The sequence below is a fragment of the Orcinus orca genome, chromosome 5, assembly GCF_937001465.1.
Source record: "Orcinus orca chromosome 5, mOrcOrc1.1, whole genome shotgun sequence".
NCBI lineage: Eukaryota > Metazoa > Chordata > Mammalia > Artiodactyla > Delphinidae > Orcinus > Orcinus orca.
The window spans coordinates 76,918,257-77,206,614 of NC_064563.1; the positions used below are offsets into that span (position 1 = coordinate 76,918,257).

General features: G+C 39.7%; 9 protein-coding genes and 1 long non-coding RNA gene across 41 annotated transcripts; 5 read left to right on the forward strand and 5 right to left on the reverse strand.

Moving 5' to 3' along the window:
• Positions 1-15,097: 15,097 nt before the first annotated feature.
• PIGZ (phosphatidylinositol glycan anchor biosynthesis class Z) lies at positions 15,098-35,804 on the forward strand. Of its 3 annotated transcripts, XM_049710275.1 has the most exons (5): positions 15,098-15,825; positions 26,202-26,360; positions 27,413-27,515; positions 28,280-28,488; positions 30,508-35,804. In XM_049710275.1, exons 4-5 carry the CDS (start codon positions 28,365-28,367, stop codon positions 32,073-32,075), a joined length of 1,692 nt encoding a protein of 563 aa, XP_049566232.1. In that variant the 5' UTR covers positions 15,098-15,825; positions 26,202-26,360; positions 27,413-27,515; positions 28,280-28,364; the 3' UTR covers positions 32,076-35,804. The 3 variants fall into 3 exon arrangements, 2 of the variants coding, with proteins under 2 accessions (XP_049566232.1, XP_033259656.1); XM_033403765.2 differs by lacking the exon at positions 27,413-27,515; XR_004476283.2 differs by lacking the exon at positions 27,413-27,515 and having other exon boundaries at positions 15,101-15,825; positions 28,861-30,581.
• Positions 35,805-35,941: 137 nt separating this feature from the next.
• NCBP2AS2 (NCBP2 antisense 2 (head to head)) lies at positions 35,942-36,691 on the reverse strand. Its single transcript, XM_033403768.2, has one exon. The coding sequence runs from the start codon at positions 36,689-36,691 to the stop codon at positions 36,392-36,394; it is 300 nt and encodes a 99-aa protein (XP_033259659.1). The 3' UTR covers positions 35,942-36,391.
• A 146-nt stretch (positions 36,692-36,837) lies between these two features.
• Positions 36,838-68,800, forward strand: NCBP2 (nuclear cap binding protein subunit 2). 14 transcript variants are annotated; one of them, XR_007477576.1, is made up of 7 exons: positions 36,840-36,999; positions 38,922-39,103; positions 42,043-42,181; positions 42,789-44,134; positions 50,315-50,399; positions 60,472-60,585; positions 66,865-68,800. XR_007477576.1 is itself a non-coding variant. In XM_049710281.1 (5 exons), the coding sequence occupies exons 1-4, from the start codon at positions 36,922-36,924 to the stop codon at positions 42,858-42,860; spliced, it is 471 nt and encodes a 156-aa protein (XP_049566238.1). In that variant the 5' UTR covers positions 36,838-36,921; the 3' UTR covers positions 42,861-42,863; positions 66,865-68,800. The 14 variants fall into 14 exon arrangements, 5 of the variants coding, with proteins under 5 accessions (XP_049566238.1, XP_049566239.1, XP_049566237.1 ...); XR_007477574.1 differs by lacking the exon at positions 66,865-68,800 and adding an exon at positions 60,719-61,461; XR_007477580.1 differs by lacking the exon at positions 66,865-68,800 and adding an exon at positions 60,787-61,461.
• Positions 46,230-86,271, reverse strand: SENP5 (SUMO specific peptidase 5). 11 transcript variants are annotated; one of them, XM_049710268.1, is made up of 10 exons: positions 86,061-86,260; positions 74,059-75,599; positions 65,073-65,178; positions 64,759-64,897; positions 64,446-64,493; positions 62,446-62,523; positions 53,303-53,440; positions 50,566-50,649; positions 49,044-49,094; positions 46,230-48,267 (listed from the first exon to the last, which is right to left on the reverse strand). In XM_049710268.1, the coding sequence occupies exons 2-10, from the start codon at positions 75,566-75,568 to the stop codon at positions 48,253-48,255; spliced, it is 2,169 nt and encodes a 722-aa protein (XP_049566225.1). In that variant the 5' UTR covers positions 75,569-75,599; positions 86,061-86,260; the 3' UTR covers positions 46,230-48,252. The 11 variants fall into 11 exon arrangements, 9 of the variants coding, with proteins under 9 accessions (XP_049566225.1, XP_049566222.1, XP_049566221.1 ...); XM_049710265.1 differs by having other exon boundaries at positions 46,230-48,177; positions 64,759-64,879; positions 86,061-86,259; XM_049710264.1 differs by having other exon boundaries at positions 46,230-48,177; positions 86,061-86,258.
• On the forward strand, positions 70,825-73,212 carry LOC101272126 (short transmembrane mitochondrial protein 1-like). The gene has a single exon (XM_033403769.2). It carries the CDS (start codon positions 72,462-72,464, stop codon positions 72,585-72,587), a length of 126 nt encoding a protein of 41 aa, XP_033259660.1. The 5' UTR covers positions 70,825-72,461; the 3' UTR covers positions 72,588-73,212.
• A 19,761-nt stretch (positions 86,272-106,032) lies between the features above and the next one.
• On the reverse strand, positions 106,033-186,086 carry PAK2 (p21 (RAC1) activated kinase 2). Of its 3 annotated transcripts, XM_033403770.2 has the most exons (16): positions 185,947-186,063; positions 148,545-148,590; positions 146,948-147,155; positions 130,406-130,506; positions 129,916-130,063; positions 128,316-128,347; positions 127,044-127,148; positions 125,850-125,982; positions 120,800-120,863; positions 119,149-119,197; positions 118,555-118,667; positions 117,121-117,238; positions 115,216-115,315; positions 112,686-112,882; positions 110,356-110,493; positions 106,033-109,901 (listed from the first exon to the last, which is right to left on the reverse strand). In XM_033403770.2, the coding sequence occupies exons 3-16, from the start codon at positions 147,132-147,134 to the stop codon at positions 109,815-109,817; spliced, it is 1,572 nt and encodes a 523-aa protein (XP_033259661.2). In that variant the 5' UTR covers positions 147,135-147,155; positions 148,545-148,590; positions 185,947-186,063; the 3' UTR covers positions 106,033-109,814. The 3 variants fall into 3 exon arrangements, with proteins under 3 accessions (XP_033259661.2, XP_004278830.2, XP_033259662.2); XM_004278782.4 differs by lacking the exon at positions 148,545-148,590 and having other exon boundaries at positions 185,947-186,086; XM_033403771.2 differs by lacking the exons at positions 148,545-148,590; positions 185,947-186,063 and adding an exon at positions 138,531-138,722 and having other exon boundaries at positions 146,948-147,071.
• Positions 186,087-190,835: 4,749 nt separating this feature from the next.
• PIGX (phosphatidylinositol glycan anchor biosynthesis class X) lies at positions 190,836-218,261 on the reverse strand. Its single transcript, XM_012536354.3, has 7 exons — positions 218,067-218,261; positions 217,819-218,011; positions 214,868-214,931; positions 205,628-205,769; positions 196,263-196,476; positions 194,260-194,360; positions 190,836-191,342 (listed from the first exon to the last, which is right to left on the reverse strand). The coding sequence occupies exons 1-7, from the start codon at positions 218,259-218,261 to the stop codon at positions 191,199-191,201; spliced, it is 1,053 nt and encodes a 350-aa protein (XP_012391808.1). The 3' UTR covers positions 190,836-191,198.
• Positions 218,005-224,387, forward strand: CEP19 (centrosomal protein 19). Of its 3 annotated transcripts, none has more exons than XM_033403774.2 (3): positions 218,005-218,530; positions 222,986-223,185; positions 223,807-224,387. In XM_033403774.2, the coding sequence occupies exons 2-3, from the start codon at positions 223,056-223,058 to the stop codon at positions 224,166-224,168; spliced, it is 492 nt and encodes a 163-aa protein (XP_033259665.1). In that variant the 5' UTR covers positions 218,005-218,530; positions 222,986-223,055; the 3' UTR covers positions 224,169-224,387. The 3 variants fall into 3 exon arrangements, with proteins under 3 accessions (XP_033259665.1, XP_033259664.1, XP_033259666.1); XM_033403773.2 differs by having other exon boundaries at positions 218,005-218,330; XM_033403775.2 differs by having other exon boundaries at positions 218,005-218,330; positions 222,989-223,185.
• Positions 224,388-256,480: 32,093 nt separating this feature from the next.
• LOC117196206 (uncharacterized) lies at positions 256,481-261,813 on the forward strand. Its single transcript, XR_004476286.2, has 2 exons — positions 256,481-256,655; positions 260,855-261,813. It is a non-coding gene; the product is annotated as an uncharacterized LOC117196206 (long non-coding RNA).
• On the reverse strand, positions 258,169-282,166 carry NRROS (negative regulator of reactive oxygen species). 3 transcript variants are annotated; one of them, XM_004278784.4, is made up of 3 exons: positions 282,014-282,166; positions 264,537-264,657; positions 258,169-260,395 (listed from the first exon to the last, which is right to left on the reverse strand). In XM_004278784.4, the coding sequence occupies exons 2-3, from the start codon at positions 264,642-264,644 to the stop codon at positions 258,425-258,427; spliced, it is 2,079 nt and encodes a 692-aa protein (XP_004278832.1). In that variant the 5' UTR covers positions 264,645-264,657; positions 282,014-282,166; the 3' UTR covers positions 258,169-258,424. The 3 variants fall into 3 exon arrangements, with proteins under 3 accessions (XP_004278832.1, XP_033259667.1, XP_033259668.1); XM_033403776.2 differs by lacking the exon at positions 282,014-282,166 and adding an exon at positions 281,532-281,948; XM_033403777.2 differs by lacking the exon at positions 282,014-282,166 and adding an exon at positions 267,412-268,353.
• Positions 282,167-288,358: the final 6,192 nt, after the last annotated feature.

The following is a 288,358-nucleotide window of genomic DNA, read 5'->3' on the forward strand; positions in this document are numbered from 1 at the left end:
ACGGGACTTCCTGGGATTTGAACCCAGGCACAGCCAGCAGAGCACAGTGGTGGCAAGTCGGCGTCGGCACACCTGCCACAGCAAGGGCAGGACTGCCTGCCTGCAGCCTCCAGGACACCCCAGCCAAAGTCCAGGTGCAATTGCCCTTATCTCCTGTGCTCAGATCCACCCGATCATCTCAGGGCCCTGGTCAGGGGGGCCCCTGACCCAAGCCAGGAAGCCTGGGCAAGCATTTGTGGGAGTGTGGGCTCCTCACTGACAACAGAAGTGCAGGCCCCGCCCAGGTTAGAGATGGGTTGGGGACTGAGCTTATCTCTGAAAGGACAGAATTTTGCATCAAAGTTTGTTAGCCGTTGGCTGCTCAGCTGAGCGTCAGGGCATAAAGTCCCTCCTTTTGAGGGGCTACCAAGAGCTGAGAGCAGTTTCTGCCTGCAGGTCTGTGCCATCAGCCCTCCTGGACCAGAGACCTACAGCAAAGAATGGGTATGACTAGGGAGGAGGGACATGCAGGCTGACAAGGGCCACCTGCCCCAGCTACTAAGCTCGAGGGTGGTTTGATTAACTTATTTCTTTCAGTAAGAGACACCAGCCTGCGTCAGTGTATGTGCATGTACCCACATGTACATGATGGATGTGTGTACACACGTGTAAGCATGTACACCCATTTCTAGACCTTTCCTCCTGCAAAAGGACAGGGTTGCTGGCTCCTGCTCAAGAGACGATGACAGGAAATGCCCTCCCCCAGAGGTGTCTTAGGACTCCAAGTTTTTAAAGCCCTTACTCTTCTTCCCATTTCCATTTCCATCAGAGGCTAAAGAACTTTTTAAAAGTCAGGCTTCCTTCCTCTCCCAACCTTAGGTTTCCTCTGAGACCTACAAGTGGTGAGGTGGAGGTTGCTTTAATAGAAATGCATCTGCTTTGCAGAATCTCATCTTAGGCAGCTTTATATTTTTTTTATTGTGGTAAAATATACGTGACATAAAAACTTAGCATTTATATATATATATATATATATATATATATTTTTTTTTTTTTTTTTTTTTTGCACGGTACGGAGGCCTCTCACTGTTGTGGCCTCTCCCATTGCGGAGCACAGGCTCCGGACACGTAGGCTCAGCGGCCATGGCTCACGGGCCCAGCCGCTCTGCGGCATGTGGGATCTTCCCGGACCGGGGCACGAACCCATGTCCCCTGCATCGGCAGGCGGACTCTCAACCACTGCGCCACCAGGGAAGCCCCTTAATAATTTTTAAGTGTATAGTTCTGTGGCAATAAGTACATGTACACTGCTCTGTAACCATCACCACCATGCATCTCCAGAACTTTTTCCTCTTCCCCAGCTGAAACTCTGTATACATTAAATACTAACCTCCCATTCCTCCCCAGCCCCTGGCAACAGCCATCCTACTTTCTGTACCTATGAGTTTGACTACTCTAGGGACCTCATACAAGAGGAATCATTTATCCTTTTGTGCCTGGCTTATTTCATATTTCCCATAGCATGATATCTTCAAGGTTCATCCATGTCATGTGTGTCAGAATTTCATTCCTTCTTAAGGCTAAATAATATTCCATTGTATGTCTCTATCACATTTTGTTTATATATTCATCTGTCGATGGACACTGTTGCTTCCTCCTTTTTAATGTTGCTATGTACATGAGTGTACAAGTAACTTTTCAAGTTCCTGCTTTCGACTGTTTTGTGTATATACCCAGAAATGGAATTGCTGGATCATATGGTAACTTGGTCTTTAATTTTTTAAGGAACTGCCATGCTGTTTTCCACAGAGGCTGCACCATTTTACATTCCCACCAACAATGAACAAAGGTTCCAATTTCTCCATATCCTCTTCAGCACTTGTTATTTTATTTTTCTTTTTTGTACTATCCATCCTAACTGGGTGTGCAGAGGTTTCCCATTGTGGTTTTGGTTTGCATTTCCCTAATGATTAGTGATGTCGAGCATCTTTTCTGTGCTTATTGGCCATTAGTATATCTTCTTTGGAGAAATGTCTATTCAAGTCCTTAGACAACGTAAGATTTTTTTTAAACTCCTATTCTTAATGCTCTGAAGGTTGTTATTGGGACCATTTCTATCTGAGCTTTCTTGCAGCCCATCCTGGGGCTAGATCTGCTGCCACCCAGACATTCCTGTGGGAACAGGAGGTGAAGGAGCCATGAAGAGGAATCTCAGCCAGCTTGGAACCTGGCCTGGAGGACTTTGCTCTCAGGAGTTCAGACCTTGAGAAATCCAGAAGCTTGAGTTGAGCTGGAGTCAGTTTCTGGATGGCTCAGCTCAGAATGCATGCCTCCCCCAAGAGATGCCAGTTTTGAGGGGGTTTTACCTGGGCTGGGAGGGCAGCTGACCCAGTGCCTGGTGCTGGGAATGGGCAGTGCCCACCTCCAAAGCTGCCTTTGGGCTCCCAGTCACTTGAGATTTTCTGGGGAGAATTTGCTATCCACAGGCCCCATGACCACTAGGGTCACTTAGCACATGCTGAGACCTTTCTGCTGATAGGACAGATTACAATCAGGTTTGTATCCAGAAGGTGGTGAGTTTATCATCTGCCTCAGTTCAGAGTTTATCATTATTACCAACCCATAAGGCCCATCTCCTGTTTTATTTATTTATTATCCCCTTTTATCCCTGGGCCCAGTTCTTGCCCCCATTCCTCCTTGACGCTATCAGGGGCATCCATTCTACTGTGTTTGATGTGCTTCCTTGCATTTGTGTAAAGCATGTGTGTTTTCATGGGTATGTGTCTTGAACTAATATACGTGGTCCTGTGCTAATAAATCTCATTCTCCTTCTCACTTTTTCTTTCACTTAATGTGATGTTTTACAAACCAGTCCAGATCCCATGATGTATTTCTTTTTTTTTTAAATTTTTATTTATTTATTTATTTTTGGCTGTGTTGGGTCTTCGTTTCTGTGCGAGGGCTTTCTCTAGTTGCGGTGAGCGGGGGCCACTCTTCATCGCGGTGCGTGGGCCTCTCACTGTTGCGGCCTCTCTTGTTGCGGAGCACAAGCTCTAGACGCACAGGCTCAGTAGTTGTGGCTCACGGGCCTACTTGATCCGCGGCATGTGGGATCTTCCCAGACCAGGGCTCGAACCCGTGTCCCCTGCATTGGCAGGCAGATTCTCAACCACTGCGCCACCAGGGAAGCCCCCCATGATGTATTTCTAATTCACAGAGGATTTCATCCTGGCTGTCACCTTTGGGAGATGGTCAACCAGGTGCCGCCATCTCCTGATACACCTTCACTCTTAAGATTTTTAACTGAGTCAAACAAATCATCTGTATCTTTGCTTTTTTTGTTTTTTTTTTTTTTGGTTTGTTTTTTTCCCTAAACTATCTCTTCCTGAGGAAATGGCTTCATTAAAATCTTCAACCACAATTGGTGAGCTGTTTTTTCCTGCAGTTCTGTCAGTGGCTGCTTTATATATTTTAAGACTATTGTTTGATGCACATGTTTGTGGCCACTTTACCATATGTTATATCACTCTTTGACGATATGATGCTTTTTAGTCTTGAATTATATTTTGTTAGTTATTAATGTTGCTCTTCTGGCATTCTTTGGTTCATGTTCACCTGATACACCTTTTTCTCTGTTTCTTTTCAATCTTTCTCTATAATTTTGTTTTAAGTGTATTCCTTACAGTCAAGGTATCAACACTAAGAGCTTCTGTCTAGATATATACAGCCTTTATATAATTATAATTAGTGATACTTTATTTATAATTATTATTAATACTATTATATTAGGACTTATTTCTACCTTATTTTATATATTCTATTTACTATACATCTTATTGTTGCTTTTTACTTTCCTGCCTTCAATTAAATAGTCCAATTTTCTTCTGGCTTGAAAGTGTTTTTTTATAACCATGTAAAATACACACCTGTGAATGATTGAATAAATAAATTGGAGGAGAGGGACAAATCTCCCTTACAGAAGAATTTCAAATGATAAATGGAGAAGGAATGAGTGAAATAGAAAATCAACATTAGAATACTGCACAGTGATTCCTGCAGGTAAGACCTGCAAGTAAATGCAAAAATCAGGGAGCAAAACCCTCAGAGGAAGCAGGATATGTGCATAGACTCAAAGTATTTCCTCCAAAATATTGTTAATTGCTACACTAGTTTTAACAGTTTTCTTTGATACTCTTCCCTCAGGGAAAAGGAGTTTAACTCCTCTCCCCTTGAGATGGGCTGGACTTTAGTGACTGGCTTCTCATGAATAGAATCTGGAAAGGGAAAAATAGTAACTTTACAGTGGAGAAGTCTGACAGACACCACCTTGACCACATGAACAAGACTAATGTTACCAGTAATAAATCACGTTATCAATCCTGTATGATTTGATGAGGAGAGCACTTCATCTCTCTGGGATTCTCCCCCTAAGATCCATAACCCCAGACTAATCATGAGACGATATCAGACAAACCCAAATTGAGAGATATTCTATGAAATTACTGACCAGCGTTCTTCAAAAGTTAAGGTCATGAAAAACAAGGAAAGACAGATACAATTGTAGCTTATCTAGCTACAATTGTAGCTTATCCCTTATCTAGGGAGTAATGATGACGGAAGTGCATCACAGTATCCTAATGGGATCCTGGAACAGAAAAGGCATTAGTGGAATGTTAATTTCTTGGTTTTGGTGATATGCCATGGTTATATAAAATGTTAACATGAAGGGAAGCCATGCTACATGAACTATCTTTATAATTCTGCAATCTAAAATTATTCTTAAATAGAAGTTTAAAAAATACAGCTATATATGAAAAGCTTAAAGAAATAATAAAGCAATCACAGAGATGAGAAATAATAAAGCAACAAGAGAATACCAGGAATGAACAGATTAATATTTTTGAAATGAAAAATACAATTCTTAAAATATGTTAGGCACAGATAAAGAGAAGTGGGAGTTAATAAACTCCAAAGGTGCAACACTGAGAGATAAGTAGAGAGAAAACATAAAGGAAGCACTAATTAAGAGATAGGAAGGTTAGACTAAAAAGCTCTATTATAAGCAAATGTATATAATCAGATCCTCAAAAATGGAGAATAGAGAGAATGAAGGAAAGAAAATATTTAAAGGGATAATGGCTGTGAAATTTTTAGAACTAGTGAAAAACATATTAGAGGTTTAGGAACAAAAATGCATACTTAGCAGGATAAATAAAAATAAATCCATACCTAGACACAGCTCAGTAAAACTGAAGACACAAAAGACAAAGGTAAAATCTTAAAGACAGCTAGAGAGAAAGGAGAGGGGGCCCACGAAGAACCCACAATTAGAAAGACATTGGACTCCTCAGCAGCAACACAGAAGTCAGAAGATAGTGAATATAATCTTGCAAATGTTGATAGAAAATAACTATCAACCTAGAGTTATGAACCCATAAAACTATCTTCCAAGATTGAGGGTGATAAAAATTGAGAGTTTACCATCAAGAAACCTGCACTATAGGGGAAAAAATGACTTCACAAGAGCAGTCTAAGATTTAAGATGAAAGAGGGTGTGCTGAGTAAGTAAATGGAAATAATATTATATAAACCAAACAACCATTGTCTTTAAAAATAATAATGGTAATTTTTATAGATTTTATCAACCTCAGAGGTTGTGCCAGTTTACATAGCCACCAGCAACATAAGAAAATACCCATTTCTCCAACCCTCTGATAACCTATTACCAGACTTTATGATTTTTACTAAACAAATAGGTAAAAATGTTATCTCAGTGAGTTTTAATTTACATTTCTTTTACCATGAATCTGTTGACATGGTATAGTTATTCTTTCCTAATTTTTTGCCTTTGCCTGTGATTATAGTGTCTTTTGCCACAGAGAATTTGTTTAATTTATGTAGTACCATTTTCTCTCTTTTTTTTAAAAAAGAATTACTGTTTTTGGGGGGTTTTTTTGGGGGCTGCATTGGGTCTTCGTCACTGTGTGCAGGCTTTCTCTAATTGCGGTGAGCGGGGGCTACAGTTCATCGCAGTGCACAGGCTTCTTATTGCGGTGGCTTCTCTTGTTGCGAAGCACGGGCTCTAGGCATGTGGGCTTCAGTAGTTTGGCACGTGATCTCAGTAGTTGTGGCACACGGGCTTAGTTGCTCCGCAGCATGTGGGATCTTCCCGGACCAGGGCTCAAACCCGTGTCCCCTGCATTGGCAGGCGGATTCTTAACCACTGTACCACCAGAGAAGCCCTCTCCTTTTCTTTTAAGTCTCCTGGGTATTGTGCCATACTTCGAAGTGCTTTCTCATCTGCAAAATTATTTTTTAACTCTTCCATTGCTTCTTCATTTTGTGGTTTCAGTTTTTTAATGTTTACATATTCGGTCCATCTCAGAATTATCTTGCTGTGAAGTATATGGTATTGATAAAACACTTATTTTTTTTCAGATGACTACCCTGTTTGCCTAGCAGTTTTATATTGAATAGTTTTCCTCTGCTGATTTGGAATTGTGACTTTATCATACCCTAAATTCCCTTGTATTTCAGTCTTTTCCTGTACTTTCTATTCTGTTCCATTGATCTGTCTCGCCCTGTGCCTGTACTACACTAGTTTAATTATAATAAGCATGATAAGATAAGACATTTTAATTGCTGATAAGTCTGGTTCCCTCTCATTTGTCCTGGATATTTCTACTTGTTTCCTTAAAAAAATATATCCTGCTGGTATTTTTTTTAATTGAGGTAACATTGATTTATAATATTTAACCTGTTGGTATTTTTATTGGACTCTTGTTAAATTTATACAACCTAGAGTAATGGACTTTCTAAAAATGTGGAATTTTTTTCTGTTTGTTCAAATCATTTTTAGTATCCCTTAGTAGAATTTTAAAGGTTTATTAATAAATATATTCCATAAATCTCATTAAGTTTATTCCTAATTTTTTATTTTCATTTTGTGTTGTTTTGTAATTGTAAATAGATTTTCTTTTATTAAATTTTTTTATTGAAGTATAGTTGATTTACAATGTGTTAATTTCTGCTGCACAGCAAAGTGATTCAGTTATACATACATACACACACACATATATATATTCTTTTTTATATTCTTTTCCATTATGGTTTATCACAGGATATTGAATATAGTTCCCTGTGCTATACAGTAGGACCTTGCTGTTTATCCATTCTATATACAATAGTTTGCATTTGCTAACCCCAAACTCCCAACCCATTCCCCCCGCAACCCCTCACCCTTGGAACCACAAGTCTGTTTTTTTTTTTTTTAAATGTATTTATTTTATTTATTTTTGGCTGCACTGGGTCTTCGTTGCTGCGCGCAGGCTTTCTCTAGTTGCAGCAAGCGGGGCTACTCTTCGTTGCAGTGTGCAGGCCTCTCATTGCAGTGGCTTCTCTTGTTGCAGAGCATGGGTTCTAGGTGCGCAGGCTTTAGTAGTTGTGGCTCACGGGCTCTAGAGCACAGGCTCAGTAGCTGTGGTGCATGGGCTTAGTTGCTCTGTGGCATGTGGGATCTTCCCGGACCAGGGATCGAACCCATGTCCCCTGCATTGGCAGGCAGATTCTTAACCACTGTGCCACGAGGAAGCCCCACAAGTCTCTTCTTTATGTCTGTAAGTCTAGATATGTTCATTTGTGTCATGTTTTAGATTCCACATGTAAGTAATAGCACATTGTATTTGTTTTTCTCTTTCTGACTTACTTCACTTAGTATAATTTCTAGGTTCATCCATGTTGCTGCAAATGGCATTACTTCATTCTTTTTATGGCTGAGTATTATTCCATTGTATATATGTACCACATCTTCTTTATCCATTCTTCTGTCAATGGACATTCAGGTTGCCTCCATGTCCTGGCTATTGTGAATAGTGCTGCTGTGAACACAGGGGTGCATGTGTCTTTTCAAATTATAGACTTGTTCAAATATTTTTCCAGGAGTGGGATTGCTTGATCATATGGCAACTCTATTTTTAGTGTTTTGAGGAACCTCCTTACTGTTCTCCATAGTGGCTGTATCAATTTACATTCCCACCAACAGTGTAGGAGGGTTCCCTTTTCTCCACAACCTCTCCAGCATTTATTATTTGTAGACCTTTTAATGATGGCCATTCTGACCAGTGTGAGGTGGTACCTCATTGTAGTTTTGATTCGCATTTCCCTAATAATTAGCAATGTTGAACATCTTTTCACGTACCTGTTGGCCATCCGTATGTCTTCTTTGGAGAAATGTCTATTTAGGTCTTCTGCCCATTTTTCGATTGAGTTTTTTTGTTGTTGTTGTTGAGTTGTATGAGCTGTTTGTATATTTTGGAAATTAAGCCCTTGTCAGTCACATCATTTGCAAATATTTTCTCCCATTCTGAGGGTTGTCTTTTCGTTTTGTTTATGGTTTCCTTTGCTGTACAGAAGCTTGTAGGTTTGATTAGGTCCCATTTGTTTATCTTTGTTTTATTTCTATTGCCTTGGGAGACTGACCTAAGAAAACATTGGTATGATTTATGGAGAGAATGTTTCACCTATATTCCCTTCTAGGAGTTTTATGGTGTCAGGTCTTATATTTAAGTCTTTAAGCCATTTTGAGTTTATTTTTGTGTCTGGTGTTCTAACTTCATTGATTTACATGTGGCTGTCCAACTTTGCCAACACCGCTCACTGAAGAGACTGTCTTTTCCCCAGTGTATGTTCTTGTCTCCTTTGTTGAAGAGTAATTATTCATAGGTGTGTGGGTTTATTTCTGGGCTCTCTATTCTGTCCCATTGATCCATATTTCTGGTTTTGTGCCAATACCATGCTGTTTTGATTACTGTAGGTTTGTAGTATTGTCTGAAGTCTGGGAGGGTTATGCCTCCTGCTTTGTTCTTTTTTCTTAGGATTGCTTTGGCAATTCTGGGTATTTTTTGGTTCCATATAAATTTTAGGAGTATTTATTTTAGTTCTATGAAAAATGCCATGAGTAATCTGATAGGGATCACATTAAATCTGTAGATTGCTTTGTGTAGTATGGCCATTTTGACAATATTGATTCCTCCAATCCAAGAGTATCGGTTATCTTTCTATTTCTTTGAATCACCTTCACTTTCCTTTATTAATGTTTTATAGTTCTCAGTATATAAGTCTTCTCATCCTTGGTGAGATTTATTCCTAAGTATTTTATTTGTTTGCTGAAATTTTAAAAGGGATTGTTTGTTTTCAGTTCTTTTCTGATATTTCATTGTTAGTGTAAAGAAATGCAACCATCTTCTGTATGTTAATTTTGTATCCTGCTACTTTGCTGAATTTGTTTATCCGTTCTAGTAGTTTTTGTGTGGAGTGTTTACGGTTTTCTATATATAGTATCATGTCATCTGCATATAATGACAATTTTAACTCTTCCCTTCCAATTTGGATACATTTTATCTCTTTTTCATGTCTAATTGCTGTGGCTAGGACTTCCAATACTATGTTGAATAGAAGTGGTGAGAATGGTCATCCTTGTCTTGTTCCAGATTTTAGTAGGAAGGCTTTCAACTTTTCACCATTGAGCATTATATTGGCTGTGGGTTTGTCATAGATAGCTTTTATTATGTTGAAATATGTTCCTTCTATGCCCACTTTGGTAATAGTTTTTATCATAAATGGATGTTGAATTTTATCAAATGCTTTTTCTACATCTATTGAGATGATCATTTGATTTTTGTCTTGTCTTTTGTTGATGTGTTGTATCTCATTGATTGATTTGCATATGTTGAACCATCCTTGCAACCCTGGGCTGGATCCAAGTTAGTCGTGGTGTATGATCTTTTTAAGTGTTGGTTTATGGTTTGCTAATGTTTTGTTGAGAATTTTTGCATTTATATTCATCAAAGATATTGACTTGTAATTTTCTTTTTTGCCATGTCTTTGTCTGGTTTTGGTATCAGGGTGATGGTGGCTTCATAGAATGTCTTTGGGAGTGTTCCCTCCTCTTCAATCTTTTGGAAGAGTTTGAGAAGGATCAGTTTAAGTTCTTCTTTTTATGTTTGGTAGAATTCGCCTGTGAAGCCATCTGGTCCTGGACTTTTGTTTGTAGGGAGTTTTTTTTATTACAGATTCTTAAATAGATTATTTTCTTCCATTAGTTTTTCTAACTAGCTGTTGTTTGTAAATGTGAAATCTATAGTTTCTGAATATTAATTTTAAACCAGACATCTTACTGCATTATTTTGCTATTTGTAATATTTTCTTTTTAATATTTTTTTTTAAAAAAAAAGCAGTTTTAGGTTCACAGCAAAATTGAATGGAAAATATAAAGAGTCCCCATATACCCCCTGCCCCTGCCCTTCCCCTGCCACATACACAAGCTCCCTCATCATCAATATCCTACATCAGAGTGGTACATTTATTACAAATGATGAACCAACATTGACATATTACCAACCAAAATCCATAGTTTACATTAGAGTTCACTCTCTGTGTTGCACATTCTATGGGTTTTAACAAGTGCATAATGACATGTATCTATCATTATAGTATCATACAGAATAGTTGCTAGTTGCTCTGGCCTAAAAATTCTGTACTCCATCTATTCATTCTTCCCCTGTCGTGAACCTCTGGTAACCACTGATGTTTATACTACTTCTATAGTTTTGCCTTTTCCAGAATATTATGCAGTTGAGATCAGTATACAGTTGGCTACAGTATGTAGCCTGTTTAGATTGGCTTCTTTCACTTAGCAGTTTGCACTTAAGCTTCCTCCATGTCTTTTCATGGTTTGATGGCTCACTTCTTTTTAGCACTGAATAATATTCCATTGCCTGCCTCTACCACAGTTTATTTATCCATTCATCTACTGAAGGACATCTTGGTTGCTACAGAGTTTTGGCAATCACGAATCAAGCTGCTATAAACATATGTGTGCAGTTTTTCACGTGGACATAGGTTTTCAACTCATTTATGTAAATACCAGGGAGCACAATGCTGGACTGTATGATAATAATATGTTTAGTTTTGTAAGGAACCACCAAACTGTCTTCCAGAGTAGCTGTACCCTTTTGCATTCCCATGAGCAACGAATGAGAGTTCCTGTTGTGCCACATCCTCACCAGCATTTGGTGTTTAATACATTTTGAGTCAAATCCTTTGGGTTTTCCAGGTATAAAATTATGCTATCTGGAAATAGTAATTTTTCCTCTTCCTTTCTGAGTTCTATACTTCTATGTTCTACTCTTGTCAAATCACATTGGCTACTACATACAGAACAATGGATGTAGCTGTAAAATGACAGCTGTAAAAGTGGACAAATCTCTCTTGTTCCTGACTTTGAGTTGGGAGAGCTTCTCTCTACTAAGCACAGTGCTGCCTTTAATATTGAGATAAATATATTTTATCTTGTTAAGGAAGTATACACCTACTCCTATTTTATTAAGAGTGTTTACCAAGATTCAGTTGTTGAATTTTTCAGCCTTTATAGAGGTAATCATATGATTCTCCTTTGATCTATTAATATGGTAAATTATATTGATGGATTTCCTAATATTAAATGATTCTCATATTTCTGGAAGATAGCTATTTTTTTAATTACTTGAATTCTTCACACACAAAGAAACTTTCTTATTTGAACCCTTGTCTCTGAAAAAAAAATTAAATGTGCAAAATACAAAGAAGCTACTCATCAAGTGCTCCTGTTCCTTTAAGAGATCCAAGTTGATTTATATATGAAAAACCCGGTTCCCTATGGCTAGAGAGGCACAGAAAATGGCCCAAAGTAAAACCCTCCCCGCCAATACAAATATGAAGCTTTGCTTAGCTTTAGGTCAGACAAGGGGGGCTCTTTGCCTGAGGACCATCCCTGGGCCCAGGGAGCTATGAGGCCCGGAGCCCCATCTAGCCTTCAGGTGAGTCACTCCCACCTCTTAGGGTCACCAGTCAATTCTGTTAATGATTTGGGATCTGTTTCTCAACTTCTTTCACTATGCTGGGGGCCAAAGGCCAGCACCCCTCATGAGGGAGTGAGGGAACGGGAAGCAAGGAACAAAGGTCAGCGTCATCTGGGCATGGTATGTCCTTTGAGTTTCTCAGGAAATGGCTTTCTGGGCTCAGCAAGGAAATTTGAACTCATGGAAAATGAGAGACCTTCACTTCTACAGAGCAAATCCCTGTGATCACCAGCCTACTGCTTCTCTGTATCTCTGGCTCTGTCCTTAACTCTGATGCTGTCCTTCTAGCTCTCTTCCCAGCTTGGATGGGCCCTTGTCCCTGAGTCTCTGGCGGCGAGTCAAGCAGCCTAGACCGTCCACGTCATAGATACAGCCCAGGCTTCCTAAAGGCTTCAACTGGAGAGTTCCTGCTTTGCTGAGACAGAGCCAAAAGGAAACAGCCCAAGTCAGGCAGCACAGGCGGAACCATATGAAACTGTCAACAATCAGCTAGTTTTGACCTTCAAAAAACAGCTCTGTTACATTGTTCAAACACAAATGCTGCCTTTGAGACCAAAATAGTCACAGAACCAAATCTGTGGTGCCACCCAGTGGTCAGAGCAAGCAAATGGCGCTTGTTTCATTAATCATGATGGTGATGATAACAGAATAACATTTCTGTTATCTGAAATAACAGGTGGGAGTTCCCACTACGTGCTGGGGGTTAGAGCTTTACACAAGTGATTATTTAATGCTATTGTGGTTTAGGGTAATAATTACTTATTTTTATATACTACAAACAGCTCTTCTGAGGTAGGCAGTAGATATTACTATCCCCGTTTTATAGGTGAGAAAAATGAGGCTCAGGGGATTTAAGCAAGTGATGCAGGATCACACAGCTGAGGGAGGCAGACCTAGGTCACACTCTTCACATTCTGTGGTTTCCCTTCCCGTTTTAGGGAGAAGATGAGGCTTCCACGCTGGAAATTGAAACTCGCAGAGGTCCCAGGCCAAGCTGATCCCGGTGCACACACCTGATGTCTGAGCACTTCGTGTCATACAGGAGCAGAAGATGTTAGTAGAACCATTAAGGTAGGCCATTAAATCAATAGTTTTTAAAAATGATATTAAAAAGTTTATTAAAATTTTAGAAACTGTATAATTTTTTTTAAATTGGGACTTCCCTGGTGGCACAGTGGTTAAGAATCCACCTGCCAATGCAGGAGACATGGGTTCGAGCCCTGCTCTGGGAAGATCCCACATGCCACGGAGCAACTAAGCCCGTAAGCCACAACTACTGAGCCTGTGCTCTAGAGCCCGCGAGCCACAACTACTAAGCCTGCGAGCCACAGCTACTGAGCCTGCATGCCACAAGTACTGAAGCCCACGCACCTAGAGCCTGTGCTCCACAACAAGGGAAGCTACCGCAATGAGAAGCCCGTGCACGCAACGAAGAGTAGCCCCCGCTTACCGCAACTAGAGAAAGCCTGTGCACAGCAACGAAGACCCAATGCAGCCAAAAATAATAAATAAATCAATAAAATTAATTTTTAAAAAAAGAAAGAAAAATCACCACTAAAAAAAAAAATTGATGAAGTAATTGTCAGCTTAGTGAAGTTCACTCTGGAAAATTCTGTCCAAAAATTAATCAGGATTTGTGTAACTTGGATTAAGTGTTTTAATTCAAATCTTCCTTTGGGGTAAAAAGTGTCCTTTAAATCAAATGGCCAAATACTCCCTCCCATGATACCATGGCTGCTTCCTCCCATCCTTTGCCTGGGGGCCAAGAGAAGAAGCTGCTTTGTTAGGCAGGCTGAGGAAACGGTAAAGCAGGCAGGATGCCCGCCCCCCCCAAGGCTCCTGAGCTGGTTGGGCACAGCGAATCGGGAGGGCATCACAATGGCCAAGCCATGGGATACTGGTCAGAGCCATCCTGGCCGCAGAGGGCCAGGACTATTTCAAGTGACTTACCTCCAAGAGCTTTGCGGTTTTCTAGAGACGACAGTGTCATTTTACAGATGGAGAAGCTGGAGCACAGACAAAGGAATCAGCCTGCCCAGGGTCACACATCTGTCTAGTTGGTGGCAGAGCCAGGTCATTACCCAGGTGCTGACTCCCCATCCCAGCTCCTTCTAGACCCCAGATGAGACGGGAAACAGTGTTGCTACAACTGACCTATGACTTGTGAGCTAGAAAAACCACAGGAGGACCTGAGCCAGGACCTCAGCTGTTCTGGAGCCTGCACCATCTGAGAATTTTGTCCCACTCCATGTGGGCCCAGGGCAGAGAGAGGAGGAACTGAAGACAGTTCCAGCACAGGCTCTGCAGCCGTCTTTCAGTTGCCTAGAGTCTAGTCCTGATTTCAGATGTTGACAAGGAGGAGGAAGATGAACGAGGAGGGGGGACAAAGGAAGAGCAGGGGGACTGGAGGACTAGAAGAAGGGGACCCTGACCAGAGAAGAGAAGCCCTCGGGGTTACGTGGTTACACTTTCAGGCTTAGGAAGGGCTCTCATACCAGGCTGCTGCTTCTCATGTAAGCTTTGTATATCCGTCTGAACTCTTTTAGCTGCGCCCATGTATCACTTTGATTAAAAACGTAGGCTCAAGCAGGAAAGACTTCAGTTAGACACAAGGAAACTGAAGGGTGACAAAGCGCTGCCCTGGCAAGTAGAGAGATGAAGATCCCCAGGGGGCAGAGGACCCAAGGGAGGGGCAGACAGCACCTTCCAGCTGGGCCAGAGTGGGGGAAATGAGCCCTTGTCTATATTCAGTACTTCAAACATCTGGTATTTACTGTATGTACATAATATCTCAGTAAAGTAGGTAGGGGCTGTTTTGTTGTTTTTTAATGTGAGGGCTGCTGTGCAGCATGAAAGGGAATACAGGTGAAGGGACTCTGCTTAAGACCTTCCAAAAAACTTTTGGGCACAGAGGGCAGGAGTCTCTCCTCTAGGCCAAGTCAGCCTCCCCCGGCAGGCTTAGTGAAACACTCCGGCGCTAGGGGGCAGTAGTCGCCGGCCACCACAATCCGTCCACAGCCCCGGGGAGCCAGAGGGACCCCAGAGGGACCCGGGAGGCTACGAGCCCCCCAGTGGCGCACCGAGCTCCGTCATGGAGCCCGCGAGTGGGGGGTCGGTCACTCCACGGAGGGACCAGGAGCGGCGGGCTCGGCGGGCCTCGCGTCGGGGAAGGGAGCCTGGGCTCCCGGGCACACAGTGACCTCCTCCGGTTCCGGCTGTCGGGCAACCCTGGGCTAGTGACCTGTCCCCCACTTGTGGAATGCAGAGGGGGGAAGCGGCGCCCGCCGCTGCACTCTTTCCAGGGTGCAGTGCGCTGCGGCGGCAGCGGCGGCTGCAGAGAAGGAGCTGCGTCCGGGTGAAACCGACCCTGTGTCTTCGGCGCGGCTTGCCAAACCAGGGCCGCAGAGCCTGTCCTCCCTGACCTGCTCCACCAACAGAACAGGTCATCTAAGCCGTAGCAAGCCCCACCCACAGAGAACTCAGAAATTTTCCTTTTGAATGACAAAGAAGTATGGCCTAGAAATGTTCTGCTTAATTGCCCCGCGTGCTAAAAAGTCGGCTCACCAGGCGTGGCTCGCCAAGGAGGGGGCTGCTAGGGGGAAGGGCTGGAAGTGGGGGAGGGGAGAGACCAGCCGCTGCCCGGCGTGCCACGGCCCAAGGGCCACCGGGGACCCTCCATCTTCCCCCCACCTCGCTGGAACCGCGAGGGACGCCTTGGGCGGCCCCGCCCGCCGGTGCGCTGGTCTCCAGCCCTCTCCTCCACACCTCCGCCCCTCCTGGCGCACTGCGTGGCTTGCCTAATTCCCTAGACCGGACAGAGGCGGCCGCGCTGAGGACAAGCCACCCGGCTCCAGCCCCTTGTTCGGGCGGCTCTGGACCTACCCCCTGTGCGCGCTCTAGCGGGGCCGGAAGCCGCCAGCGGGTCAGGTGCAGCTCGGAGCAGCGCTCGGTGAGTCGCCCAAGCAGCTCGGGAAGAGTTGATGGGGGTCAAGGGGGAAGGAGGGAAGGTCAGGGAGGAAGGCGATTGTTTCCATTCTTACCTTTGCTAGCTGCCCAGAGACCAGCAGAAGCTAGACTCAGGAGGCAAGCAAGGGACCTTTGGCCTCCACATTTTCGGGGGCAACTTTCCTCAAACCGGGATCCGCCGGCTCTGAGCACTGACCGGCCCCAATCTAGGGGAGACAGGAAGCTCGCAGTTTTCTTGGGAAGGGGAAGGGAGGCTGTGGGTATCCTCCACTTTCGAGCGCTAGCTTTGGACCCAGACAGAGACCTAGACTTGAATCCTCTCCTACTACCGTGTTGTTGGGTGGTTCCGTAACTTTACTGAGCCTCACTTTCCCCGTCTATAAAATGGGAATATAATGCTACCTCCCAGGGTCCCTGTGAAGATGAAGCCAAAAGACGCTGCAAAGTGCTGAGCCCGAAACCTGTGAGCACAGGTCCGCATGTACAGGAGAAGAATCGCCACTTCCGGTCTCATGGGGTGCCCTTTGGGCCAGGCCTGTCCTCTCGAAAGGTGAGAGGATGGCCTCCCTGACCAGGAGTCACATGGGGGCACAGACAAGAGCCAAAGCCCTGTCACCAAGGCTGCTCCAGGCGACCCTGTGGCGCTCTGGTTGGTGGCTGTCCCAGCCTTTGCGTGGGATGCACGATATGACGAGGACAGTTTTCCTTAAGGAGGACATACCCCACCGTACCTTCTCCCCCGACGCCTTCACCTCGGGAAACTGGGAACCACTGTCGAAATCATTAACACCTGGAAACTCCCTGCTACAGAGCCGAGTTCCCATTTTCCAGGTGGGAACCTCGAGGTCACAGATGGTTAAATGATGTATGCTAGTTAGTGGAAATACCTTACTCTCTTCCACTCTCCCTTATGTATGTTTAATGCCGTGTGTTGCATTCTCTGTTAATCAAAGGATAAACATGGGCCCGTTTGGGTAGCCAGAGAAGGAGGCACCAGGGACACACATAGCAATGCTTCCACGATGGGGCGCCCTGCAGGGTTTACTGCCGCGCTCTGGGTCGAGGTGAGGATGAAATGCAACACCAAACAGGAAAATGGACTCAGGGAAGCCACTCTCACTCTCTGCCCCTGGGATGGACCCCGGAGTTTGGAACAAGACCTTGCCCTTGAGGGACATGGTCCTGGCGCGTTTTGAGCCAGAGAAGATGCCTTTGGCTGCTGCGCAGGGGCCCCCTTCTCCAGCACTTCCTCCCATGCAGTCTTTAAAACCTGCACCGAATACTGACTAGATCCAGAAAAGGGACTGAACCTTGGGCCCGCCGCCCTTTCCCATAAAGCAACGACCCTGCAGTTTTGTCAGGAAGAAGTTTAAGTTTGAAGGTAAAGACGTTCCTTGGACCATGCTCATTCACAGTTGTGTCTCCAGGACACGATGCTACGCACACAGTGGGCGGCAGAGAAATGTGGGCACCAAGAGCCAGCCCTGGCCCTCTGACTCAGCGAGAAAGACAAGTGTCTCTGCCCAACCTTCCCGTCCTCTGGCTCCACTGACAGTGATCTCTTCCCCACCTTCCTTCCCACCCATCCCAACCCGCGCCCGGCGTAGTGGTTTCTGCTTCTCTCTACCCCTGCCACTGAGATGGTCTCTCCCTGCTGCCTGAGCTCTGACATCTCCCGCACTCGAGCGCGCGTGCGCGCGCGCGCTAGATGCCCCTGTCTGTGGTTATCGTCAACCCCTCCCCTGCTCCACAGTCGAATCTCCACAGCCCTGGGCGCTATCCCTTTACGCCAAAGCCTCTCGTTCCCTCGTCCTTGCAGACACCGGAGGATGTGGGATCTGCAGGATTTGGATCCCCGCTGGGCAGCTCAGTGAGCTTATAGGCATAAATGAGCAGGCTTGCATACTGATTGGGTTTAGGTGAGTAGTTGCCCTGCCCCATGCTGTTGGCTCCACCCCCCTAGAACACCCAGCGGGACCACTCCTCCAGCGTGGCCTTAGCCTGGGGAGCCAGACGCTGGTTGAGCAGCGGGGGTCTCCTTCTGAAGAGCTCCCACACTTGTTAAGCTCAATGCCCCGCTACGTTGCCACCTCCTCCAGGGATCCCCGACTCTATCCTTGACCCTAGCCCCGCAGTGGGCTCAAACTGGCTTAAAGACTTGGGGCTTCCCTGGTGGCGCAGTGGTTAAGAATCCACCTGCCAATACAGGGGACACGGGTTGGAGCCTTGGTCCGGGAAGATTCCACATGCTGCGGAGCAACTAAGCCTGTGCGCCACAACTACTGAAGCCCGCATGCCTAGAGCCTGTGCTCCGCAACAAGAGAAGCCACTGTAATGAGAAGCCTGCACACCGCAATGAAGAGTAGCCCCCGCTCTCTGCAACTAGAGAAAGCCCGCGTGCAGCAACGAAGACCCAATGAAGGCAAAATAAATTAATTAATTAAATAAATTTAAAAAATTTTTAAAAAGGCGTGAAGATGGCAGATGACCTCTGGGTCTCTGAACTGAATAACTGGATAAACTAGTTCCCTCACTGCTGCAGAAAACAGTGGGGGGTAGGGCTGGGTCATGGGGAAATGATGCGTTCTTTTCGGCTGCCCCGTGTTAGAGGGAGGTGCAGAAGCCCAACAGGAAGTAGATCAGGGTTCTGGAGTCAAACAGACGGGGTCCAACTCCTACGTTCATTAGCCTACTCATTCAGTTACTTTGAGCAAAAAACTTGATCTCTCTAAACCTATTCTTTCATCTATAAGATAGGGATAAGAATAGAATTATAGGGTTGCGATGAGAGTAAAATGAGATAATGTACTGTGCCTGGGACGCAATAGGTATCTAAAAATGGCAATTCTATTATTGTTTATATTCATTATTATTATCAGTAAATCTGAAGCTCAGAAAAGAAACAATTTATGATGTTGTCAAAAGGAAATTGAAACCATGAGAATAAATAAGATGACCCAAAGAGTGTGGTTGATGAGAAGGGAGCACTGACATTTCAGGAGTGGACAGAGGAAGAGGCGCCTAAGAAGAAATGGTCAGAGAAGAAGGAGGAAAGCCATCAATCAGAGCCTGGCATCATGGCAGCCACACACATGACGCAGCTACACAGCTGATGCTCTGTCTCACTTCCTCCTTGTTAACAGAACCTGATGTTGTCAGGGTAAGCCCTCTCCTCTGGATGTCTGTGTGCCTCAAAGGAGGCAGCCCATAGCCCCAGCTCCCCTGCACTGGAAGGCGGATTCTTTACCACTGGACCACCAGGGAAGTCCCAAGTCTTTAAGCCAGTTTGAGTTTATTTTTGTGTATGGTGTGAGGGTTTGTTCTAACTTCATTGACTTACATGAGGCTGTCCCAACTTTCCCAACACCACTTGCTGAAGAGACTGTCTTTTCTCCATTGTATATTCTTGCCTCCTTGTTTGATGGTTAATTAACCACAGGTGTTGGGTTTACTTCTGGGCTCTATTCTGTTCCATTGATCTATATGTCTGTTTTTGTGCCGATACCATGCTGTGTTCACTATTGCAGCTTTGTAGTATTCTCTGAAGTCTTGGAGGGTTATGCCTCCAGTTTTGTTCTTTCTCCTCAGGATTGCTGTGGCAATTCTGGGTCTTTTGTGCTTCCATATAAATTTTAGGATTATTTGTTCTGGTTCTGTGAAAAATGTCATGGGTATTTTGTTAGGGATCACATTAAATCTGTGGATTGCTTTGGGTAGTATAGAACATGGCTATTTCTTGTGCCAACCTAATATATATATATAACTGTATGTGCATTGTTAAGTGTGGGATCATTTTTAATCGCATTATTGGCTCCAGGGATTTTTTTCTTTTGGGGGAGGTAGTGCCTAATCATGTGAATTCATGCTGAAAACCTATATGAGGGTAAGCTCATGGATACAGACTCTCAGGGGAGATTGCCCTACCCCAATTCAATTAGCATCAGAATCCAAGAAAGGCAGTTTCCCTGAGAATTTGGACCCCAGAAAAACTTTAGATGTTGGAATTATCAGATCTAGCATATCAAATAAGTACCCTTAATATAATATAGTAAATAAAAGAGAGCCTCGGGCTTCCCTGGTGGCACAGTGGTTGAGAGTCCGCCTGCCGATGCAGGGGACACAGGTTCGTGCCCCGGTCCGGGAAGATCCCACATGCCGCGGAGTGGCTGGGCCCGTGAAGTGCTGGGCCCGCACTAGTTGTAGCACTAGTGGGCTGGGCCCGCTAGTTGTAGAACAGCGGCCCATGGCCGCTGAGCCTGCGCATCCGGAGCCTGTGCTCCGCAACGGGAGAGGCCACAACAGTGAGAGGCCACAACAGTGAGAGGCCTGTGTACCGCAAAAAAAAAAAAAAAAAAGAGAGAGCCTTGAAAATATGACAAAAGAGGAAGCAGATGTAGAAAAAAATCAAACAACTCCTAGAAATGACAAATCGAAATTTAAAATTCAATAGATAAGTTTAACAGCTGATTAGATACAGCTGAAAGGATGATTAGGGACATGGAAGATAGAACAGAGGAGAGGCAGAGAGATGGAAAATATAAAATAGAAGTTTAAAAGACATGGAAGATAGACCAAGAAGATGTATCATACATTCAGTCATAATTCTAGAGAGAGAGTAAAGATGAGGGAAGAGGCAATATTTGAAAATATAATGGAGGATTTTGCTTTCTATAGATGACAAAGGACCCTAATCCACAGAGTCAAGGAGACAAAGAAATTCCGACTATGATTAAAGAAAAATCACACTCAGAATCATCATAGTAAAACCATAGCACATACTATACTAAATATTAAAACATTAAATAATGTACTGCATTTTATAACATAATAGAAATCGAGTATAACTTCCAAAGTGTTAGAGAAAAAGGAATGAAGAAAATAAAAACCAATCCAAAAGAAGGCAAGAAAGGAGAGAGAAACAAAAGATAGAAAGGCATGAAAAAGAAAACACAGTATAAGATGGAAGAAATAAATATATCAATAATTGCACTAAATTTAAATATTTTGAAATAAAGCTGCATTTTAAAGACAAACATTGTCAGACTGGGTAAACAAAATCCAGCTACTTGTTCTTTACAAGAGACATATGAAAGTATAAGTGTACAGAAAGTTTGAAAGTAAAAGGGTGGAAAATGATGTACTAGGTAAATACTAAATAAAAGAAAGGTCATATAGCTATAGGAGACAAAATATTTTAAGGGAAAAAACTTATTAGAGATAAAAAGATAACTGTATAATGATAAAATATTCAATTTTCTAATACGGTATAACAATTTTAAAAAAATAATGATATAGCTTCAAAAATGAGCTGAAATGACAATTACATGGAAAATTAGTCAAGACCACTATCTCATGAGCTATTTCAACACACATTTCTGTGATTTTCTGTGAATAAGCAATAGATAATCATAAAGGACATAAAAGATTTGAGGAACACAATTAACAAGCATGATCTAATGAGCATATATAGAACTCCATATCCAATAGCTATCCAATATATGGTATTTTCAAGCATCCGTGGAATATCTACAAAACTGGACCATTAAAAATTAAATGCTGGGGGTGAGGGCATGAATAGGCAGAGCACAGAAGTTTTTTAGGGCAGTGAAAATACTCTGTATAATACTATAATGGTGGATACATGTCATTAAACATTTGTCCAAACCCGTATAATGTACAACACCAAGAGTAAACAGTAATGGAAACGGTAGACTTTGGGTGACAATGATGTGTAGATGTAGGTTCATCAGTTGTAACAACTGTACCACTCTGGCAGGGGATATTGATAATGGGAGAGGCTATGCATGTGTAGGGGTTGAGTGTACGTGGGAAACTTCTATACCTTCTTCTCAATTTTGCAGTGAACCTAAAACTGCTATAAAAAAAATAAAGTCTTTCTTTTTAATTATTATTATTATTTTTTTAATTTATGGCTGTGTAGAGTCTTCGTTGCTGTGCGCAGGCTTTCTCTAGTTGAGCCGGGGCTACTCTTCATCGCGGTGCACGGGCTTCTCATTGCAATGGCTTCTCTTGTTGCAGAGCACGGGCTCTGGTAGTTGCAGCACGTGGGCTCAGTAGTTGTAGAACACAGACTTAGTTGCTCCGTGGCATGTGGGATCTTCCCAGACCAAGGATCGAACCCATATCCCCTGCATTGGCAGGTGGATTCTTAACCACTGCACCACCAGGGAAGTCCAAAAAATAAAGTCTTAATCAAAAAATCAACTGCTTCAGCCATAAAGCATTAGTCAAGGAAGAAATTACAATGGAATTAGAAAATATTTAGAAACAAGAGCTGATGAAAATATTACATAACAAAACCTGTGGGATGCAGTTAATATAGTATTTAGAGAAATATATAACCTTAAATATTTCTCATAGAAAAGCTCAAAAGAGTTAAAGTCTCAAAATTAATGAGCTAAATGTCCAATCAAAATAACACCCCAAAAAGTAAAAGGAAGAAAAAAAACTATAGATAAGAAAAAGTTTTTAAAAGAAGATGAACAAAGCCAGAAGTTGATTTTTTTAAAATATTCATAAAATTGACAAAATTCCGGTGACAATGATCAAGAAACAAAAAGAAGGCACAAGTAACCAATATTAGGAATAGAAATGAGTTAAGAATACAAGCCACAAACTAGAAAAGGATATTTGTCATGCAATAAATATAAAGACTATATAAAGAATTCCTATACGGAGTAAGAAAAAGATAGACAGCCAGTGGTTCAAAAGGAATTCCACAGAAGAAACATTTCACAAATTTTTGAAAAGGTGTTCGGGAATTCCCAGGCAGTCCAGTGGTTAGGACTCTGTGCTTCCACTGCAGGGGGTACAGGTTCGATCCCTGGTCGGGGAACTAAGATCCCGCATGCCTCGAGGCGCAGCCAAAAAAGAAAAAGGAAAGGTGTTTAACCATATTAGTAATCAAGGAAATGCATGTTAATACCTATGAGAGTCACAAAATCAAAATGTCAGACAATACCAAGTATAAGTGAGCATATGAAACGGGGGCACTACACTATCTGCTAGCTGGTAGCAACCTTTGGAAAACAGTTGGCCTTATCTGAAGGTAAAAGTGTGCATACCCATATGGATCTTTTGCCTAAAACACCTTTTTTCTTAATCTTACTGAAAATATCTTTGTTTATTTCTGAATTCTTTCTTCCTTTAACTACAGCATTGATTTCTTCATTTTAATTTTAAATACATCCTTCTTATTCTCTTGATAATGGGATTTGACTTTCTCTTTTTGAATGGGCATTTATCCCCTCACCCAGCTTATATTAAACATTTTAGTATCAAGATCCCATTAAAAATTTATTGAGGACCCCAAAGAGCTTTTGTTTATGTGAGCTGTAGCTATTTACCATATTAGAAATTAAAACTGAGAAATTTTTTAAAAAATAAAATAAAAAACGATGCATACCCTATGACTCAGGAATTCCATTTCTAGGTATGTACTTCAGAGAACTCTTGAATACTAATGTTTATAGCAGTTTATTTATTTATTTATTTTTAACATCTTTATTGGGGTATAATTGCTTTACAATGGTGTGTTAGTTTCTGCTTTATAACAAAGTGAATCAGTCATACATAAACATATGTTCCCATATCTCTTCCCTCTTGCGTCTCCCTCCCTCCCACCCTCCCTATCCCACCCCTCCAGGCTGTCACAAAGCACCAAGCCAATATCCCTGTGCCATGCGGCTGCCTCCCACTAGCTATCTACCTTACGTTTGTTAGTGTGTATATGTCCATGGCTCTCTCTCGCCCTGTCACAGCTCACCCTTCCCCCTCCCCATAACCTCAAGTCCGTTCTCTAGGAGGTCTGCGTCTTTATTCCTATAGCAGTTTATTTTTCTTTGTTATGAATAAAAAAGAAAAATCTTGTAACCCCCTGGAGGTAACCTAGCTGATAAACAACAGTAGAAGGGTAAGTAAATAAGCTTCAGTATATTCACCCAGGGGAATACCGTATAGCAATGAAAGGAACTGCAGCTACAGAGAACAATATGGTGAATACCATTATCAGAACAGTGGGGGAAAAAGCAAATCATCAGTGAGTTACATAAAGAATTATCCCATTGATCTAAAATTCAAACAGTTACAAACACTGAATTATTTAGGGTGTGATGGTCAGTTTTTTGTGTCAGTTTGTGTAGGCTAGAGTTCCCAGTTATTCAGTCAAACACTAAGTGTTGCTGTGAAGGTATTTTATAGGTGCATGAAAGTCCATAATCACTTGATTTTAGGTAAGGGGGATTATTCTAATAATAATCTGTATGGACCTGTTGTAATCAGTTGAAAGGCCTTCAGAGCAGAGCTAAGGCTTTCCTGAATAAGAAGAAACTCCCACTGTGGACTGCAGCTTCAGCTCCTGCCCAAAAGTTGCAGCCTGCCCTTCCCAGTGACCTACCCTGCAGATTTCGGACTTACCTAGCCAGCCCCACAAATGCATAAGCCAATTCCTTGCAATAAATCTTCTTAATATAGGTCTCCTACTGATTCTCTTTCTCTGACTGACAGATTTTGGTCCTGGAGGTTGTTCTAGAGGAAGAGAATCTTAAGGATAAGTTTCCTGAATAGGTCCTGGATTTGCTGGAACTGTTTCTGTAGTCTGATTAGATTTAAAGGCACAAATGACTATTTCAAGTGGTAAAGAGGGTACTGGTAGTCCATGGAGTGACGATATTAGAGATATGAAAAATATTGCCATTGGATACTCCAGGCAAGGGTCTGGATGACCTTTGAACTTTTTTTTTTTTGGCAATGCCATGAGATTTGTGGGATCTTAGTTCCCCGACTAGGGATTGAACCTAGGCCCTCAGCAGTGAATGCGCTGAGTCCTAACCACTGGACCACCAGGGAAATTTCCTGGGTGACCTTCGAACATTTTAGTCAAACTAAATAGTATAATGAGATTGGCTGGTGGTTCCTAACTGTGCTGGACAAATTGGGAAAAGAGAAGGATAAGCTCAAGGCTTTAAATTCCCAGCTCAAAATCCTCATAAAATGACCCAAAAGCTGGCCGAAAAACAAACCCCATATCTCACTCTGTGAGTGGCTGAATTATAATGCAAATTGAATCCCCAGTCTCAATGGTATCTACTGTTAAAGTGAGGGCACTGATTGCGAAGAGATGGGATACTGAAAGTTGGAATGAGGACAAGTGGGAAGACCCTGAGAGAGATGGGGATGTTGAGTCCCTCAATTCTGGTGAGACTTTTCGAGCAGTAGAAGCAGACTTTCCACTGGCATCTGAGGGGATTAACCCTGCATTGGAAACTGTAATGGCCTCCCCAAAGCAACTGCTTTGCAAGACAGTGCTGTTTCTCCTCAGGACCCACTCCCACCCCTCCCTTTGCTTCTAGACCTACAATTAGACTCAAGTCCCAGCATGTCCCTAAAGGTGAAGTGTAAAGCAGGAAGAGGTGTGCTATTCACCAAAAACACTGCATGATTTCCCCAATTTATACAAAGTCAGGGAATATGAGATTGGAATGTTAGAGTGGAGTGCTTCTGTAAGACCTGCTCGTCAGCCCCAGGAAGGTGCAGAGGACACATTTTTCACCACAACACAGAGGAATACTTACAAAGGTGGGAGAGACTATTAATACCAGCAAAGGAGTGATGTCCCTCTCACCCCTGCAGCCTCATCCCACCAAGCCTGGCAGAGAAGAGAAGGGCCAAGACGCACCTTTATCGGTACTTTTCTTAGTTCCTCTGATCAGACCAGCGTGTCATGCACCCAACCCTGAACCAACTCGTGTGGCCAGTGGGATGGGAAATGTTATTTGGCTTAAACAATTCAGGGTCTATACCTGGGTTGGGGATGGGATCAAATCCCAAGCCACATAGCTGAAAATAGGTGATGGGGGTGAAGAGTACAGTTCTGAGTGGGAATTCTGACTACTGTTAACTGGAAAGGGGGAATAGATGGTGGGCACTAAACAGGATGAATTTCCTCTGTTGCTGCAGAAGGAAAATAGTACAGACTAGGACCCAGGCTTGCTATGTACCGACTCACACCAGGGCGGGGCAGGCTGGGTTTCTGTGTTCCCTATCAGTGTAATGGATTTGGTGTTTTAATCTAATCATGTAGTGAAAGTTCCATACTTGAAAAAAAAGTTCTATACTTGAGAAAAGCTTCAAACACATGCATAAATGTATCTTGACAATTGGACTATACCAAATCCTGTTTATTATCGTAGTCAGTAGAAGTGCTGGTTTTGAGGATCTCCTAGTGTTGGAGGAGGTCATAGAGAGCATGTGACCCACGAGCTGGACCCCGGCAACTGGAGGCCCCTCACCACCTCCCCATCCTTGGAATGTGTGCTCTGCTTGTCTTCCTCATGCTAGAAGCTGCCCAAGGACACAGCTTTGAGATAGTCATGTGGTGCTGAGACCATCTGGACGTTGTACGTGATGGAGCCCAGTTCAGTCCTCTGTAAAAACTTCAAGATTCTGGCAGGCGGGTGTGGAGATCTGTTCATCTTGCAGCCACCCAAGACAAGCTTGGTAAGTAGGTTCTCTTGCTTCTTAAACCTGCCACCTACCAATCTGCAGTGGTTTGCCTCTTTCTTCAGTCTCTCCCTGCCCTTCACCTATGGGGCCAGTTTCAGAAGCTCCCAAGAAGGTTGCAAACTAACACCTAGGTGTCTGGAGCAGCATGGATTATTATTTGTGCCTCAACTAAAAGTAGTAATAGCTTTTAGCTTTGGTCACTTATACATGCAAACTCTGTATACTAAGTGCCCTCCACGCATCAGCTCTTAAATCTCCCTCAACCCTGTGAGCTTGATATTATTATCTGACTTTCCTGATAAGGAATCTGAGGTTTAGGGATATAGGCAGCTTGTCCAAGGTAACACAGCTCCTAATGGCAGAGTTGGAATCTGAACCAGGCCTACAGGACCACAAAGTTTGTCCTGTATGATGGGTATCGTGCTTTGCCCCTACCCCTATCTCCACCCCACACCCCTGTCCTGTCCTGCTGTATCAAATTGGCTATTAATGAAAAAAATTCAGATTGAACCTTTGCTTCCCAGTGCTAAGTTTGGCCTCATCTTCTATCTGAAAACTCTAAAAGTCAGGATATTCACTGGCTCTGGAAAAATAGTCTGCACAATTCAGTTGCAAAGTTTGAGCAGAGGCTGAAAAACTTATCTTTTAAGCTCTATGAGGTTTTAGTATCAGGAAGCTCCTTGTCATCATCTGCCAGATCCCTGTTCTGTTGCTTCACTTTGTCTTGTCTCCTCTGTTACGACTTGATGTCATACCTGAGAACAATAGCTGTTTATGGTCAAGCTTTAAAATATCAAAGTCAGGAAGTCAGGGAACCATATGTATTTCTGGAGGAGTAACAAACACGTTGTCAGACTTGTTTTTCTATGCACCCGTGATAATTTACTGGTGTTGATAAAAAGGTCCATCATGCCGTGGACTCAGATTCCCACTGATCTTTGAGTCAAGGGAGTGAGAACCTCCACCAAGAGGAGTCTGTTTGGGCTGCTTTAACAAGATACCACAGACTGGGTGGCTTTTAAACAACATAACTTTATTTCTTACAGTTCTGGAGGCCGGAAGTCTGAGATCAGGGTGCCAGCATAATGAAGGCCTTCTTCCTGGTTCATAGCCAGCAACTTCTTGCTGTGTCCTCACATGGTGGAAGAGGTGAGGGAGCTCTTTTATAAACGGGTTGTGTCTCTTTTATAAGGACACTAATCCCATTCACGAGGGCTCCACCCTCATGACCTAAGCAGCTCCCAAAGGCCCCACCTCCTGATACCATTGGAATTTCAGAATTAGAATTTCAACATATAAATTTGGGGAGGGGGTGGGCACAAACATTCAAACCACAGCAGTGTTTCCATCACCTTCCAAAAGGTAGGATCCAGGATGTGTGAAAGTTGGAGGGAGTGACTGAAGACCATGGGGTCGAATGTAGTTCGTTTTTGCAAAGAAATGGATGGAATCCATTGAGGTTCCTAAGTTTTCAGAAGTGTAAGAGCCAGGCTGCCATGCTTGCTTGTGAATAGGAGCTGGTGAATAGGATGGGGCTGTGAGACCCAGATTTGGAAGGTACCCTACTCCTACCTGCAAATGTCATATTTAGACACTTAGCAAAATGTCATATTAGGAAAAATATTTAGCAAATGCCATATATAGACACTTAGCAAATATGGTTAGCAAGTAACCAGGTTACTCAACAGAGGCCTCAGTTTCCCCATCTGTAAAATGGAGATAATACGACCCACTGCCCCAGACTGTGGAAAGGATTAATTGAGATATGGATGTAAAGTTCCTGGCATTTAGCAGGTACTTAGTAAATAGCAGCTATTATTACTAACATTTTTATTGTGTGTAGACCCATATTGAGTTTGTTCAGGCAACTGAACATATCATTTATAATAACCAACAAATGCTATGCTCCTCAGATGCAGGTCTGTGGAACCAGAATAGCATCTGTAGCAGCTGAAGTCATCCTAGGCTCTTGGCCCTGTGTCCTGGCAGCAATTTGATATGAAGATGGCAGCCAGGGTGCTGTGGGGCAGCCTCAGCCTGCTCCGCCTGGTGTGGTGTCTCCTTCCGCAGACAGGCTACGTGCACCCAGATGAGTTCTTCCAGTCTCCTGAGGTCATGGCAGGTAAAGCTCCCCATGTGTGGTTACAATAAGCTGCAGCAAAGTCTGGTCAAGGAGCTGATTGGCTATTTAGTGCGGAGGGAGAAAAATGTCCGTGCAGATGAGCAGTAAATCCACAAGCCTCTTTGGCATAATAATCTGGGAGTGGGAACTTCGCATCTCCTTCCTGAGTGGTGACATTGACCTTCTAAACGATACCGATGAAATGCCAGCCTCTTTGACGTCTTCCTGCTTATAACAACAGTACAGGTCATTCAGAACAAAAGCTATTTTGGGCTTCTCAGTGGAAGGATTTTAGAGTTGGGCTTCCCCAGTGATTGGGGAAACTTACACAGGGCTGTAACATAAAATAATAATGAAACTTTTCTTCTGTAGGTTCATGTGATGGCTGAGGGAACCCAGACCTAGAATGCTCACTTTTTAGAACTTAAGTTCTAGGTGGTATAGGACACATCATGAAGATGGTTGCTGGAAACCTTGAGGCCTTTCAGATGCTGTGGTCACAAGGCTTCCTCCTCATGGTTCAAGATGGCTGCTTGTGCTCCAGGCATCAGGTCTGACACCAAGTCTTTCCCGCCACCAGAGAAGAGATAGGCATGCCTACTTTCTTTAAGGGCATATTTTGAAAGTCATATACTTTTTGCCCATTCCATCCCATTGGTCAGAATGTATCATGTGACCACACGTACCTGCAAATGGAAGCTAAAAAATATAATGTTTATATCTGACCAAATGCCCAGCTAAAGAGACTAAGGATGAAGGAAGGAATGGATATTGATTGGGGAGATATCAGCTATCTCTGCCACAGGGCTCAACAGGTGGATTTGTTTTTAAAGTTGAAAGGTCCAGTTTATTTTTCCACAACACGCCCCCCCCCCCCGTTTTTTTATAACCTGAGCCAGTAAAAAGCAGCCAGATTGATCTGATCCGAGGTTTTCTGTTTCCCTTTCACCTTCTGACAGAGAGGAAAAAACTGCCAAAAGGCCAGAAGAATAAGGAGAAGCAAAGAGCCTTAGACAACCAGCAGTGTTATCAAATGTGAGATGTTGTAGAGCTTGGAGCTAAGATGCAGAAATTAAGAGTTCATTTTCCTCACCCCCACCCCTTAGAGCTCTGGGACAGTGGGGCACAGAGTCACAGACTAGCCCCAGGCAGCAAGTAATTTTAATTACATGAGTATATTCTTAATTTTAAACATTAAGAATCATAGACAAAACCAGTCGCTTTTGACCATAACCACAGTTGCTTATTCCCTTCCCCCATTCTCACACTGGCTGTCCTGGCTAACAGTCATAATCACGGAGATGCGTTTTTGACTCTGACTTTGGAGACTTTAGAACTCAAGGAGAGGAAAGGGGCCTCCCCCTGCTCCTCCTCATACATCCTGTCCAGGACACACTGTTACCTCACTTCCCAGGTGTGAGCTGTGTAACGAACCATCACAGACCTAGCAGCTTAAAACCAGCAGCTCACAGTTCTGTAAATCAGAAGAAGTCCAGCCTGGGCTCTCTGGTCAGGGTATCATAGTATGGGCTGGGCTGAGTTCTTGTCTGGAAGCTCTGGGAGAAAATCTGCTTCCAAGACGATTCTTGCTGTTGAACAAATTTAGTTCATTGAGGCTGTGGAACTAAAGCCCCATTTCCTTGCTTGCTGTAAGCCACGGGCTGCTCTCAGCTCCCAGAGGCCACCCACATTCCTTGCCAACTGCCCCTTCCACCTTTCAACCAGCAAATCCTTCTCACCTCTGATGTCCTCTTCTGCCACCAGCTGGAGAAAAGTCTCTGATTTATACGGCTCATGTGATTTTTGTCACACACATCTGGGTGATCTCTGTATCTTAGGGTCAGCTGACCCCTGTGACGTAACCTAATCACAGGAGTGAACTCTGTCATCTTCCCAGTCCCAGGGATTATGTCTGGCATGTACACCAGGGGGCTGGAACATCTTGGGGGCCATCCTAGGATTTTGTCCATAATATCCTCTGCGCTGGGACCTGGCTCACCTCTCCTTCTCTCTCTGCAGAGGACGTCCTGGGCATAAAGGCCGCGCGGCCCTGGGAGTTTCACCCCAGCAGCCCCTGCCGTACAGTGGTCTTCCCACTGCTGACCTCTGGCTCTGCCTTCTGGCTGCTCAGGCTCTGGGAAGAGTGGGGGCCGTGGCCTGGCCCGGTGAGCGGCTATGCGCTGCTGGTCGGGCCCCGCCTCCTCCTTGCTTCCCTCTCCTTTGCCCTGGACTTGGCCGTGTACCACCTAGCCCCACGCTGGGGGGCGGAGCGCTGGAACGCCCTGGTCCTGCTGTCTGGTTCCTACGTCACCTTGGTCTTCTACACAAGGACCTTCTCCAATGCCATTGAGGGGCTGCTCTTTGCGTGGCTGCTGGTACTGGTATCCCCCCGTGTAGCTGGGAGCTGCACTCCCAAGAAGCCTGCTCCAGGCCCGTCGTGGCACAGTTGGCTTCTTGGGGGTGTCATGGCTGCTGGCTTCTTCAACCGGCCCACCTTTCTGGCCTTTGCTCTGGTCCCCCTCTTCCTCTGGGGTACTTATGGAGCCACAAACCCCAGCTTCAAGTCGCTGACCAAGGAAGCCCTGGTGCTGCTCCCAGGGGCGACCCTCACAGCAGTGGGGTTTGTGGCTGTGGACAGCTGCTATTTCTCCAGTCCATCTAGACCCAGTACCCTTGTCCTTACACCTGCCAACTTCTTGTACTACAACCTGGATCCCGTAAACCTGGCGAGGCATGGCACACACATGCGGCTCACTCACCTGGCAGTCAATGGCTTCCTGCTCTTTGGGGTGCTGCATGCCCACGCCCTGCAGGCCGCGTGGCAACAGCTGCGAGCCTGCCTCCAGGCCTTCACACAGATGGGCTTCCCAAGGGCACTGGCTGCCCCAAGCCTGCAGTCCAGCCCCAGGTCTCACCTCCTGCTCCTCTACTTCATGCCCCTGGCCCTGCTGTCTGCCTTTAGCCACCAGGAGGCTCGGTTCCTAATCCCCCTCCTGGTCCCCCTCGTCCTGCTTTGTAGTCTACAGACCCAACTGGCACCCTGCAAGGGCACCCTGGTCCTCTTCAATGCCCTGGGTGCCCTCTTCTTCGGCTGCCTGCACCAGGGGGGCCTAGTGCCTGGCCTGGGGCACCTGGAGCAGGTGGTTCGCGCTCCTGTGCTCCCACAGGTACCCACCCACTACACACTCCTATTCACCCACACCTACATGCCCCCCCGGCACCTCCTGCACCTCCCGGGCCTCGGCTCGCCCGTGGAGGTGGTGGACATGGGCGGGGCTGAGGACCAGCTCCTGTGCCAAGCCCTCGGCAACCTCACCAGACGACCAGCCTGCCATGTGGCTGGTGGGCCGTGGCTCTGCCGCCTTTTTGTGGTGACCCCTGGCACCACCAGGTCTGCCATGAAGAAGTGCAGCTTCCCCCTCAAGAGTGAGACACTCATCTTTCCCCACTTGACTCTGGAGGACCCACCGGCCCTGTCCTCCCTGCTGAGTGGGGCTTGGAGGTACCATCTCAGCCTTCACATCCTGGAGCTGGGGGAGAAGCCTGACAATATGACAGAAAAGCCCCTGCCCAAGACTCAGCCATAGGTGAAGGTGCTGCTCCACCTTCTAGGTAGAGAGCTGGGCTGGGACAGAGCCCTGACTCTCTTCCTTCCCTTTCCCTTCCAGAATCCCCACCTCTCCTGTGCACAGCTTTTGACTGCTCCACCTTCTGGGTAAACTGACACCCATCTTCCCTCAAAAACCAAAGATCTGACCAGTCACAGTCCTGATGCCAAGGTCCCCAAAGAACCTGGTGAAATCAATGACGCAAAATGCCTGTTCCTGCCCTATTCCTTCCAGCCACTGTGATGTTTTAAACATATAAATAGCACCTGACTGTGAAAGGAGACAACAATCTCCTAATGACTTGCCTGAATGACTCGCCCCAAACCTTCCAGGATGCCTTACCTCTTGCTGTCATGACAACCCTTTGGCTTCCTAGATACCTGGAAGGAGGCAGTGTAGTGATGTAGAAAGAGCAGGTAGCTCATATTCAGAGGAGTTAGTTCTCGTCCCTGGTCTGCTACACACTGGCTATGTAATCTTAAGAGAGCCCCTTCCCCTCACCCAGCCTCAGTTTTCCAGTCTGTACAATGGATCAGAAGGTCTCTGAGGTGTCTGCCAGCTAACACTGTGTCATTCCTGGGTCTGCAGCACATGTTCCCTGGCCAGACAGGCATGTCTCTCCCAAAGCTCTGTAAGCATAGAAGTGGGTGTGGCATATTTAATGGCACTTCAGGGCCTACCTACCGTCTCAGTGCTTGGTTATTACCAAAAAAAGTAGTTCTGGAACTTTTCTGCCCACCCACTCTCTTACTCCTGTCCCTGAGAGAGGTGATGGAACGTTTCTGCATCTCACCCTTGAGGGATCAAGCCCAGATGTTCTCCCTTCTCAGTTGGCCCCAGTGGGAATGGAGATAGAAGGCTCAGTCAGTATCTGGTGGCACTTGAGCACAAAACCTTAAATGTGGTCTGGTCACTCTCCAAGCTCAAAGCTTCTGTCTGGATCCCCTTCACAGGATGGAGAGCAGACCCCGGGCCAAACCCACACCTGCCGCCCTGGTGGAAGCCATCAGACCGGGGCGTGTTGCTCCTCACAACACAGGGCGCCCCCGCCCGGTCCGCTGGGAATATGAGGGGCTGTGGCACTAAGCTTGTCCTCGTTCTCCTTCCTCACGCCCCTGCTATCTCGTGAGAACAAGAAGCACCCAGGCCACTGAGAGCAGTATGCTGGAGGAGCACAGAGCAGGCGGCCAAACCTATACAACCGACCAAACCTGAGCGCTTTTCTAGTCCCGCCTTCTGCTGGCTAAAGCCTCGGGTCATCTTAAAGCTCCACCCACCGCAGGCAAGCTGCTCTGTGGCTGCTGCTGGGTCCTAGTGCCACACTTTGCTCAGGACTCCAACCTCAAGGGAGAGGAAAGTCAGTGCCATGCTAGTAAATGTTTAGCAACCCGTTCTCTAAGGGCAAACTAGCCCCCATTTGTAGTGTTTTCTGACTTGTGTGGTGTAAATACTCTTACCGTGGCTGATTTCAAACTACTAAAATGATGTTACTCAACTTGGGAGGAGATGCTAAGGATCTCTCTCCTGAGCTGGCTGTTCAGCTGGCTGTTCGGATATTTCCCTATTTAAAACTCTACAGTACCTGTTCATGACAGTTCACTGTTGTTTTGGTTGGTTTGTTACGAACTTCAGATTGGTCTTCCTACCTGTACTGCTTAGCATCATCTCTGGCACCCGACAGCACTTATTTACCTTGCAGCCAAAGATGGCTTTTCTGCCCAACAGATAAAACCAAATGCCACCTTGAGACACCCCAGATTCAAAGGTCCCAAATTCCTCTGGGCTTCTCGGGACTTCTCTTCCCCAGTTGGGTTCACAACCTCAGAATTCCCTGGAGGAGCTGTTGGTGTAGCAGTCCGTGTAGACTGTAGTGATATGACCTGTAACAAATTTGTCTGTAAAGTGTTGGTATCTAGATTTGTGTGGCACCAAGGGGTGATTTGGAATTGTCCTGCAGGATAGTGGAGTGAGTTACTTCCCTGCTTCACTTTCTGACAAAGCTCAGAAGAGCCTGAAAGGTATGTTGGGAGATTGTTGTCACTGGGGATGGTGGGAAGAATTTGGTCTGCTTCTTTAGTAATAGGGTACCTGGTGGGATGACAAGCCACTGACTACGAACACCGGAGGCTTCTCCAACAAAGCGGGGAGGCATCCAAATCTCCTCTAGCTGGAGCAGAAAGGACCCAGTTCTCTCTCTCTGCTCTCAGGCTCCTTTTACAAAAACGGAGGGAAATTAGTTCCTTCACACTTCTTCCGCAAAAAATAAACTGCCTTCATTTCTTGCTTTCCTTCCTTTCTTACCAAGTGGCCAGCTTGTCCAGAAGCTTCATTGCTTCCTGCACTTCCTTTTTGTCTCTGCTAGTCTAGAAAAAGACCCAACTGTGAGTGTGCTTGTTTATGTGGAGGGTAAGGGATTGGGCTGGGGACGGCTAACATTCTGCTCCTCTGATATTCAGATCCAGAGACCAAGGAGTGGGATTGAAACCAATGAGGCAAACAAGGCAGTAGAATGAACAAGCTCCTCTGGCTCCTCACTGCCAAGGTCAAAGGAGAGTCCAGTGAGTTGCCTCTGGTCTGGGAGAGGGAGGACAGGAGGGTAGGATGCCAAATTAGAACTCTGTCATTAGGAGAGCGGGACACTGGCCTCAGAGAGGATTAAATAGAAGCCCCTCTGATGGGAAGACTGGAGGATGGAATGTCAAATCAGAACTTTGACCATTAGGAAAGTGGAGGACAGGCTGCTTTTGCTTCTCCACCCTATCCAGTGACTATCAGAATGCCAGAGTACAAACTGGTCACCAGCCTAAAAGCTTCTTGGGCTTCGAGCTTTCTAGATTGCATGATGAACTGTGTAGCCTGATTAGAGACAATCAATGCATACAATGGATTTCCTAATCGTGGGTTTGTTAGCTGGAGCATAGCCTTTAGAGTGCATCCCAGACCCTCTAAAATAGGGACAAGGAATCCAGGTGGCTTGTTCCATGGTAGGCAGTTGTCCTAACACCCAGTGATGATAGTGGTTGGTGGCAGGGAAGGGAGGCTTTGAAGGTCAGGGTAAATGTGATTAGGGACGTGGGCCCTGGAGTCAAACACCTGTATTCACATTCCACTCTGTAAGGCCTTGGGCAACTTAAGTAGCCTTATACTTCCTCATATGAAAGTTGTCTTAAGGAGTGAGATAACCCACACAGAGTGCAGTTAGCAAGTGCCCAGTACAGAGTAAGTACTCAATATGTGCTAACTACTATTACCATAGGCCTACAAGTCCCCAGGAATCCTAAATCCACCTTGCCAGAGAAGTAGGGAGCTCACACTGAAACCATGGGTAATGAGTCAATCCATTTCACCTGCCTTCACTAATCAAGGTCATTTTAAGACTCACAAGGCCTCCAAGCAGCACAAAGCCTAAACAATAAGATGTTTGATGGAGTTGTTTTCCAGGAATTTGCAGTTGGCTGTGTCTAGTTCAAGCTCTGGGCATGCTCCTGACCTTTTGACATCAGAGGGCCGAAAACTCCACCGGCAGAGGGAGGTGGTGTTAAAGCCTCCATTTTTCAAGCTGCAGATGCATGTGGCTTAGTTACACCTGTGCAGAACTACAATCATCACACCTTTCTCCAATCACCTTTCCCCACGCTCCCCACGTCTCAGGCCGCCCTGCTTCTTTATTCTTTATCCCCAAAATACCCGAAGCCCCTTGCCTTGGGGAAGACAGATCTGAGACTAGTTCTCCTCCTCCCTTAGCTGCCTTGAGCGTTAACCCTCTCTTTGCTGCAAACCTCTGCATCTCAGCGTTTGGCTTTCTACGCATGGGGCAAAAGAACCTTGTCCGGTAACAATACCCATTACTCAGCTCACACATTTAATCAGAGGATTTTGGCAACTGCAGGATTGTCTTTTCATCCAGGATCTCCCCTGGAAGTAGTGTCCTGCTATATCAGTGCACAGGCAGCAGCATCCATCACTAGTTTTAGTCCCATTTCAGAGGGCAGACCCTCTTTCCGGTTGTACTTTGGTCCATGGCGCTCTGCCCGCGCGGTGTATCAGGTACCAGTCTTTACTTCTGTCAGGCTTCGGGGGCTTTCCTCATACGCTGTGTCCCGACCGATCACAGGGCTCCCTTCACCAGGGGTGTCGGTATGGCCTGGGCTCTCTGATGAGCGGGACCTCTGTAGGCGGACCATCTGAGTCCGGATTCCAAGCCATGCGTAGTGTCCGGGATGACTTCATAGCGCCGAGGCCGGTGTCGAGCCCGGAAGGGAAAGCAGGCGACCTCGACTCGGCCCGGCCTGGGTTTAGGGGTTTGCTCCCGGGCCCTTCTGGCTACCTGGTGGTGGCCGCGGGCGTTCCCGGAGGCTGCGGCGTAGCTCCTGAATGAAGGTGTCTCTGAAGCGGGCAGCGCGGCAGCCCAGGGAGCCCGCGGCCCCTGCCGCGAGGGCTCGCAGGCGCCGGGCCGCGTCCTGCCCGTGTAGCTGGGCCTGCAGCAGTACGAAGGCGGTGAGCTGCGCCGCACGCCGGATGGGCCGCGACTCAGAGAGACGCTCCACCAGCTGCGGGCTGTGCAACAGGGCGGCCAGCAGCCGCCGTAGAATCATCCTCGGAGCGTCCCGGAATCCGGGGCACGCCGCTCTCACTTCTGATCGGCGACGCCTGACTACGGACCACGTCTGCGCCGGCGCCTCCGGATGACGACACTGCCGCGCTGGGATTGGAGCACGGGATTAAGACTTTTCACAGCGGCCTCCGAGCGTTTCCGGTTCCGCTACCGCCGGGGCGGCTTCGTTTTTCTCGCAGTGGCGACGTCCTCGACCGAAATCTGTGCGTTATGTCGGGTGGCCTCCTGAAGGCGCTGCGCAGCGACTCCTACGTCGAGCTGAGCCAGTACCGGGACCAGCACTTCCGGGTGAGGCAAGCGGGGCAGCGAGAAGGGGAGGCCCCGGGCCAGAAGGCTGAGAATTGGTTTGCTCTTGTCTCATTGTGTCGTCTCCCATTCCCTGGTATCCCGAAACGCGAAGGGAAGCCTCGGTGCCTGCTGTGGAATGGATTCTGAAAGGGCGTTTGGATATCACTGAATCCTCTTCTCTCGTAGGCAGGGAATTTGAGGCTCGCTCTCACATTCCCTAGCAGCCGCTGCCTGATCCCCGGGGCAGTGCAGACGGGCGGCAGTAGTACTGGCGTCTCAGGTTTTCCCGAACGGTGCCGCGGGAAGGTGACTTTATGATGAGGGAAAGCGGTGTCATTTTGACACGTGGAGCATGTGGAGGCGCCATCCTGACCCAGATACCGGGGCTTTTAATTATTTTTAAATTTTCAGTTACATCAGCCAAACTGCGCTTTGGCGTTTCGCGTCCTCTCCTTGGGCTAGTTAAACGGCCCTCCACAAGTTGTACGTGGTGAGTGGCAGACACAGTTGAGCCCTGCCTCCACTTTTAGGGAGCCCTTGGAGTGTGGAGGGGGGACCAGCATGTTAAGTGTCTGGATGTCAAGATCGGAGAACTGCTGGGTTTCAGAAGAGGGAAATTTTCATTTGGCCCACATCACAGCAGATTCTGTGGAAACGGGGGAGGCTACAGCTATTAAAGGTGGGTTCTTCAGTATCAGCAAAGGCGGGGATGGGGTGGAGGTTACTGACACTCATTAACTAGTGGTTGTTTAGTAAATTTGTATTGAGTGCTGTTGCTGAAGCCTTCTGCTAAACCTTAGAGAGGGAAGACAGTTTCCACACCCTAAGACTTCATAATCCTCTAGGGATTATGGGATTGTAAATGGAAGGACTGTAAATGTACAGATTTACAATGGAGGTAAGTGATCATAATCTAGGCAGAAATGATGAGTGGAAAGGGAGGGGCTGTGAGGATTCAGAAAATTCCCTGTGACGGGGAAAGGAGGGGTCACATACAGAAGAAGGTAGGTGTGGAGAATGTTTAAAATGCATTAGTAGGGTAGGGAAATGGAAATTTGAGGTCAAATTGAGAAGGATCTTAGATTTTCACGCAGTCAACTGTTTTTAAATGCTTACTGTATGCCAGGCATGATTTTTCATTCTATCACTTTTACAGGTCTCATTACTTTAGAAAGTTCCACATCATAACCATCCTGAATTTCAAGCATCCTGCAAGATTAAAACAGTGAAAGGATTCAACTTTTGCTGTTGTTTATCTCTGCAGTCTAAAGCCTATAGCTTCATTTAGATAGTAGTAAGATACTGTCTTGTAGAATTTCTACAGTGTTTCCTGAATGGGATCCACATTATTATCGTACCTTAAATAAGTACTTATACCAGTTGTCCTAAACTGTAGGCTGTTTGGTGGGACATGACTTGTATGTGTGAGAAAAGAAGGAAAAAGGAAGATGCTTCTTGACCATAATTTTAACAAATCAGTAACAGCAGTGATAAAGTGAATCTACTTTATTTAATGTCTCATTCCAGAGTCCTGGAAAACCTACTTTTAATGTATCGTTAAAATGACTCTTGTCCTGTGAACTTTTAAGGAAGTATGGGATTGGGGATAAGACTGGGTTTGGATTCCAGCTACAACTACTGATTATATGTGTGACCCTGGACAAGCTACTTAACTGTCTTCCCTCAGGTAGAATGAGGATAATAAATTAGGACCTACTTCATTCAACTCTGAGAATTAAATGAGACTTCCATACATGGAGATCTGACTTGCAGTCCCTTGATTCTCCCTAGAGGCAGACATATTACCTGTTTCTTGTGTGTGGTATCCATGTATATTCATGCTTTTAAAAAATATAACTTGGAGCATACGCTTCACATTGTTTTGTGCCTTTCTTTTTTCACTTTGCTCTTGGAAATTCTAGGGTGACAATGAAGAACAGGAAAAATTGCTGAAGAAAAGCTGTACATTGTATGTTGGAAATCTTTCCTTTTATACAACTGAAGAACAAATCTATGAACTCTTCAGCAAAAGTGGTGACATAAAGAAAATCATCATGGGCCTGGATAAAATGAAGAAAACAGCATGTGGGTTCTGCTTTGTGGAGTATCCTTCCTGTGTGTTTGATGTAGCTGTTGGCCAGAGGTGGGGCCCAGAGTGGCTGGTACCCTATTTTACAAGATGAGTGAGGATATTCGTTGATTAGCATCCCTACACTTACCTCTGCCTCTCCTTCCTTCTGTCCAGTGTGCCTATACTCTTACACTGGGAAAGCTATTAACATTAACATTCTTTCTGAAATCCATTTTTTCATAGTTGATTAAGAAAAATAATCTTTGAAAATGTATATGCTTATGGTGTTTCAAAATGTCCAGAGCATAGCGAAAATGAAAGCCCTATACCATTCTAAGTCCAGAGACAATCAGTTACGAGTCTCGTGGGTCTTTCCAGAAGTAATCCTATGGATGTGTGGTAGCGTACTGCATGCACTCATTTTTTTTTTCACCTATCTTAGAAATTGCTTCATGTTAGCATATGTAGATCTACCTCTTTTTAAAACAACTGTATAGTATTTCATTATGTAGATGTATATAGCTTGATTTTATAGGTCAAAACCAAAGCTATATTTACTTGTGACCATGTATTCTCTCCCTGGAAACTCCAAATATTGGACCTTCTGGATTTATCCTTTGATGTTTTGTTTTTTAACTAATATTTTTCGGTCATTTTGTTTGAGAAATTTTCCAGACCTGATCTACCGTGTCTTGAATTTTCTTTTCTGTGCCCTGAATTGTTTCTTTTGGTTGTATTTATGCCGTAAAATTTCCTTCAGTTTCTGGTGATCCCTGGATTTCTGATCATAATTAGGGGAAAAAAGACTATGTGGATCTAGGCGGAACTACTTTTTAAAATAATTAATTAATTAATTAATTTGGCTGCGCCGGGTCTTAGTTGCAGCACACGATTCGTTGCTGCTCTAGTTCCCTGACCAGGGATCAAACCCGGGCCCCTTGCGCTCGGAGCGCAGAGTCTTAACCACTATACCATTAGGGAAGTCCCCAGGCAGAACTTCTTAAGTTGCTGCCTTGCCTTTGGGACATGTGGGTTTCTCAAATGCTAGAATGAAAAGGGATTTTATTTGGCTTGCTAATGTTAAAGACAATGCCCTAGTTCCTCCAGACAGTTCAGATCCCTATCATTTTACTTTTATTTGCCTGGGATTAAATGCCTTTCTGTTAACAGGTCTTTTCCCCACATAGACACCTTTAATTAAACCCTATATGCAGCCTCACTTGTTGTTCAGCTTGGAATTAAGAGCCTCCTGGGGGCTTTCCTGGTGGCGCAGTGGTTGAGAGTCCGCCTGCCAATGCAGGGGTTCGTGCCCTGGTCCGGGAGGATGCCACATGCCGCGGAGTGGCTAGGCCCGTGAGCCATGGCCGCTGAGCCTGCTCGTCCGGAGCCTGTGCTCCGCAACGGGAGAGGCCCCAACAGTGAGAGGCCCACGTACCAAAAAAAAAAAAGCCTCCTGGGCTTGCTGTCTCCTTTAAGCCCTTTCAAGGGTATTTCGCACTGTGACTTTGTTTCATCCACTAGTACTCTTCACCACCTGTTGAATCTCTAGTCTGCTTATGGTCTCTTCTCCTCTTTGTATACGTGTTTCTTTTCTGTTTTAATGGGGGCCTTGAGAAGTAAAGAAGAGAAAACGTGCTCTATCAGCTTGAACCAGAAGCCCCACTTTTTTTAAAATATGTATATTTATTTATTTATTTATTTATTGGCTGCGTTGGGTCTTCATTGCTGTGCCCGGGCTTTCTCTAGTTGCAGCAAGCAGGGGCTACTCTTCGTTGCGGTGCGCGGGGCTTCTCATTGCGGTGGCTTCTCCCGTTGCGGAGCACGGGCTCTCGGCGCATGGGATTCAGTAGTTGTGGCTCGTGGGCTCTAGGGTGCAGGCTCAGTAGTTGTGGCGCATGGGCTTAGTTACTCTGCAGCATGTGGGATCTTCTTGGACCAGGGATTGAACCCGTGTCCCCTGCATTGGCAGGCGGATTCTTAACCACTGCGCCACCAGGGAAGTCCCAGAAGCCCCACTTTTGATTTCGGTATCTGATTTCTGGATTCTGCAAGCTTTTCCCACTCTTCCTTCAGATACGAGGGACGAGTGCCTAGGTTTTACTTTTGCCTCTGGTGGCAATACTGTAAAATAGTTCACGGGGGACAGAAAAGGCAAAGAAAATACTAGATAATAACCAGTCTCTAAGAACTGGAGTGTTTTTGCATCTGCCTTGAAGGTCAGAGATCAACAATCATCATGGCAAATACCTGAAAGGCTACCGTTCATTGTTAGTGTTTTTTTCCTCAGTTTGCCCTTTAGCATTCATTTCATTCAACAAAAAATTATTGAATGCCCACTGTGTGCTAGGCATTGTGTAGATGCTGACACTGGAATTTCAGTGTTTCCCTACCTGTGTAATTAAAGACAAGGGGAAAAAGTCCAGATCAGTATTTCCTAAACCCAGCTAATGATCATAAGTATTACTTACAGAGATTTTTTTTTTTTAATAGCACCCCAAAGACAGATTTAGTAGATCTGATTTGGAACTACTAATGTGAGTGATATTTTGAGTGTTTCCTTCTAATGAAATGCAATGGCAATTCATATGTACCGTGACCTCTTTGTAAGGTTCTTGAATATACAGCTTCATATTCAGGGAACCCAAAGATGCTGTTTTCTTGGATAACAGTTCATGGTTAAAACCTGCACTGAACATATTTTATATTTTGCAAACCAAAATATGGAGACAGTGGAACCAGATACTTAACAGGATTATCAAAAAAATCATCAGTGTAGCCACGGATAAGTGTCATTTTTGACTGCTTCTGGACCAATCTCAAACAGGCCTGTGCAAGACAAATTATTGTCTTTGAACTCCATCTGGTTGGATTAGTTTTTGTACTTTTTCTTAACTCAGCTTCATTTAGATGTTGCTTCCTCTGTTTACAAAAATATCTGGAGAAATGCTAATTCCTTAATAATTATAATTAAGATACTATTTAAGAGCAGATGCAGAAAATGCCATGCGGTACATAAATGGAACTCGTCTGGATGACCGGATCATTCGCACAGACTGGGACGCAGGCTTTAAGGAGGGCAGGCAGTATGGCCGTGGGCGTTCTGGGGGCCAGGTATGCAGAAAGGTTCTCTGGGTTCAGCCTTTGCCTGGGATTCCAGTCCTAAATGACAAGTGTTTTGTCAATTTGTATTTGCTCTTTTGAAAATAACTTTGTGCTTATAACCTTGGCTTGAAGTGAATCTGAAAACCACCCATTGGGGTTGGTAAATTATTTTTATACTTGATCTTAGCCAAAAGGCTGAGAAGTGATGATAAATTATTTTTAAAAACCATTAAGTAGTATATTATCTACATCACAAGCAACCATTAATTGGACTTCTGCTAGGGGCTAAATGTTCTCCACCTGCCAAGAGTGTTGAACAAAAACAAAATGCAGTAAAATGACTTTTACATTGTTATTTTAAAATAGTTTATTCTTTGCAACGTGCTATCTTTGAATGCTGAGTATGAACCTGGTGTTTGGTAAAACACCATTAGGTAGTCTTAAATAATTTTGCAGGGCAGTTGAGCTATATTATCAGTTGCTTAAAATTATGTTCTGTTCTGCTTGAAATGTTCACATCATGACACCTGAAAAGGCGTAGTTATTTGACACATTTTAGGAAGCATGTTTGTTACACTCATCTTCTCTATACTGTAACATGTTCTTTTCAATTAAGGTGCGAGATGAGTATCGTCAGGACTACGATGCTGGGAGAGGAGGTTATGGAAAACTGGCCCAAAACCAGTGAGTGGTGAGAGCCCCGTCATGAAAAACTCACTCCTTTGGCCTGTTGAATTTGATGTGCATTCCCAAGGTCTGCGAACCTGCCTATTTTTACCAAGCTTTATTTAACATGTCTCTACTGAGCTGGAAGGCTCTTCATGGTTTTCCACTTAAAAACTTATTAAAGGACAGAATCCAAAAGAATGCCTTTAATTCTATAGTCTTAACATCTTGGTTGTGTCAGATTACCAGAATGATTTCTGTTACCAGGTCAAAAATTGTGTTCCTTAGCAACAGACTTCATGTGTTATGTTGCTCTATCAGCCAAAACACACTTCTTTTAGGAAGAATGGAAAAAAAATTTTTAAGTGTTTACCATGTTTGCATCTAAGTAGGTTTATGGTCTACCGTGGGGCCTGGAATTACTATTTTTATAATTTTAAGTTTGCATGAGATAAAGTTTAATAAGTGGAGTTTTGCTGTGTAATGTAGCTTTACTCTAAATTAGGAATAGATTTTGATAACTGAATTTTTTTCTATGTTGAATTTTAACCTCTAAAGGCAAACTTAGAGTCAAGGGAACTTCCTAAATAGTTGGGTAAGCCTTAGACAGTCGCAGGGGACACCACTTCTTATGTGCTTTTTATATCAGGAAATTAGGTCAGGACTTGAAGGGTATTTACTAAACACATTTTTCAAAATATGTTTTCGCTAACGCTAAAAAAACCAAGGGTCTGTATTAGAGGGAACCTCAACTACTCTAAGGGCAAGGGGGGGACGCTGTCAGTAGGAAATGGGGAGGAAATATCAGGAGATGTGAGTTAAACCAGTGCCTTGACATGATGAAGGTTGTTAGAGCCAGCAGATCTATATTTTTCATTTTCAAACTGATCTTGGGAATTGAGTGGGGTTGTTTGTTTTGTTTTTTAAAAAAAGAGCTTAAAGATCAAGAGAATACTTAACAAAATCAGAAATGCTTCCCTCGGGAAATGTTTTGGCTCATTCTCATACTGAAGTCTGTCTTGTTTTTTCCCTAGCTAACTGTGCTGAGTTTCAGAGCCTGGGTAGTGAGCTGGTGGTCTCTACAGAGAAGGCAGTCTGGAGGATTTATTTTGCATTTGTAAGGCAAGAGAGAATTTCTCTAATATTATGTGAACTATTGCTCATTTTAAACTGGTAGTCTAGTATTTTCCCTGATGTAAGTGATATTTTTTCATCTAGCAACAAAGTATCTCCTAATTTCCAGTAGTTTGTGAAGTTGGGGCTGAAGTATCTCAGTTGAACATCTTTCATGTTACAGTAAGTGTATGTTTTCTCAAATTTAAACTGGCTATTTGAACTTTAAAAGAAAGATATCTCTAAATTAGTTGTATTTAGGAAAACATTTGCAAATATCTAATTTAATGAGGACAAACAATTCATTATTAATTAAAATCTTTTTTACACTGTAGTTTGAATTAATGTATTTTATATTTTGCAGTAAAACGTAACTCAGATTTCTATAGGCATTAAAACCACAGTGGTTCCTATTTGAATTGTCTTCTGTAACAGATTTCAATAAAATTGGACCAACTTATTGTCTGTGTTTCCTCACCGATAATGACATTGAAGCGGTCTTTACTCTGGAATACATTTTTGGGGGGAAATCTATGAATAGTATGCAGAATTTGCATGTCCATTTTAATTTGACAGTTACTAATATTGCTGGTCACTAGCCACATGTAGCTAATTAACTAAATTAAAACAGTTCCTCAGTCAGTCACATTAGCTACATTTCAGATGCTCAATAGCCACCCGTGGTTAATGGCTGTTGTAGATAATGGAATTTGTAGGATGCCAATACAGAACATTTCCATCATTGCAAAAAATGCTACTAATGGACAGTGTGGGCTGCTTAGAGCCCACACTGGTCACTGTTAATAGATGAGCCTTGTCGTGACTGGTATGTCACTGGGAAAAATTACCAAACAACAGTACATTTTATCCAACACAGGAGAACACACATTTATAAAGGCATTTAGTTTATTTTTCAAAAAAATATTTTTGCTAGAAGGTTTGAGTGATTTTTACATGATCACAATCTTTAAATAATTTTTTTCTAACCAAAAGGTACCATTTAAGTGGACAGCTTGTCTAGATTTGCTTTTGTTAACACCCAAATACAATTAGCACTTCTGATGGCATTCCCTAGGTCTTCTTAATTATCTACAGGCCAGGAGGCAGAGCCTAGCACAAAACAAAAAGTATGTGCTTTACACCTGCTGATTAGTTCAGTTGCATAACAATTAAGCAGAGCAGGTAATCAGGATATCTAATTCACACTATTAACACACTGGTTCTCGCCTGAAGAGTCTGATTCACCCAGAGCTCCCAATTATTCCTTCTAACCCAGGGAAGTAGTATACCACAACTGCAAAGAAAAGGGGCAGCTCAACTTAGGCTAGTGCTGGCTGTGTCCCAGTTAGGTCTGTTATTTTGTTCCAACTATGAATTCAAGGTGACCAATGTTAATCATATTCAATGATAAGTAGAAAACAAACTGCAAAGCCAAAACAAATGATTTGGGGATTACTGGCAGCAACTGCTGCTTCTCCCTTCCTTAAGTGCATCCCTTCCTTAAGAGAAGGTTGGTTCTCTATGATTCTTGAGTAGAACTTAACTAAAAGTTGAACTAAATCTACATTCATTGCTATAGATTTAACAAAAGGATAAAAGCAACTACAGACTGGTAAATTTGCTGATGGAGAGGACTGAGCAGCTTGTTGAAGGCACATCATAAGCAGCTTTTAGTTTGATAAGGCCTGCCCTCAACCCCAAAAGCATAAGGTCTGCCCACCTTGAGGGCACCCAAACAACTCAGTGCCAAGCTAGTGAGAGTAAAACAATGCCTGTCTCTTCTACCAACAGCCCAGACTGTATTTCCAAAATTTCTGTTGCAAGGAAGCCATTATTGCAAACATCAGGATAAAGGCCATTCTAAACTTAGGGCTTGGGCTAAATAGAGGTTTGCACCTAATCTCAAGATGGGGGGAAGCAACTATGTGTGCTGAAGCAAGTTTCGTGAACAACAGAGAAACATTTTAACCAGACTTAAAATATTTGACATTTAAGCTAAAGCATGCTGGACGATGTACCTCAAGGTGCCCTACTAAACTGGACGTGAAAGGCACCCTGGACTTGGGACAGCTCACCTTAGATTCTCTCTGCCTCCCTGTTAAGAGCATGACCATTTCTCAGAGTGGAGGAAATGGCAACTGAAACTTTGGGCATTAAGATTTTGGCCAGAACACAATTCTGTCTCTTCTGTATGCCTCGTTCTGTCAGAGAGTGAGATACGAGATACGGAGCTCTAAAGTATAAGACATTTTAAATCAATAGTCTAGTTACCCATTACAAAAAAAAAAAAAGGCAAATGTCTCACATACAGGTTTGAAAAATCTCATGTTTGTATAATTATGCCTGAAAACCTCAAGAAGACACCCAACCCATTTTGTCACCTTTCCTAATGCTGATACAACCCTACCTGTAGCAGCACAAAGTGCCTCTAATAGCAGTCTTTTTAATGACTTGAAGCACAATAAGAAATACTGACCTGGTTTTATATTATACTAAGGAGTTTGAGTGACTAGGAAAGTGCTGGGGCTGTTTACAATGTAAACATTGGTGTTGGTGCTTGGATCTGGGGATGGGAACCCTGCATGTAAACATGTTCTGACTCCACCCTCAACTGCTGGCAGTCAGCCCTACCTTATGGCCAAGTTAAACTGCACATTTTAGCTTTTTATTTTCAACACCTCACACCTAACGAGGCATAAACCAAAGCATCTTCTGCCATTTACTTGGTATTTTTCTGTACAAGCTTCTGAATTTCTTGTATACACGTTTGTTGTTTTTCCTCCCCCAGTTCAGAAAAGATGTAGTTTAACATGCATCTTTCCCTATTTCCTTTCCTTTCCAATATCACAAAACTTTGTTAGATTAAAGATGCAAGATCCATTACTTTAATCCTAATGCAGCCAAGGGTAATAAATCAGGACAGGGCCACTTCTGCCTTCCCCCAGAAGATGAGGTTCATGGAAGCAAAAAAAAGGACTCCTGTGCTAGAGTCTCAGGGTTGGTCAAGCAGAGGCAGATGAGCCCTGCATGCTGTTGAGATCACTAGAGAAATAAGAGGGAAAAAACTCATAACATTTGCTGTACTCCCACAGTTTCATGTCTCCCTTAATACCTTTCCTGTTCTCTCCTCTCCACCCACGTGCAAAATACCTGAAGTCAGTCTTCGGTTTTGAATGTTTATATTTTAAATACCCTTGAAATAGAAAGGTATTTGGCAAATCTGAATTTCTTCCATATGGGAAACAATTGCTGTAGAAAGGCTGAATTCTCATTTGTTTGACCACTAGTTTTGACAGATACTAATTTTTTAATGGGTCAAAACCAGAAAAATCCAGGGAATCAGTGTTCCAGCAAAAGCCTTTGTAAGATTAAAGCATTTATTATAAATGCTTCTTAAAACCAAGATTGAAATCTCTCATGTGTGAAGATAAATGGACCCTCAAGGTCGCTGTCTTTTTCTCATACCTTAATCAACTCTTCCCAAAGCAGGCACTGTGCTTACAAGTGTGCCTCCATAAATAGAACATACCAGTCAGTTTATGGCCACTTCCTTTTCACCCTTCAAAAGGAATGTGACTCACTTGGAGAGGGAAGTCAGTGTAAGGTGCTGCTGGTAAAAATAAAACAGGACTGGCTTTGTCTGAAACCCCTTCTAGCTACCCTTTATGCCCCAGGGAACATCTACTATTCTCAGAGTTACGTTGTATCAAAAACATCCTGCATTTTTATAGGTTCTGGAATTAAAATTTAAACCTGTATTCACATCTAACTAAGTTTCAAAAGCTGCACCAAATCTACTAGGCTTTTTTTTTTTTTTTAATACTCTGCACTGCATGCTCTGTCTATATGCATGCGTTTGGATAATAAATATTAAATATGGGGGGACACACACACACAGAATCCATAAAATTAAAAATGAAACCAAACTGAACATTAAAAAATAGTACATAGTAACTAGGGAAATGAGTAAGGGCAGAAAATAAATTTGAGGTAACAACAGTGGTCCAACACCACTGATCTGAAATATCTGTAAAAATTCAAATAAGTGTTTGGAGATTCAAGTAACAAACCATCTGCTCCAACTTGGTCAGACTTCCCAGAGTCCCTGCTGAGTTTCAGTCCATGAGCCGGCACTCACACAGCTCCTTGTAAATCCTCTTCCGCACTCGGGGCATGTCTTCTTGGGAAAACTGGAAAGGCTGCTCTAAGGCGAGGCACTTGCAGTACTGCAAAGGTCCCAGAAACACTTAAGTGGCACGTGGAGTTATGTACCAGCCTAATGTATTTTACTAGATGCAGACCTAAAAGAATAGGGTCTAAGGCAAATGTTAAAGTTTGTTTAAACTCGTAAAAATGTTTTAAAACGTCTACCTCCAAATTATAGTCAATTTTCCAGGCAAGTATATGTCTTGGGATTCTCCCTCCCTCCCCACTCAATACTGTGAAAAGCCATACCGATGAAGGGGCTCCAGTTCTTCTAAAGGTGAAATCTGCTGAGAATGCAGCCAGACCTAACATGGCCTTTAAGTGAGAACTTGAATTTGTTTACAAACGTGAGTCTCATGAGTGAGCCCATCTTCCAAGATCTTCGGATATCTCTAAATTCATGGATTATGTACTATAATTTCCTTCATAAATGTATAACAACTTTTTCAATAGCCCTTTGAGACCTAAGATCTACAGCATGAGAAAGCACAGTGTTTAAATGTGGCCCTTATTTAAAATCTAATTAGGTTTTACTCTGTGGTTAAAGACCACCTACCAATGGTTAGAAAAATATAGTTAATACTACCAATGCCAAGGGTCTATGAAACAGACAAATTCACATCAGTCTCCAATGTGGCTTACCAATAGCCTCTGATAAGACATGGATGATACCAATTATTCATCTTCAGCCTTAGAAGGTGATTCTTCCTAATGATAATATATGAAAATGCAGAACTACTGCTTCCCAACAACAAAGGAGGGTTGGGAGGAAAAGTGTTCTGTTATCTGTACCTAGTACCTGTATACATCAGAGGGATCCCACTTCTCCCTAAACCCAATAAATTTAATTTATAAATTGTAAATACTGAAAAAACTATTTCTTTACCTGGAGCACAAATACTCCACAGTCACTGTCATTTTTCTGTTGTGGAATACACTACGGGGAAAAACAAAACGATCATTAAAACCAAGTATTCCTCTTCAGATAAGAAAAGCTGTTTTTATGGAAAAATGAGCGAGACAGGAAACTTGTCTGTATCCAAGACAGCTGGTGTGTACCTCTGGTATTCAAAGTGTTTGAGTTTATGGAGGCATCTGGCCATGAAAAGAGCTATCAATCAACCACAACTTAGAACATTTTGCCTAAATATGAGAAGCGGGAAATCAAATAAAATCCTATTTTAAAACTTCCATTTGGATAATTAGTTTTGCTATCAATTCACTGACAATGGAATCAAAATGGAATTGTGGATCAGAGAACGCAGTGCATGGCCTGGACTCTGAATACGTAGTAACAATGCTGCTTGGTAGTCTTCCCTTTTCATCTCATATTTCACAACTCTGTCCTATTCTTTTAAAGACATGGTAAAGGTAAGCAGTATGTTTTCCAAAGAACTGGTTACTGTACTCTGCCTAAAGTGTTGGAATATGAAAGATCCTGATTAAATTTAGAATACCTGCATATACTACTGGGTAAATTCAGAATATTCACAAGTTCAGTTCTGGTTTGAACTAATATACTAGGTTATTTAAAATACAAAACATAAGTTTAGAAGTTAGCATATAGTACAGTTCAAGGATAAACAAATAAGCCTTGTCCCTTTGGGTTTGGGTTAAAGGTTTATTTCAAGACCCTGCCTTTTTAACAGTGTCTTTGATCCGGATAGACCTGAGTTCAAAGACTTCACTCTGTCAATAGTTTTGATGGCCTTTGGGGAAGCTCACACCTAGGATTCAGCTTTCTCATCTACAATAAAGAGCTTCTTATCCCTAAATGACCTGCCTACCTCACAGACTGTAAGGATCAAATGAGATCATACATAGAAAAACACTATGAAAACAAAGCAGTGCCCATAAAACAGAAGACACTGATATTTGTGACAGGGTTAAAAGGCTAGGCCTGCTCACTCTGCCCCGCATACAGCTTTTATGTCTATGGCCAAACACAGTGCTGCTTCTAGACTGTTCAGACTGAAGCACTCAGGCCACTTGTCTTCCCCAAATGCCTGGAAAGCAGCCCAGTACACTTGCTCCCTTAGTGAATGCAAATAGTCATGTCAGTATTTCTCTGGGTCTACATGAGTCATCTGGAAATAAGAGCCATGAGGCAAGAGGCAGGTGCCACCAAAAAAATTTTTTTTTCCTTTTTTTCAACAGAGCAACTATATCAGCAGCAGCTGCCCCCAGGATGAAATGACTGAATTTATTTGCCCCAGCAGGCAGTGGGAAATTGGGCAGCCAGGTGATGAATACTGAACTGAGGTTTACTCTGAGCTGCCTCCCTGCAGCCTCTAGGCTCTCTATTGGTATCTTCATGATCAGTCTTCATGTGCTTTTAAAGACACCCACCCCTTAGACAATTCCAGCCCCTTGACATGCCTGGGTTTTCATTTTTATCACTTACTTACCTTGGTAACAGCAGTCTGCCAACCCTGAAGAAATTCAGGTCTATTTTTTTCTCTGGCTTCAGTCAGCAAATACTTTCTTATATTCTGGTTAAAAAGAAACCACAACACAGATGCTGTGTTCCATCAGTTGGTGAAAAATGGAACCTGCCCGCAGCAGACAGAAGCAAAGGAGGAGGCTGTGGCCCCACCACTGGGCAGAGTATGCATTAAAGAGTTTAAAGCTGGAACTTGATTTCAGACCTTTTTCAATTTATAGAGTGAAGGACTCAGACCTTCTGTACTGTATGCACTTAGACTGTGGACACTGGTATATGCTTTAATTAGATCTTTTTATGAGATGGTCAGCCTTTTCCAGGAGTAAGTCAACTTGCTGAATTTGAAACTTAAATAAATACTGGCAAAACAAAAAGAAAGCCTTAATTACTGCCAATGCCCAACAAAGGGAAGGAACCCATGGCAGAAATCATTAATAAATGAAATTTAAACATTCTAGCCTTAGATATACTCCATGTTTTTGAGGGCTGCAGGTAAAAGTATCATTCAGCTTCTAGAAAGTGATACTTAAAACCCATCCTGGATACTAAATACAGTCAAGTCCACTGCTGAATTCTCTACCAAGATGAAGCCTACTGAAGTTCCTAATTTTCCCTTATGCCCTCCACCTCTTTGTGTATCTTTCTCTGCCTATCTTTTCTAAGGGTGAAGTCAGAGGTTACATGAATTAAATTAACCCCCTGAAGGTGGAGCAGAAGTATGTATGTACATGTAGAAATACAAATATGTGTCTGTATATACATACATACATACATACACACATACACGTATCTGCATATTCGTATTTTCTTTCCCTATATAGTATCATTCTGCAACTTGCTTTTCCAAACTCAGTATGTCTTGGAGATCTTTCCACGTTAGGACACAAAGATCTACTATATTCTTTTTAACTGCTATGGTCAGTTTAATGTTGTGAATATACTACAGTGTATGTATGTATTTAGCTATTCTGTTAGTAGAGCTAAATTTAGGTTGTTTTGACTTTTCACTATTATCAGTAATGCTGCAATGAACATCCTGGTGTATGCCCCATTCTTGTGTGCATATGCAAGTATTTTTATGTAGTATATACCAAGAAACAGAACTGGTATGTAATATGATATGTGTCTTTTTAATTTATAAGGCACTTAGAATTGCAATTGTTCCCCAAGGGGCTGTATCAATTTATACACTCCACCAGAAATTGAGAGTGCCTGTTTCTTACACCCACTTTAGTAACATCAAACTTTTCCTAACATAATAGGCAAAAAATGGAACCCTGAGGTAGTTTTAATTTGCATTTCCCATATTTCTGGTGAGGCTGAGCATCTCTCCATGTGTTTAATGGCTATTTGCATTTTTCCTAAAAATCACTTATTTTATCCTTTGTCCCTTTCTATTAGATCCTTCTTTTTCTTATTCATTTGTAGTTCTTTTTATATTCTGGATAGTGACTATTATCTATGTCACAAACATTTTCTCCAAATCTATCCCTTTTAACTTTATGACAGACAGAAGTTTTAAATGATGACATGGTCAAATTTATCAATCTGTTCCTTTAGGTCTTTTGCTTTTTTTGGTTCTGTATAAGACCTTCTACACTCTTTGTGTTTTATATTTAGGTCATTATTCCATCTGGAATTTGTTCTTATAAATAGTATGAAACAGAACCTGTGTTTTACTTTTCCAAATAGAGAGCTAATTTTCCCAATGGCATATATCGAATAGCCTGTCCGTCCCCAACTTTATTATATACTAAGTTCCCACATATACATGAGCTACTTCTAGATTCTCTATGCTGTTCCACCAATCCAATTGTCTATTCCTAAACCAATATAATTAAAATAGCTTTAATTTTCAAAACTTTGTGATATGGTTTGACATCTAGTAGACCAAATATTCCTTTGTTCAGTTTTGATCTACTTCAAAACTATTTTAGCTGTTCATGCACATGAATTTTGCAATATGAATTCTAGGATGAGCTTATCAGGTTTCATTCAAAATCCTCCTGGGAAACTGATTAGGACAGAAATTAGTTTATATTAGTTTAGGGAGAATTAATCTCCTTCCGATACTGAGTGTGCCTGTCTTCCCATCTATTCAGATTTCCTTTAAATACTTTAGAGTCTTCATCTCAAAGAATGTCCCCATTTTTTGTTAGGGTATATTCCTGGGTAATTCATGTCTTTGCTACTTTTGAAAATGGAATCTTTCTGTTTTCATTTACATTTTCTAACTGTGCGGGAGAATCAGGAAACAAACTGATTTTTCTTGCTTTGTATCCCACCATCTTATTGAACTCTTATTAACTGAACTCTAATATTTTGCCAGCTGATTCTCTTGGCTATAATACACTCTACAGAAGTTATTTTGAAGATACAAGCCAATTTTAGCTCTAAGAGAAACCAAGGAAAATGATTTCTATCCACATTCAAAATGTAGTTTTAAGGGAAAGACAGAAAAAAATCTGATGAAATCCAAAACAGGTCATGTATCTCAGAGAGGGATCCAGATCGTGGACAGCTACCTCTTCCCACCTGGAGATTCCTCTTGTCCTTTTCTCTGCCAACATTTTTGACATGACATGACAGAAAATGATCATCTGTGGTACTGACTTCTGTTGTTCTATCCTAGAGCTGAGATACCATCTGGTCAATCACAAAATAAATGGGGAAAAAAAGCGGGGGGCAGTATATTAACTTACCTCTACACAAAACTTAAAATGAATGCCTTGGGAATCATAAAATGAAATAATTCGATTAGAGAGTGTCACAGTAATGAGAGACCAGTGGACTTCCAGGTGAATAGGAATCAACAGAAGACTCTTTTTAAACAAATCCACCTGATCAAGAAAAGAAAAAGAAATGTAGCCATCACCACAGGCTTTCCAAACCAACAACAAACAGCAGCTTCCATTTACTGACCTTTGACCTGTCCAAGGTCATAAAACTAGGAAGTGGTGAAGCCAGAATCTGAACCCAGATCTTAGTCTAAAGCCCATGTTTGTAACTAGTAAGCTAAAACACACAACAAGAAAATTGAAGATAAAAGAAAGCACTGTTTTCCATTTAACCTGTTAAACCTGTGTTTATTAACTACCTAAAATGACTTAGCCCCTTATTTTTAAGCCTAACTTATTTTCTTATATACATATTTGACCTAGAATCAATTCTTATTTAGGAAGGAATTGTGGTATTAGAAAACAACATAGCCTTGCAATATGATCACAGGCTTTGAAGTTAAGTCTGGTCAAGTTCAAATTGTAGCTCTGCCACTTATTGGCCAGATGACTTTGGCAATTTTCATAGCTTCTCTGTGCCTTGATTTCCTCAATTATAAAATACAGATAACAATAGTACCCACCTTATGAAGTTGTTGAGAGTGACAATAAATGTAAAATGCACAAAAGTGTGCTTAGCAAATTATATGTAGCCAATAAATCTTAGCTGTTATTATCACTACCTCAAATCTCTCAGATGTCGAAATTGAGAAAAAGAGCCTTGATAATTCTTCATGTCCTTTACATCCTCACTCACCCTTCATATCGTAATACATATCACTTAAAAATCTAGAAACATTCACTGTACCACTCAAAATCCCAGTTGTGGACTGGATGATAAAGTAGTAGGTACTCAATAAACATTTGTAAAAGAGTGAATGGATTTTTCTCAGGCATTTTTTGTATTTTAGTGATTCCCTGGGTTAAAACAATTACAGGGCTATTTTCTTCTTTAATTACTTATTTTATTTTATTTTTGGCTGCGTTGGGTCTTCGTTGCGGTGCACATGCTTCTCATTGCCATGGCTTTTCTTGTTGCGGAGCACAGGCTCTAGGCACAAGGGCTTCAGTAGTTGTAGCATGAGGGCTCAGTAGTTGTGGCTCACAGGCTCTAGAGCACAGGCTCAGTAGTTGTGGCGCATGGGCTTAGTTGCTCTGCGGCATGTGAGACCTTCCTGGATCATGGATCGAACCCGTGTCCCCTGCACTGGCAGGTGGGTTCTCAACCACTGCGCCACCAGGGAAGTCCCTATAGGGCTACTTTAAACTAGATTCTTAGAAACTATTTCTCAAGCGTTCTTTGCTTTCTGATATTCAGATAATGTCCTGTTCTAGAAGAATCTTCTACCAGTCTACATGACCTTGTAACAAACCACTTCTGCTTTTCAGTTTCTGTATCCATAAACCTGAGAGGTGAGGTGGACAGGAAATACTAAATAGGACATACAATTGGTCCTTTCCAGCTCAAAAATTCTGAGTATCTAAAACAAGAAATCGTATTTAAAATACAGCATTAAATGAGACCAAATTTACATTTTTCTCAAAAAGAAACTTTTTTCTTAATTATAAATCAATTTTAAAATAAAAATTGCGAAATACAGATAAAAGATATATTTCAGTTTGTCTTTCCAGACCTTTTTCTTCTTTTTAATATATTAATGTTCACACACGCGCACACACAACCTTATTACATATATGTAATTAAGAATGATGTGTGTGGAGTGACTAAGATAGAAAAATAGAGGATGTGATGATGAAGAGTCTGGTTGTTAACAGGCTTTCTTGGATTGAGAGATAATGTCTAAACAAGACTGAGTTTGGAGCACATTTCTTCAACATGTGTAGGTTAAAGATTTCACTTGTCAGGTGGAGTGTGTATTGAGACTATGTATTGAGACTTGTGTATGAACAAGAAGGTAGGCACAAAGCCCTCTAGTTATCAGAGGATTTAGCTTCAGGAGAAATGGGGGGTTATCTACTCTAGATGGCAAAGAGCTGGGAGAGGCTCATGGTCTTGGCATGCTAATAAGGTAGAATTAGAAGATGAACTTTCAAAACGCATTGTTTACAAAAATCTTTCTCACTGAACTATGCCCTCTCTGTAGGTATTAAAAAAGTTGGTTTCTCATTTGCATAATAAAGTGGAGAGCTAGTAGTGGGAACTTATCTAATTCAAAGTTAGTACTTAAATTTCTAAGAAAAAAATATCTGAAACAGTAACAAGTTGTATATTGCCAAAAACTACAGGAAAAAATGAAATATAATGCCTTGATTTGGAGATGAAAAGAGCTTCAAATATATAAAGTACTTTAAAATTGTAGAAAATATAGTTCAAAATGATGAAATAAATGCTAAAATAAGAATATGCTACAGCAGGAGGGACAAAAAAAAAAAAAAAAAAAAAAGAATGATGTGTGTGGTCAATTGTATTACTGATCTCAATTACTTGGTGTCCTCCCTGTAAGGATTATACAGAACTACCTATTACCATGTGGCTTCACTGCCCCTTCCAGCGGGAAAAATGTAGTCATATGATTCACTGTAAAGAGAAATGAATTTATCTCATGACCAAGCTGAAACTTCAAGAGCCATCATGTGGCCCTGAGACTGACATGTCTGAAGATTAGGTGCTGCTCCTTCAGTTTGGGTCCCATTAAAGGAATAAAGATGAGAAAAGACAGGATCATCTCCTTAGATATAGGGAAAAGCATCTGATAAAACTCAACATCCATCTATGATTAAAAGCTCTCAGCAAACTAAGAATAGGAGGGAATTTCCTTAACCTGGTAAAGAGCGTCTACAAAAAACCTACAACTGACATCATAAACAGTAGTGAAAAACTGAATGCTTTCCTCCTAAGATTAGGAACAAGGCAAAGGTGTCCTCTCTCATTACTTTTATTCAACAACGTACCAGAAGTCCTAGCCAGTGCAATAAAGCAAGAAAAAGATGGCATACGATTTGGAAAGGAAAAAATAAAACAGTCATTACTTACAGACATGACTTTCTATGAAATTCTCACAGAATCTACAAAAAAGCTCCTAAAACCAGTGAGTCTGACAAGTCACAGGATACAAGGTCAATTTACAGAAATCAATTGTATTTCTATATACTAACTGCAAACAATTGGAAGATAACGTTTTAAAAATTCTGTTTTTAGCAGTTTCATCAATATGAAACACTTAGGGATACATTAAAAAAAATAAGAGCTCACATGCCACAATTAAGGAGCCCAGCGGCTGCAACTAAGGAGCCTGCAAGTTGCAACTAAGGAGCACATGTGCTGCAACTAAAGGAGCTGGTGAGCCACAACTAAGGATCCCGCCTGCTGCAACTAAGACCCAGCGCAACCACGTAAATAAATAAATAAATACATGCAAGACTGTACACTAAGATTTATAAAATACTGCTGAGAAAAATTAAAGACTCAAATAAATGGAAAATATACCATGTCATGGGCTAGAAGACTTAATACCGTTAAGATGTCCATTCTACCCAAATGAACATACAGATTAAACACAATCCCAATCATAATCCAGCAAGTTTTTTAAAAGTAGAGATTGACAAAATGATTCTAAAATTTATATGAAAATGCAAAAGGACCTAGAATTGCCAAAGCAATCTGGAAAAAGAAGGCTAAAGCTGGACACTTACACTGATTTTAAGACAAACTGTGAAGATAAAGTGATCAAGACAGTGTGGTATTAGCATAAAAACAAAGAGATCGATGCAAGAAAACATAAAGTCCAGAAACAGACCCATACATATGTTGTCCACTGACTTTCTACAAAGATGCCAAAGCAATTAAAGTGGGAAAGAGAAGCCTTTTCAGGAAATGCCAATGGAGGGAAAAAAAAAAAAAAAGAAACTTGACCCCTACTTTGTATCTTACACAAAAACTGAGATGTACCAGAGATGTAAATGTAAAACCTAAAACTATAAAGCTGTTAGAAGAAAACATATGAGGCAAGTATTTTTTAGACTGGATACAGAAAGCAGAACTATAAAAGAAAAAAGTATGGTAAATTAGATTGCATCAAAATAAAAACCTCCATTCATCAAAACACATGTTTAGGGACTTCCCTGGCGGTCCAGTGGTTAAGACTCCACACTCCCAATGCAAGGGGCACTGGTTCAATCCCTGGTCAGGGAACTAAGATCCCAAATGCCTCATGGTGTGGCCAAAAAAAAAAAAAAACAAAACACTTGTTTAAGAAATAAGTATAAAAGCCACAGACTGAGAGACAGCAGTAAAAAAGTATAGATCTGACAAAGGACTTACAACCAGAACTCAATAATAAGCACTTCTTTACTAAAAAACTTTTCATTTTTTAAAAAAATTAATTTATCTATTTTTGGCTGTGTTGGGTCTTCATTGCTGCACGCGGGCTTTCTCTAGTTGCGGCGAGCAGGGGCTACTCTTCATTGCAGTGTGCGGGCTTCTCACTGCAGTGGCTTCTCTTGTTGAGTAGCACGGGTTCTAGGCACGCAGGCTTCAGTAACTGCAGCATGTGGGCTCAGTAGTTGTGGCTTGCGGGCTCTAGAGCGCAAGCTCCGTAGTTGTGGCACATGGGCATAGCTGCCCCGCAGCATGTGGGATCTTCCTGGACCAGGGATCGAACCTGTGTCCCCTGCATTGGCAGGTGGACTCTTAATCACTGCGCCACCAGGGAAGTCCCAAAACTTTTCATTCTTATCATTCACCCATTTTTCTATTGAGTTGGTGAGGTCTTTTTCTTATTGATATGTAGAAGCACTTTATATATTTAAAAAATTAGTTCTGTGATTTGAATTGCAAATATTTTTTCCCAGTTTACTGTTTGTCCTTTTAGGTAATTAATTCTTTTTTTTTTTTTTTTTTTTAATGTCATCTGAGCTTTAAGTTGTACACAGAATGGACTTTGCTACTCTGAGATTATTTTTTTAAAGTTCTGCTATGGATTTCCTTTGTACTTCCACTGTTTCACTGTCTTGTTGCATTCAAATCCTTGGTCGTTCTGTAATTTATCTTAATGTAGTCTAATTTAGTGAGTACTTAATTCTTCTTTCATTTTTTCTTTAATAATAATGCATTTATGGCCATTATTTTTTCCTCAAAACAGCTTTCATTATGTTCCATAGTGGTTGGTAAGATGTGTTCCCCTTTCTATCCTTTTCTAGACAGTTTGTAGATAATTTCATTTTTTATTTTCTTTTAGACCCAGGGGTCATATCAAGGGTTTATATCTAGTGCAATTTTTTAATTACGTTTTTTTAGTCATCTTTTAATATTTATTTTTAATTTAACTGAACTGTGATTAAGGAATAGTGTAATAATTTTCTTTGTGGCCAAGTACATGGTCAATTTTTTACAAATGTTCCTTAGATATAGGAATAAATGTATATTCTCTTTTTGAGGGGTATAAAGATCTAGTATATATCTATTAAACCAAAAGCACTGGTTGTATTATTTTTTATTTATGATCTTATTTTTTATCTACTAGATTTGTCCAACTATGAAAGAGGTCTCCCATTATCACTATTTACCAAGGTCTCCTAGCTTTTGTAATCATTGTTATATCTCCTATGTATTGAAGTTTTATCATACAGTGTACTTTTCACCTTAAATTCTACCTCATCTGCTGTTAATACTGCTATTCCTCCTTTTTGCTTGCCACTCCTTTCTTTTGGTTTGCATTTGCCTAGTACCTCTTTACCTGTCACTTTACTTTTAAGCTTTCTTTTTCATATTATTTTATGTTTACTCCTTATACACAGCATATAGCTGGATTTTCTGATTTAACCCAATCTGAGAGGGTCCAGAGGATGGAACAATTTAATTTATTCTATTTAATGAAATGACTCACATATTTATACTTTACTTTATTCCTTCATTCTCATGTTGTTTATTATTCAGGAATTCTTCCATGAGTATGTATTTTTCCATGCTATTTACAAGGCATACCTTGTTTTACTGTACTTTGCAGATATTTCATTTTTTATAAATTAAAGGTTTATGGCAACCCTGCATAGATAGTCTATTGGCACCACTTTTCCAACAACATTTGTTTACTTCATGTCTCTGTGTCACATTTTGGTAATTCTTGCAATATTTCAAATTGTTTTATTATTATTTTATTTGTTATGGTTATCTGTGATCAATGATCTTTGATATTACTGCTACAACTCACTGAAGGCTAAGGGGATGGTTAGCATTTTTTTAGCAAAAAAGTATTTTTAATTAAGGTATGCACATTATTTTTTAGACATAATGCTATTGCAAACATAAGGGACTACAATATAGTGTAAACATAACTTTTATACGCACTGGGAAACCAAAAAATCCAGTGACTCACTTTATTGCAATACTCACTTTATTGTGGTGGTCTGGAACCAAACCTACAATATCTCCAAGGTATACCTGTCTAACCTTTCTCTAATCCATACTACATATGATCATCTTTCCTCAGCTATGTAACTTTTCCTGGTTAAGTGGCATCCTATTATATGTATGTACAGTTTTAATTTGACCAATCCCCTACTAATTAGTTGTCCTCAATTTTTCTAATATAAACACCACCACAGCCCATCCAGTGGCACAAGCCACATACTCAGAAGTCATCTTTCACACTTCCTTCTCCTTCATTCCCATAACCTACTCATCACCAAGTTCTGTTATTTTACTCCCTAGGTCACACTCATATTTGTGTACATCTTCCATCTCTACCATTCTAATTTAAAGTATCATCAATCTGCAGTGGCCTCCTGTTCTACCCACATCAACTTTGCTCCCACACTTGTCCATCTTCTTCAGTGCCACTAGAGTAGACTACAAATTGGATGTCGTCACCTACAACCCTTCAACAGATTCTTACGCATTTAGGATAAAATTCAAAACACAGACCTCAAGACCCTGATCTCTGCATCAGATCCACTTTATGTCACTCTCTTCTTTGCTCTGCATTCCAGCTACACTAGTCTTCTCCCATGCTTCTACCATCACAATATAAAAATGATGACCGCTTAATGTGTGTTTATCATGTGCTTAGTGGATTACATGCATTATCTCATTTAATCCTCACAAGATAAATAAAACTGATATTCCTATTTTATAGATGATGAAACTAAAGATTAAAGGAATTAAGTAATTCACCCAAGGTCTTACAACCAGTTAAGTGGCTGAACCAGGATCTGAACCCCAAAAATCTTATATGTTCCGGTATAATGTTGTAAGTCATAATTCTAGTTATTACTTTAAAATGTATATCTCAGAAATAACTAAATTTCCTTGTCAATTGCATTATTATGAACTTTCATCAAATCTTTAACCATGGTCATTTTAAAGTCTTCTGTCATTTACAGACAGTTCTGGGTGTACTCTGATGCTTTTGCAAATATGCTCCTATAAAAGGGTTTCTTTCATCTTCAAGGAATTCATGGAAAAGACTCTGACAAGTACAGGTTTCTGGTCACTGACTATACTGCTGAACTGAATGAATAAGCTTTTTCAGAACTCTAATGGAAAACTGATGAACTCATAAAACTGCTAACAAAAGATCAAGATAAAAAAAAATTAATTACATGGGACTGAGTGAACTGATGAGGATGATTATAATTTTTGTGACTTTGTTTGAATAAAAAAAAAAAGTCCCGGGCTTCCCTGGTGGCGCAGTGGTTGAGAGTCCACCTGCCGATGCAGGAGACATGGGTTCGTGCCCCGGTTTGGGAAGATCCCACATGCCGCGGAGCGGCTGGGCCCATGAGCCATGGCCGCTGAGCCTGCGTGTCCGGAGCCTGTGCTCCGCAACGGGAGAGGCCACAGCAGTGAGAGGCCCGCGTACCGCAAAAAAAAAAAAAAAAAAAAAGTCCCAAAGGACTCAGGGGCAAAAAATATACAAATCAATTTTCACTGCAAAGTAAAGGAGCTGTTACAGTGGAGGATTACTGGACTGAATGTCAATATTATGACATAGTATGAGTGTGTTTCGTGTTTGGTAATTGCAATCATTGTTGCTTTTGTTGTGGTCATCCATTTACAATGCTTGGTGTCTATTTATCTCTTGTAAAAATAAAATACAGTGTGTGTGTGTGTGTGTGTGTGTGTGTGTCTGTGTGTGTGAAAAAAAAAAAAAAAGGATCTGAACCCAGGTCTGAATCCTGAGTTCGTTATATCTATTTCCCCAGATGTGCATTCTTCAACCACATATAGTTTATCTTGCCACTACTGATGATGCCTTGAACATATTACCTATATAGCAATGTTCAATCAGGTGTTTGTACTTTGCAAAAAATTATTTCCACCCACAACTACGTAAGACAAGACTTACTCCTAACTTCTCTAGCCCATCCAGTATAAAAAGTGAAAAGTTGCAGTATCTCTAGACCTATGACTGTGAATTTTGAACTTGTTGGTAATTTCAAAATATCAAAAATAGTATATAAATAGGCTTTTAAAATAATGTTTCTGACAGTCAATGAATACTGAGAGAAATTAAGGTTGGAAAGTACCTTAGGGATTGCTCTAATTTATCATTTTGTTTTATAAATAAGCAATCTGAAGCCCAAATTAAGTGTCTTATCTAAGTTGTACAGCAAGCTAATAGCAATGTCAGAACCATGAACTTCCAATCCAGTGCTTTCTGTTATAGCAGATTCCAATGAATTGGATAGACTCAAGAATTTTACTAGTGTCTTGTCTTTCAAGCAAAAAGATTCCTTTGCGATGACCTAGGGGGTGGGATACGGAGGGTAGGAGGGAGGCTCAAGAGGGAGGGGATATGGGGATATATGTATGCATATGGCTGATTCACTTTGTTGTACAACAGAAACTAACACAGTATTGTGAAGCAATTATACTCCAATAAAGATCTATAAAAATAAATAAAATTAAAAACTAAACATAATCAAATGATGATGATAAAAAAATAAAAAGCATTCAAAAGAAACAATAAAAAACTTACACTGAAAAGCCTGTTTCTAATTAACATCATAATTGGCAATAAAGTTATCCTTCCACTCAAAGTGGCTTATCATCTGCATTTCAAATTTAGAATAAAAAAGAAATTAAAAAAAAGAAATAAAGAGAATACCTTTTTAGTCCATCTTTTTACTCCATTATATCCTTTGGTTACCAGCTGTCTATGAAAAAAGCTGTTGAAGAAGTGAACCTAGAAAGACATCAAATACAAGCACTCAGATTATATTAAGCTGTGCCAAGACTTAACTTCACAAGAAAATGGAAATTTTAAAATCCCTGAATGTAAGATGGACCAAAAAATGAGGAAAAGTTTCTTCTTAAAAATAATGACCAAAACATACATTAACCAGTTCAAAGAAGACTGTTTCAAATTTTCATTAGGATGACCTCACAGATGTGGTTGGTCTATAGTCAGAACTGGAATGGGGCAGTAAATAAATTACCTGAATCCAATCAAGTAAAGAAGCAACCTGATGAATCTCGTCAAATCAGGTGATAAAGTTGAAACAGGCTATGAAAGAATCAGGTAACAATTACTTTGAACTCAAGGGATGTGGAGTACAAAACTAACCCCATCTGAAGGATGTGGATTTGGAGACTCCTATAGTCATAACAACTATAAAAAGGCTTTAGCATGATCATTTCTAGCACTGAAAAAATTACCCTAGTCGTATGTAGCATCATGTCCTGCATCCTTGGCTTTTTCAAAATTCTGGCTTATAAACGAGTATGAGCTCACCTGAGACGGTAAACATACTACAGTCTTAAAGTGTTCACTCTAACTTTGACTCACTTGAGATGATAAAACTGTTCCCTTAGTGCTGAGGTTCTCAGGGTGTGGTCATCAGACCAGCAGTATCAGCATCACCTGGGAACTTGTTAAAAGGGAAATTCTCAGGCCCCACTCCAGTCCTACTAAAACAGAAACTATGAGGGCAGGGCTCAGCAATCTGGTTTCTGAGGATTCTGATGCACATTCGTTTTGAGAATCACACAGTTTAAGATATTAATAAAAAAGGCTTGTAGTAGCTATCTCTAGACAGTAATCCTCAAACTTTGAGTCCTTCAGAATCTGCAGGGCTTGTTAAAACACAGACTGCTGAGCTCCACCTCCAGTTTCTGATTTAGTAGGTGTCGGTTGGATCCAAAACTCTGCATTCCTAGTAAATTCCCAGGTGATGCTGATGCTGCTGGTTTGGGGACTATACTTTGAGAACCACGGCCTTGGTTAAGTGTCCTTTTCATCCAATGAAGGTTTAGAATTAAATGTAGTGGTAATGAAGGGAAATTATACTCTTGAAATTAATACTTTTATGTTAAAAATCATCTGGTGTTTAAATCTAAACATACAGGTGTATGTTTAGATTTCTGATGATTAAGAGAATTTGACAAAATAGAGAATCTGACAGATTAGCTTCATGATACCAATTTAAAATGTATAACAGATTTTTGATTTTAAGTGGAAAGTTATGACATTTTGTCTTTATTAATAAAGTGTTGGAATCTGAGATTCATTATATTTACCTGTTTAAATTATTAGATTTATAAAAGTTTATAAAGTACTTGGAAAGGTTTTGCTTGAAATTAAAGCCTCCCCATCAGGCAATGTGAGTACTCAGAAAGAAAATTTAATATATTAAATTTTAAAAAATAGTAACTAAGCTCTTGAGGGAATTTTAGAGTTTAAGGGGGGTTAGTTTGTATTTAAACTGAGTATCAAAGATTAATCCAAGAAAAAGTGAAGATGAATACTACTTTACTACATTTTTAAAGGGAGTAATACATTAAGTTAAAGTTTTTTAAAGTTAAATTTAAAAATTCAAAGCAAATAGTCCTTCTTGTGCATCTACCCACTAAAGAAAAAAAAAAGCCTCTTCAAGATATCAAAAAACACACCCATTCTGAAATAAATAAGCAGGAAAATACTGGCATCATGACTTTCTTATGCTGAAATGATTTTATAGACCTTATGCGCAATCCTAGCACATATCAAGACAAAAATCTCCTTTTAAAAATCTAAGAAATATCCAATAATTACATAAAGTTAAAAAAAAAAGCTTCTTCCTTTAATACACAAGGATTCTTTCTCCTAAAGAGAAAGTTTTCACTTACTTTGTCTGGGACTGCATCCATTATCAGCTCACCGTACATATTAATGACCTATAAAAAGTCAACATAAAACCAGCTTACTAATAACCCTATGCAATTCAGAACATCCACTCAGAATGAATAACATATTGCTACTGCTAAAAGTAATCAAACCTTTCCAATACTGTACTGCGTTAGTGAATGAGTCACTTTAGTAAGGAATAAAGAATCCTTGATTCCAAAAGATAATTGTGAGGCCAACCTAGAGGTTATTAATTACATTTTATTGTCCAACATCCTCTGCAACTTCCATGCTGAGAATATACAATACACTAACCTGGTCATTCAGCCAATTCTGACCATCCAGGGTTGCCAGATCATCCATATCCAGCATGTGCTTATTGTAGAAGATGCGGAAGTTGCATTTTTGATGTCTGGCCCGATAGTTTGTTATCTCCCTATTGATAAAAGGTTTTCTGAAACAGAAATATTTTGAAAGAAAAAGTAAAAAAAAAAAAAAAAAAAAAAAACACGAAACAAAAGTTCAACTCAGTTTATTGCTAAGTATCCTTTTTTTTTTAAATCAAGAGAAAAGTCATATAAGCCAATAATTTTCTTTTCAATGGCTTAACTTAAGCATCATTGACAAACCTATTAGAAAAGTCTTCATTAAAGACATCTTTTAATCTTCCAAGGACATCTTTTTCACTGAGTGGGACCAAACTGCCATACTTCTTCATAACCTCATCTAGGAATCCTTAAATAAAGGAAGAAAGAAAATTTAAGATGGAAAAGGCATTTTCAGCAAAGTCACCGTCCCATTACTTAACTTACACACAACACTTAACATACATTTAACCTACATTACTAAATGCATTATAAAAAGAAATCTTTTAAAAGTTATACTTTGTAAAAAAAAATTAAATGGATCAGGCCCTCACCATTCCAATCTAGAGAGAAATGCTCTAAGGCATCATTTCACATTGGATTTTTAAGCTACTGATGCATTGTTAGAAAATGGATAGCTGAAACTAAAGACTGACATTTTTCAGTATCTTAACCTTGGAGAAGAATCCTATCTCCCAAAGGTAAAACCTAAAGGGTTTAATCACCTAGTTAAATGTGTCTATCACATTTAGTAACTGAAGAAATTATCTTTTTTAAAATCACAATTAGAATTGTTGAGATCACTGTCATTGTATTTATTATTTGATAAAGGTGTGAAATTTCACATCTCATAACAAGGGACATATACTAAGGCATTTTTAATATACAATTTGATAGTTATTTTAATACTCATGATACTGCATAACCCTATGAGGTGAGCTAAACCCTTTGAAGTGAGCTTAACTGGGTAACAGCTGGTGAGGCATGTTTTAAAAGTGGAAACAGAATTAAAGAATGACTTCTTGACCAGGATACAGGCTAGTCTTTACGTCAACTTAAGTAATAGGTATATGCATTTTAATGGTTTCCAAGAGGATCCAATGAAGAAATATACCTAAAAATACGCTAGGAAATAAAACCAGGCCATTATTTCTAAGTAACTACAAAGAAGCTGAGGGAAGGCTTAGAGGCTCACAGAAGTGGAGATATGACTTAGGCTATCCACTGAGTGGGGAGTGGGGAGAACAACAGTCTGGCTAACCATCGGTCTGACAGTTAAGTCCACCGAGTTAAGATGGAAAAAATGAGGACTGTTAGCCACTTATTTTACCCAGCCCCCTTTCTAACTTCAAGAATGGCCTCTGCTAAGTATCTATATAAAATGGACAGAAATGATCACAACACAGTAACTGTCCTGGAAATGGAGTGTTTTGTATGGGGGAGGAGCAGACAAATGTGTGAAAAACCTATTTTCCTCCTGTTAGTCTCCCACCAGAGTAGCTCCCAACTTGAAAGGCTTAAGAGTACAGTAAGCAGGAAAGAGTTGCTTGCTTATGTCTGCTCCTGGTCTAGGCTTTAGGCATACAGAAGACAAAGGGAGTCTCATGTTCCAGTTTAGTCAGAGTAGGAGATGATGACTTGGGGCTTCTACACTAGGAATCCATTCGGCCTACGTTTGCCGATAGTGTTTACTATATCATATCTTACAGTTGTCTAAGCATAGTCTTGTGTCTACATGGGAGAATGGACCCAAACAGAAGATAAGGATTCCCAACATTTGAGAAACTGAATTTAAGGAACAAATTTTATACAAAAATATTGCCCCAATAACAAAAAATTAAACTTTAGGCCCAGCAACCTTAATTGAGACTCTTCAATAAGAAAGCAATCTCTTCTACCAATCGAATATGGACCCAATTCCAAACTTGTAACAAGAGGTGTCCTTGTTATGTTAACAATGTTATTTCTGAACGGCAGTGTTTGGGGGATTTTAAGTTATTATGTTTAAGTTGTTATGTTTTTTTCCTCTTATCCGTATTTTTGTTTTCACCTTCAGATGATAAACATGGATTGGTAATGCAGTAGAAAAGCCCTACCTGGATCTTCAAGGACAACCCTAATGACAATGTCTCACTGATGCACACACCATTATCTCACTAGGACCAGAAGTAAACAACAGTTAAAACGCGCTCATACTGAAGCCGGCGTGCCTAGAGCCTGTGCTCCACAACAAGAGAAGCCACTGCAATGAGAAGACTGCGCACTGCAACAGAGTAGCCCCTGCTCTCCTCAACTAGAGAAAACCCGTGCACATCAACGAAGACCCAATGCAGCCAAAAATAAATACATAATTTTAAAAAAAAAAGCACTCATAAGCCAAGCACTAGCATACCTCGTTTCATCCTTATAACTATCCTATGTGTTAGACAGTATCCCTACTTTAAAAATGGAGACAGGCGGCTTAAGGAGGTTAAATAACTTCCCCAAGGACCCTTAACTAGCATATGGCAGAAATCAGGTTCTGACTGTAGGTTATGTGACAACAGAAACTGAGCCGTTAACGTCTATGCTGTGCCACCTCCAATGCAGGAAATATCTATTATCTCTTCTCTATAAAACAACTTTGTTCTTCATTTTACCTTTCCCTTCTAATACCCATGGGCCAAGAGTAACCCAAAAAACAGACTTCTTAAAATGAGAGTTACAGAATTCCCTGGAGGTCCAATAGTTAGGATTCCACGCTTCCACTGCAGGGGGCAGTGGTTCTATCCCTGGTTGGGGAACTAGATCCCACTTGCTGCAGGGCTCAGCCAAAAAATTAAAATAAAATGAGAGTTAAATTCACTATTTATCCACTTGTTTTCACCAAACCAATGAACCAACAAGGAAAATGCATTTGGAATATACAATTTCTTTTATTCCAGAAGTACTAAAATTTTAGTAGGACCTAGAAGCAAAGGATAAAATATTAGGAAAAAACAAAACCATGAAAAATTGGAGTTCAAATTATATTCCATCTTGTAAGTACAAAAGGTAATAATGTGAAAAACAAAAACTGAGGTGTTTTTTAGAAGTTAAATTACTCATCATGTTAAACCAACTGTGTTAGACAGCTTTTTCTTGCAACAACTGATATGGGTCACTTGGATCACATCCCACCCTGAAAGTGGAAGGGGTTCATTGTGTTGTGCACATATGAAATGCAACCACTTGGTTCTCCAACAAGATACAATACACATGTCAGAAAGGTCCCATCAAAAATAAGAAAGGCACAAAATATCTAAGAATAAACTTAAGGAATGTGCTTAAGTTTATTAAACTTATTAAACAAGTGAAAAGCACTACCAAATTCTAGTAAGGGACACAGATCAATAAATGGAGTAATTCTTTGGTTTTTAGACAGGAAAACTCCATATTAAAATGAATGCAATTTCCCCTAAATTAGTCTATTAATGTAATGCAATACCAATCAAAAGCCACTGTTTGTTCATTGGTTTAATTGAAAAACCAAATCCAAATTCATCTTGGGACAAAAATGTGAGAAATTCTTAGAAATTTTTGAAAAAGATTAAGGAGGAGAGGTGAATAGGGGCAAAAGAGAAGAGGAGAAGGAGGGCCTAATCCCATCAAATTATAAAACCAAATAACAGTGATTGAAGCAGAATAGTGCTATCACAGAAACAGAGAAACCAACCAGATAGGAATCAGAATGGCAGGCAGCATCTCATAATCATGGGAAAAAGATGAATTAATCAATAAATAGTATTAGAACTACCAAGTAAATCTTTTGTTCACAGTTGAAATTCATTTTGGTGTAAAGAATGTAGGAATCCGGGCTTCCCTGGTGGTGCAGTGGTTGAGAGTCCGCCTGCCGACGCAAAGGACACAGGTTCGTGCCCTGGTCCAGGAAGATCCCATATGCCACAGAGCGCCTGGGCCCATGAGCCATGGCCACTGAGCCTGCGCGTCCGGAGCCTGTGCTCCGCAACGGGAGAGGCCACAACAGTGAGAGGCCCGCGTACCGCAAAAAAAAAAAAAAAATGTAGGAAGCCATCTTTAGTTTTTTCCAAACACCTACATGTAAAAATAACACATTAATAGTCTAGAAAATAGGGCTGAATATTTTTACAAACTTGAAATGGGAACAAGCTTTAAGTATTTATGCTAGTATCAATACATGACCATAAACATTTTAAAATAAAGTGGCAGCCACCCCATAATTCCTTTAGAACTTTTATGCCCTAATGAACATGTATGTCTTAAACATGTAAGTAGCAAACTATACTCACTCTTCTGGAAGCTGCTTTTTTATATTCAATACATGGATTTTTTTTCCCTAAGTCAATTCAAAACAATCTAGTGGTCCATTAAATTGATCTGGCATATTTTAACCAATTCCGTGCTGATGGCCATTTGTTAATTTTTAGCTCTCTAAATAATGTTACAATTAAAACCCTCAATATATCCTTGTTCTAGTGTTTCCTTAGAACACACTTGCTAAAATTCAAATTTCTGAGGGAACTCCCTGGCGGTCCAGTGGTTAGGATTCCATGCTTTCACTGCCAAGGGCAAGAGTTCGATCCCTAGTCAGGGAACTATGACCCTGCAAGCCAAAAATTAAAAACTAAAAACATTTTCAAATTTCTGGGTCAAAGGACATTAAAACTTGCAGATTTTCACTTATGAATTTGGTTATCTATATTTACGAGATTTTAATGCTTATGGAGTCAAATTGGTATACTTTTATTGCTTCTGAGTTTCCTATCATGCTTTAAAATGTCTTATCAATATGAGATTATAAAAATGGTCTTGTGTTTTTTTTAACAGCTTAAGCTATGATTCACATACCATAATTCATCCTCTTAAAAGTCTACAATTCAGTGGGTTTTTATATATTCAGAGTTGTACAACCATTACCATTACGTAATTCCAGAACATCTGCATCACTCCACAAAAAAACTTTGTATGTATTAGCAATTACTCCTTATTCCCCCCCCCACCCCCTGGCAACCATTAATCTACTTTTTATCTCTATGTATTTGCCTACTCTGAACATTTCAAAACGATAGAATCATATGGTATGTAGCCTTTTGTGTCTGACTTCTTTCACTTAGCATGTTTTCAAGGTTCACCCAAACTGAAATATATCATTCCTTTTTATGGCAGAATAATATTCCATTGTATAGATATACCAAAATTTTATTCATCTATTCATCAGTTGATGGATATTTAAGTTTTTTCCACTTTTTGGCTACTATGAATAATGATGCTATGAATATTTGTGTACAAGTTTTTGTTTATCTGTATTTGTTTCTAATTAGTTAACTTTTCAATCCACCTGGAACATATTGTGATACAGGAATCTATTTCTTTTCCTTCCAAAACAGCTAATCTGAGTACAGAATCCTAGACTTTCCTACCCTCCCTGAAATTTTTTAAAGTTGTCTTGTACAAACATAACACTACTGTTGTTGCAAAGTATTCAACTTGGTTTTGAAGGGAGTAACTTTCTGAACAAATACTGCATCAGTTTATGCAATATTTGATAAAAATATGAAACACAAAAGTAAATTTTGGTAAGTACAATGGGCTCTTATTAAATATATAAATACAAAATGAGCATAATGTGCAGTTATATTAGAGAAGAGCCAGCATTCAGGACCCCACAGAATATTGGCTAACACTACAAAGTCAATTAAGGGAGCATATACCATGCTGATTGTCCTATACTGATTCCTATTCTGATTGCTCTATTAATCCTGATTACTCGAGTTTAGTTCAATTTGTCTCTTCCATCGTGTTGGCTTTCTCCAGATGTTTGGTGATAGATTACAGGCTCATCTCTACTTGAATAACTTGCGGGTGGAGGGAAGGCTGTGATGGGCAGTAGCTTTTGCTCTGCCTTGAACTATTTTCAATGTGGGGATGCTAAGAACCCCCAAAACAGTTCTTCTGGAAAGGGATGTTCTTCATTCTTGCCAGGCATTATAAGTAATGGGGCAGGAGTAGAGGGGAATGTCCTGCCTCTCCACACCAATCTCCTATTCTTAGAATTTCAGTGCTATATGTCAATTATATCTCAATAAAATTGGAGTGGGGGAGAAATTTCAGCTTGATAGCAGATATCCTCCTTGCTGATATATGGCACAGGCAGGGAGAGATGCTTTTGTGGAGATTTTCCAACTACTTGGTCTTTTACCATGGGTCTCCCCTTTCCTCTCCACCTCCACCATCTCCAGAAATGGTACACCCTCAGTGTTGCACCATTTTCCTGCACTAATCTTCCTTCTGTCACTGGGGCTCCCCTCTGGATCTCCCCTCTACTTTATGCCTTGTTAGTTTCTCAGTTTTTGATCTACCAAAACTCTCTTTGTTTTTGAGTATACAGATACATATGTTTTAAATATATTTTTCATAATTTCTGTGGGTTTGGTAGGAGGAAGAAGAGATTCCATGGGCTTACTTCATCCTCGTAAATCTACTTTTGGTTTCTGACAGATATTCTTTACTAAGTGAAGGAAGTTTTCTTTATTCCTAGTTTTCAAAGAGATTTAAACACAAAGGAAGCTAAGCTTTATTATCAAGCTTTCAGTACTTGCTGAGATACCATGACTTTTCTCTTTTAGCCTATTAAAATAACTACATTACAGATCACTAAATGTGAATTCTGTAAAAAATTCTTGTCTTCACGTTATGCTACAGTTTTACTATAGGACATAGTCAATTTATCAACTTTTTTGGAAGTGCTACATATATATTTGTAAGTTAATTGGTATTTGTGGGTAAATGCTAAGTTTTTCAGATTTATGAATCATGGTTCTGCTAACCTCATAGTAGGGAAATTTGTCTTCATTCTAGGACAGCATAAACAACAGAATTTTTTTGGAAAGATTTTCTAGGACTCTGTACTTTGTCATTTTGTGAGGAAAAGTTTTTCATACATACTTAATGGTTGAAAAAGCAAAGTGTTCAGAATTGTTTAAACCACCAAGAAGTAACTCTCCTAACTCCCCAGAAAAAGCCATTTATAACAATTTGATATATCTGTCCAGATATGTCCTATACAAATGCATGTGCACACATATGTACATGTACTCATTATGTGCACATGTATCTTTTTACAAAATGGCCTCCTTCTGTTTTGCAACTTGCTTTTTTCACTTTTCGAATTTATTCTTTAATAGCTTCATAGTATACTGCCTGGATATGCTGTAATTTATAGGTCCATAAAAACACTTGCTTTGGTTGTCCTCAGTGTTTTACTACCAAGACAATACTATAAGTAATGTCCCTGTACAAATATATTTGTACTCTTTTATATCTTGGCTAAAGTGCAAGAAGGGGAATGGGTCAAAGACTGATACTGCCATATTATCTTCCAGAAGTGTTTATACCAAATGACTTCATGGGGTAGATTTTGACAAGAAGACTTTAAAGCACTATGTAAAAACTTGAAGCCATAATGTAAAGACAAATAAATTTTACTATGTAAGAACTGAAATTCTCTGTTAAGCAAAAATGTCATACACAAAGTCAGGGTACTGAGGGCTTTTACCAAAATTTAATTTAACATCTTTAAAACTAGGCCAGGGGAGGCAGGCTCGGACGGCCCAAGGAGCTGCAGCCGCCCTTCGAGCCCTCCTTGCCGACACTATGCTCCAGTTCCTGCTTGGATTTACTCTTGGCAATGTGGTGGGAATGTATCTGGCTCAGAACTACGACATACTTGAAGAAATTAAAAAGGACGTGGACGCCAAGAAGAAACCCCCTAGTTCATGAGGCCAACTCTAGCACTGCCTCCTGGATAAACTGATTCTACTGTTCTTGAGGGCCTCCTTTACCATCTGAACCAAAAGCTTTTGTTTTCATCTCCAGCCTCAGCAATTTTCTTCTTTGCTAGACCCTGCATTGCCTTACACCACAAATGGGGCCACAAGTTAAGAACAACCCTTACTTTTCCAACATCCTCACTTCTTCCCTTCCTCCTTCCAGCCACTTGGGAGGTCCTGAGAATGGAATTATGGTGCTAGATTAGTAAACATGACCTTTAACTAGTAGTTTCTCCCTTATTCTTTGGGATTTCTACTACCGTTTTTTTTCCGAAAGAAAAAATGATGAGTTTTGTATAGCTGATGAGATATAAATAATGCTGATTTCACAGTCTAGCAATTATACTGGGTGTTTAAACCTTTGGTACTAAATTATGTTGTTTCAAAGTAGTAACTAAAATGAAAATCTAGAAGCCAGTTTCTGGTGAATTATCCACTAATTTTATATTGTTGTCAGGAAGCTCCATAGTTGCTAATTTAACCAATAAATCAATTTGCTCTTCATTAACCAAGAAACTCTGTTCTGAGAACTCTATCAGGAACTCGGGAATTTAAAAGTATTTAAAGTAATGGCCTTTGTCCTCAGTAGAATTCATAGTCTCGTATGCATGTTTTTTTTAATGGTGCATTTGATCTCGCTCTATTCTCTCATAAGAATCATACTTATTATAGGCACATTTTACGTTACATGGCAGATAAATGAGAAGCTGTCTATAAAGGAAATTTTATGCCTTTTTACATTTAAAAAAATGTATTTACATTATAACTTTATAGTGGTTCTCATTTAAAAAAAAACTATAATGATGCTAAGGACCTTGAGGGTAGGAATCAGTGTATCCTGTTTGTTGCCACATTCTTAGAGCCAACAATGGTACATAGGAGCTTCTCATATATTAAATAAAATATAAACAATCCAATAGAGAAAAAGGCAAAGTAAAATTATACACAAACAAAAAATGGCAAAGACAGAAAAAGATGTTCAAACTTTAAATTTAAAAAGGCAAATTAAAACAAAGAACTCTCTTGTGATCTATGAGACTAGCAAACTTTAGCAAATGCAAACGGGTTCAACTTTTTAGAGGGCAATTTAACAATTCTCTTAAAATTTTAAGTGTGATTATCCTTCCACCATCATTTCTACTACTAGGAATTTAACTTACAAAAACAACCATAGAAGTATAAAGAAGTAATTCCACTGCACCATTGTTTATAGAGGGAAACAACTAAAAGCAACACAAGTGTCCGTCAATCAAAAACTTACTAAACTATGGAACATCTACATAATACAGCAATATAAAAGAATGTCTAAATGCTTAAAGGGAAATCCATGTGGGGAAGGACCAAATAGGACTCTCCTAGAAAGGATAATGGACAGCAGGTGTGGGCCAGAGATTGAGGGAGAATAAAGGAAGAGTGCATACCAGAAAGGCAGATTGACAGCTGTTCATCATCCACTGGAGAGGCTTTTTGACTGTTCTTCCCACCTCCCACTTGATTTTCTAGTTTGAGTCCACTGCACGTCAGAGGAGCCTCCAGTGGACTTTTACAGTAAGGGTGGTCCAGCAACTTAGAACTAAGAATGTTCTGCTTGAAAGATCCATCCTCATCCATCTGGCATGAACTCTCATTCTGAACAGTCTCTTCGGACACAGGCCCATCTACACTACTCACAGATTGATCTGCCCCAGACACTGACAGTTTTACTCTGTCATCATTGACAGTACTTGTCCGATTTTCCTGACCCAGAGCCATAACTTCTCCCTCGGTTTCCGAGATAAACATGTTATTAGAATGATGTTCTGGTAAGGGGATGTCATGAATCAGCTCTGTACACTCCCACTTAGGAGAGGAACAGGGTGACTGGTCCCAGATGTATGTGGCACTGCCATTCTGTTGGTCAGGGAATGCTTCATCTAAACTAAGCTCCTTGCCCAAGAGAGGGCTTCCTTTAGTGTGGCCATCAGGCACATGAGAGTTCTTTCCCTTCACCACAGCATTGCTGTCCATATCTGGAAGGTATGGTTGATGCCGACAAGAAGGGTCTTTAGGTTCTGGGGAAGGGAATAAGCTGCAACTGCCACCCTCACTGTTCTCCCTAAGGGTCTCTTGATGGTCCCCAGTGACCTGCACCCAGCTTCGCTGGGCTTTTTTTAGCTTGCAAACTTTGCTTTTTGTTCTGAAGTGCTGGGATCTGAGAATCCTGTACCGAAATCTAATCATGGATAATTTCTCATACATCATATGAGGAGATACTTTTATTCTTCTATGTTGATTAAGTTGGAACTTTCTTGGAATCAGGGGTCCCCCATTCCTGTGGTGCTCCAGCCCTCGGCAGCAGCCATAACAAAAGCACTTTCTCTTATGGTTGCTCAAGGTGACCACAATTGTGCCACTCTCACCTGGACTCTGGCTCTCCCCATTGAACTTCATAGGAGGATCAGAAGCTTGTGGCTCCGTCCTAGGTCTGTGACCACTGGCCTGACTTAAAACACTATTTGCTGGTATGTCAGTGGCTGCCTTCAAGAGACTTTTCTCTCCAGAGTATTCATGATCAGAGTTCTTTGCTGATGATAGCAACTTCTCTGCTTGGAGTTTCAGGAAGGTCCTTGAGGAGGAAATGAAGTGTTTAGTGTCCTTTCCTTTCACTTTAGAGGAAAAAGTACTAAGATTCTGAACAGCCACATTGGACTTTGCCTTAGCAAAAAGGGGTTCATCCTGGATCCACGTTTTCTGGAATTGAAGGGCCTTCTTTCTGCACTGGAAATGCCTTAAATGCCTGCTCCAAGTAACTGGCCTTCCCAACTTGGCTTTCAGAATGCACAACTGTTGGTGAAAGTAGAACTTCTTAAAGCCTCCAAACCCAGTATTCCATTTCTCAGAAAAAGCTAAGTGGATTCCTTTCCTCCATAGAATTTTCCTCTGTTTTTTCATTTTTCTGATGCATAATGAGATCTGAATGCAGCTGTAAAGAAGAGAAAGAAAATTTACATTTCTACCCTAAAAATAAGGTCATAAAGATACATTCACTGGCTTCCCTGGTGGCGCAGTGGTTGAGAGTCCGCCTGCCAATGCAGGGGACACGGGTTCGTGCCCCGGTCCGGGAGGATCCCACATGCCACGGAGCGGCTGGGCCCGTGAGCCATGGCCGCTGAGCCTGCGCGTCCGGAGCCTGTGCTCTGTAACGGGAGAGGCCACAACAGTGAGAGGCCCACGTACCGCAAAAAAAAAAAAAAAAAAAAAAAAGATATATTCACAGCAATATACATTAGAAAATTGAAAAAAGCATATGAAGTTCAATTTATACTATCAGACATAATGAAATCCTACCTGATCAAGGTTTTCCCCACAATGAAAATGAGGGATAAGGGAAGACATGAGTGCTCCAACATGACCCCATTTTGCTGTACCTGCCTCTGATAGAAACAAGTTTCAAGAATCATTTCCCAATATGCAGCCAGTTTCTGATGAAGCAGAAAGGGCAGGGAGTCAGGAGAGAATTTCTAAGTGTTGACCTTGTTTCTCATTAGCTAAGTGACTTTAAGCAAGTCACCCAAATTCTGTGTTCTCATTTGTAAAATGAAGGATAGAGAAGGGAGAGGGGACCAGACACCATTTAAGACTGAGTTCACATCAAAACAATTTGTTCCATACAACAAATTTTCTTTTAAAGATTTTTTTTGATGTAGACCATATTTAAAGTCTTTATTGAATTTGTTACAATATTGCTTCTGTTTCATGTTTTGGTTTTTTGGCCACAAGGCATGTGGGATCTCAGCTTCCTGACCAGGGATAGAACCCACACCCCCTGCATTGGAAGGTGAAGTCTTAACCACTGGACTGCCAGGGAAGTCCCATACAACAAATTTCAGAAGGGAAAGGCAGGGACTTTTATTCTGTACAGTCATCCACAGGCGGACAGTCAATATATGCACGCAATATCAGTACCTCAAGAGGGAGACCGACCAGCCTCCTCTTTGTCAGTCAGTCAAAGACTTTCTGAGTGACTATGAGGAGACAGGACTCTATCAGGTGCTCTCAACCAGTTATGGTTCTGGCTCTCAAGTAAGTATAAGAAAAAAGAACCAATACAAGTGTGTGTGTGTGTGTGTGTGTGTGTGTGAACTTTAGGAACACACTTACAGGAAAGGGTAGATGAAAATGATAGTCAAAACCAAACATGGTTTGGGACTTCCCTGGTTGTCCAGTGGTTAAGACTGCACTCCCAATGCAGTGGGACCGGGTTCGTTCCCTGGTAAGGGAACTAGATCCCACATGCTGCAACTAAGAGCCCGCATGCCGCAACTAGAGATCCCGCATGCCGCAATGAAGATCCTGCGTGCTGCAACTAAGACCCAGCACAGCCAAATAAATAAATATTAAAAACAAACAAACATGATTTCCCCTCAGACTTAATAAGATCTAACATTACTGAAGGCTCTTTAGCCTAGAAAGAAAGGCACCAGCCACTGCAGGTGGAACAGAAGAATCAAAAACCAATATCCTAATTTCAGCCTACTAATAACTTACTAGGAAAAGCTGTATTACCTTTCTGTGCATCAGTTTTCTCTGGGGGTGGGGCAGGGGGGAGAAGAGGACTGAACACATGTTTACTTCTGCTTCCTTTCCAAATCCCATTAAGATGACAGAAATGCAGTTTTTAAAAAGGCAAAACCTCTCAGGGACAATGACAACAAAAAAGGAGACGAGCAATAAAACTGCTGAAAGAAGAAAGCAGATGAATGAGTGATAACAGACTTAGCCAGCCAAAAGAGCTGAAATCTAAGCCAGCAGTAGGGGAAGCCAAGCAGCAAGTTACAGGACCTCAGAAAGGCTCAGGAACCAAGAGCAACAATACCTATGAAGGTCAGGGAATGGAGGACAGCTGAAAAAGGAAGGACTGGTTGAAAGTCTGAATAAGAAGCAATTAGACTCTAAGATCCCTTCTCCTACCATGGCAGATGATCAAAGTTTCACTTACTCAAGGGAATGAACTAGAACAGTCAGGCACATCATGTACAACTGAGGGCAGGGGTACAAACAGGAGGATAAATCAGTTTACATAGGGAATTTCTCCCCAACCTCTTTCCTCACTCAGCTCCCAGAAAAGTTTATACCCCAAAGGAGGAGATCAGTTCTGGGGGTGGGCAGGGGGTTGGGTAGGGATAGATCATTCAAAAAGACCAACAGATACTGATATTTGGGGATGCCACAACTACACAGGCCCAAACAATTACCCCAAAGTTTAAGAAGCAATGAAACCCCCAAATCCCTCCCCGACTCCGCATAGCAGGTAACTGTCCCTCCCCAACCCAAGATTAGAAGTTTCTCCTTCAGAAAGGAAGTTCTGCAGACAAGGGGATCCCAGGAACAGTTTGAAGATGGAATTATATATTGAATATAAGACCCCACAACACTTTCCCACTCATCTCCCAAAACGCTGGCAGTCTGTCTTTCCCGTCCAAGCAGGAGATTGGAAGATTCTTCTTCAGAGAAACTGATTATTCCACAAGAAAATATATAAGTACAGGTATGCCCCCACAGAATGGCCCAGCATGGCCCACAGTGCACCCCACAAGTGACAAGTCCCACCACAAGCTCAGAACCTCCAACCAACTTCTTAGTGGTCAAAAGACAGCATAACTAAGAATCACCACACTTCCAGGGATAAAAAATAGACAAAAACAAACAGATAAAAGCAAAAGCATATTTAGAGAAGTCAACTTAAAAAACCTGAGAAGGGGAGAGAAGGGAAGTTATTGTTTAATGTGAAGAGCTTCAGTTTAGGAAAATTAAAATAGGTCTCAGGATGGATGGTGGTGATGGCTGCACAGCAATATGAATGTATTTAATGCCACTGAACTGTATACCTAAAAATAATTTAAATGGTAAATTTTATGTTATGTATATTTTACAATTTTTTTTTAAAAAGAGAGAAGGAAAAAAACCCCAACGCTACCCTCAAAGAAGAAAACATTACATCCACTGGGGAAAAAAAGAATGGGATTTTTTTTTTAAAGGAACAGTTAAAAAAATAAAGGAGCTTAGGACACTTAAAATAGCAAAAATGAAAAACTCAATAGAAAGTAAAGGGCTAATATTACTAATATTTAATATCTTAAATTGAGGGATAAAGGAAAAGGCTGATGGAAAAATGGGAAAAAGACATAATGAAACAATTCACAAATAAATATTTTTAAATGGCCCTTAAACATACGTAAAGATGTTCAACTTCATGCATTAAAAAATTGTCAAGGGGGTTTGGGAGATAGGCAAAATGGGTGAAAGGAGTCAAAGGTACAAACCTCCATAAATAAACATATAAACAAGTCATTCATGACGATGTACTGTACAGCATGGTGACTACAGTTAATAATACTGTATTGCATATTTGAAAGCCGCTAAAAGTAAAGCCCTCATCGCAAGAAAAAAAACTTGGGGGGTGGGGAGCTATGTATGGTGATGGATTTAACTAGACTTATTGTAATTATTTTGCAATGTATACAAATGTTAAACCATTATGTTGTACACCTGAAACTAATAAATGTCAATTATACCTCAAAAAAATTTGGCAAAAGTTATAGCAACATGTTTTGTTGGTGGGAGAAAAAAGACTTTCATACTTTGCTGGTTGGGAATACAAACTGATAAAATCATTTTGGAGGGGAATTTGGTAATATCTAACAAAACCATACAAGTATTCACCTTTTAATCCAACAACTCCACTTTTAGGAATTTACCCTGAAGATACATCTCCAATAATAATGAAAATACATAGTACATGGTTATTCACTGCAACACTGTCTGTAATTGCAAAATACTGGAAACAACCTAAATGCCCATACATAGGGCAGTGGTTGCATAAACTATGGTTCATCTGCACAATGAATGAAGCTGTAACAGAATAAGGATAAGGTCTATGAACTAACATGGAGTAATTTCCGGTTTAAATGAAAAAAGCAGAGTTCAAATGAGTATCAATGGTAAACCACTGCAATAGTTTAGCCAATGTACAGTTAGGGAGAACAGTCCACACAAGATCACCCTCACTTCTGACAACAACTGAAAGTTCAGGGAGTTTCCAAAACCACCCTCAGGTCTGATACTTTGTCAGAAGGACGCACAGAACTCACTAAAAACTGTTAATAGTTATGGCTTATTACAGCTGAAGAATGTGGATTAAAATCATCCAAGTGAAGAACTACATAGTGCAGAGTCCAGGGGAAGTAACAAATGAGGCGCTTCCATTTGTCCTCTCCCCATGGAGTAGAGACAGCATTACCTTCCCAGCACCAATGTGTGACAAAGTGTGACAAGAACTGCCAGCCAGTGAAGCTCACCTAAGCCTTGATGTCCAGAGTTTTTATGGGGGTTCATAGGCATAACTGATTGCCCACACGACTGAGCTCAGTCTTCAACCCCTCTGGAGATCGACTGATATCAAAGTCATTACCCTAAATCACACTGTTGGTTTTTCTGGCATGGCCAATCCCCATCCTATATCATATTGTTAGATTATCAGTGACCCAAGGCCCACAGGCAAATAAAGACACTCCAATCAGACATAACATTCCAAGGGTTTAGAGATTACCTCCTTAAAGCCAAGGATAAAGGCTTTCTTTTTGTGCAAGGTTAATTCTTTTCTATATTATATATAGCCACCTTTCATAAAAGAAAAAATAAGAAAATATACATGTATCTGCCCTTTTGTGCCTCCCAAATAAATTAATTAATAATATAAAAATCAGGGCTTCCCTGGTGGCACAGTGGTTAAGAATCCACCTGCCAACGCAGGGGACACGGGTTCAAGCCCTGGTCTGGGAAGATCCCACATGCCGCGGAGCAACTAAGCCCGCGAGCCACAACTACTGAGCCCGCGTGCCACAACTACTGAAGCCCACACGCCTAGAGCCCGGGCTCTGCAACAAGAGAAGCCACTGCAATAAGAAGCCCGCGCACCGCAACAAAGAGTAGCCCCTGCTCGCTGCAACTAGAAAAAGCCCGCATGCAGCAACAAAGACCCAATGCAGCCAAAAATAAATTAATTAATTTAAAAAAAAAGAAAGTTAAATGTCAAGCTTGCAAGAAGGAAAGCAATCCAATTTATACAACAGTGCCTCAAAACAGGTCAGGAATTGGCAGCAGGAAGTTCTGTAAGTGGCGTGTGAACATGGCGCTAAAAACAAGAGGATAAATCAAATCATTTAGATACCCTTCTACTCGCCACAAAAACCAGCCAACTGCCCCTCCCTGATCCTTGCAGAAGCCTGGAGTGTTACTTTCTAGACTAAAACAGCACTGACCAACAGGAGTTCTGCAATGATAGAAATATTCTGTATCTGCCCTGCCCCATATGATAGTCTCTGGAAACATGTGGTTACTGACCACTGGAAATGTGTGTAGTGCAACTGAGGAACGAAATATTTAATTTTATTTAATTTTAATCATTTAAATTTAAGTTGCTACATTTGGCTAGTGGCTACCACATTGGATAACGCAGCTCTAAAGGAAAAACAAAGGATTCCTGGACTGGAAAACATCTGGTCCAGTTGAGAATGAGGGTACCATACTGAAAATAGTTGAGTTAAATGAACATGAGTGTTTGCATACTGAATGCTAAGACCTCTACCATTTCCCCCAGTTTAGCTACAAGACTGTTGACAACCCAGCTTATAAGCTCCAAGCAGGGGATCTGAAGATTCTTCTTTGGGAAATCTACCTAGCCAAAGAAAAAAGACAAAGATAATACTGTTGAAGGTTCTCCAATAAGAGTCCAGCCAGAGTACCCTAAAATCAGCATATCCCAAGCATGAACTCAGAGTACATGTAATTAAAATTAAAAGCAACCTCCACATGGGGTCCCTTAACATTTCTGCTCCTGTATTCTCGGCCATACTGTTATGTGTTCACCAAATACCAACATTCCTTCAAAGATAAAATAGGGAATTCCTTGGTGGTCCAGTGGTTGGGACTCCACGCTTTCACTGCTGAGGACCAAGGTTCAATCCCTGGTCGGGGAACTAAGATCCCATAAGCCATGGGGTGTGGTCAACTCATAATAATAATAAAATAAAGAGCAAAGCAAATATGGTTTTTAAGAAAAAAGATAAAACACACACACAAGGGAAACAGAAGTGAGCTTTCAACTCTTATTAGATACTCACTGACCCTAGGACAGCCTGAAGTCTGAACAATCCTTGAGGGGTTCAATATTTATTTGAGTAAAATTATGCAGTGCAACCACTGTACAGATTAACTGAAGCATCACTATGAAAAAGTTCTTTCTCCTGTAGGTAATAAGAAGTAATGAGAATAGCTGCTGTGTAGTGAATAAACAGGGGAGAGGTTATCCGCCCCCCCCCCCAAAAAATGAGACAGAATGAATGGTTTGTAGTAGGAAACAAGATTAAAAACAAAACAAAGGGCTTCCCTGGTGGTGCAGTGGTTGAGAGTCCGCCTGCGATGCAGGGGACACGGGTTCGTGCCCTGGTCCGGGAGGATCCCACATGCCGTGGAGCGGCTGGGCCCGTGAGCCGTGGCCACTGAGCCTGCGCGTCCGGTGCCTGTGCTCCACAACGGGAGAGGCCACAACAGTGAGAGGCCCGCGTACCGCAAAACAAAACAAAACAAAACAAAACAAAACTAAAACGTATTGCCCATTGGCATCAGAGGACATGAATGAACCATAAAAAGGTCCAGATTGAGAACTGGAGACTTGTACATTTATGGTACCTACTGGTGATAGGTACATTCAGCTACCACACATAAAGCAGATTAAGTTAAATATCCAATTTTGGTCTCAAGTCCTTACAGACAGAGAAGACTGCCTCAAGGACCAGCAAGTGACTTCTAAACTCCACTTCTCACGGGGTCTTCAAGTTGTCACTACCCCCCCCGCCTTTATTTCTGTTAAATCCATAATATCAGTTTACATTAAAATTGTGAACCCTGGGTTCCCATTTATCCTTTCTCAATACCTCTACTTGAAAAGTGTATTCTGTCAGAATCTGAAATTCACCAATTTTTAGGCTTCAGAATTAAGGTATTTCAGACACAAAATTAAAAAATTTAGAGGGACTTCTCTGGTGGTCCAGTGGTTAAGACTCCACGCTTCCAATGCAGGGGGCTCAGGTTCAATCCCTGGTCAGGGAACTATGATCCCACATGCCACACGGCTTGGCCAAAGGAAAAAAAAAAAAAAATTAGAGACTCAGTGACTTGGTTTTTCATCTTAAACACATACCATATGTCTCTCTAGATTCTGAATTTATAGATTACCTCTCTGTTAACATGGCTTTGTTAATCAGTGAATTCAGAATGCCCTTGTGTCATCTGGTTGTAGGAAGTTAACATGCTATAAACAGGGTCATTTTTAAAAAGAAAATAATTCAGCATCTTCCTTTAGAGGATTTGTGATGTACGGTCCATTTCTGGCTCTACTGACACAGCCTTTTCATCGTTTCAGTGATTCTTATTCAAAGAATAATTTGCTAATGAATGTATCTCCCCAAAAGAGAATGTTCAACTCTGCCTGATCTATTACCTTAAGAACGCTGAAAATATTAACCACCCCCCTAAAAAAATCACGACATTTTCACTGTAATGGGCAAGAAAAATACATATGAGGCACTGTTACTTCCTTATCAGTTCATCCTTTCTAGATATCTATCAAATTCTTTAAATCAGTGGCACGGTACAATTAACCAAAAAAGAAAACGGGACTAAAAATTCAAGGACAAGCTTAAGGCAATACCAAGAGCCTCTGGTTAAATCAGGTGTTTATAAGGCAATTAGAGAAGTTATAGGGCTTCTCTAACAGTTCTCAAATTGAGTTCCATTGGAAGCTGGCTAGTGACACAAAATAAGAGGTCATGCATACCAGCATTGTGGGGGATGGTGGTGGAGAGAAACCTGTGGACAGTACAGTGAGTTTATGACAAGCCAGAACAAAAGTGAAAATATTCTTTAACTGGAATTCTTCCATGGTTTATGAAGGCTTGGCATAAAAGTCTACTAAGAAACTGATTTATAAAATGATATGGTCTTTATATAATTCTACCAACAACAAAAAAACCTAAGCAACATTTAGTAAAAAATTTTACTGTAAAATCTAATACTTTCATTAAAGAGCATTAAGGAGTCTAATTGCATAGGGAACGATGAAAACAGAATTACATAGAGCTACTGACAAATGACTTTTTTCCCCTTCTGTGCTCTCAGAGATACAAAACCTGAAATAGTACTATTGATTCAAGTAAGGTTATTTGTTAAGGAAAGGAAGAAAAAGAGAAAGAAATTTAAAAAGCATAGGCAACAGGGCTTCCCTGTGGCTCAGTGGTTAAGAATCCGCCTGCCAATGCAGGGAACATGGGTTCAAGCCCTGGTCCGGGAAGATCCCACATGCCATGGAGCAACTAAGCCCGTGTGCCACAACTACTGAGCCTGTGCTCTAGAGCCCGCAAGCCACAACTACTGAGCCCAGGCACCACAACTACTGAAGCCCACGTGCCTAAAGCCCATGCTCCGCAACAAGAGAAGCCACCACAATAAGAAGCCCACGCACCGCAACGAAGACCCACTCGCTGCAACTAAAGCCCGCGCACAGCAACGAAGATGCAACGCAGTCAAAAAATTAAATACAATAAATAAATTAAAAAAAAAAAAAAACATAGGCAACAAACTAATTGACACTTCACCTCTCTGAGCCTGTTTATAAACTAAAATCTGCGTTTTCAAATGGTGAATATCACCTGAAAAGCTTTTTAAAAATCGCAAATACCCAGGTCCCATTTCAGATCTATTAAGGTAGTGTCTGGGCATCTGGGGTTTTGTTTTAATTCCCCAACTGATTCTGATGTCCCTGCAGGTTTTGGAACCACTGGATTAGATGACCCTCAAGGTCCCTTCCGTATCCATGACTTAAAATTCCAAATTGACAATTCTGAGTCAAAGGAACTGAAGATTGCACTTCATCATGCTTCACTGAGCATCATCACACTCCAATGAGGGAAGGCAAGTATCCTTAATTTGTCTGACCAAGCAACTGTAAGAACAGGTGCTACTCACTCAAGTCACTGATTGCATCTCCCTTCTCCCCTCCCCAAACACTTCTCTTAGGGTCTACTTAAACTTCAGAGCAGGGAATGGTCTTCTCTCACCAATATAGAGAAAGGTATCTCCTCATATTAACTTAGAACTGTAATGTTCAGCCACTCAAAGGATTCAAGTCCTTATGTTTATTCTCTGAACATTTTCAATTAACATGAAATGCTTTAGAAGCAGAGGGAGGAGTCCTCAGAAACATGCAAAGAATTCCTTCTAAAGAGGGCCAAGGTGTGAATGAAGCCCCTCCCAGCTTTTCTCCCTGAAAGGGCCCACTAGACATACTGAGCAAGAAGCAAAACTGATTTAGGTCATCCCTCATACACCAATAATGTGTAATCAATAAGCATGAGACCTCTGGGTGACTAGGAGCAACTGATTTCTTTCTAATGCTGCCCGACCCAAAGCAGAGACTGCAGTTAGCTTTTAACCACAAGATCCTAGTATCTCTTCTGGCACCCTTCTCCATACCAAGCGTAGTTATTCTGGGTAAAAGACATAATTAAGAACCTACCATTAAGCGTCCTGGGTATTCTTAAACCGACTTTAACCTGATTCCCAAAATATTTCATGATTAACGTTCTGCTTTCTTCATTTCATTTAATTCTCCCAACTAATTTATATAGGTATAAAAAAGTTCCACTTTATATGGGTTAAAAATGTCTACACAAGATTAAAGCCACCAGCAAGTGGCAGGCCAGGATTTCAATTCTGCTTTTCGAACTCCAGCTTTTCGAACTCCAAGTCCAAAACCCTTATCTCCGACATCCTCTCCGCACCCCTCCTCCCCCAAAAGAGTGGTCATACACTGTAACGGGGGTTGATACTGCCTAGCATAAACAGAAGGGAAAAACAGGCTTCCCACCGCCCAAATGTTCAATTGTGCCATACCCGTTCACTAGAACAGGGTCCCAGGAGTGTGAGGATGGAACCAAAGGCAGGAAGGAAGCAGAATTGTCCGAACAAATAAAACCCAAGACGGCAGGAGCTGGAGGACCTCTACCAGCAGCTCTTCCGCTCAAAGATTCCCCCGGCTTCAGGAAGAGCGGCCGGGGGCGCTAGCCCTCTCCGCTTCTGCGTCGTACAGCTCGGACTGGCGAGAAAAAGGGGACACTGGTCCCTCGGGACGAGCTCCTTCCCCGCCCCCAGAAAGGCACAACAGCGCCCGGGGAGAAATCCGCTGCCTCTGGTTCGGCGGCGGGGGAAGAGCAGCGCTCGAGGCCTCCAGGCCAGGGTGCTGAGCTGGCGCGCACTGGCGCGAGAACGGCCAGCCAGCCTGCTCCGTCAGTCATTCGCCGTATTTGACACCCGGGCTCCCGCTTACCTACGTCCCTCGCTGCCGGCACCTGCCCCGCCGTGGGTCCAGATACTGCGGCAGTTCGGACTGCGGCCCCGCCTTCGCCAGCTTTAGGGGAAAGCCCGTCAGCCAGCAGACGTCCGGCCTGCTTACAACGGCCACAGCCGCCGAGCTTCCTCTGGAGCCACTGCCGAGAAGCCGTCGCTCACTTACAACGTCACCTTCTTCGGTGCCCTTCCGCCTCAGCCCCGCCCGCGCCGCGTGCAGGGGACGGGGGAGGGAAGCAAGGGCTCGGCGCTGGGGGCGTGGCCCCGCCTTCCCTCCACTTCCGGCGGCGAACGCTCCCCCGCCCGCCCGGGACGTCTTCCTGACGATCCGCGCCCCTGGCGTCAGGACTCCGCTTTTGGTCGCGGACTCGGCTCTTTCCTCGTGGCGCGTGAGGATTGTAGAAACTGCGATCTGAACATTGCAGAACGGGTTTGAGACTTCTTTACAGCCTGCTCTCAAGTTTTTAACCCCCATAGGGCTAAGGCAAACCGTAGCTACTATACGGCGTCTCCCTCCACTAATCCTTTTTCCCTTTGGTCAAAAGCGAAGGACCACATTCCTGCTCTGGCTGCACTTTGAGGCCTGGCCCAAGCTTTTCTTCTCTGGTTTTTCCATGGTGATCTTTCCCCTTGGCATTGCGATGTGCCTCTATATCTCTGACCCGCCTCTCCTCAACTGAGAACACTTCCCCAGGAGAGCAAGAACCTGGTCTTATTCACCATTGTAGCCCCAGCCAGCACCAAATAGTGACTGGACTACAAGTGCTTAGTAAGTCTGTGCAATAAATCTATTATTCTTTTTCTGAACAAAGAGGAAAGTGACTTCAGTCTGTTATATTAAAGCACGATTCTTTCAACAAGCATTTTTTTTTTAATGTGAACATGAAGTAATGTTTCTCTTGCAAGCCCTCAGTCTAATTGTGGGGAGACATACATAATTTTAATACGATATCCTGATAGGTGGAAAATATAATAATACCAGATTTATTGTGGAAGATGAATTCAATTTTGGCCGTATTCGATTTTTGGAATAGAGTGGAGATGTATACTATGGAATACCAAGGGTGGGGTGGTGGGAGCCTTGTGCCCCAGGCACAAGCAATAAGGGTGTGCATTGACTGTAAAGAAGGTTAAAAAAATAATAAAAGCGACTACAGTGTGGTTTGCTTTTAATCATCACACGTGTCAGCAAATTCTAACCAATGCCAGTGATAAAGTAGTCCTTTACAAACAAAAGCTTTTCTTGGTCTTCCTTATAAACAATTTCTGTAGTTATTGAGTTTTAATAGTATATATGTAAGCTCAGCTTGGCACATTTCCTCAGTTTAAAAGTAAATCTTTTTGAGATTTCCACTTCCAGCCAAGATGGAATAAGAAATCAGATTTTACCCTTCCAACTGTAACAACTAAAAAACCAGACAAGAAATATGAAACATTTATTTATTTTTTAATAGCTGTTTATTTATTTATTTGGATGCACTGGGTCTTAGTTGTGGCACGCAAGATCTTCATTGGCAGCATGTAGCATCTTTTAGTTGGAGCATGCAGAATCTTAGTTGTAGTATGCGGGATCTTTAGTTGCGGCATGTGAACTCTTAGTTGTGGCATGTGGGATCTAGTTCCCTGACCAGAGATCAAACCCGGGCCCCCTGTATTGGGAGGGTGGAGTCTTAGCCACTGGACCACTAGGGAAGTCCCTGAAACAACATTTAAAAAACATTTGACATAAGGCAAAAAAGAATGGTGATCCCTGAGAGATGGACAATAAATGGGGTGAGCCCCCCCAAATGCACCAGTTTACTGCCTGGCAAAAGTCTCCAGGACAGTCACAGGTAGGGGAAACCAAGAGGAGCCTGGTGGTCTCCTTGTGTTGAGGGGAAGACGCCAAAGCAGCTAGAGTTCAGAGGAAAGAGTCCCCAGTGTAGAGACAGCTGCACAAAGAGAAAGTTCTAGCTGCTTTTTAATATTTTCTCTTTGTTGTTGATTTTCAGCCATTTGACTATTTTGTTCCCTACTGTGGTTTTCCTTTTATTTATCTGGCCTGGGTTTCCCTGAGCTTCTCTAATTTGTGGGTTGACATCTTTCATCAGTTTGGGGAAATTCTCAGCCATTGTCTCTTCGACTATTGTTTTTGCTCCATTCTCTTATCTCTGTTCCTCTGGGAGTCCAATTACATATGTAAGATTATTTGACCTTGTTCACCATATGTTTTATACTTTGTATCATCTTTTTTTTGTCTCTTGACATTTCAGTTTGAATGTTTTCTATTGACCTGTTTTTGAGTTTACTAATTCTCTCTTCTATAATCTCCAGTCTGTTATCAAATCTGCACAGTGTACTTAATTTTTAATATTGTATTTTCAATTTTAGAATTTGATTTGTTTTTATAATTTTTAAAATAGATTCGTTATCCATTTAAAGTCTCCATCTTTTCATCCATTTTGTTCATCTTTTCCTCTGTTTTATCTTATTCATCAGTTTTTTGTTTTTGTTTTTCATTCTTTGTCTGCTAACTTCAACATTTTAATCATCTGTTGGTCCAGTTCAATGGTTCATTTTTCTCTTTTGATTATTATGTTTTCCTGCCTCTTCACAGACTTGGTAATGTTTTCTTCTGTGCCAGACAGTGTGTATAAAAGAACTGTAGAGTGAGCCACCACATGATATCATCTCCCAGTGAGAGTTCCCCCTTCCCTCCATTAGGTTGATAGAGTGAGGGTCTGATAATCACAATCTAATTAGGGATCAAGCTGGGTCTTGGCAAGGTTTCCTTCTTACTTAGACTCATTCCACTTCTGGTTCATCCATGTTCCTCCGGGGTATATCTCCTCAGACCTAAAATACTACAGTACTATTCAGTTCAGTTCTTTAGAGACATTGAGCTTAGCTTTTTCACCTCCAGCTATTCAGCTTCAAAATATGAGAAATGTTTCGAGGGAGAGAGTAGCCATGTGTTTGAGGAGGCCATGTCCCTCTAATGGGGCATGGTTTCCTAAACACCATGAGTTTTAAAAAGTTTTGGCCCAGGTCCGCAGCCTCCCAAGGAGGTCTCGAACACAGCAAATGCCCCACGCAGAAAATCAGCCATGCACTGAGGCTCTTCCGGTTTTCAAACTTCCCCAAGAGTCCCACATGACCACCAAAAGTTCCTCTGGGTTTTCTTTGCCCCAGTAGACAACCTCTGCCTAGGTTAAGACTGATCCTCAGCCTGTAACTAGAACCAGCAAATGTTTCCACAAAAGAAAACAGCCACTGATTATCAATTCACCTCAGAAGGGCCCTCCCCTCTCTGGAATTTTAGTTTACATAAAATAAGGTAAAAAGTCTTAGTCATTTCACAGTCCTCTAATATATTTTAAAATATGATGTTTTTAACTTATTCTGCATTTTTTAAGGTTGTTGTAGCAGGCACATTGTCCTGCTGCAACCTACTACATCCTATTTGGAAGCAAAAGTGACTTGTAAAACTCAGTTCTATCATGTCCACAATGCCCAACTGTATAAATGATACCTCCTGTTTATAACTATAATTCTGACATTTCTTTAGACTTAGATATTTATATAGATCCATTGCTCAGTGAAGAACCTTTTTTCCATACTTTATTCGGTTATCATTTGGTTGCCCTAAGTTTGTCCTCTAGAAGATTTTTTTTAAGATTTATTTATTATTTATTTTTGGCTGTGTTGTGTCTTCGTTGTGGCACACAGGATCTTCATTGAGGCATGTGGGATCTTTCGTTGCAGCGTGCAGGCTCTCCGTTGTAGTGTGTGGGCTTCTTTCTAGTTGTGGCCTGCGGGTTTTCTCTTCTCTAGTTGTGGTGCACAGGCTCCAGAGCGCATGGGCTATGTAGTTTGTGGCAAGTGGGCTCTAGTTGAGGCGCATGAGCTCAGTAGTTGTGGCACACAGGCTTAGTTGCACCGTGGCATGTGGGATCTTAGTTCCCTGACCAGGGATTTAATCCGCGTCCCCTGCATTGGAAGGTGGATTCTTTACCACTGGACCACCAGGGAAGTCCCTAGAAGGTATTTTTTTTTAATTTATTTATTTTGGCTGCACCGGGTCTTTGTTGCAGCATGTGGGATCTTCGTTGCAGCACATGGGATCTTCATTGCAGCATGCATACTCTTAGTTGTGGCATGCATGTGGGATCTAGTTCCCTGACCAGGATTCAACCCCAGACCCCCTGCATTGGGAGCATGGAGTCTTACCCACTGGACCACCAGGGAAGTTCCTCTAGAATATTTTTAAAGACGTAAATAGCTATTAATTGAGCTCTTACCATGCACTAAACATTTTATGGGCATCACAAAATTTAACTTTCACAACAAAACTCCAAGTGAGAAGAGGCTTCTAGAATTTGATGAAGTTTCTTGACTGGCAGAATGGTTAGCAGCCAATAAGGAGATGTGGCTCTCTAGGGACCAGTTCCCCCAAAGAACTGGGAATAGCAAATGGATGGGTATTGGCTGCATGGCTCATACAAACAAAAACTATCCAAAGGTGCTAGATTAGTACACAAGCCACTTCATGGCTCCTAGGAAGTGCCTCGTTATACCAAAATTCAGGGGACTATATATTTCAGATTTTGAACCAATGTTTCTCTGGGTTAAATGGAATTGTTTCATAATTTTAATTTTCTTTAAACATGCACAATTGAAACTATCCATAAAGAAATTTCCAATCCAAAAATTTAAATCTTTCAATAAAATCTTTACATTTTCTAGACATTTCTCCAAAGAAGACATACAGATGGCCAACAGGCACATGAAAAGATGGTCATCATCGCTAATTATTAGGGAAATGCAAATCAAAACTACAATGAGGTATCACCTCACATCAGGCAGAATGGCCATCATTAAAAAGTCTACAAATAATAAATGTTGGAGAAGCTGTGGAGAAAAGAGAACCCTTCTATGCTGTTGCTGGAAATATAAGTTGGTGCAGCCACTGTGGAGAACAGTATGGAGGTCCCTCAAAAAGCTAAAAACAGAGTTACCATATGATCCAGCAATCCCACTCCTGGGCATATATCCAGACAAAACTATAATTCGAAAAGATACATGCACCCCAATGTTCATAGCAGCACTATTCACAATAGCCAAGACATGGAAACAAACTAAATGTCCAACAACAGATGAATGGATAAAGAAGATGTGATATATATATACAATGGAACACTACTCAGCCATAAATAAGAATGAAATAATGCTATTTGCAGCAACATGGATGGACCTAGAGATTATCATACTAAGTGAAGTAAGTCAGAAAGAAAAAGACAAATATCGTATGATATTACTTATGTGTGGAATCTAAAATAGAAATGAACATATCTACAAAACAGAAACAGACTCACAGAGAACAGACTTATGGTTGCCAAGGGGGTGGGTGGAGGAGTAAAGGATTTGGAACTTGGTATTAGCAAATGCAAACTACTATATATAGGATGGATAAACAACAAGGTCCTATTGTATAAAACAGGGAACTATATTCAATATCCTGTGATAAACCATAACGGAAAAGAATATGAAAAAGTATATATGTATAACTGAATCGGTTTGCTGTACAGCAGAAATTAACACATTGTAAATCCACTTTACTTCAATAAAATTTTTAAAATTCTTCACATTTTCTTTATAAACTTCATATGCTTTTTTGGTATTAGTACTAGGTACTCTATATTTTTTATCTCTTATAAATGGTAGACTTTTAAGATTATATTTTCTAGTTGTTGCTAGTGTTTAGCAATAGAACTGACTTCTGCACATTGGTTTTGTATCCAGCAAACTTGCTAAATTTCTTATTAATTCTAATAATTCATCATGTATTCTTTTGGGTTTCCAGCATTCTCAACCTTATCTGCCAATGACAGGGTTGTTTTTAATCTTACTTTCCAGTTCTTACATATTTTCTTTATCTTAGTACACTAACTAGGGTCTTCAACTTCAAATTTAAATTGAAGTGGTGAATATGGGTATCCTTCCCTTATTCTGATCCTCAAAAGAATGCTTTCAGTGCTTCACCACTGAGTTGATATCTTTTTTTTTTTTTTGGCCACGTCACACAGCATGTGGGATCTTAATTCCCTGACCAGGGATCGAACCTGGCCCCCCTTCAGTGGAAGTGTGGGGTCTTTTTTTTCTTTTTCTTAATTTAAAAAATTTTTTATACAGCAGGTTCTTATTAGTCATCCATTTTATACACATCAGTGTATACATGTCAATCCCAATCTCCCAATTCACCCCCCCACCCCCACACCCCCGAGCTTTCCCCCCTTGGTGTCCATACGTTTGTTCTCTACATCTGTGTCTCAAATTCTGCCCTGAAAACTGGTTCATCTGTACCATTTTTCTAGGTTCCACATATATGCGTTAGTATACGATATTTGTTTTTCTCTTTCTGACTTACTTCACTCTGTATGACAGTCTCTAGATCCATCCACGTCTCAACAAATGACCCAATTTCATTCCTTTTTATGGCTGAGTAATATTCCATTGTATATATGTACCACATCTTTATCCATTCATCTGTGAATGGGCATTTAGGTTGCTTCCATGACCTGGCTATTGTGAATACTGCTGCAATGAACATTGGGGTGCATGTGTCTTTTTGACTTATGGTTTTCTCTGGGTATATGCCCAATAGTGGGATTGCTGGGTCATATGGTAATTCTATTTTTAGTTTTTTAAGGAACCTCCATACTGTTCTCCATAGTGGCTGTATCAGTTTACATTCCCACCAAGAGTGCAAGAGGGTTCCCTTTTCTCCACACCCTCTCCAGCATTTGTTGTCTGTAGATTTTCTGATGATGCCCATTCTAACTGGTGTGAGGTGATACCTCATTGTAGTTTTGATTTGCATTCCTCTAATAATTAGTGACATTGAGCATCTTTTCATGTGCTTCTTGGCCTTCTGTATGTCTTCTTTGGAGAAAGGTCTATTTAGGTCTTCTGCCCATTTTTGGACTGCGTTGTTTGTTTTTTTAATATTGAGATGCATGAGCTGTTTATATATTTTGGAGATTTATCCTTTGTCCGTTGATTCGTTTGCAAATATTTTCTCCCATTCTGAGGGTTGTCTTTTCGTCGTTTGTGGTTTCCTTTACTGTGCAAAAGATTTTAAGTTTCATTAGGTCTCATTTGTTTATTTTTATTTCCATTACTCTAGGAGGTGGATCAAAAAAGATCTTGCTGTGATTTATATCAAAGAGTGTTCTTCCTATGTTTTCCTCTCAGAGTTTTATAGTGTCCAGTCTTACATTTAGGTCTCTAGTCCATTTTGAGTTTATTTTTGTGTATGGTGTTAGGGAGTGTTCTAATTTCATTCTTTTACATGTAGCTGTCCAGTTCTCCCAGCACCACTTATTGAAGAGACTGTCTTTTCTCCATTTATATCCTTGCCTCCTTTGTCATAGATTAGTTGACTATAGGTGCGTGGGTTTATCTCTGGGCTTTCTATCTTGTTCCATTGATCTGTATTTCTGTTTTTGTGCCAGTGCCATATTGTCTTGATTACTGTAGCTTTGTAGTATAGTCTGAAGTCAGGGAGTCTGATTCCTCCAGCTCTGTTTTTTTCCCTCAAGACTGCTTTGGCTATTCAGCGTCTTTTGTGTCTCCATACAAATTAAAAAATATTTTGTACTAGTTCCGTAAAAAATGCCATTGGTAATTTGATAGGGATTGCATTGAATCTGTAGATTGCTTTGGGTAGTATAGTCATTTTCACAATATTGATTCTTCCAATCCAAGAACATGGTATATCTCTCCATCTGTTGCTATCATCTTTAATTTCTTTCATCAGTGTCTTATAGTTTTCTGCATACAGATCTTTTGTCTCCCTAGGTAGGTTTATTCCTAGGTATTTTATTCTTTTTGTTGCAATGGTAAATGGCAGTGTTTCCTTAATTTCCCTTTCAGATTTTTCATCATTAGTGTATAGGAATGCAAGAGATTTCTGTGCATTAATTTTGTATCCTGCAACTTTACCACATTCATTGATTAGCTCTAGTAGTTTTCTGGTAGCATCTTTAGGATCTACTATGCATACTATCATGTCATCTGCAAACAGTGACAGTTTAACTTCTTGTTTTCCAGTCTGGATACCTTTTATTTCTTTTTCTTCTCTGACTGCTGTAGCTAGGACTTCCAAAACTATGCTGAATAATAGTGGTGAGAGTGGACATCCTTGTCTTGTTCCTGATCTTAGAGGAAACGCTTTCAGTTTTTCACCGAGAATGATGTTTGCTGTGGGTTTGTCGTATATGGCCTTTATTATGTTGAAGTAGGTTCCCTCTAAGCCCAATTTCTGGAGAGTTTTATCATAAATCGGTGTTGAATTTTGTGAAAAGCTTTTTCTGCATCTATTGAGATGATCATATAATTTTTATTCTTCAATTTGTTAATATGGTGTATCACATGGATTGATTTGCATATACTGAAGAATCCTTGCATCCCTGGGATAAATCCCACTTGATCATGGTGTGTGATCCTTTTAATGTGCTGTTGGATTCTGTTTGCTAGTATTTTGTTGAGAATTTTTGCACCTATATTCATCAGTGATATTGGTCTGTAAATTTCTTTTTTCGTAGTATCTTTGTCTGGTTTTGGTATCAGGGTGATGGCGGCCTCATAGAATGAGTTTGGGAGTGTTCCTTCCTCTGCAATTTTTTGGAAGAGTTTGAGAAGGATGGGTGTTACCTCTTCTCTAAATGTTTGGCAGAATTCACCTGTGAAGCCATCTGGTCCTGGACTTTTGTTTGTTGGAAGAGTTTTAGTCACAGTTTCAATTTCATTACTTGTGATTGGTCTGTTCATATTTTCTATTTCTTCCTGGTTGAGTCTTGGAAGGTTACACCTTTCTAAGAATTTGTCCATTTCTTCCAGGTTGTCCACTTTATTGGCATAGGATTGCTTGTAGTAGTCTCTTAGGATGCTTTGTATTTCTGCAGTGTCTGTTGTAAGTTCTCCTTTTTCATTTCTAATTTTATTGAGTCCTCTCCCTCTTTTTCTTGATGAGTCTGGCTAATGGCTTATCAATTTTGTTTATCTTCTCAAAGAACCAGCTTTTAGTTTCATTGATCTACGCTATTGTTTTCTTTGTTTCTATTTCATTTATTTCTGCTCTGGACTTTATGATTTCTTTCCTTCTGCTAAATTTGGGTTTTGTTTGTTCTTCTTTCTCTAGTTCCTTTAGGTGTAAGGTTAGATTAGATTGTTTATTTGGGATGTTTGTTGTTTCCTAAGGTAGGACTGTATTGCTATAAACTTCCCTCTTAGAACTGCTTTTGCTGCATCCCATAGGTTTTGGATCATCGTGTTTTCATTGTCATTTGTCTCTAGGTATTTTCTGATTTCCTCTTTGATTTCTTCAGTGATATCTTGGTTATTTAGTAACGTATTGTTTAGCCTCCATGTGTTGGTGTTTTCATGTTTTTTTCCCTGTAATTGATTTCTAATCTCACAGCATGTGGTCAGAAAAGATGCTTGATATGATTTCAATTTTCTTAAATTTACTGAGCTTGATATGTGACTCACGATGTGATCTATCCTGGAGAATGTTCCATGTGCACTTGAGAAGAAAGTGTAATCTGCTGTTTTTGGTTGGAATGTCCTATAAATATCAATTAAATCTATCTGGTCTATTGTATCATTTAAAGCTTGTGTTTCCTTATTAATTTTCTGTCTGGATGATGTGTCCATTGGTGTGAGGTGTTAAAAGTCCCCCACTATGATTGTGTCACTGTCAGTTTCCTCTTTTATAGCTGTTAGCAGCTGCCTTACATATTAAGGTGCTCCTATGTTGGGTGCATATATAATTGTTATATCTTCTTCTTGAATTGATCCCTTGATCATTATGTAGTGTCCTTCCTTGTCTCTTGTAACATTCTTTAAAGTCTATTTTATCTGATATGAGTATTGCTACTTCAGCTTTCTTTTGATTTCCATTTGCATGGAATATCTTTTTCCATGCCGTCACTTTCAGTCTGTATATGTTCCTAGGTCTGAAGTGGGTCTCTTGTAGACAGCATATATATGGGTCTGGTTTTTGTATCCATTCAGCAAGCCTGTGTCTTTTGGTTGGAGCATTTAATCCATTCACGTTTAAGGTAATTATCAATATGTATGTTCCTATGACCATTTTCTTAATTGTTTTGGGTTTGTTTTTGTAGGTCCTTTTCTTCTCTTGTGTTTCCCACTTAGAGAAGTTTCTTTAGCATTTGTTGTAGAGGTGGTTTGGTGGTGCTGAATTCTCTTAGCTTTTGCTTGTCTGTAGAGCTTTTGATTTCTTCTTCGAATCTGAAGGAGATCCTTTCCAGGTAGAGTAATCTTGGTTGTAGGTTCTTCCCTTTCATCACTTTATCATGCCACTCCCTTCTGGCTTGTAGAGTTTCTGCTGAGAAATCAGCTGTTAACCTTATGGGAGTTCCCTTGTATGTTATTTGTCGTTTTTCCCTTGCTGCTTTCAATAATTTTTGTCTTTAATTTTTGTCAATTTGATTACTATGTGTCTCGTCGTGTTTCTCCTTGGGTTTATCCTGTATGGGACTCTCTGTGCCTCCTGGACTTGGGTGGCTATTTCCTTTCCCATGTTAGGGAAGTTTTCAACTATAATCTCTTCAAATATTTTCTCTGATCCTTTCTCTCTCTCTTCTCCTTCTGGGACCCCTATATAATGTGAATGTTGTTGCATTTAATGTTGTCCCAGAGGTCTCTTAGGCTGTCTTCATTTCTTTTCATTCTTTGTTCTTTATTCTGTTCCACAACAGTGAATTCCACCATTCTGTCTTCCAGGTCACTTATCCATTCTTCTGCCTCAGTTATTCTGCTATTGATTCCTTCTAGTGTATTTTTCATTTCACTTATTGTATTGTTCATCTCTGTTTGTTCTTTAATTCTTCTAGATCTTTGTTAAACGTTTCTTGCATCTTCTCGATCTTTGCCTCCATTCTTTTTCTGAGGTCCTGGACCATCTTCACTATCATTATTCTGAATTCTTTTTCTGGAAGGTTGCCTGTGTCCACTTCATTTAGTTGTTTTCTGGGATTTTATCTTGTTCCTTCATCTGGTTCATAGCCCTCTGCCTTTTCATCTTGTGTATTTTTCTTTGAATGTTGAAGTGTGGGGTCTTTATCACTGGACCACCAGGGAAGTCCCTATGATTTCTTGCTGCAGGTTTTTTGTACATACACTTCATCAGGTTAAAGAAGTACAGTCCTACTTTGCTAAAATATATTGTTTTAAAAATTGAGTTGATATTGAATTTTACTAAATTCTTTTTCACCTTTTGAGATGCTCATTTAATATACTAATATGGTAAATTAAATTGATTTAAAATTTTACTAACTGTGCATAACTCTACGATGTACTACCTTTTTTATACATTGCCATATTTGTTTTTTCATTAATAAGCCTGCCCTGTAATTTTCCCTTTCACATGTTGTTTTGGTATCACACTTTATGCTATCCTCATAACAGGATTTGGGGAGTGTTTTCTACATACTGGAATAGTTTGTGCAGGATTGGAATTATTTTTCCTTGAATATTTATAGAACTTGCTGGTAAAACTGCCTGAGTCTTTGCTCTAAATTTCATCCAGGGAACAGGTAATAACTAGGCTAATAAAATGGACTAGAAGAGAGGGAAACAAAAATAAATGTTCTTTGCACACTTCAGGAACTGCCTGGTCTACATTACTGTCACTGTCTAGATGTAATACATAGAGAAAAGTCTGAAAAGACAGAAATGGGTAAGATTTCCTTCAGGAAAGGGACTTGGAGTGGAGTTGAGTAAACCTGAATTGCTGTTACGAAATGAGAATGTATTCCTGTTTTACTTATGTAGTTAAACATTTTTTAAAGAATAAAAATGATTACAGGAGTTGGGCTTTCTGGAGCACCGGAAAGTTGGGGGAGATGCCTCGCCTAGTTTTCTCCCCACAAGAACGTGGCTTTGCTGATACTGAGTTTGACTAAAGAACCAAGAGAGTCTGTGCTTCTAAACAGTCAGATTGTTACATCTAAATTCTTCCAGAGTAGTGTTGTAAACCTGAGTATCACACCGCAGTGGCAAGAATCATGTTTTTTTCGTGTTCCGCAGGATCGATCTTTCAGACTGTCAGTGGCAGCAACGCCCTCTAGAGGCAAGGCAAAGCCATGAAAGACCATTTGCACTGGGCAAGTGGGTCATCTCTGCTCCTGCCCTGGGTAGCTGCCTTACCTCAGCTAAGCTAAATCAATCACTCCATCAAGAATTCATAGCAGCTACTTGTAGTCTCTTCCCACTGATGGATTACTAAATGTGTAACACTGCAACAATATTGAAATTGCATTTATGTTTTCATAAGCTATGTAAACAATTACATTCCTTCAAAATCAGCTATCTATACAGCTGAGGTGAAGCCTATGGAGCTGAGTTGTTTCCAGTTAACTCTCAAGGAGTTGATGGGTAATGGAAAGGCTGAAATTCTAGCTGGGTCATTACTGAGTAAATTATTCAGCCTCTCTGACCCTTTTTCTTCTATGTAAAAATGAGCTATGTAGTATCAAAGGAGACAACAGATGTGAAAGGGGATGCCAGAGACTGAATGTTTGTCTCCCCCAAAATTCATAGGTTGAGACTTAACCCTCAATGTGATGGTATGAAGAGGTGGGGCCTTTGGGAGATGATTAGGTCATGAGGGTGCCCTTATAAGAGACCCCCAAAGAGTTCCTTTGCCTCTTCCACCATATAAGGACATAGTGAGAAGCAAAGCTATGAACTAGGAAGAGGGACCTCACCAGATACCAGATCTGCTGGCACCTTGATCTCAGACTGAGAAATGTTTCCAGAACTGTGAGAAATGTTTCTGTTGTTTATAAGCCACTCAGTGTATGATATTCTGTTACAGCAGCATGAACAGACTAAGGGGAAGAGCTATAAAAAATTGAAACTGTGCAGTTTTCACATGCAAGCTATGGTGGCCACTGCTGTATACCACATCCATTCCCCCTTCTTTACTAACAAGTCTGATTTTGTCTGGGGAGGCAATGTGCCCAGCTTTTAAAAACACTCTTCCCCAGATCTCTTGCAGCTAGGAGAAGCCAAATGAGAGTTATGGTCAATGAGACAGAAACTAAGGGTTTCTGGTAACATGTTCTTTACTGGATACATGCACTGCTCCTTCCTGCTTTCCTCATCTTTTTTTTTTTTGCGATACGCAGGCCTCTCACTGCTGTGGCCTCTCCCGTGCGGAGCACAGGCTCCGGAGGCGCAGGCTCAGCGGCCATGGTTCACGGGCCCAGCTGCTCAGCGGCATGTGGGATCTTCCCAGACCGGGGCACGAACCTGCGTCCCCTGCATTGGCAGGCGGACTGTCAACCACTGCGCCACCAGGGAAGCCCCTCCTCGTTGTCTTTTGCCCACCTTTCTTCTTCTTGCCTGACGTGAGACTGGAGGTGGAGCAGCCATTGTGCATCTGTGTGGCAACAGGCATAAGGATATAGGCCTACGTGTGAAGAATGGTGGAGTGAAAATACGAACAAAGCCCAAGTTCTTGGTGGCATCGCTGGACTCTATGACAACCCAAACTACCAGTGGACTTTTTTGGTGTGACTTAAATTCCTGCTTTTTCAGTCACTCTTGGGCACCTGTTACTTACAGTCAAACTTATTAATAATAGATATATAAACCAATTCCAAAGTATATTTTTCTTTTTATTTTTTAATCTCTTTCAGGAAAATGATTATCCAAACTATAATACAGAGTGTCTCATATTGCAAGTTATGTAATACTGTAAAATGAAATATGTAATTTCATAGTATGTTACCAAACAATGATGTATTGGGGCTGTCTTCATATATTTGCAATATAATTTCCTTAAGATATATTATGCATACATTTTTTGAAAGATGAGGTGGGGGAAAGGGCAAATAGCTCTGTGCAGCATTCTCAGTTCATTAGCCCCCCTATCTGCTACTGCATTGTCATAAAAGGCTGTCCAATGAATATGGTTAAAAAAAGTGATAGGTGGGGACTTTCCTGGCAGTTCAGTGGTTAAGGCTCCGCACTTCCAATGCAGGGGGTGCTCAGGTTCAATCCCTGGTCAGGGAACTAAGATTCTGCATGCCACACGGCGTGGCCAAAAAAAAAAAAAAAAAAAAAGAGTGATAGATCACACTCATCGAGTGCTAAGTATGTGTTAGGCACATTCCAAGCATTTTATGTGAAATTAACTCATCTGACCCTAAAAAAAAAAATCCCTATAATGTAGGCACTTTTATTATCACCCAAAACAAACAGAAAACCACCAATTCACAGCAACAATTTTCAGTGCACAGTGTACTAGAGTAATACTGTTACTAACTAAAAGCATAACTGGTTCTCCCATTGGCAGCAAAATTTAAAATTATACACTCCAATTATATTTCTATTTAGAAGAAACTCCTAAGCACAAATAACTATATGATGAAACCAAGTTACAAAAAAAAAAGCTTTAATAAAGCTCTGCTTTACAATGCTTAGTGATGAAGAAATGTGCAGCGAGAAATACTCAAGTACTTAGACTTCTTGTGTCAAGACCATGGTCACCTGTGCACAGTCATTAAAATAAATACTGAAACAGGACACACCGTGGCACACAGTGGAGAGTATCAGCAGTAAAACATGCATAGATGAAAGGAAGTGGAAAAGTATTTGCTTGGCTGACAATGCAAGTTATATGAAAGTGGCTGATCCATGTATTGAACAACCTATGGCCTAAACTTATTTTTCAGTGAATCCTTGGTCTTAGAACATACTCCAAAAGATCTACAAATGAACAAAAGAAAAGGCAAAACATTTAAATACTTCTTGTATCACCAAGAAGAGTGTGATCAAAATAGTGGCAATGTCTGTAGTAAAACGTCAAATGGTTAAAGTTTTTTTTTTTTTTTTTAGTTTATTGAAAAACAAAGCTCTTCAACAAAGTTACTAGAAGCAAAACTTATAGTATCCTGAAGTGTAAGGAATACTGAATGTGATTAAGAGGTCTCCTAGCTTCAACCACAGAACTCTTTAAATATTTTAAAGACAATATATTAAAGTAATCAGAATCAGACTGTACTGTTAGACATTCCTTAATCTTATGGCCCAGATCAAATAGTTTTTGAAAATGGTGCATTTCTGTTTTTAAATATAGGAGAAGTCAAGGTAAAGTAATTCATTAAGAAATAGAGAAAAACATTTTTTGGCAGTGCATTCATGGCAATACTGTATATACCTACAGATCTAAAAATGAAAGACAAGAATGTATGTGGCACTGTTACTCCATTTTGATTGCTTAAAAAGAAAAAGGGCAGCACAACTAGGATGAATGTTTTCATCTGCTACAGAACACAAACTGGGATCTGTGGATAAAAAGTGAGTACACCAGAAGTTACATATCCACATGAGTGTTGTTCATTTCAAAATAATCAACCTTATGGCTGTCATTATATACTGAACATATTTTGTTTTCTAGAAAGGCAATATTTTTAGTCTTTTCCCCTAAACAAAAACTAAGATGCCTAGGTTAAAAAGTTATAATCAGGACTACACAGGCTATAAAAATCTCTTTATACTCATCAACTCTTAATTTCTGACCAAGAATCTATGACTGGTTTTTAAGGCTGGGCTGGCTTTCCTCCATCACTCTGCACATTCTTAGGTAAGCCTTTCTCCTTTGGGTGCCCACATTAATATGCTCAAAGAACACACGTTTTAAGACTACTCAAATAATGTACAGTACAAATTACGTTCTGAAGAGATTTTTAAGAATTTGCTCTTTTTTTATCCTTACCACTCTTCCTTCCCGATTGCTAAGTTTACCAAGAGCTACTTGTATATTTTATATTCAGTGGTGAAAACAGAACCCTACTGATTAAAAGCTTACCAAATCCATACCTGCATCACATTCTGGACCTTAGCCCCAAATAAATATCTGGTCACAGCACTTTTAAAAAGCTAGGAATAAAAGTCCTCTATTTTGCATAAAGGAAGACTGATAACGAGTAGAATCTTAGAAATTCTCAAATACACCAGTGAGCACGCTAGTTAACAGTCAAGGGAAGTCACTTTTTTGTTTTCTTGCTTTATTTATTTATTTATTTGGATGCACTGGGTCTTAGTTGCAGGCATGCGGAATCTTAGTTGCAGCATGCTTGTGCGATCTAGTTTCCTGAGCAGGGATCGAACCCAGGCCCCCTGCATTGGGAGCACAGTGTTAACCACTGGACAACCAGGGAAGTCCCTAGGGAAGTCATCTTTTTGATGTTTTGAGAATCTCTTGGAAATTCAGTGATTTGGAGATGTTTGTAGGGACAGTTTCAAAGACATGTTGACAGTAGATGCAATATGATAATGAGAAAAACAGCAAGTATGGTCTCCTCTTTCCACAAGTTTACCTGAGGAAAGTCAAAGGAAACTGTTTTAAAAGGAAGATAGGTGAGCATGCTTGTTTTGCTGAGGGTTGGAAAGAACAGAGGCATAGGTAAAAGGAGAGTTAGGATCAGTCAAAGTGGCCTGGAGACCTGGGAGGTGGTGGAATACTGAGAACGGGTCCCCACTGAGTCTGGCCACTGAGAGGAAGAACATCTTTCACTGAGACCAAAAGGAAGAAGGCAAAGTCAAAAACCCAGAGAATTCTGGCAGTAGGGGAGAAGAAAGTGTTGAGATGGTGGGATAAAGGGGTTGGAAGTCATGAGATAGTTTGGAAAAAATGAGAAAGGAAAAAAAAGACCTAGGAGTGAAATGAATGAGCAGTGGGCCCCGCTGAGAACTGAGAAAAACCATTGTGAAACGTTTAGTGCAGTTGCAGACAGTGTTATACTTTAAAAAAGAACCCAGAAAAAATAAACAAACCTGGAGATAACTAAAAAACTCTTTTAAAAAAATGACCTATTATGGCTTGAATGTCTGTGTCTGCCCCCGATTCATATATCGAAGCCCTACCCCTCACTGTATTAGAATCTGGAGATGGGGTCTTTGGGAGGTAACTAAAGTTAGATGAGGTCATGAGGGTGGGATCTTTTGATGGGATTAGTGTCCTTGTAAGAAGAGACTCCAGAGAGATTGCTCTTTCCAAGTGTACATACACAGAAGAGGGTCCAGTGAGCACACAGCTAGATGGTGACCACCCACAAGCCAAAAGGCCTCAGAATGAAACCTACTTTGCCGGCATCTTGATCTTGGACTTTTAAGACTCTGCAGCTGTGAGAAATAAATTTCTGTTGTTGAAACCACTCAGTGTGTATTTTGTTATGGCAACTTGAGCTAAGGAAGAACTTCAATACACCAGGGAAGATATTGAATTTATGAAATAAGAACAGAAGGCTGTAAAAAGATCAGAAAAACAAGAATGATCTTAAAAATGTGAGGGAGTTCCCTGGTGGTCCAGTGGTTAGGACTTGGCACTTTCACTGCCGTGGCCCCGGGTTCAATCCCTGGTTGGGTAACTAAGATCCCACAAGCTGCACGGCGAGGCCAAAAAATAATAATAATAATAATAATAAGTAAATAAGTAAAACAACAAAAAAAGTGATAGTTGATATATGTTCAAAAAAGGGTCAGAGATAAAATCAAGGAAATTCTCCCAGAAAGTTAAAAACAAAAGGCAAAGAGATGGAAAGCAGGGAAGATAAGAAAAACAGGAGATTAATGCTGGAATTCCAGAAAGAAATAACAGGGAAAAAAAGTGGCAATTATTAAAGAAATAATACAAGAATTTACCAGAACTGAAGGAAATTAGTCTGTTATCATGAAGGCCTGCCGAAAGCTAAACATATAGACCCTCTCCAAGGCATTTCATGGTAAATTTTCAGAACAGAAGCTCCAGAGAGGCAGAAAAATGGGTTACATATAAAGATGTTATCAGAAATGGCAGGTTTTTAAGATAATGAAGCAGGGACTTCAAAATTCTCAAGGAAGATTATTTCCAGTCTAAAATCCTGTACTATCAATTAAATGTGAGACATTTTCAGACATGCAAGCTCTTAAAAATCTTAACCTATATGCACCCTTCCTCAGGACACTAATGAAAGATGTACTTCTCCAGGACACTAATGAAAGATGTACTTCTCCAAAATGAGGAATAAACCAACAAGCAAAAGGAAACAAAGGATCTAAAGTCAGGAGAAAAGTGAAACTGAGTTTCAGATGCCTGAGGGCAGAAGGCCTGTAGAGAAAGAGCCCAAACTGGAGCCCTAATCAAGTTCCCGGAAAGAAAAAGGAACTGTCCTTATCCAAGACATTTAATTCTACAGAAAATTGTCTTCAGAGGGCTTTTGCGGTGAGTTTGGAAAAACTTAGCGATAGGAACATAGAAACTTTCAAAGGAAACAAAAAGACAAAATTAACAATAAGAAAAGCAAAGAGTTGCACAAGAAATGACATGTGATAATAAATTACTCAACTCAAGTGAACAACAGTCCTACATAGTCATAAGGTAAAAACTGACTGCTAATCAAATAAAATTTTGCCACCTTTCTTAATTGGGAGACTAGAGGGAGTAGAAATGGGAAAATGGGATGGTATAATAGTAACTAAATTCTCAACTGTCATAACAGGAAGTTTCCAGAAAAAGAAAAATACAGAAATGTCAAGAAATACCTGTAGGACTTCACTGGTGGCGCAGTGGTTAAGAATCCGCCTGCCAATGCAGGGGACACAGGTTTGAGCCCCGGTCCGGGAAGATCCCACATGCTGTGTGTGCCACAACTACTGAGCCTGTGTGCTGCAACTACTGAAGCCTGCACGCCTAGAGCCCGTGCTCCGCAACAAGAGAAGCCACCGCAATGAGAAGCCCACGTACTGCAACAAAGAGTAGACCCCGCTCGCCGCAACTAGAGAAAGCCCGTGTTGCAACAACTAAGACCAAACACAGCCAAAATAAATAAAATTAATTAAAAATAAAAAAAGTAAAAAAAAAAAAAGAAATACCTGTATAAGTATATAATATAGAAATCTGAAAACTAATGCATGCTAAAACCAGCTCAAAGTTAAAAGCAGATGCCTCTGTGGAGGACTCTGCAGTGAGAAAGTCTGCAGCTGGGGACTGGCACTATTTATAATGACTCCTTTAAGATTATCTGACTTTTTAATCTGTGCATATTATTTTATTAAAAACCTAAAATAAAGGTCAAAAAAGACCTTTCCCTTCATTGTTCTACTCTTCCTCCTCTTCAAAAGATAAAAACTTGTTAAATGATTTGAATAAAAAATAATTCCCTAATTTAAAAAAAGTCACAAATGTCAAAGTAGTAGTAAAGCATGTGTTAAGCTCCTACAAATAGTGCTTTTCAATAAAATCAATCATCTAGGCATTTTTGAACTTTTCTTAGGCAAATGTTTTGGGCATTTGCTATAGTTTAAGAAATACAAATGTCAGAATAGCAAAAAGCAGTTTTATAGTGTAACAAATATATTTTATGCAGTCATTGCCTACACTCCCCACTCCAGGCTAAAAAGTGTATAATTTTGTTTTTTCATAGTGAACTCTCTATAATGCACCCGTTCTCCATGTCAGCATATCCAACATTCAAATTAAATGCGTATAATGAAGTGAAGCCTTAATGTATGGCACTTTTAAAGATTTCTTGGTGCATTTAACACAAAAAATTCTAGTAAGATTCTTATTACTTCACCTAGGTAAGCATTAGAATTTCAGGCCAAATTATTGAAGGTATTTCAACAGATCAGAAGTGTTTCCCTGGGTCTGATAGCCAGAACATTTTGAACAAATTTATTCTGAAACTGATTTAGAAGAGCGAAGGCTCACGCTTATTACTCATTAATTTTTGAAAACCTTTCTAATTTGGAGCTCTGTAATACATTCATGGTGCCATGACATGTTTAAAAAATATTCATCCTTAAAAATACTAGAACATTCTTTGAAAACCTATTACACTTATTCTTTTAAGCTATTCTGATCTAAAGAAAGAATTAAAGTTTAGGAAAAGGGAAAATGAACATTTAAAAAAGTTTATTTCTAGCCCTGAAAGAACAAAATTATTGAACAAGGTCATCAAATACAGCAGTTAATGTCAATGTAACAATTAAATAATTGAATGGGATTAAATTAAAAATAAAAGTCAATATAAAATTTGAAGACAAAACAGAAAAGACAAGTTACTTTCACTTAGTTCCATTTCTATCTAACAAAAACAAAAAAAACCCAAAACAAACAAACAAAAAACACACAAGACATTCCTACCAAAGATGTTTGACAGAATTATCATATATTTCTTTCTCTCTCATTTGGCAACATTCTAGAATGGTGAATGAGAAAGACTTCAGTTCTCTCAAGGCCAGGCCAGTGCTTGGTTCTCCTTTGTAATTCCCACAATATCTACCACAGTGTCTTTGTCAAAGTGGTCAATAAATGTGTTAGTGAGAAATAAAATCTGTGTGTGTGTGTGTGTGTGTGTGTGTGTATTTTTTCCCCTTCTTACACATAGTCATATACACACACTGTGGAAAAACTGATTTTAGTTGTTTATTGTGGGAGCAGTTGAGACAAGGAAGACAATCTGCTTTTTATATTACTATAATTTCACTAAAAAAAACCCCAAAAGAATCTTAATCGGGATTTTAGCTATATTCCATAATGATTTTTTGACATTTCACTGGATATGGATCTCAGTATATTTTAAAACTTTTAGATTAAAAAACTGATGCAAATTTAAGCACCCATTTTTTTTTTTCTAACTATAGCTACTGCCTGATCAGATCTAAAATTATTCTGGCTAGAATACAGTATATATAAACAAACATGTATTTATGTGAGCCCTACAAAGAAATCCTCATAGGTAGTTTTAAATTGCTTATTAAAGGCACAGGTCATTTAGGACTGGTGGTAACTAGATACACTTTAAGCAGCTTAATATTTATATGTTGAGGAGAAGAGAATTTGTACTGTGTGCCAGGCACTCAACACATGAAAACAGAGTTGTGTTAGCCTTAGTTTCTTATGCTAGCACAATCACTCTACTTGTTTACTATTCTATGTAGGATGAAATATTCAATATTTTCATGGTTTCTCAGTTTTAACTGTCCCTTTCAAAGCAGCAAAAGGAACAAGAGGAGAAGGAAACTTTTAGACTGCCAGAGAGTCTGAAATATAATAAATACTACAGTAATATTGTCTTAATAAGAAAAGAGGACTACTAAGGTAATTTTTAGATTTAAATGGGAATTTTCATTCTAAAGTAATGACAAAAAGGTAAATACAAAAGGCAGTTATTAAAAAAAAACCATGAATCTTGATTCAGATATAATTTTTCTTGCAACAACATGTGAACATTTTAATTTAAAATTAATAAATCACAATTCTGTATTGCTTTTAAGATTAAGATTATTCAAAAATTGACACATTTCAGAATTAACCAAGTACATTTCTATTACAAGTTAGTTTATCCAAGTAAGTAAAGAATAAACCACAGCGTAGCTCCCTTAACCTAGGAGTCAGGTTTTAATGACAAAGTCCGTTGCCAGCAATGGACATGCAGGTAACCATCAAGGAAGTTGTAAATACAAACCCCAAACTGCTTCTATAAACTGAAAAGACCTTTGTTGAGTCACAGGCATAAAAATGGGGCATTGGCACTGCATTCAGTGAATATGGCCTTTATGACTTACGCATGGAAGTGCCTTCTAGAGTGGTCATGAGGATCACAGTCTTACACCATCTAGTTGGTTTTCTATTTCATTGGTAGCATCTTCTTTATCATAATCCATCCAGACAACTATTTACAAAGAATGTTCAAATCTGGAACTCAACAGACGCTGTAGCTTTCCACCAGAAATAAACCAGCTTATTTCTGTAAAGTAATTTAGTAATAGCTGTAGAAGGCCAATATAATCCAGAGAAAAAGGAAATCAAGAATCAAATTGAAAACAGAGACTATTAAGTGCTCTAGATACAAGTTTCACTAATTATCTTACTTATTTTTGTGAAAACCTTCCTGTATTACCAATTTAAAAAAAAAAAAACCCCACCAGCCATTTCTATCCTTATACCTGTATCTTAACAGAGATATGATGGGAATGATAGGAAATAAAACTCATATTAAGTTCTCCTAATGTACTCCAAAACATCAAAATTATTTTTATTCATGATTTGTACTATTGCAGGATGGCAAGTAGGTGTGAAGTCAATTAGGAGCGAATGGTGGGAACAAAAAGCCAGAACCAAAGCACGTATTTTTCTCTTTCATGTGGCTCTTGGCATGTCAGAAGGGACAATACTGCCTCCAAAAGCCAAACAATTAAAATGATGAGAGAAGAAGAAGGGAGGAGGGGAAGGGAGAAGAGAGAGCACTCTAATAATTAATGTTACAGGTCACAGACCTTTTTTAAATCTTTAAAATAAAAAATGTATTGCTATCAACAAGCACATTTCATTACTCTTTCTTTCTCCAGTTTTTTACATGAATATTATTTACTTATTTGAAAAAAATCTAAAGTAATTCAACATCTCAAATGACCCATGAATTTACCAAGAAGTACTTTGTCACTTAAGTTCTCACAGACAGTAAAAATGTTGGTAATGGGCTGGGAACAATGTTTATAACAAATCTCTACAGATTACTGGTCAGAAGCTGCATCTCTAAGTAACTGACATTTCTCTTTCATGAATATAGTCTTATCTATTTTAGAGCTCACCAAGGTTCAAGCCTCTCACTTTGTCTCTGCTAGCTCCAAATATTTTTTACCTTTAAATGGAAAAAAAAAGGTTAACTTTTAAATTCTGAAAATTCAATGGTTATTATATTATTTACCATGGGAAGGGGGGGAGGAGTAGGGTGAGAAAGGGTTAATTAAAAAACAAACTAGCTAATATTACAACATATACAGAAACTTATTTCCAAAATGAAGGGAAAAAAAGAGGGACAGGGAAACTAGCGGCACAAACCAAAGTCCTGAAGCCAAATCTGAAGAGGACATAGAAAAACAAAGTGTAAGAAAGTAGAGTCAATGGGATTCTTTTTCTGTTTCAATGATTTAGTTATAAATATAGATTATTAGTCTTCTCTCTATACATGTTAACAAATGCCAAACAACTCACTATTATGAAACTTTTAAAACTGATTCTTTCACATTTGTTTAAAAAGGTAAAAATCACATTCTTTTCTTCCCTTCCTTCAGTTCAAACTCTGAACTGAAATATTACATGTAACAATAGCTGGTTCTAACTTCTATACAAAGTTAAACGATATTGAACTCCTTTGCCAATATAAGGAGCTACATAATTTCTATCACACTTGCCTCCAATTTAGGCATAAGAAACATTTCTCAAAGCAACTCAAAAGGAGCAAGTCAAGGAAAAGAAAGTTATGGAGAGAAAAGAAGACTAGCAGATAAAACACATACTCTGAAAAACCCAAATCTGCCATTCAAGTACTGAAAATACCTCAAAAGGGACAATGAATGGGATCTATTATAATGAAGTCAGCAAAATAAAATGCAAATCTCAAGCATGATAAATGGCCCTGATGGGCTTTCTGCTGAAAGATGTAAGGCTAGTGATTCAGTCCACAATTCCTTTTGGACCCTAAAGAAGGGATTCAATAAGAAAGTTGTCATTCAGTTCTGCAATTTTTTCTTGGTTGTCTTCAGGAAATAGTAGCTTGTTTTTTTCCTCGTTATGTAGACCATTTCTTTAAACCCCAAAAGAATAATAATTTTCATATATTAAAAGACTTCTTTTAGAAAATGGAGAAAAGAATATGAGGCCATGGCAATGATGTTAACGGTTACTCTTCATTGCTTCTTTAGCTGCCATGATCAGTGGTGTCAAGCTGGATAATGGTTTGGCCAGTTTCAGGAAGGGATGCTGTCAGAAAGAGTGGGGGAAAATAAATGTAAATGTCACCAGTTTAGAAGCCAAATATTTCAATTAAGCCCCTAAGACTACTTTATGGATCATAATTTATTTAACAAACACATATTTCAGTACTTATATAAAATCAACATAATCACTACATCACTTTTATGGTTGAAAGTGTAGTCTTTTTAGTTTTTCTCATATTATAAAATCTCAGTTAAATGACCCAGATACCCATGCCTGCAATGAACTGGTGTGAGAACTGGTAATATGAAAAACTTATACATTTATCCCAGTATTATGGGTATTTTATTCTCAGCAGATAAAATCCTGAACTGCAGCAGCTGCCATGCTGCTGGTAATGAATGAATAGTGAAATGTAATTATGAACTCTATGTAAACTTTCTGCCGGTTACTCAAAAAAGTCAACTTTTTCCCAAAAGAGAATTATTTCCAAATTCACCTGTAACAGTTCTCTGGCTGAACCCCTTTTCTCCACATCCATCTCCAAACATCGATTTAAGAAATCCCGAAATATGGGGGAAAGTTTCTCTGGGTTTTGAAGTTCTGGAGTTCCATTAGTCGCTATCAGGTACAAGGCCTAAGAATAGAAGAACAACTCTGACATACTTAAGATAGCTCAACAAAGTTAGAGAGTACTTTAAACTTTATGGATCTCTTACGTATTTAAAGACAATTGTCATACACACTAAAGTGTGGTTATTATTTCTACCCATTTCGATTAGATATTTTTCACTTTATTTTTAGATGTTACATTTCCCTGACTTCTTTTTCAAAATTATCTTCACCTTTTTCTTTTTTGGATTATAAATACATACTGATAAATAAAACTACCACTATAATAAAATGGTATAAAGAAAAATGACCACAATCCCACCATCCACATATAGTATTCCATTTACCTTTCTTAAGATTTTTTTTCCAAGTCATACCACATTTCAAAACAATGGGATTTGTTGAAACTGCTTTAAGAAATTTTAAATTAGCTATATCTATATAGCTATAGATGAACAGGTGGAACACATAGGATTTTTAAGGCAATGAAGATACTCTTTAAGATACTTTTATAATGGACACGTTATTCAGTATACATTTGTCCAAACCCACGACATATGACATCAAGAGTGAACCCTAATGTAAACTATAGACTCTGGATGATACTGATGTGTCAGTGTAGGTTCAATGATGGTAAGAAATGTACCCTCTGTGAGGGATGGTGATAATGGGGGAGGTTATGCATGTGTAGGGGGAGAGGGCATATGGGAAATCTCTGTACTTTTCTCTCAATATTGCTGTGAACATGAAACTGCTCTAAAAAAAACAAAGTCTTAAAAAAAAAAAAAGAAACAAAACTAGCTATATCCCACCCTCATCATCACTATCAATAATAACAGATTAGATCTACAAAATTATTTTAATGGCTGAATTGAATAGTGTCTTATTATATGGGTGCTTCATAATTTAGTCAATCCCCTTTGGAAAATCCTTGTATTCTTTATGTAATTCTCTGACAATTTTCTTTGAATTCCTAGAAATGGAATTAAAAAAAAAAACGCTCAATAGACTTTTTAAAAGAAGTTTTAGATGTACAGAAAATTGAGCAGATAGTACACAGCTCCCATATACCACCCCTACACACACACACACACACACACACACACACACACACACAGAATTCCCCCATTATTAAAATCGTACATTAGTATGGTACACTTTGTTACAAGTGATGAACCAATACTGACACACTTTCACTAAATAGAAGTCTGTAGTTTACACTGGGGTTCACTCTTTGTATTGCACAGTTCTATGGGTTTTGACACACGTACACTGTCATGCAACTACCATTATAGTATCACACAGAATACTTTCACTGCCCTAAAAATTCCCTGTGTTCCACCTATTGGTTATTATGAATAATGCTGCCATGAACATTTGTGTACAAGTTCTTGGGTGGATGAATGCTTTTAATTCTCTTTGTTATTTACCTAGCAGTGGAACTGCCAAGTCACATGGTAACTCAAAGTTAATTTTTACAGGAACTGTCAAACTGTTTTCCAAAGTGCTGTACCATTTTACATTTCCACTAGCAGTGTATGAGGGTTCCAATTTCTTCACATTCTCACCAACACTTATCATTGTCTGCCTTTTTGATTACAGTCATTCTAGTAAGGGTGAAGTGATCTTGTTGAGGCTTTGATTTGCATTTCCTTATTAACTACTGATATTGAGTCATATATGATAATTTAAAAGAAGTAAAAGATAAAAGAGAAAGAAAGAAAGATGGAACTCTCCACCTCAGCTGCTGGAATATGTACATAACTCTTTAAAATCTACTGACTTCATCTGTTTCTCAGAACCCTCACTCTTTTGTTTGAATATGGGCTTTAACATTGCCATCTACACAGGCTTCTCATAGATGTGATCCTGCTTTCCTCTTTGTACCTGGGGGTACAGAGGCCAAGGTTCAAAGTCAACAACCTGAAGGATATATCTAGAGCCCCTTAATTCTGCAGAAAAGTGACCAAATTCTTACTTATGTGCAAATTTAGAAACCACACAGCTTACCAAAAATTTACAAACTCTTTACCTAACACATTCAACTCAATAAGCCAGAAGCAAATCATTTTTAGACGTAGAGTGAGGGCAGAGACTAGGTTTTATCAACTTCGTATCCTAAATTCTTGGCCAGTGCCTGGCAAAAGCAAGGTCTAAATAAATGATTTAAAGAAAATTATTTTTCTTAAAATAAGGCTGATGCTTAATTGGTCTTACCCTCAAAGGATTTTCATTGAGATATGGAGGCTCTCCTTCTACCATCTCAATAGCCATAATACCCAGAGACCAGATGTCAACCTTAGGGCCATAAGCTTTCCGTGTAACCACCTCTGGTGCCATCCAGTATGGCGTTCCAACCATAGTACTTCGCTTGCTCTGCTCAGGGGTGATCTGGGCACAGAAACCAAAGTCAGCTATAAAACAAAACAAAACACCTTGAGTTAATGGTGTCCGTGGGTTGTTTAAGAGTTTACTTAATATGATTTAACTAATTACATTTGAGTATTCAGCCTCTTAATTTTTAAGAAAGTATTAATAAAGAAAACCAGAATGGGCTTACAAATATTTTGATGATGTTATATACTCTCACTTTTTAACTTTTACTTCCCATAAGTAGAGGGTAAATTATCAGGAAGCCTTTTTTTTTTTTTGGCGGTACGCGGGCCTCTCACTGTTGTGGTCTCTCCCGTTGTGGAGCACAGGCTCCGCACGCGCAGGCTCAGCGGCCATGGCTCACGGGCCTAGCCGCTCCGCGGCATGTGGGATCTTCCTGGACCGGGGCACAAAGCCGTGTCCCCTGCATCGGCAGGTGGACTCTCAACCACTGCGCCACCAGGGAAGCCCTATCAGGAAGCCTTTTATTCTAAATAATTCTATCCTAAAAATTTTAATAAAGTTGAAAAAGGTCTAAAAGAAAAAGTCACCAAAGCTGGACACCAAAACTATGTCCACTGTGAATCAGGCAAAGGTCAGGAAATGGAAATTACTTTTGAAGAAAATAAACAGAAGCTAGAATTAATAATAATAAGCATCCGACTCAGCAGAGAGCCTAGGAAAAGAACATGTTTAACTGCAACTGTACCTACAAGGTCTTCACCAGCATTACTCTATTCCAAGCACCTCATTTTATAACTGAAGAGCAGAATGCCTAATTTAGTACCCAATATTAATTTAGTGGAAAAGTCAAGATGAGAATCCAGAATTTTTTCCTTCCTTCTACTGTTAAACCCATTCTACTCCATATGTAAACACTGTTAACATTTAGGTTTGTAAGCTTTAGACTCTTCGTTATGCATTTCCAAACGTACAAATAATACCCGTGAACTGACTGATTTATTTTACCTAGTTAGGATATTTTGTAAACTGCTTTTTAAAACCTGATTTTTTAGATATCTTTCCATATTAGTACATTAAGCCACCTCACTATTATAACTACACAACTTCACGGAACATAAAAATACCATAATGTATTTAACCATTTCTGTACTACTAGACATTTAAGATATTGTTGGACTTTCTTTACCAGGTTGCAGAGAACATTTTTGTACTTATTGCTGTGCATATGTTCAGTAATTCTATAGGAGAGAATCCTAAAAGAGCAATTGTTAGGTCAAATCATAACATTTACAGCTAAAATGAGTGCTTATAACTGTTCCAAGTATAATACCTCATAAGAATTAACATACCTCATGATAACTTTATGAGACAGGCATATTTACTACTGTTATGATTTCCATTTTACAAATGGAGAAACTGAGACATACATATTTTTAGATAACTTATCCAAGATCATTCATGTAGTAAGTGGTAGAGCCATGGTAACATATTAACCAAAAAAGTCAAATTTAGTTACCTGTGTATCCACCAAAAATGTATGAGAATGTCAATTTCTAGTTTTCCCGCTAAAATTACAATTATTAACTATATATTCTGACTATCTGACAGAACCTGGGTCCCTTTTTCTTGTGGTTGAATAACCTTTGGAGTATCTATCTTAAAAAAAGAGATGTTGAAAAAGGAGCCAAACTCTCTAGGCAAACAGAAGAAAAAGTTTTTGCCTGATCTAAGAAATGCCTTGAATTTTGCATAGTTGGAAAAACCTCAGTAGGTGGTCTTCTTGAATCCTCCAGAGGACATGGTTGGAACTGAGATTATAGCCAGCAGAGGAAAGGAGTTTTGGGTTTTTTTTTCCATGACTCTACCATGTCTGATACAGAAGTTAATTAGGGAAAGAGGTTTACACATGGTTTTTTTCAGACCTTGTCATCTCTGACATAACGGTCATACAGCCCTCCCCCAATAAGGCCACCATCTACCAAATCCAGAGAAAGATGAACAGCATAATGACAAAAACCTACCCCAACAGGTAGCAGAGATAGATCCAAGTTTATGTTTGGAAGACAGCACCAACATTATAATAGTCCCAGACACTGTTCCTCAATGCTTTACATTTTTACTACTCAGAAGAATTCTCTGAGATAGGTACTGTTATTTTCCTTATCATACAAATGAGAAAATGGACACAAAAAGAGATTACATAACTCACCCAAAATTATTCAGCAAGTAGTAGCAGATCCGCTATTTAAACTCAAGCTGTCCAGCTGACAGTCCATATCTTTTTACTACTATTCTCCCCCACTGCATGTATTGTCATAAAAATGTTAATAGCAGAAGAGGGTTTTTACTTAAACAAAAGGCAGAAAACTATAAGTAACATATAAATGTTATTTATTCACTTGTTACTCACTAAGTTTAACAGATCCTTCCATGCCCAAAAGCACATTGTCACTTTTGATGTCTCTGTGGATCACTTGATTAGCATGTAAAAACTCCAATGCCTGTAAACACTGAACAGGAGAAAAACACCTATCAATGAAACAGTCCCTGAAAAGTCTAAGGGAAGTTCACATACACTATTTATGACCTGAGCACCACCTCTAGTAACCAGCAGAAGATACTCTAATAATACATTTATGAAGAAAAAACTCCTGTCACATGCAGTTGTGAAAATAAGACACCTAAAATAATTAGATCCCCCTCTTCCCACTCTCTGCTCTTATCCAGAGACAATTATTATATAATGTCTTATCTAGGCCTATTTCTGCCACAGATTATTTAATACCATAGAATATCACTTAGTCTTCAATGTTCTCATTTATGAAATGGTGGTGGGTCTACATGATTTCTAGGCCTGCTCAGGTTTAAATGCCTAAAGGTATGCAGCACTTGGTAAATATGCACAAGGCTTTTTAGAAATCATTTCAACAGTAAAGGATAAACTTGTTATCATTTCCATTTGAATCTGAAATATGCCAAAGTCTAATCAATGTAAGCCACTGCAGGTCTGGTTCTCTCCAGCTGTTCAATGCTATGTAAAATGTTTTCTTCATTTCCTCTATGGTAGGTTTTACATAAAGCTATACCCACACCCTAGACACCAGTGATGATCCTGGACACCACTTCCGTCTTATGCCATATTTCAGAAAGCACTGAGTTAAAAGAGCAGAAGAACTACTCTTACTTCCTTAAAAACAAGAATGAAATTCAATTTAAAAAATCTGCTTGCTATGTTTTTTTAATGTAAACTGAGTATAAATTGTAACTTGGAAAAAGTTGTTTTTATTTCTTACCCCCACTAAAGTAGAACAACAAATAAAGTCTGTACATCATTAATAACAAAAATCTCACTCAAAATAATCTACTATTCAAAGAAAAAAACCAGATTAACTGTGTATTACTGCAATACATTTACCAAGCATTTAAGCAGATTCCTGAAAAGAACAAATCCCCAGAAAAATACTTGTGTAAACAAATAGAAACAAATGTTATCACAATTAGAGGAACTACTAAAATAATTTTATACTGATTATGAAAAAAATTATTAGAAAAACAAATTAAGTATAAATAGATAAATCCTTAAGTTTGTATCAGCTTTTAAGTGATCAAACATTCTTTGTTAAGGGATATATTATTGTTTCCCTCCTGAAAGAGTCAAGAGGGCTCCCCTTAGGTGAAGCATAATTACATTAGAATTAAAAGTTTCAAAGAATAGTTTTTAAAAAACACCTAATAAAAGCTGAAAAAGGAAAAACATCACATATACTGTTCTTACATGAACAAAGTTTATAATTTACTTATAATTCACTGTAAAAATGCTGAAAGCCAAATCACAGGAAACATAATAGTCGTAAGAACTTTTACAATTTTGTCCTTTGTGACAATGATTCCTAGGGTACTCGAAGAAAGTACTGTTGCAATTTTAATGACAATAAGCAAATCATTAACCTAAGTCTCATCTGTAGGAAAAGATTACATGGAAGAAAGAAAGGCTCATTTTTGGCTTAGATCTAGGCAATGTGGCAGAATTCTACTAGCCTAAGCAAACAGTATGTCTCAAATTCATTAATGAATATCATCTCATTGGTCACCTTTAAAGAGATCGATAAGGCCACAAGTAAACTTATTAATTAATACTTAGGGTGAAGATGTGTACCACTTTGTCCTTGTTTCCACTGTTGAGCGGTGTATTTTTAATGGCACTCCCTCTCACTCTTAAAAGTATCCTGCTTGGATAATAACTAAAAATTTGCTTCTTTTCACATCCTGTTAACCACATTGTTACTGTAACTTTTCAAAAAGGGAGCAAACTCACCTCTCTGCATACAGCAGCAATCTGTGCTTCATCCATGCAGGTCTCTGTTACAACATCAGTAAGTGATCCCCCAGCGAGGTACTCCATTACCACAAACAATTCATCTCCCACCAGGTAACTAAAAAAAAGAACATACAAAATACATTCACACTTTCACTTTTTCTAAACACGTGGCACTCTATATTGAAGAATTCAAATGTTAGGAATCCTAATTAAAAAAACTAGAAAGCTGGTAGCTTTGATAGCTGGGAAGAAAACTGAAAAGTTGCTATGGAACAGCACAAAAAAAAAATACCTGAGGGTCATTATGATTTTCCCAAATCACTTTAAAATTTTGCCTGCAATTCTAACTTGAGTGTGTACACAGATTATTCCAATTCAAATAACCTTGTATGGCAGGAATGATTTGTCCTTTTTTACGGATGAAGAGATGGAGGCTTGGAAAGGCTAAGTAACTCATCCAAGGTCACACAGCCAGTAAGTGCCAGAACAAGAACCTGAAGCCAAGCACAACTGATTCCAAAGCTTATGACTTATTTTAACCATCATGCTTTACTGACTTGAAATACTATTTTAAAAAGCAGAGAAATGTACCTGGAAAGTTTCTCTCTATGAACATGGCCCCAGAGCTAGCCCTAAAGTCTAAAAGTGTGTTTTCTTTTAACCCATTCAAAACAAATTTAAATATGGAAATTAAAAAAAAATCACCTATGATTCCCTATCTCCAATATAATCACTACTATAATTTTCATTTATTTTTCTACAATTCTTCTTTCATTCACATATATATAACTGCTTTAAAAAAAAAAACAGATGTAAGGTAATTCCCTGGCGGTCCACTGGTTAGGACTCTGAGCTCTCACTGCCTAGGGCTCGGGTTCAAGCCCTGGTTGGGGAACTAAAATCCCATATGCCACATGGTGCGGCCAAAAATAAAAAAATTTAAAAATTAAAAAAATTAAAAATGTAAGATACATAATTTTCTCTTCTACTTTTTGTTCTCCTATTTAACATCAATTCCTAAATTAAGTGAGGTTTTGATAAACATGCTATTTGCCCATGAAAGACAAAATTTGAAATCAAAATTGACTTGAAAGTTTAAAAACTGTGTGGCTGGTCACCTCTGTCAGTCAAGACATGAATCATAGCTAACGTTTCCTTAATGTTTCTGCTTCTGATCATTTGTAATTCATATGAGCACCAGCAGCAATGTCCTTCATTTAACTGCCTTCTCTCACTTGCCAAGTGACAGCTATGTAGAAAAAGGACCTTCTAAACTGTAATATGCTATTTTTACCTCTCCTCCTCCCCTTCAAGTTTATTTTTCAGTGTTGACACTCAACCTTAGTCTAACTAAACTGGCTAGCCCCCAAAACCATGAGACTTAAAATTTCAACATTTTTCTCCCAATGTTTAAGAAATATTTATATTTACCTGTCTAAGAAGTTAACTATGTTGGGGTTCTTTAATTCTTTCATCACCAGAATCTCATTAATGATCAATTCCTTCTTTGGCTGTTTCTGTAAATTAATCTGCTTAATAGCAACCTATGATGGAAACAGGAAAAAAAAAGTCAGAACAAGTTTCCTAATACTCTTAGAAAATTACAAACACAGATCAGTTAATAATCTAATTTACTACATACATACTATACGATGAGATTATAATTTACTCATAGGCAGTACTTTAACTTCCACACTGCCTATGCACAATTCTTTGTAATACACAGAGCTTAAATATTTTTAGATTTCTCTTGAAATCTAAATGCAAGGTCAGCCCAGTGCCAGGAATTAATCCTCTTTTCATCTCAAGCTGGGAAAATAATTTTTAAAATATTTATTTATGAAACCAAACACATAATTACTTCTTTTTTCCCCTCAATAAGGAAAGTGCTATAAAATTACCTAGAGTAATTCTTTCAACATATTCAACTGCAAGAAATTCCTTACTGATTATTCACAGGCAGATCTAGTTTCTTCCCATATTAAAAGCTAATGGTAACACCCAGAAGTATGAAAAAGTAGCTACCTCTTGTCCCAATGCCACATCAGTAGCAGTGAAAACTGTGCCAGAAGCCCTAGGGAAAAGAAGACATAACCAGATTTAAGGTTTCAAAATCATTCTCATTTATAACATCCAAAGACTTTATGCTCAGAACAACTAAAAAGAGGTTAAAGAACGTTTAAGACTAAACATCTTTAAAAGAAGTAAAAGCAAAAACAAAGGGGGAAAAAATAAGAAAAAGAGGCAATTCTTGTGGCCAAAACTTATGTTAGAAATTTGTCATAAATTTCAGATCTACAAAAATACAGAAAAAAGATAAAAGAAAGAAAAAAGTCACATATACTCATGGATCCACTGCCCTGTTTAAGAAACAAAGAACTACAAATAAATTTGAAGGTTCTTATGTGCCCTTTCCAAAGGCATCCTACCTCCTCCCTAAAGTAATCTATATTGGGTATTTATTCTGTATTTGATGTGCATCATTTACATGTATTTCTCTATATTTTATACTCTATACTTTCTATAGCGGTCTGCACCGCTATAGAAAATGTTTCACATAATTTTTTTTTTTTTTTTTGTGGCACGCGGGCCTCTCACTGTTGTGGCCTCTCCCGTTGCGGAGCACAGGCTCTGGACGCGCAGGCTCAGCCACTCCGCAGCATGTGGGATGTTCCCAGACCAGGGCACGAACCCGTGTCCCCTGCATCGGCAAGCGGACTCTCAACCACTGCGCCACCAGGGAAGCCCCAATTTTTTAACTTCATATAAATGATTTCATTTTATGTATTTTCCTATAATTTGCTTTTTTAATTCAACACTGGATTGGGGATGGTCATCCATATGGATAGGTGTTATCCTTGTTCAGTTGTAATTATTACATATATTATCCAGTATACTATTTACAATTTATCCATTCTCAGGCAGAAGAATATTAACATGATTTTCAATTTCTTGTTATTAAAACCAGTGCCGCAAGTGAATTTGGTTTTTAAAAAGAAATTCATAAGGAAGTTTTCAAAAAGACTCAAGCTCACTTTCTAAACTGACAGAACACTTTCCAGAGATTAATAACATTAAAAATTCAAGATGTTCATTTGCTCCCAAGCAACAGAAAAAAAGATTTCAGTTAGCATAGTTTAAAAATACAAATTATTGGGAATTCCCTGGAGGTGCAGTGGTTAGGACTCCACGTTTCCACTGCAGGAGGCCTGGGTTCAGTCTCTGCTCAGGGAACTAAGATCCCATGAGCCATGTGGCACAGCCAAAAAATAATAATAATAATTTTTAAAAAAATACAAATGATTGAACACAATCAGAAGATCAGTAGAATTAAATATCCATACTTAATGATGTGATTAAAATGCAGGTTTTTAAAACTATAATCCTGTAGTAAATTTTCTTACTGTCTTTTAAATATTTGCCAGGCAATTTTCCCACCCATCTAATTTCTTATCACCAACGCAAAATAACACTTAAGAAGAAACAATGCACAATCACTGCTAAGTAGTACAGTATTTTAATAGCATCTAGAAATAAACGCATTACTTATTTACACAAATCCAAGGATACTACTCATAGAATACCAGAAGTGCTCAATGTCAGCAGGCAAAAGAGATATCATACTGGGCACCCAGGAAATAATGAATATTCTGGTAATACAGTCACAAATACTTACCCTTGCCCAATTTTTTCATATCTTGTGTATTTTTTCTTAGGGTCACCTATGCTTACAATAGTTCCTATTTTAAACAAAAACAACAAAAAGTTGGAAACTCAGTCAAGCATTTAAAAATTGTAAACTAATTCTGATAACATTATTTCTTTTAATAACCTCCACTGATTTTAGAAGTTTTCAAACATAACACTAAGTTTCAAAAATAATGTATGTTTCAAACACTAAAGAAACAATTAACAAAAATAAAAAAGTATCAGAAGCAAGAAGACACATTATTTCCACTAGGTTAGACCTCCTAACTAATGTCTTGATTATCCCACCTTCTCAAAATGACCACGTTTTAGAATGACCAACAGTACTAGTTTTCTTGAGACTAACGGGGTTTTAGGATGTGGCATGTTCAGTCTTAAAACTGGTAAATTCCCGGGGAAAGGAAAAGTTGGTCATCCTACTTATCATACTCCACTGAAATGTACTAAACTAATGATAAGTTATAAAACTACTTACTATGAGAAAAAATATAAATATTTATATATATATAAAATACCCAAATGAAAAACCCTAAATGGCTTTTCTGACTCTTCTCATATATCTTATATCTTTCAATATATTTAGGAAATCACTTATTACTATAAACATTACTCTAATGTGAACTAATCATACATCTGTTTTAGGAAAGTTCACTATGTCACAACTAAGAAACAGGTTTTATTTTACTTTATTTAACTTTTAATTTTACATTGGAGTATAGCTGATTAACGATGTTGTGATAGTTTCAGGTGCACAGCAAAGGGACTCAGTCATACATATACATGTACCCATTCTCCTCCCCCAAACTCCCCTTCCATCCAGGCTGCCACGTAACATTGGGCAGAGTTCCCTGTGCTATACAGTAGGTCTTTGTTGGTTATAGTTTTTTTTTTTTTTAATTAAAAAAAATTTTTTAAATTTTTGGTTGTGTTGGGTCTTCGTTGCTACGCGAGGGCTTTCTCTAGTTGCGGTGAGCGGGGGCTACTCTTTGTTGCGGTGCACAGACTTCTCATTGCTGTGGCTTCTCTTGTTGTGGAGCATGGGCTCTAGGAGTGCAGGCTTCAGTAGTTGTGGCACGCAGTCTCAGTAGTTGTGGCACATGGGCTTAGTTGTTCCGTGGCATGTGGGATCTTCCCGGACAACTGATCGAATCCATGTCCCCTGAATTGGCAGGTGGATTCTAAACCACTGTACTACCAGGGAAGTCCCTGGTTATCCATTTTAAATATAGCAGTGTCTACATGACAATTCCAAACTCCCTAACTATCCCTTCCCCCATTCTTCCCCCCTGGTAACCGTAAGTTCATTCTCTAAGTCTGTGAGTCTGTTTCTGTTTTGTAAATAAGTTCATTTGTATCATTTCTTTTTAGATTGCCCACATAAGGGATATCATACGATATTTCTCTTTCTCTGACTTACTTCACTCAATATAACAATCTCTAGGTCCATCCGTGGTGCTGCAAATGGCATTATTTCATTCTTTTTAATGGCTGAGTAATATTCCATTGTATGTACGTACCACATCTTCTTTATCCATTCCTCTGTCGATGGACATTTAGGTTGCTTCCATGTCTTGGCTATCATAAACAGTGTTCCAATGAACACTGGGGTGAATGCACCCTTTCGGACCATGTTTTTCTCCAGGTATATGCCCAGGAGTGGGACTGTAGTGTCATGTGGTAGCTCTACTTCCAGGTTTTTAAGGAACTTCTATACTGTTCTCCATAGTGTTGTTCCAATTCACATTCTCACCAACAGTGTAGGAGGGTTCCCATCTCTCCGCACCCTCTCCAGCATTTATTGTTTGTGGATTTTTTGATGAAAGCCATTTTTGACTGGTGTGAGGTGATATCTCATTGTAGTTTTGACTTGCATTTCTCTAATAATTAGTGATGTTGAACATCTTTTCATGTGTCTCTCGGCCACCTGTGTCTTCTTGGAGAAATACCTATTTAGGTCTTCTGCCCATTTTTTGATTGGGTTGTTTGTTCTGATATTAAGCCTCACGAACTGTTTGTAAATTTTGGAGACTAATCCCTTGTTAGTCACATCATTTGCAAATATTTTCTCCCAATCTGTGGGTTGTCTTTTCGTTTTGTTTATGGTTTCCTTTGCTGGGCAAAAGCTTTTGAGTTTAATTAGGTCCTGTTTGTTTATTTTTGTTTTTATTTCCATTATTCTGGGAGACAGATCGAAAAAGATATTGTTGCAATTTATGTCAGAGAGTGTTCTGCTTATGTTTTCCTCTAGGAATTTTAGAGTGTCCAGTCTCACATTTAGGTCTTTAATCCATTTTTGAGCTTATTTTTGTATATGGTGCTAAAGAATGATCTAATTTCATTTTTTTACATGTAGCTGTCCAGTTTTCCTGCAACCATTTAAGAGACTGTCTTTCCACCATTGTGTAGTCTTGCCTCCTTTGTTGTAGATTAATTGATCACAGGTGCATGGGTTTATTTCTGGGCTTTCTATCCTGTTCCACTGATCTATATTTCTATTTGTGTGCCAGTACCATACTGTTTTGATGACTGTAGCTTTGTAGTATAGTCTGAAGTCAGGGAGCCTGATTCCTCCAGTTCCGTTTTTCCTTCTCCAGATTGCCTTGGCTATTTGGGGTCTTTTGTGTCTCCATATAAATTTTATTATTTTCTTGTTCTAGTTCTGTGAAAAATGCCATTGGTAATTTGATAGGGATTGCAATGAATCTGTAGATTGCCTTGGGTAGTATAGTCATTTTGACAATATTGATTCTTCCAATCCACGAACATGGTGTATCTTTCCATCTGTTTGTCTTCTTTGATTTCTTTCATCAGCGTTGTATAGTTTTCGGAGTACAGGTCTTTTGTCTCCTTAGGTAGGTTTACTCCTAGGTATTTTATTCTTTTGATGCAATGGTAAATGGGATTGTTTCTTGAATTTCTCTTTCTGATCTTTCGTTGTCAGTGTATAGAAATGCAACAGATTTCTGTGTATTAATTTTGTAACCTGCAACTTTACCAAATTCATTGATTAGCTCTAGTAGTTTTCTGGTAGCATCTTTAGGATCTACTATGCATACTATCATGTCATCTGCAAACAGTGACAGTTTAACTTCTTGTTTTCCAGTCTGGATACCTTTTATTTCTTTTTCTTCTCTGAGTGCTGTAGCTAGGACTTCCAAAACTACGCTGAATAATAGTGGTGAGAGTGGACATCCTTGTCTTGTTCCTGATCTTAGAGGAAATGCTTTCAGCTTTTCACCATTGAGTGTGATATTAGCTCTAGGTTTGCAGTATATGCCCTTTATTATGTTGAGCTATGTTCCCTCTATGCCCACTTTCTGGAGAGTTTTTTATCATATATGTGTGCCGAATTTTGTCAAAAGCTTTTTCTGCATCTGTTGAGATGACCATATGGTTTTTATTCTTCAATTTGTGGGTGTGGTGTATCACACTGCTTGATTTGTGGATATTGAAAAATCCTTGCATCCCTGGGATAAATACCAATTGATCATGGTGTATGATACTTTTACAGTATTATTGGATCTGGACTGCTAGTATTTTGTTGATTATTTTTGCATCAGTGATATGTTCATCAGTGATACTGGCTGTAATTTTCTTCTTTTGTGGTATCTTTCTCTGGTTTTGGTGTCAGGGTGATGGTGGCCTCACAGAATGAGTTTAAGAGTTTTCCTTCCTCTGCAATTTTTTGGAACAGTTTCAGAAGGACAGGAGTTAGCTCTTCTGTAAATGTCTGATGGAATTCGCCTGTGAAGCCATCAGGTCTTGGACTTTTGTTTGTTGGGAGTTTTTAAATCACAGTTTCAATTTCAGTGCTTGTGATTGGTCTGTTCATATTTTCTATTTCTTCCTGGTTTAGTCTTGGAAGGTTGTATTTTTCTAAGAATTTGTCCATTTCTTCCAGGTTGTCCATTTTATTGGCATACAGTTGCTTGTAGTAGTCTCTTATGATCCTTTGTATTTCTGTGGTGTCCGTTGTAACTTCCCCTTTTTCTTTTCTAATTTTATTGATTTGAGTCCAGTCCCTTTTTTTCTTGATGAGTCTGGCTAAAGTTTATCAATTTTGTTTATCTTTTCAAAGAACCAGCTTTTAGTTTTATTGATCTTTGCTACTGTCTTCTTTGTCTCTATTTCATTTATTTCTGCTCTGATCTTTATGATTTCTTTCCTTCTACTAACTTTAGGTTTTGTTTGTTCTTCTTTCTCTAGTTGCTTTAGGTGTAAGGTTAGGTTGGTTGTTTGAGATTTTTCTTGAGAAACAGATTTTAAAATTAGGATATCGTACATAAAACTCTAACTTATATTCATATTAACAGTAAGTCAAAACATGAGAAAACCACACTAAATTTTCACTTAAACTTTCACTAGGTAAAAAGAGAGAGGGGCATATCAAAGAAATTCACAGATATAATCCAGTTTTACATAGGTACCCAACCTCAAGCCTACTGCCAATATATAATATTTTTCCTTGATCCCTCTAGGTCAGTATCCTTTATAACTAAAGTTGCTATAGACTTGTAGTGAGATGTTATTGCTACCCTCTCTGGCACTGTGTGTATTATTTCCAGTGCTTGATCTAGGCCAATGATAGCTGATGGATGAAAAAGGAGAAGAGAAAAAAATATATTTTATGCTTACACATATTATCTATATAGGCCATTTTGTTTAGTTATTTAGGGGCATATTTTATTCTACAGGTGTGCATAAATATATACAAACTTCCTTTGATAAAGTTTCCAACTAGGACCCATAGATTTGGCCCTTTGAGAAGAAGTATTGCTCCCCAAGGTACTGACTATTTTGCAAAGATGCTGCTCACTAGCCAGCACATAATAATAAGAAAGCAAAGAACAGTATTATTTTGGCTTTACTACATTAATTGAAGCTGTTGTTCCTAGAAGAAAACAATTTATTTTTTATGTCTTAAGCCAACATATAAGACATAAATCAAGATCCACCTGGGCCAAATGTTTCAGGGGCTGTTAACAATTTAAGAATAATGTAAAATGTAGTTAACATACTTAATTTCTCCATAATCTCTTCATCTGTCATTTTGGCCTTCTTTTTCTGTTTGTCTGAAGTCTTGGCACCACTATCAACATTAGAATCACCAACTGGTGCAGGAATAGGATCAATTACAGACCGTGTATAAATCTGCAGAGAAACAGTTAATTACCGAGACTTGAGGAAAAATATTTTTAGGTATTCTTACTGGCACACTGTTCAGTTCTTTGATTTTTGACAAAAACTAAGTTGTCCTCAGTGTTCTAAAGAATGAGAATAGTATTTTCAGACTTGTCTTATGAAAGACTGGTAACTAAGATGCAATGTGAAACATTTTTCTTTGGCACGTCATGTATATATTTTAAAAGTCTGTCTAGCAAAACAGCAGATCTGTGAATGAAATTTAAGTGTAACCAGATTGAAAATAATATGCCAGAAATGAAGCAAAAAGAAGTACAAGTTAAAAGTCATATTTTTTCTACAAGAGAGAAATAAGGAGCAAAGAAACCCTGATGTTGAAATAACTATTATTAATTTCCACAAAATTTTTTTATACAAATATAATATCTACCATTTCATTTCAAACAGCCAGTTCTAAGTGGTAAAGAAAATAGAGCTCTCTATCATTAGATGAGGATCCATTGGCAGTCCTTGGAGCCTTACCCACCTATTGTGCCAACACTTCATCATGCTCCCTGGACTTTATTTGTATTAGTACAGGGAGAGGGACAGGACTCTTTCTGTCTCTATCTAAGGTTTTTATTATTAAAATTCTCCCATATCTGTTAGAAACTTCACTCTCGGCAGCCTCTTGAATGATACCAAGGCTTTAAGAGAAATGTTAAATGGGAGTTAAATACGTACTTTGGATAAAAGGTAAGATCCAAGTTTTAGATACAGTACTTTTCTGCACTGAGATAAACAGAAAGAGGCAGAGAAACAGATGAGTTCTCTGGAACAGATGGTGTAATACAGAAAGAAAACAAAATGAGAAAAGTATTTTAACTTTTAAAGAATCCATTCGGTTTTAATTTTCAAAAAACTAGTTTTTTGATGAGTGGTGTTTAGGTAAAGATCTCCTAGTCAAATATCCGATAATAAAACATTTTAAGCCTGAGGACTTTTAAAAAATTAATCACTGGAAGTTAAATACAGACTGCTTTTTAAAACACACAGACACACACAACCCAATTCACTAATCAGAAACTCACTGATTTTGTATGATCTGGTCGTGGGGCAATAACAGGAGGAGGAGTCTCTTCATCATCATCGTCTTCTTCTGTTACTACTGCTGTTTCCGAACCCTTGGTATTCAGCTGCATTTATCACAGGAGCAAAGTGAGGAAGACAAGTCAAATATGACTATCTCTCTTTTTCACCATACTTGAAAAAATATTTAATAGCTCATTTCAAAGCAATAAAACCTCACTGGTTCTAATCTAATCGTTTAAAAAGTAAAGGTAGGGGCTTCCCTGGTAGCGCAGTGGTTTAGAGTCCACCTGCCGATGCAGGGGACACGGGTTCGTGCCCCGGTCCAGGAAGATCCCACATGCCGCAGAGCGGCTAGGACCGTGAGCCATGGCCGCTGAGCCTGCACGTCTGGAGCCTGTGCTCCGCAATGGGAGAGGCCACAACAGTGAGAGGCCCACATACCACACAAAAAGAAAAAAGTAAAGGTAATTCTGTATGTTACAGAAAAGTTTATGAAACAAATGTATACAGTAAATACCAAGTATTCTTAAGAGGGAATTCATACCTTTTATAGAGAATTTTATACCGTTTTAACAAGCCCAAAAAGTAAACAATCATTTCATTTGTTAAGACCAAAAACAAAAATCCTCTGGACTTTGTATAAGTCAGAGATTTCTGGCTATTTAAAACAGCTAGATTCACCAGAAGTTGTGACTAACAAAGCAAAAGAGGAAGGCATTATCCTTTATACAGAGCTTATTATATGCTAGGTGTATGCTAAGTAGGTACTTTACATGTTATTACATATAGTCTTCAAATAACTCCAGGAGACTGTGTCCTCCTAATTGAGGAATTGAAAATAAAATAGCTACAGTTTGCAAGAGGTATTTGTGCTTACATGATAACTTAGATAAAGTTTCAGACAACTCTGAAGATTCTGACAGGCTTCTATTGTTCAGTATATTTCCATAGTCTATATTCAGTAGGATGATGCCAGAGGATAATGCTGGCAAGTTCTTTGTGTTCATGTTTATATATGGAAACATTATCAAAAGTAGCTAAACTGCTCTAAAGATCATAAGCTTTAGTTACTTTAAGCATCACCTGAGGAAATTCTATTTGCTTAATATGGCTTCCTCAAATAATCAAGTGGCTAGCTAAAAACATATGTCAATATTAAGTAGCTATTTCTGGAGGCTGTAATTTATTTCAGAAAGTAAAATAAAAACTGAGACTTGTTTGGGGTAACTTAAATTAGAACAAGAGCTATAAGAAATAACATATTAACTTACTGCTGGTGTTCCAGACGGGAAGCCATCTTTCTCTGAATACAAAACAGAAAATAATGCTAAGTTAACAATTCAAAAAATAAAACAATTTTATACAATAAAAGGAAAAAAAGATAAAGCAGAGCAAGTAAAAAGTTCTTAGACTGATTTCATTTTAAGTTGAATTAAGTCTTGAGAAAAACAATATCAGTATTCAAACAAGAATTTACACATTATAAACCTCAAATTTAATGGAACTCTGTAAATCTGCTAAAAATCATTGAATTGTATACTTCAAGTGGGTGATTTTTGCAGTATGAAATTATACCTTAATAAAAAAATTTTATTTGAAACTATACCTGCATTTCTTAAAATAAGACAGAAGTCTATTCATAATGATATTTTTCTCCAGCAAACTGCCTATCAAGGAACTTAAAGAAACCAACAGTAACTCTGCAAAGGAAAATTACTGACATAAATTTTGATCAGTATGAAAGCAAATCCCTGAAGACAAAACACAGTTCATGAAGACTAAATACCACAATATTCATTCTGGAGTTTAGAAGAGCAAGTTTTGTTTTACCTTTTAAAATGACCAGACACACACACACATGAATATACCATCTCTGTTCAAACACTGATTAAAAAAAAGATTATTCATTTACACAGACTTAGAAGTTGACAAGAAAGTTGGGGACAAATCTGACCTTTTGCTAACGTTGTACTAGACTGTAAAAAAGGTCAAGATTTACCAAGTGGGCTCTATTTCTTCCTTCAACACAGCCCTTATTTCTACGAGAATGCAATCAAATAAGTACAATTAATTAAAACTAAATGTATGATTTTTAGCTCAATCATATTGTTTTTTACAACTACATGTATGACTTGAGAGGACAGAGAAACATATTAAATAATAACCTGTGATGTAATTAGCAAAATCTACACTGAGGTACACAGGACAAATGATTCTGTTTCTTTAACAAATAAACTGCAAGAAAAGGAGAGCACGAGAGCAACCAACGTGAGGGAAGGGAAGCCTAAATAATAAGAGATGCAAGAGATACCACAATCAACTGTAATGTATGGGTTTTATTCTAATCCTTATTTGAACAAATAAACTTAAAAAAACCCCACTATTCTCCAATTCTTACCTGATGATATTCCAATTCTGAGAAAAAATACTTTTAGTTCTAACGCTCATTTTATGTTTATATATGTGATGAGTTTCAATTTTTGAGCAAACATTTTTTACTTCAAAGTCTGTGCATTTATATATAGTAAAACAACCTGTCCCACTGACAATAAATATATTTCTAGTACAAACATGCCTATAACTCAGCCTCTTTCCCTTCTATTGCTGAACTCATTCAAAAACAGTAAAGAGAAAAAAACAAACAAAAGGCCCAAACACCCACTTTTGGCAAAACTAAGAGATTAATATAATCCCCAGACTCCAAATTATACATAAGAACTGCCACAATGAGTTTACAAAAGGCAGGATGTATGCAGGGAAAAAAGTAGCTTAGCTTTTTAATTTTTCCAGAAGCAATCTTTTTATCCAGAAGTGCTCCACAACTCTACAATCCCATTTAAGTCAGCCTTTTACCATGGTCTGATGTCTTACCAGGAGGAGTAAAGCTCAGATATTTCTGCTTCACTGTGTTGGAGTCATAGAACTTTAAGACATCCAGCACAGCCTGAGGATTCTTCTTTTGCTCTAGTTTGGTGATATTGGAGGTCTGTAATAATCGAGCCCACTGTTCTGGCATGCCCTAACAAAAAGATATTCAGAAATTAGTTGTTTTGAATTGCTCTAATTAGATCAATTTCCAGAGGAAAGTTAGAAAATATATAAAACAAATCAATCTACATAATTGTAGGTATGACTAAATTCTAAAAAATGTCTGGTTTTCTAAATCTATTTTGCAAATTATAATCAATAGGCTCAGCTCCCTAGGAAAAGAACACATCTAAACACAAACACTTTTGTAAGAAGAGAAAAGCACTAAGAATTCACAGTTAACGTGTGGATGGAAAAGTTAATTTCAAATTTAATACTGAAAGGAAAGGTTTGAGTACTGCTTTATAAATGAGTCTCAACTTGGTAAACTTACAGTGAATTCTCCAGTAACAGCATCAAAGCCAACATGGATGGTGTGCTCAAAATCCGATGGAGGAGAAATTTCTGGCCTTTCCTTCTCTTTCTTCTTACTTCCTGGAGGGCATTAAAAAAAGAGCCTCATTAAACAAGATTAATAAAGGTACTTATAATCATGTTTATAGTTTTCCCAAAACAGACTAGGAATAAAATTATTCTAAAAAAGAAATTTTCCCTAAAAACATTGGCTGATAGGAAATTGATAAATCAAGTACAGAAACCTATTCTGTCATCAAGGGCCAGGGTTGGGGGAGGGGGGAGGAGGGGGAGGGTGTCAACCTGTGTTCTGCTTAAAGAGGCGCACAGACTGACCCAGCACCAGGCCTGAATAAAAGCCCTCAGGGCAGAAGAGAGAGCCCCTTAGATTATCAGTTCTCTCATAAATAAAGAACTACACCTCAGATGCCGAACAATCTGGAAAACAAAGTCTATCAAGTCCTATTTCCAGTGAGCTACACTCATCTAGAAAGAGCAATTTACATTACTATGACTATGGATAATATACACCATATAAACAGTTTACAAGGACCACATCACCTTTCTTGTGCAGCAACTCTAACTCTTCCTTTTTATTGACATTAATAACTGTTACATTTTAAGATTTCCCAGTTCTTCTGTGGTTCTGCCAATTATTTTTACAACATTGCTGCCACACACCTATCAATAATATTCTCTGTAAATTCAAACACATCAGTTCCTTTTTTTCCCCCACCTAGACACCTTGCTCTCAGATCCTCTTGCTCTAATCTGCAGTAGTTTATCATGCGGAGGCTTCTGGCACAGCTATTGGTCCTAGGTCATTCCTTCACTTCTATGCTGTGCTAGAATCTATTTTCTGTATCCTGTGTTCTCCTCTTCTGGTATACACCTTTGTTTTAATTTATAGTTCTTGACTAACTATATATGATAGTTCTTGACTAACTATATATGTATTTAGGTTGAAAACACCATCCCCCTTTGAATTTCTTCTAATTTCTAGTGTTGCTATTTTTTAGAAGGCCAAAGCCGTTTTCTCATTCTGAACCACTGCTGAAAATCAGCTGAGCATATATGTATGCACAGGTCTATTTCTGGATGTTCAACTCTCTTGCAATAATCTCTTTATCTTATGCCACTAGTATAAGACTGCCTGGATTACTGTAGTTTTATAATAAGCATTGAAACTACACAGTATAAGCCTTGTGACCTTTTCTTTCTTTCTTTTTAATTTATTTTTTAAAAGGAATTCACAAGTTTTTCTTGTTTTATACATATATTTTTTATTTTTATTTATTTTTTAAAATTTATTTTCTTTATTTTTTTCAGCTGCATCGGGTCTTAGTTGCAGCATGCGGGATCTTTCGATGCGGTGTGCGGGCTTCTCCCCAGCTGTGGCACTCGGGCTTCTCTCTAGTTGTGGTGTGCGGGTTTTTTCTCTCTAGTTGTGGCGTGCAGGCTCCAGGGCATGCGGGCTCCAGAGTGCGTGGGCTCTGTAGTTTGCAGCACGTGGGCTCTCTGGTTGAGGTGCACGAGCTCAGCAGTTGTGGTGCACAGGCTTAGTTGCCCTGTGGCATGTGGGATCTTAGTTCCCCAACCAGGGATCAAACCCACGTCCCTGCATCGGAAGGCAGATTCTTTACCACTGGACCACCAGGGAAGTCCCCGACCTTTTCTTTTTTAAAAAATTGTTTGGCTGTATTCTAGGTCTTTTGCATTTCCATGTGAATTTTAGAATAATCTTGATAATTTTCAAAAAAAATCCTGCTGGGGTTTTGATTTAGACTGCACTGAATCGATAGATCATTTTAGGGAGAACTGATTTATTAACAATATTGTGCCTTCTAATCCATGAAAATAGTGACTCTCTCCACTTATTTAGGTCTTCTTTCATTTCTCTCAGCAATGTTTTATAAGTTATCATTGTACAGATCTGTTACTGCTTTTGTCTGATTTCTGCCACAGTATTTCAAAAGGTCTGATGCTACTGCAAATGGTACATATAGCTTTTTAAATTTCAATTGTTCATTGATGGCATAGAGAAACACAATTGATTCTTAAATACTGATCTTATATCCTGAAACCTTACTATTAATATTAAGCCTTACTTTTTCTTCCAGTAGCATTTTGTAGCTATCACAGAATTTCCTATAAAATTTCGGGCTTCCCTGGTGGCGCAGTGGTGGAGAGTCCACCTACTGATGCAGGGGACACAGTTCATGTCCCGGTCCAGGAAGATCCCACATGCCGTGGAACGGCTGGGCCCTGTGAGCCATGGCCGCTGAGCCTGCGTATCCGGAGCCTGTGCTCCGCAACGGGAGAGGCCACAACAGTGAGAGGCCCGCGTACCACAAAAAAAAAAAAAAAAAAAAATTTCAATTATGTTGCTGGTGAATAAAGACAGCTTTACTTCTTCCTTCCTGCTCTGGATTCCTTTCATTTATTTTTCTTGCCTTGTTGCACTGGCTAGAACCTCTAGCACACTGTTGAATAAAAGTGGTGAAAGGGAAATCTTTGTACTTTTCCTAATCTAAGTAGCAAAAGCCATTTTTTCTCCACCAAGTTTGATACCAGAGGTAAGTTTTTCAAAGAAGTTAAAGGTATTTCCTTCTATTTCAAATTTGCTGAATGCTTTGATCAGAAATGAATATTGGATTTCGTCAAATGCTTTTTCTACATCTATTGAGATGAATGTGTGGTTCACCTTTTAAATTTTGTTAATATAGTAAATTACACTGATTGATTTCCAAATGTTACACCAACCCTGCATTACTGAAATGAAATCCACTTGGTCATGATGTATTACTCTTTTTGTATACTGTTGGGTTGTAATTACTAAAATCTTGCTAAGATTTTGCATCTATGTTAATGAAGGATATTGGTGTGTAGCTTTCTTCTCTTGTAATGTTGGGGTATGAGTAATGCTGGTCTCATAAAATGATTTGGGGTATGAGTAATGCTGGTCTCATAAAATGATTTCGGAAGTATTCCTTCCTATTCAATTTTCTAGAAGTTTGTGTAGAATTGGTAATGTTTCTACCTCAAATGCTTGGTAAAATTCACCAATGGAGCCATTTGAGTCTTTGTGGGAAGGCTAGTAACTATAAACTAAATTTTCCTAAGAAATATAGGGTTTTCAGGTTACGTATTTTTTTTTTTGAGTGAGCTTTGAAAAACTTGTGTCTTTCAAGAAATTTTTTCACTTTAATGTGTTGAATTTATCTGTATATTTGTTCATAATACTACCTTCTTTTTAATATCTGTAAAATGTATAGAGATAACATCTCTGTCATTCTAAATATTGATAATTTGTGTCTTTTCTGCCTCCCGACTACCCTGTCAGTCTTGCTAAAGGTTCACCTATTTTATTGGTATTTTCAACGAATTAACTTTTTATTTCATTGATTTTTCTGTATTTTTTTTTTATTTCACTGATTTCTGCTTTGACTTTTATTATTTCTTTTCATCTACTTACTCTGGATCTCACCTGTTCTTCCCTTCTAGTTTATTAAAATGGCTTAGCTGAAATCACTGATTTGAAATCTTTCTTTTCTTTTCTAATATGGATGTTTTAAATACTATAAATGTCCTCTAAGTACTGCTTTAGCAGCATCATGCAGATATAGATGTCTTGAATTTTCATTTTCATTCAGTTTAATGTATTTCCTAAATATTCTTTTAATTTCTTCATTTATTTGGAAGTGCTTTTATTTACTTTCCAAATATTTCCAGGGATCTTTCTGCTACTGATTTCTAACTTAATTACACTGTGGTCACAGAATATACTTTGTGATCTGAATCTTCCTAAATTTATAAAGACTTTAAAAAATGGCCACAGAATACATCTTTGTAAATGTTCCATGTTCACTTAAAAAGAATGGAATATTCTATAAAGGTCAATTGGTCAAGTTGGCTGATAGTTTTAGCAATTTTCTGTCTACTTGTTCTACCAATTATTGTGAAAGTGTACTGGAATTTCCAACTATAACTGTACTTGTCTATTTCTTCTTGAAATCTGTTTTTTGTTTCATGTATTTTGAAGCTCTGCTATTAAGTGCATAAATGTTTAGCTCTATTACACCATATTGATGAATAGACCCTATTATCATTATAAAATGAATTATTCCTTATCCCTTAACTAGAGGACTATTTCTTGCTCTAAAATCTACTTTGTCTGATACTAACAAAGCCCATCCAGCTTTTTTTCATTGTTAGCATACTTTATTTTTTTTAAAAAAGCACCAGTGCTCTTTTTTTTTTTTTGAAGCTGTTCACAGTCTTTAAAAAAATTATTTATTTATTTGGTTGCACCGGGTCTTAGTTGCAGCTTAGTTGCCGGCTCCTTAGATGCGGCATGTGGCCTCCTTAGTTGTGGCATGTGAACTCTTAGCTGCAGCATGCATGTGGGATCTAGTTCCCTGACCAGGGATCAAACCCTGGCCCCCTGCATTGGGAGTGTGGAGTCTTATCCACTGCGCCACCAGGGAAGTCCCATTGTTAGCATACTTTAAAAAATTTTTTTTTTTTTTTTTTTTTTACGGTACGCGGGCCTCTCACTGTTGTGGCCTCTCCCGTTGCGGGGCACAGGCTCCGGACGTGCAGGCTCAGCGGCCATGGCTCACGGGCCCAGCCGCTCCGCGGCATGTGGGATCCTCCCGGATGGGGGGCACGATCCCGCGTCCCCTGCATCGGCAGGTGGACTCTCAACCACTGCGCCACCAGGGAAGCCCTAAAAAATTATTTTAACCTATTTTGGTGGCTTTATATTTTTAAAGTGGGTTTCTTATAGGTTGCATATAAATTTAGGTCTGCTTTAGCAATCTGTTAATCTCTGTCTTTTAAACAGGGTGTCTAGATCAGTAACATTTAATGGGATTGCTATAATTAGGTTTAAACCCACCATTCTTTCATTTGTTTCATAATCATCTCTATCTATCCTTTGTTCCCACTTTCTTTTTTTCTTCTTTTGGATTAACTACGTATTTTTTTTATAATTACCTTTTTTCCCCCTTCTATATGTGTCTTTTCTTTCTGACAGCGTTGTTTTTTAAACAGACTTTTTTAGAGCAGTTTTAGGTTCACAGAAAATTGAGCCTATGGACTTCCCTGATGGCGCAATGGTTAAGAATCCACCTGCCAATGTAGGGGACATGGGTTCGATCCCTGGTACGGGAAGATCCCACATGCTGCAGAGCAACTAAACCTGTGCGCCACAACTACTGACCCTGGGCTCTAGAGCCCACAAGCCACAACTACTGAGCCTGCATGCTGCAACTACTTAATACTGAAGCTCATGGGCCTAGAGCCCATGCTCCACAAGAGAAGCCACCGCAATGACAAGCCCGCACACCACAACGAGTAGCTCTTGCTCGCAACTATAGAAAGCCCGTGCACAGCAGCAAAGACCCAACACAGACAAAAATAAATAAATAAAATAAAATAAAAATAAAATTATTAAAAAAAAAAGAAAATTGAGCCTAAGGTCTGGATGCTTTTAAGATTTTTCTATCACTGGTTTTAAACAGTGATTATGTGCTTTTGTGCAGTTTTCATCATGTTTCCTGTGCTCAGAATCTACTGAACTTCTTGAATCTGTGGGTTTATAGTGTCCATTAAATTTTGGGGGAAAAAAATCAGCCATTGTTTAAAGTTTTCTTTTTAAGTTTTTTTAAAAATAATTTTTATTGGAGTATAGCTGATTTACAATGTTATGTTAGTTTCAGGTGTACAGCAAAGTGAATCAGTTATACATATACATGTATCCACTCTTTTTTAGATTCTTTTCCCATATAGGTCATTACAGAGAACTGAGTAGAGTTCCCTGTGCTATACAGTAGGTCCTTATTGTAAGTATTGTTTTCTAAATGTCTCTCCTTCCCTCCTTTAGAGACTTCAGTTATACTTACATTAGTCTGCATGAAGTTGTCCCATGGTTGTTCACTTTTTCAGTCTTTTTTCTCCAAGTTTTATTTTGATGGTTTCTATTGCCATGGTCTTCAAATTCACTAATCTTTTAAATCTGCAATGTCTAGTCTACTGTTAGTTTTGTCCAGTGTATTTTCCAACTCTAGAATTTTGATTTGTTCTTTTTTCTCTCTTCCTTTGCTTTCCCTTAATATGCTGAATCCTTCCTTTGGGTTCTTCAACATATAGGATACAGTTATTTAAATATTTTAATGTACATGCCTACTAATTCTATCACCTGTGTTATTCTGGTATTGATTCCAATTGATGGATTTTACTTATTTACTCATATTTATTTACAAATATTGACTGGATTTTACTCATATTTATTTACAAATATTGATTGGATACCAAGCTGACATTTCTTCCTTGTTAGGTGCAGATATTTTTGCATTCCTATAAATATTTGTGAACTTTGTTCTGGGACATAGATAGGTGATTCTTAGCTGTCTACTCATATAGGAGAGAAACAAATTTAGAAACAGTTGATCCTTTTAGGTATTATTTTTAAAGTTTTGTTAGGCAGGGCTAGAGCAGCATTTTATCTAGGGCTAATTCTGTCCTGCTACTGAGGCAAGACCTCTATCCAATATTTTGTACTCTGAATAGCGGGAACAGGAAATATTCTGGGCCCTGTGCGAGCTTTAAAGGCTGTTCCCTTTTATAATTTCTAGTGGTTTTTTCCCTCCAGTTTTGGGTAGTTTCCTCACATGCATGTGCTACTGAAGACTCAAAGGGAACCCTCTGCAGATCTCTTTTTCTCTCTCTCTGTTCAGCTGTTTACTCTCTGATACTCTGACTACAAACTAGCAGCCTTGGCACCCACAAATACCCAGTTCTGTTTTTCAACTTTTTGAGACCACTTAATTGTCCCTCCCTATTGCTGTAAACTCTTCAGGCAATAAGCTGCATCAATTATAGGACTCAACTCATTTGTTTCCCATCTCTTTGGGATCACTTTCCTTTACTATTTGATGTCCAATGTCTTGAAAACTGTTGTTTTGTACATTTTTTCCCAGTGTTTTAGTCTTTTTAGATGGGGAGATAAATCTGGTCCCTGTTACTCCATCTTGAGTGGAAGTATAACAGGTTTTGCCATCTTATCTGTGGTATAATGAAACTTCAGGATGATGTGATTTGATATGGTCTTCATTCTTTCACTGTGTTGAGCACTCAGTGAGCTGCCTCCACCTAGAAATCATATTCTTCGGATCTGGAAATTTTTTTCTATTATTTAATTATTTTCTTCTATTTTCTTTGTCATTATTAGTTAGATAAGTCCATCCTGGTCTGATCTTATAACTGTTACCTTTTCTCTCATATTTTCCATCTTTGTACTTTCAACAATCTGGGAAAATTTTCTTGACTATCTTCCAATGCTTTGCCTATTGATATCTTTTGTTTGTGTTGATAATCTTAACTGTTGATATTCCAATAATTATTTCTCATTGTTCTCTGATCATTTTTTCTCTGAGAATACTTTTCCTGTTTCATGGATGCACTTTATCTTCTCTCTTTGAAGATTATATAGTTTATGTGTGTGTATATGCTGGGGTTTTTTCCCTCCCTGTTTCTTCTACATTCACATTTTGCCCCCTGTTGTTTTGGACTCTCTTATATTAAGGGTTTTACTCAAATGTCTGGTGATGCTTTGCTGTCTACTCGTACAGAAAAGTATTAAAAAGTTAACTGGGAGATAAGTCAGGCTTTTCATTAAAGGTAAGGATGGTATGGAGTATCTGAAATATTTCTCCCCAGGACATTTTGTTTATCCAGAAAAAAATCGTTCATTCTCTTGTCTGAGGGCTTTGACTCAAGGTACAAGTGCTCTAAAAGCAGGGCAGAAGAAAGAAGTTCAGTATGTTAACTTTCCTGAATCTGCCTTTTTCATTTTGGTTCTATACCTTTTTCTGACTCCTCTACAAGAATAAGGAGACTCTCAGACTTAATTCTCCTCAAATAAATATAAATATCTTTTTGTTCTTTTGTTCTCCCAGAGGATGGAGTTATATTTGCTTGCCTACGGGATAAAGGAGGGGCCCTGAGGGCCTTCAACACATCCTATATAGATATTCAACTAATTCCCCCTTTTCAGCCTATGTATTACACACAACCACACACACACACACACAATTGTGTACCTCTAAATCCTGAGCCTCTGAGGTTTTTACAAGGGAAACTGGTCACTTCTCATAAACATTCCCCTCTGCAAACACTTAGGATATGTCTTCCTCTGTTCTGCTTAGTCAGTTACCATTCTCCACCACTTCACTCTTCCAAATATGTATTGAAATCTCTTGTATACTACTGTCTCCTCTCCCATTCTCTTTGTCCTTGTGATAGAAAAAATAATTCTTTTTTTACTGTTATTTTAGTTGTGTCTGGGGAGGGAGAGTAAATAGAGGCATGTTTAACCATTAGATTCTCCTAATAGGCTATGGTAGGAGGGCAGCACACATTGGTCATGGAAAGGAGCAGAGGGAAATGCAACTGTTAAGCCTAATATAAACTTTGCTACCTTTACTGAAATGCACATTTACATCTCTCATAAACAATCTTTCATATTCCATTAGACCGTGAATAACCTGAAGTCACACGTTCTACTTTCTCTATTATGTCCCTTGACTTCTAACTTGGTATCCTGCATATAGGAGGAAATATTTATTAACCAACTATAAACTAATAGTTGACGACTCTTTATACGGCTCTGAACTGCTGACAGAAAAACATACAATTTCATGCACTATATAAAAGTATTTGTTTCTTCTTTTTATAAAATCTGCTCAGTATCCACTTCTGATATGTACATAGTTGGGAAAGATGCCATTTTCTTTCTTTCTTTCTTTTTTTTTTTTTTTGCGGTACGCAGGCCTCTCACTGTTGTGGCCTCTCCCGTTGTGGAGCACAGGCTCCGGACGCGCAGGCTCAGCAGCCATGGCTCACGGGCCCAGCCGCTCTGCGGCATGTGGGATCTTCCCAGACCGGGGCACGAACCCATGTCCCCTGCATCGGCAGGCGGACTCTCAACCACTGCGCCACCAGGGAAGCCCGCCATTTTCTTATATGACCCTGATTACAGATGACTGGTCCAAGGTAGGCATCTAATTCAAGCCATGTCAGCCACAGTTGCCCACACACTCCCAGACAGTTTGATTGGTTCAGGGGTGAATACATAAACTAAGCCAGACTTAGGACCCTTAGAATCAGTCTCTCACCAGTGAATGTAAGAAATAAAGCCCAGGAACTGTTGAGGGCTGTATTTCCCAACACACAGAGAAAAAAAATCAGTCTGATATAGGAAAGAAATATGACCAGATACACAGAAAGCATAAAAACTAGACATATAGCAGGAGAATTCCCGGTTCCTGTTGTATCTAAGGCCCAGCCATATTTTTCAACTTGGGAATTTTGAAAAATTTACAGATATTTAATAGAAGTTTCATATATGTTAGGAGTATAGAATAAAGAGTTAAAGAAAAGAAGTGAAAATGATTAAGCAGAACTTGAAGCACAATACCCTAAAAATCTGTTTAATTTCACTTGTTTTTATATAACACACATACACACAAATACTCCTTGCATTTTAGTAGTCCTAGTAGGAGGGGAAAGGGATATTAAAAACAGTATCTAAAACAAAAAGATACTGAGACATGTCTCAAATCAAACAATGTGCTGGAAGGATATTGCTATGTAAACAGAATCACTGCCTTGTAACTCTGGAATCCAAGAGCTATATGGACAAACAACAACAAAAAAACCCCACAATCATCTACCTACAGGATGTCCACCCAGCAACTGGATCACCTGATGGGAAGTAATGGAACAGGGAAAGAAACTTCTTTTAATAAAAATGCACAATTTTTTAGTGGGCTGGGGGAAAAAAGGATTCTTAGCATCATTTTTCAACTTCATGAGACAACAAAACAAGCAGTCAGGCAGCAACCTTCAGCTAAGAGGTGGGTACCCTGAGTGATGTGCTGCACAAAAGGTACTTGAAAGAATCCTAAATATGCCATTACCATATCCTTAAAAGCCACCACTACTTAGGCTACATTTGAGCTAGAGTCTAAGGCTAAAAAAGCCCCCATTTCTTTAAAAGGAAGACTTTTCTGTTCAACAGAATCAGTGATTACTGATTACTTTGTTCTTTTGACCCAAAACAGCTTCAAACTGGTGACCTAAACTTGTTGCATCACACAGAAGGGTATTCTCTAGGAAATAGTGGAGTATGGACTACTATTATTAATCTTAGAACTAGATTTTTAGACCAGAAAGAATATTTACAGTTCTAAGTCATCTTCATAACCAACTAGAGGTGAAGGTACATATAGGTTGAATAATTAGATACAAAAATTGCTTTAGTTTATAAATACACACCATTCAACACCAGCTAACTGAATAGAGCTTTTAAAAATAAGCCAAGACAATGGCTCACGGACATTTTCGTTATCAAAACTACTATACTTGTTAAGCCCATTTCTCACCTGGACTACTGCAAAATCCTCCTAACTAGTTTCTGACTTCAGTCTTAGATCTCCAACAAAACCTATTTTCTAGACAGCTACTAGTCTCGCCTCTTTAAGACAGAAATGTGACCAGGTCTTCCCACTGTTTAAAATCCTGTAATGGTTCCCCAGGAAACAGGATAAAATCTGAGTTCTGTAGCATGGAATACAAGGGCCCTTTGTGAACTACTCCCTGCCTACCTCTTTAGCCTCTTCTGCTACCTGTAGTTTCCTACATACATCATGCTATTATTCTCTCTTCTTCTCCGCTTTCACACCACACTTGACCATACTCAGCTCCACGAATGTGCTATGATCCGCCCCCTGTACCTGGGCCACTGAAACTCTTTTCTAGGCACAGAACATAGTTTTTAACTGTCAATATCCTCCTATTTTCACTTACTCATCCTTCAGTCTTCAGCTCTAATATCCCTTCTTTAGGAAGCCTTCCCAGATATTAAGGACATCTTACTCTATCCCTATTATCACTTTTCACAGTTTGTAATTATATGTTGCAGTCTTTTACTAGTGCATGAGGGCAGGGATATCATCTGCCTTGCTGATCATGGAATCTCTGATGACTCAGAGTGCAAAAGATACATAATTAGCAAGGATATTAAAAAGATTTATTCAGGCAAGTTGTTATAAAAGGTACAATTTCTTTCTAATTTTCTTAATTTTTACAGTGACATGAAAACCAATAATGAATAACTGAAGATAACTCTAGAGTCTTTTTTTTAAATGAAAATATTAGCTGTTTAGTAATAAGGACAGCAATAAGGGATGTAAATTTGAGAACAAAATTAATATCTCTAGATGAGGCTTTACATTAGAGTTGGCAAAGATCTTAGGGTCACTGTAATTTTTTAAAATAAAAATACAATTTTTCCCCTTTTATCCTTCTGTTTAAAGGTGATAGACCAAGCACATATTGTGGCTCTCCCCTTCTACACCAAACCTCTTTATTCACCGTGGAACAAAATCTGTGAGGAATGCCCAAAGATGAAAAGCAATTAGGATAAAACTAGAGAGAGAAACAGCAGCTCAGGATGTAGAAAGGAGAAAGAAATTGCAGATGGATTTCTGTATTCATACAAGCATGAACGTGCATACACATTCACATTCCTAACCCTGATTCCTAACCCTCAAGGTTCAGGCCCTGTCAGAGGTGTTAGCTCCCAGAAAGGAACTGTAAGTGTGGGAGGTTGGGTTGGAAAGGGAGAAGAGCCCCAGGAATAGGAGGAATCAAAGAGCACCCCACCCTCCAAACATCTTTTTCTCTCTCAGTCTAAGTGAAAATTATGCACTCCTAAATATCTCCCTCCAAGTAGACGACACAGAGACTCTGCAGATGTTCTGCTCTCAACTACAAAGCTGAATGCAATTCTCCCCAACTTGCCCTACAAATTCAAGGCAATTCTAATCAAAGCTTCAACAGGTTTTTTAAAAAAGTACATGATAAGCAAAGTCCAAAATTTATACAAAAGAGCAAAGGGTCAAAAGATCCTGAAGAACCACATGGTACCAGATTTACTCTATCAGTATTAAGAATTATAAGCTATAACAATTAAGGCAGTCTGGTATTAGTGTGGGTACAGAGAAATGAGCCAATGCAATAAAACAGAAAACACAGAAACAGATTCTGGCATACATGGAAACCTGACAGATAATGGCTAATACTGTAGGTTAGTGGAGAAATGATAAAAGTTTCAATAAATGGTCTGGGACACTGGCTTAAAAAAAAAAAGTGAAAATGAATTTCTCTTTACAAATACACAAAAACCAAATCCAGATAGTTCAAAGGTTTAAATTGTAAAAGCCAAATTATAAAACTTTTAGAAAAACCTAAGAAAATATCACCTCTAGTTTGGCAAAAATTTCTTAAAACACAAAAAGCTCCAACTTTACATAAAGGAAAGGAACTGATCAATTCAACTACACCAAAATTAATAACTTCTATTCATCAAAAGATACCACTGAAAGGGTGAAAAGGCATACTGCAACCTGGAAATCTATATTTAATAACACATAGCTGACAAAGGATTAGTATATAGACTATAAGGAATGTTTAAGGAAAAAGAACTCAACAGAAAACTGGACTAAAAAACAGGTATGTCACAGAAAACACAAATGAATAGTAAATTAATATATGGAAAGACACTCAATTTCCCAAGTCATCAGGGAAATCCAAATTAAAACCACAATGAGATACCATTTCACACCTCCCAAACTGGCAAAAATTAAAATCCCATAATACAAGAATTGGCAAGGATGTTCAGCAATAGAACATTTGTGTTCTGTGGGTGAGAATGAACATTAAAAAAAAAAGAACTTTAGAAAGTAATTTGATAAACCTAGTCAAGTCAAACATGGGAATACCTTGTAACTCCAGCAATTTTACGACTAAGTATATACCTGAGAGCAACCTTTTAATCTTTGGCCAGGACCCACATCAATACATTTTACATCCTGACACACACACAACTGAAACAAAAGTTTCATGAAACTTTTGCAATAACTCTATTTATACTGTGTGCAATAACTCTATACTCCATTTCATTTAGTGTCATCCACTATATAGATTTCATAACTCACTATTGCAGTAGTTCTTAATATTAGATGCACATTAGAATCCCCTGAGGTATTAAAAAAATTAAAAGCAAAACCAAAACTGATGCCCAGGTAAGCTCCTGAAGACTGATTCAATTGGCCTGCGATGGAGCTTGGACACAGATTTATTTAATTAAGCTTCCCAAGAGATTCTAATAAGCAATTAGAATCAAAACGACCTGATGTCTGAAAAGCACTGCCCTAGAAAAATATTTCCACATGTCCACCGAGAGATATGTTCAAAATTACCCATAGCAGCGTTGTTCATGAAAATAATCCAAAGGTCTATAGATAGGAGACCAGGTAAATAAACTGCCATCTATTTATACAGTGTACAGCAATGAAAATGTACTACAGCTTCATATATCAACATTAGCGGTAAAAAAGAACTACAGCTATATATATCAACATAAATCTCAAAAACATGAGGTTGAGTGAAAATATACATCCTGAAAATATGCATATACTGTAGTATGATTCCATTTATAAAATGTTCCCAAATAGGCAAACCCAAACCATATATTATTTGGGGATATTATGTCATAAGATTATAATAAAAAGCAAGAAATAAAAAATTGTTGGGGGAGGAGAAGGAGGAAGAGGAGGGGTAGGATGGGGTGTGGCCGATGGGGACTTCAGGGCATACTGGTAAAATTCTATGTTGGGTGGTGGGTACACGGGTGTTGATTAAAATATATACATTACGTATATTATACTCTTTTGTGGATGATGTCACCACAAAACTAAAAACTTAAAGCAAAATTCTATTTATGTAAAGTTCTAAAACAGGCTGAACTGATCAAAGGTGAAAAATCAGACAGAAGTTTCCCAAAGGTGGGGAAGGAGTAGACTGTTTGGGACACAATGTGAAAGAGTCTTCCAGGGAGATGGATGTGGTGCATATGTGATAGGGGGATAATGATTATGGCTTACACAGGTCTGTCCATTTGTCAAAACCGTAGTTAATTTTCATGCATTTCAATATATGTAATTTTAACCAAAAAAGTAAGTGGAGAAAGAATGATAATTGTTGAAGCTGGATTACAAGGTTCATTAGACTATTACACTTTGTATAGTTTGACATTTTCTATTTTTTAGAGAAAGAAAAAAAGGAATTGGATAAGAAAGGCAAAGCTTTTTTTTTTAAAGAGCTTGTAAAGTTTTAAGATTAGCACTAAAAAGTTATTAAATCTTGAATATAATAAGCACAAGAAAACAAAAGACTTCAGAAATCACCAAAAAAATTTAATGGATGTTAATTACAGACCTCAAAAGCTGATAAACCTGAAGGCAATCAGAGCCTTCCCTAGGACCCCCAGGTACCCTCACCCTCCCTTTGTTAGCGGGGGACCTTGAATTAGTTACCACTGGTAAGTATTAATATTTCTAGGAGAAAAGAAAAGAAAGGGGAGTTAATGAAGGAGGGTAAAACTGGAAGATTCTCAGTATGATCAGAGAGACAGGCATGCTCTGCTACATTTATGTAAATGCGTGTTCAATTTGCTCACAAACCCCACCACCCTACCATTTACCCAAAGTGCGGGACTGTCCACACTTCTCCTTCAGTTAGTGCTCTTCTCTTCCCCTTTCCAAGGCTGTCCCCAAGTATATGCTCTTATCCTATCTTGAGCATTCTCCTACCCCAGTTTTGCATTCTGCTCTCCAATAGGCAAGTAGTATCAACCCTTTCATCAACTTCTTCTGGTACTAACCACCATAAATTTTTTTCTAACCTCCGCAATTATAAATACTGTGTTTACACTGCCATTTTTAGGTTTTCTTACTTTAAATACACTGATTTACAACTACGGAAGATTACAATTTAGTGCTCTCCAACACATCCACTTTTTCTGCCTTCTTCCCACGCATACTTTTTGGTTCACTTCCTAATTTCCCCCTTTATCTTTTATTTAATCCAGTCTAAGTAGATACACTTTTCATTCTCAAACATGTCAGATACACATGCTACCACTTCTGTTAAATAAACTTAAAAAATATATTTTCATGAGGCTTTTCAGTTACAACCGCATATGAAATCTTAAAAATAAGAGGAAAATTAGAAATAAGAGATATACACTAAAATGAACAGTTTTTCAACTGCTCAATGATTATATCCTGCTGGCATATCTAAATTCTCTAAGACTTGATTCTCTATTAATATTAACTATATTACCTCATTCAAATTTTCATTGATTATGTATTTTCAACTCTCAAATTAAATGTGTATTTATTATTATATACAAAGCACTGTTTTCTTCCACTAGGGTTTACCTCTCCATGTAAACTTAGACATATATAAGTGGAAAAATATCTTTACCTCTACTTATATCTATTACTAGCTGTCAGAGCCATACTGTCATGTTTAATATAATAAAACAAACTAATCCCTAACTTTTATTCTAAAATCCATTACAGTCCATAATCCCTTATCCAATTCTAAAATCCATAAAGCTCTGAAAACCAAAAGTTTTTTCTTTAGGTTTGGCACCAAAACAAATTTAGTGAATTCAACTTACGTGAGACTATTTATAGTCTTTATTCTACTTTGCGTGACTAGACCAGTGGTTCTTAACTGGAGGCAATTTTGCCCCACAGGGGAATCTGGCAATGTCTGGAGACATTTTCAGTTGTCACAACTGGGTAGGAGGTGCTACTTACTAACATCTAGCAGGTAAAAGCTAGAAATGATGCTTAACATCCTACAGTGCACAAGACAGATCCCTGCAACAAGGCATTATTTGGCCCCCAAACGTCTATCTTACTGAGGATGAGAAACACTGGACTAGACTCTTGTTTATGGAAGATCCATTTATGTGTTGACTACTGAGTGTTGCCTCAGATGAATCTGAGGGTATTACAGAATACATGACAAAAAGACAGCATTACTACTACTCAAAAGTCAGAAAAACTCTTAATTCCAAGCCACAGTTGGCTCCTGAGATTTCAGACAGGAGACTGTAGACTTTATATTTCCATTCTTCTAATGGCAAGTCTTTCTCAAATATCACAAATCTCATTAATGTTAGGAAGCCATGAACTGTGGCCCAAGCCTTAGAAAATGAAGGAGGGGAGTACAGAAATTCACTGGACGTAACAAATAGAATGAGCAACAGCTTTTGTTTTATTCTTTTCCATTACAGTTTAAAATAAACTAGCCTTCCTATTTTTTTCTTTTTTTGGCTGCACCGCGCGGCTTGCGGGATCTTAGATCCCGCCAGGGATTGAATCCGCACCCTCAGCAGTGAAAGCACAGAGTCCTAACCACTGGACCACAGGGAATTTCCAAACTAGCCTTTCTAATAGTGCCTATATACCACCATCAATTGTATGTTTACTGTTCTCACCATAAAAGATATCAGCTTATTATACTTTAATTAAAAAGATATCAAAACCAGTAACATAAAATAATAACTGTGACTCTTGAAATCACAGTAGCTATTTACCTTTCTCTGTGCTTGAGAATATAGAGATGATTTTATTCCTGGGCTTTTTTTCCTCTGGAACAGAGGGCAAAGGTTTTAAACTGTGATTGGCTGACAAAGGGTCTTTGCCTCCAGTGCTAAAAATGGTACTGCTCATTCGCACAGGGGGTGCTGGAGGCTTGTCTTCCAGTTCTCCGTTATCAGACATGATTCAGAATTATGATATGGCCTGAAACAGAAAGGCAAAAACATACAGTTAACAACAAGGTAAAAAATAGTATGGACAGGCACAAAACAGTATTAATTACCTCCCCAACTTCAAATTAGAAAATGTTACCCATTTAAAGCTGTAAAACTTAAGAGATGAAATTAGTTGCAATATAGGCAATCTCCCCTAACACAGTTGGTAAATGGCTAGCTGAGGGAACCTTTGAAAAGTCATATCCCATTAAGAGGACTATGACAATTTGAGGGAAGCAAGATGACACTAACATATCAGAGTATATCACCTATTCAACTGGTTCTAAGAGTAAATGTTCCAATGAACAGACAACATAGAGTCTTAAAAAAATAATAATTTGAAGAGGAAGACTATGTCCTGACCAGCCAATAATAGGATATATGTCTCTGATAGGTCTACTTCTAGAGCAGAGATAGGATGCTTGCTAGTAAAAATATCAACCAATAGCCTCCAAACTGATTCCATGCTTGCTAGCTTTGTCATTACAACTTAACCTCAATATAAACTTTCGTAAAGGATAGGAACGTGCCACTGATACAATATTTGGTTTCTCTGAAAATCTGACCATCTAACTACATATGTTAGTCCCTTCAAGTCTGGGAACACTGACAAAAGTAAATCCAGAGTTTGGCCGAATCCCAAGGTTCTGTCATCCTGTGATGCCCTGTCCAGGCCATCAAGTTACCCTCCTTATCCACATGGCTAATTCAGCAGAAATGTCAATCTTGTTTACATATATGTATACACATCTGTTTTATGTCTTTAAAACAAAGTAGATTACACACATTTAAAATCAGCAGTGAAGGAGAGGGGATGCCTAACTTATAGATTAGCTCTGATACAAAAGTATATATGTTAGGAAATAATACCTCACTAAACAAGATTTTGATTGATAATTAGATCCTGATTTGATTTTAACATTATTTAATACATGTAAGTGAACAAAATTTTGTATATGTACAATGAAAAGAATGCAACTGTTTTTAGATAAAATTAATAATAATTTAAAAGATTTTTATTTAGTCTGAATGCTAGTACCTGAAGAACAGTAGGTATAATTTGAAAAAAACTGAGGGATGAAGAATTATACCTAATTCCACGCCAAATCTTACAGCTTTTGTTTCCCTTGATAGAGGTATGTCAAAGCACTACTGTATAATTTATATGTCATATGACAGTTATTTTTCAGCCTACAGGAGGAAGAATGAAAGAAGGTAAAGGGAAAAATAAACATTTCTGGAGGTAACGAGCTGGAGAAGAGAGAAAGAAAAGATCTATAACTGTGTATGAGAAAGACTGCCTGAAGTGAAATTAAACTACTGGTGCTCAAAGGAAGAAATGGGGGTGGGATCTAAGAAGGTGGTGTGAACAACATACAGTCAGATGATTCTTCCAAACCAGCTGGTCACATCATGTGGATTACCTGATGAATTGATAAAATCAAGACAGATATTTAGCTTTTATGTGACCAAACATTAAGGCGAAACAGATTAACCCTAGAGTAGCTTTTATCTTTTTTTTTAATTTTTAAATTTTTTTTTTGCTCACTTTTATCTTAATCACCAGTTACAATATAGAAACTACACGTTTAGATTCTGATTACACTGTGAATTGCTCCTATTTAAAAATCAGGGTAACAAAATTCCAAAATACATTTGCATGCATTTATAGAAGGAAATGCACCAAAACATTAACAGTGGTTATCTGTGATTAATAAGTAATTTTTAAACTTGATTATAATCAGCATAGCTGTAGTTAAAAAAAGATCAATATAAAACAGGGCACAATAATTATTTAGTGTAAACTGACTATAAATTCTATCCTTAAGGCTGGCTCATAAATGGAACATAACTAGAAATTGGCAATGCACCTTCAGCTGCATGTTGTCCAGTACTGGGTTGTGGAATCAGATTGCTTTGGCTGGAATCCTAGTTCCATCATTTACTTAAGTGTGTGACCTCAGGACTAAACTGTGCCTCAGAGTTTCTTAGAGAAATGGCTGGTTCTAGGCCTGGACAGGGAAAATACAAGATGGTCTATAGTGTCTTATAGTGTCAGAAGATAAGGAAGTACTTATAAAGGATGAGAGCATGTCAAAAAGACACAGGAAAGAGTTCCCAAAAGCCAATACTGGAATGATTTGAGCAATAAAATTAATAAAGTAGTATATAATCCAAAGTATAAAATAAATATACATAATTCATATCGATACAAAAAAATTGAATAAATAAAATGGGGCGGGGGGACAAATCTTCCTTACAAAAGAATTCCAAATAATATATATGTAGATACATTCCCTTCTAGGAGTTGGAACTTAACTTCCCTCCCCATTTGATTGTAGGCTAGACTTCGTGACTCATTTCCAAAGAAAAGAGTATGGAAAGGGGAAAATAACACCACAATGGAAAAATCTGGCATTAACCAAGTGATCAAGGTTAACATCACTAGTGATAAGTCACAATGACATCATTAATCTCCTGACGTAATGTGTTGAGGAGCACAGTCCACCTCTGTGGTATTCTTCCCCAAACCCATATCTAGTCATGGGGGGAAAAATCAGATAAACCCAAACTGAGGGACATCCTACAAAATTCCTGACCAAAACTTCTCAAAACCGTCAAGGACATGAAAAACAAAGACAGATTGAGAAATAATTATAGAACAGAGGAGGCTAAGGAGACATGACAATGTGGTATCCTGGAATTGAAAAAAAGACATTAGTGGAAAAACAGGTGAAATCCAAATAAAATCTAGAATTTAGTTAATAATAATGTACTAGTGTTGGCGTCTTTGCTTTGAGATACATTTTATGGTTTATGTAATGTTAATATTAGGGGAAGATGGGTGATAGTTATACAGGAAATCTACTATCTTTGTAACTTCTCTGTAAGTCTAAAATTATTCAAAAATAAGAACTCTAGGGGCTTCCCTGGTGGCGCAGTGGTTGAGAGTCCGCCTGCCAATGCAGGGGACACGGGTTCGTGCCCCGGTCCAGGAAGATCCCACATGCCGTGGAGCGGCTGGGCCCGTGAGCCATAGCCGCTGAGCCTGTGAGTCCGGAGCCTGTGCTCCGCAATGGGAGAGGCCACAACAGTGAGAGGCCCGCGTACCGCAAAAAAAAAAAAAAAAAAAAAAGAACTCTATTAAAAAAGGAATAAATTCCTCAAAAAGTTAAATATAGAGTAACCTACCATATGACCTAGCAACTTCATTTCCAGTATATGCCTAAGACAGTTGAAAACACATGTCCGCACAAAAACTTGCATATGAATGTTCACAGCAGCATTATTCGTGATAGCCGAAAGACGAAAACAACCAAAATATCAACGGATGGACAAAATGTGTCATATCTATACAATGGAATACTGTTTGGCCACAAAAAGGAGTCAAGTATGGATACATGCTACAACATGAAATAAACCTTGAAAACATAAGTGAAAAAAGCCTGACACAAAAAGACCACAAATTATAAGATTCCATTTACATGAAATGTCTAGAACAGGCAAATCCACAGAGACAGAGAGTAGATGAGTGGTTGCTAGACAGTGAGGGGAATGGGACGTGACTTTGGGGGAATGAAAATATTCTGGTATTAGACATTGGTAACAGTTGCACAACCTTGTGAATATATTAAAACCACTGAACTGTACACTTTAAAATGGTAAATTTCAGCTATGTGAATTACATCTCAATTTAAAATAGGAATTAATAATATTTACCTCATAAAGATTAAATGAGTTAATAACTGAAGGCTGCTACTGTTACTATCATGATATTATTATTTATAAGATTCTATGCTAGAAGTTGGAGAAAGAAAAGAAGACTTAATTCTTCTCCAAGAGTTCATAATCTACTGGGAAAGACCAGCACATACATATTTAAGTTAGGTTATGCCCCTTATCAACATTTGTTCTCAACACATGCATATTAAAAGCCACTTTGTTTCTTCAAAGCAGCAGTTCTCAAAACATTTTGGCCTCAAGACCACTTCACACTCTTAAAAATTACGGAGCATCTCAACTTTTGTTTATGTGTGTTCTATCTATATTCATAAGAAATTAAAATGAGCTACTTAAAGTATTTACTTCATTAAACCCATTACATTACAATGTTATTCATAAATAACATTTTTATGAAAAATAAAATTTTCCAAAACAGAATATAGTGACAAGAGTGGCATTAGTTTACTTTTCTGCAAATCTTTTAAATGTCTGGCTTAGTAGAAGACAGTTGGATTCGCATATCTGCTTCTGCATTCAATTTATTGTGTTATGTTTTGGTTGAAGTATATGAAGAAAATCTGGTCTTACACAGATATGTAGCTGGAAAAGGGAGTATTTTAATAGCTTTCAGATAATTGTGGATATTCTTCTTTGATACTACAGCAAACTCAACCTTCATAAGGTTAGCTATGGACTCTGAAACCACAGCAATAAATTTTTTGTACTCTGTTACATTAAAGCCATTGAATTCTCTTGCACTTTGAATGGATCTTTTACCCATGAATGAATTTTGTAATGTCATGAATTGATTATCTGGAAAGTATTGGCTCACTCAATTATTAAGATATTCCAATGTTGACACTTCATTATACAATAAAAATAAAATCACATTCATTAATATCACCACTGATCTCATCAGAAAAGTCCAGGTATTGGGAACCTGTCAAACTCAAGAAAGTGAATACAAGTTTTCTAAAACTCTAATTTTCATTTGAAAATTTAAATTTTATCAATTAACAACAAATTCTGTCACTTCATTCATTTTCGAGAAAATGTCTGCCAAATACCTAAGTCTGAACAACCAGAGTTGTTCAGTGGGCCAGTCGTTCTTTCAAATAAAAATGGTGTTGAGGAAATGGGGCCTTTTTAAGCTCAATCATATAAGTGGTTTTCTGTAAGACAACCATTTCATACTTCATAAGTACCTTATGAGTACTTCCCATTTTGCTATACAAAATACTTTAAAAGTAAACTCAAAAGTAGAGATATAATAAGGTTAGTAATTTCATTGTTTCAAGTACATTCTTAAGTGAAACTGGCTTTTAAAAAAAAACAAGCACATAGCTATTGCCTTGAATGAGTTGTATTAAAGTACAGTCAGTTTTACCCACCACTGCTTTTGCATCATCAATGCAAATGTCAACACAGTGTAAAAAGGCAAAGAACACCTTAGTATTATTATGAAAAATAGGTTTTGACTCACAGACCCCAAGGGTACCACAGACCACTCTTTGAGAACTGCTGCTTTAGAGTTTACCCCAGCTCCATATTCACCCTCATAGTCCCAATTCTTTCTGATGTGCTACTAGGCAGCAGAAGACCCATATTTATTTCCTCCTATACTCTACAGAACACATTTTTGACATAGGAAAAGGTAAAAGGTAATCAATAGCTAGATTTCCAAACTGGGGCACAAAAACCTAATCAAATCTTGAAAATGGTTCAAAATCTATACATATGTCATAATAATTACTACAGTGTTTTTTGTAACAAAACCCAGAAAGATGTCAGCCAGAGAGACTGTCATTTATATGAAAAATACCACCACCAAATTCTAAAGCAAACAACACTAACAAGGCAACTTTCAGAACACAGCCTTTCCTTATACTCTGGTTATTCAAAAACTTTTCTTTACTGCTTTATTTTAATATACTGTACAGTAATTTTTAAAGTTTTCTGCACAAATGCAGTCCAATAAACTAAAGAGGAGCTAATACGTTATTTGTTTCAGAACTTTCTTCTTTATCTACATTATAAAGTTAAACCAGCTATGTCTCAAGGAAATCCCAATTAACACGACGTACCCTATTAGGCAACACATGTCTAAACAAAATCTAAATTTTATAGGTCACAGATGTCCCTAATGAAATTACTCAAAATGACAAATATGATGGCAATAATTCTAAGTAATATGCCTCATAAGTGATTAGATGGTAGTAAATAAAAGCATGACCCTTGATAAAACACTGATGACTCTGCCACTAGCTAAGCTGAGGACTTGATCCCTTCATCTCATGATTTCTCTAATGAATCTGTCTTCAGCTGCTATTCAGAGGAAGAGGTTAGAAGAAGCCCTAACTAGCTTCCCAAAGAGTTTCTATACATTCAGCTTTTGTTTAGAGAAAGAAGTTAAAATTGGTTGACTAAAAATAACACGTGATAACACTCTCCCTGGCTATACATTCCTCAGCAGCTACTGCCATTTAGGGCCATTTACTACCAAATCAATCTGATCTCACATGAGTGCACATAAATACTATACTTCATGTTCCCCAATATACCAAAGACTTTCCTGGCCTAAATCATCTTTGGGTATACATTTCTCCATTCTTAAATTTTCTTTATCCTTTTCTCTACCCAACCAAATGCTCAGTAAAAATTATTTCCTATGTAAGGTCATGCCTGTCTGTCCCTGTTCAAAAAGACCCCTCACATCCTCTGAATGCAAGTTACACAGGAATATAAATCCAGAGAGTACTGAAGTTGGAATGGAATTCATTTGGTCCATCTTCCTTATTTTGTGAAGAATCTGACTCACCAAAATGTAAGCAGTTTGCCTGAAGTCACACAAATCTAATTATTAACAGAACTAAGACCAGAATCCAAGTTTACTAACAACCCTTCATCTCACATTTTTCTAATTATATTAACATATCAGACCATTCTTTGGCAATGAATTACAACTGTGCATCATTAATTATTATTTTAAGTGTGTTCCTGCCCAAGACTTCAAGCAATTCAAAAGCAAGGATTACAGTCTCTTCAATAAGTGGTGCTGGGAAAACTGGACAGCTACATGTAAAAGAATGAAATTAGAACATTCTCAAACACAATACACAAAAATACACTCAAAATGGATTACGACCTAAATGTAAGACCAGGTACTATAGAACTCTTAGAGGAAAACATAGGCAGAACACTCTTTCACATAAATTGCAGTAGTATCTTTTGGATCCACCTCCTAGAGTAATGAAAATAAAAGCAAAAATAAACAAATGGGACCTAATTAAATTTAAAAGCTTTTGCACAGCAAAGGAAACCATAAACAAAACACAAAGACAACCTACAGATGGGAGAAAATATTTGCAAATGATGCAACTGACAAGGGTTTCATCTCCTAAATGTATAAACAGCCCATGCAGCTCAATATCTAAAAAAACAAACAACCCAATCAAAAAATGGGCAGAGGAATTCCCTGGCAGTCCTGTGGTTAGGACTCTGCACTTCCATTGCAGGGGGCACAGGTTTGATCCCTGGTTGGGGAACTAAGATCCTGCAAGCTGCATGGCACTGCCAAAAGAAAAAGAAAAAAAAAAAAAAAAAGAAAAGGCAGATCTAAATAGACAGTTCTCCAAAGAAGATGTACAGATGATCAAGAGGCACATGAAAAGATGCTCAAGGGACTTCCCTGGTGGTCCAGTGGCTAAGACTCCAAGCTCCCAATGCAGGGGGCCCGGGTTCTATCCCAGTTTGGGGAACTAGATCCCACATGCCTCAACTAAAGATCCCACAAGTGGCAACGAAGATCCCATGTGCCTCAAATAAGACCCAATGCAGTCAAATACATAAATAAATATTAAAAAAGAAAAAAAGATGCTCAACATGGCTAATTATTAGAAAAATGCAAATCAAAATTACAATGAAGTATCACCTCACACCAGTCAGAATGGCCATGATCAAAAAGCCTACAAGCAATAAGTGCTGGAGACGGTGTGGAGAAAAGGGAATCCTCATACTCTTGTTAGTGGGAATGTAAATGGTACAGCCAGTATGGAGAACAGTATGGAGGTCCCTTAAACAACTAAAAATAGAACTACCATATGATCCAGCAATCCCACTCTTGGGCATATATCTGGAGAAAACCATGGTTCAAAAGGATACATATACCCCAATGTTCACTGCAGCACTGCTTACTGTAGCCAAGAAAGGGAAGCAACCGGGCTTCCCTGGTGGCGCAGTGGTTGAGAGTCCGCCTGCTGATGCAGGGGACGTGGGTTCGTGCCCCAGTCCGGGAAGATCCCACATGCTGCGGAGCGGCTGGGCCCGTGAGCCATGGCCGCTGGGCCTACACGTCCAGAGCCTGTGCTCCACAACTGGAGAGGCCACAACAGTGAGAGGCCCGCGTACCGCAAAAAAAAAAAAAAAAAAAAAAGAAAGGGAAGCAACCTAAATGTCCATCAACAGATGAATAAAGAAAATGTGGTATATGTATGTGGTATATGTATGGAATATTACTCAGCCATTGAAAGGAATGAAATAATGCCATTTGCAGCAACATGGGTGGACTTGGAGATTATCATTACTAAGTGAAGTAAGTCAGACAGAGAAAGACAAATATCATATGATATCACTTATATTTGAATCTAAAAAATAATACAAATGAACTTTTTTACAAAACAGAAACAGACTCACAGAAATAGAAAACAAACTTATGGTTACCAATGGGGAAAGGTGAGGAAGATGGATAAATTAAGAGTTTAGGATTAACATATACACACTATATAAAAATAGATAATGAACAAAGATCTAATGTATAGCACAGGGAACTTTACTCAATAGTCTGTAATAACTCATATGGTTAAAGAATCTGAAAAAGAATGGATATATGTATACATATAACTGTATCACTTTGCTATATACCTGAAATTAACACAACACTGTAAATCAACTATACTCCAATATAAAATAAAAATTTTTTTAAAAAGCAGGGATTATACTACTACTGCTGCTGCTATTACTACTATTATACCATATTACTATTTCCTTTAACACAAATCCTTCCATGTATCAGACAATAGTGTGTACTGACTTACAGTAGTACACTCTGTACTGTTTTTCCTCAACTTTCTTGTATCAAACAGCATTTCACTAGACAACAAATAAACTACCCTATATTAACAAAAATATCTTTGGAAAGATTTATACTTTTCCCCTAATAGCCAATTCATAGCCTTAGTCTTCAACTTTTCCATAAGGCAGTGTATTTTTTTCTTTATTGCTTCTACTGACAGTGTCAAATGGCTAAGAAGCACCAAGTGAAGATGTGATAAGGTTCTTTACATCTTATATTTTAGCAGAAACAACAAAGAATATAAAAACAATTCATTATAAAATACTGATTTACCAATGTTTTGCTCCACCATTACACAAAAATGTTTTATAAAAAAGGGCAAAATGATAAGGAATGCCTCTCTCCAAATCCTTTCACTTTTTGCTACTTTTCAGTGAAAAACAAGTAGGCGAAACAAAAAGCATGCCCAAAACACACTGTACTCTTCTAACAGGACCATTGTTTAATTGTGACACAACTCAAAAACAAACAATTCCTCAATTGTCTACTGAAGAAGATGAGGGGAAGCTAAATACACAACAGAAATGAAAAAAGGAGTGGTGTCTGGAACCAGTCAGTCCAACTAGGAAAAATTACTAAATTTATTATAATTCACTCATATCATCTATGGTACTCCAAGTACAAACCACATACTACTGAAAAACATGATTTTAAAAGTACGATTTTGCTTTATATTTTTTCCTTACATTTTATATAAATACCAAACAAACCTTAATTTTTTAGTACCTTATGAATATAGTAATACAACACTATAAGACATCAAACAATCTCTCAATAAGCTCTAAGAGTCCCAACATCACTGACCCTGAGTCTCTCCAAAAAAGCCTCAAATGCCTTTGAGAGCAAAAGCATTAATGAAAATATCCCAAATCACCCTAAGTGGATGGACAACACACACTATGAAAGGGAAGTTCACAAATCAGTAAGAAAGGAGTGTTTTCATTTGGTGGCAATGGCCGTAACATCAGGTCTATCAGTAGCAAAGTCTATCAACAGCAAAGTAGAAAACAACTGGGGCACTGGTAAAGAATAAAGGAAAATAAAAAGAAACTTTGCTTCAAACTCAAATAAATAAAGGATTGGATAATGTAACAAATCTTTAAATATGCATGGATAAGCTAGTTAAGATGAAAGGGATGTTTCCATATGGTGCAAAGCAAAGTGAAATCAGGAACAAGAGAGTAAGCAATTTACTAATCCAGGTATTCTCAAGGGACTTCTGACTAAAGTTCTACTATGATGGCTGCCACAGGGGACAGGTGATAAAACCCAGAGTCTGCCAAAATTGGAGTCCCTCCCACAGAAGGCTAGCTATAATCTATATAAGAGTAAATCAGGAATAAATCCCTTTGCACACAAGGGAATGAGAAAACCTTAAGCATTTTGAGCCCAGTAATAACAACAGAAGTGCAGGCAATGGGGAATCCCTGAGAAATCCTAACAACAAAATGCACGCTTGTGGTCTGAATTCATGCCACCCATGAGGTCCCCCCACATCCCAAACAGGTTTAATTGAATGTGGCCGTGTTGGTAGCACTCCCTAGTGAATGACAGAATCAAATACAAAGCCTCCTTGGGAGAAAACAACTTCAACACAGGTCTCAAAAAATACCCAAAGATCAAATTCTAACGAAAAGGAGCAGCTCATGGGGAAAATTCAAAAAACAAACAACACACTGTGACTGAGAACTAACCAAAACAGACTGGTGAAACAGATGCGAAATAATCTGACACAGAACATGTACAAGAAGCTCAAATATAAAAGCAGAAAAAAAGCAAATGTGAAAAACAACCATACAGAACTTTCAGTAAGAAAAAACATAATACCTGAAAATTAAAAATTGACATTTGAAGTAAAGAGCAGCATGGACTCAGTAGAAGAGAGAGTTAGTGAACTGGAAGATATATACAAAGAAAGTACCTAGAATGCAGCACAAAAGACAAAGAGATAGAAAATATAAAAGAAAAGTAAAATGAGTAGGCTAGATGATCTAAGATACATCTATTTGGAGTTCCAGAAGGAGATGACAGAATGAATGAGGGACTCACTCACCAGATAAATTCGGGCTGAGAAATTTCTAAGGCCGATGAAGGACACAAATCTGTAAGTTGAAGAAACCTAATGAATCAAAAGCAGGATAAAATGTAATCTATGCACATCAAAGTGAAGACAAAACATAGTGAAATTAAGATAAATTCTTAATATCAGTCAAAGGAGAAAAAAGGATAAACCTCACAGAAGTGGCAGTTGGACTGTCAGCTTACTTTTTGATAATAGCAATGAAAGCAGCAAGACATTGGAATATCCTCAATGTATTGAGAGAAAAAGCGGCCAACACAAATTGCAGATTTAATAAAACTATCTTTCAAGAATACGGTTAAAATAAATACATTTTGAGAGAAAGAAAATTTCCAAAAGATTGGAATCACTATATACTTTTAACCAAAATCAATTAAGTTGGAAATCAATAACAAAAAGGTAACTAGGGAAAAACTCCATGAGTTTGTAAATATAAAACACCTCTTAAAAACTTATGGTTAAAAAAAAAAGATATCATAATGGAAATGAGAAAATACTTAGAATTGAATGAGAATGAAAAACTATGTATCAAAACTTGCAGGATTAGGATAAACAAAATGTGGTGTATATATACTGCAGAGTATTATTTACCTTTAAAAAGAGATGAAATTTGATACATGCTCTAACAAGGATGAACTATGAAAACATTAAGTAAAATAAGCCAAACAAAAGGACAAATACTGTATAATTTCACGTATATGAGGTATCCAGAGTGGTCAAATTCAACAGAGACATAAAGTAGAATAGAGGTCACCAGGGCCTGGGGTGGGGGGTTTGTGAAATAGGGAGTTATTGTTTAATTGGTAGAGTTTGTATTCGGGATGATGAAAAAGTGTTGGAAATGGATAATGGTAGGAGTTGCTCAACACTGTGAGTGTACTTAATGCCAATGAACTACACACCTAAAAGAATGGTAAATTTTATGTTATGTATATTTTACCGCACACACAAAACAACCTTGCAAGATGTGATTAAAGCACTTAATGACACCTACAGTTCTGAATTTTTACTTTAAAAAAGAACCAAAAATTAATGACTTAAGCATCCAACCTAAGAAGCAAAACAAAAAAAACCAAAAATAGCAAAATAAACCCAAAGAAAGTAGGAAGAAAAATAATAATTTAAGATAAAAGCAGAAACTGCTGAATGTAAGGCTATCATACAATAAAGAAGATCAATAAAGCTAAAAAGTTGAGTCTTAGACAAAACTAATGATACCTCTGGCAAAATTAACCAAGGAACAAAGAAATCACAAATAAACACTAACAGGAATGAAAAGGGGTTTTATCAGTAGTGAGCAGAGGTCACTAATACCAATATTCTGCAATGTGCCAACAAGTCTTCACAACTCTTGAACGTTCCACCATGCTCTGATTTATAATTAAAAAGACATATATATATATAAAATTACCCGAACCTAGAGCACAGTTCTATTTTATACATAAAAGATACTTTTTACACAGTTTTAACACACACTGAATTTTCCAGGTATGTAACCACTATGAAATCAAGAAGAGCTTACACTTTGTTTTGCTCAGTTTTACCAAGAAGTTTATTCATCATTTGGAATATCATGTCACTGAAAGCAATGCACTCATGCTTGTTGAATCATCAAAGCAGTACACCTGCATGAGATTGCACTGTGACTGAACCTATGAGTATTAGATACAGGCCTATGATCACTTCATACTTTTGAAGTTGCTGTGATCAAGTATTTACAAATGGAAATATTATTTTATTAAAGTTTTCCTGTTAGTTCTATTTTTTCCATTATATATTAATTTTCCTCCCAAAATTGATTTAGGGAAGTAGAATAAGGCATTATATTGATTTTTCCCTGAAAAAAGGATAAAGTAAATAATCTGTGACTTTTAATTTCATAGGAGAGCAGTAAAACATAGTGTCTAAAAAGAACAGACCCATGGCAGGGGGCGGGTGTTTCCCTGGTGGCCCAGTGGTTAGGATTCTGGGCTTCACTGCCGTGGCCTGGGTTCACCCCCTGGTTGGGGAACTAAGATCCTGCAAGCTGTGTAGCGGAAAAAAAAAAAAAGTACAGACCCAGACACCCCATTGCTAGCAACCTATCCCAAAGACACAACAACAAAAATACAACACAAATAAACATATACACTAGACTGTTATTGTTGTATTATCTGTAACAGCAAAAGACAGGAAGCATCTCAAATGGCCAAAAATAGGGGACTGCTTGAATTAACTATGGTATATCACACACTAAAGTATTATGAAGCTGTAAAAATGAAGGAGGAAACCACTGTATACATTGCCATGGAGTAATCTCAGGATATACTACTGATGAAAATGCAAGATGAGGGAAAAATGTATGTCTGGTATGCTACCACTTACCTAAGGGGAGAAAAAAAGGTGTATCAATACAAAAACACACACACACACACACACGGTTATTATTACTATTTTTAATGGAAGGATAAACCATAATTTTTTTTATGGTTGCTTTGGGGGGAGGGAAGAATAAAATGGAAGGGACTGAGTTAAAAGTTAGACTTCTCTGAACATATCTTGTTTTGTACATTTGTAAATTAACAATTTATTACCCTTTATTCCTTTTCCTGCAGCATTTTGCTAAACAAGAAGAAACAAGTGTCATTAATTGCAAATAATAAGACTGTCTACAAAATGCAAACAAAACTATGATGAATTATTAGGATAAACACAAATTTAGCAAAGTTGCAGGATAAAGAGGAATACACAAAATTCAACTGCATTTGTGCACACTAAACAGAAAATGAAATGGGGGGAGGGGGAAGATACCACTTATAATACCATTAAAAAGTCTGAAGTTCCTAGGACAGAAATTTCCAAACCTGCTTAGTTCATGGTGCCCATACTATTCTCAGTAATCATTTCATAGCACCTCTAAGCCAAAAGACATTCCTAACAGTTTCATTTAGTATTTAGTAGTTAGGTCCAAACAACTTCATTAGTATTTATCATTCACTCATCCTAAAAACGTAGTAACTACTGGAAAAAGCAATTGAATTAAAAAAAAAAAAACACTTTTCTTTCTTTCTCTTTCAGGTACATTAGGTAAGCATGCACAACCTCTGAAACCTCGGACCCCACACACCCTCATTTCCTGTTCCACATTGATTTTCATACTTCTAATCTCAGCAACCATTTCACAAAGATAGACTTTACCAAATGTATCACAATCTAATGTTGAAACGTGGAACTTCCTAGAGCTAGAAGTTCACATTGTGTCCAATGGACATCCATCCATTCCCTGGTGGCGCAGTGGTTAAGAATCTACCTGCCAGTGCAGGGGACACAGGTTCGATCCCTGGTCCAGGAAGATCCCACTTGCCACGGAGCAACTAAGCCCGTGCGCCACAACTACTGAGCCTGCACTCTAGAGCCCATGAGCCACAACTACTGAGTCCGCATGCCACAACTAGTGAAGTCTGCATGCCTAGAGTCCGTGCACCACAAGAGAAGCCACCGCCATGAGAAGACCGCGCATCGCAACGAACAGTGGCCCCCACTTGCTGCAACTAGAGAAAGGCCATGGCAAGAAGACCCAACACAGCCAAATAAATAAAGTTCAAAAATAAATAAATAAATAAACACCCCATGGTGCCTTTAAGCTCAGTGGGGGTACGCCAGGACACCATGGCACAGTTTGCGAACTGTGGACCTAGAATCTTTATAGAGAGGAAAAATGAACTGAAAGACATTAAGACCTAAATAAACGGTGAGATACTAATGGTCACTAATTTAAAAACTCAATAATGTACAAATGCCACATTTCCTCAAACTAATCTATAGATTCAAAGCAATCCTAATCAAAGATCCAAGAGAGTTTTGTGAAAAATTGGACAGTTAATTCTAAAATCTATATGGAAGAGCAAGAGCATAGCAAAGATATTCCTGAAGAATAATGTAGAAATACTGTGAAATGAAAAGTCTTTATTAAAAAAAAACTGGATCCTATACCAGATACCATGCCACTTATGCAACTTTTCCAATCTTTTTATTTCGCTTTACCTGTCTTTTCAAGCTACTATCCCAACAACCAGCTCTATACTGGGTGTGACCAACTTTTTCATTCAGGCACAACATGACAACACCCCTCTTCATTCTGAGCTGCACAATGCCATGGGATAGTGTGGCACCCACACACATGCAACCTGGTAGTGCAGGGGAGTTAACTGTGGAGTGAACCTATAACGAATGGTGATGAAACAGATAGATCCCATCTCCTTAGATCATTTTTCTCATCCTGTTGGATGATCCCGTGAATGACTTTATAGTGTAACTTCCTGGGGGACAATACACTGGGATTGAGCAATCAGTTGCACTGCCATTCTGGCTACCACTTCACTCCCCTTTTCCTACACTGGGGAAATACTTTCTAATAATGTAAAGATATGTAAGCCTTCAGCCTCAAGCTCTGTTTTCTGGGGAATCCAGGTGAAGAAAGATTCCTACCTTGCATCATACCAAAAAAATTTTAGATGAATTAAAGATTTAATGTGAAAGGCAAAATTCTAACTTTTAGAAGATTATATACGAGAATATCTGTATACAGAAGAATATCTTTATACAACACACGACTCTAAAGGAAAAGATTGATAAATATGACTACATTGTACACCACAGAATAAAAAGACAAGCCACAAACCAGGGTATAACTGCAACAAAAGTAACTGACAAAAACTGTATCAACAATAAATAAAGAATTCCTACAAAGAAATATGCAAAAGGCAAACAATCCAGTAAAAAAATGAGCAAATGACAAGAACAGGCATTTCACAGAAGACAACAAACAGTGAATAAACACATGAGAACAAGCCCAGTCTCATATGGAAATGTAAATTAAGGCCATTTGTAGATACCATCTAACACCTAGATTGGCAAAAATTAAGATACTTGACTGAAAACAAGGATGCAGAGCAAAGACAATTCTCATACACTGCTAGCAGGAGTATAAACCAGTAAAACTACTTCAGAAACAACTTGGTATTAGCTTATACAGTTGACTGACTGTACATTGTGCAACTCAGCAATATTACTCCTGGATATAAATCCAAGAAACTCTTGCATGTGTACAAATTATAAGAATATTCATAATAGCACTGTCATAACAGCAAAAGACTAAAAACAACCCTGTATTAGCCTGGGCTAGGCTATGCACTGGTAACAAACATATCCCCAAATCTCAATTGTTTAACACAACAAAAATTTCTAATGAACACTAAGCTTGAGGAAGTTTGTTCTTCTTAAGGTGATTTACGGATCTAGGTTGCTGCCATCTTAAAGTTCCACTCCCTCAGCAAGCCACCACCAAAATGAGAGACTGAGGGTGCATATGGGCTCATAACTGTCTCAGTCCACGAGTGACATGCCTCACTTCCCCACTCATGGTTCAACAGAACCCAGCACATGCAATGCAATGCAATCGATAAATACCTGTTGAACAAATGCATGAGTACAGAGGGGTAAGAAATTATTTCTACCATTTCAAAATGATCTGTGAAAGAGCGTGACTGTGACTTGATAAATGACATAGGACAGATAGTTTCCATACATAAAAAGTGGGTGAATGATACTCCAGGTACTATCTATAGGGCACAAACGGCAAGCAGGCTTTACCTCACAGAGCTACTCTGAATGACCCAGAGCGGCTGGCTGTCATGTCATCCGTATGCTGTGACGGGAAGAATTCTGAGGCTGCATTCCACTTATGGGAGGATATGAAATAAAATAATCCAGTGAAGACAGGGAGACAAAAACCTCTGTCTTTGATTTAAAAAAAAATGGTTTTTAAAAGGAGAGGCAAGTTTTTAAAGAAAGAATATTCTTAAGCAGTATCAAACTGCATACAGGGCTTCCCTGGTGGCACAGTGGTTGAGAGTCCGCCTGCCGATGCAGGGGACATGGGTTCGTGTCCCGGTCCGGGAAGATCCCACATGCAGCGGAGCAGCTGGGCCCGTGAGCCACGGCCGCTGAACCTGCGCGTCCGGAGCCTGTGCTCCGCAACGGGAGAGGCCACAACAATGAGAGGCCCGCGTACCGCAAAAAAAAACAAAAACAAAACCAAAAACTGCATACAGAGATTTTTTTTAAAAAAGGGAACACTTAAAAGTTTCCCTTTACCCCTACCTCCCTCTCCCTTAATCCCAACTTGACTAAACTGCTAATGACAGCAATTATGCCTTATTAGCTTTTATACTCCCAGCACATAGTACAGAGCTTGGCACATAGTATGTGCTCAACAAATGCTTACTATAACGAGCTGAGAGTAGTTGAATAAGTTATAGAAACAGATGTCGCCAAGGGATATGCATTTTAAAAAATGCCTTAAAAGAAGAAATGGATCTTGACCCAATTTTAGTAATCACATCAGTGATTGTAAAAAATTCAGTGATGTAAAAAATTCTTCAGAAAGTATCAAGTTAAGATAGTTTGAGAAAATGAAGTGCTAGAATGTAGACAGACCAACCCTGAATGGAAATTTTTTTCAATGAAATTTATATATTTTATTTTAAAATAAATCATCTCTATTAACCCATTTTTCTTATTTTGAGGCTCTTATAGATGGTTACCTAGGAGCTCATGTTTGTTTCTTCGCATCGATATACTCTTTAATACACTTGTTCTAGTTCATTAATCTAGCTGTATGAGAAGTTTTGTGGAGAAACAAAATGGAAGCCGGGATTACGGGGAAGCTTTGTTACCATTTCCTAGGGAACCAGGGAGCATTAGCTTGGGTGGTCCAGAAGTGAGAACAGATTTTTCAGAGAGCTCCTTGAAAGATGAACAAGTATTTGCCAGGTAGAGAAAAAAGAGTTCATTTATTTTACCCTCTAGGCTCCTATGGGATTTTTTTAAGTTGCACACTTTGGTCTACAAATTAAAGGATAATCCTCAGACTGAGGTCAGCATCCTGTCTAAAATTATGCCTTGCTAGGCTCTGCTAAGTTCTGCTGCTTCTTGCTTTCACCTGAATGGGAATTTGCTCTTAAAGTCATCTTCAAATTGTTTATCTTTAAAACTTTTTTCCTTATGAACACACCATTCTGTAAGCTGTGCTATCCAACACGGGTAGGCCATACTAAGCCACATATGGCTATTTAAATATAAATGAATTTAAATAAAATAAAATTGTTTCTTCGTCACACTAGCCATATTGGATAGCACAGATATAGAACATTTCCATCACTGCAACAAGTTCAAATTGGACAGTTCTAAACTGTTCATATACGGTCAGAGGATGAGTGCTGTATCTAAAAGGCATAAAAACTAAACTTACACTAAAGTTTTAATGTTTTCCTAATTTTATCAAAACCAGGAATGTAAACAATTCACCTTTGTACCAACTTGGTTAAAAGGCAACAAGTCAACAGGAACTAGTCTGAATTTAGCAGTATAGGATACTACTCTGAAAACACGCCTAACATTATATGTCCTAATCATTCATGAGCCAGTTATTGGTTAATACACAAGAACTTTGTTTCATTCTCTACAATTACTGTCTAACTTTTAAAAAATAAATGCCAATAAACACTGATATGGTATTATAAAGTCTTTCTCTTTCAGAATGGATATACTATGTATAACTGAATCACTTTGCTGTACACCCAAAACTAACACAACATTGTGAATCAACTATACTCCAATATAAAATAGAAATTAAATTTAAAAAGAATAAAGTCTTCCTCTTTCATGAGAATCCTGCAGCCTTTGCTATCTGGGGGAATTAATCCCCATATCTCAAAAAGGGCAAGATTCAGTTTTCAATTTGTTTTCTCAGATTAAGTCTGCTAGAACCCTATTCCTAAGAGGAGGATTCATATGGAAATCTTTGAGCAAAGAGGAGACAAGCACAATGGACTTCTAGGATACAACATTCCATCAGTGTGATTACAACAGAAAATACCTTCTTAATGGTCACTTAAAGAGCACGAAAGTGATGTCTAGTAATTATCTATTTGACAAACTTGTCTTTCACAAACGTGAAGTTACATAAATCTCATTAACGCCAAAGATAGAAAGTTCCTCAAAATGCTAGTTTATATAATTTAGCATTATTATATTTCAAAGCCAACTTTTTTTCCTGTAAACGAAGATACAAAAGCAGCAGCAAGCGCCATCATGAAAAGCTTTTCCTCCCTACTATACCCACTATCTAGCCAGATTCTGTCAAACAATTAACAATGGTGCTCTTCATGGGTAATAGAACTGACTGCTTTTCCCTTCTTTATCTAGAGACTATAGACAAAAATACTTGTCTAATTTTTATAAAATGAACATGTACTATTTTTCTAATGAGGAAAAACAGTAAGTCATTTTCTTTTTTTTTAATTTATTTATTTATTTTTGGTTGCATTGGGTCTTTGTTGCTGTGCGTGGGCTTTCTCTAGTTGCAGCAAGCAGGGACTTCTTAACTCTTCGTTGCACTGCGCAGACTTCTCATTGCGGTGGCTTCTCTTGTTGCAGAGCACAGGCTCTAAGCGCGTGGGCTTCAATGGTTGTGGTGCTCGGGCCTTGTTGCTCCGTGGCATATGGGATCTTCCTGGACCAGGGCTCAAACTCATGTCTCCTGCATTGGCAGGTGGGTTCTTAACCACTGTGCCACCAGGGAAGCCCTAAGTCACTTTCAATTAAAAAAAAAAACCCTACTCATGTTACAAGGGCTCTTTCAAATAGTACTTCTTCCTTAACTGTCATAACCTGATAGGATCTCTGAGCTCCTGCAGCACTATTACCATTACCGTGCGGATTTCTGATTTAGTGTCTTTCAATTCCAAATTCATCCTTTTTGTCTACTGTGAAAACAGATCTGGGATCTTCAAGTATTTTTCTTTGGCCAGTTGGCATGATGCTAAACTTAATCAGTAGAGGGCACAGGAGAGACATTGTAGTAGAAAAGTTTTGTTTTGCTTCCTGGTTCTGGAGCCCTTGCTCACAGGCTCCTCTAGCACCAGGCTTCTATAGGGCAAGGTGGCCAGCAGCATACCCAGCAGCTTCCTCACACTTTCTTCTTGGGAGGTTTCGTAGTGGAGTTAACACCTCCCTGTGAACAACTTTACGAGCACCCTAGGGAGCAGATGTCCAGCACCACATCAACTTCTCTGTCATTCAGTCACCCACAGCCATGCTCTGTCCAACAAGGTCTGGACCTTCCCCTTCTTGGGGAAGAAGGACTCTTCCCTAGGTGCTGAGATATGAGCCCTAGGGGTAGTAGTTGCTCCTTATTTCTGTTATTCCTATGTTCTTTGGAGTTCTATGTACTTTTTACTACTAGCTAATCCTTCACTATTCCATTCTCCTGCTATAGTCAATAATTCTTTCCATGTTCAAATTATTGTGTGGTCTCTCTCGTGATTGGACCCAGAGTGATACAGTCCTATCTATTAATTTGACACTTACACACTTCCTTGAACTTCAGTCAACCAACTTCTAACTTTTCTTCTTTCTACAAGATTATAAACTCCTGGCTGCCAAGGAACACTTTTCATACTTCTCTGTATCAATCTGACACTGTGTAACATAATGCTCTTTAACACAGAAGCACCAACAAATGTTTAAAATCACACTTCAAATGATTCATAAATACTCTATTACACCTTCATTAGTTTAAGGCCACTAGAAACATGTTCTAATAACCCACTTTTTTTTCCAGAATTTTCACCACCAAAAGCATAAGTAATTTGAATACTATAAGAATGTATTCCTCAGTATTCCTAGACTATAAGGTTTCAAAGTCAGAACAGCCTGTGGACTTAGACCTTCTAGACCTTGTAAGATAGGAGATAATGAATGCTCATGCTCATAGACTGTTCATGGCTACAGAGTCAAAAAGGGGCTGAGCATGACTAATGCTTATTTTTGTATAAATGTGAACAATGAGGTAAAAAATTATGTTCAGAATAAGGATATAACAGCCAAGTGACTATTTATTTACAAAAAAATAAGTATATTGGGATTTCAGGGTGACATGGTTGGAAGTATAAGAGGCTTTACGGTAAGCTTCTACTCTGTGCTTCTGAACACCTAGCAGAAACCCCTTCAACAAAAACAATATCATCAACACTGAGGGTCCTATGAGAAAAACTGGGAGGACAGAAGGCTACCCTCACTGGCTTCAAATCCAATTTGCCTTGTTATCTTTTGCTAAAAATGTACCCTCTAGCTTATCCCAATAAAATATAACCAGCTTATATGAAATCTGTATGCAGTGCTTATTTTCATCAAGCCTCAAAACCAGCCCTCTGTGGGATTAATTCAATAGCAAATTAGAATTGGTAGCCATACACGGAAGTGAGAAAATACAAGAATCAAGCAACTGCCTTGAGTTCAAACATGGAAAAAGGTGAACTACTTTTCAAATGCCTTTTAGTAACTTAAAGCAGTACCTCTAGAAGAGTGTTATGTGGACTGGCTATCTATTACCCGTACTGAATGAAATACAAAAATTGAGAATAAGTGTTTAGAAACTTTCAGAGCAATTTGACAGAGTGATTTGCCATTGACTCTAACAACGATTGGGGCTTGTATTTTTGCCTGATTTTTCTTTCATTTCCATTTTATGGTATTGTACAAAAGTTATTAGCCCATTACAGAAAATTTCTAAGAAGCATTCATCTAAAATACTCAATTCTGAACATAAAATGCTTTCCCAAAGGAGATGAAGTTAAACAAATGGCCAATAAGCACGTGAAAAGATACTCAACTTCATCAGTGATCAGAGAAATGCAAATCAAAACCACAATGAGATACCATCTCACACCCATTAGGATGGCTATAATCAAAAGACAGAAAATAGCAAGTATTAGTGAGGATGTAGAGAAACTGGAATCCTCATATACTGCTGGCAGGATTGCAAAACGATGCAGTTGCTCTGTAAAACAGTCTGGCAGCTTCTCAAAAGCTTAAACATGGAGTTACTATATGACTCAGCAATTCCACTCCTATGTATATAAATGAAATGGAATATTATTCAGCCATATAAAGGAATGAAGTACTCATACATGCTACAATATGGATGAACCTTGAAAACCTTGTGCTAAATGAAACCAATCATAAAAGACTACATATTGTATGAATCTGCTTATATGTCCAGAATAGACAAACTTATAGACAGAAAATAGATCTGTGAAAATAGATCCTGCCTGGGGCAAGGGGGTGCAATTCGAGGTAAAATGAGTGACTGTTATTGGGTGTAAGATTTCCCCTTGCAGTAATGTAAATATTCTGGTATTAGACAGTGGTGATGGTTGTACAACCTTGTGAATACGACAGAAACAACAACAAAAACCCACTTAATTGTACATCTTTGGAAGGGTGGATTTTATCATATACAAATTATATCTCATGTTTTGAAATTTAAGGGAAAAGAAAGAAACCACGGTGGGGCAGATGTAGTGGAGAAAGCAACGGGGACTGATGGAAACAGGCAGAGGCAAAGATGGAAGGTCTGCCTCTGTTGAGGAAGATAGGAAAAATGTGGAAGTAAAAAGGTTTGTTTTCCCATTTTTAAGAAATTAGCATTCTTGGAGGAAAAAAAATTAGCATTCTTGGAAGGATTTTGAAAATCATTTGCTTCAGGATTTCATAATACTATCGAAATAACCTAATTCTCAAAACTATCTATGCTTCCCAAGACAGCTTCCTCAACTTCTAAGTTGCTGTAGCCTAATAATTGTTATTTACTGTCCCCAAATCCACTCTCGGTCTCTCCCAGTCTATTCTTTACAGCACAGGGAGCCACTTTAAAATACATAAAACTTTATCATTTCAGTCCCCTTCTTAAAGCCTTTAAGTAGGATACTTAAGATGAAGCCCAGTAGTGCATGCATGATCAGGCCCCTCATTTTCCAGACTCATCTCTCTGTAGACCTTCCCTCAACAGGCTTTAAGTTTTGTCTATTCTTTCAGTTTCTCTAATAGCCATCTCAGGCCTTCACACACGACCTTTCCGGAAAACTTTCTGTTCAGCGACCAATCATCCAGTTTCCCTGGAACTGGGGGAGTTATACTGGGACACAAGATTTTCAGTGCTAAACCCAGGAAAGCCCGGGGCAAACTGGGATTGAATGGGTCACCCTACTTTCTGTTCACCACCCCTACCTGTCAAACACCTACTTCAAGTATTACTGGCCTAAAGGTCACTTTCTCAGGAAACCTTCTCTAATACCTCCTCACTCCCATCCCAGGCACATTATTTTATTGTCTTAACATTCATCACACTGGATTTGCTTTTAAAAGTCTGTCTACCCTAACTACGTTATAAACTCCACAAGCATGGATCCAGGGAGCATTCTGTTGACCATTACATCATTAATACCTAACACTGTGTCTAGTTCATGTGTCTCAGAGATGAGTATTGTTGAATGAATAAATCAATCAATGAAAGGTGTAGCTGTGATGGCATCGGAGCCAAGTAAAGTTTGTTTCCTTTTCTTTTTTAGATGTTGGGGGTAGGAGTTTATTAATTAATTTATTTATTTTTGCTGTGTTGGGTCTTCATTTCTGTGTGAGGGCTTTCTCTAGTTGTGGTAAGCGGGGGCCACTCTTCATCGCTGTGCACGGGCCTCTCACTATCGTGGCCTCTCTTGTTGCGGAGCACAGGCTCCAGACGCGCAGACTCAGTAGTTGTGGCTCACGGGCCTAGTTGCTCCATGGCATGTGGGATCCTCCCACACCAGGGCTCGAACCCGTGTCCCCTGCATTAGCAGGCAGATTCTCAACCACTGCGCCACCAGGGAAGCCCTGTTTCCTTTTTTAGGCTAGGGTAGACCCAGGAAATTTTGAAGATATTTTCACTATTCTATCTTCTTTAAGATCACTATTCTAGAAAGCTAAGATAATTAAATGCTCCATTTATCTCGATCCTCACAACTGATAAAACTCATCCAAGCACCTCACCTTAACTACTGTATATTCAAAATAAGACCAGCAGGACATTAGTCTAAATTCTCACTACTCAATCCCTATTACAAGCATTTCTCCATTTACAACAGATCATACTCCTACCCAGGAGATGGGATTCTAGGCAACAGGAACAATAAGAATGATCTAGTTCATAAGACAAAAGGGCACATAAGAGCAAGTAGGGGGAAATAAGACTGTTAAGCGGGACCAGAAAGTTGCAGGTGCTGGGCAATGGGGAAAACCTGGAAGTTCGAGAGGTTTGGTTTTAAGTGTCTTTTATTCTCATAATAAAAGTAGTACAAGGTCATTACAAAGAAACCCAAACCAGAATAAAATTTAAAGAAAAACAGAATATCCATAATACACTTCCCAGAAAGAACTGGTTTTTACATTTCACACTAGAAGCAGGAAAACAACATGGTTGAAGAATGAAAAAATTCTTAGTATGTCCTTCCTAAGTCACTGAAATATTTATTTTGTGAATACAATGTGTCAGATGTTAGAGATCAAAGATAACTGAGATGTAGTCTCAGTTTTGAGCTCACCATCAGTGGGAAAAGAGTAACAAATGACTACTCCGAAATGAGATAAGAGCTGACAGGGATGCGTGGAATGCAGTGGAAAAGAGGACCCAGAGCTCCTATGCATATTAAAGTAATTAGGCAAAGAAATCAGAACTGGCCTTTGAAGGATGAGAAAGAACTTGCCAAGCAAAAGGAGAGGAAGGTCTCGGTAAACAGAGGAAGCAGTGTGTTAAAGAAACTTTGTAATCGAAATGTGATCCTCCTTTTATTCTTCTTCCCCTTGGCCTTCACCCAATCACTACACTAAAAAAGTGAAACTATGACTAACCATGAAAGAAGTAAAGGGGTGAGACTCAGAAAATGCTTCAAAAGTGCCTACAAGGTAGTGAATGGTGAAGCAAGGAACAACAAATTAAAAAGTTAAAAAAGAAGTAAGAAGAAATGTGTTCAACAGTGAAGTCTAGCTTTCCTCAAGTTTGGTCGCAAAACCCAAATGGTGATTCAAAATGAAAAAAGAGGAGAGGGGCAACAAACACAGATCTTCCTTAAGATGGGGCTACATAACGATACGTATGTTGAAAATACCGTTAAGTCGAAAATGCATTTAATACACCTAAACCTATCAAGGAACATCATAGCCCAGCCTACCTTAAACATGCTCAAAACACATTAGCTGACAGTTGAGCAAAATCATCTAACACAAGGCCTATTTTATAACAAAGAGTTGAATATCTCTTGTAGTTTATTGAATGCTGTACTTAAAGTGAATGAGAGAATGGTAGTATGGGTATAGAACGGTTGTTAAGTGTATCACAAGTGTATACCCTTGTGATTGCATGGCTGACTGGGAGCTACAGCTCGCTGCCTCTGCCCAGCACCACCAGAGTACTGAACCTTGTATAACTGGCCTAGAAAAAGATCAAAATTCAAAGTATGGTTTCTACTGAATGCATACCACTTCTGCACCATAGTAAAGTCAAAAAATAGTAAGTAGGGGGACTGTATGTATATAAAAAGTGTTCAACTAGACATCAAAACGATGCAAATTGTAACAAGATGCCATTTTTCTACAATCAAAGTGAAAACTTATCAATCTAAGACCTTATACTGAAAAATGAAGGTCAACTGCAGACTGATTATTTGATTACTTAGGTGGTTATCTAAGTTAAACAAAAACTGAAACCAGTTTATTGTAGTAAAAAATAGTATCGTATCAGAAGTCACCATGGAGTCTATCCCACACTTCCAGGAAGACAATTTATATAAAATCTTTGAAGGCTTTTCATTAGCTATAAGGTCACACAATCTCAACTAAGAAAAGATTCATGACCCATCTATGCTCTGTTTCATAAAAGAAAGTTTGACCATTTGCCTAAAAGAAGGCAATACTTCTATTTGGAGACCCGAAGTCTGCCTCAAAGAAACAAGCTAGTCAGTCATCCTTGCTAAGCCATTTCTTGCTATATAGAAGTGGGTTCTGTGACAGCTGGAGCTCCTTATCATCTCTTCTGATCTTTCTACGTACATTTAGGAGACTGCCATGCAAGTTCCAGAAAACAAGTATCTTTCTATGTGCCTGTGTGTATGTAAGGTTCAAGTGGAGCTGTAAATGGGCAGAAAAACCTGGATTGGTACATGGCTTCCTGGGAGGTGTAGTCACACAAGCAAAGTGCTGTGTTGTGGGTACTTGGTTAGAATCAGGAAGAGCCCTAATAGTAGCACATGCTAGAAACCAGAGTACCATAAGATCCCACCATCCTAGACCAGAACTACCCTATAAGATGAATGCCAATTTATCACTGGAACTCAGGCTAGGTGCTGTGTGTGTTTATCCTTTAGCAATACACCTAAGAAGAGGTTTCAACCAGAATCCCAGTCAACTGTAGAGGCAAGGACAATCAATCCCACAAATGTTTCTGACAAATGCATACCAGGTAACAGATAACTGTTACCATTCAAGGATGAATAAGCAGGAAAAAATCCAACATTGACCCCAACAAAAAATAATGCAGCACAAGAAAGAGACAAAATTACCTTTCACAGAAGCAGAATCTAACTTAGAAGGTGAATTAAAATTACTTCAGGACAGGGACTTCCCTGGTGGTTCAGTGGTTAAGAATCCGCCTGCCAATGCAGGAGACACGGGTTCGAGCCCTGGTCAGGGAAGATCCCACATGCCGTGGAGCAACTAAGCCCGCGCACCACAACCACTAAGCATGCGCTCTAGAGCCCACGAGCCACAACTACTGAGTCCATGTGCCACAACTACTGAAACCCGCCTGCCTAGAACCCATGCTCCACAACAAGGAAAACCACCGCAATGAGAAGCCCGCGCACTGCAACAAAGAGTAGCTCCACTCATCGCAACTAGAGAAAGCCTGCATGTAGCAAGGAAGACCCAACACAGCCAAAAATAAATAATAAATAAATTTTTAAAAAAATGACTTCAAGACACAGAATTAAGTTCCAAACACTGTTTGGTAAAATCCATGAAACAGGCATATATGAACAGAAAAGACCAAGATGAAATGAGAGTAATTTAAGAAGAAAATGGAGTGGAGTAAATTTTTAAAGGATGTAAAGAAACTAAAATTTCCATAGCAGAAATAAACCCTACATTGGAGGTAATAAAGGAAAATCAAATGAGTGCTAAAGACAAACATTCGAGAAGCTCACACAAAGACAGAAATGATAAGCCAACCTAATTGCTATAAGTGTTTTCAAGGAAGAAAAAAGAACTAAAAATAACCAAAAATATTTCTGGAAATGAAAAAAAAGTATGAAGACCATAAGGAGTTAATGTATCAGGCAACATTAATAAACACGTACAAGACACAATCAGTCAAAATATCTCAATAAAAAGAAAAAGGAAGATTCCTAGCACCATCAGATGTAGGAAGCTCTGAAACAAAATTAATGCTAGACCACATGGCATGAAAGTTTCTGTGGACATTAGTGACCTAATAATTATTAAATGTGCCTTCCAGTTACTCCTATATTAAATGAAAATTTATGTTAGCTGACATACATGATGACTCAATTTAAATGTAAGATTGAGAAACTGACAATGAACATTAAAGTGAGGGCTGGTTAAGAGAATAAGCCAGTCTTCAGTTATGGGGAGTCAAAGTATAATTTTCTTTTTCAGACTGACAAATCAGAAATTGTTATTTTTTTAAATTTTAGATTTACAGTTGAATTCACTTCAAGTATAGATTAGTTGGCTTTAAGACATTGACAGACAACAGGATAAACACACACACTATGGAATATTATTCAGCCTCAAAAAGGAATTAAGTACTCATAAATGCTATAACATGGATGAACCTTGAAAACATGCTACAAAGGACAAACATTGTATCATTCTACTTATATGAATCATCTAGAAACGGCAAAATCGTAAGAGAAAGTAGATTAGAGACAGTCACCAGGGGTTGTGGGTAGGGAGGAACAGGGAGTCAGTGTTTAATGAGTGTAGATTCTGTTAGGGAAGATGAAAAATTCTGGAGATGGATGGTGATGATGGTTGCACAACAATGTAAGTGTACTTAATGCCAAAGAACTGTATACAGTTGACCCTGAACAGCTTGGGGGTTGGGGTGCGACCCTCCACACAGTCAAAAATCTGAGTATAACTTATAGTCTGGCTCTCCATATACATGGTTCCTCCAAATCCAAAGTTCCTCTGTATCTGCAGTTCTGCATCCTAGGATTCAACCATCCTTGGATAGTGCAGTACTATAGTATTTACTACTGAAAAAAATCCACGTATAAGTGGACCTGCACAGTTCAAACTCGTGTTGTTCAAGGGTTAACTTTACTTTAAAATGGTTAAGATGATAACTTTACATTATGTATATTTTACAAAAATGTAGAAGCAGTAGCTATGAATCATTAAAAAACAGAAAGCATTAAATAACAGAAACACACCCAACAGAATTAACTATCACAATACACACAAATGTTTTAAGTATTCACTTTGGATTAAAACAAAAATATATGTAATTTAAAAGAGACACAACTAAAAATGGCATGGAAAGACAAGGTTGGATAATAATTTATTGAACAAAGAATAACAGGACAGATGGAAATTTAAGATAAGTAAAATATGAGACTTAGAAAGATTAAATATGACAATTATTTTTATTGATTAGGTGTAATACAGATCTTTAGCAGTATAGAACTTAAACATGCATCAATAATATTACACCAAAAACATGATAAAAATCATTAGGACAGAGAGAACATGAAGACAAGCCACAGAGTGGAAGAAAATATTTGCAAAAGAAGTATCTGATATAAAGATGCTCAGTCTCATACTTCATTAGGGAATTGCAAATTAAAACAGTGAGACAGCACTACACACCTATTAGAATGGCTAAAATCCAAAGCACTAACATCAAATGCTCATGAGGATTTGAGCAACAGGAACTCTCATTCACTGTTGGTAGGAAAGCAAAATGGTTCAGCCACTTTGAAAGACAGTTTTAGCAGATTCTTAACAAAACTAAATATATTCTTACCATACAATCCAGCAATCATATTCCATGCTATTTACTCATATCAGCTGAAAACTTATGTCCATGAAAAACCCAAACTTGGATGTTTATAGCAGCTTTATTCATAACTGCCAAATGTGGAAGCAACCAAGAAGTCCTTTAGTGGGTAAATGGGTAAACAAACTGTGGTATATCCCAACAATGGAGTATTATTCAGCATAAAAAAGCAATGAGCTATTAAGCCATGAAAAGATATGAAGGAAACTCAAATGCACACTGCTAAGTGAAAGAAGCTGAAAAGGTTACATATTGTATAATTCCAACAATATGACATTCTGGAGAAGGCGAGACTATGGCGACAGTTAAAGCTTCAGTGGTTATCAGGGATTAGCAAGAAGGGAGGGGTAAATAAGTGGAGCACAGAGAATTTTGGGAGTGAAGAAACTATTCTGTATGATACCGTAATGGTGAATACATGTCATTATCCACCATTCGTCCATACCCATACAATGTGTAACATCAAGAGTGAACCCTAACGTAAACTATGAACTTTGATGGGTAATGATGTGTCAACGCTGGTTCATCAATCATAACAAACATACCAAACATTGCAGAATGTTGATGATGGGGGAAGCTGAGGAAGGAGGGAGATCAAGGTATATGGGAACTCTCTGTACTTTTGGCTCAACTTTTCTGTGAACCTAAAATTATATAAAGTCTATTAATTAAAAAAAAGTCATTAGAAATAAAAAAGGACACTCTTTACTTAACAAACACATACTGCATACATACTTGTTCTAAGTTCTGAACAGAATAATAGCAAAGAGATAAGTGAATGAAAAAATAATTTCAGGGCTTCCCTGGTGGCGCAGTGGTTGAGAGTCTGCCTGCCAATGCAGGGGACACAGGTTCATGCCCCGGTCCGGGAAGATTCCACATGCCACGGGGTGGCTAGGTCCATGAGCCATGGCCGCTGAGCCTGCGCGTAAAGAGCCTGTGCTCCGCAACGGGAGAGGCCACAACAGTGAGAGGCCCGCGTACCGCAAAAAAATAAATAAAATAATAATAATAATTTCAGGTGGAAGTGCTATAAAGAAAAACACAGAGGGGAAAGAAGTTAGATACTGAGCAGGAGCAGGTGGAGGCTATTTTAGACAGCTGATCAAGTAAGGCCTCTTTAAAACAGTGACATATGAAAGGAACACAGTATTCGGGGGAAGGAACAAAAATGTAAAGGCCCCAATGTAAGCACAAGCTTTTCAGAAACAATGCTAACTCTTAGTCTTTGACAGATTAAGATTAAAAACTTAATAAAGGATGTCTTATAATTAATAAAAACTATTAAGGAATAATAAGATAATTTGAATAAAGTTTAACTGACAGATATATGTGTGTATATAAAACTGTATGTGCAAACAGAAAATGTTCTTAAGTTTTCAAAGAACATTTAGCAAATTGGATTATGCTTTAAGTCACAAAAAAACCCTGAATAAACTTAAAAGATATTTTAAAAGAACATAGTCACTGACAATGAAAGAAAATACAGTGAACAGAACTATACCAAACAGTTCCTGAGTCAAAGAGGTAATCAAACTAGAACTAGCAACTATTTGGAAAGCAATGAATATAAGAATATCATTCACAGACATTTTAGAGTGCAGCCAAAGCTGTACTCAGAGGCAAATTAAGAGCATTAAAAATGTTTTCATTTAAGAAAAAAAAGAGAGAACTAAGAATTTACTAAGTTAGAAAAAGTACAGTAAGTCCCCTACATATGAACCTCCAAGTTGTAAACTTTCAAAGATGCAAACATGTGTTCACAGGTCCAACCACGTAAGTTAATTCACATGTCTGGCATACACTGTCACATGCAGGCATCCTCTACAAGTGGTTGTGCTTTTGTGTACTTTACTGTACAGTACTGTAGAGTACAGTAGCACAGTATCTTTATTTCAAGCCCAGGATGTCCAGAAGCAAGTGTAGAAGCAAGCGTAAAAGCAGCAGTGATGTAGCTGGTAGTGAACGTCAGGTGTGAGTGAAACTGCAGCTTGCCCTCCATCTCCTATTGCTGACGATCCTTCAGCTCTACCATCTCCCACCTCCTCTCCTTCCTTCAGTCAGTAACTCTTCTTGCCTGTTCACTCAATGCTAGCCCAGGTATGCCAGCCGTTGCACTATACTACCATACTTTTCAAGGTACTGTACTGTAAGATTAAAAATATTTTCTTTATTTTTTGCATTTCTTTTTTATGTATTATTTGTGTGAAAAGTATTATAAACCTATTACAGTACAGTACCATATAGCCGATTGTGTTAATTGGGTACCTAGGCTAACTTTGTTGGACTTAGGAACAAACTGGATTTACGAATGTGCTCTCGGAATGGAATGCGTTTGTATGTAGGGGACTTACTGTATAACCGAAAAAAAAAAAAAAACAGAAAAACCAGAGCAAAATAAAAAGTAGAAATTAGAAAATCAGAGAGCAGAATAAATCTCAAAGCTTCTTATTAAAAACCACTAAGTAGATAAACACTTGGCAAATCAAATTAAGAAAAATAATGAAATCACTAATAAAAGGTGGAGATGAACACCACAGATTTTAATTATAAAAAATATTACATATACCCATATAATAATAAATTTGAAAATCTTAAAAAATATGATCTGGGGAAATACAAATTTCTCAAAACTGACTCATGAGTAAGTAAGGATTTCTCCAGACTACAGAATGAACTACAGAAGTTACCATATGAACTGTGTATTCTTATTAAAGTTCTATGAGACTCTCTTCTATTCTTTCAATAAATTCTGTACACTTGACTAACAAGAGTGGGGTTTTGATTCCTCATGATATATGCCTTAGGATATATAACCTTTGGGAATGTTATTAGCAAATTTATTTATATACTTTTATCAGTAGTTAAAAGAAAAATCTTATCATCACCTAAATAAGTTACAAAAGCATTTGATAAAATTCAGAAGACACTCCTCTTTTTTACAAGAACAGAATAAATAATAAAAAATTTCTCTCTAAAACCAACAGCAGCATTCATCCTTAAATCGTAAAAATACCAGAGACATTCCAAGACAATTATCACCTCTCTTATATAACTGTGTCTTGGAGATTCTGATCAACGTTATAAAGAGCTAAAATACTAATAAATTTTATAACTGTTGGAAAGGAAGCAAAGGTTACTACTATTTTCAGGTAAGACAATGAACCTGAAAAACAAAAGTAAATAAAATTTTACTGAAGTCCAGCAAGATAATAAAAATAACCGTGACCACAAAAATCTAGTTACTTCTAGAGGTACAAACTATTGGGTGTAAGATAGGCTCGAGGATATATTATACAACACGAAAAATACAGCCAATGCTTTATAACTGTAAATGGAAAGTAACTTTAAAAACTGTACAAAAAAAAATTTTTAAGGAACAAGTGAACTTACTACTAAAAAAAACCCTAGATACTTCTGTATACTTATCAGAAATAACGAAACTAAATCAAATTCACAAAAACAAAATTATAATTTAAACAGGAAATGCAAATTAAACTGTATTTTTATTTGCCTAGCAATAAGCAAATTTAACAATTTCATTAAGAATGATGGCTGTTTCAATGAGGATAGCAACAAAATGAGACTCACAATGCTAGTGATGGTATACACCAAACCTTTCTGAAGGGTAATTTAACACTTGTAAATGCTTATACCCTTTCATTCAGTAATTCCACTTCTAAGAAAATATTCTAAAGTAATACTCAGGGATGAATAAAAAGATATTCATCATAGCATTATTTATATAAAATATTAGAAATAAGTTATACATTCTCCAATAGGAGAATAATTAAACTAAGGCATAGGTGTGCAATGGAATGTTAGGCAAACATGAAAAAATCATTTTTAAATAGAATTTTTAAGGAGAAAGAGGGAAACTTGCAAGATTTGAGGGTAAGTTAAAAAAAAGCAAGATAGCAAATTATATAGAATATGATTCCAATTTTAGAAGAGTAAACTATGTACACACACAAATATAAAGAAACATCAAAATATTAACAGCAGTTATCCACAGGTAATGAATTAAGGGTTTTTTTTAAACGTTATTCTTTATCAAACATCTGGTTATATTTTTACCATTATATCTGCCAATGTAACTTTTTATTCTTTAATAATCTGTTCTTTAGAGCACCTGAAATTGTGTTTAAAAGTTTTACTCCAGGGGCTTCCCTGGTGGCACAGTGGTTGAGGGTCCGCCTGCCGATGCAGGGAACACAGGTTCATGCCCCGGTCCGGGAAGATCCCACATGCCGCGGAGCAGCTGGGCCCGTGAGCCATGGCCGCTGAGCCTGCGCGTCCAGAGCCTGTGCTCCGCAACGGGACAGGCCACAACAGTGAGAGGCCCACGTACCACAAAAAAAAAAAGTTTTACTCCAACTTTTGTTGTTCATGTGTTTATTATATAACATTATTGCTTCATAAACCTATAAACTACTAATCTCAAATTAAAAGGAATAGGATTTTTTTTTTCTGGCTGCACCACGTGGCATCCAGGATCTTAGTTCCGCGACCAGGGATCAAACCCATGCCTCCTGCAGTGGAAGCACAGAGTCCTAACCACTGGACCACCAGGGAATTCCCGGAATAGGAATTAATTTTTTAAAAGCCGAGATTGGGCTTCCCTGGTGGCGCAGTGGTTGAGAATCTGCCTGCTAATGTAGGGGACACGGGTTCGAGTCCTGATCTGGGAGGATCCCACATACCGCGGAGCAACTAGGCCCGTGAGCCACAACTACTGAGCCTGCACGTCTGGAGCCTGTGCTCCGCAACAAGAGAGGCCGTGATAGTGAGAGGCCCGCGCACCGCGATGAAGAGTGGCCCCCCCCACTTGCCACAACTAGAGAAAGCCCTCGCACAGAAACGAAGACCCAACACAGCAAAAATAAATAAATAAAATTAATAAACTCCTACCCCCAACATCTTCTTTAAAAAAAAAAAAAAAAAGCTGAGATTAAAATATACCTTGTTCTTATGAAATAAATACACCTTGTTCTTATGAAATAAATGCAAGATTAAAATAAAACCTTGTATTTTTCCAGAACCTATTAAACATTTACATGAAAAAATATTACCTACAAGGTAATAGCTTGATCAGAAGGATGTTAGAAAGAACTCAGTAATGCAGGTTAAAAGGGCCCTGTATGCATACATGTGTATGTGCATCACTTTTAACCAACACTACTGAGTTCTTCGCACCTCCCTTTTGATTAATTTCAATTGACAACAATTGAGAAATAACTCTCATTTCCAGATGAATAACTCATTCTCTCAGCACACTGCAAATAAAGATTATGGACATGTTAAGAAAACATATAAAAGCAATAAGAATATCTAAGTCATACTGGAAATCAGGAAAGAGTCCCAAAGAAAGCTATACTCAAAAGCTGAAATTTGAAGGATGAGGATGAATTAGGTAGATGACAAGAAACAGGGGCCAAAGGGGGCATTTTCCCCCCTTTTTGGATGTGATGCTTACAATAAAATGATTAAAATATTCCTTTCTGAATCCCTATAATGTGACTAAATTTTACACCAACCTCAAACTCCTGAAATATTGTTACATCTGTGTTTTATTTCAGTAGCCAAACTCTTACCCCACCAAGCACCCCCCCCAAAAAAAATCTGGAAGTATTAAGATTCAAATACAAGTTATTAAAGTACCAGAAGAAAATACAGAAGACTGTTTTTTGATAAAGATAAAATGTAAAAGATCGTCTTAAACAGAAGGCAAAGTATTAACATCTACTATGTGTAAAGAGCTTCTACAATTCAATTAGTATAGTCTTTTAGAAAGGCAATTTGCCATCTATCAAAACTTAAAATGCACACTTAAGAATGCTTTTAATGGAGATACTTGTATACATGTGCATGTGCACAAAGGTATAAGGAAATTCATTAGAGCTCCAGTTTTGTTTTTTGGGTTTTTTTTGCGGTTCACGGACCTCTCTCACTGCTGCGGCCTCTCCCGTTGCGGAGCACAGGCTCCGGACGCGCAGGCTCAGCGGCCATGGCTCATGGGCCCAGCCGCTCCGCGGCATGTGGGATCTTCCTGGACCGGGGCACGAACCCGTGTCCCCTGCATCGGCAGGCGTACTCTCAACCACTGCGCCACCAGGGAAGCCCAAAGCTCCAGTTTTAGTTGCCCAAAAGTGGAAATAACAAATAACCATGAATAATTAAGTAAAGTACAACCATACAGTGGAATATCTCATGACTATTAAAAACATGAGGTTTGGCTTCCCTGGTGGCGCAGTGGTTGAGAGTACGCCTGCCGATGCAGGGGACACGGGTTCGTGCCCCGGTCCAGGAAGATCCCACATGCCGCGGAGCGGCTGGGCCCGTGAGCCATGGCCGCTGAGCCTGTGCGTCCGGAGCCTGTGCTCCGCAACGGGAGAGGCCGCAGCAGTGAGAGAGGTCCGTGAACCGCAAAAAAAAAAAAAAAAAAAACCATGAGGTTTAACTACAAGTACTGAGATGGAAACGAATTCATAATGATTAGATTCTTTTAATTAAAAAAGAAAATCAAGGTAAAACTACATACACACTGTGCTTATTTCTAATTGCATAAAGAAAACAAAATTGTTTACAGTGGGTACCTGTAAGGAATGGGACTAAAAAGTAAGGAAAGTAATTTTCACTTTCTACTCTAAATAATTGACTTGCTTGAACCTTCTGTAATAAGCATGTACTGACTACCTTTGGAATTTAATTTAAAAATAAGGAAAAAATGCACTATTCTCATCTGTTATGATGGTTATCTCTGGGGGCTAAGTGATTTTTGTATAGTAATTTTTGTCCCATTTCTTAATAGCTTTCACCACTTTCTAAATTTTCTACGAGAAGTATGCCTATTTTAAAATCTGAGAAACATGTATTCAAAAAACCTGTATTTTATTTCAGTGATGGAACTATTTTTTTTCCTGAAAAGTAATTTTTAACAGTTATGGTCTCAGAAACTTGGCCCCGAGATTCCAACCACTTTCAGAAAGCAGTCTTAAATCTACATTTGGAAGTATAATATTTGCTGTAGAAGCAATTAAATATAAAACCTATTTCAGAATGGAATATTAACTATTAATATTATTAGCATTAATATTAATAACATTTATTAATCAAACACTTCATTTGCTAAGTACTTTTCCCTGCATTATCTCATCTGCTCTAAATAGCCCTATGAAATGTGTATTATATTATTATTAATCCTCATTTTACAGATGAAAAAAACAAGCCTGAAAAGAATGTGTATCTTGCCCAGGGTGAAGTGGAAGAGCCAGCATTCAAACCCAGGTCTCCAGCTCCTCACCACTTGTGATACATGGAATGACAAGTACTACTGTACCTCAAAGATAAGAGGCTAGACCTCTGAAATCCAGCATGAATGTTCAGACTGACTACTCTTATTCAGGTTAGTGATCCTAAAACGAAGAAGTAGTGAAACTCAATTCTGGTCACAGAAGAAAATAATCAGTATTTCTTCAAGGCAACAGGGGCTATTTTTTTCCATCTCTTTCTGCTTCTACCAAGGTACAAAAAGGATACCAGGGACAACTCAGATTCGCAAGTAACTTAACACCCTCTCTGATTAGTCTGGAATTACCCCTCTAACTAACTGGAAGGGCTTTTGAAAACAAATTGATCAGAACCCCAAAGCCTTAAAGACTTGAAAAAGGTGCAGTTTCACACTTTAATCATAAGTAGAAAATTCAGAAAGCCAAAAGAAATGTTATACTCAAATATTAGAATAATCAATATTGACAGATTAAACATAGGAAGAATTTAACAATACCTACCTATTTATTTCATCCCTAGCTATTTAAACAAGATCTCTCTCTTCTAAAAAGAAAAACTAAAAGTTTATCTTTAGCTACCTGAACAAGTTCTAAGTTTTCTCTTTAAAAAAGTACAATTGAAAAGATACACCACTGTTAACCATGTCTACTTGGAAATCGCCCTTTCATAAAGATCAGAGAATCATAGGAACCCCTATTCATTTGTTTAGTAGATAGACTCCAACCACAAACTTACTTTATGAATTTGGGTTTTCAAGGCTAGTATTTAATGTCACAAAGTCCAGAAGAATAACTCTCTCTTTGAATAACTGTAAACCAGAATCGAGGTCCTAAGAGAAGCAGAATACCCAGAACTCTTCCTCAGTAAAACTGTCTGTTTGTAGAAAGAACTGGCAGAGAAGCTGACATCAATAGACCTAGTTTCACACTCCAACATTTCTAGACCTTAACCCCTTAGGCCAAGAAGACCTCTCATTGACTTAAGGACAACTGACACTACCTAAATGACAGTATTGAACTGAAAACACAGAATTCACTGAATTTAGGTCAACCTCTTTCACCAAAACATGAAAGTGGGTTTAAGACCTACATATATTACAGGTCAGAAACATTTTAAGGTTCATTTTTCATAATGTAAATCACTGTTTCTGGTTAATTAATTACTAGAAAGATTTAAAAGCTAAGGATGAAAGAGTTAACTTAAATCAACACCCTTAATAGGATAACATGAACAAAGCTTTTCATTTATATATATTTTTTTCATACATATATACAAAATATATATAAGTGATCATGAGTGTGTTTTACAAATGCCACAGAGCTCCTAGCAAAGTTGACAAGTTCTAACCTGCTTTAAAAATTACCGTTCACTGCCTTCATCCCAATCTAACTTTATTTAATGTTACTGTTTTGAATAAACCTACAAAAACAAAACCCCCAGAGCAAATTCTTCTACATTTCAATATCCTGCCTACTTACAAGAGCGGAAGAGTCAAACAGAGCAGGGGAAAAAACGTGACGTGCACAACCTTGATCCAAAACACTGCTCGTCGTAGTCTAATTTTAGGCCTAACCATTTTGATTGTCTTTTTACAGAGGTTTAAAAAGAAAACAAAGAACTATAGATCACTTGTAAAATAAAACTAAGATAATTATACCAATGGGAGTTAGCATTATTTATCAAGGAGAAAGAAATCACGCTCGCACTGCCCAGAGAACTCCCATTAAAGATAAGATACAAGGACTGGCAGTACAACTCCACAACGTCTGACGACAATGGCAATTACTTTCTACTCTTCAGTTCTTGGATGACTCTATCTTTAAAGAATTAGTCAAAAGGTTGAGTCCACTGAGGAATATTCGGCAACATATTGTGTATGTTGTTTGAAAGAAAGCCAAACATGGGGAAAGCCAACCTTCACCTAAGTTACCTAAAGAAGCAAATATTCACCTCCTGGCTGAAGATCAAACAGGAATCACGAGAAGATCCGAAAGTTCTGTTCTTAAGCGGAGGCCCTCAAACCCTCGGAAAACTATTCGTTTCTACTAACGCGGAATATGGAAAGATCACAGATTGCAGTTTAGAAAACAGTAAAGGGACCCTAGACAATATGCCTAAGCAAAGAAACTGGGATGACCAAAGAGACAGCAAGGAGGGGCTAGGATTCTGTAAGAGACGAAAAAATCGAGGAATAAAACCCGCAACGTTTTGTACAACACAAAAGTAAATGAAGAAAAGGAGGGTGGAAACGCGATGGAAGGGAGATCAACAGAGGGCAGACTGTGGCGCGACAGGGTTCAGGGCAGGGCCGGGTCCAGGAAGAGTTAGACCTCACCAACCCAGCAAGCTTCCCATTTCAGACTACAGTCGGGGAAGAAAACAGCCGGAGGGCGCAGACAATGAGCCACCGCCCCAAGAGTTGCGGCTCCAGGCACGCAGGTGGCGGCTTCCCAACCCCGCGCGGGGCAGGTTAGCTGCCCCGGGCCGCTCGCGCCGGCCAGGCCGCGGAGAAAGAAGGAAGGAGAGCGACGGCCCGCGTCCCGGCCTGTCTGCACACTTACCCCAGGCGAGGAAAGATCCCCGCCCCAGCGAGGAGCCTCCGGCCGAGCTCCCGGCGGGCTCAGGAGCCGCCCCGAGCAAGCGCGCGACACGGGGCGGGGAGGGGAGGGAAAGGGAAGCGGGGCGGGAAGAGGAACCGCGCTGGAGCGCAGCTGCTGTTGTTGCTAGGCCGGGCGGCAGCCGAGCCCCGCGGGCACCGGGAAGGGAGTGCAGGGAGCCTTCGGCAATGGCGACGGCCCAGGCCAGAGGGGAAGCGGAACAACCGCCGCCGCTGCGCGTGGCCACAACCCTGGGGGAGGGCTACGGCGCGGAGCGGGGAGGGGTGGGGCCGAAGCCAGGAGCTCCACGGGGTGGAGATGGGCACCGCCTCCAAGTGGGCGGGTTCACGCGAGGCCTGCTGGGAGTTGTAGTTTGGAGATGTGTACCACTTATCTCCGCCACCCCCCACCCCCCCGCCTTTTTTGGGTATTCTTCATATTGAGAGACACCGCCACTTCCTCATGTAATTCAGCATTGCCTCCAGTCAGGTCTGTGGCCAACCAAAGATGCTGAAAGACGATTCCTGTTATATGAACCTGCTCTAGGATACGTGTTCCTGGGAATTCATCCTCTATCCATTTTGCTTTTTACCTACAGCTCTTAATATACTTTGGTGCTAAATTAAGCCCCACCTCCTTGCAAATTAAGGCCTCTATGTTTTATCCGTGGAGGAGTTCATTAATGTATTCACTAATTCTACAAGTATTTCAGTGTCTAACATGTACCAGACACTGCTGGGTATCAGGGATACAAGGGTGAATACAAGTCACTTTGTCTTTGTGGAACTTACAAATATGAAAACACAATAATTAAAATAGTGATATCTGGTATGAGGGAAAAACTAGGATGATTACTTTGGATAAGGTGGCCAGGGAAGGCATCTTTAATGAGGTGACATTTAAGCTGAGAACAGAAAGAGAGAGCCATGAGAAGCTCCCAGACAGAAGGAGGAAGAAAAGAACTTGCTAAGGCCAGTTAAGAAGGCCTGTGTAACTGCAGTTTAGTGCAAGAAGAGTAGCATAGTGGGAGAAAACAAGATTCAGGTCAGGAAGGATCTTAAATGACAGGTAAGGATGTTGGACTTTATTCCAAGATGTTATTAAAGAGTTGTAAGTAAGGAAGTGATGTTACCTGGTTTACACTTTAAGATCATTAGAGGGCTTCCCTGGTGGCACAGTGGTTAAGAATCTGCCTGCCAATGCAAGGGACACAGGTTTGAGCCCGGGCCAGGGAAGATCCCACATGCCGTGGAGCAACTAAGCTCGTGCTCCACAACTACTGAGCCTGTGGTCTAGAGCCCACAAGCCACAACTACTGAGCCCACATGCCACAGCTACTGAAGCCTGCAAGCCTAGAGCCTGTGCTCTGCAACAAGAGAAGCCACGACAATGAAAAGCCTGCGCACTGCAACGAAGAGTAGCCCCCACTCACCACAACTAGAGAAAGCCCACGCACAGCAACAAAGACCCAACACAGGTAAAAATAAATAAATAAATATATTAAAAAAATTTAAAAAATCTCTAGATTGCTACATGGAGAATGGAGTACTGAGATGCAAGAATAGAAGGGAATGAACTAGGGAGGCATTAATCATGACTGATGCTAGAGCAATAGCTGTGGAAGTGGAGATAGGTAGTAGCCAGATTGTTCTTATTGATAGATGTAGAGCGAAAAACTCAATTGATATGGAGAGTACGAGAGAAGGGATTCAAGGAGCAATATGGCACACTATTAGATAACTTGAAAAACAGTTCCACTATTAAACACACAAAATGCTGGATAAAATAGAACATCCTTTCAAAGGCATAACTAAGCTTTCAAGGAAGAAAGAGGAATACATCTGACAGTCTTCCAAACTCCACATTCAACCCAAAGGGGGGAGCAAGAAACCAGAGTGGTAACCAGGTCAGTGAAGCCTATTGTGTTATGTTGAAAGAACCTACTTATCTCAGAAAAATCTATGGTTTTACTGGCTGCACAGGAGACAAGAGACCAAAGACAAGGCCTTGGGCCTGTAGAAGGTGTTGGGATTATAATCCTGCACAAGGCTGGAAAACTCAAAGGGCTATTCCCTCTAAGAATAGACTGGAAAAAAAAAAATCCCCTGGACCAACCCAGGGCGATATGCAGATACTTGTAAGTTTTAGCCTGGACTTTGGCATCGAGGGGATAAAAACTTTCCCTTTAGAATTCGTAACCACAAACTTTCCCTCACATGGGTTTGAAAGTTCAAATTTATAGTACCTACACTGCCCAGGAAACTTGAAGTCAAGAAAATGTCCCAGGCTGGTAATGCTTGGAGGCCTGGAAGAAACAAACACAAATCTTCACTGTACAGGTTCACTCTCAACACAGGACTGAAAGGATTTCCAAAAACAGGCTATCAAAAGTTAAACATGAACACCCAAAATATAATACATCTGAGAAAATAAGCCAGGAGTGAATCAACAGAAACCATAAACAGAATAATGAAGCCCATGAACTTTAGATACTGGAATTATTGATTACAGAATATAAAATAAGTTTATTATAATGATTAAGCAGAGTAAGACAGGATACTATTTTTAAACAAGAAACAAGATACTATTTTTAAAAAATGACCAAGCAGCTTTGAGAAGGAGCCAAATAGAACTTGTAGAAATAAAGAATATAATAATTGAAACCAAAGCCAATGTTTGGGTTAAATAGATTACACACAGTTGAGGAGAAAATTAATAAACTGGAAGACAGATCTAAAGAAATTACTGACAGCAGCCCAAAGACAGAGGAAATATGAAAGAAAGACTGAGAGACATGAGGATAGATTATGAAGGTATACCATTTGCCTAATAAGAAGTTCAGGAGAGTAAAAAGAGAAAACAAAAGAGGCAGTATATGATGAGATAATGGCTAAGAATTTTCCAGAATTGATTAAAGACAACCTTCAGATTCAGGAAGCAAGTGAATCCCAAACAGGATAAGTAAAGGAAATCTTCTCAAACACATCAAAGTGAAACTGCAGAATACCAAAGATAAAGAAACCAGAAAAAAAAGACACCCCCTACAAAGAAACTATTAAATTTAGCATAGATTTCTCAACTGCAACAATGTGTGCCATCTGACAATGGAAAAATATTTTCAAACTACCAAGAGAAAATAACTAAACTTAGAAGTATATATCTTGCTAAATTATCAGTAAAAAGAGTGAGGGTGAAATAAAGATATCATCAGGCAAGAAACAGAGATGTTACCAACCACAGAGACCTACTAAAGGAACATCTTAAAAAGATATACTTCAGGAGGAAGGTAATCCCGGAAGTAAGGTCTGAGGTGCAAGAAATCAGATAGGCAGTTAAACCTACCATCCTATCACTGACTAGGACAATTCTCTATATTATTTCATTCTCTCACAGCCTACCAAACCCTATATTCAACTACCTAGATCTCCATGAGATCTAGCTAAATAATCTAAGTTCCTAGTAGAGTGGCTGAGATACACACACACACACACACACACACACACATACACACACACACACCCCAATCTCTACCCCACCACCACCCTTAGTTGAGTGTCTGTTATTTTCATCCAAAGAACATTACATGATACTTTTAAGAAAAATAAACCATAGAAGTGGAACAAATACTGGAATACAATGACCAGGAGAACAATACCCATTTTCTTGGCTATAAACAAAAAAGACCATACACAGAATTACAAAACTGATTTAAAAAATAAAGTGCTTATTCATTTCTTAAGTATCCAAAGAAGATAATACAAAGAGTTCAAAACCAGAAATGCTCTGTTATGTTAAAAGTGATGTCATCTGCAAGCATTTATCAGGCAAGAAAAGTCATATCAAAGTATCTTCACTCACATTCACATTTTTATTACATTTCTGAATACCTGTATAAATGAGAAAAATGGCTGAATCATGTTCCAAGCCACAATCTCAAATATTAACTTAAAAACATTTAAATACTGAGGAACTTGGCTTCGATGTGCAAAAGAAAATACACACACACACACACACACACACACACTTAAGAGGTTAAATATAGTACCGTGTTCCCCCACCTGACTAACCATATTCCAAAATGTTGTTGATGTTACTGAATTTTTACTGACATATAATTCTATTTCAAGCCACTATATTAATCCCACTGTGAAAAAAAAATGCCTGGAAAACATGGAATTCTGTCTTATAAGAAAATACTAAACAGCTATGAAGCAAGACTGGGTTGAAATTTTCATCATTTTAAAAATCTCTAATATTTCTGCTTTATGGCATTGGGTTGCCTTTCTCAATACATAAGTTCTCAAACACATCTTAAAAAAGAACTGTTATTAGTAGGTCAAGCTATACGTGGCAAATTATAAAAGATTTATTCCAGAAAAACACCAGAGTGTTTTAGGAAATTAACCAGTGATAGCATATATAAAGTACATCATATCCCATTATGCCACAGAAAACAAACAATGCCAACATACCCCAGTTTTTTGGCTTCTGTTTCGGAACATGCTTGCCCTTCTATTTTTTAATTAGCTTATGGCATTTACTTTATTTTCTAATTTTTACAAAGAAAAACAGTAAATCAAGACCTTTTGTTTTTTAAAAAATCACCCAAAGATTCAAAAAAGTTTTGTAACTGTATAACTTAATAAAATATACTTTAATCTTAATTTCATCAACCCTTTGCCAATTCATATATTCAAAAGCAGTATTATAAAATAGAAAAGGAGAATGGAAATGCTTTAAGGAAAAATCAATTTTGATATTAATAATTTCTTAGCTGTCCTAGTTTAATGATTTTCTTTGAAACACTAGATAAATTAATATTCTCATAAAATTAATATTCAAATAAACTCTGATTCATCCAAATTAATTTTATTCATAACAATTTTCTCAATTTTTAGCGATAATTTGTCTCTAATATATAAAGTACTCATTTATAACACAAATGAAGATAAAGTCCCTTCTCACAAGATAAATATTAATTTAACAGAATTAAGTTTCCTCTATTGGCACTTGATGCTTGAGGATTATGAGAGGTCGACACAACAGAGCACTGAATTTTGAAATTAGCTGAGAATCATCCAGAATTTCCTCTAGTAAACATAATATTAGCCATAAATGAAGATGAAAGAAAAAAGTAATGACAATTCTAGAACACTTCTAGTCACAAATGAATAGGTCTTATTTAGGTTTATGGAAAGCGTTTAACTACATAAAACTCATAGGGAAAAACGGCCATATTTGAAAACAGCCACAAGGATTAAAGTAGAACACAAGATGGTAATAAACAGAGTCACAGAACATACTAAAGAGGTATGTATGGTCAGTCCCACTGGAACCTGTAGATTCGCATTCTTATATACCTAGGGAGAGAGATGGATAGAGAAGTTAAAGACATTTAAGATTAATGTCCTAAGGTGAAACCACTGCTTCTTTGATTTTTAATTTTAACTTTTTCTTTTTTCTTTTAAATATCTTTCAGCCATTGCTATACTACATATAACATTATTATTTGAATGATTCTTTTAAATTCAACATTTCAGTTAATTTAACAGAACTCAAGACTCAATTCCCATAATAATTCTTAAATTCTCATTAGCTTTGACTTTTTCTGCTTTTTACATAGAGTTGAGTATATTGTTAAAAAATACTAGCTATATCCTAATGTCACCTCTGTAATCAATATAAACATTTACTTCCTCTTACTATGTTTCATATTAGAATACAGAATAATCTAGAAGTTAAAGCCCTAAAGGAAAAACATTAAAACAACAATAAAACTAAAGGATCCATTCTTTCCTGTTTTGCTGTTTCTCTCCTCAAACAGCTTTTAAAAGTTTATTAGGACTTCCCTGGTGGCTCAGTGATTAAGAATCCACCTGCCAATGCATAGGACACGGGTTCTATCCCTGGTGCGGGAAGATCCCACGTGTCGCGGAGCAACTAAGCCCGTGTGCCACAACTACAGAGCCTGCACTCTAGAGCCCGCACACCACGACTACTGAACCCATGCACCGCAACTACTGAAGTCCACGTGCTCTAGGGCCCATGTGCTGCAACTACCGAGCCCGCATGCTGCAACTACTGAAGCCCTCACATCTAGAGCCTTGCTCCACAACAAAAGAAGACACTGCAATGAGAAGCCTGTGCACCGCAACGAAGAGTAGTCCCTGCTCGCCGCAACTAGAGAAAGCCCACGTGCAGCAACGAAGACCCAATGCAGCCAAAAAAAATTTTTTTACGTTTGTTATTCACAAATTACACAATTGAATGTGTCCTTTACTGTTTTTAAAACATCCAAGTAGTTGCAATACTGACTAGCAATACAAAAGTTCTCCTATGTTCAACTTGGTTTCTATTTTCTATTTGGTTTTGAAGATAAAGGGGTTCAATTAGAAACTCTGGTAAGTTTTATGGTTTAAAAATAGGTTTGGGGCTTCCCTGGTGGCGCAGTGGTTGAGAGTCCGCCTGCCGATGCAGGGGACGCAGGTTCGTGCCCCGGTCCGGGAAGATCCCACATTGCCGCGGAGCGGCTGGGTCCGTGAGCCATGGCCGCTGAGCCTGCGCGTCCGGAGCCTGTTGCTCCGCAATGGGAGAGGCCACAACAGTGAGAGGCCCACGTACCGCAAAAAAAAAAAAAAAAAAAAAAAAGTTTTAAAAACCATTAAAATTTAGGTAACTTGGGAATTCTTTTATTTTTGGTTTCTTTTTATAAATGCATGGATTACACTTTCACATGCAAAAAAAAAGTTACCAACACAGTCTGTAGCGAAGTGCCATCTAAAAGCATCTTACAAATAATGGCATTTTCAAACAAGCCTTAGTACAGTTCACCATCTTAGTAATGGTCACCTATTTTTCTGGTATATATAAACAAGAAATGTAACAAAGAAAAAAATCAAAGTACTTAATTATGACCTTCTATTTCAAGTTACATGGTCTTAAAGAGAACTGAATTCAAAATGTTTTAATAGAGTGATTTTTTATTGTGTAGCAATGCACACCACCTATTTTTTAAACCAATACATCATAAATAGTATAAATACTAATCATACTCTTCATTCACATAAGAAAATCAAATGTAATTCTCCAGATGTACTTTAGAGTTTGAAAAAAATCCAGGTACTCTATGGCAATAGAAATCTCAAAAGCAAATTTATGTTGCATAACATATTAGCACAATCATACATCTTTCCAACTGTCTGTTCAAAGAAGGTTCTCCAATACAAAATAATAGGCTTTGCAGTAGGGCTTCACTGTCAGTAGTGGTTTTCTGAGTTAGCTGGTAAACATACTTCTAAGCAACTACAAGGAAAACACTTCAAATCCAAATATCCACACATATGAACAAATCTGCTTTATGTTTATCTGATTGACAGTTATGTTGTCTGCTAGTTTAAATTTTTAAATTTTTTTTATTTTTGTTGCAAACTCATTTGACTCTTTGTAAAAATAAATTGTAAAAATAATGACACAGACTGTGGCATTCAACCAAAGAAAACAGGCCTTAAAGAGAATTAGGAACAAAGAGAAATTCAGATACTACAAGCATCAGTTAAAAGGCAGCTCTTAAAAGAGTAACAAAAGAACAGAAAAAAAGAGGGAAAGAAAAGAGATATGTTGTACAAAGACTTACCACTCTGAAGAGAGGAAAGTAGACTATGTTAGCTCAAGAGGGTAAGTAGAAAACTACAGACTCCTTAGACAAAGCCAGTGTTAATGAAGTACTAATACTTACCTAATTTAATAACTGAAAACAAGTTGGGAGGCTAAAACACCAAAAATGGCCTGAAACAGCCTAGATTTAGATTTATAATAACAATATAACTGTCTAGAAACTTAACCACAGTTGAAATGATACAACTTTAGAGTTTTACTTTCCTTTTTTCACTTGTTCTGTGTAATATAATAAAGTCAACTAATTCATTTTGTTGCTCAAAAATTAATAAAAAGTTCTAAATAAAGTGAAGTTTTATTGATTAAAATCAGATGGACACACCACTGTTTTTCTTTACCATTCCACACTTTTAAAAAGCCCATCAGCTATACTTAAGCTCTGGATCAATGAGGCATTGGGACTAACTCTAAATCCCCATCCCCCAAATTAAATGATTCTATGACTGTTGCTATTAGTAACAAAGAAACAACATTAAAAACAAACAAAAAACAGCTTTCTATGATAGAATATAAAGTGTTAATCCCTTAAACGTGGCAGAAACATTATAGAAAGAGTTTTATATGAGGCCGCATGACCTAAAACAACATAAAATATTAACTTACTGATTTATATTTCATATTGTTCCATTGGCAGTTATCCTTACTGTTCAAAGCACAAGGAGCTGTCACTTCTGACTGAGCCCAGCATTTCAAAATTGGAAACTCTGAGAAAAAGTGGTAGAACACCGTATCAGAAAACTGATCTGGACTAGAGGCTAGGCCAGTCTTTCATGTTGGGATATGAGTATTCAAATATTTTAATACACAATGTACATGATTTGGACCCAACTATCATGTGCTGTTCTATTTTAATAGCCTGTTCTAAGTGGATGGCTAGGAAATTATAAAATTACAAAGACTGCATAGAAGTTGAGCATGACTTCTTAACAAATCCCACTACACCAGGGGCCATTTTTTTTTTAACTTAAACTTTTTTTGAAGTATAACATATCTCAGAAGAATAAACAGATCCTAAACCTACAACTTGATAAATTTCCGTAGAGAAAACACACTCATGTAAAGAACACTCAGACCAAAAAAATGAACAATTCCAGAACCCCAGCTGCTCTCTTGGGAGGGAGCACTTTTCCAAAGTTTATTTAGGGTAGGTAAAATGTACCATGAAAAGAAACAGAAAACTAGGTTGGATAAACAAAGCTAACATAGTTGAATACTTTTTAAGTTTTCTCATCATGAAATATATGATGACAGCAAATGTATGATTAAAAACTTTCTATCTGCCAATCTTTAGTAACAGTGCTACTGATTTCTGTTTGGAGACATGAAGAACCAAAATCTGAAAGGGGCTTCTTAAAGTCTTGATTGTAGGAAGACTGAAAATGATGAGAGCATAGTTTTTAAATTTACTAAAATCCACACATAGGGACTTCCCTGGTGGTGCAGTGGTTAAGAATCCACCTGCCAAAGCAGGGGACACGGGTTTGAGCCCTGGCCCAGGAAGATCCCACATGCCGCGGAGCAACTAAGCCCACGCACCACAACTACTGAGCCTGAGCTCTAGAGCCCGTGAGCCACAACTACTGAAGCCCTTGTGCCTAGAGCCCGTGCTCTACAACAAAGAGAAGCCACCGCAATGAGAAGCTCACGCACTGCAATGAAGAGTAGCCCCTGCTCGCCACAACTAGAGAAAGCCCGCATGCAGCAACAAAGACCCAACACAGCCAAAAAAAAAAAATCCACACATAAAAACAGAAAAAACAATCACACACAAAACCAATAACTCATAGACAACTTTTACAACAAAACTAGGTGATAAAGTATCCCCCTTAAACACCAAAATACATGTGAGTGGACACAAAGCACTAACAGCTACAAATCCTGCAGTATCAGTATGAAGAAATAGAAAGCAGCAAAGGAGTAATAAGGACCAATGGCTGAATAAAGAAACAACCAGACATTATATGCCCACTCATAAAACATCACATCACCACCTATAGTCTGGCCAAAAGAATCAAACCTGAATCTCATCACACCTCTCGAGCCAGCTGCCAATTTCCAAGTAATAAAGAAGTCAGATGAACTAATGAGTATAATCACCCAAACCCCAACAGTGATAGGGTCTCAAATGACCCCGGTTCTTCAACAGATAAATTTTTTTTTAAAGGAGATAGAGGGGAAATCTGTAAATTAAGAGACTTAATGGAAATAACATTTTTTTAAAATGGCAAGGCTAAGCTACAGTGTCTAAGAACGCCCACTTGAGTGATAAAAGTATAAAAAAACATAAGGAAGTGATTAAAAGTCAGGAGAGTGTGTTACTCTTACAGGAAAGGAGATTGGGACAGGACACCCGGGGCTGCTGCTCGGGCAGCTGGCAAAGTTCTGTTTCTTGACCTGGGTGGTAGTTACCTGGGTATCTGCCTTCTAATAAGTCACTAAACTATGTATTTGTGAAGTTTTTCTATATCTGTGCTTTATTTTACAATCAAAAAGTTTAAAAGAAAGAAAAAAGAAACATGATTTTGTTATCACCGTCCTTGACTTCAGACTTACCATTATACCTTTAATTTTATTTTCAACTCTCCAAAAAGACTTGCAATCCTTACCTTGGTCACAATACATCAATAAATCTGGGTTATTGAGCACAATAAAGGTTTCTCCATCTTTACTATGTGGCCGATGATAGCGATAATGCACAGGCAAAAAAGCTTGGAAACAGTCGATGCACTGTGAATCCTGTCTGGCATAAACGAGAACTTCAGACTCCTTGGACAAATAGTTGGGAGCCTCTATATTAAAATTTTCTGAAACCATCACTGCCTGTCAAAAAGAAAACAAATATTAGTCCAGAAGAAATGAATGAGGAAGATTAAAAAATAAATAAAACCAGAAGATTGTTATATAGATGAGCAAAAATGTCAAAACACCCCCCTTATAAACAATTTCCATTCCCCTTCCATCCCCAATTTTAAGTAGAAAACACAAGATATGATGTGTGTTTAATAACATTTACTAAAAGTAAACTGAGGAAATTATACTCTGGGGTGTGAAATTTCCCCATAATAAAAATTTCTATGTAATTTCCTTATCAACCTTTGTTTAGGTAACTACACAGGTACCAAGAAAAGAAATTTCATGAATAAATATAGCATTATTCAATAAGTATGAAAACTATGACAAAAACAGTTAACCCAGTATTGGGTTAAAATGACTGGTGTCATTCTGCTAATTTCCTGTTCTTCACAGAAGTAAGATGGTAGTGAGTAAGATAGAGCACTGTGGTCAGGAAGTCTAAGCAAAGGTCAGCACTCTTTCCATACTGGGCATAAAAAGTTAATGGAAAAAATGGTAAATGATTCTTTTAAAAAATAATATGGTAAAAAACATTTAAAAATAAGTATTCAAAAAAAAAAAAAAAAAAAAAATAAGTATTCTACACCAAAAGTAAAACTGCACATGTGGCAGAAATTAGCCCTAACTTACAAACGTATCCATATACACATACATACATATTTATGTATGAAACCACACATATATACATATGCACACACATACACATGTATATCAACATTATATACATAATCTGTGTTCGTGTGTGTGTGTATGCATACACACATGCAAGTTTTCTCTAGATTCTTTATGGAAAGAGAAAAAAATAGCATTAACTTCTACCCACCACAGCGAGCATTCTAATTCTTCTATTTGACAGTGATACCAAGTGCTATATTTTCACATGTTGTTTCTTCTCTGTTCATCACAGGAGTAACAGAACTTATTGGTAAAGGTCAAGGAATTATATAATCTTGAGCCATAAGGAACCTAGAGGTAATCAAGTTAAACCACTGTTCCAATGAGAGTATTTATCAAGTATCCAGCCACTATTTTAATGCTTTCAATGACTGGAAGGGAGTTCATTACTTTGAGTCATCTCACTTTATGTACTGTTAAAATTATTCCTTTTTTATTAGTAGAAACTTGATGCTCTGACCCATAATAATTCACCAATTGTCGATGCTTACAATATCTGCAATAAATATGTCCTCTGTTTTACTAAGGGTCCCTTATACATCAGAAGGCAACCACACTGCCCCCACTAAGTTTTCTCCTCCCCAAAGAAATATGCAGTTTTCTTGGTTTCTCATGACATGGTGTCTAAACCATGCATCGTATCAGTTGCCTTTCAAAATACTCAGAGGAAATAGTAGCAACACTACCTTCTTTAGCAAAAATTGCATTAGCTTTTTTTTTTTTTCAGTTTCTAGGTGTAAAAATTGCATTAGCTTTTTAGCAGCCTCATTTCAGTGTGACACATATCTATATACTATCTCTATTTTTTTAATTAATAGATTTCATTTTTTAGAGCAGTTTTAGGTTTACAGAAAAACTGAGCAGAAAATAACAGCATTCCCACATACTCCCCACAGCTCCCACACACACTCAGAGTTTTTTCTATTATTAACAACAGTTTGGTACATTTGTTACAACTGATGAACATTATTATTAACTAAAGTCCATAGTTTAAGTTAGGGTTCACTCTTTACATTGTATATTCTATGGATTTTTCACAAATGTAAAGTGACACGTATTCATCATTACAGTATCATACAGAATAGTTTCACAGACCCTGTGCTCTGCCTATTCATCCCTATATTTTTCATTTGAACTTTCTGCACAAAACTTTAAATAACTCCCATCCTATTTTATCGAGTAATTGATGTTTTACTAATTAAATGCAGGGCTTTGTATCTCTCTCTATTAAATTTATCTTTCTGGCTACAGTCCATTTTTTCTAGGCTATTGAGATTTAATTGAAATCCCAATCTGTCAACCAGCATTAATGTAACATTTATGAACTTGATAACTGTGTCTTTTGTATTTTTATCTAAGGATAAAAATGTTGACCAGGAGGATCATAAGAGCAAACCCCTAAGGAATTTTACTAGAGACCTCCTGCTAGAAATTTATTAATAAACTCTCTTTGGGTACAACTAGTTACAAATCAAAATAACACATAAGCCCAAATGTTCTATCTTGTCAACACAGATGACAAGATAATAAAGATAACTTTCTTTGAGTACTTAGGTATTTCACCAAGTGGTTTATATATGCTATCTCCTTTAATTTTCACAAGAACCCTATCAGGTAGGAACTCTTAGCCCCATTATATAAATGAGCAAACAAAGTGGATAAACAATATACTGTAGCTAGTAAGTAAAGGAGACAAGATTCAAAGCCAGGTCAAACTGACTCTCCTATTCAATTAGGTTAAATAATATAAAATAGCCCATGTTTATCTAGTTGAAAATTAAGTGTAATAAGTAGAACTAACATAAAGTATATGCCTGATTGTGCTATTTAGAATTTATGATGGTACTATGATCTTCAGCTTCTCTAATTATTGAGCTGTTTTATTTTTGTTTGTTTATTGCTTATTTTTCCATAGAAATAAAAATATGGTCACTTGCCAAAAATTGAGAATATTTTTAATATGAATTTAAGCTGGGATATAATGAAAATGAGGCAAATTGCTACACGGCATTCTGGTAGGGCCAGAACAACAGGTAGGGCCCTGTTGGTCAAAGGATTATTTGGTGACGGTTCAAAAAATTTTATTCTGGGTATCTGAATCTCAAAAATCAGCCTTATAGGGGTTTTCTTTTGCAAGTAATGAAAATATCTGGAATTAGATAGTGGTGATGGTTGCACAACTTTATGAATATACTAAAAACTACTAAATTACACACTTCCAAAGGGTGAATTTTATGTCATGTGAATTATGTCTCAAAATTTTAAATGGGGATAATTTCTTTTTAATGAACCTCAACAGAGACCCAAATCCATTTTAAACCAAGATCAACTAAGAACCAGCAGAAGCTAGTCCACAAACAACAGTCTGAGGTCCTGGAGCCGACTCAGGAGTTTAGGCTATGAATTTCTTGACACCTAGCTACAATAGGGAAGAGGGGGAAATGTACAAATAGGTATACCAATTGAGAGGTGATCAAAATCTCAAGAGAGTTACAGGTATGTGTATCACTTTAGATTCAAAATAATAGAGAAATATTTTTGAAAATCATAACCTGACAATCAAAAGTGATCTAGACAATAGCTAGATGCTGGTAAATCTCCCAAACACGTGCCAAACCATCAGTGCAACCCCAAAAAGTCCAGTGACTCTACGCTGATCCACAAGTCAGAATTCATTGTTCCACTTTCACCATGATAAAACAATAGCAATAGAATGTTATCAAGAAATTGAACTTATGTATCAAAAATTAATCCTAGAGCAACATGCACTGGTTAACAGACATGGACCTATACTTTTTCATGACAACACTCAACTACACGTGTCATAAACCACCAGAGCAAAGTTAAATGAATTAAGCTATAAAACTTTTGTACCATATCTGTAACATTCAACAGATCTTTCTCTCACAGGCTAGAGCTCTTTCAAAACAACCCCAAACATTCCCCAATTAAGACACAGTAATTGGTATCTTTGAATAACTTGTACAATCTAAAAATGTAAAACTTTATAAAAAATGAAATGTACAATACTTTTCTGACACAGGGATGTTAATTCTAACAGTACTTATTTTTTTTATAATCAGCCTGGCTAAGGGTCTATCAATTTTATCCCTCTTAAAGAACAAGTTTTTGGTTTCACTGGCTTTCCCTATTGTGTTTCTGTTTTCTAGTACATTAATTTCTGCTATGATCTTCACTATTTATATTCTTCTACTTTGGTTTCATGTGCTCTTCTTTTCATAGATTAAGGAGGCTTAGCTGAAAACACTGACTGAGACCTCTCTTCTTTCTAAAATAGGCATTTTAGTGCTACAAATTTCCCTCTAAACACAGCTTTAGCAGTACCCCACTAGTTCTGATATTTTGTATTTTCATTTCCATTCAGCTCAAAATTCTTTATTTCCCTTTTGATTTCTCGTTTGACCATGGATTTCTTAGAAGTATGCTAATTAGTTCCCAAATGCTTGAGGGTTTTCTAGAGATCTTTCTCTTCTTTATTTATAACTGAATTCCTCTGTAGTCAGAGAATATTCTTGGCACATCTTGAATTCTTCTAAATTTATTGAGGCTTGTTTTATGGCCTAGAGTGATCTATCTTGGTAAATATTCCATGTACACCTAAAAAAAGAACGTGTATTCTATTGTTGTCAGGTGGAGTGTTCCATGAATGCTAATTAGGTCAAGTTGGTTGATAGTTTTGTTCAAATCTTCCATATCCTTATCAATTTTCTGTCTACTTATTATGTCAATTATTGAGAGAAGGGTACCGAAATCTCCAACTATAACTGTGGATTCATCTATTTCACCTTACAGTTCTACCAGTTTTTCTTTGTGCATTTTGAATCTCTGTTATTAGTGGCATAAATGTTTAGGATTATTATTTCCTTCTGATTAGTTGATCCCTTTATCAAAATGACCCTCCTTAGCACTGGTGATAGTCTTGGCTCTGAAATCCCTTTGCCTAATATTAATATAGCCACTTCAGCTTTCTTTTGATCAGTGTGAGCGTGTTCTATCTTTTGTTTTAAAATTTAAAGTTCATTTCTTGCATGCAACATACAGTTGGGTCTTGCTTTCTTATCCAATCTGAAAATCTCTGACTTTCAATGGAGATATTTAGACATTTACACTTAATACGCTTATTTATATGGTTAAGTTTAATTCATCTTGTTCTCTATATCTTACGTCTATTTTTTGTTCCCTTTATCTTCTTTCTCTGCCTTCTTTCCGGGTAACTGAATGTTTTTTATAGTTCCATTTAATCTGCTTTGCTGGCATATTAACTACAACTCTATTTTGTCATTTTTGTGGTTACTTTAGGGTTTACAGTAAACATCTTTAATGTAGCAGAGTCTACCTTCAAGTGATATTAAACTGCCTTATATTTAGTATAACAACCTTACAAAAGTGTATTTCATTTTTCACTTCCCAGCTTTTGTGATAGTGCTATCATACATTTTATTCTTAGACATGGTTAAGAATGGCTACACTACATTGTTATTATTTTTTGTCAATTATCTTGGAAAAATTTAAATAATAAGAGAAAAAAGTCATATTTACCCAGTAGTTATATTTCAAGTGCTAGTCTTTCCTTGGTGTACATATAGATTTCATTTGGTATCATTTTCCTTCTGCCTGAAGGACCTCTTCTAACATTTCTTGTATTGGAGGTCTGATGGTAATGAATTCTTTCAGCCTGTATGTCTGAAAAAGTCTTTATTTCACCTTCACCTTGAAAGATATTTTCACTGGCTACAGAATTCTAAATTCACAGGTTTTTTTCAATACTTTAAAGATGATGCTACTCCATTTTCTTGTTTGCATTATTTTTGACAAGAAATTTGCTGTTATTCTTATCTTTGGTCCTCTGTATTTTACATGTGGTTTTTTCATCTTGATGCTTTTAAGATTTTCTCATTATCATTGTTTTAAACAATTTGATTATCATGTACCTTGGTGTAGTTTCCTTCATATTTCTTGTACTTGAGGATTGTAGATATGCGGGTTTATAGTTTTCATCAAATTTGAAAATTTCTAAGCCATTATTTCTTTCTTTCTGGCTGCTTTGGGTCTTACTTGCGACACACCAGATCTTCACTGTGGCATGTAGGATCTTTCGTTATGGCACGCAGGCTCTTCATTGCAGCGCGCAGGCTTCTCTCTAGTTGCGGTACATGGGTTCCAGAGTGCATGGGCTCTTTAGTTGTGGCACGCAGGCTCTAGAGAGCGTGGGCTCTATAGTTTGTGGCACACGGGCTCTCTAGTTGAGGCATGCGGGCTCACCAGTTATGGTGCACAGGCTTAGTTGTCCCGTGGCATGTGGGATCTTAGTTCCCGAATCAGGGATTGAACCCGCATCCTCTGCATTGGAAGGAGGATTCTTAACCACTGGGCCACCAGGGAAGTCCCTCAGCCATTATTTCTCCAAATATTTTTTCCATCTCCATCTCTTTCCTCTCTCCTTGCAGACTCCCATTACACCTCCCCCCCAGCTTTACTGAGATATAATTGACATACAACATTGTGTAGGTTTAAGGTGTACAACATGAAGATCTGTTATACGTATATATTACAAAATGATTACCATAATAAGATTAGTTAACACATCCATCACCTCACATAATTACTTTTATGTGTGTGTGTGTGTGTGAGGTGAGTACTTTCAAAGTATACTCTCTTAGCAAGTTTCAAGTATACAATACAGTATCGTTAACTATAGTTATCATGCTGTACATTAGATTTTCAGAACTTACTCATCTTATAACTGGAAGTTTGTACTCTTTGACTACATTCATCCATTTTCCCCACATTCTCACCCCTGGCAACCAACAACCTACTCTCTGTTTCTGAGTTCAGTTTTTCTTAGATTCCACATATAAGTGAGATCATACAATATTTGTCTTTCTCTGACTTATTTTACCTAGCATAATGCCCTCACAGTTCATGTGTTCTGTTGCAAATGGCAGGATTTTCTTTTTTATGGCTGAATAACATTCCACTGTGTGTCTGTGTGTGTATACATATTTATGTGTATATACACATATATATACACACATACACACACATGTATATACACATTTATATATAGCTCTCATTTTCATATCTATATCTCTCTCACACTTCTTTGTCTGTTTATCCATTGATGGATGCCTAGGTTGTTTCCATACCCTGGCTATTGTAAACAGTGCTGCAATGAATGCAGGGTGCAGACGTCTCTTGGAAGCAGCCCAGTTACACTTACTGTGGGGGCCACTTGAAGTTGTCCCACAACTCACTAATGCTCTACTCACTTTTTACATTTCTTTTTTTATCTTTTATATTTTTGGTAGTTTCTATTGCTATGATTTCAAGTTCATTAATCTTTTCTTCTGCATTGATCTGCCATTAATTTCATCCAGAATATTTTCCATCTCACACTTTGTAGTCTTAATCTTTAAAAGGTCAACTGTCCTTTCATATATCTTCCATTTCTCTACTTACCTTTTTGAACATATGGAACGCAGTTATAATAACTATTTTCTTGGCCTGTCTGTTAATTCTAATATCTGGGTCAGTTCTGCATCAGTTTTGACTGATTCATTGATCTCCTCATTACAGGTCATATTTTCCCGCATCCTTGCAAACTTTTTATCAGAGTCAAGACATTTTGATCTTTTTGGGTGCTAGATATTCCTGCATTCCTATAAATATTCTTGAGCTTTGTTTCGAATGCAGTAAATTTACTTGCAACAGTTTGATTTTTGGAAGGTCTTGGTTTTGAAATTTGTTAAGCAGGACTGAAGCAATGTGCAGTCTAGGGCTTAGTATTCCCCACTACTGAGAAAAAGTTCTTCTGTTTAATCTATCCAATGCCCAGTGAATTACGAGGATTTTCCTAGTCTGGTTGGTGGGAACAGGCACTACAACTGAGCCAGTGTGCGACACTGTTACCTCTAATTTTTTCATATGGTTCTTTTCCCAGCATCAAGCAGTTTCCTCACATGCATGCACTAATTAATACTCAACTACGTGCTTGAGGGGAACCTCTAAGGATCTCTGCAGTTTGTCTCTTTGCAGTTCTCTCCTCTCTGGTACACTGTCTAGTGAATTCTAGTGACTTTGGTCTTTCCCAAATCTTACCTTTATCTCCTCAACTCAAGAAGTCCACCAGGCTCTGCTTGGGTTTACCCTCCCTGTACTACAGCCTGAAAACTCTCATGCAAAAAGCTAGGACAACTGAAGGGCTAACCTTATTTATTTCCCATCTCTAAGATATCACTGCCTTCACTGCCTGATATGCAATTATTTTTTCCATTATTTCATATATTTTGTCTATTTCTTGGTTGTTTCAAGTGGGAAAGTAAATCTGGTCCCTGTTCTCCAACTTGGCCGAGGCAGAAGCCCTAACACATTTTGATTGAGTGAAACTTACGATTCCAAAAACACTGTATTTCCAGAGCACAGGAAGAAATGGTGACTGGGGGTTAAAAAATAGGTGGAAGCTTATCATGTATGCATTTTTACACCCCCTGAATTTTGAATCATGAGAATGTAATTACCTACTCAAAAACAAACTTAAGTAAATAAGGTGAAGAAATTGGCCTAAACCACAATTAGAAATGAACCGCCATCATAAATGACTCTAAGCGCATCCATTTTGTCTTTTAGAAATTCATATATAGATTATAATCCTATGAATTAAGACAGTGTTCCCCAAAAATTCTTAACAGGAATCACTTGAGCCATTAACAGATTTTGGGGTCCAATATGAACTGCTGAATTAAACGTTCCCAGGCAGACAATAACCTGCACAGGTGATTCTTATCAAAGTTAGCGAAACCCTTAACTAAGGAGTAAGATTTATTTCCCAAAAGAACGACAACTTTGCAATCAGACAATCCTGGATTCATTTTCTTGGCTTTTCCATTTGCCTATGTGATCCTGGATAAGTTATTTGGCCTCTCTGTGCCTGTTTCCTTTACTATAGAATGCAATCTTTCCAAGGTTGTTATAAGATTAATCTATGTAAAGGGTGTGGGACATACTCTTTCTTATAATGCTTAATTTTACCTTGCTTCCTTTAAAAAAAAAAAAAGAAGATATTTGTCATACAGATATCCAATAAATATTTGTTTTGTTTCCTCCCATACCCAAATTATACAGGTGTTGGGGTATATGTCAATTTAACAAAGTTGTTGTTGAAGCAGTTATTTATTAACTATTAATCTTCTCAAACAGAAGCTTTAACAACATCAGTTTAGTTGGCTTACTACTGACAAGTATGACAGGTATCACTCACTTTATAAAGAATACTCCCGTCCTATCTTTAAAAGGTTACTTTATACACTTTAAAAAAATCAATACAAAAGTACTACAGTGTTGTCTTACCTATTTTGCCTTAATCCAAATTATAGCATCCCTACAATAATTTCTCTCTCAAAAAAAATCCCTCTAACACTTGTACCTCTGTTATGTTTCTCTCTCGTAATGAAGCCAACTCATACGGATCCACAAAAAGTCCTGTCGGGATGTACTGTTTAATTAAGAGTCGGCAGGTCTGTAAGTCCTCAATGCTCTCTCCAAATTTCACTTTTATTAACAGGTCTCTGTAAGACAAGTATGTTTAAAGTAAATATCTTCATTCATTTTTTAAATGAGCTAGTATAACGTTATATTCAAGTTAGTAGAAATACTATATTTCAAATTAGTTTTTCAAAACAAGATTATATCAAGTCAAATGAAATATTTATATCACATCAGAACCACTCATTAGATCTTTCATAAATTCATGTCATAAGCCATAATATAGTATTAGTGTGAAAACAGACAAAGATCAATGGAAAGGGATGGAGTCCAGAAACAGACACACACTTTTTAAAATAAAGGTGCCAATATAATTTGATGGGGATAAGATTGTCTTTTCAGCAAATGGTACTGAAACAACTGTGTATTTATATAGAAAAAACTGAATCTTGACCTCTACCTCATACCATCCTACAAATATTAATTTGAAATAGATTATAAACCTAAATGGATAATTGTCCTGGCATTCTGTCTGGAGGCCCATTCTGGACCAAGTGCAGGAAAGAAGATCCAAAGCACAGTGGTTTTGCTTAAGTGAGAAAACAGAGACAGAAGATAAGGGAGGCTTAAGTAGCTAGAAGTCACAGTGCTATGTTCCAGAAAGGAAGGAACTTCGTAGAAAGAGTTCTAGAAGTCAGAAACGGAGTCCCCTTGAGTTTTTGTTGAATACTAAAATAAGCGTGAGTAAGATGTAACTCCACAAGACTAGACAAAGAATTACAAGGGAAGTGAAAGATGAGAAATTCTGAAATTTTGCAGAGGGTAGGGAGACACTGCATTCCAACCAACCAAAGCGTAGAGACCAAAGGGCTCAGCAGAGATTCCCACAGAGATAGAAATAGAATGGTGGTTGCCTGGGGCAGGGGGAAGGGAAAAATGGGGAGTTATTGTTAAGAGGCACAGAGTTTCAGTTTTGCAACATGAAGAGATTTATGGATGGATAGTAGTGATGGTAACACAACAATGTGAATGTCCTTAATATCACTGAAGTGTACAATTAAAAACAGTTAAGATGGCAAATTTTATGTTACGGACATTTTACCACAATTAAAATAAATAATAATGTAAAAAATATATGACTGGCTGCTCAGAGCAAAAGTAACAATAATATATGGTAGTGTTTATGACATAAGCAAAACATGTAAAGTTAATAAACGTATAGCAAGAATAGCATAAAGGGGAGGAGAAAGAAGTGAACTATTCTGATATAAGATTCATACATTATTCATGGTATACAATAATATTATTTGAAGGTAGACTATGATAAGTTAAAATTGTAAACCCTGAAGCAATTTTTTAAAAAGAGAGAGGTATAGTTAATAAGCCAAAAATGATGAGATAAAATGGAATGATTAAAAAATATTCCATTTATTCAAAATAAGGCAGAAAAAATAAAAAAAGATTAGATGGGACAAATAGAAAAAAACACAGAAAAAAAGTAGCAAGATGGATAGATTTAAACCAAACCAACCAAATCTATATTTACATTAAAAGTAAATAGTCTAATCACTCCAATTAGAATGTAGAGATTGACAGACTGGATAAAATATCAACATTTAACTATATGCTGTCTACAAGAAACGTTAAGTATAAACACAGATAAAAGTAGAAGGATGGGAAAATGTATGCAAATGTTAATAACAATAACTATGGAGTGGCTATATTAATACTTAAAAAGTGGACTTCAGGGGCTTCCCGGGTGGCGCAGTGATTGAGAGTCCGCCTGCCAATGCGGGGGGCGCGGGTTCGTGCCCCGGTCTGGGAGGATCCTGCGTGCCGCAGAGCGGCTGGGCCCGTGAACCGTGGCCGCTGGGCCTGCGCGTCCGGAGCCTGTGCTCCTCGGCGGGAGAGGCCGCGGCAGTGAGAGGCCCGCGTACCATGGAAAAAAAAAAAAAGTGGACTTCAGGACAAGGAATATTGTCAGGGATAAAGAAGGACATTACACAAAAATAAAAGGGTCAATCATCAAGAAAATATGACAATCCTAAATGTACTTTATGCACCTAAAAACAGAGCTTCAAAGTATTCATGTATTTTACTTCTTAGCAAAAACTGGTTGAACTACAAGGATAAAAAGACAAATCCACAATTAGAGAAAAAGATTTTGATGCCCTTCTCTCCGTAATGGATAGAACAAGTAGAGAGAAAATCAGTAAGGATACAGAAGGCATGGACAACCTTCAATTTAGTTGATCTAATTAACATTTACAGATCACACTCAGTGCATAAGAAAAACTATACGCTGGGCAATAAGTCTAGAAGTTTAAAAGAACTGAAATCATGCAGAATATGGTCTCTAACCACATGGAATTAAATTGGAAATCAACAGGAGGAGGAGACACCGCCTCCACCAAAGCCACAGCTTCAGCTTCTCTCTTGTCCTTCGGGCTATGCCTGGGATCTGCTGCCAGGTAGCTTCAGCCCCACAGCCCTGCATGTGTGGTCTCAGGTTCCTTTAGTTCCAGAAAGAGAAAAATTGACACTTCGCATCCTGGAAACTGATCTAAGAGACTGAAATTAGGGACTTCTTTCAAATTTAAACATGGCTAATCGAGGAGCAACAAGACCCACTGGGCCAAACACTGGAAATAAAATACAGTACACTAGTACAAACTAGTACTTCTGGGAGAGCCTGCTGTTGGCATGTCAAACCTGGTGCTTCGTATTGTGAAGGACCACTTTCATGAATTTCAAGAGAGTACCACCTGGGCTGTTTTTTGTTTTGTTTTGTTGTTTTTTTTGCGGTACGCGGACCTCTCACTGTTGTGGCCTCTCCCGTTGCGGAGCACAGGCTCTGGATGCGCAGCCTCAGCGGCCATGGCTCACAGGCTCAGCCGCTCTGCGGCATGTGGGATCTTCCCGGACCAGGGCACGAACCCGTGTCCCCTGCATCAGCAGGCGGACTCTCAACCACTGCACCACCAGGGAAGCCCCAAGAATTCTAATTTTGATGGAGTATAGTTTATCAAACTTTTTCTTTTGTGGTTCATGGTTTTTGTGTCCTGTGTAAGAAATCCTTGTCTATTCCAGGATCATGGAAATTTTCTTTTAGAAGTGTTATATGGAGTATGATCCATTTTGAATTAATTTTTTGTATACTGTTAGGTAGGGGTTGAGGTTAATTTTCCATATGGATATCCAGTTGATCCAGCATCATTTAGTGAAAGGACTATTCTTTCCTCATCAAATTACGTTGACACATTTGTTGAAAATTAATTACCTTATATGTGAGGATCTATTTGTGCACTGTATTCAAACTATGGCCCATAGGCCAAATCCTGCTCATTTTGTACACCCTTGAGCTAAAAATGATTTTTACACTTTTAAAGGTTGTTTTAAAAAAAGGCAAAGAAAAATATTCAACAGAAGCCTTATATGACTCACAAAGCCTAAATAATTTTACTGTTAGGACCTTTACAGAAAATGTTTGCCAACCCCTGACCTGTATGTTCCGTAATGTACTATTTTGATAATAGTTGTAGCTTGATGCTACATCTTCAAGTCAGGAAGTCTGAGTCCTTCACCTTTTTTTTTGAAAGTTGTTTTGGTTATTCTAGACCCTTTGCATTTTCATATAACTTTTGAAATCAACTTGTAGATTTCTTCAAAAAAGCTTCATAAAATTTTGGTTGGGATTCTGTTGAAACTCTAGATCAATTTGTACAGAACTGATATGTTAATATTAATGAATGTTCCAATGCATGAATATAGTATTTCCATTTATTTAGCTTTTATCAGTTTATCTTTTTTTTTTTTTTTTTGCGGTACGTGGGCCTCTCACTGTTGTGGCCTCTCCCGTTGCGGAGCACAGGCTCATTTTTAGCTCAAGGGTGTACAAAATGAGCAGGATTTGGCCTATGGGCCATAGTTTGAATACAGTATACAAATAGATCCTCACATATAAGGTAATTAATTTTCAACAAATGTGTCAAGGTAATTTGATGAGGAAAGAACAGTCCTTTCACCAAATGATGCTGGATCAACTGGATATCCATATGGAAAATTAACCTCAACCCCTACCTAACAGTATACAAAAAAATTAATTCAAAATGGATCATACTCCATATAACACTTCTAAAAGAAAATTTCCATGATCCTGGAATAGACAAGGATTTCTTACACAGGACACAAAATCCATGAACCACAAAAGAAAAAGTTTGATAAACTATACTCCATCAAAATTAGAATTCTTGGGGCTTCCCTGGTGGCGCAGTTGTTGAGAGTCCGCCTGCCGATGCAGGGGACACAGGTTCGTGCCCTGGTCCGGGAAGATCCCACATGCCGCGGAGCGGCTGGGCCCGTGAGCCATGGCCACTGAGCCTGCGCGTCCGGAGCCTGTGCTCCACAATGGGAAAGGCCTCAACAGTGAGAGGCCCGTGTACCGCAAAAAAAAAAAAAATTAGAATTCTTAAAACTTGATAATAAAATAACAAACAACCCAGTTTAAAAATGGACAAAAGACTAAGACACTTCACAAGTCAGAAAGAGAAAGGCAAATACAATATGATATCACTTATATGTGGAATCTAAAATATGACATAAATGAACCTACCTACAAAACAGAAACAGACTCACAGACATAGAGAACAGATTTGTAGTTGCCAAGGGGAAGGGATGGACTGGGAGTTTGGAGTTAGCAGATACAAACTATTACATATAGAATAGATAAACAACAAGGTCCTACTGTATAGCACAGGGAACTATATTCAATATCCTCAGATAAACATAATGGAAAAGAACATAAAAAAGAATGTATACGTATGTATAACTGAATCACTTTCCTGTACAGCAGAAATTAACACAACATTGCAAATCAGCTATACTTCAATTAAAAAAAAAAGACTAAAACACTTCACAAAGGAAGATATACTAGTGGACAATAAGCACACAAAAAGATGCTCAATATCATTACTCATCAGGGAAATACAAATTAAAATTACAATGAGATACCACTACACATGCACCAGAAAGTCTAAAATTAAAAAGACTGACCATATCAAGTGCTGGCAAGGACGTGGCTGGCAAGTTCTGTTTCATAATGTATGAAACAGAACCCTCATACGTTACTGATGAGAATGTAAAACAGCATAACCACTTTGGAAAACAGTTTGGCAGTTTCTTAAAAAGTTCAACATTTATCTATCATATATCCAGCAATTCTGTTTATTGATATTTACCCAAAATTAATGAAAACATGTCCACGCCAAGACTTGTACACAACTGCTCATTATAGCTTTATTTACCATAGCCCCAAACTAGGAACAACTCCGATGCCATAGATATGTGAATGAATAAACAAATTTCAGTACTCTGCAACAAAAAGAACAAATTACTACCATACAGAACATCGTTAAATCTCATTGACATAATGCTGAGTGAAAGAAGCCAGATATCAAAAAGTACATACTGTATGATTTCATTTATATAAAATTCCAGAAAATCTATCTAGTAACAGAAGTAGATCAGTGATTGTCTGAGTGTGGGTATGGGTGAGGGAGAATAACTGCAAGTAGCACATGAGTATTTTTGGAGATGATGAAAATGTTCTATATTTTGACTGGTTACATGGGTGTATATAGTTGTCAAACTCAATGAAGTTTATTAAAAAAAACCACTATGGGGGCTTTCCTGGTGGTGCAGTGGTTAAGAATCCACCTGCCAATGCAGAGGACACGGGTTCAATCCCTGGTGGGGGAAGATCCCACATGCCGCGGAGCAACTAAGCCCGTGTACCACAACTACCAAGCCTGCACTCTACAGCCCGCAAGCCACAACTACTGAGCCCGTGTGCCACAACTACTGAAGCCCACGCGCCTAGGGCCTATGCTTCGCAACAAGAGAAGCCACTGCAATGAGAACCCGGCACACCGCCAACGAAGAGTAGCCCCTGCTCGCCACAACTAAAGAAATTAACCCGCGTGCAGCAACGAAGACCCAATGCAGTCAAAAATAAATTAATTAATTTAAAAAAAACACTATGAAATAGTACTATTATAATTCCTATTTCACCTGTAAGAAAACAAAGCACTAGGATAAAATACCCATGTTACTCTCTTCATAGAAAAATTATCATCTCCAACTTAAAAAGTATGGGGAAACGTTTTCAGGCTTTGTGTATGATATTAGTTTCTGGTTCTCAGATAATCAATAAATTTATATGAACTCGTTGCTCTAGGAACACAGCAGAAATCCCAAGAATTAAATATCAAGAGCAGCTATCTCTATAGATACTTTTTGCTTTTATTCTTTAAAGTAGTCTGAGGTAATTTTACATATAGCAGTTTATTTTCCTAATAATTTGCATTCACTGAAAGAATTCTGAATAGTTTCTATGGCATTGTTATATTCTATTTTTGCCCCAAAATATCATTTCTAGTGATGCAAAAGCTAATCACAGAATATAAAAATCAATTAAATCCAAAAGTTGTATATATACATGTGAGTAAACAAAAATATTTTCCCTCTTTCAAGAAAAGAAAGAGGGAAAGGAAAGCAAAGCACAGAGAGACTAAGTAACTCAGCCAAGAGCTAAGATTCAAACTCCAATAGTTATACTCTAGAGCCCAAATTGTTAGCCACTATTTCATTCTGCCTCTATAAAATATCAAGAGCAGCTATCTATCTATCTATCTATCTATATATATATAGCTTTAATTCTTCTAAATATATTCTAAAGTAGACTATATCTATTATCTCTTTTCTTCTGGATACTATATATGTATTTGTGAACATGTAATATCTTATCATCAGAAAAAACACATATATTTAAAAAGACAGAGACTCTTCAGGACCTCCCTCCAAGATGAATTCAACCAATTAACCAAAACATGTCGGACGTATTTGTTAATCTTTCTGAAGTTATTCACCTGTGTTACCTTTCAGTTCACATTCTTCATCTTGTTCTCAAATATAACACGTGAATTTCATCAAAAGACTTACAGAAAATCAGATATACTATAGCTGTAGCATTCCTCTGATCCACCTGTCCAGTAACTCTATAAAAGAAATAAGCTTGTAATAAAGCTTATTCATGCAAGTCCCCAGAAACCAACAGTTTCTATTCTGTGTTCACAAACCATCGTTCTAGTAATCTGGCCTAGAATTTTGCCCAGAATCTACAATAACTAACTTCCAGATCATCCAAAGATGACAAACAGAAGTTCAGCAATGGTTTAAGCAAGTTCTCCTACTGCAATGAGATATAATTCATCAGAGAGGGGAGACTCTAAACTCATTTATATTCATTAAGGCCCTTTTGTGTAATTAATTCCCTTACATTTTCTGCACTTCAGTTTCCTACTACCAATAACCACTTGGCCCTTTCCAGAGTGGGATTAATTCTTCTTGACCAAGAAGACAGAAATAAGAGGGGCTAACAAATTCTACTTTCTATGATATGTTAATATTTCTTCATCTACCCTCTCAAGACTATACCTGCTCTAAACATAACTAAAAAAGCCTTTTTAAAAAATGATTGTCGGCATTTTCTGAAGGTCTCAAATAACTCTGAGATTTCTAGTTTCTGAAGCTATTCTTATGGGTTCTGTCACTCTTCACTGTTGGTTTTATATCCTGCTTTTTATCCTCAGTACTTAGAGTTGGACAGCTACTTTTGTTGTCACAATAGTCTCTTCGGTTACTTCTTTCTTCCTTATTGGAATCAGTTATCTCCCATTCCTCTTGGAAATACGTTCCAATTATGTTAAAGAGAGAAGCTATATAATTGGCATAATTACCCTGATATTGCTTAAAATGTGTCTGGAACTCTGTCAAAAACTCCTTTCAGAAGTGAATTCCCTCCCAAAATCAGTTTTATACTTTATAGTCACACCTCCTCTTTGAAATTGTACTGCCCAGATTGATCACCTATCTCATTATTAATAATAATAGCTGGGCTTCCCTGGTGGCGCAGTGGTTGAGAGTCCGCCTGCCGATGTAGGGGACACGGGTTCATGGCCCGGTCTGTGAAGATCCCACATGCTACGGAGCGGCTGGGCTCGTGAGCCATGGCCGCTGAGCCTGCACGTCCAGAGCCTGTGCTCCGCAACGGGAGAGGCCACAATAGTGAGAGGCCCGCGTACCGCAAAAAAAAAAAAATAATAATAATAATAATAGCTAACATTTCCTGGGTATGTGCTATGTGACAAGCACTACATTAAGGAGCTTTCCATATATTCTCCGATCTAATCATCACAACCCTGATAAGGAAATACTATCATTGTCCACCTTTATCAGTAAGGTAGCAATGACTTAAGTAACTTGACTAAGGCCACACAGATACTAAATAACAGAGCTACATTTTGAGCCCAAATTTATCTGAATTAAAAACAAACAAACAGAAAAAACAAGTTCTTTCTACTACACCTTCTAGCCATTCACTTGTAGGCTAACGTTGAAGAGTGAGGAGAGTGAGTTGTTTTAGTTTAAGGTGACTTATAAAATGAAGGGATTTAAACAATATATGTATCAGAATTTATAAGTCAAATATCTGATAATAACTTCAAAGTGACCACCTTGAGAAGCTTTAAAGTTTGGGAATTTCTTATGGAACAGTTTCCACAACATTTTACCAGTCTTTTAAATATCTTTAATACTGGCAAATATTCATTTTTGAGGATAGTTTCTTTTTTGGAAATAGTTTGGTCTTTGGAACCAAGTCTTGTAAATTAGAAATAGTGATTTTGGGTGGTATAATATCTTAGTACTTGAGAGTGTGGCTTGGAGTATGATAGTTATAAATTTGAATCAGAGCTCTACCACCCTAACCTCTACACAATTATTTAAATTCCCTGAGCCCTAGTCCCTCATCTGAAATACAAGAAAGGTATCATCTATCTTACAACCATTGTGAAGATTAAACGGAATACTGTATATATAGCTTCTGGCTATATAAATATATAATAGATATGTGTAGTAAATAATAAATGTTTGTTTTCTCCTTCTCTTCTCCACTGTTATTTTAATCATAATTTCAAACTATGAATCACATTATCTGTCACTTATAACTTTAAGAAGGCAAGTAATTTTTTTTCAGTATATCCATTTTTCAACTATTGATTTTTTGCTTTAAATTACATTGAAACAGTATTTTGATGTAAGTGTAAGTCAATGGGCAACTTACCTGTGGAAACCATCTTTCAAAACTTCTTGCCTCAAAATAATTTCAGAACAAGTGGCCCTTATGCCTATAAGCATGAAAAGATTTTTTTAAACAAAATAAGCACTCAATGAAAGAATATTTAAATAATCAGAAAATAATAGTTTGAATAGGCTTTAATTGCCTGGAAAATCTAACCAACCTAAAAACAAAACAAAAACTTTTAAAACTTAAGCAATTTGAGCTACATATAAATCTATTTCTAGTATAGCATAGGGGTTAAAAGTCTTGACTTTGGAGTTAGATTGGCTAGTTTCAAACCGCAGTCTATCTATTAACAGCTGTGTGACTTTGGGCAATATAGTTTCTCTCTCTACTAGTTGTCATGAGAATTTAATATATGTAGAAGCACTTAGAACAGGGTCAACCATATAGCAAGCACTCTATATAAGTGTTCGCTATTTATATTACTTTATTCAGGTGATCCCAGGACACCAAAAACAACAGAATGGCCAAAGAGCCAGGAAACCTCAATTTTAATCCTAGCTAACTGAAACTGAGTATCACATACAAACTGGTAACTTCTATATTCTACCATCCTCACATAGAAAAAACTGAGAGGATGGTACACTATGCCTTGTGGAGACACTGAAAGAGTTTAAAGAAACAACAAAAACTGGAGGCTTTTGAAAGGTTCAAAGGGCTCCTTTATAAACGTACAATAACCAGAAATCTCACTATACTGACTCCATGCAGAATTCAGACATTAAAACTGTTACTCAGTGTCAGTTTCATAAAGTTAAAAATTCAGCTACTAATGACCACCAACTCTGCCCAGGCACTTTGCTATGGAATTTTACTCCATTTTCAAAAGCTGGAAGTGTGTGGGAAGAATATTAAAACAAACATACAGAAAAACCATACACTACTGTATGTTGCTAAGTCCATTAGATGTATTCCTGAGAAGATCCAAAAAAAAAAAAAAAAACATGACAGGGAGATGGAAACATTTGGAATATACTAGGGAAGGAAGGAAAAAAGTATGAAAGACAACATTTATTAAATAGTAACTATATGACAGATTCTCTACTTGGGGCTTTCACATGTATTTTAACTTTCACAGTCTAGCTAAACAGGCAGGCAATATTATTGCCTTTTGTACACAGGAGGAAACTGACTTATAAACAGTTACTGTTTAGGCCACACATCTAGGTAAGTAACAGATTAGAAGCAAGATCTGCCCAACTTTTAAAGCCTAAGGCATTTCCACTCTCCTAGCTATTTAAAGAAATCCTTAATTGCTTTGGGGAAGCACATATCATCTTTTCCCAAGCAACTTACAGAATATCCCTTGCATAAATCAAGATATTTCTTCAATGTTTAACTTTAATAGAGGTGGGGGTAAGGGTTTATATCTGCCTATAAATTAATTAGAAAAAAAGGTCAGATTAATAGGCTTAAAGTCTATCAGGATATACACTAGAGAATAGTAAATTTCATTCATCTTGGGATAGTAGAAAAGCTAATTTACGAACAGTATTGCAAATACTAGATTATTTATGATTTTTAAGGCAAAGGTACCATTTTCTTTCTTTTTTTTTGTAATATTTATTTATTTAGCTGTGTCGGGTCTTAGTTATGGCACACGGGACCTTCGTTGCGGCATGCAGGAACTTGCCTCGCGTCGCGTGGGTTTCTCTCTAGTTGTGGTGCGCGGGCTCAGTAGTTGCAGCATGGGGGATTAGTTGCCCCGGGGCATGTGGGATCTTAGTTCCCTAACCAGGGATCCAACCCAAGTCCCCTGCATTGGAAGGTGGATTCTTAACCACCGGACCACCAGGGAAGTCCTCAAAGTACCATTTTCAAAGTGAATTTGTTGCATCTGAATGCACCTTCAAGATTTTTCCTCTTAAATATTACCTTAGTTGGTTATTGCGGCCTGAACTGGCTCTGGCAATTGACCCCTTTTTAATCACAAAATGTCAGTGCTGGAAGTCTTCAGATACAAGTCCAGTTGTTTAAAAATTCTTTTTGGCCTAGTAATCCTTTCTTCAAATAAATTTGGGAACTTAATATGTAAACACAAAAGCAGAACTGCACTGACTGACAGATACTAGTCTCATATCCTCGTTTTAAAGACAGAGAAACTCACCTGATTTGTACTGACTTTCCTTTCCCTATCAAACGTTGTCACTTTATTGTAATTACTACTGCACTGTATACATCTCCCCCTACTGCAATGCAAGCTCCACGAGGGCTGGATCCACAGCGCCTAGCACAGCACTGCTGCCCACGGACTCGGGCCCAAAGAAGTGAATCAACTCGCTTGCCCAGCCCTGAGTCATAAAGAAACCCTAGCCCAATCTAGTCCATTATCAAAAATGTTTGTAAAACGAAACTAGTCTTCCTCCCCTTTCCACGTCCCCCGAGGACAACACACACTATGTATTCTAGATTGGGGTTCGCACACCTCATAGAGCGCTTAGACTTTGCTGGCTCCGCAGTGGTCAGAAGCTTCACGCATTCCAAGAGCATCCCAAGACGCTTCACGTCTGTACTTTACAATTTTTTTTTTTCTTTTTTTTTTTTTTTTGCGGTTTGCGGGCCTCTCACTGTTGTGGCTTCTGCCGTTGGGGAGCACAGGCTCCGGACGCGCAAGCCCAGCGGCCATGGCTCACGGGCCCAGCCGCTCCGCGGCATGTGGGATCCTCCCAGACCGGGGCACGAACAAAGTCCGACTTTCCAGAGAACCAGGAGCAGCCACAAAGCAATGAAGACGGGGGGCGGGGCGGGGGGAGTAGCAGGAAGCTTGCGGCCTTTGTTTTTAACCTCCTGCAGCTCACCCTACAGCTCTAGGGTCGCGAGAAGTACCTTTGTTAAGCGCGGAAGGGAGAGTACTGGGGAGCCTGGAGTGCTCCCCACCCTCTCGGCCCTAAACCCCGCCCTCGCCCCTGAAGCCCCGCCCTTCCCCTTACCAGCGTCGGTGGGTGTGGTGTTGAAGGCTATGGCTGGCGAGCAGGTGAGTCCAGCCACCTCCCAGAGGAGCAGCCAGGCCACCGCCCGGACGGCCACGGCCGGGGTAGCCAGGACGCCGGAGAACGCGCGCCCCAGAAGAGCGCGCGGGGACAAACTGCGGTCGGAGGAACCTGCACACGCCTCACACCGCTCCTAGAGCGCGCTGTCACGGAGTTAGAGACCGGGACGGAAGACTCAATGCGCGCACGCCAGCGGTCCAGCAGTTACCCTGCTCCCCGCATCCCCGGCCCCCGAAAGTTCCGGCGTCAAGGAGGCCGCGGTCCCGCCCCCTCGTCGCCCCGCCCCTCGCACTCCCGGTCGGGGGTGGAGCGAGGAGCGGCGGAAGCGCCGTGACGTGTGCCAGGGCAGTTGCTTTAGGGACCGCTCCGCGGGGCCCCAGCATGACTCTGAGCTCCGCGCGGTGTCCTGGGGATAGCCTAGCCCAGCTCCCGGCGTCCACCTCCACTTCCAGGTATTTGCCGATGTGGGCCTCCTGCCGGGGTATTCACCCCACGGTGCGGAGCTGTGGCTGTCGCCTCTTTCTGCTGCGCCAGGCTGCGCCTGGCCTCAAAGTCGAGTGCTCCTAGGTGTCCTACGGTTAGTGGAAACACCCCCTCACGGAGATTTTAGACGTTGACCTGCAGAAGATGCATTTTATGTACTTCTCTATGGGTAAGAAAGTCAGTCTTGCACTAGTGGGGGCGTGGATAGGGAGAGGATCGTCTACCTGATGGCAAAATCCGTACACTTTAGGTGCTGTGGGGATGCTTGGCAAGATTATGCAGGTCACTGATCCTTGAGGAGAAAAGTATTAATGTCTAGGAAGAAGTGCTGGGTAAATGTGTCGTCTGTCTTCATGAATTGAATATGTAAGCAGAGCTGGAGAGTATCCAATGCAGATTGGAACAGAGCGGAGGGCTCTAGGATGGATGTCTTAAAGAGGAAAGATGTCAGAAGATACTACCTAAAACTGAAGATAGCAGTATAAGCATACTGTTAAGAAATATGAAGATAAATTTTGGAAGAAACATTTAAAAGAAACTCGTTACCTATGGAGAGGGGAAGGGGAGAGGACAACAGTTTTTTGTTATAAACCTCATAGAATTATGTTACATTTTAAACAGCATACAAACATTACTTTAATAAAAATAAAAGTTTAGTTTTAAAAAGAAAGAAAAGAGTGTAGTCAAACTACATTATTGAGCATCACTTGCATATATCATTTATTAATACAGCCATTTGCTTGAGTGTATGGAATTTGTATTGTGCTCAGTAGGATCTTCTAGAAAGTTTACTAACAACAAATTTTAGTGAGGTGAACTGGGAGTAGTATTTGTTTAAAAAAAAAAAAAAGAAGAGGTGGAGTGGGATCATGGCATCAGATCAGAGGCAGAGCACAGTAATTTGATAACAGTTTTTTATATATTGGGTTGGCCAAAAAGTTCCCTTGGTTTCTAAGTAAAAATAAAAGACACATTTTTCAAAAAAATATTTATTTATTTCGGCTGCACCAGGTCTTCATTGAGGCACGTAGGCGCTCTTAGTTGCTGCATGCGGACTCCTAGTTACGGCATGCATGCAGGATCTAGTTCCCCAACCGGGGAACAAACCCAGGCCTCCTGCATCAGGAGTGCAGAGTCTTACCCACTGAACCACAAGGGAAATCCCACATTTTTCATTTTTCATTTCTACCAAGAACTTTATTGAACAACGTATTCACCATTTTGTTCCACCACTTTCTGCCATTTTTCAGGCAACTCAATAATTCCATCTTCCCAAAACTTTTTATCCTTTTGAGCAAAGAACTGTTCTAGGTGCCTTTTACAGTCTTCCAGAGAATTGAAATTTTTTCCATTAAGAGACTTTTGTAAAGACCGAAATAAATGGAAATCCGAAGGTGCAATGTCTAGTGAATATATTGGATGAATCAGAACTTCCCAGCCAAGCTGTAACAGTTTTTGCCTGGTCATCAAAGAAACATGCAGTCTTGCGTTATCCTGATGGAAGATTATGCATTTTCTGTTGACTAATTCCGGATACTTTTTGTCGAGTGCTGCTTTGAGTTGGTCTAATTGGGAGCAGTACTTGTTGGAATTAATCGTTTGGTTTTGCAGAAGGAGCTCATAATAGAGGATTCCCTTCCAATCCCACCATATACACAACATCACCTTCTTTGGATGAAGATCAGCCTTTGGTGTGGTTGGTGGTGGTTCATTTCGCTTGCCCCACCATCTCTTCTGTTCCACATTATTGTACAGTATCCACTTTCCATCGCCCGTCACAATTTGTTTTAAAAACGGAACGTTTTCATTACGTTTAAGTAGAGAATCGCATTCGGAAATACGGTCAAGAAGGTTTTTTTCTCTTAACTTACATGGAACCCAAACATCAAAGCGATGAACATAACCAAGCTGGTGCAAATGATTTTCAATGCTTGATTTGGATATTTTGAGTATGTTGGCTATCTCCCACATGGTATAATGTTGATTGTTCTCAATTAATGTCTCGATTTGATGGCTATCAATTTCAACTTGTGTACCCGACCGTGGAGCATCATCCAGCGAGGAATCTCCAGCGCGAAACTTGGCAAACCACTTTTGACACGTTCAATCAGTCATAGCACCTTCTCCAGACAATGCACAAATCTTTTTTTGCGTTTCAGTTGTGTTTTTACCTTTCTTGAAATAATAAAGCGTAATATGCCGAAAATGTTGTTTTTTCCCCCTATTTTCTATATTAAAACAGCTACACAAAAATTCACCAATTTTAATGTACACTGATATGACAGCTGTCACAATACAGTCTAACAAAACTGTTTCAAATGAAGTTAAAGACAACTAAGCGCTACTAGAGCCAGCTTATGGAACGAATGAACTTTTTAGCCAACACAGTATGATCCATTTCCTAAGAGTAAAAATTCTCACATCCAATAGGAAGGGGTGAATAATATAGATTATGGTATATGCATAGGACAAAACATTTGCAGTCATAAAAATTTGCATTTTAGAAAGACATTTAATGGCAAAATTACATAGGTTGTTAAATTTAAAAGGCAGGACTTAAAAAAGAATGAAATAATGCCATTTGCACCTACATGATGAACCTAGAGAGTATCATACTACGTGAAGTAAGTCAGAAAGAGAAAGACAAATACCATATCATATCACTTATATGTGGAATCTAAAATATTACACAAATGAACTTATCTACAAAACAGAAACAGACTCACAGACATAGAGAATGGACTTGTGGTTGCCACGGGGGAGGGGGCATAGGAGAGGGATGGATTGGGAGTTTGGGATCAGCAGATGTAAACTATCATATATAGAATGGATAAACAAGGTCCTACTGTATAGCACAGGGAACTATATTCAGTATCCTGTGATAAACCATAATGGAAAAGCATATGAAAAAGAATATATGTATTTATATTTATTACTGAATCACTTTGCTGTGTAGCAGAAATTAACACAACATTGTAAGTCAACTATATGTCCGTAAAATAAAATTTTGTAAAAATTTAAAAGGTAGGAAATAGTATGTATGATATAAAAACATACTATAGCTAAAAAACAAACCAAAAAAAAAAAAGAAACCAAACACAAACAAACAAAAAACTATGCCTAGAAAGACTGGAAGGAATCAGGGATGATTATTTTGTATGTCTCTTCCTCCCCCTTCCCCACTCCCATCCCAGTTTTCTACAATGAACATGTATTAAGTAACCATGTTCCTAGTGATTCTCTAACAGAACTGAATTTATGAAGATATCATCCTTATGCTGCTTTACCTCCAGGTTCTTTGACATTTGCAAATCTTTCTGAGAATATCATAGTCACATCTAAAGCAGTCCCTATAATTAAGTATATTTTGGCATTGAGAGCAGGGAAGGGAAGAGGGAATGGAAAGTATTAACCTTTAAAATGGTTGTTTCACCAAAAAAAAAAAATGGTTGTTTCAAATTATGCTAACATACATATATGGAATCTTAATAAACGGTACTGATGAACCTAGTGGCAGGGCAGGAATAAAGACGCAGACATAGAGAACAGACTTGAGGGCACAGCAGGGGAAGGGGAAGCTGGGATGAAGTGAGAGAGTAGCACTGACCTATGTACACTACCAAATGTAAAATGGATGGCTAGTGGGAAGCTGCTGCATAGCACAGGGAGATCAGCTGACACTGATGACCTAGAGGGGTGGGATAGGGAGGGTGGGAGGGAGACGCAAGAGGGAGGGGATATGGGGATATATGTATACATATAGCTGATTCACTTTGTGGTACAGCAGAAACTAATACATTGTAAAACAATTATACTCCAATAAAGATTAAAAAATAATAAATAAATAAAATGTTTCTTGTAACTGAAAAAAACATCATGTAGTGAGACAAATAAGTTGAAATAAAAGCCATGTAAGCTTTATTGCCTCAAATATGTGGAGGCTGATTATTGCCTTGTTTGATCAGACTTCTAAACTGTGAACACTTCGAGGATGTACAGGGGCTGTGTCTTCTATTAACACATTGAATTAAACAATGGAATACCTACTACAGTCCAGATATTGTGCTGGGGATATTGTGGTGAACAGTGGATATGTTCCCTGCCCTCATGGAGCATATAGAATAGAAGGAAAAGAAAAGTGATAAAGTAAGTAGTTACAAAAAACTCAATGAGTAGAATGATTGGGGAAGTACAAAGGAGAGAGGTCTGGTCTAGTGAACCCCTCAGGACATAATATGTAAGATTAAAAAACTCTTAGTACCTTGACATAGAGGGTGCTTGTACATACTTGTTTAATTGGTAAACAAAAAAGATCCTGTAAGTTGATTCTTGGGCTGACTCAGAGGTTCATATACAGTCTTTGGTTAAGAGTACAGTACACGAAGAGATCCAAACTGAACTGCATTTCTAGGTTCATGTGTGAACAAATCTACACCCCTCAATGAACCAGGGACTCTATAGACTAAAGATAACCTGGGGCCAAACTGAACTTTCCAGGTAGCTCTTGAAATACTGAGCTTGAGCTGACTATGCATCTCCAGAACTGGAGTAGATTCAGATCTGCTGGGGAGGAAAAGTAGAGGAGAATGTGATTTATCCAACACTTAATTTTTTTCCCCTTTAGCAGGAAGTCATTATGCGACTAACACATTTTCATCAGATTTCCTCTGATTTACCGTGAAGTGTATGTGAGAATGATGTGCACTGCCAAGAAATGTGGAATTAGGTTCCAGCCTCCGGCTGTTATCTTAATCTATGAGAATGAAATGAAGGGGAAAAGTCGCCAGCGCATCATGCCTGTCCGAAACTTTTCAAAGTATTCAGGTATCTTATGTTTTATCTTGCCTCCTATCTTAAATATTCGCTGAGTCAGTTTATAAGAACGATTTGAGTCTCATGTAATGGAATGACATGGACTTCAGAGTTAGACCGACCAAGGTTCAAGTCGTGACTGTCAGGGTAGGTATGAAATCTTGGCTAAATTACTTAATCTTGGTGAGCATCAGTTTCCTAATCTGTAAAAGGAAATTGATAATCCCACCCTTTGAGATCTGCAGTGTGGGTTAAATGAGATAGCATTATTCAGTAATATTAATTCCCTTCTCTCCCTCCAAATGTGTTTATTAGTTGTAATCTTGATATTTTCTTGGTACCAGTACTAATATCTAAAGCTGTAAAACTACTTTTCTTCTCAGATGTTTTCTCCAGTTGAAAGTATTTAACATCTCCTCAAAGTGATTTTAAGTTACAGAAATAAAAAATATATCCCTCCTTCCCCCATCACACTCAAAGCTGTATATAAAGAAATAGTTCTGTAAAATAGTTCATTCCCAAAAGCCAGTTAGCTACTTGACTATAATGACAGGTAATGGTTTCAGTAACTTGTGGTACCTGAATAGTCTGTGGTGTTGCGTGTGGTATAATAGTTTTGTTTCTCCCTCCTAGATTGCAGCAGAGCTGCTGAACAATTAAAGAATAATCCACGACACAAGGGTTACCTGGAACAGGTATCCCTGAAGCAACTGGAGAAGTTATTCAGTTTTTTACGAGGTTACTTGTGGGGGCAGAGTTTGGCAGAAACAATGGAACAAATTCAGCGGGAAACAACCATTGATCCTGAGGAAGACCTGAACAAACTAGATGACAAGGAACTTGCCAAAAGGAAGAGCATCATGGATGAACTTTTTGAGAAAAATCAGAAGAAGAAGGATGATCCAAATTTTGTTTATGACATTGAAGTGGAGTTCCCACAGGATGAACAACTACAGTCCTGTGGCTGGGACACAGAGTCAGCTGACGAGTCCTGATAACCAAAAACTAAAAAAAAAAATTATTGGGTAGCAGAAAATCCATGTTTATACAAGACCATAGATTGGTTGTAGAAAAATCTGTAAAGAACACTATGCATATTGGGTCATGTTTGGATTGACCATGTTACTTTTCAAAACCAAGATATGTAGAGCATCTACTATGTAAGTGCATATGGAATATAGGGAAAACAATATAGGAATCTGCCTTTAAGGAGCTTACAGTCTAATTGGAAGATAAGTCAAAAGCTTATGAAAAACTAGTTTAATGGTATTAGGAAGCATTAGATCCAAATGCTTGATAAAGGCTAGAGAGGATCAGAACCTAGATTACGGTAGGGTAGAATAGTCAGGGAGGACTTTGTCCATCAGTGGCAAGATGGTACTTTGCCTGGCCCTTGAAATGGTAGTATTTGGATAGAAGCTTATATAGGATTCCAGATTAAACTGGGAGGAAAAAAAGGGGGATGTTGCAGGGGATTGGTAAAGAGAGAGGAATTAGAACGTTTTACTTGAGGAAAAGTAAGCAAATTATAGTTTGATAAGATCAGAGTGTATATGTGGTTGCCAGGGGATTATTCTTTTTTTTTTTTTAATTTTATTTATTTATTTATTTTTGTCTGTGTTGGGTCTTCGTTTCTGTGCGAGGGCTTTCTCTACTTGTGGCAAGCGGGGGCCACTCTTCATCGCGGTGCGCAGGCCTCTTACTGTCGCGGCCTCTCTTGTTGCCGAGCACAGGCTCCAGACGCGCAGGCTCAGTAGTTGTGGCTCACGGGCCTAGTTGCTCCGCGGCATGTGGGATCTTCCCAGACCAGGGCTCGAACCCGTGTCCCCTGAATTAGCAGGCAGATTCTCAACCACTGCGCCACCAGGGAAGCCCCAGGGGATTATTCTTTATGCATTGTTTTTATATCTATTTAACTCTGGAGTAGAAGAGTACCCCTGCAGAATGCCCTGCAGCTTCAAGTGGATGTAATCTGATGGATAGCAGGGGAATTCTGCCCCATCCCCCTGCCCCAGTATCAGGAAATATGTACTAAAGACATTCTGAAACCCTGAACCTCTTCCCATAAATAAGAGGTTTGTTTGTAAAATGGGAAATCTACCCATAATAAATGAACATATGTACAGCCAGTTTAGGCCTATTCATGAGTTTGTATCTCCAAAGAGAAGATCTTTGTTGAACAAGGTTATATATGTACAGATATATCTTTCTTCATATTAGAATATCATTTAATTGGTAGAAATCCTGTTTTCTGCAAGGAAATTAATACCCATTAAATAAAGCTATAAAAGTTACTCATTCTTTCCACCTGTCCATCCCTACTCTCCTTACCATTAAAAGCCTCATTAAAGAGGTCATTCTTGGGCTTCCCTGGTGGTGCAGTGGTTGAGAGTCCGCCTGCCGATGCAGGGGACACGGGTCCGTGCTCCGGTCCAGGAAGATCCCACATGCCGCGGAGCGGCTGGGCCCGTGAGCCATGGCCGCTGAACCTGTGCGTCCGGAGCCTGTGCTCCACAATGGGAGAGGCCACAGCAGTGAGAGGCCCGCGAACCGCAAAAACAAAAAACAAACAAACAAAAAAAACACTGCAATGAGGTATCACCTCACACCAGTCAGAATGGCCGTCATCAAAAAGTCTACAAATAGGGACTTCCCTGGTGGTACAGTGGTTAGGAATCCGCCTGCCAATGCAGGGGATACGGGTTCGAGCCCTGGTCCGGAAGATCCCACATACTGCGGAGCAACTAAGCCTGTACGCCACAACTACTGAGCCTGTGCTCTAGAGCCCGCGAGCCACAACTACTGAGCCCATGCGCCACAACTACTGAAGCCCGTGCGCCTACAGCCCGTGCTCCCCAACAAGAGAAGCCACTGCAACGAGAAGCCCCCACACTGCAATGAAGAGTAGACCCCGCTCGCCACAACTAGAGAAAGCCTGCGCGCAGCAACGGAGACCCAACACAGCCAAAATTAAATAAATTAATTAATTTTTTTAAAAAGTCTACAAATAATAAAGGCTGGAGAGGGTGTGGAGCAAAGGGAACCCTCCTACACTGCTGGTGGGAATATAAATTGGTGCAGCCACTATGGAGAACAGTATGGCGATTCCTTAAAAAAACTGAAAACAGAATTACCATATGACCCAGCAATCCCACTACTGGGCATATACCCAGAGAAAAGCATAATTCAAAAAGACACATGCACCCCAATGTTCATTGCAGCACTATTTACAATAGACAGGACATGGAAGCAACCTAAATGTCCATCACAGAGGAATGGATAAAGAAGATGTGGTACATGTATACCATAGAGTATTAACCATAAAAAAGAACGAAATATTGCCATTTGCAGCAACATGGATGGACCTAGAGATTGTCATACTGAGTGAAGTAAGTCAGACAGAGAAAGACAAACATCGTATGATACCACTTATATGTGGAATCCTAAAAAATGGTACAAATGAACTTATCTACAAAACAGAAATAGAGTCACAGATGTAGAAAACAAGCTTATGATGGTTACCAGGGGGGAAAGCAGGGTGGCTGGGGAGGGATAAATTGTGAGGTTGGGATTGACATATACACACTACTATATATAAAATAGATAACTAATAAGGACCTATTGTATAGCACAGGGACCTCTACTCAGTACTCTGTAATGACCTATATGGGACAAGAATCTAAAAAACAGTGGATATATGTATATGTATAACTGATTCACTTTGCTGTACACCTAAAACTAACACATAACTGTAAATCAACTATAATCCAATAAAATTTTATAAAAAAATAAAGGAAAGGGAAGAATAAGAGAGAAGACTGATGATAGTCCAGTTATGATGTCAGGGGCAGGTTCATGATTTCAGTCTTCTTTTTTTTTTGTTTTAATTAATTAATTATTTTTTGGCTGTGTTGGGTCTTCGTTGCTGCACGCGGGCTTTCTCCAGTTGTGGTGAGCTGTGGAGGCTACTCTTCATTGCGGTGTGCGGGCTTCTCATTGCAGTGGCTTCTTTTGTCATGGAGCATGGGCTCTAGGCACGCAGGTTTCAGTAGTTGCAGCACATGGGCTCAGTAGTTGTGGCACACGGGCTTAGTTGTTCTGCGGCATGTGGGATCTTCCCGGACCAGGGCTTGAACCCATGTCCCCTGCATTGGTAGGCAGATTCTTAACCACTGCGCCACCAGGGAAGTCCAGTCTTCTTCTTAATGAGCCAGGCAGAGCCATCATATTATAGTGAGACTGAGAAGCCGGGGTAAGAGTGAGTAGTTAAGGTGAAAATGAAGGGCGAGCATGTCGATGAAAAAAATTAATCCATAGCCCATCTAAGAAAGAAATGGAAAATTTTGTTCGAATGAAACTGAGTATTATAACCCGGGAGGCAGTCTCTCAGAGAGCTCTGAGAACTGTTCGAAAGAGGTAAGGCGATTTTGTGCAACCAAGCACACATCTCAGTAGAAGGTTGCTACTAGCCATGGGGAATAGACAGCTTTTCTAAGTATGGGAAGATGCAAGAATCCGGGTTTATAAAAAATTTCTCCTGAAAATATCTATCTGAAGGCCAGTTCTGTCAGTTTTCCTAGAGCACAGAGTGCCTCATCCTGATCTTTCGCCCTGAATTCATTTCAGGGTGTATTGTAGGTCAGTGACTGCAGCAGTTAAGGACTTGATTCTTGAATTCAATGGTGGGCAACGTTTTCTTTCTTTCTCTTTCTTTCTTTCTTTCTTTCTTTCTTTCTTTCTTTCTTTCTTTCTTTCTTTCTTTCTTTCTTTCTTCCTTCCTTCCTTCCTTCCTTCCTTCCTTTCTTCTTTCTTTCTTTCTTTCTTTTTTTTATTTTGGCTGCACTGGGTCTTCCTGGCAGCATGCAGGTTCTCTAGTTGCAGCATGCAGAGAGTGGGCTCAGTAGTTGCAGGGCGAAGGCTTAGTTGCAGTATGTGGGATCTTATTTCCCTGACCAGGGATCAAAGCCAGACCCTCTGCATTGGGAGCGTGGAGTCCTAACCAGTGGACCACCAGGGAGGTCTCAACATTCTTTGTTTATCGATCACTTCCCTTTCGGTCTTAATTTCGACCAAGGTTTGGGAGGCATTTGGTGACCAATTTGTTCCAGAGAACTAGGAATGCTCATTCCCAGGTCAGCAAGGATTTCATTGATAGGCCACTCAGTGCTATTGCTGGACTAGGCCCTGTTAATAGCAGCCAAAAGTCTCTGGATTGCCTGTCTTACTAGTCTGTTATGGTCCAGGAAATGGCTCCCTCTTGTTGCTTCCTCCCGTATCTAGAGTTACACTATTACAATCATTGGTCTTATAGGACTATATATTTGGTCAATCATTTCAGGTCACTTAGGCATCATTAATTTTACCTGAGGCTCAGTCACATATTTGGTAATGCAAGAAATAATAATCTTGTAAAATAGGCAGAATATAAGAATACAGCTAGTAACATTAATAAGGTCATAAGTATTTAAGCTAAGGACCTCCATGAAGTGTGGCCCAGTATCTCCCCAGGTTGTCTGACCAGTCTGTTCTCCACCAATCACTGTCTTTTTTTTTAATATTTATTTATTTATATTTATTGAAGTATGGTTGATTTATAATGTGTTAATTTCAGGTTTACAGCAAAGTGATTCAGTTACAAACACACACACACACATATATATATATATTCTTTTGTAGATTCTTTTCACATATAGGTTATTACAAAATATTGAGTATAGGTCCATGACCAATCACTATGTTTTTTTAAATTAATTAATTAATTTTATTTTTGGCTGCGTTGGGTCTTTGTTGCCGCTCTCAGGCTTTCTCTAGTTGCGGCGAGCAAGGGCTACTCTTTGTTGTGGTGCATGGGCTTCTCATTGCGGTGGCGTCTCCTGTTGTGGAGCATGGGCTCTAGGTGCGCAGGTTTCAGTAGTTGTGGCTCGCAGGCTCTAGAGCACAGGCTCAGTAGTTGTGATACACAGGCTTAGTTGCTCCGTGGCATGTGGGATCTTCCTGGACCAGGGCTCGAACCCATGTCCCCTGCATTGGCAGGCGGATTCTTAACCTCTGCACCACCAGGGAAGTCCCTGAAAATTTTTATGTTTTTCTTGTCTTGCCTTAAAATGTGATTTTTTATTTCATTAAGAAGAAGGAGAGGACTTCCCTGGTAGTCCAGCAGTAAAGAATCCACCTTCCAATGCAGGGGACGTGGGTTCGAGCCCTGGTTGGGGAACTAAAATCCCACATGCCACGGAAGAACTAAGCCCACACATGGCAACTAGTGAGCCTGCGTGCCTCAACTAGGGAGCCTGTGTGCCACAAACTACAGAGCCCATGTGCTCTGGAGCCTGCAGGCCACAACTAGAGAGAAGTCTGTAGGCCACAACTAGAGAGAAGTCTGTGCACCACAACAAAGAGCCTGAGTGCCAGAGTGAGAGATCCCGCCTGCCAAAATGAAGATCCCACATGCCGCAACTAAGACCCGACACAGCCAAAAATAGAAAAAAAGAAAGAAAGAAAGAAGGAAAGAAGGAAAGAAAGAAAGAAAGAATGGAGGAGCTTTGTTCAGATGGAAGGGTGAGGTTGGATGTGTTCAACATAGATGGAGAAAGTAGACTGTGGGGAGTCAAATGAAAACCTACAACCCAGGGGTCACAAACTGAAAAGGATCTCCCCTATCCTCACCTCCTCTCTTCTAGAAACAAACTAACAAAAGAACTTCCCCTGGCCAAGTTTACAAGAGTGTTAACGGCTGAATGAACAATCAACCTTCAAGCTCAAAATTTTTAGCTTTTATGGCTATAAAATCCTCTCAGTGGTTCACCATTTCACGCTGTAGCAGATACTGTTATATAGCAGATTACCTACTCAACATCCTTTCACTTCCTTCACTGCCTGCAGAGGCCCAATACTGTTTGTTCAGGTATAACCCTTCCCACATAAGTCTCAGATCTAGAGGCAAAGACCGTTTGGTCTCAATAAATCCCAGTAGTTCCATTTCATTGTCTATGATTGGTTTAGAGATGGGCATGTTACCCAGTTCTAGCCAATGAGATGTGAAGGGAGATCTACAAGGACCTGTGAAATAGGTGTTCACTATTTTTTGGAGAAAAGGAGTCTCCTCTATTTCTCTGGACATGGTTGTATCTGAATGTGACACCTGGAAATACTGCAGTCATTTTGTGGCCAGTCTGAGGATGACGCTGATCATTAATGAGGGCAGAACAAAGAGAATCACAGAAAGATGGAGCCAGAGCCCTGGAATACTGCACCTGGAGCCTGCCCTACCTTTGGATATTATGTTACATGAAATAAATTTCCCCATTTTTAAGCCAATTTAAGTGGATGTTTTTCTCTTTTTTGCATCCAAAAAACTCCTGTTAACAAAGGAACAAACCTCTTCCATTGGCCTCTTTCATTTCTGGACCCAGTATGGACAATGTGTGTTTTAAGGATAGACCCAGAGACCTCTGGGAAGAGATTGATACAGTGGACAGAGCAAAGCACAAGAGAGTGAGGAAGGCTAGGCAACTGGCAAGGGCAGTACAAAGCCGTAGACCTTGGACTCTAAGGCTGGGTGGAGTCCTGTGGAGCCAGGAGGAACTGAGTCAAATGGGAGGGGCTGAGCAATGAAAAGTACTAGAAAGGGTGGCATCAGAGGGCAGGTCTGGCAAGTTGTGACAGGTGAGCTTGGGAGAAAACAATAAAGCAATTGGGATAGAGAACGGATATTCTGAGTTAAGAGATCTCAGAAGTTTAGTAAGTCCTAGTGGTGATGAGATCCAGCATCTGAATTTGACAGACCAAGACTGATAGAGAGGGAAATCCATAAAATAAAAAAAGTTAGGGAGCCTTGTGAAATTAAGGAGTCTGGAGGAGCAGTAGCCCAGATGCTGAAAGATCCTGGGAATACTGATCGATGAAGGGCAAATGGAAGAAGAAACTCAGCCAGTTCCCAAAGTCATTTGGGTAGGTATGAAATGCTTACTATGGTTTTGGGCAACTGCATCAATAATATGAAGAAGAAAATGTAAAAGGATGGAATTAATATTACATGTTTAGGAAGAGGGAGAGAAAAGGTACAGAGGAGAAAATGATAAAAGATTAGAGGGTTGTTTTTTTTTTTTAAGTCAGAAAAAAAGTTCCTATATGTGTTCCACCAGAAGCAAAAAACAAACAAAATTGGCAGTACCGGTTCAAGACAGGATTTTCTTTAAACTGAATGAATGATCCTTGCTCTTAACCTAGATATGGACACCCTAATGCATGATTATGGATCCAGGAACTTTCAGTTTCTGGTAAGAACTCTTAGGTTAGCAAATTCCATTAAGGTTGCCATCTTGACCTTGTTAATAGTAGCATTACATAGTTGGGACAGCAAAATTACCATGTGCCTCTACACTTAAAAGGAAATCTTAACCAGAGCCAAGCAACTGTCATCACTATCATTAAATACTTGTTGATTCCACTGTTCCTCTTCCCTGTTATTAGATACTGGGTACTACATAATTTTCATGTTTTGGGTCTGATGGATTCTCCACCAACAAGAAACTTAGAGGTATCCATTATGTCTGATAATGAACCATAATAAAATGGATAAATTAAAATCCTAATGTAATCCTCAAAGTGCATTTTAGCCAAAACCTTTAAACTCTTCTCTCACTTTCCCTCTTTCCCTCCACTCTACGCCACTTTCACCCCGAAATTAGAGTTATCAACTAGTAACAAAAGAAGTTTTGTGAGATTTATGTTTTCTCTCTCATTATCCACTGTTCAACATTTGAAAAATACTAACATGGTCCAAAACAGGGAAAAGGCTAACAGGAGAAATACATATAAACTTTTTTTTTTTTTTTTAATAGTAAGAACTGTATATTTGGTCTTTTTTTTAATTAATTAATTTATTTATTTATGGCTGTGTTTGGTCTTCATTTCTGTGCGAGGGCTTTCTCTAGTTGTGGCAAGCGGGGGCCACTCTTCATCACGGTGCGCTGGGCCTCTCACTAGCGTGGCCTCTGTTGTCGCGGAGCACAGGCTCCAGACGCGCAGGCTCAGTAATTGTGGCTCACGGGCCCAGTTGCTCCGCGGCATGTGGGATCTTCCCAGACCGGGCTCGAACCCATGTCCCCTGCATTGGCAGGCAGATTCTCAACCACTGCGCCACCAGGGAAGCCCTACATATAAACTTTATATTAATATATATATGAAAAAAACTTGTGTTATGAAAAATTATCCCAAACTTAAAATAAGGCAAAACATGAGGGCCACATGTCTTTTCAATATTATACTATAGCATTGTGTAGAAGCTTTTCCAAAGATTGCTTAATTTTCTAGGACAATGTATCTGTGTTTGACTTTGAGGTTTACTATTTGATTGGAACCCAGACACTGTTAACATGAAATTTTCTGTCCAGTAAAGGAGATGACCTATAGGTTTACTTGCCTATAGGACATTAACCACTTTTGTATCTAACCTAGCAGTCTTATTCTAACATTCCTTTGTGAAAACGTATAAACACTTAGTCCTTCAAAATACTTTTGGAACCAGCTTTACCATCTTATTGGTCCCCTTCATCAATGAGTTAATGAATCTTAGCATGTGTTCATTTTATATTGGTTATGAGAATTACGTTTTTAAAATTTTGAAAATTATGCTTTGACACCTGATAGCCCTTATGATAAAAGGATTAACATCTTTTTAGACTTTGGAAGCATGCTTTTGATATAATGTGCTGACATTTTTTTAACTTTCAAATATGACATTTCCACCTATGAGAGGAGCTAGGAACAGGAGGCAGGAAAGAGCTGAAAGCTTGGGGCAAAAGACAAAGAGGCCAAGTTGAGAAGTTAGACAAATAAAGGACAATTGCCATATGAGGGCTCACGCCTCTTAGGGTCCCCGCAGGCCCAAGCAAGCAAGCGGTGTCACCATCTTTCTGACACCACCTCTGAGCAGGCCCACCCTAGCACTGCCAAGCTGACCATTGGGACCCCAGAATGAGAGGGCTGGAGACAGCAACCTGGTTGGAAAGTTTGGGGGTAAGTAGGAGCAGTAGCTAGGGGAATTGTCTTAAATATGCATAGCAAACACATTGTGTATTTTATAGGCCCTCCCAGGCCACACCTTGGTTCTGCCATTACCCAAAGCCATGGTTTGGTCTTAGGGAACTGGGATGTCCAACTACTGATGCTAAAATGAAAATTAACCCCCCCACTATCATCAGAGGGCAGTACATTTTAAAAAATTTATCAGAAAGTAGCTTTGACCTGGCTCTGGAAGGATGTTAGTAGTGTTTTCTTAAAATTTAAACAATGTGCCTACATCTACATCCAGAGTGAGTTCAGAGTGAGTCTTGCTCAGCCTTGTATGTTGTTTTTAAATACTCTTTTTAAAATGCTAAGTTTTCTGTGTCATACTTAGATTCATTCATTTTAAACACTTACTATGTGCCGAGCACTATTCTAGGTAATACGGATACAGAGGAGAATAAGGCAGAGAGGACCCTGCTTTTACGGAGCTCACATTTCAGTGGGGAGAAATAAGTAAATAAAAAAGTATCATGTGATCATAAACGCTGGGAAGATAAATTAAAGTAGGGTAATATGGGAAAAATCCTTCACTTAATCATCGCTTCCTCCTGCAGCATCTAAAAAGACAAGGAAAAAAATTCTATCAGCCTGATAAAGCCACAAATGCAAATTCCAAGACCATGTAACTAAAACACCTGTAAAGACCAAGTCATATTTTATGGCATTATATGCTCAATAAGCTTTACTTTTAAAATCCAACTTCATCTTTTCGTAGCTGTTTCCAATTTTCATCCACTCCTATGCCTGACTTCATTTTCTTCAAAAGGCTAATGAGATGTCACTCTAAGAAGAAGGACACAGGAGTTCGTTTTTCTTGTTTCCACCCTTTGGAAATAAGCCTGTTAGTCACAGCTGAACCCAAACCTTCCTTTAAGACTACGGGTGGAGCTTACGTAACTTGCATGTGTGAGTGCATGCGTAGAAGCAGCTGCATGCCCAGTAGTCACTGAGGCTGGTAACTGAGGAAGAGCTTCATCTTCCTCCCTTCCCCTTAGTTTCCTCCTTTATAAAATGCAATATTAGGGCTTCCCTGGTGGCGCAGTGGTTGAGAGTCCGCCTGCCGATGCAGGGGACATGGGTTCGTGCCCCGGTCCAGGAAGATCCCACATGCCGTGGAGCGGCTGGGCCGCTGAGCCTGCGCGTCCGGAGCCTGTGCTCCGCAACGGGAGAGGCCACAGCAATGAGAGGCCCGCGTACCGCAAAAAAAAAAAAAAAAAAAAAAAAAAAAGCAATATTAGTATCTGTTTTCACTGGGCCAGTGTAAAGATGAAAGATTAAATAAGAGTGTACTCAATAAGTGGAAGTTTAAAAAAGTGTTTCGCGCTTCCACCTCCCCCCTAAGCTCCAGATATACGTTAGCAGTCTTCCAGATGTACAAAAGTAACACTAAAATTCAAGGCAACTAAGGCTGGGAAGTAATAGCCATTGAAAAACAGAATCAAGATTTTAAAATATTTTTCATGACTGGACTAAAACCAACAGGATGAAATTTTATGGAACTAAAAGTAACGTCCAGCTCTTACATTAAGAAATGTCAACTGCAGGAGCACAGGATGGGAAAGAATTCACTTAAAAGCAATTAATGTGAAACAGAGGAGGTTTTGTAGACAGCAGATTCAGTATGAACAGACTGGAGAGTGGCTGCCAAGGAAGCTAATGTAATCCCACAATGCACTAATTGAGGCTTAATGTCCAGATCAAGGCGAGGAATGGCCCCGATGCACAGCGCCCTGGCCAGATCCTGTCTGGAGCCAAATTCTCCTTCAGGAGCCTTATCTTAAAGGGGACATGGACCAACTGGAGTATGTTCCGCAGGGAGTGACCACGTCACACGAGAATCTATTGGAAGACGTGATGAGGCTTTTGCCTGGAAAAGAGAAGATGGTCTTTATGAACATTTATTTAAAGACCTTTCATGTGGAAGAATGTAGCAGTACTTCCGGAGGGAAAAATTAGGCACAGTGGGTGGAAGTTTAGGGAGCAGTTCTTACCTCAGTAAAAGGAAGAAGTCTCTGAGGATGAAAGCTTCCAGCAGTAGGAAGGATGACTTTGTGCAGTAGTGATCTGGCTGTCCCTGAAAGCAATCTCTCAAGGCTCTGGATGGGAGGTCAACCAGATGAGTCTTTTTCAAACCGCTCTCTACGGAGTGTCATCCCAGGGAGCCGGGGTAGGGGAGGGGTGGGGAATGGTAATTGTTCCCGAGTGATAGGAAGGAAGGAGACCAAGGACGTGGGAACTGGACCCCCAACTTAACCACAGCAGCTCAGTCCTTATGTTTCTAAGTTTAACCCATTTCAGAGTTCCACCTGAGATATTTCTTAAAGCTCTGCTTATAAAATCAAATTTGCAGACCATTGGAGATGATGGCTTTATCACCAACTCAGGTGGTGACCCCACACCCCCTCTCTTAGGACTGCGACTGTCAGAGAGCAGTCTAGAGCAGGGACTAGATAAATCCTAGCTTTGCCTGAGCTCAATCACTTCTGGAGCTTTCTAAATCGTCCCTCCCGCCCCCACTCCCTTAAGAAAAAAAAAAGCAGTCTCAGTCTTTTGGTTAGTAGCTCTTGAGAAGGTCTGACAATTTGCTGGATAATTAACTTTAACCTTTAAGCCTTCATCACACGCCCTCTTCCCAAAAGCCTTCCTCCTGTCGTGTCTCCTCCATCAGTCTCCACATCTGGCACGGAGAAGAGAAATCCTGGGGCCAAGTTTCAGGCAGAACTTTAGCCCCGGACGGCGGTAATTCTCCTGTCCCTGCAGGCCCTCCAGGAAATACGTGACGGGCACAGGCCCTTGGAGGGGAGCTTATCCCTTCCTACTAGGTGGAGTTTCCCTCCCACCCCAGGCTTGAGTTCTCCCCTCCCTACTCAGAACCTCCTCGTTACCACTATTTATAACAAGGCTTCCCAAACCAGGCTTCTCTTTACAGTTGTCATAAAAATTTGAGCAGCTTTTAAAAGTATAGACTCAGTCACTCCTCAGATGCGAATCAGAATCTCTCAGGGTGGGATCTAGGAATCTGTATTTGTAACAGACTGGCTTCCCCAAGTCACATCAGTTGGGAACCACTGGTCTCAACCATCACTTTGGCACAGAGTCCATCTCACTCTGTAGGCCTGCTGTCTTATCTATGCATCCCATCTTGAAGGGCAGGACCATGTGTCACTTGGATTTGTTCCTCCACTTCCTACCACCAGATCCACATTGCAGCAGCTGACAATGGGTGAAGCATGAACAGCGCCTGGAGTCCCTCTAGCTGCTCTACTTCTCCCGAGATTTTCAGTTGCAAAAGTCTCTTCTTTGCTATCACTGGTTCGCAAACTTCCCAATGAATCAGACTCACCTGGAGGGCTTGTTAAAACAGATTGATGGGCCCCACCCTTAGAGTTTCTGACTTAGTAGGTCTACAGAGGGGTCTAAGAATTTGCATTTCTAACAAATTCCCCAGACTGCATTTTGAGGAATACTGCACTAGACTCTTGTTTTCCTTCTTTCTTGTCGTGGGTATACATGCTTCTAATCTACACTTCCCTTTCGTACATATTAACTCCAGTATATCCCATAGTGTCTCTCTGCTTATAGGTCTCTCCTCTTATAACTACATTATTTCTATGAGATTCAGGTATACGATGGGCTTCTATCTCAAACCTCCCCACAATCCCTGGTTCTGTGGCCCAGGGGTTCACCCTTACAAGGTGTTCTGCACTTAGAAGCATTCTTGCTGAAGAAATTCAGAAAAGGGAAGTACTATTATAGGCCGGAGCAATTGGGAAAGCTTCAAAAAAAAGGGGTCAGATTTCAGTGCATCCTCAAAGGGAGAGGAAAGAGCATTTATGACAGGGAAGCCTATCGCCAGTGACCCCTGAAAGCAGGAGCGTATATTGGAATGACACGGAGGAAACAGACTCACCCTGGAACACACCTCTCTTCCATGAGGTGGTATATGTCATGGGAAGGCATCCTGTCTGTTTCCACATCTATTACAAACTTACCAACCACACTGGAGGCAAAGTGACGTTGATTTTGTTGTTTCAGGTTATTAGCTGTTCAGGAGCCCCAGGGGCAGCAGTGCTGCGTGGGCCAAGCAGCATGGGCATCACCGTCAAGAGAGTGAGCATGTTTGCTCCTAAGGCCCAGGATAGGTAATTCCACTTCTTCTTTCTGTGGAAAAAGCCCCCCACCCTTAGGGGTGTGGCAAGAGCTGACCTGAGGAAGAAGCTTTGCTCAATAGGAAATGAGCTATGATTGTGAAATGAGGAAGCCCTGCTAAGGTTCAGCTTGATGGTTTTGAATTACAAAAAGAAAAGAATGAGTGAAAAGGGAACATAATAGTGGACAATTGGAAAAAGCCCAAATATCCATCAATAAGACATGGGTTAAGTGAATTGTGCTGTGGGCATATTGGGAAGCCCATAGGGACAAAGAGGCAGACTAGGGACCTGGAAATACCTCCTAGCTGCACTGTTGAGAGAAACCAATTGCCAAATAACGAGTAAATTATATTCCCATGATTTTTTAAAAAATCAGTTAAAAACTCTTGAAGGATCATCACAAGTTAACTTTAATCGTGGCCTGTGGAGAGGGGAGTGAAGTTTAAGTGAGAGGGGAGGAACTTAAGTGAGATTTTTTAGTTTTTAAAAATAAATTTCTAAATGGTTTCAATTTTTACATGTAATTTTTTATTTTTATTTTTTGGCCACGCCACCCACGGGATCTTAGTTTCCCGACCCGGGCCCTGGGCAGTGAAAGCGTCAAGTCCCAACCCCTGGACCACTAGGGAACTCTCATATTCTACATGTTTTAGACCTATTATTAACTTATTTAATCCGCCCAATAAGCCTATTTTATAGATAAGGAAACTGAGGCACAGAGCACTTAAATAGCCCACCCAAGGACATGCAGGTAATACATGGGAGAGCCAGGATTTGAGCTGAGGTCACCTGGCTCCAGAATTTGTGCACTAAACCATCTCACTATTATGTCTCTCAGTGGACCATGTTGGGCCATTGGATGTTAACCATAAATGTAATATGATCCCAGTTAAAAAACAAACCATATGTATAGAAAAAAATGGAATTCAAGTCTCTAAAGCTATCCTTTTAAAACACTGATCCAAATATTCACTGTGAATTCCAGCTCAGATGGGATAATTCAGGCACGAATTAAGTGATTTCAGAGCTCAAGGAAAGCCTCGCTTCTCTCCCCTACTCCAAACTGTTGGTTAACATTTCTTAAACAAGGATTAAATGTTTTTACTACCCTATTTGGTTTAACATGCAAATATCTCTGGGCAAGGTATAACTATCTTGGATTTAATTGTCCAAATCTCTGCTTTAATGATATTAAGGTGTAAATAGCAACTATACACAAAGATTAGGTTGTGATAGGGAAAGGGAAAAAACAGGAGGGAAGGAGACAGCTTGAGAGCACCACAGAGTTCTTATGTGGAAGGCTGGAGGAGGCAGGTTATCATAAAGTAGCTATTGATGACACTGCTTTACATGATACAAGCCTTACCTTCCATAAGCACTTGCCCATGTATTTTACACATTCGATCCTTCCTAGGGCTAGGGAAGATAGATATACCCATTTTACAGAAAAGGAAATCAAGTTTTCAGGACATTGTGGCTTGGTTAATTACCAAGTTGGAGCTGGAACCCAAAACTCATAATTCTCCTTTCAGGACTCTTGAATCACACCTAAATACCTCAGCTACATCACTACCTTGCTCAGGGATAGGCTGGAGCCAGCAGATGAAAGTGAAAAAGTGTAGCAGACAAAAGATCCACGTGTTAAGGGTAGCAATGGGGTCCTGGCCAAGACCCACTGAGGAATGTCCAGGTGGGAAGACAGAGCAGGAGCCCTGGTCAACTAAGAAGCAACATGAGGGTGCCAGGTCACAAGGTGGGGGAAAAGCCTGGGGACTGGCACCACGTCAGCTGTGGAGCAGGACAAGGGTTGACTTTGGCATCCATCTGCCAGGACTTTGCTCCCACTCCATCCCCATTTCTAGATCTTCCTCCAACTCCTTTCACTTCTTCTGTTGCTTCCCTCTCCCACTCCAACTCCAAACTCATATTTGACAGTATTGAAAAATGGGGAAATTCATGATATTTTTTAAAAAGAAAATTGTTCTATCGATGGAGTTGGATTAGTATTCCTATTCATTTGGGTTCCAATTACAAGTCCTACTAATTATTTGAGCTTCTTTCCATTTTATCAGCTAATTAGGATGGGTGAAGCTCTATAAATCAGTTGCTTCACTTCTTAATTAAATCCAATTAATCCATTTACTGCTGCATTCAATCTTGAATTCTTTTCATATTCTCTCTACCTGCTAGTACTACAAGTTTTAATGTTTAAATGATCTCCAGCAGGATTTTGTGTAACTCCCACAGCTTTGAGTCTGTGGTCACATCTCCTAAAAAGGCCATTCTAAGGACATAAAGACATGGATATGCTCCCTAAATCCTTGTGATCTGGAGGAGAAGGAAAAATACAAATGAAAATAAATATACTACAATTCCTCCCGGGTAATTGGATGACTCCTGAAACTTCCTGCAGTGTGTGTACTACTGATAGTAGGAGGAGGGGAAAGGCACTGAGAAGGTAAGAAAATTAGCAATTAAAAAGCTATTGTGAGAGTCACCCCTGCTCGCCGCAACTGGAGAAAGCCCTCGCACAGAAACGAAGACCCAACACAGCCAAAAATAAATTAATTAATTAATTTTAAAAAAAAGCTATTGTGCATTACAAGGAAGGCATCTCATGATTTTTGTTTTACAGTTTCCACCTTTAATTTTTGCCCTTACTACGGCCCACAGAGTTCTAAAAATCGCCACCAGGGGGCAGGAGTGTGCCAATGTCAGGCGTTTGAAACCGCTAGGTTTGGGTTTCCTTGCAGAGAATTTCCTTAGGAAGGAATTACTGTTCCTACTACACAGGTTAAGGAGCTAAGGGAGAGAGAAGTAAAAAGTAGGCAACTCAGCATCATGTGCGTGGCAGAGGTAGGATTTGAACACTGGTTTTGGTAATCCATCCAGCTTTTTTTTTTTAAATAAAATTTATTTATTTATTTTTGGCTGCGTTGGGTCTTCGTTGCTGCGCGCAGGCTTTCTCTAGTTGCGGCGAGTGGGGGCTACTCCTTGCTGTGGTGTGCGGGCTTCTCATTGCAGTGGCTTCTCTTGTTGCGGAGCACGGGCTCTAGGCATGCAGGCTTCAGTAGTTGTGGCTCCTGGGATCAGTAGTTGTGGCTCGTGGGCTCTAGAGCGCAGGCTCAGTAGTTGTGGTGCACAGGCTTAGTTGCTCTGTGGCATGTGGGATCTTCCCGGACCAGGGCTCGAATCTCTGTCCCCTGCATTGGCAGGCGGATTCTTAACCGCTGTGCTACCAAGGAAGCCCCCAGCAGGCTCTTTTAGTGCTCACCTGAGTCTGTGGCTTTGATTTCCACATTGTTTTTCCAAAGGTTTACAACCCCCTTTTATTAAAGGCAATAAATTAAGAAAAGCTTAAACAATGTTACTGTAACTGCTTCTTTTTTCCTATTTTCTCTCACTTATTCCTAATTTTTGTCATTCACAATTCTTCTTTCATCCCTGGACCTAATGTCAAAGAGAGAGCCACAACCTTGACTTTTATGTCCCTCAGTTAAGAAATCAGTTCTGTGACAGCTTCTGTCCTGTTGTCTATAATTTACTTTGACAGCTTCAGCAGAACCACAGTGATATAAACATGTGTGAAGTACACTGGATTTACAAGCCTGAGACAGCCAGATGTCCTAGGCAGGAGTGTTTTCTCCAGAGGTGGTGAGCAAAGCTTGTCATGAAATACCTCCCACATTCCTGGTCCAGTTCACACCAGAGGCTTTGTTAACTAGCAAAATGGATGTTAGACATGTTTCCCTTGGTGACATTAGTAGTGACCCAAGAGGTGTGGATTCCCTGGAAATATTGAAGAGCACCCCTGCCATTGCATGGTCAGAGTCACAGGCTGGTGGCCCAAACCCTGTAGAATGGTGTTCTGGGCTTGTCTCCTAAATGGTCCTGTAATCCAGCCACTGACTCAGAAGAGTCTTGGCCCTTTGAGTTTGACAAGATGGCAGTTGAATCCTCACAGGAGACTCATGTTTTATTTGTTTCAAGTGAGATGGAGTTCTTAAAACAACACCCACCTGGGGCTTCATCAAGTCCACAGAACAAGTTTTAAGACGGGTTTCTAAGCCTGCCTGATAATAACCATTATGTGTGTGTGGCCAAATTTGGGCTGAGACTTGCTTTCATTGTAGCGGCAACACTGTGGGTTGGGAGACTTATGGACCTCATGTGTTATCTACCAGATAGACCCTCATAATTATAAACAGCCCAATTGCCTTGGGTTGGTTCACTATGTTTTGCTTACACCTTGCTTTGGAGAAAATCCCCTCAGGAAATATATCTGCATCTCTTTCCTTCTTGCATGAGGGAAAAGTACAGGGAGGAAGGATTGTCACCTACATCCCTTCTCCACACATTCACCACTCACTGGAGGAAATAGCTTTCCTTCCTTTCTGTTATTCAGAGGCCTGTTTCCCACAGCTCCTTTTTTTTTTTTTAAACTTTCTCACAGGCAATAGCATGTGTGTTAATAAGCCCCTTGGCAAGTTTTCCTAAGCAGGGTTGTATCACTGGCAATTCACTTTTTGAAAAAACGTTTATCTCAAATGTTTAAAGCAACAATCTCCATTGAAATACGAGATAATATTGAAAAGAAAATAAATGTATTTAATCATTATGGGGTGGCTATTTTTATACTTTTTTTCTTGGTAAGGAGATGTCTTTGGATTCTAATGGAGTCCTGAAGAGTCAACTCAGGAATTACGACACTGCCCCCTCAACATCTGTCTCCAAATTCACTTCTTTGCTCCAGACTTTCATTATCTATTGTCTACTGTTATTATTGTCTCGATTGGTTACTATTTTTGTTCCATTGTTCTTTTATTTTATAGAAGTGTAGCAAAGTGCATCAATTTAAAATGTACAGTTCAATGAATATTTACATATGTATACATCTCTGGTGCCCCAGAAGGCTCCCTATGCCCCTTCCTTGTCAATACCAGCCCCCCAAAGGTTACAACTACTCTGACTTCTATTTATACTACCACAGAGTGTTTCCATCTTGTCTTGAACATAATTGAGTGAAAGAGTATGTACTCTTTGGCATCCAGCTTCTTTGCTTGACACAGGGCAGTGAGATTAATCCACTGTGGCATGTAACAGTAATTCACTCTTTTATATTGCTATGTGGTATTCCATTATATGAATATATCACAATTTGGTTATCCATCCCTCTGAAGTTGTTGCTAGTGTTTGGCTATTATGAATAAAACTGCTAGAAACGTTCTTGCACTTGTCTTTTGGTGGACTCATTTTCCTTGGAGGTATACTATGAATGGGATTACTTGGTTGTAGGATAGGCATGCAATTAGCTTTAGCACACACTATCCTACAATTTCCCAAAGTTGCATAAATATACATTCCCACCAGCAATGGAGAGAGTTCAATTGTTCCATATATTCATCAATGACTGTTGTCAGTCTTTTAAATTTGAACCACTGTAGTGAATGGGTATTAGTAAATGATTGTAGATTTAACTGTATTTTGCTTATTTGAACATCTTTTTATGTGCTTATTTGTCCATTTGGATAACCTCTTTTGTGTAATCTTGCTTGTGTCTCTTGCCCATTTTTAAAAAATTAGGTTGTCTTTTTCTTACTTGTTTTTAGAAATACTTTATATATTCTTATAATGGGGCTTTTGTTGACTATATACATTGTGAAAATCTTCTCCAGTACAAGGCTTGATTTTCATTCTCAATAACATCTTTGATAAGCACTCTTAATTTTAATCAACCTGAAGCATAATTTTTTTTCTTTTGTGTATTGCTTTGTGTGTCCTGCCTAAAAAAATCTTGCCTACCCCAAAGTCATGAAGATATGCTCTTATTTTCTTACATAAATTCTATCGTTTCAGTTCTAATGCTCAGGTCTATAATCCATTTCAAATGAAATGTTGCTTATGGTGTCAAATAGAGGATCAAGGTTCTCCTTTTTCTTTTTCTGTAAGAATATCCAGTTGCTGTAGTCCCATTTGTTGACAAGACCATCCTTTCCCCATTGAATTTCAGTGGTGACTTTGTTGTATATCAAGTGACTCTATATGTGTTGAGTTTATTTCTTAACTTTCTATTCTCTTCTGTGAGTGTATTTTTTTGTCTTTATCCCCATACAATGCTGTCTTGTTAATTGTAGCTTTATATTAAGTCTTGAAATCTGGTAGTGTAACTCCTCCAACTTTGATCTTCTTGAATACACCTTGACTCTTCTAGGTCCTTTGCATTTCCATATACATTTTAGAATCTTCCCATCCATTTCTACAAAAAATCTTCCTGGGATTTTGATTGGGATTGAACTGAATCTATAGATCAATTTAGTGAGATTTGACTTCTTAGTAATATGAGCCTTCTAATCCATGAACATTGTATATTTTTCCATTGATACGTTTTCTTTAATTTCTCTTAATGTTTTGTAGTTTTCAGTGTAGGGCTTTTGCATATCTTTCATTATATTTATTCCTAAATATTTAGTGTTTTTAAGTTATTATAAATTAGATTTTTAAGATTTTCATTTTCTAATTGATCATAAAACATGATCAGTTGTTTTTTGTATATTGATTTTCTATCCAATAACCTTACTTAGTTCATTTTTGAATTCTAATAGTATATTTGCAGATTCTTTCAGATTTTCTATGTATATTATCTTGTCATCGGTAAATAATGCCGTTTTTATTTCTGATTTTTATGCCTTTTTCCCTTTGCTTTATAGTAATTGCTAGAACCCCTGGTACAATATTGAATTCTGGTGGTAACAGAACCACCAATCAGTCATGTTTCTGATGTTAGGGGGAAGTGCTCAGTAAGTGTGATGATACCTATAGGCTTTGTGGAGATAGATACCATTTATTAGATTAATAAGTGTTTCTCTCAATTATTGGTTGGCTTAGTGTTTTATCATTAGCTGTTTATAATTTTGTCAAATGCTTTTTCTACATATTGAGGTGATTCTCCTTTAATCTTTTTTTTGCGGGGGAGGGGAGGCCATGCCATGCAGCATGTGGGATCTTAGTTCTCAGACCAGGGATCAAATCTGTGCCTCCTGCATTAGGAGCTTGGAGTCTTAACCACTGGAACGCCAGAGAAGTCCCTCCTTTAATCTTTAATGCGAAATGTATACTGATTGATTTTAAAATGTTATACTATTCTTGCATTACTGAAACAAATCTGGCATTACTGATCAAGATGTGATATACTTTTTGGATATTGCTGGATTTGGTTTGCTAATATTTTGGTTAGGATATTTATATCTAGGTTCATAAAAGATATTGTCTAATAATTTTCTTTTTTGTAATGTAATTTTTCTTTTTTGACATCAGGATTATCTTAGCATTGTAAAACAGGTTGAAAGTATTCCCTTTTCCCCAACTCTTTGAAAGTATTTGAACAATATTGATATTGTTTCTTTCTTAAATATTTTGAGTAGCTCACTGGGGAAGCCATCTGGACATGAAATTTTCTTTGTGAGAAGTTTTTATTTTTAAATTTAATTTAATTAATTAATTTTTAATAAATTTATTTATTTATTTTTGGCTGCGTTGGGTGTTCGTTGCTGCACACTGGCTTTCCCTAGTCGCGGTGAGCGGGGGCAACTCTTCATTGCTGTGCAGGGCTTCTCATTGCAGTGGCTTCTCTTGTTGCAGAGCACAGGCTCTAGAGCGCAGGCTCAGTAGTTGTGGCGCAGGGGCTTAGTTGCTCCGTAACATGTGGGATCTTCTCAGACCAGGGCTCAAACCCATGTCCCCTGCATTGGCAGGCAGATTCTTAACCACTATACCACCAGGGAAGTCCCTGTGATAAGTTTTTAATTACAGATTCAATTTATAGAACTATTCAGATTTTTTCTTTCTTCTTATATCAGTTTTACCTGTATTTTTCAAGGAATTTGCTAATTCCATCTAAATTGTTCAATTTATTGCACAAAGATAGTTATACCATCTTATTGTCTTTTTAATGTTGTAGGGTCTGCAGCAATATTCTTATTTTCATTCCTGATATTGATAATTTGTGTTTTTTCCTCTTTATCAGTCTTGCTAGGAATTTTTTAAAGTAAACTTTTTACTTTGGAATAATGTTAGATTTACAGAAAAGTTACAAAAATAGTACAGAACATGCCCATACCCCTCTCACCCAATTTGTTTCCCCTTGTCAAAACTACGAAACCAACATTGGTATGTTACTACTAGCCAAACTCCAGATTCATATTTTACTAGATTTTTTTCATTAATTTATGACCTTTGTTCCAGTGTCTGTCCTAGGTTACTACATTGTGTTTAGTTATTAGTTTCTTAGTCTTTCCTTGTTTTTCATGACCTTCACGGTTCTGAGGAGTACTGGTCAAGTATTTTGTAGAAAGTTCCTCAAATTGGGTTTGTCTTACGTTTTTCTTATGATTAGACTGAGATTATGGGTTTGTGGAAAGAATTCCATGAGGCGATGTACGTATCTCATCACATCATATCAGGGGTGTGTAATATCCACATGACATCCCTGGTGATGTCAACTTTGATTGCCTGGTTAAAGTAATATCTGCCAGGTCTCTCCACTGTAAAGCTGCTATTTTCCCCTCTTCACACTCTATCCCTTGGAAGCCAGTCACTAAGTCCAGCCCACACCCAAAAGCAAGGGGGATGGGAGGAGCCTAAGCTTCACCTCCTAGAGTGAGGAGCGTCTACATGCATTATTTGGATCATTGTGTTGACACAGGAACAGAAACTGCTCTCTCAGAAGCACATTAAATTAAGAAAACTGAAAACACAGAAAAGAGCTTCTATGACACATGTGCCACACCCTTTTGGTAAGTGCCCAAATATAGCAAGGAGTACCTCAGGCCTATTTTTTTTTTTTTTTTTTTTTTTGCGGTACACGGGCCTCTCACTGTTGTGGCCTCTCCCGTTGCGGAGCAACAGGCTCCGGACGTGCAGGCTCAGCGGCCATGGGTCACGGGCGCAGCCGCTCCGCGGCATGTGGGATCTTCCCGGACCAGGGCACGAACCCGTGTCCCCTACATCGGCAGGCGGACTCTCAAAGACTGCGCCACCAGGGAAGGGAAGCCCCCTCAGGCCTATTTTAATTAGAGTGGTTCAATACTCAGCTCTCAAGTACACTGAGGAGAGTCAGGAACAGTGGAGGGTCTGGGAAATGGAAGTGAAGAAAAGTAACTACAAGTGAAACCAATGAGAACAAAAATAGCTTTATCTGTATTTCCAGGGCTAAGTATTGCTTGGCACATGGCAGGGGCTCAATAAATATTTGCTGGATGAATGAATGTCTTAGGGTTGTGTGCCCGTTCCCTCATTATAGAATACTGGAGGGCATGGGGAAAAAAAGTAAGGTATTTCTGTGCATTTGGGCTTGAAATAAACCCCAAGCAAATGAATGAATATTCTTAAAAGTTAACAAACCTGAAAGGTCTGCAATGTTGAAATCACAAGGAAGACACTGAGCTGTAATTCCGCGATTAGGATGTCAGATTTGAGGATGTAGGGGTAGGAGGATGAAGATGGGGTTTTTTTAAGCTCCAGTTGACTGATACCAAGAAACCCGTGGGCAGTTCACCAGCAGAGCACCCCTTGTCATGCTCAGTAACTTCTAACCTTCCTCTTGCCCTGTCCTCCTCAGTTACTGTCAGTTGGTTTGTGGCAGAGGGGAATTCCAGCCCATTTTAGGGGCACTAAGCGGGAGGTTCCTGCCCTCTATCCCTTAGATGCATCCTGGAACCCTGATGAGAAGGGTAGATCTGAAACACACCAGTCTCAGAGGGCTACTGGATCAAGAATGGATATGTGTTGGCTAAGACCTTTGCAGACAACAAAAAAAGATCCATGTATGTGTTCTCACAAATCTGGAAGCTTACAAATCTGGAAGTTATACACAATAAGATAAAAGGGGGAAACAGAGGGTAAGCCTGCTCCATCATCATCTTTTGCCGTCAGCAAACCAGGCACCTCCGGATTGCGCTGTTTCTTAACGAGGCTGACCGCCCATTCTTCAGAATTTTATTTTCAATTAATATTTTATTTATAAATACTTACAATACTTGCCTACTTCACACAGAGAGATGAACAGAAAGCTCCTGAGAATCATGGAATGTTAGATTTGTAAGTCACTGAAGAAATGATCTAGTTCGGCCTCCTTATTTTGTAAGTGGGGAAGGTGAAGTCCAGGAGGAAGACGCGTGCCTTAAGGGTCACGTCGAGTTAGAAGTCAAGTATAAGCTCACAGTTTAAGGCTCTTTGTTACTCCAGTGCTGCTCTTCTACCTTGGGTAACCTCAGAGTAGATTCTATACCCAGACCTAAGACTGTCCTACCTTCCTACCTAACAGAGCTCAGGAACTGACAGTGGAAAGACTTATCATCAAATAGTTGGTTAAAAAAATTTATCTATGTAGAAAAGAGCAGCTTGGGATTGGGAAAATGCAGATGTCCCATGAAAGATAGAAACTGTTAGCCATTGAGAACTCAAAGGAGGAGGGCCATTCAACTAGCAACCCTCCCTCATTTGATACAAGCCTCCAAACGAAGCTCTACTCAGTTATCACAAAGGAGGTGCTGAGCACTGTCATCCAGCACCAGAAATTAAGGAGAATCTAGAATGTAATACTGAAACCCAGTAATATGAGAACCTAGTAGTTTCGGCTAGCAACTCAAACTTAAATTGTCCTCTGAAAATGAACAAACCTCACGGACATGAAAGTTCAGGTACCAGCTAAGTCTTAACAAACAAGCCATGCACCATCTTGGTTACCATGCAACAGGATCACAACTCCCTAAATGATTCAGTGATTAGAACTATGAACAAAGTACAAAAATAAAAGTTCAACATTTTGCAACGGCACAGAGATTTACATTCATGAGGCAAAGAAATCAACATTGGAAAGCTAAGCCCCCCAAAAGAAGTAAAATTTGGTCATGAACTCACAAAAATACATCCAAGAAAAGCACCTGAGAATGAAAGAAAAGGGGAAGGGGGATGAGTGGGTGCCAACTGGGGAGAAAAAGATGAAATAAATCAGGAAGGGAAAAGATGATAAATTCAGTGATGACCCAACTAGAATTCAATGCCAGCCACCAGAGGCTGAGCTTCTCACATAATTAAAGAAGTATCAGCAATATTCTTCCTTTGAAGCCTGAGAAACAAATTGTACCTGTTTACAAGATCTTAAATGCCAAAAGGGGGAGAGTACTCAAGTTAACAGCTATCAAAAAGAAAAAACAAAATCCAGTTGTTAAAAGATTTCACCAATGGTCTGAATAAACTAAAAAAGTACAAGGAAAGATGTTCTGCCTCCTGTGGGAAGTGGGAGAGTTAAAATACCAAGAGAAAACTCAGTAGTCGTAGAAACCCTCCCCACCTCGAAAACCTCAGTAAAATTACCTGCAGCCAAAAGTAAATAAAGCACATTTTTAAAATATTTTGGGGCTTCCTTGGTGGCGCAGTGGTTAAGAATCTGCTTGCCAATTCGGGGGACACGGGTTGGAGCCCTGGTCCGGGAAGATCTCTCATGCCGCGGAGCAACTAAGCCCGTGCACCACAACTACTGAGCCTGTGCTCTAGAGCCCGCAAGGCGCAACTACTGAGCCCATGCACCACAACTACAGAGCCTGTGCTCTATACCCGCAAGCCACACTACTGAGCCCGTGTGCTGCAACTACTGAAGCCTGCGTGCCTAGAGCCCATGCTCCGCAACAAGAGAAGCCACCGCAATGAGAAGCCCGTGCACCGCAACGAAGAGTAGCCCCCGCTTGCCACAACTAGAGAAAGCCCACGCGCAGCAACGAAGACCCAACGCAGCCAAAAATAAAATAAATTAATTTTAAAAAATTTTGTACTTTCATTCTCTTCAAAACATAGGACCATATTCCAGGGACTGACTTCATAGTACCAATTTCTTGTTTGTAAACACATTCTTTATGGCAACAGTTCTTTCACCTGGAAATGCAACTGTTTTTACAAATTCAAATATTTTATTCTTCCCCCTTCTAATCTTTTTTTTTCTGTAATTAATTTGCCCTATTGAAAATATTTCCACTGAACTATTTCATACTTTTGTACATTTTGAATTTTCACTGTTGTACTAAGCTTTTTTAATTCCTTTAATATTTATGAAATTGTGATATATCATACTTTTTTCCATTTTTGGACCCTCTTTTTTTTCATGTGTAATTTCTTCATTCATTTATCCCCATACACATGCCAAATGGTGTTAAAGTTCATGTGAAACTGGAACTTAGATAAAGACCTATGTCTCTTTGTCTTATCGTCGGCAATTCGTTTCTCTAGATCCATTGAACGGATCCATTCTCTAGATCCTTTAAATAGATTGATTTTCAAAACTACAATGAGGTATCATCTCACACCAGTCAGAATGGCCACCATCAAAAAGTCTACAAATAATAAATGCTGGAGAGGGTGTGGACAAAATGGAACCCTCCTACACTGTAGGTGGGAATGTAAATTGGTACAGCCAGTATGGAGAACAGTACGGAGGTTCCTTAAAAAAGTGAAAATAGAGCTATCATATGATCCAGCAATCCCAATACTGGGCATATGTCCAGAAAAAAACATAATTCAAAAAGATACATGCACCCCAATATTCACTGCAGCACTATTTACAATAGCCAGGTCATGGAAGCAACCTAAATGTCCATCAACAGACGAATGGATAAAGAAGATGTGGTACATATATACAATGAAATATCACTCAGCCATAAAAAAGAATGAAATAATGAGATTTGCAGCAACATGCATGGATTTAGAGATTATCATATTCAGTGAAGTAAGTCAGACAGAGAAAGACAAATATCATAGGATATCACTTATACGTGGAATCTAAAAAATGATACAAATGAACTTATTTACAAAACAGAAACAGACTCACAGACTTAGAAAACAAACTTATGGTTACCAAAGGAGAAAAGTTGCAGGGGAGGGATAAATTAGAAGGTTGGGATTGACATATGCACACTACTATATATAAAATAGATAATCAGAAATGACCTACTATATAGCACAGGGAACTCTACTCAGTACTCTGTAATAACCTGTATGGAAAAAGAGTCTGAAAAAGAATAGATATATGTATATGTATAACTGAATCACTTTGCTGTACACCTGAAACTAACACAACATTGTAAATCAACTATACTCCAATATAAAATAAAATTTTTTTAAAATAAAGAGGTTGATTTTGCTCAACAATTTGTCGTGCCTCACTGTATTTTCATTTTCACCCAATCCACATAATATTAAATCTCTTTTCATCATGATCATTTAAACTATCAATTCCCAGGTTATATTTGTTCCATTTTCCCATTCATAATGTATTTATTTATTTATCGTATTTATTCGGATGAATGCTTCAGTAAAATTTGTAGCCATTTTTTGCAATTAATGACAGTTTTTATTTCAAAACTGAAAAAAGAAAAAAAAGCTTAATTCAGTCTATGTCACAATGCTCCCCACTCCCCAGCAGATCCAGCTGACAGAGCCGAGCGGAGCACCTCCTTCTGCAAACCTACTGCACTGTAGGTTGGTACTTAACACATGCGTAAGGTCTTTTCTCTGGGATATGATACATATTGCAGAATATCTGATAGTCTTCCATAAATATCGGTCCAGAAGATAATTTAAATACTGTTGGAACTTCTGGTAAAGAAGAGTGAGGTAACAAAACATCACCTTTAGAAACACAGCTGGATGTAACAAAAAAAAGAACTGAGGGTGATGCTAGCAACAAAGATGTCTGTGCCTCTTTCCCTTTGTCTCCACCTACCAGGCAGTCCTTTAGGAAAACTGTAGGAAATGGAGTTGGGGATGCAAAACTCACGTTTCTTTTAAGGGGAAAGCATAGCATGTTTGAAAAGTTAGAAAACTGGAGGGAGTTTCCCTTTCTAATCGACTGTTACGATCAAAGTGGAATTTTTGTTGTTGTTATCTCTCTTTCAAAGGAAGGATGTACTGTGATGTGAAACACAGGCAACAGAGGGAGATAATATTGTTAAAGAAATCTAGTTCAAGAGAGTCAGGGTTGGCTTGAAAAGTTTAAGAGAATTTTCTTGCAGATTCTCAGAATCTTAGGAGAGGTGACAGATTGCAGCTTGACCACAGTCTTTCCCACAGATGTCCAAAAAATATTATCTATGAGGAGGGTGTGGGGAAGGCACACGGCCAAACCAAATTTCAAAGGGGATAAAATTGGCCTTTTGAAGAACAGAAGAAAAAAATTGGCCACTGAAAAGCAAGGCGAGGGCAGGCTATTTTATTAAGTGGTAAGTTATGTGGTGATATAAATAAGTATTTATATTGATTATGGTGCTATAAATAGGTAAATAGGTAAATATGTGGCAACCTGTTGGCACCGCCTGTGTGCTTCACCCCAGGGGCCAGGATGTTATTTCAGCTAAATCTCATCAAGCATCTCATAGATAGCTAAGAGCGCATAGCAGCAAAATAAAACAGAATCTGATATTTAAATGATTCTTTCTAACACTGCAAAACTTTGGGGTAGAGCCCCACAAATAGAAGTATTTTAAGGGCATTAAGCAGGGGAGAAGTATATTTCTTTGGCAGTATCCCTCTATACATATTACCTTATCCTTCCTTTTAAGGTCTCCAACCTTCTTATCTATTCTGTTGTTGCTCAAAAATGTCCTTTTTCTGGAGAGATACTATTTTCTGGATCCTGATTGATTTGAGAAGCAGCTGAGGATGTGCCCTTGCTGCAACATCTCAAGGAAAAGGTGAGCTGGGTTCCCTCGTGGAGGCTGGCGTCCCTGACCTACCCAGAGGAGCTTCCCACTCCCCCCTGCCCTTTTCCCTTTTTTCTTTATTTCTAACTTGCATTTTGCAGCACTGGTAAGACAACAGGAAGCCCTGGGCTTCCTCTCCAGGGCATTCAACTGAAGGGATGTACTCACCGCATTGATAACAGTAGCCGGAAAAGAAAGAAAACACACCCACCCTCCAGAACGCATGACCCTCCCCCTCACTCTCCGTGTCCTCCCCGCGTGGCCCCCCTTCTCCTCGGAGCCTCACAGGCTCTATCAGGGTTGCACTATGGAGGCCACTCCAGTGTTCAAGCCAATTTTATCCGCATTAAAATTTGGATTGGCCCTGTACCTTCCCCATGCCCACCTCTCTGACAACGTTTTTTGGAGCTCTGTGGGAAAGATTGTTGTCAAACTGCGTTCTGCTAATGCCACTTCTCCAAAGATTTTGAGACTTTGAAACTTCTTCTCTCAGTTTCAGAAACACGTGTGATACGGTTGTCTAAAGTTATTAAGCGTGAATCATTGTGACACGGACTCCACTGGTATCAGTATTGCTATGCATGTTCTTAAATGAAAAATGGTTTGTTGGGTTGCCCTTTATAAGCCAAACACCCTTGAAATCAGCAGGGGAGGGGCAGATTATTTGTTACAAACTCAGTGTGTCCAGTGATAAGAGTTAAATATAACCGAAGTTTGGAATCTAGTTTCCGTATTTTTCATATGAAGGGTTCTGGAGGTGGGGCGAGTACAAGACTGAGTGCCTGAGGAATGACCACAGGACCAGGAACAGCCAAAATGCTGCCGAGAATGGTCATTGCACTGGCATGACGACGGGACAAATTAAAACGAGAGCCGTGGCTAGCCTGTGTGTGAAAGACGCAAGCAGCTCTTGGGAGCAGTCACTGAAGGCAGTTTTAAGGACCACTGAGAAGTGTAATTTGAGAGAGACTCCGTCTGGAATGTCGAGGCCCGTGCATTGCAGCCTTTCCTGGGGCTTAGCTGGCCCTGGTCTACTACTCCTGGTAACTAACGCTAAGACCAAGAACTGCCTGAGCTCTCAGATGTCCTAGAGTGAATGGGTCAGTGTCTTAAGAACTCCTAAGTCTCTGAGGGAGTACCATGTCCACTGATGTTTCACCTCACCTTTCTTCCCAGAGAAAATGCATCTATAAAAGTTGGGTTCTGCATTTGAAAAACTTGGTTATCCCAGAAATGGTCTCCTCCCTGGCAAAGATAGTTTCCTGGTCAGTCCCTTCCCCTACAATGAACCTTTAAAATCATGGTGAAAACTAGAATCCTTTTGCCTCAGCCTTTTGTCTTGATGGTTGAGTGGGAAGATGCTGCATGACTGACTGGAGGAGGAAGGAACTGAGTGAGATTCCTCTGTTGTAAATTACCTGCAGGCTGTCACCAAACCCTGCTGCTGCCTTCAGAACAGCCTCAGAAGGATGGGTGACCTTCAACTACTCTGGACTTCCTCACCTCTGCACCATATGAACCTTTGCACTTTTGCCATTTTACCAGCAAATGTGTGCTATTCAGTAACAACCAGCTGCCTACAGATTGCTCTAGACTGACAGTTTGTTAGACTTGATAGAGATGATCAAGTTGTTGAAGCTGCTGTCTCTTCTCCAGCCTAATGCTAAGTGTCGTTATCACAGTTCTCTGTGACCATGGGCAAATCTGAACTGCTCTCAGCCTAGGGTTTTCCCAATTTAAGTGAAAAATTCCACATAAAGCACTTAGCACAAAATAAAGGCTTGGTAATTGTTGATGAGGATGGAGTAGAAGACGCTGGTTAGTGGGGAGTATTTTTCTTTTTTTTTTTAATGTCTGAAACATTTATATTAACATATTTCCATACAAATAACCCAAAGAAAGTTTAGTATTAGTTGGTTTTTGGTTTGTTTGTTTGTTTTTTTATACTGCAGGTTATTAGTCATCAATCTTATACACATCAGTGTATACATGTCAATCCCAATCTCCCAATTCATCACACCACCACCCCCCAGCCCCCACCGCGGTTTTGCCCCCTTGGTGTCCATACGTTTGTTCTCTACATCTGTGTCTCAAATTCTGCCCTGCAAACCAGTTTCATCTGTACCATTTTTCTAGGTTCCACATACATGCGTTAATATATGATATTTGTTTTTCTCTTTCTGACTTACTTCACTCTGTATGACAGTCTCTAGATCCATCCACACCTCAACAAATGACCCAATTTCATTCCTTTTTATGGCTGAGTAATATTCCATTGTATATATGTACCACAACTTCTTTATCCATTCATCTGTTGATGGGCTTTTAGGTTGCTTCCATGACCTGGCTATTGTAAATAGTTCTGCAATGAACATTGGGGTGCATGTCTCTTTTTGAATTATGGTTTTCTCTGGGTATATGCCCAGTAGTGGGATTGCTGGATCATATGGTAATTCTATTTTTAGTTTTTTAAGGAACCTCCGTACTGTTCTCCATAGTGGCTGTATCAATTTACATTCCCACCAATCCTTTTCTTTTCTTTATAACACTTTTTCTCTACCTGTCGTGTTTCCTTTGGCCCCATGCCATTGCAACCACAACATTATTTTAGAGACGGTCCAAGGCTGGAATCTCCTCCCTCTCCAATTTGGGTTACATTTAAATATACTACTTGTAATATGATGAGGTGCCCATCCATAGGAATCAGAGGGACAACCATCTCTGGGCGATTTGCCTTTATACCTCCAGTTGCATTCGTAGCTGTCTGTGGCGCCCGGATACAAGTACCAGCATTTCTCTGGCTCAGTATTACTGAATAAACAACCAGCTCACCCAGGGCCCCAGAAGGAACCAGATAGGTGAATGTAAGAATTGCATTTAAACAAGGATAACTCTAGGAGGATTTATAAAGGGACTGTTTACAGAGGGGTGGGCAGAGAAAGGCAAACCACAAGGGATAATGCAATCACACAGGGCTGGTGATGCCAGAGTTGTGCCCCGTCCCTAGGCCCAGAAAGAAAGAACCCGTGAAGTAAGTGGTTCCTAGAAGCCCAAGGCAGAGGTGTGTGTGGAAAGGGCCACCTTGAGAGGCATGTGAGCTTTCGTTGTGAGTGCAGCTGGTTTGAGACAAATCCAGATGGAGGGGTCAGGAGAATGAAGACTCTGGCCTCACTTTCTTCCTTCTCTCCGATCTACCAAGGCTCCTTCTCAACTAAATACAATAGGAAGCCAGAGGGAGCCCACTGAGGTCAGCCTCCTGGAGCAGGATAGAGAAGGGAAGGGTAGAGAATGGATCTAGAGAAGCAAATGGAAGAAATTTGGCACATCACATAGTTAAAAGTGGGCCATGCATGGACCAGCAGTGCCCAAAGACGACCAGTGATATGAACCAAGGATTATAGTTGATCCAATTTCTCGCAACTAGGGTCCTTGAAAAAATCAATAACTTGATAACTTATTATCAATAATAACCTAATAACTTATTTTGGGCTTCTAGAAAAGCCTTAAGATTTTGTTTTGTGATGGGATTTTCAAAATCGACACTATTGTTACTTATGCTAACAGTCCAAACTCTGACATTATTTATCTTTGATTCTGAATATTCTCCTGTCTGAATACTCTGGCTTGTGGCATCCGGGGGTGGCCCCCACTTCCCAGCCACTGAGGAAGAATCGCTTGGTGCTCCATCTGGCTGTATGGGAGAACTTAGGCAGACACCATGCTGGTCTCCCCAGGGAACTCTGGGGACAGGCTCTGTGGGTCCTCCCCCTCTGGCACCCGCAGAGTGGACATCAGAGTGTACTCTTCTCCTGCAGGTGGAGGTAGAGGTGGGAAAAGCAGAACAAAGGTACAGAATTTGCTGGAGAAACCACAGCTCAGGACTGGAGGCAGAAATCCCCCTGCTCTTACCTTTCTTCTTACTACACGGAAATAAACTTGGAAAACAGCCTTTGGACCCTAGTGATGAACTAGCAGACTAAGAAAAGCTTACAGCCTTCTGAAGTTCCTGCCACAGGCAGGGGTAGGGTTCTGTCCTAATGTCTTCTCAGTTTGCTCCATCCTGCAAGGCTGGCGCCTGAAAACAGGTACAATGGGTGGCGAGCTACATGGTATGACTGGAGGGGCTTCAAAAGGCCTGCCTGACCCCAAACTATCTCCCTTGCTGGCCTGAGGATCTGTCTGAAGTTTTCATCACTTGAGTCACTTTTTTATGCAAAGAATTTGCTTCAAGAAGTCCTCTGCTAAAATGTACATGCTACTTAAAAGGGTGTGGTGCACATTTGTCTTTCTCTTTTGTCTTCTCAACATCTAACTTCCCTTCCTGTTTTGAGAACTTCACCCCTTATGAGTATTTATAGGAAGCAGAGCCCATTTTCTATTGTCAGGGCAGGGGCACAGGAGCTGAGGTCAACCAGCCGGGTCCACTTGCTCCAGACTGTGCATGTGGAGCTGATGACACAGGAGAGCAGAATCTGGGAGAGCACTTACTGGGCAGTGGGTGACAGCAGTGGCGGTGAGCCTTGTGCCAGGGGCCCTGTCCCGAGCTGTCAGTGGCAGCAGTGCAGACCGTGGTGTCCAGCAGTAGGGAGAGGCTGCAGTCCTGTTCCCACAATTATTGTTAATGGTGTGATTTGGGTTGAGGTCCCCACTGCTGTGTAGCATCTCCTGTTCCTGCCCATTTTTAAAGTCTTTTCCTCAGCCTTCCCAGAGAGTCTAGAGCTTCCCAGTATCCTTTTACTAAATCCCCATGCTGCTTAAATCACACAGAGTCATCCTTAGTTGCAAGAAGCTAAGAACACTGGCTGACACAGGGGGTGAAACATTAACTCAAGAGAAGCCTTCCATGTACCAGCCACAGATAGATTCATTTGTCTAGTTAGCTAATTGTCACCTTGGGAAACAGCAGGACCCCGGGAAAGAGTTTTTGTTGATGGCGGAGGACAGTCTGTTCTTACGGGCATTAGCTGATGGGCTTGCCCAGAAGGACGCTGGGCAGACGCTTCGAGGGACAGATATCCAAGGGACTAGGCTGGGGCAGTGCATGATGGAGAGAGATACGATGACAGGAAAGATGATGCCACAATAAGAGCAATAGCTAACACGGGCTGACATTAATGCTATTGACTGTGGAAGCTGGCTGAAAGGGCCTTGTTACACTTGTAGAGCATTCCAGGGAAGTTACTGCTTTGCCAAAGTGACACCACTGATTTTATCACTTTGGTTTGCCTAAACGTTTCTGTTGACACTTAGCCTTCAGGGTAACAGTAATCAGCCTGTGGGATTTCTATCCCCTGCCCATCCCCACACCACCCCTGCATTAGGCCCTTTATGGTTTAGTAAGCAGGGATAAAAAGGCAAGGACAGAGTAAATTCTCAACTACCAAAAGGGCTGTGTCTTTATGATCTTTTCCTCAGAGAGGAGCATAGAAATCGTTCACTGAGGGGAGGGAAGGAGAAAGGAAACTAGGAATGTAGTGAGTACAGATACTGAACATCTGCTAAGAAGTTGTTTGTGGGTTTTGTGGACAGTAGGGGCAGTTCACAAGTTAGTAGAATTCCCTCCTTTCTGCAGTCCTCTTTACTTTCCCTTAGAACAAGGACTGTGCCCAGCGTTCAGTGACTGCCTGAATAAACTCAGGGCCCTCGGTTATTGTTCTCTTAACTTTTCCATGGAAGGGTCAGGTTTGCCTGCTGGAGACTCCAGGCGGGAACCAGGGCCCCCAGAGAGGACTCTGCCGCAGGCCCACTCTGGCCGCAGCGGTGATGCAAGCCCAGGCAGGAGGCGAGAGGTCCCATCTCAGACTACCCAGCTTGGCTCTGAAAGACTTGTCCTTGGGGAACCCTCAGAACACTGGCTCTCACCATCCATAGGATGTGCTCTTGGAGTGGTTTTTGCCGTAGGGTAGCACTGAACGATTTCCCTTTCTCACCTGTTCCATGGATGTCACCAAGGGAAGGGCACAAAAATAATCTAAGTGAAACGACCAAAAAGAAAAAAGTAAGGAAAGAAAAAAACACAAGCTGCATTTGATTTAAAAAATATTTATAAGACACATTTTTTATTTTCATAAGATGTCACTTAATAAATATTTTACCAGGATGATTGAGGATGCGTCACAATGATAGAGGAAGAACTTGGGACAACTAAGGGATGGAAACATTTTAAACTTTAATTTAAACCTCAGTTCTTCAGACTTGTCCTCTGCACCAGATCTTGAAACCTGGCAGAGAAAGTGTCCTTACGTGTACAGACCAAGTTTCTAATGTTGGCACGTAGCCAGGTCAGTATATGGAGGACCAGTGGCAGCGGTTCTTGATTACCTGAAGCAGAGGCTTCCTGAAAGTGAGGAAGATGACAGTGCAGGCCACCAGCAGGGTGAGGCAGCTGGGAAGAATGAGCACGAGGTACAGCAGGCCCATGTCTACCCGCTCCCACTTACAGACCTGAGAAACGCCTCCGGGCAGCTCCGTCAGGCGAATGATCCTGGAGGAGAGGTTGCAAGTGACCATGGCCAAGTCGGCGACAGTGTGCAGGCGCTGCAGGGCCCCCCAGTCCTCCACCCCACAGCAGTCATATGGATTCTGACTGAGGTAGATGGTCCGCAGACTTCCCATGAGCTGCTCAGACACAGCCCTCTGAGGAAGGGCCGTGAGCAAGTTTCTGCGGAGATCCAGGGTCTGCAGGGCCAGGCTGCCCCTGAACCTTGGGAAACTGGTCAAGGCATTTCCCGACAGATCCAAGTCCCTCAGATTCCCAAACCCAGAGAAGTCCAACTCCTTGAAGCCGGAACTGAGGCCCACGTTCCTGAGAGACAGGACCTGTAACGTGGGGGCAATGTCCCAGAGAGGGGCGATGCTCCCATTCAGAAGCCCCCAGTTACCAGACAGGTCTAAGTGGGTGAGGGCCATGCCCTGGAATGAGCAGTCTTGTAGTGCCCCCAGCCCACAGCCCTCCAGAGACAGGCTCCTCAAAGATGCCACATTTCTGAAATCCACACAGCCGGGGGTGCCCCCGGGGTCTAAGTCCCCCGGCCGGGGACAAAGTGAGATCTGATTGTGGCTCATGTCGATTGTAGCGAGGTTACTGGCATCAGCAAAAAGGCCAGTGGGGACACCCAGGAGCTGGTTGGAGCTCAGGTTGAAGGACCGGAGGCTCCTCAGGCAGCCAGGGAGCCCCGGAGCCAAGTGCACCTCCGACAGCTGGTTCTGGCTCAGGTCCAGCTCGGTGAGCGCTCCTGGCAGCTCGTGCTCCCGGATGTGGAGCGTCATCAGGCAATTCTGGTTGAGGTTCAGGTGGGAGAGGGAAGGCATTTTCTTCAGGAAACCGTCTGGCAGATACTGGAACTGGTTCTGGCTCATATCCAGGAAGCGGAGATCAGAGAGGTCACTGGAAGAGAACTCTTCCCAGAGGTTGACGGTGCTGATGTTGGTCACGTTGCCGTCCATGAAGAGGAACTGGGCCACCATCTCCTGCGGGGACGAGGTGTTGTACAGGTCCCTGTAGAAGCCCATGTTGTTGTCCCGCAGCAGGAGGGTGTGCAACTTGCTGCACTGAGGCAGGAGGGGGAAAAACAGCAGCTGATTGTGAGAGAGGTCCAGCGTCTCTAGCTCAAAGGTGGCCTCTCCCCCCGATGCCAGGAACCACTCCAGGACGTTGTAGCTGACGTTGAGGGACCGCAGCTGGGTGAGGGCGAAGTCCACAATGCAAGGAAGGTTGTTATAGGCCAGGTTGAGGTGTCTCAGCTCAGGCAAGCCGTCGAAAGCACCACCCTCAATCTCAAAGATGTAGTTCCTCTGCAAATCCAGCTCCCTGAGGCGGCCCAGGCCCTCAAAGACGGAGTCATCCAGCCTCATGATGGTGTTCCTGGCCAGGGACACGGACTCCAGCGAAGAGAGGTTCTGTAGCATGAGGGCCGCCATGTCTTCCGTCAGGGAGTTCCCTGACAAGTCCAGCCTGCGCAGACCCCGCAGGCCGTGGAGAGCAGCTGCCGTCTCCTTGTAGCTCTCGGAGAGTGAGTTGTCAGGCAGTGCCAGGCTGCACAGGCGAGCCTGCTCCTGGAAGGCGCCACGGCTGATGTGCTCCAGGTGGCAGCTGTGCAGACTGAGGCTCTCCAGGAGAGGGTAACGCTGCAGTGAGTGGTTCCACAGGGTCTTGAGAGGGTTGGCATCCAGGAGGAGTGTCTGGGAGGATGGTGGGAGATTGCTGGGCACTGAAGCAAGGTTCTGCCCTCGACAGTCAGCGACTCCATCCAGCTAGGTCCAAAAACACACGTCAGCAGGGCGGGGGCCTCTGAGGTGAGGGTTTGTGTAAAGAAACTTAGTTCACTCATCAGACTGTTCACTAAGGCTCCAGGCCTCACTCAACACACACAGCATATTAGAGAAGATCTGAGAACCTGTCCATCGGGTGCTGAGTGCTGACCATTGTATTGCAGTTTGGTGTTAACTACAGAGAGGAACTGAGGATCAGGTCTCTACTTGGGTTTGAATCCCACCTCTGCCATTTATTCCCTATGTGACCTTGAGCAAATAATTTAGTCTAAATCTATTGTTTCCTCAGAAAAATGGAGATAAAGTTAGCACCTACTTCAGAGGATTGTAGTGAGATTAGGCAAGAGGCTGCACAGTGCCTGGCACACAGTGGACGCTATTAATGCAAATGGTCACTATTGCATTGTTATCGCTATGATCATAACACTGTGTGTTTAACAGGGACGCTGCCCAAGAACCAGCAGCACTGTGGCATCTTCATTTTACCTGAAGGAATTTTGCCTGGGAGGCTCCTCTACGCTCTCGATTGATAAATATTACAGCTCAAGAGGACGTGAGAGTTCATCACCAGCCTGAATCATATGGAGAAGTAAAAGGGTCTGGAGAGGACAGGTGAAGAGCCAGTGACAGAGCTGGGACCGGAGCCCAGAGGTCTTATTGCCCAATCCAGTGCTTTTCCTGAACGCCATTCTACCGCGACTGTGTGGCGAAGCTGCCAGGACGGATGGGTCTGGTCTCACTGCAGGAATCACACAAGCCTCAGGATACTTTCCTTCAGCCCACTTTCTACAAGATTGGGAAAAGCAATCATCCACAGGGTATCCCTTCGGTGTCCAGGAAAAAAGTTTTAAGTGATGAGTTGGAAGGGCAATGGCATTTCTTTCCACAGATTGGTCAGTACAACAAGGTCAGTGATTGCCTAAAATTGTGGGCCCAGTCCCACGGGGCAAGCAGAGTAGTGGAACAGGGGAGAAAACTCCTGAGAGAGAGGAAGAAGCACAGCTTTGGAAAAGATGACAGACTCAAGTCTGAATCTTGGCTCTGACACTTATTAGCTTTGGTCTCTGGGCAAGGAATTAACCTCTTGGAACCCCAAGTTCTTTATCTGATTATTAAAATAAAACTTCTCATGATTAAAAATTGATCCACTATAGAAATAATGAAAATTAAACTATTCAGTAACCTCAGCCTCTCCTTCAAAGAAACGTTGTTAACCTTTTGTTACATCTCCTCTGGACTCTTTTCCAAAGACATTCTCTAACTTAAAAAAATTTTTCTTTGCAATATGGGTGGACCTAGAGATTATCATACTAAGTGAAGTAAGCCAGACAGAGAAAGACAAATATCATATGATATCGCTTATATGTGGAATCTTTAAAAAAAAAAAAAAAGGATACAAATGAATTTATATACAAAACATAAATAGACCTGCAGACATAGAAAACAAACTTATGGTTACCATTAGGGAGGGATAAATCAGCAGTTTGGGATTAACATATACACACTACTGTATATAAAATAGATAACCAACAAGGACCTACTGTATAGCACAGGGAACTGTACTCAATATTTTGTAATAACCCGTACAGGAAAATAATCTGAAAAAGAATATATATATATATACACACACACATATGAATCATTTTGCTGTATACCTGAAACTAACACAACATTGTAAATCAACTATACTTCAATTTTAAATAAAAAATAAAAAACATTTTAAAATGAGACTGTACTCTACAAACCATTCAGTAAGCGACTTCCTCCCCTCCCCCATTAATAATATGTGATAGATATATTGCCTTGGCAATAAAAGTAAATTTGATCACGTTCTTTTAGGCAACTGTATATTAGTTCATTGCATGAATAGCACAGTGGCTAAGAGCCAGATCTCTACGATCAGCCCATCTTGATTCTGCTTTTCATCAAATGGGTGAGCTTGGGCTGGTACCTAACCAGTTGGGACCTTCATTACACCATCTGTAAAATGTAAATTATACTTGTAATTTTCCCTTGGGTTTTTTTTTTTTTTTAGGATTCAGTGTGATTGTTTATGTAAAGCACTTAACATAGAACCTGTCACATAAATGCTTAATAAATGTTTGCTGGAATAATTATTAGCATGCTCTAATTAGTTAATCTCCTATCGTTGAGCATTTGAGTTAAATCTAATTTCCAGATGAATGTTAGAATGAATTTTTCTAGTTCTTTCTACACCTCCCCTCCCCCCCAAAAAAGTCTTTGGAGTTTTGATTGGGATTGCATTATAATCACAGAGTAATTTGGGGGAGAACTGACATCTTTACAAAATTGAATCTCCCCACACAGAAACAAGATGTATTTCTTTATTTGAGTAAGTGTTGGTCTTCCCCCCGTGGGGACTGGAGAGTGCTGTGGTTAGGGGCTTTCCTCAAGCTGTGAGACCCTGTTTCACCAGAGTTGCTGCAGTTGCTGGGGACATGTCTCTGCAATTCCTGCAGCCCCACTGACGTGTTGCAAAAAGTCCACGTGGCCATCAGAGCCCAAGAAAGCTTACCACATACACTTCGTGATAATGTTGCATGGCTAATGCAAGGAGGGGCTTTGGAGAGTAGCTGGACTTTCAAACTCTCAACCCTCAATTCAAAAGAGCACTGGAAAGCCACTCTTTGATCTCACTGGTAGCCGAGTCCCTACTCCTGCCCACCAGGCTGCAGAGGGTCAGGCAGGGAGTCTAGCCTGAACCCTGCAAGCTGTCAAAGAACTTGCGCTTTATTCCCTCCTCTTCTTATGCCTGGTAACTCCTGAATTAACTACTGTGAAGTTAATCTTTCATTGTCTCTGTAAGGGAATAATGGACGTCTGTATGACAGAGACTAACAACAATAATAACAGTAGGGCTTCCCTGGTGGTGCAGTGATTGAGAGTCCGCCTGCCGATGCAGGGGACGTGGGTTCGTGCCCCGGTCCAGGAAGATCCCACATGCCGCCGAGCAGCTGGGCCCGTGAGCCATGGCCGCTGAGCCTGCGCGTCCGGAGCCTGTGCTCCGCAACGGGAGCGGCCACAACAGTGAGAGGCCCGTGTACCGCAAAAAAGAATAATAACAGTAGATAAAACACATAGCACTTACTACACCCAAGGCACTGTTCTGAGTGCTTTACATACATTAACTCATTTAGTCATCATTGCAGCCCAGTGTTATGGTATTATTGGTTGGTACTATTATTACCTACATATTTTACAGATGAGGAAACTGAAGCACAGATTGGCCCAATGTCACCAGCTAGTAAGTGGTGGGGCTGGGATTTAAACCTGGTCTGGCTCACAATCCCTACCCCCTACCGGAGTCTACTTCAGCGCAGTGGTTAGAGGTTACTAAAAGTGCTCAAGAACCACGACCAGCTGGGTTTTTAAGATTCATCAGCTTTAAGAACACATTTTTGAATGTTATTAACCCTGACATCCATTTTGTCTTCCCAGTGCCCAGTATATAACACGGCTCAAGGAATATTCATTAAATGTATGTTGCTCAACTTTTAATACCACTAAGTTATAGGCAAAGGAGAAAATTTCTAGAGAGTGCTCAGTTATTAGGAGCCAAGTCTGCGTCCACATATAGGCTGAAAGCCCTGGAGAGGGTGAACCGTGAAAGCTCAGGTATCTCTCCCTGGATTGCTGTAAGCCTGAGCGTGGTCAAGGACGTTGCTGTGCAGGGCAGCCTGGGCAGCGTGCTCTTCAGTACAGCTGGTTAAGCATTTGCCGTGGGCTCACACACAGACTCTGAGTCAGGGCTTCTTCAACTTTAATATTCCCCCCCACCAAGAGATTCTGATACCATTAGTGGAGCTCCATCATCCAGATTCTTAACAAGGTGTTCTTGTTCCAGGTGGCTGACCTTGGCCTGTCTCTGGGATCACCTGTCCTTAGCAGGTATGAGAAAGGTGGGGCAGGGCCTTTCCCAGGCATCATCTTTACCTTTGATTAAAGAGCAGCTTGCACATGGCATCGTGGTAAGTAGGTACAGAGTGATTCAGACTCATTCATTCCCTTCCCTCCTTGACTGACAATCCATCAGCTTTCCAAATGGACCCAACCTCGTCAGGACAGGAGCAACAGACAACTTGGAGTGCCCAGGAAAACTCACCAACTCACAGCCCCCTTGGGAAGTGGCCATGACATTTCCACTTGGATTCCTCCATTCCACTGTCAAGAAGTGAAAACCCAGGCAGAGCCAGAGGGGCAGTAACTCCATCTCAAGTGCAGCACTGTGGACAGAGGGCAAGGAAGAAGCGGGTAAGAGAAGGATATCCCAGAGGGATGCTATGCGCTCCCGGGAGAAAGAGCCAGTTCTCAGTATGTCCGCTGTTGGAGGCCCACGGCTACAGGGAGGTGGAAACCCACAGATTATTCAAATACCTCAACTTAGCCAACACATTTAACCTCTCACTCAACTGTCAACAAGAACTCATTTTCATTTTGCTTCTACCATTTGATGGGCAGGTGGCTGAACCTGAAACTCCCAAGAGTCCAGCAACAGAAGAGAGAAGCAAATCATTTGAGGAACTGGGTCTCAGGTCACCTAGAGTTTGCCATGTTTCATAGTTCTCTTGAAATGTGCCTCTCAAAGCTCAAATCTGCCATGCATCACCTGAGCTCAATAAATATCTGCTGAATGAATGAATAGTGAACTGGGACTGAAACATTAATTGTAGCCTCTGGTCTCATAGAGTTACTAATTGCTGTGTCAACATGAGGCTTTTAGAAAAGAGTAGACCTCACTGATTAACTCATTTGAATAGAGACCTTAGAAAAAAGGATTTTGATATTTTGCCTGCATGAGGGAAAATGCTGAGGGAAAAATGAAAAAGCAATCTTCAGATATAATAAGGGTTATTGATGAAGTGTGGTTACCGGCTCTCTTACCTGGCCGGTGAGCACACAACTGGAGTCATGAGAAGGCATAAAATTATACATAGACCAATAGAATTTTAGAACTAAGAGAAACCATAATGGAAATGTAATATACCCTCCACTGCCACATTTTTACAGGGCCAAAGATAAAAAGGCCACAGGTAGTAAGGGCTTATTCAAGGTTCCAGATCGACTTAGTGGCAGGGCTGGAAGTAGCCCCCAGAACCCCCACCCCCAAGCCAGGGTAATTTCTCTCCCAGTAGGCGCTGTTGAATTGACTACCCTCTTGTTGGGAGAGTTTATAGCCCAGTGGCATCCCCTCCTAGCTCTGCATTCCTCAGAATCAGAGGCAAGAGCCTGGTCCCAGCATTTTGCCTGCCCCGTCCTCTCCTTGACATCCCCCCAGGAAGGACCACAGGGTCTGCCCTTGAATTGTCTCCTGGGCCAGCAGTTCCAGTGCTAACATGGACTCCTCACCTATTCCATGGGACCCACAGACATTTCTGCCTGACGCATCTAGTCATCTTGAGCCCCTTCCTCTTTCCCTTTCTTTGAATAAGTTTACACATCTCTAAGGCTAATTTTAACTTTCTGGTCAGATTTGAATACTCACCAGTGAAAGACTAACAGAAAAGCTAAGTGAATCCAGGTAAGTCAGCTTTAACTTTCACTTCAGGTCAGGCCAGCTTTCCTTACCACAGAGGGAACCTCCAATTCAGAATTCAGCCATATTTGCCAGACACTGGGAGTCCCCTTCCCAGGCTCTCCTTCTACTTCTGCACCTGTGCAGGAATTATTACCTCATGGCATGTACAGGGCACAGATGGCAAAAACAGGGCCATATGGGCTCCTGTCCTCAGTGAACTCCCAATACACACACACACACACACACACACACACACACACACGGTAGGATCACTGCCCACCTTGAGATAAGGTTGCCAGACTTAGCAAATTACAAGATGCTGTTGGAATGCCAGATAAACAAAAAACAACTTCTTAGTGTAAATATGTCCCATGCAATATTTGGGACATACTTATACTAAAAAAAATTCATTATTTGTCCAACATTCAAATTTCACTGGGTTTGAATTGAGGAGAGACAGAAAGATGGGAACCATGGACTTACTCCCTTCATCCTTCATCTCCTCTGTCAGGCTTGGGATGGTACATGCTGCTGTGACACTGAGCCTTTTAGAACAGTCAACCCTGTATATTGATATTGAGTTTAGATGTGTTCAGGTCTAGAGTGCAGACTGGAATGCTCGATGGGTCTGGTGTCCGTTATGCCCAGAGTGTAATTTTAATTTCTGGGTCAACAAGAAAAGTTTTGCAAATTTAAAGCATATTTTCTCCTAAACTCAGTCAACCAGCCCAGAAAAACTCTTGCTGTGCCCTCTGGGCACTCCATCTCTCATGAGACAGCCTGAGAAAATTATGGGATTTGGAACCAGACAGACCAGGATTTGAATTCTGGCTCCAGTATTTGTTATTTGTCCTTGAGCAATTCACATAAATTCTCCGAGACTCAGATAATCCTGTTATAAAACAGAGATAATAATAACTACTCAGAATTTTTATGAGAATCAAATAGTATATACATAAGTGCTTCAACTATGAAGGTACTTAATAACAATTATTATTTATGAGTTCTTAACACCAGTGAGCTGGATGAGTGATTGTTACTCCTATGTGTAATCTCCAAGGTAATTGAACAGCCACAGAAAAAAGGGAAAAGAATGAATAATTTGGTGGAAGAATGAGTAAATCATTCTACCAACTAAATGTGTGAAAGTTACATGGGAAGGTTGGACTACAAATTCTGCGTTAATAAATTCCAGAAAAAACTTATTTGAATAGAAAAAAAAAAAAGGCTAATCCCAGGAAGAGATGACTGTGCTGGTTGAGAGCAGTTTGTCCTCAGAGCCATAGTTTACCCTGCCCCACCCAGCTCTGGTTTGCAGGGACTGATTTCTGAAGGCTCTGGGTGTCAGCTGGCCTCCGGCTGGTTTGGTCAATGGGGAGCACTACTGGGAGGTTAGAGAAGTCCTTGAGTTTCTTCTGGTGACTCCCAGGCTCTGGTAGTCCTCCCAGTATCCTCCCCCTACCTAGGGGAGGTGGCAGCTTCCCAAAGTTGCTAATCTCTGGATTAACTGTCTGTACTCCGGTTGGCTTCTCAGCCTCTTTCATCACGTGTAGCCAATTTCCTGCATTAAATTTCCTCTGTTTTAAATCATCTGTGTGTTCCTGTTTCCTGGTTGGAGCCTGACGGATACAATGATGTAAGTGAGAATGGGCTTGGAACAATACAAAACAAAAAGGTATGTAATGACTCTGAAAAGCAATAAGAGACTTTCAAAATAATAACCGTTTAGGTTGAGAAACACTCTTCCTGGGGTGTGTGGCTGCAGAAGCCTTCCTCAGAGCCACGGCATGGTGAGGAGTACAAGATAAACAGTTGGGATGCCAAGTCTCATTGGAAAATCCCATGAGCCCCCTCCTGTGTGCACAGGACTGCTTCCCTCCACCCACACTTACCCTCAGCTGGGCGAGGACCACTCAACAGTGTCTCCAGATGTATGAGAGCGTCTACGCTTGAGTGTGCTTTTTAAAAAGTAACCATCCCACTTTACTCTTATCTGTCTGATATCTTCTGAAAAATACATCCATTTTTTAAGCCAAATGTTTCTCATCTTAGATACATTTTTGGCGGAGAAAGGGAAGTGAATGAAGAACAATTATGATGGAGAGCACACATGACAGTATGACATTAACAATTTAAATGGGGTCACCTGGAACCTCTCCTTGTTATAATTAAAAGGGCTTGGACCAAGGGTGCCTATTTCATGGGCTGTGAACCACTGTGGGAGCCACAGAGTAATACAAAAGAACTGCAAATCAACCCATTTTCCAAGTAGGGTCTGAAAAAGTACCATGTTTCCGCCTGGTCTAGGTGACCACTGGGAAAATAACCCATAGAAGACCTGAGATCCTGACATGAGAAGCAGATGGCATTAACAGAATCTGCTTGTATCTGTTCTTCTTAAACCAGATAAAGAGGTTGAAGAGTTCTTTCCAAGTGTGGAAGCAGAAAATAGTAAGTCCCATTCTTTTTTTTTGCAGTACGCGGGCCTCTCACTGTTGTGGCCTCTCCCGTTGCGGAGCACAGGCTCCGGACGCGAAGGCTCAGTGGCCATGGCTCACGGGCCTAGCCGCTCCACGGCATGTGGGATCTTCCCGGGCCGGGGCACGAACCCGTGTCCCCTGCATCGGCAGGCAGACTCTCAACCACTGCACCACCAGGGAAGCCCTGACAAACACACATGTACACTATTTTTTTTCACATGGATGTAGGTTTTCCTGTATTAATATTCCTTATTAATATTTTAAAAAAATATTAATATCCCTTATTCTTTTAAGGGTTATTAATTCCAAATAGCTTTCTGTTGTCATGGAATGTCTTTATCAGCGGATAGTAAAACACAACCATCAGGGAAGGGCTGATCTACAGGTATTTTTGTCCATAAAAAGGTATCCTCACACTCAACGTTTGGGAATACTAAGGAGTAGCTCTGACCTGAGTTTTGGTTTTGCTTTGTTGGTATTTTCTGATTCATTTTCAGGAAAGGATGCTGGATTTCTAGTATTGGGGGGCACCCTGAACATCACCCCCTCACTCCCTCTCACCTCCCCACCTTCTCCAGCTGCTGCTACTACTACAGCAGCTGCCTCCAGAGCTGGGACTGCAACCTCTTTGCTGATGCCACTATTAGCAAGTGCTAAGAGTGTTATCCATACATTAGCACGTAACTGAGAATTTTCTCTGCAAAATAATCAGATAAGCTTAAAAAGCTTTAAAGAAAGAGGTCTTGCAGGTGAAAGTGGGAAACTCTCAGTGTTAGAAACAAATATTTATAGACTGGTTGTGGGTGGGGCAGCGGGAAGGGGATGAGGGGCAGAATCTCTAGAAGCAGAGTTTGCACAAGTATGGAGTGTAAACGTGTGATGGTGACATCACTGAACACAAAAGGCACGGGTGCTAGGTAGAGGACTCCACAGAAAGGGAGTCCGCCTTTGTTTAAAAATAAAAGAGCAGATCCCACTTGGGACCCTGGGAGGAAGGGAAGGGCAGCTGGTCACAGACCACAGAAAACAGATAATAAAGAACAGAAACCCCAGTCTATGACCACTTCAAATAATTCCTGCTACCAAGAGGTATTTGAATGCCTCAGGCAAGCAGCCCTGGTCTCTGATTCTTAGCAAAAAAAAAAAAGAGTGATCTCAACTGTCACCAAATGGTTATACTTAGCATCTCCCATGATGAGACCACCTCCATCCTGAGTCTCCAGGTGTGGTGCCTTGGGAAACACAAAGTCCCATATTGGTAGTACCCTTGCCAAAAATTGTTTGCCCTGAACCAGTCATAACGAACCAGTCAGACTGTAAGATGTCCTACAAGACAACTGGCTTGGACTCTTCAAAATAAAGTCAGTCTTGAAAAACAAAGAAAGGCAGGGGAGGGGAGAGGTCTGATTACAAGTGACTAAGAAACATAATAACCAAATCCCATGCATGTACCTTGAGTTGATTTTGGATTTTAAAAAATCTCTAAAAGAAAAATTTGAGACAATTGGGGAAATTTACATGTGTACTAAGTGATGTCTTTTTAGGTGATATTATGTACAAATGATATTACCAGATTATTGCTAATTTTCTTAGGTATGATAATGATGTTGTGGTTATGCAGATAAATGCCTTATTGTTAGGAAATGCATGCTGAAGTATTTAGGGGTGAAATTTCATGATGTCTACAATTTATGTAACCTTCTTTCAAATGGCTCAACAAAGATAGAGAGTGAGAAGGACAGAGAGAGGGAGAGAGAGAGAGAGAGAATTAAAGCTAATTATTACCAACTGAAAAATTTAGCACTGTACTTTCTTTTAACTTTCCTGTAAATTTGAAATTTTTCAAAATTAAAAAATAATGGGAAAAATAAAATAAATGTTGGAGTTCCTAAAGGGAGAGGGATTATGGTAATCTTTTATCCCCAAATTTCCAGGAATGTACATTTTTCAAACCTTCTTCTCAGAAAGGTACTCAGGAAACAGTTGTTAAATTTAAAATGCATTACACATAAACCTTTAAAATATCCTGAAAATTCTAACATTTTGACATTCAAACTAGAGCTTCCAGACAGCATCTCTCACACCTGAAAGGGGCACGGAAGTGTTAGATCACGTGGCCTGACTGTGGTTCAGGAAACACAGTTGATGTACTACTGTAATTTCCACTGTCCAGGTCAATTGCTCTGTCCACCAGACCCACAGTCCCTCTGGAGGGGCAGCCCTCAGGAGAAGCTTATGACCTCACCACTACCTGGACCTCCACCAAGCTGACAGAACCTTCAGGAAGCACCTGACCAGGGGAGGTCACTCCTTACTTGTGGCCGTCACCCTATGAGTGATCTCAGCGCAGAGAGACAAGGGAGAGAATTAGGGAATTAGCAGTGGAAATTGGAGCCAAGAGGCACAGAGAGAGGAGGTGGAGTTGAATTTTTGAGGGATTTGCCACGAGGAAGCAAAAGCAGAAGCTAGACGACAAGGCATATGGAAAGAAAGGAATGAGATAGTCAACAGAGGGCAAAGATCAGAGAAGATGGACTAGGAAGAATGACGAGAGGGTAGACTGCGAAGGCTGGGAGAGAGGGTGGGGAGATGGGCTCAAGGCTGCCTCTCTGGTTCCTGGTGGTTCTTGGAAAATGGCTGGGCTCATTTCCAAGCTCCATGGTTTTTCATGATAGCACCTCACCACCATCACCACCCCCATAGGCTGGCCCAAAAGTTGCATCTTAGCAACAAAAAGAACCTAACTAAAACAGGACGTGCGCTCTTTGATAAGCTTGAACACAAAGACAAAACAGAACGGAATATTTCAAAGGAGCACATTCAAGCATTATGATGCTACCTGAAAATTAGAAAGTAGCTGAAATCTGAATGCAAGAATGTATTTTTCAAAGTGCACCCTACAGGCAAGAATCACAAGGGATGGTAAAACTAAAGAGTGAAAATTTGTTGGGAAACAAGATATTAATATAGTCTTAAAGTATCTTATTAATATAAGTTACTTGTTAATTTTTTTTTTTTTTTTTTTTGCGGTATGCGGGCCTCTCACTGTTGTGGCCTCTCCCGTCGCAGAGCACAGGCTCCGGACGCGCAGGCTCAGCGGCCATGGCTCACGGGCCCAGCCGCCCGGCGGCATGTGGGATCTTCCCGGACCAGGGCACAAACCCGTGTCCCCTGCATCGGCAGGTGGACTCTCAACCACTGCACCACCAGGGAAGCCCTATCCTTGTTCTTATAAAATACACACTGAATTATTTAGAGGTAAAGGGTGTGATGTCTGAAACATTACTAAAGTTCCAATTTCTCCTCATCCTCACTAACACTTGTCATTTTCTGTCGTTTTTATTATAGCCATCCTAGCAGGTGTGAAGTGCTATCTCTTTGTTGCTTTGATTTGCATTTCCCTGATGACTAGTAATGTTGCACATTTTTCATGTGTTTATTGGCCATTTCTATATCTTCTTTGGAGAAATGTACAAAATGTGTACTTTCGCATCCAAAGATTTTTAAATTTTGATTTTGGAATTACATGTAAAAGAAAATGCAGAATAGTTATAAAAGTAAAGAACCAGTTGTATTTTTGGTCAAACATTCCTATATTTTGCAAAGAACATTGACTCATTAAAAAAGAACTTGCAGGGCTTCCCTGGTGGCGCAGTGGTTGGGAGTCTGCCTGCCGGTGCAGGACACACAGGTTCATGCCCCGGTCTGGGAGGATCCCGCATGCCGCGGAGCGGCTGGGCCCGTGAGCCATGGCCGCTGGGCCTGCACGTCCGGAGCCTGTGCTCCGCAACGGGAGAGGCCACAGCAGTGAGAGGCCCGCGTACCGCAAAAAAAAAAAAAGAACTTGCAAATTGAGGATTGGAACAAGAGAGCATTTAGAACTGAGATGTGTGAATTCAGACCTCGTAATTGCTTCTCTGGCTTCCTCTCTTAATAATGAATTTGTTAACAGAAATAGACTCACATAGAAAATAAACGTATGGTTACCATAAGAGGAAAAGAGTGGGGGAGGGATACATTAGGAGTTTAGGATTAACAAACACACACTACTATATATAAAATAGATAGCCAACAAGGACCTACTGTGTAGCACAGGGAACTGTATTCAGTATCTTGTAATAACCTATAATGGAAAAGAACATGAAAAAGAATAGATAGATAGGTATGTGTATAACTGAACCACTTTGCTGTACACCTGAAACTAACACAACAGAGTTAATCAACTATACTTCAAGTTTTAAAAAATAATGAATTTGTTAAAATATAGGCAATACAATGTCTTTTGAGTGCCCCCCGAAATTGTCTCATATCCTGCAGATAGGAGAGAGCAAATTGGCACACTTTTTCTGAAGGACAATTTAACACGATTTATCAAAGACCTTGAAAACATTATTTTATACAATAATTCCACTTCTAGGGATTTATACTTAGGAATTACAGTGTAGGTAAAAATATTTTTACAGAAATATTCATTGCTGTATTCAGTGATAATACTGCAAATATTCAGTGATAAAAATAAAAAGGTGGAAATCATCTAAAAATCCAACAATGAAAGGATTGGCTAAATACATTATGATACAGCTATACAATAGGTATAATGTGTGGCAATTAAAAATGCTTCAGTAGCAATATATTCAACACAGAAAGATGTCAGGAACCTGCTCACTAAACAGGCAGCTGCCACCCCAGGTGTGTTAAAGCACAGGCAGGTGGACAGCCTCCCAGGGATGAGGATACTATAATGATGACAAAAACTATTTTTTGAACTTTGTTATAAAAGTTGTCTTAATACAGTAATAACCTTGCAACACAGGCATTATGATTCCCATTTTACTGGGGAGGATATTGAGGCCAAGAAGTTGGTGATGTACTCAAGATAAGAGCCAGGCTTTGAACCTGTTCCATGTGTCCCCTTACCCTGGGCTCTTCCTTTACCTTTGCAGCCACCTTTCCAGGGGCTGGGCTAGGAATATGCAACCCCAGATCTAAAACCCCTGGACTCTGAAAAGTAAAAGTAGTGTGTATAATAAAACTTATTTTAGTTATTAGTCAGTGATATTTTTTCTTCCATTGACTCCAAACATAATCCTTTTAAGCACACTCACAATCAACTCAATTCTAAGTAATTATAAGAAATTCTCTATTTCAGTGATATTTATTAGGCTCTGATTATGATGTATATTTTAATTTTTAACTAATAATAGATTGTTTCTATTCTTTAAAAGCTTATCTTAATATAGTAATTGAAGTTGATGGCTGGCAAATTAGAAAATACAAAGAAGCAAAAATACAGATGTGGACAAAGTAAATATCAGGTGCAATTCTCCCCACTGTTGAGATGCTGACATGTATGTACCCTTTCAAGTATTTTCTACACACATGCAGATGCATGCATATTTTTTTAACAAATATACTACACATTCTGTTTTGTATTTTCCCTATTGTACTATTGGGGCCCCTTTGCATTTGCTTCCAGGACTTGGATCCCCCTTTAAATCTGGACAAAGAAATGAGGAGTTGCATCATTTGAATTTGTTGGAATGCTCCTTGAATATGTGGTCCTAAGAATTTATGTGAGGAAGGACAGTTCTGTGGCATGTGACTCTTAGCAACTGCACTTTCATTCAAATTTTGTAACTGACCACCCTTTTGAGAAGAAATGCAGCATTCTGAAGGGACTATCCACCAGTATTTCGGAGGTGAGAACACTCAGGCCAGAGAAATGAAGTGACACGGACAAGGTGCCACAGAGAATGCAATGCCATGGTTTCCAAGCACCAGTTTAAAATCCAGATCTCTTTTTCCTACTCGGAGCCTAGCACACCTGGTCAGCCAGGCTCCACAAAGGCTCTTGTGAGAAGTCTTCGTCTGGGAAAGGTTGAGGCTCTGCCTCCACCTGGAGGGAGGCTGGAGGCCACAGCAGCTCTTCTTCCTTTGGGCTCTTCCTATAGCAAAGCCAGGCAGCCAGGGTGTGGAGCGCTGCCTGAGTGCTACCCTGCTGACTTTGTCTCCTCGGGGCTACAAATGAGTCAACCAGCTTCCCTGTGTGGTCAAGGTCAGCCCTTTAGAACCAACAGAAGTCAAGTCACTCTGTCCCGTTCCATAGACACAGGCTGCATCTGGCCACAGGTCTTAAAAGATGCAAATCTGCTCCCACGGGGGTGATAACACCTTGTTCTTATGCGGCTGGTGGTGTCTCCTTTGTATAGAGAGACATACATACTCTCTGTGGATAGGCACCCAACCAATAACGCATTCGTTTCAAACTTGTTGTTTCTGTTCAGTATATAGGTTTGTTCTCTCTGATCATTTCACTCCTGTGGTGGTTCTGGTTGACAATAACAGCTGCCTTGCTGACCTCACAGGGTTGTGTCAAGACTGAATTAGAGGGCTTCCCTGGTGGTGCTGTGGTTAAGAACCCGCCTGCCAATGCAGGGGACACGGGCTCGAGCCCTGGTCCGGGAAGATCCCACATGCCACGGAGCAACTAAGCCCGCGTGCCACAACTTCGAGCTTGCGCTCTAGAGCCCGCGAGCCACAACTACTGAGCCCGTGTGCCTAGAGCCCCTGCTCTGCAACAAGGGAAGCCACCGCAATGAGAAGCCCACGCACCGCAATGAAGAGTAACCCTCACTCGCCACAACTAGAAAAAGCCCACGCACAGCAACAAAGACCCAATTCAGCCAAAAATAAAATAAATAAGAAAATGAATTAAAAAAAAAAGAATGAGAGAATGTGTGTGAAAAGGCTTTGTCAATAAGGAAATGTTGTGGATTACACTAGTAAGATAAGGTAGTGTCAGGCTAAAGGGAAGGCAGAGTTCCTCTGTGCAAACAGGGAGCTGGTGTTAACTAAGAGAGAGGAACTGCAGTACCTTCTCCCTTCCATGTGTGAGCCTTGGGATATTCAGAGGAGACAACACCCAGAGTCTGTGGGAGATTATGGATGGAAGGAGTTATAGGTGATAACCGAGATTTATTGCCCAGACTGGAAATGTATCACTCCCACCCAACCAGCCGACCCTGGTTCCCTTGAGAAAGAGGGCAACTGAGGAATGAAATGATATAGATTCCTGATAACTGATCAGCTCAACTGGGATAGTACTCAAGCTCCCAGATTGTCTTCTAGGCTCTTAACTGTAGTATCTAATGTTTATTGAGTGCTCACCTTGGGATAAGTGCTCTACATATAATAATCCTCACAAAATCCTAGCAAGTAAATGTTATCATCCTCATCTCACACTTGGTAAATTGAGGCTCACAAAGGTTTGGGCCACATAGCTAGAGATGTTAGAGCTGCAATTCAAACTTAGTCTGTGAAGCCAGCAAAACTCAGTGTCAATTCCACAAGCCCCAGCCATCCTGGGATACTGGCTATCCCTGACTAAATCACACACTGTTTCCTCTGTGGGAAAGGTTCTTTTTCTGGTATTCTCCAACTGCTGAACTCTTATTCATCCTTCAAGGCCCAGGACATGTGTCACCTCCTCATCATATCCTCATATGTATATCCTCATATATATCCTGCGCAATAATTCCATAATCCAAATAACATGCTACTATAGTATAGTTACAATGCCTATGGAAGTCTTACATTTAAAAAAATATTTTATTTTTATGTTTATGAAAAGAATGTGAGTGGTAATTGGGTATTAATAGTAATTTGACTTTTCCCCAAACTTTTATTATGAAAATTTTTAACATACAGAAAAGTTGAAAAAATTTAACAGTGATCACTGGTATACCCACTACCTAGATTCTACTATTAATAGTTTACTATATTTGTTTTTAATCTCATATTTATCCATCTACCTATCCTTCTATCCATCCTTCAAGCCATCTTATTTTTTGATGCATTTCAAAACAGATTAGAGTCATACGTACACCTCCCCCTAAATACTTCAGAATGCATATCAACTGATTTTTAAAATCAATTAATTAATTTATTTATTTTTGGCTGCTTTGGGTCCTCGTTGCTGTGTGTTCTTTCTCTAGTTGTGGCGACTGGGGGTTACTCTTTGTTGTGGTGCGCGGGCTTCTCATTGCAGTGGCTTCTCTTGTTGCAGGGCATGGGCTCTAGGTGCACGGGCTTCCATAGTTGTGACACACGGGCTCAGTAGCTGTGGCTCGTGGGCTCTAGAGCACAGGCTCAGTAGTTGTGGCGCACAGGCTTAGTTGCTCCACAACATGTAGGATCTTCCCGGACCAGGGCTCAAACCCATGTCCCCTGCACTGGCAGGTGGATTCTTAACCACTGTGCCACCAGGGAAGCCCCTGCATATCAAGTAATTTAACCTTAAAAAAAAAAGTTCCTACTTTTTCAATCTTCTGGGTCAATTTAATCTTAATTTAATTGAGATTGCAAAGTCAGCTATTTTATTTGGGAAAAAAAAGTTTCTGTCTTGTAAGAAGAAAAAAAAAAGATTTGATAATCACTGCCTTAGTGTTCTCAGCCAGAATTAGCAGGAAAGCAGCTCATACTAAAGAGTGAATGATATCCTCTTTAATGAACTGCTCTTTAATAGGTATTTATATAGGTAATAATGAAAAATAATAAAACCTTCATGGTGTAGTTTCAGGACAGTAGGAGAGATAATTTTACGCTTTTAAAAATCCTCAAATTATACTAGCAAGGTGGGTTACCTGTTGTAAGGCCAATTCTTTTTCTCTCTCTAACACTTATTTATTTATTTTGCGGTATGGGGGCCTCTCACTGTTGTGGCCTCTCCCGTTGCAGAGCACAGGCTCCCGACACGCAGGCTCGGCGGCCATGGCTCACGGGCCCAGCCGCTCCGCGGCATGTGGGATCCTCCCGGACCAGGGCACGAACCCGTGTCCCCTGCATCGGCAGGCGGACTCTCAACCACTGCGCCACCAGGGAAGCTCTTCTCTAACACTTATTTGAGTTCACAGAGGAATGGGAGTAATGTGATATTTTTAACGCCCTCCCCCAAATAATGATTTTTAGGGAGTTGTTGGATAAAGCCAAAACAACTGGATGATAATTTAGGGCTACTGGTTAATAATAATAATAATAATAATAGCACTTGAGGTTGCAAAGGCTTCTTATAGATATTTGATCTCATGTAATACTTGCAACAGTTCTACATAGTAGGAATTATTACCTCCATTTATTATTGTGATAAAATATACATATAATTTACCATTTTTACCCTTTTTGAGAGTACAATTCAGTAGAATTAAATACATTCACACTGTTGTGCAATCTCACCATTATCCTTCTCTAGAAGTTTTCCATTATCCCAAACTGAAATTCTTTCCCATCAAACAATAATTTCCCATTCTTCCCTCCCCTCAGCCCCTGATAACCACTATTCCCTTTCTATACATTTGCCTATTCTAGGTACCACATATAAGTGGAATCATATAATATCTGTCCTTTCCTGCCTGGATTATTTCATTTAGGATAATGGTTTCAAGGTCCCTCTATGTTATAGCATGCATCCGAAATTCATTCCTTTTTATGACTGAATAATATATAGACCACATTTTGTTTCTCCATTCATCCGTCAATGGACATTTGGGTTGTTTCTACCTTTTGGTCATTGTGAATAATACTGTTATGAACATTTGTGCACAAATATCTATGTTAGAGTCCTTGCTTATTGTCCCCATTTTACAGATAAGAAATTCAAAAAGGCCAAAATGAATATCTTAAGTCTCATGGCTTATAGAAAGTGAAGCCAAAACCAGGGCTGAGTTCTGGCCCAGGTAGGAGGTGCTGGATGTGCACCTGTATGGGAGGAATATATGTTGGATGAATGTTCAGCTGGGTTGCACAGGTAAGTAGTTGTTGGTAAACAGGTATCCCATGAGCCCCACCCCAGCTGCCTGGCCCCTCTCTTGTAACTCCCAGTTCCCTCTCCCCGATGATCCAGCAACCAAGGAGGTAACATCTGACCCAGCAGGGGCCCCCAGGAACCTGCTTCTAAGGACAATGTCCATTCTGTTTGGTCAGTGCCCATTCCATGTGGTGTTTGATATCCTGAGTAGCACCCCTGAGTGTTCAGAGGGCTATGGTCTTCTCTGGGGATGAGGTACCCTGTCAATGCCATGGGATGTACCTATGACAGAGATGAGGGCCTTTGGAGGTTCTGTAAAAAGAGCTAGAAAGCCTAGAAAAAACTGGGGATTTAGAAGGAAATAAGAAGACAGTAACATTAGTGAAAATGGAAACTTCAGTTTAGGGACCCGAGGAAGGGTACAAGAACCTAGAAAAAGAAAAAGGCCATCAGGAGAGTCCCATGAGGAAGTCTCAGAGTGTCAGGCTGGGCAGTGATAGGGAGACCATTAACATGTCTGAGGGTGAAGGAGGTGGCCCAGGGCCAGGCATGGAAAGACCCACTTGCCACGGACCCTACAGGCTGAGGAAGAGAGCTCAGCCTTTCCCTTTGGTGGGACCACTGAGGGGAGACACTGGAAAGGCAGGAGAGACCTGAGGGATCATGGCTGGGCCTAATAAGGAGCAAAAGTAGAGACGATCAGGAGGGGCCAGTGTCCAGCCTGACATCTAAAATAGAATGATATGAAGTTATTGGGGAGTATGATGTGCACCCCAAGATGAGCCCCTGAGCAACATTGTGGGTGCTGGGTTGCCTCAGACACTTAGGTCCTGCTTAAGAGAGCCAGGGTGGAAAGACAGAGAGCCCCAAGTGCTACCTTGTGAAGAAAAATCCCCTCCCGATTCTTTTCTTTCTTGGAGGGGCCAACAGAAAGTTTCTTGGGGCACACAGCACAGCACTTGAGCAAGGTGACCTTGTGGGCTGAGGTTGGAGGTGGGGAGTCCCTGTGTCCTCACAGCGTTTTGTGGCCACGTTTAGCACCAGCCCTGCTCCTCATGCCCACCTCGCTAGTGAGAACCACTACAGGGTCCTACTTCCTCTTTTATGCCCTTTCTTCAGCCTGAAATCACTCACGCATCAAAATGAGAAGACACGTGTGGTTTGGTCTCAGCCGCTGACTCCACGCCCTCTGGAAATCAGTTGGTTTTGCCTACCCACGTTCATTTCTCCTTCTGGTAACAGCTCCTCAATTCCCCTTTGAGGAGACCACCACTTCCTTTCTTTTCTCTCTTCCTTTTATTTTAAAAAATGTTTTACTTGTGGTAAAATACACTAACATAAAATTTACCACCTTAACCATTTTTAAGTGTAGAAATCATTAGCGTTAAGTATATTTACACTGTTGTGCGACCAACCCCCTACCTTTCTTCAAAAGTCTGTGTTCTTTCGGGTCTAGCCTCAACTCATGCTCCAAGAGGAGCCCTATGATCAAGGCTGGGCCCATCAGAGCCTCCTAATTCCTTAACCACAGTGATTGGTTTATAACAGGTACAGCACAGATGCCAAGCCCATGAGAATCAATCTAAACAGTTTTGCTAGGACTATTAGAAAAGAGGCTTTCCTCTCCCTGCTTCAGATGCCAAACTGGTGGGAATTAAGCTGAGAGCTGCAGGCAGCCATCTTTGTCAACAGCTTTAGGATCTGCCTGATAATGAAGCCTACACAAAGGAAAGCAAAGGTGAGGAATGGAGATAGATGGATGCCTGGCAATGTTTGAGCACCCAGATCCAGCCATGCCTGAAGCTATTCCCCATAGACTTTTTGGTCATTTGAAACAATAAATCCTCTTTTTTTTCCCCCCTGAAACCAAGCTCAGTTAGGTTTTTGTCATGTGAAACTAAACGACCCCTAAACTCAAGTTGGCAGTTGCTTGTGACGCTTGATAAGATCAGTAGCCTTTTTCCCTCTCCTCACCTCTCTGAGCTTTCAGAGACCAGCATCTAACGTAGCCCAGAACCCCCCACATATTGAACACATAACATTCATTTGATGATGAGGTTGAGAAAAATAATTTTGGGGGAAATGAGAATAATAGAGAAAAATATTTGTCACTAATGTGCAGATACATCAGTGAGCATCCCTGACCATACATGCATGTCCTAGAAAGATAATGTTTTTCAGTCATGGGTGAAAGCCCACCCTCCCCTAATGTATGTGGTTACAGTGTGGATCTGAGCATGATGTGAGGTACACCTAGTGTTCCATCCAAGAATCTAGCTCACACTTTGTGATGTGGATGCACGCTATAGCCAGAACACAAGTTACAATCAGTACCAGCATCACTCTTTCGAAAGAATCAAAAAGACTAGAGACAGACAGGTCAATGTATCCCTAACACAGGCCCCGGGACAATTACCAGGAGCCTGCTCTCTGTTTGGGAGCCTCCTGTTCTTGGATGATGGGTTTAAGGACTCTATGGGATCAGGTTCACATGGGTTTTCATGAAGTTCCCACGAGGGCACCCATTAGATGAGATCACCCTCTTTGTGAAAGAGGTTTTGATTTTTGTTGAACCTAAAGACGGGAGTTGAGGTTACCCCCCACCCCCGGGGCCCATGATTCTATAATCCCCTCTAGGAACTCTCAAACATACAGGTACAAACCTATGTGGTATGTGAGGAAAATAAATAAGTCTCAGGGCTATAAAACCCAGTAAACCATCAACCTCCACAGAAAGAGTCTGTGCAGCACAGCCAGTAGGTGATGGGGACACAGGAGACCTCAGAAGGCCAACTCTACAAACTCTGAATGATTCTGCTGTCCAGACTCCTAATAGGCTGTTCCCGTCATGGAAGAAACCTCCCGTGGAGTCCCTTCACTCCCACCTGGAAGTGCGCCACCCTGGACCAGCCCTATCCAGGGGCTCCATTCCTAGGACCTTGCCTCAGCCTCCTGGAGTCCCAGCCACCGTTGGACACGTGGTCGCCTCCCCTCAGGGATGCGGTGAGCTGGCAGCCCATTCTGTGGGCGGCACACAGCCCGCTCGGTGGCTCCTTACTTCTGTCAGCTCCTGAGGGCAGGGGGATATATGCTGAATCCTCCACAATCTAGCCCACATGGAGAAGCTGCGTGGGCTACAGAAGAACACTGTACAAGGGGATCGGAGGCCTGGACTCTAGTCAGGCTGTGGGTTCAAGTAACAGAACCTGGGGAATCTCCCAAGGACACACACTCTGTGGGGAAGGGGCTTTGTCTTCTTCACAGCTCTAGCCCCACCCAACACCTTGAACTCCAACTCGCCTGCACATGGAAGATATCCATAAATATGTTGTTGTTAATGAGTTGCAGGGTCTTCATCTATGAAATCGTGGTTCTCAGTCCACGTTGTTGGGCAGGGAAGGCAGGCTGAGCGTTCACAGAGCAGTCTCACTACATCCAGTCATACAGCCCAGGGAGGGAGCATTACTGTTCCCGTTTCGCAGACAAAGAAACCGAGGCTCAGGAATTCCCCCCACAGAGTCAGGAATCAAACCCAGGTCTGACTCTGAAGCCCTCACTGTTTCCACTACACCACGCCACCTCTAAGCCTCCCAGAGGGAGGTATTTCCACCTCCACCCAGAGCTGTAGCCCCCAAACAGAACTGGTGGAGCTTGGATGCAGCAAGCCACAACTTCCCCGTCAGCCCCGAGCTGTGGGCCACGGACGCTGACCTCCTGCCTTCCCACTCTTCCGAGCCGCCCGCCTCTGGAGGGACCGCGGCTGCCCCTCAGGAAATACTCACGGCTCCCGCAGGCCCAGGCGGCTCCGCGGGGCGCATCCTCTCCCGGGGCTCTGGCCTCCTCCTCGACAGCAGCCGAACGCGGGGTTGAACTGCCTGCTCTCTCTGGGGCATCGGGTTATTTTAGCACTTGCGGAAGGAACTGACGGAAACTGAAGTCACATGGAGAACGAGCAGCTCAGCAACTCAGCACTCACAGAGAGCAGGCATCTTAGAACTGCCGCCGCGGGTGGGTGGCAGGGGGGATGGGAGAGGGCGGGCGGGAGGGCGGGAGGCAGTGGCCCCCGGACTACCTACTGGATTAGTCGCGAAAGAGGCCACATATTTTTATGGTCTCCCAGCAGTGCTAACCAAGGCTCCCCAGGGCTTCTGGCCTTCGAGATTTTGAGGGGGTAGGGAACTGGGGGCCCTGCCTACGAGCTCTGCTGACCCAGAAACTCCTCTTCAAGGTTATGTCCAAGGGTCAAGCTAGGGCAAACTTTGAGAATGGGTAGGATACACGTTTCCCAATTGGGAGAGAGTCATCCGCTCAGCTAGTCTTTACTTGACTCCAGCAAATCAAAAAAAGAAAAAGAAATGGAAATTGCTTTGTGGTGCCATGAACTGCTTGATCGTAGGCAGCATGGATGAATTTTTTTGTACCCGATGTGTACAAAATTCCCTGCTAGCTCTTGCCAAGAATGCAAAAGGATAATTGAATTCATAGTAGCCGCCATCAAAGAGGTGTGCCAGGCACTACACTAAGCGCTTTCTATGCATTATCTCATAGCTCCTCTTCTCCAAAAACTTACCATCTAGGACTTCCCTGGTGGCGCAGTGGTTAAGAGTCAGCCTGCCAATGCAGGGGACACGGGTTCAAGCCCTGGTCGGGGAAGATCCTACATGCCTAGGAGCAACGAAGCTCAAGGGCCACAACCACTGAGCCTGCGTGCCACAACTACTGAAGCCCACATGCCTAGAGCCCGTGCTCCGCAACAAGAGAAGCCACCGCAATGAGAAGCCTGCACACGGCAACAAAGGGTAGACCCTGCTTGCTGCAATTAGAGAAAGCCCGGGCGCAGCAACGACAACTCAACGCAGCCAAAAAAAAAAAAAATTTAATTGAAAAAATTAAAACAAACAAACAAAGAACCCAAAAGCTTACCATCTAGTGGAGAAGGCAAAATATTTACAGTGTCTGCTGCAGTCGGAAAGAGTAATACAAACAAGCATACTCCGTGAGTCAGAGCTAGGATCTCCAGTTCTGCTCTTTCCCATCAGATCTGGAGAGTTGAAGCATCCTTGAGGGCTCGCTCGCATCTCTTGTAGCCTGTAGATTTGTGATTCGGTATTGCATTATTATCATTAGCGTGTTCATCCTAAGAGAACAGGAGCAAGTCCTTCCTGCCCCAAACATCCAGTAAATTGTCTCTGCTCCCTAAAATATTAGTTCGTAACGGTAATAATGATAACACCAATGGAAAAAAACTAAACAAAAGTCAAATTGTCACAAACCAAGGTTATCTTTTAGGCCTTTTCTTCTCATGGTATACACATTTTCTACTCTCATGTCTTTTGTGTCTACTAATTTGTTGATTATTCCCAAACTGTAATTTCTAGCTCCAACATTCTCTCCCAAGAGAGAAGATCCAAACATATTTTTAACTGTCCACTGGTCAATGACAGAGCGGCCAGAACACAATGTGTCCTGAACTGAACTCATCCTTTGGCCTAGCTGATCTCTCCCCGTATTTGGCTGTCACTATTTTTGGCATGCCTCCAGCCCTCCCAGACTCCACCTCTCATATTCCCTGCTGATTCTAACTCAGAAACGTTTCTTGAATCCGAACCTACTGTTAATCCCTGATGCCACTGCCCTGGATCTAGACCTCATCAACTCATGTCTGGATCATTTCAGTAGCCTCCTTAAACCGGGCTCCCTGCCTCCAAAGATTCCAGCCAGCAGCCATGGGCAGCCTTCTAAAATATATACTGAGTCATCTCACTCCCCGCTACAGCCCTTTCATGGCTTGCCACTGCCTCTTACATGGATCAGCAGTTTAAAACCAGGTTCAGCAGGTTCAGGGTTCCTAAGGACTGTCTGGTGGGACTCCGGGCATTACATCCCCTCCTTATCCCAAGCAATTCCACTTGTAAATGTTTTATTTTATTATTATTATTATTTTAACATTTGTTTATTTATTTGGATGTGTCAGATCTTAGTTGGGGCTCGCAGACTCTTTAGTTGTGGCATGCGAACTCTTAGTCACGGCATGCGAACTCTTAGCTGTGGCATGCATGTGGGACCTAGTTACTGGACCAGGGATCGAACCCAGACCCCCTGCATTGGGAGCAGAAGTCTTAGCCACTGCACCACCAGGGAAGTTCCCACTTTTAAATGTCTTATACATTAAGGTTCTCCTACGGAATTTTTTTTTTAACATCTTTATTGGAGTATAATTGCTTTACAATGGTGTGTTAGTTTCTGCTGTATAACAAAGTGAGTCAGCTATACTTATACATATAACCCTATATCTCCCCTCTCTCGCATCTCCCTCCCACCCTCCCTATCCCACTCCTCTAGGTGGACACAAAACATCAAGCTGATCTCCCTGTGCTATGTGGCTGCTTCCTACTAGCTATCGATTTTACATGTGGTAGTGTACATATGTCCATACCACTCTCTCACTTTGTCACAGCTTACCATTCCCCCTCCCCATATCCTCAAGTCCATTCTCTAGTAGGTCTGTGTCTTTATTCCTGTCTTACCCCTAGGTTCTTCATGACATTTTTTTTCTTAGATTCCATATATATGTGTTAGCATACGGTATTTGTCTTTCTCTTTCTAACTTACTTCACAATGTATGACAGACTCTAGGTCTATCCACCTCATTACAAATAGCTCAATTTCATTTCTTTTTATGGCTGAGTAATATTCCATTGTATATATGTGCCACATCTTCTTTATCCATTCATCCGATGATGGACACTTAGGCTGTTTCCATCTCCGGGCTATTGTAAATAGAGTTGCAATGAATATTTTGGTACATGACTCTTTTTGAATTATGGTTTTCTCAGGGTATATGCCCAGTAGTGGGATTGCTGGGTCATATGGTAGTTCTATTTGTAGTTATTTAAGGAACCTCCATACTGTTCTCCACAGTGGCTGTATCAATTTACATTCCCACCAACAGTGCAAGAGGGTTCCCTTTTCTCCACACCCTCTCCAGCATTTATTGTTTCTAGATTTTTTGATGATGGCCATCCTGACCGGTGTGAGGTGATACCTCATTGTAGTTTTGATTTGCATCTCTCTAATGATTAATGATGTTGAGCATCCTTTCATGTGTTTGTTGGCAATCTGTATATCTTCTTTGGAGAAATGTCTATTTAGGTCTTCTGCCCAGTTTTTGATTGGGTTGTTTGGTTTTTTTTGATACTGAGCTGCATGAGCTGTCTGTATATTTTGTAGATTAATCCTTTGTCAGTTGCTTCGTTTGCAAATATTTTCTCCCATTCTGAGGGTTGTCTTTCGTCTTGTTTATGGTTTTCTTTCCTGTGCAAAAGCTTGTAAATTTCATTAGATCCAATTTGTTTATTTTTGTTTCCATTACTCTAGGAGGTGGATCCAAAAATATCTTGCTGTGATTTATGTCAAAGAGTGTTCTTCCTGTGTTTTCCTCTAAAGAGTTTTATAGTGTCCAGTCTTACATTTAGGTCTCTAATCCATTTTGAGTTTATTTTTGTGTATGGTGTTAGGGAGTGTTCTAATTTCATTCTTTTACATGTAGCTGTCCAGTTTTCCCAGCACCACTTATTGAAGAGGATGGCTTTTCTCCATTGTATATTCTTGCCTCCTTTACCAAAGATAAGGTGACCATATGGGTGTGGGTTTATGTCTGGGCTTTCTATCCTTTTCCACTGATCTGTATTTCTGTTTTTGTGCCAGTACCATACTGTCTTGATTACGGTGGCTTTGTAGTATAGTTTGAAGGCAGGGAGCCTGATTCCTCCAGCTCCGTTTTTCTTTCTCAAGATTGCTTTGGCTCTTTGGGGTCTTTTGTGTTTCCATACAAATTGTGAAATTTTTTGTTCTAGTTCTGTGAAAAATGCCATTGGTAGTTTGATAGGGATTGCAATGAATCTGTAGATTGCTTTCGGTAGTATAGTCATTTTCACAGTGTTGATTCTTCCAATCCAAGAACATGGTATATCTCTCCATCTGTTGGTATCATCTTTAATTTCTTTCATCAGTGTCTTATAGTTTTCTGCACACAGGTCTTTTGTCTCCCTAGATAGGTTTATTCCTAGGTATTTTATTCTTTTGTTGTAATGGTAAATGGGAGTGTCTCCTTAATTTCTCTTTCAGAGTTTTCATCATTAGTATATAGGAATGCAAGAGATTTCTGTGCATTAATTTTGTATCCTGCTACTTTACCAAATTCACTGATTAGCTCTAGTAGTTTTCTGGTAGCATCTTTAGGATTCTCTATGTATAGTATCATGTCATCTGCAAACAGTGACAGTTTTACTTCTTCTTTTCCAATTTGGATTCCTTTTATTTCTTTTTCTTCTCTGATTGCTATGGCTAAAACATCCAAAACTATGCTGAATAACAGTGGTGAGAGTGGGCAGCCTTGTCTTGTTCATGATCTTAGTGGAAATGTTTCAGTTTTTCACCATTGAGGATGATGTTGGCTGTCCGTTTGTTATATATGTCCTTTATTATGTTGAGGTCAGTTCCCTCTTTGCCTACTTTCTGGAGGGTTTTTATCATAAATGGGTGTTGAATTTTGTCGAAAGCTTTCTCTTCATCTATTGAGACGATCATATGGTTTTTCTCCTTCAATTTGTTAATATGGTTTATCACATTGATTGATTTGCATATATTGAAGAATCCTTTCATTCCTGGGATAAACCCCACTTGATCATGGTGTATGGTCCTTTTAATGTGCTGTTGGATTCTGTTTGCTAATATTTTGTTGAGGATTTTTGCATCTATGTTCATCAGTGATATTGGCCTGTAGTTTTCTTTTGTTGTGACATCTTTCTCTGGTTTTGGTATCAGGGTGATGGTGGCCTCGTAGAATGAGTTTGGGAGTGTTCCTCCCTCTGCTATATTTTGGAAGAGTTTGAGAAGGACAGGTGTTAGCTCTTCTCTAAATGTTTGATAGAAGTCGCCTGTGAAGCCATCTGGTCCTGGGCTTTTGTTTGTTGGAAGATTTGTAATCACAGTTTCAATTTCAGTGCTTGTGATTGGTCTGTTTATGTTTTCTATTTCTTCCTGGTCCAGTCTCAGAAGGTTGTGCTTTTCTAAGAATTTGTCCATTTCTTCCAGGTTGTCCATTTTATTGGCATATAGTTGCTTGTAGTAGTCTCTCATGATCCTTTGTATTTCTGCAGTGTCAGTTGTTACTTCTTTTTATTTCTAATTCTATTGATTTGAGTCTTCTCTCTTCTTTTCTTGATGAGTCTGGCTAATGGTTTATCAATTTTGTTTATCTTCTCAAAGAACCAGCTTTTAGTTTTATTGATCTTTGCTATTGTTTCCTTCATTTCTTTTTCATTTATTTCTGATCTGATCTTTATGATTTCTTTCCTTCTGCTAACTTTGGGGGGGGGGTTTGTTCTTCTTTCTCTAATTGCTTTAGGTGTAAAGTTGGGTTTTCTATTTGAGTTGTTTCTTGTTTCTTGAGGTAGGATTGTATTGTTATAAACTTCCCTCTTAGAACTGGTATGCTGCATCCCACAGGTTTTGGGTCGTCGTGTTTTCATTGTCATTTGTTTCTAGATATTTTTTGATTTCCTTTTTATTTCTTCAGTGGTCTCTTGGTTATTTAGTAGTGTACTGTTTAGCATCCATGTGTTTGTATTTTTTACAGATTTTGTCCTGTAATTGATATCTAGTCTCATACCTTTGTGGTTGGAAAAGATACTTGATGCAATTTCAGTTTTCCTAAATTTACCGAGGCTTGATTTGTGACCCAAGATATGATCTATCCTTAGAATTTCTTTTGAGAGAAGCAGCTGTTACCTCTCAAAAGAACTTAGAAAACCAATGATCCTGATGGTGTTAAAGACAAGCCAGTTTGTTCAGATAACACCACTGCTCTCCCTCTAGTTCAGCAGCAAGCTGGCTCAGCAGGGAGGACCTGTAAGACTTCCAGGTGAAACCAATGCTGATTTGCAGCTGGAAACAGAACGATTTACATGGCAGCAAGGCTGTAACCCTGACTGCACAGCTCAGGATTCTCCAACGTGGATGGGTGCTCTGGGCCACCTCCCAACCATGCTGTTTCCTCCAGAACACAGCCCATCGTGCACCCAGCCCTGCCCTGGCCAAGCACATACCTCCATGGGATGGTGAAA

What these genes read in the sequence shown, in the direction of transcription:
- PIGZ (XM_049710275.1), top strand. Translation starts at nt 28,365, where the DNA reads ATGAAGATGGCAGCCAGGGTGCTGTGGGGCAGCCTCAGCCTGCTCCGC. An exon ending in GTCTCCTGAGGTCATGGCAG is followed by an intron (nt 28,489 to 30,507) that starts GTAAAGCTCCCC and finishes CTCTCTCTGCAG; the next exon opens with AGGACGTCCTGGGCATAAAG.
- NCBP2AS2 (XM_033403768.2), bottom strand. Translation starts at nt 36,691, where the DNA reads ATGATTCTACGGCGGCTGCTGGCCGCCCTGTTGCACAGCCCGCAGCTG.
- NCBP2 (XM_049710281.1), top strand. Translation starts at nt 36,922, where the DNA reads ATGTCGGGTGGCCTCCTGAAGGCGCTGCGCAGCGACTCCTACGTCGAG. An exon ending in ACCGGGACCAGCACTTCCGG is followed by an intron (nt 37,000 to 38,921) that starts GTGAGGCAAGCG and finishes TGGAAATTCTAG; the next exon opens with GGTGACAATGAAGAACAGGA. An exon ending in GTGGGCGTTCTGGGGGCCAG is followed by an intron (nt 42,182 to 42,788) that starts GTATGCAGAAAG and finishes TTTTCAATTAAG; the next exon opens with GTGCGAGATGAGTATCGTCA.
- LOC101272126 (XM_033403769.2), top strand. Translation starts at nt 72,462, where the DNA reads ATGCTCCAGTTCCTGCTTGGATTTACTCTTGGCAATGTGGTGGGAATG.
- SENP5 (XM_049710264.1), bottom strand. Translation starts at nt 75,568, where the DNA reads ATGAAAAAACAGAGGAAAATTCTATGGAGGAAAGGAATCCACTTAGCT. An exon ending in TGGATGCAGTCCCAGACAAA is followed by an intron (nt 62,524 to 64,445) that starts GTAAGTGAAAAC and finishes ATGTCTTTCTAG; the next exon opens with GTTCACTTCTTCAACAGCTT. An exon ending in TAAAAAGATGGACTAAAAAG is followed by an intron (nt 53,441 to 62,445) that starts GTATTCTCTTTA and finishes TTTCTTGATCAG; the next exon opens with GTGGATTTGTTTAAAAAGAG.
- PAK2 (XM_004278782.4), bottom strand. Translation starts at nt 147,134, where the DNA reads ATGTCTGATAACGGAGAACTGGAAGACAAGCCTCCAGCACCCCCTGTG. An exon ending in ATTCTCAAGCACAGAGAAAG is followed by an intron (nt 130,507 to 146,947) that starts GTAAATAGCTAC and finishes AATGCCCTCCAG; the next exon opens with GAAGTAAGAAGAAAGAGAAG. An exon ending in ATGTGGCATTGGGACAAGAG is followed by an intron (nt 118,668 to 119,148) that starts GTAGCTACTTTT and finishes TTTCCATCATAG; the next exon opens with GTTGCTATTAAGCAGATTAA.
- PIGX (XM_012536354.3), bottom strand. Translation starts at nt 218,261, where the DNA reads ATGCTGGGGCCCCGCGGAGCGGTCCCTAAAGCAACTGCCCTGGCACAC. An exon ending in GTAACTGCTGGACCGCTGGC is followed by an intron (nt 218,012 to 218,066) that starts GTGCGCGCATTG and finishes AGCGCGCTCTAG; the next exon opens with GAGCGGTGTGAGGCGTGTGC. An exon ending in CACCACACCCACCGACGCTG is followed by an intron (nt 214,932 to 217,818) that starts GTAAGGGGAAGG and finishes TCATGCTTATAG; the next exon opens with GCATAAGGGCCACTTGTTCT.
- CEP19 (XM_033403774.2), top strand. Translation starts at nt 223,056, where the DNA reads ATGATGTGCACTGCCAAGAAATGTGGAATTAGGTTCCAGCCTCCGGCT. An exon ending in AAACTTTTCAAAGTATTCAG is followed by an intron (nt 223,186 to 223,806) that starts GTATCTTATGTT and finishes TCTCCCTCCTAG; the next exon opens with ATTGCAGCAGAGCTGCTGAA.
- NRROS (XM_033403776.2), bottom strand. An exon ending in CCCAAGGGGGCTGTGAGTTG is followed by an intron (nt 260,396 to 264,536) that starts GTGAGTTTTCCT and finishes TTTTGGACCTAG; the next exon opens with CTGGATGGAGTCGCTGACTG.